Here is a 281,840-nt window from a genome sequence, read left to right as displayed (position 1 = left end):
GGCAGCCCCATTATAAGTCAATGGGAAAAATCTCCGACATTTTGGCCGATTGCGGAAAAACCGTAAGTTGCAGAAGTCCCAAAAGTAATAGCACCCTTCTCCTCAACATGCGGAACATTTTGATGCATAACTTGCATAAATTGCACAAAGCATGAAGGTGCTGAAAGCTGGAGAAAATCGGGAAAAAGATGGAAGAGGAATAATAATAAAGAACATGAAAACCAATAATTGACTGCGGAAGAATTCCGCAGTCAATCAATAAAGAACATGAAAACCAATAATTGACTGCGGAATTCAATCAATTAAAGACATGGCTTGAGTGCAGAGGGCTGAAAAAGACGGGGAAAAGAGCCGACCTGATCCAGAGGTAGATTGTCATCAACACCATTTTCCCCCAAAAAACATCACTGATAGTGACACTTTGCAATTTCAACAGGCTATATTTTACCACCCTACATCCTGTCTGTCATGTATATTATGTCCTCTGGTTGTCTTACGTCTGACAGTTGTTGGGGGTTATTTTTTATATCATTATTATTAATGTATTTATTTTTTGTTTAGCGATCGCTAATGCTACTCGGTCACAGGCAACAGCACTTCACTTTTAATTAAATTCTCTCAATTATTTTACCCTTCCCCTAAGGCTGTTTCCTCAAAACAAATGTGTTGGATCTACCTGTAGGCATGAACAGGCTTGCTAGAAAAAGGCGGAGGCTGAACATGTCTTCCATATTTAAATAAGAGTGTTTTAAGAAAGGCGGCCTGTGTAGAACTGTAGTAGAACTGGTCTTTTGGACGCCCGCACAAGTTGACCCATCGTTCACATTTATCCCTCTGGGTTTTTGGGTTTTTGGGAAACGAATAAAGAAAACATCCTTCATATGTGGACGGTCAGAGTGTCTGGAGTCATTTCTGCAAGTTCCACAGCAGCAGTGTTTACTCGGCACGTTCTTATCTGAGCCATAACCGGCAGAAAACAAGCAGTTCTAGCACGAGTCGCAACCGAGCGATTCTATGTCGACCCCCTTCCGGTTTACGTTGCTGACGTCACTGCCGAAGGATTCCACAGTCAATCAAGTTATAGGCTGTTTAGTGTTTACAATGTTGTGATGTTATGTGAACAAAACCTATTTTGTCTCCTCTACAGCAAACAGCCTCCTGGGCGGCCGCCAGCTTCACCGATGCTGTAATGGATCCAATTGCCCTCAAAACATCTAGTCCTGGGAAAGCTTTGTAGCTGTTCTAAATGATCTAATGCTGTAAATATCCTCCACCTCTATTGGCACAACCAGGGCTGGACCAAAACGGCTGCTCCTTTTTTCTGCCAACACCGCCATCAAGTGGAGAGACGTGTTACTGCTCTAACATTTTGGGAACATCCTACTGACAATACCTTAAACTTACTTTTAGGATTTTTTAGCTCAATAAAGACTAAAAGGAAATTGTCACATCGGTGTTCTTTGTGTCACATTTATGATTTCAAACGGATCGCTTTGGGAACTGTGACATCAGTGCATTTTGATTTTGAGCCATGCTTCATCTTTGACAGATTTATATCTCCCACTGGAATGTCCCGGTGCCATTCTGAGTCAGAGTTGGTCCTATTTTACATGAGCAGTGTTAAAGATGCAATCAAGTAAAGACGTATGACCAGAAATGTGCAGCACTTTTGCTTTTTTTTTTCCAGTTGGAGGCAGCACTCCTGAATCAAAAATTCAACTATATCTCAAACCTGAGAGATATTTGGAGTAATAAAAGTGCATTAAAAACTGTAAGTGTAACTGTAATGAGTGTGAGTGTCTGTGAGACTGAAAGCAGTGAAACAAGGGAATGAAGTTAGCCCACTTTGAAGTGTGTTGATGTTATCTGCCTTTACTATATTGCGTTTCTATTTGGCCACTGCACCTTTCTTGTTTCGGTACGTCTGACTGTGAGAATATTGCACAACAATAATAATAATAATATGCTTTATATCTAAAACAGAGGCATGACAACAGGTAGACTACTGCTGCTGCTGCTTGTTGTGAAAGTTTGTTCCATTAGTCCGAGTGTGTGGAGGGAAAGGCTGGCTGTGTATATTGTGGAGGATGAAGTTAATCATCAGAATGGGACTCAGACAAGAACTCTCTTGACATTGTATTTTAGTGTGACCAGTCTAGCCAGTCTAACTATAGGTTCCATATCTAATCTGCATTTCATTTCAAAAGCCCTTGAAAAAGTAGAGGCTAAGCAGCTTTGCCGCCGCCTACAGGACAATAGCTTATTTGAGCAATTTCAGTCAGGATGCAGAAGTTATCATAGCACAGAGATCGTATTAGTCAAAGTTACCAACGACCTGTTATTAGCAGCTGACGCCAGACTAGCTTCAATCCTGGTTCTGTTGGACCCCACAATATTCTCCTGCAGAGGGTAGAATGTGACGTAGGCATCAGGGAACAGCCCTCTCCTGGTTTAACCTCTTAACTCCCGCCTGAACCGAGAGGATCTTTTTCCTCACGTCATCAGATTGTTTTCCCATAATTTTTTTGTTGGGTATTCAACTCATTTTTGTAACTTTTTTGTCATTTTTTGGTCACATTTTTTGTCATTTTTGGGTCATTTTTTAATCCATTTTTTGGGTCATTTTTTGTCATTTTTTGTCATTTTTTGTCATTTTTTGTCAATATTTTGGGTCATTTTTTGGGTCATTTTTTAATCCATTTTTATATTTATTTTTTTTTGTCATTTTTTGGTCCATTTTTTGTCATTTTTGTGCTATTTTTTGTCTTTTTTTTGTCAATTTTATTTGTCATTTTTTGGTCATTTTATAATCCATTTTTTTGGTCAATTTTTGTCATTGTTTTGTTAATTTTTTGTCATTTTTGGGTCCTTTTTGTCATTTTTTGGTCATTATTTTTGTCATTTTTTGGGTCATTTTTTTGTCAATTTTTTGGGTCAGTTTTTTGTCCAAGTTTTCTCACTTTTTTGTCACATATTCTTCATTGTTTTCGTCTCAGTTCTGTCGCTATTTTCTCACCTTTTTTCCAGAAGCTTTTGCACTGGGGTAAAGCCAAACTGGAGAAAATGTGCTCGGTTCAGGTGGGAGTTTTTTGTCAATATTTTGCCATTTTTTGGGTCATTTTTTTAATCAATTTTTTGTCATTTTTTCGTCATTTTCTTTGTCATTTTTTAATCAATTTTTTGTTAATTTATGTTATTTTTTGGGGTCATTTTGAATCCATTTTTTGTCAATTTTTTTGTCTTTTTTTTGGTCAATTTTTGTCATTTTTTTGTAAATATTTTGTCATTTTTTGGGTCATTTTTTCGGGTCATTTTTTAATCCATTTTTTAAATTTTTTTGGTCATTTTTTGTAATTTTTTTGGTCATTTTTGGTCACATTTTTTGTCATTTTTGTGCTATTTTTTGTCTTTTTTTTGTCAATTTTATTTGTCATTTTTTGGTCATTTTATAATCCATTTTTTGGGTCAATTTTTGTCATTGTTTTGTTAATTTTTTGTCATTTTTGGGTCCTTTTTGTCATTTTTTGGTCATTATTTTTGTCATTTTTTGGGTCATTTTTTTGTCAATTTTTTGGGTCAGTTTTTTGTCCAAGTTTTCTCACTTTTTTGTCACATATTCTTCATTGTTTTCGTCTCAGTTCTGTCGCTATTTTCTCACCTTTTTTCCAGAAGCTTTTGCACTGGGGTAAAGCCAAACTGGAGAAAATGTGCTCGGTTCAGGTGGGAGTTTTTTGTCAATATTTTGCCATTTTTTGGGTCATTTTTTTAATCAATTTTTTGTCATTTTTTCGTCATTTTCTTTGTCATTTTTTAATCAATTTTTTGTTAATTTATGTTATTTTTTGGGGTCATTTTGAATCCATTTTTTGTCAATTTTTTTGTCTTTTTTTTGGTCAATTTTTGTCATTTTTTTGTAAATATTTTGTCATTTTTTGGGTCATTTTTTCGGGTCATTTTTTAATCCATTTTTTAAATTTTTTTGGTCATTTTTTGTCATTTTTTTGGTCATTTTTGGTCACATTTTTTTGTCATTTTTGTGCTATTTTTTGTCTTTTTTTTGTCAATTTTATTTGTCATTTTTTGGTCATTTTATAATCCATTTTTTGGGTCAATTTTTGTCATTTTTTTGGGTCATTATTTGTCATTGTTTTGTTAATTCTTTGTCATTTTTTGGGTAATTTTTTGTCATTTTTTTGTCATTATTTTGTCGAAGTTTTCTCACTTCTTTGTCACATCTTCATCATTGTTTTCGTCTCAGTTCTGTCGCTATTTTCTCACCTTTTTTCCAGAGGCTTTTGGATTGGGGTAAAGCCAAACTGGAGAAAATGTGCTCGGTTCAGGTGGGAGTTAAGGGGTTTTAACCTCCTTTGTTTTTCCACTCCGTAGGCGCCGGTTCCCGCTCGGCCTCTGCGTGAAACTCTGCTCCCCGGGGAATAAAGCTCGCAGCCGGGTGTGAATTTCAGCGTCTGAGGCCTCCAGCAGCTGCGAAGAGCGGCCCCCTGTCACTGCAACGGCCCCTGGCACTGAGAGGTGTGAAAGGACGCGAACCTGTGACTCCTCCCGGCATTCAAAGGTCTTTATGTTTCAACTTTTCATAATGCCGTATTGTCACATCTTGACACCAGTGAAGGGGCAATTTCATGAAGAAAAGTTGAGGTAAAAGTTGAAATTGTTCTGAATCAGCTCCGGCCCCTGTGATCCCATAAACACATCAGAACAATAGTGAGGAGTGAAGATCCCGGGACGTGTCGGGAGTGACGCCTCGAGGCTCATAAACGCCGGACCCCCATGAGTTTAAATGATGAGAGGAGGAGCGCCCTCTCCACGGGGGCTCGGGGCTCCGTGAGGGTAAAGTCCTTCATTACCCGAGAAAAGTACCGATTAAGTTTTTCTCCACATGACAATTAAAGTCGTCTCAGATGGAGGGCGTGGACCGAGACTACTGACCAACATCCAGTGTTTTTAGTTTTTGTCAATGAAAATATAAATGTATATGTTCATTTTTTAACTAATCAATTTAATCACGTTGGACATTGGTATGAGGCTCTTTCAATTTGTGAAGTTTGGATATAGAAAGTTTAGTCATAGATTTAGATTAAAGCAGTACTAAGTAGCTCTTGCCCCTAGAGGCCATAAGCGCAACTGCAGGTGTCGAAGCAAGTTGTGATTTCTTAACTTATTAATTATCTGTGAGAGTAAATACTACGCTGACAGAAAAGAGAAATGGACAGAGGGATATTGTTCATCCAATTACCCAATGGAGATCTTTTTTTTCACTCAAACTTGGCTGTAAATACTGTTTAAGTGGTGCTAGCCCGTTAGCCTGTTAGCTTCTTCTTCGTGATTCCGTTAGTGTGTATTGACCAGAGACACCAGGGGGAGATGAAAGACCCCCCAATCATCCCATTAACTCTTGTATTGCCCCCAGAGGGACTACGGAAAGGCTTTATTAAGGTAAACAAGTTACTTAGTGCTGCTTTAAATCATAGATTTAGATTAAATCGATGACTGGGAGTAACTGAGTAACTGTTTGAGCGGAAAAATCTGATTTATGTTTCAGTCGTGACATAAATTATGAGAAACAATTATGAAGAATTAAGTAACAAAATACATCTATTTGCGTCAAAACTAAGATTTGTCACTTAAAGATTTACTCACAGTGGCGTGAATTAATTTTTTTTCCACTGATGTAAGAAAGTTGAAAAAGTTACTTGAGTAATTGCGCTGTACCCTCTATGGATTTACCCTCTTTTTAGTCTAATTTTAGTCAACAAAAAGATGATTTACTGACATGTCGAACACATGTTGAATACTATCACCCCTTTTGGAGACGATTAAGAGTAAAGTTTTAGTCCTTAGTTCATTTTTCCTGACACTTAGGCCCAGTAATGACTGAGAAACATCTGCATTGTGTTTACCATCGAGCAGTGCAAACAGCTGGAGCAGGTCATTACATTCCTGAGTCTGATACTGAGTTACTGGGTCTTGTTTTCGTTCATGAGTCTGATGGTGGAGGGAGAAAAAACTGTTCATGTGGCGGGAGGTGGGTATGGATGGACCGTAGCCTCCTGCCTGAGGGTGAGCAGTCCGTGTCCAGGGTGAGAAGGGTCAGCTGGGATTAGCAGATCATTTTCATAATAATTGGCAGCACCTTAGAGCTAAGGGCTGCTCAAGGGCTACTGATGTGACTTAATGCAGGCTATTCCCTGAGCTACCAGCAGAGGGCGGCGCACCCAAAGCTTGACACAGACATGTTGCACGTGTGACATGATGTTGCTCAGATTTCTATTGTGGTAATTATGGAAACTATCAAAATACAGATCTACATGAAACAAAAACATGGCTCAAAACAATTTAAATGTGGTCAGTAAAGGGCCTGCAACCAAAAGGTTAACAGGACAAGTTTGGGAATCTAATCCCTCACAAAAAAACTTGGCTGAGGATTCACTATTGTACATGTTTTTAGTCTCTATGGGTGATAGTGTCTCCTTTCCCTAATTATTTCACATTATAAGACATAAAATACCAATACTGTGGTGTCTAAAAGCCGGCGGTTAACCTCTTAACTCCCACCTGAACCGAGCACATTTTCTCCAGCTTTACCCCAATCCAAAAGCTTCTGGAAAAAAGGTGTGAAAATAGCAACAAAACTGAAACGAAAAAAAGGATGAAATGTGAAAAAAGTGAGAAAAAAATTGACGAAAAAGTGACAAAAAATTTACAAAAAATGTACAAAAAAATGACAGAAATTGATACAAATTTGACTAAAAAGTCAGAAAAAATTGACGAAAAATTGAGGAAAAAATGGATGAAAAAGTGACAAAAAAATTGACAAAAAATTGATAAGAATTTGACAAAAAATGCGAATAATTTAACGAAAAAGTGACAAAAAAGTGACCAAAAAAGTGACCAAAAAAAAATCTAACAATTGACGAAAAAGTGACAAAAAATGTACAAAAAATGTACAAAAAAAATGACAGAAATGGATAAAAAATTGACAAAAAAGTGAGAAAAATTTGACAAAAAATTTAGAAAAAATGGACGAAAAAGTGACAAAAAATGACAAAAAAGTGAGAAGAATTTGACAAAAAATGCAAATAATTTGACAAAAAAGTGACAAAAAACGGACCAAAAAATGGACCGAAAAATTGACGAAAAAGTGACAAAAAATGACAAAAGAAATGACAGAAATTGATAAAAAATTGACAGAAATTGATAAAAAATTGACAAAAAAGTGAGAAAAATTTGACGAAAAATTGAGACAAAATTGATGAAAAAGTGACAAAAAATCGACAGAAAAAAATAAAAAAAATTGGCAAAAAAGCGACAAAAAAGTCACGAAAATTTGACAAAAATGAGATGACTGCCCAAGTGATGAAAAAAAATCTGATCATGTGAGGGAAAAAGATCAATTTAGTTTTGTAGGTCTTAGCTTTCAAATGAGGCGTTGCACTGGCCTACAGGATTTGGGTAAAGCTGAACTGGAGAAAATGCTCTCGGTTCAGGCGGGAGTTAAGAGGTTAAGCTACAAATCTGCATAACAGGTATAGGTGCTTTCGGAGAAATGACACGAGGCCTCGGCTTCTTGATGTTTAGAGGAAAACACCTGACATTAGAGCCACGTGACCCGGTCTGAGCCGGCGCTGACAGGAACCTGGCATCTGCACTCAGTATGAGACACACAATCACAGCACATAATTACACACTCACCCAGGCTTTTGTTTTGTTTAATATTCAGTTTTAAAAGGCTTTGATGCTTGAAATTTCCATGTAAACTTAGTCGACCTAATATAAAATAAGACCTATTGCATCATCCGTGTAAAATGACCATTGAGACCTGTGTGTGTTCAGTGTTTGCAGACTCCGGACTTGGCGCGTCGTCGGCCCATAGATCGGGTTTCTTTGTTCAGGTGAATAGTTTCAGTGACAGACGCCTCGCGAGCGCATTGTCTGAAAAGTGTGTCGGTTTATCCGGCCTCCAACAGGTGTAACACGAAGGCAGTTTAGATTTGAATCTGCAGACGTCCATCCGGTAAAGTCTGCGGTGTTTAGGAAATATAGAGAAAAGATGGTTATAAAGGAGAGCAGAGACTTAGTTTAAAGCTTCTGAATCTGTAAAAGGGTCTGGAACATGTAGGGCAGGGGTAGGCAAGTTTTCTTAGCGGAGGGCTGATTTTCTGTATTGTACATAGATAGAATATATGATTATTAGCCCAAAGTGAAGCACAACGCTGGAAAAATCTTAAATGAGATAAATGACCTGAATTCATCAAATTCTACGTTGAATTTGAGTTGGTTTGAACTAATCCAAGATACAAATGCTATAACGCCAATGGAACAAGAATAAAACCCACTTGAAATCAGACAAATAATTGTTTTTCCCTTGAAATGACACAAAATTATCTGAATTAAGAGAATAATTACTACTAGAGGTTTTATCTCATCTAAGACCAGACCAAATCTACTCAAACCTTAGATTTTATTTCTTAATTCAAGTAGATTTATGTCATTTCTTCCTTAAAACGATTACTCTTTTTCCAGTGCACTTCTTTCAAATGCCAGAGTTGTGCATAATATATGACCTAGTTGGGTGTACTGATTGTATTTCTACCTTTTTTCCCTCCCATTTAACTCTGATAATGTTGAAAATACTCTCTGATTTGTGTAATAATGTTTCTCAAAATCATCTTGAGGGCCAGAGGTTCTGTGCTGAAGGGCCGGATTTGGCCCTTGGGCCTGACGTTGCCTACCCCTGATGGAGGGGGAGGAAAAATACTTAGTTTTAACATTTTTTTAACTCCGTATAGTCCCTTTAAGTTGTGACTACCAAATCAAGTAGGATTTTTTATTAGTTTTGTTTGACGCAGCAGAACTTTTCTCCGACTCTGAGCCAGGTCTCAGCAGCCAAACCCAGACGCGGCTGTAATTTCCAAAAATGTTTTACGAGTTTACGGAGGGCATGATGGGAAACCGCCCCTTTCTCACGCTCTTAGTGAGAAAAAACGCCTCTCAGAGCCTTGGATTTGAGATTCTGTCTTTCGAAATAATGATTTTAATCAAGAAACCAAAACTAACCAAAAATGGCAAATTTTGCATTTAAAGAGAGAAGATGCAAGTTGGTCATTGTATACTCACTACTGCCACCTCAGGTCTTACACGTAACTGCAGGTTCTATATTAAGCTTGTGCATGACGGCACTTCAGCCCCGAAGCAACACCTTTTTGAGTGACAGTGCAGGATTTCAGGGCTCATTCTACACATTAGGACATGGCTGGAACATGTAGGGGGAGGAAAATACTTAGTTTTAACATTTTTAAACTCCGTATAGTCCCTTTAAGTTAAGTTAAGGCGCTTTATTTGTCATAAAACAACAACTGTACAACTAAATGTGTCCTCTGCATTTGACCCGTCCTTCGATGTCTCTGGGGCGACCCATGAGGAGCAGGGGGCACCCACAGTCCCATCTCCAGACGAGGAGCCAGGCTGATGGTTGGAGGATTCACCTATTGTACATGTTTTCAGTTGATGGGTGGACACCGGAGGAAACCCATCCAGACACGGTGAGAGAATCACTTCTGGCAATGAGCCCAACTGTTCTCTCATCAGCATGTTGACACTGGGAAAAATTCAGTGTCAACTCTTGTAGATGTTTTTATTAGCATGGGAAACCTGAGGAGCTGGAGGGAACTTTGGCATCGCAGGGAGAACAAGCACAAACACAGAAAGACTCGTATAAAAGTGAGAATGACGCGGCTTTTTATTGAAACACAAGATGTATTTATTGATTGAGGTTTTGTCTGTGCCTTGTTTTCGTGGTTCACCAAACAGCGGCTGATTGGCTGATTTAAATGACGCACCTTCACGGCCGCCTCGTGAGATGTATAACCTGTTGTAACCTTATACCCGCCCGTATCTGCAGCCTCCATCTCAATAGAGCCACACGTCATTTCTGAACAGTGCTGATCGGAGACGCTAAGCTCCGCCCACTGACGCGCTCCTGCTGTTGTCATTATAATGAAGCGACACAACGGCTGTTAACCTCTTAACTCCCGCCTGAACCGAGAGCATTTTCTCCTGTTCAGTTTTACCCAAATCCTGTCGGCCAGTGTAGAACCTCATTTGAAAGCTAAGATCTACAAAACTCATCTAAATGGATCTTTTTTCCTCACGCCATCATATTTTTTCCCATTTTTTTTTTTTGGGGGGGGGGGTATTCAACTCATTTTTCTAAATTTATTGTAATTTTTTTTGTCATTTTTTGTCATTTTTTTGTAATTTTTGTTTTTATTTTTTTTATTTTTTTGTCGCCTTTTTGTCATTTTTTGGTCATTTTTGGTCACATTTTTTGTCACATTTTTTTGTAAAAGTTTTCTCCCTTTTTTGTCACATCTTCATCATTGTTTTCGTCTCAGTTCTGTCGCTATTTCCACACCTTTTTTCCAGAAGCTTTTGGATTGGGGTAAAGCCAATCTGGAGAAAATGTGCTTAGTTCAGGTGGGAGTTAAGGGGTTAATGACCTGCAGTAACTCATGACCTCATCTGTGCCGGGAGGAATCAAAGCTGTTGTTTTAGCAGTGACTTAACTTTATGAACTCGAGTAAAGGTTTGGTGAAGTATTCAAAGTAGAAATACGTGCTGTCAAAAATGACTTTGTAGCTTCAAAAACAAAAAAAAAACGCGCCCAAATTCACGAACATGACGGGAACAAACTTTCGTCATTGTGGTGAGACCGTGGCATTTGACATTGCCCCTGGACAGCGCCACCTGCTGTTCTGGAGTGTGCATTTTAAGGCTTATAAAATGAACCAAACAAACAGATTTTCTTTTACTTTGGAGCCTTTATTGAAATGTAGTAGAGTAGAAAGTATTGTTATTCCAAAAAGAAAAGTAGAGTAGAGTAGAAGAAGTAAGTTCCCGACAAAAACTCGACTCAAGGATACAGGATTGAACCTTGTGCCTTCTTGCCATGAGCGTCACCCAATTTTAAAGCATAGTAGACATTTTTAAACATAGTCATTTTGATTTGTACTTTCACTATTAGTTAATCTCTTAGTGCAGTACTAAGTATTGTGTTTACCTTAATAAATCCTTTCCGTAGTCCCTGTGGGGGTAATACAAGTGTTAATGGGATGATTGGAGGGTCTTTCATCTCCCCCTGGTGTCTCTGGCCAGAAAACCACAATTGCAACTTGACTGCCACCGGACCGAAAGTCACCAATACACACTAATGGAATCATGAAGAAGAAGCTAACAGGCTAACGGGCAAGGATAACTGCGGGCTAGCGCCACTTTAAACAGTATTTACAGCCAAGTTTGAGTGAAAAAAATAATTTCCCTTGTATAATTGGATGTACAATATCCCTCTGTGCCTTTGTCTTTTCTGTCAGCGTAGTATTTACTCTCACAGACAATGAATAAGTTAAAGATTTGCAACTTGCTACGACACATGCAGTGGCCTGTAGGAGCAAGAGTTACTTAGTACTGCTTTAAACGATTCATGTGACGCAGAAAATAGATGTAGTTTCGTGTCCCCTTTCTTCAGAATGTATTTAAAAAATATATATTATATATACCAGTCTGACATTTGTCCACAAGAGCGAAAAGTCAGAGGAAGCGAAAAGTCCTCAATTCAACCAACATTACCTGAATATCTAGTACTACTACTACTGTGCTAGAAGTAACTTATCCATAGCACTTTATTGGAGCAAACCCCAGTCCTGATCAAAGGTTTAAAGGGGGGGGTATTATGCAAAAGCGACTTTTTCAAGCTTTACATCATGTTATTATGTCATTCCCTCATTAAAAACATGGCTGAAGTGCTGCCTTGGCACATTCACATATTTTTGAGTAATTTGTAAAAACTCTGATGGCGGCCATTTTAGGGATAGGTTTGCCTGAGTCCTCCTAGGAACGCCCCCACCTCCTGGAGACGCCTCCGAGCTTTCGTCACCAGCCGAGTAACCAACCACTGCTCCTCAGCAGAACCCCCTCCCCACTGATGCCACAGACAGCGTGTGGAGGGGGCGTGTCGGAAAGGCTCAGAGGTTCTTAAAGAGACAGAGGCCTATTTCAAGACATTCACTACAGCCATTTTGAGAGAGCAATTTTATACAAGGCAGTTATTCTAATTTACTGCATTTACAGACCAACAGAAGGTTTCGTCATCATTGTAGTGTGATATAGACTGGTGCTATGTGACTGAAAAAAGAATAATACCCCCTCTTTATGACCAGCTAAAAAATGGCCAAAAAAACCTAAAACATTTTGCTTGTTTGGATCTTAACAAGGTAAAATGTAGAACTAGTAGTATTCAAAAAAAGACAAGAAAAGGAAGTGAGACAAAAAAATAGTGAGCCTTTTATTGAAAACAACATTTATACTGAAATCATCTGTTTTTAAAAGGCCAAATCGGTGCAAAAATGTGGATTTAGTGTCGTTTTCTGTCAGGTTTTCACACTGTCATGACGTCCTGATGCAAAGGTTTTGATCGTGTGGAGCGGCATAAGCCTCTCACGGCGCCATCGCTGCTGAGGTCCTGAGGGTTTTGGAACAGAAGGTTCAGTGGAAAACCCAAGAAAATGTCCCCAGTCCTGAGCTGGCGGATCCTCGTAACTGGAGCCACTGCAGCCCAATAACCTGTCGGCCAGGTTCAAAACCACAATGATTTTTTGCCTTTGCATCAGGACGTCATGACAGTGTGAAAACCGGACAGGAAATGGCACTGAATCCACATTGTTGCACAGATTCGGCCTTTTAAAGTCATGTGGTCCTAAACCTTTGACGACTTCAGTTTATTTTCTGTTTTCAATAAAAGCTTAACTTTTCTTTTTTCCACTGGTATTAAATGTTTGATTAGGACTGTAGCACTACTGCATTGGTTTGGATAATAGATATGTATGTACTGTGGACGTGTGAAACGAAAGAGAAGTTTGCTGAAGGATGGGTCAGAGGAGGAAGTCTCTCTAAGTTTTTGTCTCATGCATAAAGTCAGTTTTTCTAATCCGTCTGAGTCAGTTTAAATGTAAATATCTGTAACAGGGAAACAAATGAGAGCAGACGGGGACACGCCTCCCTCTGTGTCAGCGCTGCACTGCAAAAACTACAAACATAAGAGAAAAGAAGGGCCATGATGAGCAGGCGCTGGTGTATTGGTCAGGGCCTCTGCACGTGTAGTCTCCTAAGGTAAACCACACATTAAAGGGGCTATACAGAGTTTAAAAACGTCAAAATTATTTATTTTCCTCCCCCTACGTGTTCCAACAATGTCCTAATGTGTAGAATGAGCTCAGACCTGTTCACCACAACTGCCTCTAAAATCCAAAAGGTGCTAATTCGGGGCCGAAGTGCCGTCATGCACGAGCTTAATATAGAAGCTGCAGTTACACGTACGACCTGAGGTGGCAGTAGTGAGCATAAAATGGCAAACTAGCATCTAGCCCCTTTAACATAAAAAAAATATGCTGACATAAAAAAAAGTGCAGTTATTAGTCGTAATGTATGTATGTATGTGTATTTGTTTTTTTGGATTTGTGGCTTATGGGATGGCACATAGCTCCGGTTAGTTAGCACCAGAGGTCCCTATGCTAAAGTGGCTAAGATAGTTAGCATCGAGGCTCCTTTTCCTAACTCCTTCCTAACTGACAGACCAATTCGGAAGCTTCTTATCATGGCGGACACTGATGCACATCCGGTTTGGCGTAAGAGCTCTTACCAATCTGCTCCTTTCGGACGCAGCGAGAGTCTTTGTTGCAGTTCATGTCTGTTCCTGCGTGTTTGCTCCTGCTTGACTTTTGGGTTTGTTTTCCATTTGAGTTTTTACCTTGGATTTCTCCATTACATTTATTTTGTGGCAGTTTTTGCGTTCAGGCCTATTTCCTCTTTCCACCACTCCAACTGAAACCATTATAAAGTGTTACCAAGTCATCAAGTGGATGAATTTAGCCCAAATCAAGGCCTTAAAGGGACTACACAGAGTTTAAAAATGTCAAAATTAAGTATTTTTCTCCTCCTACATGTTCCAGCCATGTCCTAATGTGTAGAATGGGCTCAGACCTGTTTACCACAACTGCCTCTAAAATCCTGCACTGTCACTCAGAAAGGTGCTAATTCGGGTCCGAAGTGCCATCATGCTTGAGCTTAATATAGAAGCTGCAGTTACACGTATGACCTGAGGTGGCAGTAGTGAGCATAAAATGGCAAACTTGGATCTAGCCCCTTTAAATGTCAATAAAAAGCATTAAATTGCAGTGAAACTGAAAATAAATTGCATTAAATACAAATTTATTGGAAAATTATGACATCGCTATATGTTTTTTTCTGTTTAAGTTCATTGAAAATAAAAAAAAATGATGGTCTAAATCAGGGGTGTCAAAGTCAAATGGATGGGGGGCCAAATGAAAAATTTAGGAACAAGCCGAGGGCCGGACTGATCGAATGTTCATTGAAAAAAATGTAATGACCGCATATAGTCTAGTGATCCCCATTAAACAGACTGAAAACCTAAAAATATACTACTATTCAGATGAGTCGTGATGTCACACAGAAAAGTCCAGTTCTCAGTGTCCACCTTCCGTTTTGCCATTTTTAAGGGTAGACTATCTGAAAGTTGACTTTTGAAGTGATGCTAATGCCCGCTGATGAATAATGAAAGGAAGTGGCCTCCCGCTCGGAGCGCCACCGTTGCATTGTGGGAAATGTAGTGCGTTGGTGCATGTAAAGTACCTGGATGCTGCTGGCGTGCAGTGACCTGCGGGCCAGTTCTAATAATAAAATTATATAATCCCAGGGGCCAGAAAAAACCCTCTCGCGGGCCGGATTTGGCCCGCGGGCCTTGACTTTGACATATGTGGTCTAAATATATACAGCTGCTGTTTTGGGGGACATTTACCTTTTGTTTGCTCAAAAGTTTTGTGTTTCTTCCTATTCTATTTCCTCTGTTTGATGAAACTTTCTTCTGTCTGTATAAATCCTGTCAAAGCTGAAGCACCCTGAGTTATGCATAAGCGTCTTCTTCAAGTAAATCTAAATGAGTTCAAACGTCTCCTTTCATTATTATCATCCACCACAGAAGCCGTTTCCCGTCATAAGGAGCTCACCTTTTGCAGTGTGTGTGCGTTTACAGCCGTGAGATGAAGTTCTGGTCAGACCGGCTCGCTCTGAGGCAGCGGCCGGGCCGGTTTGACGAGGCTCCAACACATCCGTTCGTCTGTTTGTTTTCACACGAAACACACCGGCCATTGTGGCGTTAAGTCGTCCCATTCAGGGCTTTATACACGCCGCATTATGGACATGAAACAGGCTTTTTACCGCGTCGTTTCGGCCACAGCTGAAAAGCACCGAGAGGCAAAGCAAGTTCATACACAAGGCAATTCAAAGCTTCACAGTTTCATAAGATTACAAGACAGCAGATCAAAGCAGTCCATCACAGTAAGAGCAAGAGTGGAGATAAATACTTTCAGTTATCAAATGTGCCTTAGTAAAAAAGAAGAAGACGTATAATATAAACTTTTGCCCTGTTCTAGGCCTGGTGCCAGTGGTGTGTGATCCTCTACAGCCCTAATCAGTGTTTTAAAGTCATGTTGTCGCACCAAATGACATCACCCTGAGGAGACAATGGGCCGGATTAGTGACTGTCCTGAAGTCATTCATCTGCTGAGGCCGTCATGTTTTATCATTCTGGTTTCACTGCTTTTATTACGCTCATGCTGGTTAATGAAAAGCGAGAAATGACTTCCTGGTTTTTCAAACACGGTGCTTTTTCCAGATGTTCGGTAATAAAGTCAAACACTTCAATCTCTTAAACACTTGATTGGTTCGGAAATGCAATATTGATCTAAAACAGATCACAACAGATTCAATCAATCAGTCAGTCAATCAACATTTATTGTCATTGTCATTAAAAAAGAACAGCAACAAAATTGTGTTGGAGCATACAACAGTTCAGCAGTTTTAATGAGAGGTACAAAGCTCTAAACAGATATTTTTACATAGTACCCCCCCATATATGTATTATTACCTCTCTCTTTATATCTGCAAAACTGCAAAATTTTCCTCTATTTTTAGCCATTTTCTGTTGGAATATGAACTTATTTATCACACATACATAAAGTCAAGTGTATATCGGGTCCATGCGGATATTTTTCTACAGCAGATTGTTCAGTAGAAGCGAAAAAACGGCAGTCGTAGCTAGCGCTAGCTAGTGTTAGCATTAGCACATTCTCCGTTATTTATGCATAGGCTATATGCACAGTTTCCCCACGTGACGTCTTCCTGGACAGTCAGCCAGACGCTGGACTTCCGGGCAACTTCCTGAGCTGATAGCTCAGGATTTGGTTAAGGACAACGACTTACTGATGGACAGTCACAGAAACGTGTTACAAACATCATGTTCTCTGTGAATCCAGCACCCAAAGGAAACGCCAGCTGTCGTAAGGGGCGGAGCTTTTATCTTAGAGCTAAAGGCTAGTGTTGAAAAATGATAATAAAAATGTAAACAAGTAAATATTATTTAAACTACTAACAGGACGAGTCTTTTTGCGCAGGCTCGTTCTAAACTTTGCGCTAGTTTTATTTTTTATTTTGTTAGCCGCGTTAGCCTCAAGACAAAAACATCCACCGTTATGAACACGGAGGTTTCCTCCAGTGAAGTCGTTACGTCTCATGTAATATTTTCTAACCTGCTCCAGTCACATCTTAACTTTTACTCGCTGTCCTTTACCAAATCTTAAGCTATTGCTTCATTTCTGTGGGACCTGCTCATTTTTAGAGATAACGGACAGGAAGGACAGCGTCTGGTTTACTGTCCAGGCGGAAATCACGTGGGGTCACTGTGCAAATGGGCTGTTGAACTTTGCTCTTCTCCATGTCTTTGTATCTTTTTTGGGTAGAAAACTATATTCATCATTCTTTGACTAACGTTATTCCAAAACATGCACAATGGGTCTGAAATTGAAAGAAAAAGAAAGAAAGAAGGGTATATGTGAATGTCTACTCTTGGTACATTGTTGGTTCTGGTCTCAGTCTAGTCCTTACATTCTCACTAAACTATAAAATCACCCTCTCTGACGCCTCTGTTGGGCTTTTCCATTGTCCGCTAAAGCATGACATCACACACGTTTAAGACCCTCCCTGACAACAACACGGGGTTCATCACTTCTTTAAATGAATGGTCCTCTCAGACGGGTCTCCCTGGTGTCTGCAGTGAGTCAGCCGTCGCTCATTGGAAGTGACAGACAGACGGGCTCCGCTCATCAACACTGACTGTAAATATATGACAGGGAGGGGAGTCATGGGAAAACATCTGATCACACCAAGGAGATATGGGAGCTTCAAACCACCGGGTAATTAAGACAAATGAGGAGACGATCTACACCGAGGGACACGCGGGACTTAATCAGACCTTTACACGAGCCAAATCAATCAGATATATTTAAAACGACAACATGTAGCTAAATTACAAGTTGTTCTTGACTTGATGGCGCAATTAAAACTAGCAGATGTTTTATTCTCTGTCATGGCTCAGTTAAATCAAAGAACACTCACACAGATTGAAAAAGTAATCTGATTATAGATTCATAAATTAGATTACAAGTTACCCACTTCCCTCCCGTATATATTTTTTCTTTTCTTTTCTTTCTAGTTACCATGTCAATGGTAACTAGTAGCCTGCATTAAAAACAGTTTGACCCGAACACAGTGCACCTGAGGCAAATCACTTATAACACCAGACTAACCATGTAAATGTCTGAATAATGTTTTAAATTTAACCATTTTACATTTAAAATAACTTCTATTTGAGTAAGCAGCAGCTTCCTGGTTGTAGCTACGCCGCGGCGGGGCGATCTGCTAGCTTACCGGATCTACAGTAGTTTGTTTACCTGCGGCCGCCATTACTACATGTGGAATTCACAAAGGAGCTTTCTACAAATCAGATATGGCAACGTTTGGAGGACGAGCCCATGATTTTGAAGAGGTTTTTAAGGACTACTAGTTACCATAGACATTCACTAGCCTAGCACTAGCACCACACCGCTAAACTCTTCAAATATATGGACTGCATGAATTTTTTTTTTAAAATTGTCTCCAGAAATCAGCAACACTCTGGATAACTAGGAAATGAGGTCCTATGTCAAAAATCCTGAAATATCCCTTTAAGCAAACTCTTAAGCTCTTATTTCTGGAGATGGAGGAGACAGAGTTTGAAAGAAGTAAAATGGAAAGCTGCATCATAATGTGTATTTATGTCAAACTGTCGTCGATCTTTTAAAGGCTGCTGGTTTTACCCTGCGCTGTCCGCTGTGTGTTGTTCACGATGGAAAACCTTGGAGAGAAAAAACAATACCAAGAGGTATTGTTTTGGTGAACCCCACTCCATAGATACAGACGGCGTCTCTGGAACCGCCCATATATGGTCATGGTTGAAAACAATTTGGAGAAAAATTAAAACTTTCTCTAATTATTCAAAAACTGCTTTAACAAATGCTGAATTATGAATATGGTTTTCATGGGGAGGAGCAAAGTGGTTCAACAGCCCATAAATACGTGAATCATGGAGAATGCTAACATGATGCTAGCGCTAGCTACGACTGCCGTTTTTTTCACTTCTACTGAACATCTGCTGTGAGAAAATATCCGTATGGGCTCGATTTAGACTTGACTTTATTTATGTGTGATAACTAAGTTCATACTCCTCCAGAAAATGGCTAAAAAAAGCGGAAAATTGTGCTTCCCAAAAGATTCTATTTTACTGGTGAGGCCACGCCCCCGTGTGTATCTATTAGCTGCACTCTCTCCCTCCAGGCCCGGCTTTAATCTTCCCTCACTTCTCCCTGGTCCACATCGGAGCAAAGACAGACCCAGGCCGAGTAAATGGACTCAATAATGAATTACCCACAGTCTGCTACCGCTCAGGATGCAACATTTAGCCCAATATTTTTGGTGTATTGTGCTCAAAAGTATCATTTATGACCTCAATACATGAAGCCGGGATTCCTTATTTGATCATAATCGGATTATGGCTCATAACCGGAATACTCAAGCGCATGTGAACTCCCTCAATGAGAATCACACAATACAGTGTTGAAATGAAAGAAAAGCCAAAACATAAAGAGTGTTTCCAAACTTGTCATGTCCAGTGGGAACTTTCAAACTCCACAGAGACACATTCAGGAGCTGAGCAAAAAAACCTTAAACTAAACAGAGAGAAACCAACGCTGAGTATTCATTGAGGTGCAGAAAAACTCCGGTGCTTTTGGAGCGGGAGTGTCAGAAGTATGATGTCAGGACTAATAATAGACGCCAGCCCGTGCGTGACTGCAGTATACGTGCGAGCGTGAGCGCCCGGTCCCGCTCTCTGTAATCAGCTCGAGCCGAGACGTGGATTTTAAAGCTTCGGTGACACAACATGACGACACGCTTCACACGCCAAATGACATCCACGTATAGCCTTTTGGAGTTTGAAACTAATAATAATCGGCGTCGCACCGTATGACATCACCCTGAGGATCAGTGACTGTTCAGAAACTCACCTGCTCAGTCCGTCATGTTAATCCCCGGTTTAGAATATGTGGGTTTTTTTAGACTGAAAAGCTCTATGTAAGGCCTTAGTCTTATATGTTGGTGATGGAATAGAAAAATAAATGCTTTCTGATGATCTAAAGGTCTTTGAGGGACTTTCGAGACCTACAAATCCACACATTTCTTCTTCTGAGACACTAAAGAGGCTCTTTAAGGTGAACGATTCGAACCGGATCTCAATAATGAAAAGAGCCAGATCTTTTTTTCAGTCAATTTTATCCAGAACTCCCCTGAACGAACACAAGAATCAGCCCAACAACAGAGCAGGCCACACAAGTCAAAGCATTTTGCTCTAAAGTCAAAGCTAAATGCACTAAAAATGATCTGTCAGACAGTCGCAGCCTCTTTTAATTAGTTTTAGTGCAAGATTTTATTCCCAAACACCTTTGTCAAAGCATAAATATCAGTCCCATTGTGATCGTTTTTGTTACATTAAAAAAAAAAAAAAAATTGTCTTTGCTATTTTTGTCTTTGCTTTTTTGTCGCCTTTTTGCTTAGCTTTTTAGTATCGGTTTTGCCACATTTTTGTCACGTTTGTCACTTTTGTTTCAGATTTTTGTTACATTTTCATCCTCGTTTTTGTCGCTATTTTGACGCTTTTCTCAAGAAGCTTTCAGATTTGGAAACTGGAGAAAACGGGCTCTGTTCAGGTGGTGCTTTAAGAGATTAAAGTCCTGATTCTGTCTCGGTCTTCTGTCTGACCTATCCATCCATCCATCCATCCATTTTCTTCCGCTTTATCCGGGGCCGGGTCGCGGGGGCAGCAGTCTCAGCAGAGATGCCCAAACTTCCCGATCCACACACACCTCCTCCAGCTGTTCTGGGGGGACCCTGAGGCGACACCAGGCCAGCTCGGAGACATAGTCCCACCAGCGTGGCCTGGGTCTTCCACGAGGTCTTGTCGGCTTGACCTACTTTGGTAAAAAAAAAAAAGAATCAAATTGCTTTTGTTCATTATGAAAAAGAATCGACATTTGTTTTCCTGCTCACCGTACGCCATGTTGCTAATGAACTGGCTTTGCTTTGCTGAACATTGACGCTGATTTCCCAAACAGATCAGCGCTTGGTTAAATATGACCATGTTAGTTATTTCTGCTTTTAGGCTTGTTGTATTTGCTCGAGTATCGCGTAACAATATGTTAATTTTTTCCTTAGTTTCTGTTCTGGAGCCATAAATGTGAGGAGTCTGAGCTCACGCTTTGGAGTCAGTGAAATCAGCTGGTTTCCATTGGAGCTTCATAATGACTTTGTGGCGGCCCGTGTCGACAGCGTGGAGGAAGTAATGACACGTTTTAGTGTGGCATTCTTGCGGGATGGGATTCCTGCTGCACCACAGACGCTTCTATAACCAAACCATAATCCACACATAACTCGCATAGTTTCAGACGGACGGAGATTGAAGTCATTAGTCTGGATTGTGGAGCCTGGAGTCTGTGCGTCGTATTCGCCACAGGGGGTTTATTTAACACATGAGAATCCAATTCAAAGTGTGGCCTATGAAAGCTTCTCAAAGTTTACAACAGCCTCCAGAACGACGATGTGTAAGAGCTGATTCATGACAGAAATCTTGGGGACTTTTCGGTGTTTTAAGTCGTTCTCTCCAAAGTTACAGAATTTAGAGGTTATTTCCTGCAGCCGCACAGAATCCAGTGACAGCAGAAGACTGTGCAGAATCCACTTTGAGCAGGGGTGAATCCGAGTATACAGGGGCCAGGGCATTACAGGGGAACCACTGACAGAAAAACTGAAACAAAAATAAAAAACATATTTTATATTTATCTTTCTGACTGCAGGGAAAAATCAGCTCATGTTTAAAAGACTGTTTCCATTTTTTTTTAAGTAGCCCCCCCCCCCCCCCCCGGGCCCCCTTCCTTAAAATGCTGACCCTGTAATTTTGTACATATACTGGAGCATTTAATATATATATATTTTAAATTTTGTAGTGATTTTAATATTAATAAGACTTTAAATCCAAATCCAATAGATTTTAAAAAGTTTGATTTTCGCCTAAATTTTCAAAATCGCTAAATCTTGAGAAAGCACTTTTTCAAGTGGATTAAACACATTTTGAAAAGAAGAATTAGGCTGAACGCTGACGTTTGCGACTTGAGGTGACTTGCAGCTAAAGAAAGACTTGACTTGACTTGACCCCATGACCAACTGACTTGGACTTGCATTTAGTGACTTGACCTCAGCTGCATCCTCCACAGCTCCATGTTGTTGGAGGTGGCCTACAGTGATGCCTCGTGGTCGTCCACAGCCTGGGGCCCTTGGCTCAAAGTGGAGAATGGCTCCACATCACAAGCTGGTAATGTCAAGACTAGTTGTGTTCTTTTTTTTTTTTTTTCTATCATCTCTCAGCAACATGTGACTCCTCCGCGTGACTTGTGATTATTTATCACCTGTGCATGATGAGCCTGCCCTGATGAAGACCTAAACTGTCCAAACACATTGATGTCCCTCCACACAATAAAAGAATCTGAATTTTAAAGCCGGTTGTGCCTTGGATCTCCTTTTTCTGTTTCTGGAGAATGGCTCTCGCTGGATGTTCAGGAGGAAGGTGGAGGACTTGGCCAAACCAGCGGCTGTGATGTTGTACAGCCAATGCACTGGCACATGCAGACTCTCCTATATCCAGGAAAGGTTTTCCTCGCCTCTCCATCTTTTTCTAAGCTTAATCCTTAACCTCTTAACTCCCACCTGAACGGATCCCATTTTCTCCAGTTTGGCTTGACCCTAATCAAAATGCTTCTTGGGAAAAAAGCACCAAAACAGCCTCAAAAATAAGAAGAAAAACATAAAGTGACAAAAACTCAACAAAAAAGTGACAAAAATTCAACAAAGATGTGACAAAAATGTGACAAAAATTCATCAAAAATGTGACAAATATTCAACAAAAATGTGACAAAAATTCAACAAAAAAATGACAAAAATTCAACAAAAATGTGACAAAAATTCAACAAAAATGTGACAAAAATTCAACAAAAATGTGACAAAAATTCAACAAAAAAATGACAAAAATTCATCAAAGATGTAACAAATATTCAACAAAAATATGACAAAAATTTGACAAAAATTCAACAAAAATGTGACAAATATTCAAAAAAAATTCAACAAAAAAATGACAAAAATTCAACAAAAATTCAACAAAAATTCAACAAAAATTCAACAAAAATTCAACAAAAAAATGACAAAAATTCAACAAAGATGTGACAAAAATGTGACAAAAATTCAACAAAAATGTGACAAAAATTTTAAAAAAAAAAGGACAAAAATTCAACAAGATGTGACAAAAATGTGACAAAAATTCAACAAAAATGTGACAAAAATTCAACAAAAAAATACAAAAAATCAACAAAAATGTGTCAAAAACTCAACAAAAGTGACCAAAATGAAAAAAAAAAACCACACACACACACAAAATAAAGTGACACAACACAGCAACAACGCAAGGAAAAAGATCAGTTTTGTGGGTCTTGGCTTTCAAATGAGGTGTTACACAGGCATGAAAGCTTCTCAAAGTTTACAACAGCCTCCAGAACGACGATGTGTAAGAGCTGATTCATGACAGAAATCTTGGGGACTTTTCGGTGTTTTAAGTCGTTCTCTCCAAAGTTACAGAATTTAGAGGTTATTTCCTGCAGCCGCACAGAATCCAGTGACAGCAGAAGACTGTGCAGAATCCACTTTGAGCAGGGGTGAATCCGAGTATACAGGGGCCAGGGCATTACAGGGGAACCACTGACAGAAAAACTGAAACAAAAATAAAAAACATATTTTATATTTATCTTTCTGACTGCAGGGAAAAATCAGCTCATGTTTAAAAGACTGTTTCCATTTTTTTTTAAGTAGCCCCCCCCCCCCCCCGGGCCCCCTTCCTTAAAATGCTGACCCTGTAATTTTGTACATATACTGGAGCATTTAATATATATATATTTTAAATTTTGTAGTGATTTTAATATTAATAAGACTTTAAATCCAAATCCAATAGATTTTAAAAAGTTTGATTTTCGCCTAAATTTTCAAAATCGCTAAATCTTGAGAAAGCACTTTTTCAAGTGGATTAAACACATTTTGAAAAGAAGAATTAGGCTGAACGCTGACGTTTGCGACTTGAGGTGACTTGCAGCTAAAGAAAGACTTGACTTGACTTGACCCCATGACCAACTGACTTGGACTTGCATTTAGTGACTTGACCTCAGCTGCATCCTCCACAGCTCCATGTTGTTGGAGGTGGCCTACAGTGATGCCTCGTGGTCGTCCACAGCCTGGGGCCCTTGGCTCAAAGTGGAGAATGGCTCCACATCACAAGCTGGTAATGTCAAGACTAGTTGTGTTCTTTTTTTTTTTTTTTCTATCATCTCTCAGCAACATGTGACTCCTCCGCGTGACTTGTGATTATTTATCACCTGTGCATGATGAGCCTGCCCTGATGAAGACCTAAACTGTCCAAACACATTGATGTCCCTCCACACAATAAAAGAATCTGAATTTTAAAGCCGGTTGTGCCTTGGATCTCCTTTTTCTGTTTCTGGAGAATGGCTCTCGCTGGATGTTCAGGAGGAAGGTGGAGGACTTGGCCAAACCAGCGGCTGTGATGTTGTACAGCCAATGCACTGGCACATGCAGACTCTCCTATATCCAGGAAAGGTTTTCCTCGCCTCTCCATCTTTTTCTAAGCTTAATCCTTAACCTCTTAACTCCCACCTGAACGGATCCCATTTTCTCCAGTTTGGCTTGACCCTAATCAAAATGCTTCTTGGGAAAAAAGCACCAAAACAGCCTCAAAAATAAGAAGAAAAACATAAAGTGACAAAAACTCAACAAAAAAGTGACAAAAATTCAACAAAGATGTGACAAAAATGTGACAAAAATTCATCAAAAATGTGACAAATATTCAACAAAAATGTGACAAAAATTCAACAAAAAAATGACAAAAATTCAACAAAAATGTGACAAAAATTCAACAAAAATGTGACAAAAATTCAACAAAAATGTGACAAAAATTCAACAAAAAAATGACAAAAATTCATCAAAGATGTAACAAATATTCAACAAAAATATGACAAAAATGTGACAAAAATTCAACAAAAATGTGACAAATATTCAAAAAAAATTCAACAAAAAAATGACAAAAATTCAACAAAAATTCAACAAAAATTCAACAAAAATTCAACAAAAATTCAACAAAAAAATGACAAAAATTCAACAAAGATGTGACAAAAATGTGACAAAAATTCAACAAAAATGTGACAAAATTTTTTTTTAAAAAAGGACAAAAATTCAACAAGATGTGACAAAAATGTGACAAAAATTCAACAAAAATGTGACAAAAATTCAACAAAAAAATACAAAAAATCAACAAAAATGTGTCAAAAACTCAACAAAAGTGACCAAAATGAAAAAAAAAAACCACACACACACACAAAATAAAGTGACACAACACAGCAACAACGCAAGGAAAAAGATCAGTTTTGTGGGTCTTGGCTTTCAAATGAGGTGTTACACAGGCCTATATAATAGCCAAAGAGGACAGAAGGCATTTGGTTTAGGCGGGTGGTAAGAGGTTAAATCACAAAGTGAAAACACTCGCCACAGCTTCACTACAGCCACATGAGCCACACTGACTCATTTTTTCTTCTTTCTTGTTTGTTTATCTGTATTGATCTCATCTTCTTATCTTTATCTTCATTTTTATTTGTTTACTTTTCCCCCCATTTTTTTCTCAACATTCATAAGCATTTTTTCCCCCCACATTTCTTGACATTGGACATAAATTGTCCACTGAGGCAACTCATCTATGGAGCCTTGTATTCAAACCTTTCACACTCTCAAAATGTTTCCAACCGGATTCAGCGAAGTGTAAAGATAGCCCTGTCCTTCAGCAGCTGACAGACGTTAAATATAACCAACCCACACCAGCCAGTTTAGCTCCATGACCCTCAGGCCAAGGAGAACCTCTGACGGTCTCCACTGCACATTTCAGATCCGTGTTTCTCCAACAGTGAACCACAAGGCTCTGCTGCTGAAAACATAGATATTTCAGGCAGCGATAAACACAAGAATCGCCCAAAATACACAATGACAGGTTGATGATGCAGCTCAGACCAAAGCGTTAGAGTTTGTTGTGATGCAGACTGGCAGACACGTCCTCCTCCATCACTCTCCTCCAGGGGCGTCTTCAGAATCCAAATGACAGAGACAAATGACTTAAGTTTAGTCCTTTGTTCCGACATGTTCAAGAGTGAAACTTCAAACACAGCCGTGAACAACATGAAAAAGGCCTTTATGTAAATTGGAGTGTTGGCCAAAACAAGGTTTCTCCAATTAGCAATTCAAATGTAATAATGCTTCTTCTGTATTTTTAATGTCAGAAAATCTGTGCATATTTAAATAAGGTTTGCAAACATCCCATGAAACAGAGGGATGAGGGGGAACCTTTGTATTTAAAGCAGATTAGACACAATGAGTGACTTTTGGGCAAAGAATTGACTGAAACTGAATGTGCTTTAGGCCATTATTTAACCCCCCGCCTTAAAGGGACTACACGGAGTTTAAAGTGTTAAAATGTCCTATATGTATTCCTATGGCTCCAAACGGGGGTGAAGTTGGAAGCGACCACGCTCTTCCACCGGCACAAAGACCAGACAGGTACGAATCAACTCGTCTAAGCTCAGGTAAGAACATATCTCAGTATGGAAGAACTGTGGCCTGTTCCTTTAATGTAGAAGCTGCAGTTACGCAGAAGACCTGAGGTGGCAGTAGTGAGTATGAAATGGCCAACTTGCATCTAGGCTCTTTAACCGAGCACATTTTCTCCAGTTTGACTTTACCCAAATCTAAAAGCTTCTCACCTGCAGAGCTCACATCCTGTAGGCCAATGTAACACCTCATTTGAAAGCTAAGACCAACAAACCTTTTTGTGTTGTCGCCACATTTTTGAAGCGTTTTTGACGTGTTTTTGTCTCTTTTTTTGCTTCGTTTTTGTCAGATTTTTATCTGTTTTTTGTGTGTGTTTTTGTGAGGGGTTTTTATGTTGTGTTTAACGTCACTTTGTTTTGTTTTTTGGTCACTTTTTTATCATTTTTGTGTCACACTTTTGATGCATTTTGACTGTTTTTTTCCCCTCCCTTTTCTATAGTGTTATGGTTGCTTTTCAGGCACATTTTTGTCTCCCTTTTGTCGCTTTTTTGACACTTTTTTCCAAGAAGCTTTTAAATTTGGGTAAAGCCAAACTGGAGAAAATGTGCTCGGTTCAGGTGGGGGTTTAGAGATTAAGTATTTATGCCATTAATGCCATGTTTTAATCCAATGTATGTTTTTTTTAACATTCTTCTGGATATGAGGCGTACATTAGTACTGTATATATTAGGATATATTTGTCAGTTTCCAGGCTCCTCCAGAATAACATTTAGCGTTAAAGAAAATCCGTTTGCAGCTCCTGTAAAGAGACACCTGCAGACATATGGTGGCGGTGATGAGTAATCCGCTTTACTGTGAGCCACTGCACACTCACTCTCTCCTCGACAAGTCCAGACAGAACTCGACCGCTCGACAGAAACCGGCACGTTGTTTACTGTGAGAACTGAAACTAACGGGACTAAGCCAGACCAGAACTGTATTTGAAATGACAACAAAAGCAAAAGTTGCTCAGTCACATTATTGCTCAAGTGAAAGAACTGAAGGATTTGCTGTCGAAAATACGAGTGTCCGGAAAAATGACTTTGCAGCTTCAAGAAACACAAAAATCAAACCCGAATTCACCCCCCGTACGGCAACACGACGGGGACAAACTTTCTTCCTCGTTGTGAGCCGGTCGCATTGGAGATCTGCACAGCGCCACCTACTGCTCTGGAGTGTGCGTTATTAGGCTTTAACATCATAACTCCAGCCTGAACCGAGAGGATCTTTTTCCTCACGTCATCAGATTTTTTTTCCAGCATTTTTTTGTTGGGTGCTCAACTCAATTTTGTAACTTTTTTGTCATTTTTTCGTCATTTTTCGTCATTGTTTTGTATTTTTTTTGTTATTTTTTGTCATTTTTTTGTACATTTTTCATCATTTCTTTGTCATTTTTTTGTCTCTTTTTTGTCAAATTTTTGTCATTTTTTTGTCAATTTTTTATCAAATTTTTATCATTTTTTTTGTAATTTTTCGGTCACATTTTTTCATCAATTTTTAGTCAATTTCTTGTGACATTTTTGTGACATTTTTGCCACTTTTTCATCGATTTTTCGTCGCTTTTTTGTCAATGTTTTCTCACTTTTTTGTCACATTTCCATCATTGTTTTCGTCTCAGTTTTGTTGCTATTTTCACAGCTTTTTTCCAGAAGCTTTTGGACTGGGGTAAAGCCAAACTGGAGAAAATGTGCTCAGTTCAGGTGGAAGTTATGGACAAATTTACTGTTTACTTTGGAGCCTTTATAGAAATGTAGTTAAGTACAAAGTGTCTTATATTCATATTTACAATGTAGTGTAGTAAAAGTAGTAAAAAGTACAGATCCTCATAAACTCTACTTTAGCACTTAAGTAAATTTACTTTGTTCCCGACACCTCCTTCAGTATAAAGGCAACCGTTTAAACCAGGGGCAACGTCAGGGAGGAATATTATTACACGAATCAAAGAGATCAAATGCCTGTTAAAGTCACAGAAAATTATAAGCATTGTATAATTGAAGAGAAATGTCTTCTATTTGATTGATTTTACTATTCTATATTCTAGTTGTATGACTATTACTATTATTTTTATTAGTAGTATTTTTCTCCTCTTTTCTATACTGCCAAAACTCTCCTTCTCTTGTGTTTCCCCTATAAACATATCCAAGTCGCACTTAGCATTTCATACAGGCAAGCACACACATGCACACACGCGCACGCACACACACACACACACACACACACACACACACACACACGCATACACATGTAAATAGAATTTAAGGTAGCACTTCTAACTTGTGCCTTCTTTCGTTGTTGTATAGAATTTATGGTTGTTACACGTCAGTGGACTTGTCTACTGTTTTTGTATTGTTTGCACTACCTTAAATAAAAAAATAAAAAAAATTAAATAAAAAAAAAAGTCACAGACTGTAAAATGAAGTATGAACTTCCTGTGACCATGAGGAAATGGCGGCTCTGGAAGTTCCTGGCTCCTGGACCTTACATTGAAACGTTTTGGAACACAGGCTTGTCATTCTGACCTCCACATGTTTGTGCAACAACGTCCTATATTTTTGTTATTTAATTTTTTTTTAGTGGCTCCAAAAAACGATTCAACTTGCTAAAACAGCTGAGTTTCGTTAGCCCGTAATGAACGCTCTGTGGTACCTTCTGTCCATCGCTATTTATGGTTAAAAATGTGAAAAGTTCTTTACAATTCCTGAGCAAAACACATATTTAGGCCATATAAGATGAACAACACTGGCATTTGTAATAATACTGATAATGCATTAGTCTAACCCCTCCTGGAACCGCCGCCTTAACGTGGAGGAGGGTTTGAGCACCCGAAGGATCCTGGAGCTCTGTTGTCGGGGGCTTCGTGCCCCTGGTAGGGTCTCCCAGGGCAAACAGGTCCTAAGTGACGGATCAGACGAAGAGCGGTTCAGAAGCCCCTTATGAGAGACTGTTTGACCACCTGCAGGGGGAGCCATAAGAGGCTGGTGCAATGTGATCTGAGCAGCTCCAACAGCTGCCCCCACGACGCGGCAACAGACAAATGGATGGATGGATGGATGGATGGATGGATGGATGGATGGATGGATGGATGGATGGATGGATGGATGGATGGATGGATGGATGGATGGATGGATGGAGCTTAACTTCCGAGGTCTGACAGGATCGGGCAGAGCAAAGTGATGCTTTACTTCAGCTTACAATTTGATGATGGAAGAAAAGTGGTTTAAACCATGCTTTTATGCGGAAGACGGATTTTTGTTTGTAATATTTGCTGCTGAAGCCCCTTCTGAGAGACTTACAGGCCCGTTTAATCATGAGGCCGTCCTTCTGTGGACCCACCCTGCAGGAGGAACCATAGGGGCTGGTGCAATGTGACTTGGGCAGCTGTTCGAGTTGCCCAAAACGGATGGATGGATGGATGGATGGATGGATGGATGGATGGATGGATGGATGGATGGATGGATGGATGGATGGATGGGTGTGTGGGTGGGTGGGTGGATGGATGGATGGATGGGTGGGTGGGTGGGTGGGGGGGTGGGTGGGTGGATGGATGGATGGATGGATGTGTGGGTGGATGGGTGGATGGATGGATGGATGGATGTGTGGGTGGATGGATGGATGGATGGATGGATGGATGGATATTTGCTGCTGATTAGATCAAGTGAACCTCGTATCAACCACGTTTCAAAACATAGCCAAACAACAAAACACAAAAGCAACCCAAGATTTAGTTTCTAAAGATATTATTGGTGGCAAATGTAAGACCCGCCCACTCACAGCAAAACTGCCACTCAATTGGTCCAAATCACTGGTTTACTTACTGGTCATTTCTTCTTCTACTGCTGAAGCGCTCTGATCTGGAGGGAGGGGAAACAAAACTGTCCTACACATTTTTAAAGCCCATTATCCATCGCCAGAGCAGTTTTTGGTTAAAGTGCGTTCATCATGGTGCCTTCAATTCGCCACCCTAACCTTGGCTGAAAGTAAAAGCCACATTTTCACATCATTCGAAAACCTGATGAGTAATGTATTGCCTAAATTACTGTGAAACATCTTGTCAAACTTAATAAATAGATGATAAGTCTCATTTTAACTCCCTATGTTATTTCTTTCTCTCCTCCTATATAATAATCCTGTATTTGACCCATGTCCACTTCACCGTGTGAAAATCTCAGACGTCCATGTTACTCATCTACTGTCGGCTGTTACTCGCTGAGATGTCGTCACCGTCCGGTCCCTTCAGCGCGACTGTGAGAAAACCCTGACGCTTCCATTCCCAGACACACCCGAGGCACAGGCCAATCGCTACCTGCCCCTTCCCCCCCCCCCCCCTCCACCTCCCCCCCTTTTCCCTCCATGCAAATTCACCTGACACACATCCAGTTAACGGCTCCCAACATTCAGGATGCAGCTTTGAATAACAGCAAAACAAACATTCATATATATTATTGTGTTTCTTTTCTCTCTTTTTTTTTAGTTTTAGATTTTTAGAATTTTAGATTATTTTTCCTAAAATAAGATTTTTTTGTGTTCTGTAAATGGGTTTTCTCTTATCGAACAACCATATAGAGGGGAATCATCCTGTTTTTTTATGCCACATTTTTTATGTTGTTGATGCTTTTTATTGTTGTTTTTGTGTATACCTGAATATACACAGGCTCAGTGGTGGAAAGCTATTGCTGGGTTGCAGGTTCTACAATATGATGATGTCACCGGACCCAGCGGGGGCAGGAGCCGCTTTTTCCTATTAACAGCATTACACTTCCACAAGTCGTAGCTAAAAAGTAAATGTATGGATTCGAAAAATGATCATTAATATCAGTCACTGGGTCCATGATCTGTCTGTACAAGACCAAAAATGTCCTCAAAGACAAAATATTTTTTTCCTCCAGATAATAGTATAGGCCTTTAGAATGCAGTGATGTCACCAGCAACCCAGCAATTGTAGCCACAGCTGCCCTGGGAGCAGTGCCAATCAATGCTTTCGACCCCTCTGTTTTGGATTCATTAGCTAAAACAACAGGGTGGCACTTTGAGCTCCAATATAGTCCCTTTACACAATATTCTAATCTTCTGAGATTTTGAATTTGTGTTTTTTACAAACTGTGAGACAAAATCAGGGGTTCCCAACCTTTATTGTCTTGTGTACCCCTTGGGCCTTTCAATGGTCGTCCGTGTACCCCCTACCTCAGGGGTGTTGCAGTTTATTTAGAAAGCAATTACTTAAAAATGGTATTTGTAAGAAAAAGGACAATGTTGCGTTCAAAATAAACCTACAATTCTCCCAAGGCAACACATTTTACTGAAAAATATAGCTTTTCCTATAAAAAATTATGTTCAATTTCCCCCTTTTTTCAATCTGAAATAGTTTCAAGTACCCCCTAGGTCCTCGAGTACCCCCAGGGGTCCCCGTACCCCTGGTTGGGAAAGACTGGCCAAAATCATCAAAACGAAAAGCAAAAAAAAAGGCTTGACATATGTCTTTTTGTCTGCCATGAGTCTATACCATATATTAGTTTCACATTTTAAGCTGTATTACAGAAATACATTAACTTTTTCGCGATATTCTAATATTAAGAGTAGAATAGAATAGATCTACAATACAATACAATAGAATACTAATACTACAATACTTTTTACCCTGAAGTCATGTTTCCAAAGATTTAAAATTCAGCACTTGTTATTGAGAGTAAAAATAATGATGCAGACTCCAGCCTTTAAAGTCAGAAACTTCTTTATTTCGTGTATAGCTCCAAACATTTCAGAAACTATACCACAACAGGAAAGGTTTAACAGGATTAAGTGCACATGGAAAACTACAGAATCCATTTTCCAAGTGCACTAGTCTTCAGATCAAAGTCTCCTGTCTGAGTGAGCAGGTTTTCATCAACACCAAAAATATTGTATGTGAATATGTAGTTGAGCAATTCAAGCTCCGCAATATTCTCTATAACCGTCTCGTTATCTCCACTCAGGTCGCAGCTCTTAAACGCCTCTTTGGTGCGATTGTCGAAAGAATCCACTCCAGCCACAAATCTGTCACTGGCCTCTTTGGGGTCACAGTTGAGATTAATAACCGTGTCTGTGTCTTTGCCGTCGTGATCGTTTGACGCTATGTGGTCCAGATCTATGGTTTTATTAGCGATACGCCGAAGGTGGAGCGACATGTGCTGTCCTATCAGAGAGTACCTCAGAACATTCATTCCTGTAATGTCTTCGAAACTTTGAGCTTTGTTGTCATTGGGCATTGTTTGATTTAGCTTGAGCAAATACTTCTCCGTCTCGTCCCTCATCCTGGTGGGGTTGTTGGCGATATGCGGCACCAGCCTCAGGTATTGGCTGACGGTGTGGACCGATGGTGGGTAGGTTCCTCTGGGGTCTCTGAGGAACAGTCCTGGGATGGGCTCTCCGTAGGGCTCGTACTCTCCCTTCACTTGTCTGGCCACAGTGTCAAACAGAACGGCCAGAGACAGAGCCACGACCCCCACTCCTCCATTAGAGACCTAAGAAAAGACAAGATAATCCTTTATTCACCTCACAGTGGAGAAATGAACTTGTTCCATCAGCTCTGAAGAAGCACAGGGGCAAAAAGTATAAACAGTAACATAAAATCAATTAGAAAAGTCTAGAATATCAAAAAAGTCAGCATTTGCAGTGCATAGTTTACAGTCATACAGAGATTATTGCACGTAGTTTTACCCAGGAGTTATTGCACATGAGTAACTCTGCAGTAGGGTACAGTCTGACAGCCGTTACCTTCCCCTCTCGTCCAAACGTTCTCCTCAGAGTCTGGGTGAAGTCCTGCTGCTGTGAGGGCGTCAGAGAGGCCTGGACAGCAGCGTAGTGCTCACTCAGGTGCAGAGAGGAGTTCTCTGACAGGATGTTGTAGAGAGGACTCGGGCTGTAGTCAGGGAAAGGACAGAAGTCTCGAGCGGCAGCCGCGAGGAGCGAAGCATCCTGACAAATGATGTTCCCCATCTTTGCAGTTTGTGGAACTGTCACAAAGCTGCTCTTTATACTGTGTGTCTGACCCCGACAGTGAGGACAATGATCCTTGATCCACATTGATTCGTCAAGATTAAGTAAACATTAAAAGTACATGGGCTTACACCGAAGCTTAAATCAACTGATCAAACAAATGCTGTTTAAATTCGGGTTTGCTACAGTGGCGAGTTTCTGCCTAAATTTGTCATAAAATGTGGTCTGATCTTTATCAAGTCGCCTTCACCTTGTGAGGAGACTGAGGTCATTCGGAGTGAGCAGGCCTCTATCCACTACGCTGCCGTGTGCTGGGCCCTGGGCAGCACAGAGCAGGACAAGAACAGGAGGGTCAGCTCCGTCCTAGGCTGCCCCCTGGACTCTGTGGAGTCATCGAGGAACAGGAGGGTGTTAGCCAAGCTCACCTCCATCATGGACAACACCTCCCACCCACTGCACAGGACTGTAGAGGAGCTGAGCAGCTCTTTCAGTGGAAGACTGAGGCCCCCTCAGGTCCTTCATCCCCACTGTCAGACTGTACAACAAGACTGTAAAGTAACATGTGCAATAAGCCCTTTGCAGAATACATGCAATAATCCCTGTATTTACATTGTTGGGTGCGGAAACACACGGTTATGCACATGTTATAGCTTCTAAGAATTGAATCCCTTTTTATTACCATCAGCACCAATACCAATACCACTGACTGAATCGATTTAGTTTGATTCTAAGAATAAGACATAGGTTGTTATATTAACCTTCCTTATCCTCCTCATTGGCTCACAGCATTTGACTTACCGTTAGTCTCACGCCGGGTCAGGCCTAACTTTTCCCGTCACTACTTTGTGTTTATGTGATCAAGCTCAAAGTCTGTGTTTGTCAAACCTGATGTCGCCAACGGGGGCGAGGGCTCCAGACTGATCCTGCTCTGTCTCAGAAAATATAGAGGGGAGTCATTCTGGTCTCACCAGGCGAGTTTTTTATGCCACATTTTTGATGTTTGTGATGTTTTTATTGTTGTTTTTGTGTATACCTGAATATACACAATATTAAAATATTGTGGAAAGAGTTAATGTGTGTCTGTAATACAGCTTAAAATGTGAAACTGGTATATGGTATAGACTCATGGCAGACAAAGAGACTTATGTCAAGCCTTTGTTTTTGTTTTTTCACTTTGATGATTTTGGCTCACAGTTTGTAAAAAAAAAACATATTCAAAGATGAGAAGATTGTGTAAATATGCCCAATCCCGTCAGATCTTGGAAGCTCAGCAGGGAAGGGCCTGGCAGGACTTGGAAGGGAGACCATTTGAGTGGTGGTCGGAGGGGTCGATGGCACAGACTGGTTGCCTCGCTTCCGTCAGTCTACCCCAGGGCAGCTGTGGCTACAATAGTAGCTTGCCATCACCAAGTATGGAGTGAATGGATAATGTAATGTAAAGCGTCTTTGAGTGTCCAGAAAAGCGCTACATAAAACCAATGCATTATTATTATTATTAAAGGGACTATATTGTAGCTCAAAGTGTCACCCTGTTGTTTTAGCTAATGAATCCAAAACACCTGGAAAGGGTCCCTGAGACTTGAAAAATGGTGGTGGTCAGAGGGGTCGAAAGCACAGATTGGCAGCCTTGCTTCTGTAGCCACTGCTCCCAGGGCAGCTGTGGCTACAATAGCTTGGTAAATGGTAAATGGTCTCAACTTACTGTATATTGCGCTTTTCCACCTACATTAGGCACTCAAAGCGCTTTACAGCAAGGATCCACTCACCCATTCATACTCTCATTCATACACCAATGTACACAGACACTGGGGGCAATGTGGGTGAAGTGTCTTGCCCAAGGACACATGACAGTGCGCACCGAGGTGGGATCCAAACCTGAATGGTTGAGTGGATCCTTGTTGTAAAGCGCTTTGAGTGCCTAATGTAGGTGGAAACCATTTACCATTTTGGTAAATGGTAAATGAAGTTGAAACCATTTACCATTTACCAATTCCACACCCCGGAGAGGGAGCATGAACAGATTCTCTGTTATAGCTGGGGATCCATTTGAGGTACAGAGCTCATCTTGGTTTTAATGTGAAGCTAAAGACTTGGGGAAGTTTTCTATTGGTTTGTTTGTTGATCTATTTGTCAATATGCATGAACTGTACCTCTGTGTTTGACCCATCCCTCGTCACCACAGGAGCAGTGGGCAGTGTCAGTGCTGCGCCCAGGGACCCATCTCCATGATGTGGAGCCAGGCTGGTGGTCAGAAACACCTGGCTGGAAGATTCATCTATTGCACATGTTTTTAGTGGTAGGGGAAACCGGAGAACCCGGAGGAAACCAGGCTCGGGGAGAACGTGCAAACTCCACAGAGAAAGGCCTCATCCAGGTGGGAATCGACTCCAGGACCATCTCTCTGTGAAGCACGAGCGCTACCCACTGCGCTACCGTGCCGCTCATCTACATTTGAAACAGTAAATAAAAGGACAAGAGACAATTATGCACACATTTGTAAAGTCCTTTTCTCATCTGTATGACATTTCTTTTGCATTTTTGTAGATATATAGTTTAATAGTTGGAAACAGAACATTATACAGCATTATATTAATGCTCATCAATCTGTGACTCTGTATGCGACCACAGCAACACAACCACAAAGTCTGAGGCCTGTCCCATAACAGTGTTTTTTACTTTGGGTCTGGCTCCCGGACTATTACACCTCGTCACTTGTCACACACACAGTTCCAGTTAAAGTTGTACAAATGAAATTGTGTTATTGTATTTACAGTTTAGGTTGAACGTGTTGCATAGATTTGTTGTGCGTCGAGAACTCATTGGTTAACAGCAATACATATTTTGACCTGCAAGATTTTAAAGGTTTTTGGAGGAAACAGAATTGGAAGACATTAGAAAACATCCTGAAAACTATAACATAACAAATGCCCAAACAGAAACAGCATTTGTTTCATTAATCGATATAAGCTTCAGTGTGAGGCCTTGCACTTTGTCATGTTTACTGTATCTCGATGGATCAATGTTCTCAGTGTCGGGGTCAGACACACAGTATAAAGAGCAGCTTCAGTGACAGTTCCACAAACTGCAAAGATGGGAAACTTCATTTGTCCGGATGTGTTGCTCCTCGCTGCTGCCGCTCGAGACTTCTGTCCTTTCCCTGACTACAGCCCGAGTCCTCTCCTCAACACGCTGATGGTGAACTCCTCTCTGCATCTGAGTGAGCACTACGCTGCTGTCCAGGCCTCCCTGACGCCCCACAGCAGCAGGACTTCACCCAGACTCTGAGGAGCACGTTTGGACGAGAGGGGAAGGTCTCTAACGGAGGAGTGGGGGTCGTGGCTCTGTCTCTGGCCGTTCTGTTTGACACTGTGGCCAGACAAGTGAAGGGAGAGTACGAGCCCTACGGAGAGCCCATCCCAGGACTGTTCCTCAGAGACCCCAGAGGAACCTACCCACCACCGGTCCACACCGTCAGCCAATACCTGAGGCTGGTGCCGCATATCGCCAACAACCCCACCAGGATGAGGGACGAGACGGAGAAGTATTTGCTCAAGCTAAATCAAACAATGCACAATGACGACAAAGCTCAAAGTTTTGAAGACATTACAGGACTGAATGCTCTGAGGTACTCTCTGATAGGACAGCACATGTCGCTCCACCTGCAGCGTATCGCTAATAAAACCGTAGAGCTGGACCACATGGCGTCAAACGATCACGACGGCAAAGACTCAGACATGGTTATTAATCTCAACTGTGACCCCAAAGAGGCCAGTGACAGATTTGTGGCTGGAGTGGATTCTTTCGCCGATCGCACCAAAGAGGCGTTTAAGAACTGCGACCTGAGTGGAGATAACGAGACGGTTATAGAGAATATTGCGGAGCTTGAATTGCTCACCTACATATTCACACGCAATATTTTTGGTGTCGATAAAAACCTGCTCACTCAAACAGGAGACTTTGATCTGAAGACTAGTGCACTTGGAAAATGGATTCTGTAGTAAGTAAGTGAGTACACCCCCTGGTTAAGGATCCTCCTTGAGCTCATTAGACACATTTATGCAGACATTTAGAGTCCGGTTTGAGCCGACCTGAAGTCCAATCCCTGAGGTGTGGCTTAAAACGGCCCTTTCCATGAAAAACACAGGGCAGTTAAGAAGTGTCTCTTGATGAGAAGCGTTGTCTGATGTGCACAGTGCTTTAAAAAGTAATTCAATGAATTGTCCCAAAAGGAAGACCTTAAAGGAAGACACTAAAGGTAAACGTTTGAGTGGTCAGCTCTAGTTGATGCTTTAAGGATCAATTGTTTTAGTGTTTCTGGTAGGTTTTTACTGCTGACGGACTCTCTCACCAGAAAATTGTCCTCACTGTCGGGGTCAGACACGCAGAATAAAGAGCAGCTTCAGTGACAGTTCCACAAACTGCAAAGATGGGGAACATCATTTGTCCGGATGCGTCGCTCCTCGCGGCTGCCGCTCGAGACTTCTGTCCTTTCCCTGACTACAGCCCGAGTCCTCTCTACAACATCCTGTCAGAGAACGCCTCTCTGCACCTGAGTAAGTACTACGCTGCTGTCCAGGCCTCTCTGACACCCCCACAGCAGCAGGACTTCACCCAGACTCTGAGGAGCACGTTTGGACGAGAGGGAAAGGCCAGAGACAGAGCCACGACCCCCACTCCTCCGTTAGAGACCTTCCCCTCTCGTCCAAACGTGCTCCTCAGAGTCTGGGTGAAGTCCTGCTGCTGTGAGGGCGTCAGAGAGGCCTGGACAGCAGCGTAGTGCTCACTCAGGTGCAGAGAGGAGTTCTCTGACAGGATGTTGTAGAGAGGACTCGGGCTGTAGTCAGGGAAAGGACAGAAGTCTCGAGCGGCAGCCGCGAGGAGCGAAGCATCCTGACAAATGATGTTCCCCATCTTTGCAGTTTGTGGAACTGTCACAAAGCTGCTCTTTATACTGTGTGTCTGACCCCGACAGTGAGGACAATGATCCTTGATCCACATTGATTCGTCAAGATTAAGTAAACATTAAAAGTACATGGGCTTACACCGAAGCTTAAATCAACTGATCAAACAAATGCTGTTTAAATTCGGGTTTGCTACAGTGGCGAGTTTCTGCCTAAATTTGTCATAAAATGTGGTCTGATCTTTATCAAGTCGCCTTCACCTTGTGAGGAGACTGAGGTCATTCGGAGTGAGCAGGCCTCTATCCACTACGCTGCCGTGTGCTGGGCCCTGGGCAGCACAGAGCAGGACAAGAACAGGAGGGTCAGCTCCGTCCTAGGCTGCCCCCTGGACTCTGTGGAGTCATCGAGGAACAGGAGGGTGTTAGCCAAGCTCACCTCCATCATGGACAACACCTCCCACCCACTGCACAGGACTGTAGAGGAGCTGAGCAGCTCTTTCAGTGGAAGACTGAGGCCCCCTCAGGTCCTTCATCCCCACTGTCAGACTGTACAACAAGACTGTAAAGTAACATGTGCAATAAGCCCTTTGCAGAATACATGCAATAATCCCTGTATTTACATTGTTGGGTGCGGAAACACACGGTTATGCACATGTTATAGCTTCTAAGAATTGAATCCCTTTTTATTACCATCAGCACCAATACCAATACCACTGACTGAATCGATTTAGTTTGATTCTAAGAATAAGACATAGGTTGTTATATTAACCTTCCTTATCCTCCTCATTGGCTCACAGCATTTGACTTACCGTTAGTCTCACGCCGGGTCAGGCCTAACTTTTCCCGTCACTACTTTGTGTTTATGTGATCAAGCTCAAAGTCTGTGTTTGTCAAACCTGATGTCGCCAACGGGGGCGAGGGCTCCAGACTGATCCTGCTCTGTCTCAGAAAATATAGAGGGGAGTCATTCTGGTCTCACCAGGCGAGTTTTTTATGCCACATTTTTGATGTTTGTGATGTTTTTATTGTTGTTTTTGTGTATACCTGAATATACACAATATTAAAATATTGTGGAAAGAGTTAATGTGTGTCTCTGTAATACAGCTTAAAATGTGAAACTGGTATATGGTATAGACTCATGGCAGACAAAGAGACTTATGTCAAGCCTTTGTTTTTGTTTTTTCACTTTGATGATTTTGGCTCACAGTTTGTAAAAAAAACCCATATTCAAAGATGAGAAGATTGTGTAAATATGCCCAATCCCGTCAGATCTTGGAAGCTCAGCAGGGAAGGGCCTGGCAGGACTTGGAAGGGAGACCATTTGAGTGGTGGTCGGAGGGGTCGATGGCACAGACTGGTTGCCTCGCTTCCGTCAGTCTACCCCAGGGCAGCTGTGGCTACAATAGTACCTTTCCATCACCAAGTATGGAGTGAATGAATAATGTAATGTAAAGTGTCTTTGAGTGTCCAGAAAAGCGCTACATAAAACCAATGCATTATTATTATTATTAAAGGGACTATATTGTAGCTCAAAGTGTCACCCTGTTGTTTTAGCTAATGAATCCAAAACACCTGGAAAGGGTCCCTGAGACTTGAAAAATGGTGGTGGTCAGAGGGGTCGAAAGCACAGATTGGCAGCCTTGCTTTTGTAACCACTGCTCCCAGGGCAGCTGTGGCTACAATAGCTTGGTAAATGGTAAATGGTCTCAACTTACTGTATATTGCGCCAGGGACGTGCACAGGTAGAGCCCAGTTGGTGCTCAAGCACCTGCCCCTCTGCCCTGTGCCCTGTAAGTGCCCTTCTCAAGACCTGTTTTTTTTGTCCCCAATATTAAGTATTATTTATTTTATTGTTCTTAGATATTTGCCCTATTAAGCCAACATGTTCTGAAAATATAGTTATAATGTTCAACAACATTCCTCCTCTGCCTCTCGAGCTGCAGCAGCGCTGACGCTCCTGATCAATAAGGGCAGCTGTGCTGTCCCCGCGTTTTTCCCCTGTGTGAGAAGATGGTACAGCCCAGCTCTGTGAGACGCGGGAGTAAAGTAAACTGAGTAAATTCGGTAACTTTATGAACGAGCCAGCGCGACATGACTGGATTATTAAGGGGAAAGGAAACGAGAGGGCCGTCGGGGCGAGACCGTCAGCGCTGCGCAAGTCGAGACCGCCCGGATAAAGCCCGCAGTAAGAAGTCAGTAACTTTAGCGTTTCTGTTTGTCGCGCTATAAAATGTTCTGATAATGAGCTGTATTATTCAGACTAAGTCAGGGCTGAGCGTAGACCAGGGCCAGAGCAGAGTGAGCTGAGCTGAGGAGACAGAGGGGAGAGGAGGAGAGAGAAGGATGAGGAGGTGCCTGCGTTCTGGACATTGTGCCTCTGTGGGAGGAGCACAGGAACATGAACAGCCCAGGATTATTGTTATTTAACATATTTTTTGACATGGACAAAAATATCCATGTCATGATATTGACAAATCAGATGTTTTAAGGGTAGGCTATAGTACCTTTGCATCATTTATTTGTATTTGTGCTAGACTTAAAGCCACACCGTGTAGAATTTTACCCAATAAATACAAATGAAATACAAGTATTTATTTTATGACCATTATTTTCATCATTGAAAAATACCTCAGAATTGTTCAAACAAACATCTATGAGGCCCACCCCGCCTAAGATATGGCTGTAAACTTTACTGGGAGTGGGTACGTCTCCAGCTCGTCTCCATAGAGATGTGACTAAAGGCAGTAATTTAGAGATTTGTGCCCTTTTGTCTTGGTTGAGCACCTGCCCCTCAAAATGTCTGTGCACGCCACTGTATTGCGCTTTTCCACCTACATTAGGCACTCAAAGCGCTTTACAGCAAGGATCCACTCACCCATTCATACTCTCATTCATACACCAATGTACACAGACACTGGGGGCAATGTGGTTGAAGTGTCTTGCCCAAGGACACAACGACAGTGTGCACCTTCAGGAGGTGGGATCCGAACCTGAATGGTTGAGTGGATCCTTGCTGTAAAGCGCTTTAAGTGCCTAATGTAGGTGGAAAAGCACTATACAAGTTGATACCATTTACCATTTACCAATTCCACACCCCGGAGAGGGAGCATGAACAGATTCTCTGTTATAGCTGGGGATCCATTTGAGGTACAGAGCTCATCTTGGTTTTAATGTGAAGCTAAAGACTTGGGGAAGTTTTCTATTGGTTTGTTTGTTGATCTATTTGTCAATATGCATGAACTGTACCTCTGTGTTTGACCCATCCCTCGTCGCCACAGGAGCAGTGGGCAGTGTCAGTGCTGCGCCCAGGGACCCATCTCCATGATGTGGAGCCAGGCTGGTGCTCAGAAACACCTGGCTGGAAGATTCATCTATTGCACATGTTTTTAGTTGTAGGGGAAACCGGAGAACCCGGAGGAAACCAGGCTCGGGGAGAACGTGCAAACTCCACAGAGACCGGACTATTACACCTCGTCACCTGTCACACACACAGTTCCAGTTAAAGTTGTACAAATGAAATTGTGTTATTGTATTTACAGTTTAGGTTGAAAGTGTTGCATAGATTTGTTGTGCGTCGAGAACTCATTGGTTAGCAGCAATACATATTTTGACCTGCAAGATTTTAAAGGTTTTTGGAGGAAACAGAATTGGAAGACATTAGAAAACATCCTGAAAACTATAACATAACAAATGCCCAAACAGAAACAGCATTTGTTTCATTAATCGATATAAGCTTCAGTGTGAGGCTTTGCACTTTGTCATGTTTACTGTATCTCGATGGATCAATGTCCTTAGTGTCGGGGTCAGACACACAGTATAAAGAGCAGCTTCAGTGACAGTTCCACAAACTGCAAAGATGGGAAACTTCATTTGTCCGGACGTGTCGCTCCTCGCTGCTGCCGCTCGAGACTTCTGTCCTTTCCCTGACTACAGCCCGAGTCCTCTCCTCAACATCCTGTCAGAGAACTCCTCTCTGCAGCTGAGTGAGCACTACGCTGCTGTCCAGGCCTCTCTGACGCCCCCACAGCAGCACGACTTCACCCAGACTCTGAGGAGCACGTTTGGACGAGAGGGGAAGGTCTCTAATGGAGGAGTGGGGGTCGTGGCTCTGTCTCTGGTCGTTCTGTTTGACACTGTGGCCAGACAAGTGAAGGGAGAGTACGAGCCCTACGGAGAGCCCATCCCAGGACTGTTCCTCAGAGACCCCAGAGGAACCTACCCACCACCGGTCCACACCGTCAGCCAATACCTGAGGCTGGTGCCGCATATCGCCAACAACCCCACCAGGATGAGAGACGAGACGGAGAAGTATTTACTCGAACTAAAGCGAACAGCTGCAGTCGCAATGGAGGATATCTACAAAGCTCAACGTTATGAAGACATTACAGGAGTGAATCTTATGAAGTGCTATATGATCGGAAAGGACATGACGCTCCACCTGCAGCGTATCTCAAATAAAACCATAGCTCTGGATGAAATCGAGTCAAACAGAGGCCATCGCGAAGATCCAGAGGTAGTTTTAAATCTCAACTGTGACCCCAAAGAGGCCAGTGAGAGATTAGTGGCTGAACTGGATTCTTTCACCGATCGCACCAAAGAGGCGTTTGAGAAGTGTGATCTGAGAGGAGGGGGCAGGACGGTTATAGAGAAGATTGCAGGGCTTGACTGGCTCAATTACATATTTCCACGTCAAAGGTCTGCAGACGAAATCGATCGAACAGGAGACTTTGATTTGAAGACTAATGCACTTGGAAAATGGATTCTGTAAATGAAAATGATGACAGGAAGTAGGAGCAGGAATACTGTTGTGGTATAGTTGTATTTGTTTGTTGACTGAGCTATACATAAAACAAAAAATATCTTATTTTGAAGTTGGCATCTTTATTTTTTACTTCCAATACCAATGCGTTGGGGCTGATTGATTGGTTTAAATACAAAGGAGACGCTTGTGCAACCCAGTCCTACTTTTTAATGTTCCTTTTCACTTTTAAATCTTTGGAAACCTGGCTTGCCCACTTTTAAACTCGTACTACGAGTTTAAATCTCGAAATTACGAGTTTTAAAACTCGTAATTTCGAGTTTATATCTCGAAATTATGAGTTTTAAACTCATACTACGAGTTTAAATCTCGAAATTACGAGTTTAAATCTCGAAGTTACGAGTTTTAAAAGTCGTAATTTCGAGATTTAAACTCGAAATTACGACGGTGGTTTTATTGACCTTTATTCATGCATATTTCCCATTTACACATGATCATGATCATCCGAAGTTCATCGAAGTTCATAATGCTACGATCGTAGCATTAGCTTTGGGAATGCCCCTGCATCATCAAGGCCTAAACACATTCCTATCGTGGATACAGACATTTTTAAGTTTTTAAGTTTTCTTGTCACTGCTTTTAATCCTGGGTGTTGAGGTAAAATAAACACTTCTGTGTGTCTTTGTAAAAGTCCCAGAGTTGCTGTAGCTCCGGTTCACAACACGATGAAGCTAATCCTCCATGACTGTTTACATCTGCATCAGTGGTCCCGCTGTCCCCCCGCCATACCGGGGGGATCCGTCTATGATATCCCGGATCTGAAAAACTAGAAATTCCGAGTTTAAATCTCGAAATTCCGAGTTTTAAAAGTCGTAACTTCGAGATTTAAACTCGAAATTTTGTGTTTTAAACACAAAATTATGACTTGAAATCTCGAAATTTCGACTTCCTGTTGGGCTTTTATTTTTTTAACATGGCGAAATGGGCTTCCATACATTTCTGTCATTTTTTCGTCAATTTTTTATCACATTTTTGACATTTTTCTGTCAGATTTTTATCAGATTTTTGTAATTTTTTTGTCACATTTTGTCACTTTTCTTTTCATTTTTTGTTAATTTTTTGTCATTTTTTCGTAAATTTTTTGTCAATTTCTTGTGACATTTCTGTGACATTTTTGCCACTTTTCCATCAATTTTTCGTCACTTTTTTGTCACATTTCCATCATATGTTTTCGTCTCAGTTTTGTTGCTATTTTCACTGCTTTTTTCCAGAAGCTTTTGGACTGGGGTAAAGCCAAACTGGAGAGAATGTGCTCGGTTCAGGTGATTTACTCTTTGTATTTTATTTTCATTCATTGTGATGCGAGCATCATTGTTTATCTCTTTATTAAATACCATACATTTAGTTTCGCCTAAATTCAGTGAGTTTATTCAAATCAAACCAATTCTTTAGTTTATATAATTCTACATCTAAAACCAACACAAAAGTATGACTGTGTTGTTCAAGCTTCTCCTTTGTGTTTAAAACAATCAGCACAAACACATTGGTATTAGAAGTAAAAATAATGATGACGACTCCAGCCTTCAAAGTCAGAAACATTTTTATTTTGTGTATAGCTCCAAACATATTTATTTCATAAAATATACCACAATGGTATTCACGTTCCTGTTTCCTATAATCTTTCATTTATAGAATCCATTTTCCACGTGCATTAGTCTTCAGATCAAAGTCTCCTGTTTGAGCGAGCAGGATTTCGTCGAAAGACCCATAGGATAGAAGCATTATGTGGGTGAGCCAGTCAAGCGCCGCAATATTCTCTACAACCGTCCTGCCCCCTCGACTCAGGTCACAGTTCTGAACCGCCTCTTTGGTGCGATCGGTGAAAGAATCCAGCTCAGCCACAAATCTGTCACTGGCCTCTTTGGGGTCACAGTTGAGATTTAAAATTGCCTCTTGGTTGTTGCGATTGCCTCTGTTTAACAGAATTATGGTTTTATTAGCGATGCGCTGAAGGTGGAGCGCCATGTGCTTTCCGATCACATGGTACTTCATAAGATTCACTCCAGTAATGTCTTCAACACGTTCAGCACTGTAGATATCCTCCACTGCAACTCCAGCTGTTCGCTTTAGCTCGAGTAAATACTTCTCCGTCTCGTCTCTCATCCTGGTGGGGTTGTTGGCGATATGCGGCACCAGCCTCAGGTATTGGCTGATGGTGTGGACCGGTGGTGGGTAGGTTCCTCTGGGGTCTCTGAGGAACAGTCCTGGGATGGGCTCTCCGTAGGGCTCGTACTCTCCCTTCACTTGTCTGGCCACAGTGTCAAACAGAACGGCCAGAGACAGAGCCACGACCCCCACTCCTCCATTAGAGACCTTCCCCTCTCGTCCAAACGTGCTCCTCAGAGTCTGGGTGAAGTCCTGCTGCTGTGGGGGCGTCAGAGAGGCCTGGACAGCAGCGTAGTGCTCACTCAGATGCAGAGAGGAGTTCTCTGACAGGATGTTGAAGAGAGGATTCGGGCTGTAGTCAGGGAAAGGACAGAAGTCTCGAGCGACAGCCGCGAGGTGCGACACATCTGGACAAATTAAGTTTCCCATCTTTGCAGTTTGTGTATCTGTCACAAAGCTGCTGTTTATACTGTGTGTCTGACCCTGACACTGAGGACACTGATCCTTGATCAACACTGATCCGTCAACATAAAGTAAACATGACAAAGTACATGGCCTTACACTGCAGTTAATCAAACAAATGCTGTTTTTGTTTAACCTCTTAACCCCCGCCTTGACCAAGTGCATTTGCTTTACCCAAATCTAAAAGCTTCTTGACTGGAGCTTACAGACTATAGGCCAGGGTAACACCTCATTTGAAATAAAGAATGATCTTAACAGATCTTTTTCTTCATGTTATATTTTTTGTTACTTTTTGTTAGCTTCTTTGTGGTTTTGTCACATTTTTTTCACTTTCTCATCATCATTTTAGTCTCATTTTCATCGCTGTGTAGATGTGTGGTAGTTCGGGGTGCGCTACCCCTCCCTGCCTATAAAAGGCCACTACCTTCATCCGCACTCTCCCTCACCTGACCTCCCACCCGGTGACGTCACACGCTGGCGCAGCTGTCATGGCGGCGAGACTGGGGCTCCAAGCTGTTTGGGCACGATAAGGCGCCCCGCAGCTTCTGAGGGCGTCAAGCGCAGTAGCTCGAGATGGTTGCGCGGGCATCGTGGGTAAGCGTTGGAGCAGTCTTGTGGTTTTAAGTAACTTGGCGTGTGGCTAACGGCCCTGTTCTTTCTAGTCTTCGGCGGCTCGGGGATCCTTGCGGCTGTTGCGGGCCAAAGGGTGGCGCAGCGTCGCTCTATACGTCTCGGTATGTCCTTGGTGTTATGTCTTTGTTTATGTGCGCATGTTGCCTACTCATTTGTATGTAAACTGAATGTATCCATGTTGTCCAGGCTTCTGCTGGCGGGAGTCTCCCCCTTTTTCCTGTGTGCTCTGGCCTTCGGGTGCACAGTTGTAACCACTGGACTCACTAACGGACTGCATTTTTGTTTATACCCAGTTGTGAATGGGATGTTGCACCACGTGTCTTTAACGTCAAAGTCGAACATATATTTTAATGCTGTTTTATATAGCAGAAAATAAATTAATCTAAGAAACGAATCTTCCGTCCTGTAATCATGTGTTTCTGTCACTTCAGTCATCGAACCTGCGTAGCCTTTTGGTGTATAGAACAAAATCTTTCTGGTTTAACCAGTGGCGTTGTCACGGATCGAACATAATTGCATAAACAAATATCACCATCGCCCTCACTTGGTCACAGATGCTTTCTCAAGAAGCTTTTGGATTTGGGTAAAGCCAAATTGGAGAAAATGCAGTCAGTTCAGGTGCAGGTTTTGACGACCGTATGCAGTCGAAGTCATTATCTTCCAAGAAGTTTGGGGGGGGCTCCAGGATCAATTGGTTTGTAGGTTTTCTGGTGAGAGAGTCCGTCAGCAGTGAAAACCTACCAGAAACACTAAAACAATTGTTCCTTTAAAGGGGGGGTATTACGCAAAATCGACTTTTTCAAGCTTTCCATCATGTTATTATGTCATTCCCTCATTAAAAACATGCCTGAAGTGTTGCCTTGGCACATTCACGTATTTTTCAGTAATCTGTAAAAACTCTGATGGCGGACATTTTAAGGATAGGTTTGCCTGAGTCCTCCTAGGAACGCCCCCACCTCCTGGAGACGCCTCCGAGCTTTCATCACCAGCCGAGTAACCAACCACTGCTCCTCAGCAGAACCCCCTCCCCACTGATGCCACAGACAGCGTGTGGAGGGGGCGTGTCGGAAAGGGTCAGAGGTTCTTAAAGAGACAGAGGCCTATTTCAAGACATTCGCTACAGCCATTTTGAGAGAGCAATTTTATACGTTATTTTAATTTACTGCATTTACAGACCAACAAAAGGTTTCATCATCATTGTAGTGTGATATAGACTGGTGCTATGTGACTGAAAAAAACATAATACCCCCTCTTTAAAGCATCAGCTAGAGCTGACCACTCAAACGTTTACCTTTAATGTCTTCCATTAAGGTTCTTCACATCAGACAACGCTTCTCATCAAGAGACACTTCTTAACTGCCGTGTGTTTTTCATGGAAAGGGCCGTTTTAAGCCACACCTCAGGGATTGGACTTCAGGTCAGCTCATACCGGACTCTAAATGTCTGCATAAATGTGTCTAATGAGCTCCAGGAGGATCCTTAACCAGGGGGTGTACTCATTTACCCCTCCCTGTCCTATGATTGTTTACATGTTATGGCCAATACCAATATGATAGATGTATATATAGTTTAAGCAGACACTGTTTACTCATTCTAGTGATTTTCATAAAGATCAAACCACATTTTATGACCACATACTTTTTGATCCCACTGTAGTACTTCTCATGATTGGTCAACTTTGTGGAGAAAGAGTGCCACCCTGAGATATGCAGTTTAAAACACAGACAAGACAATTTTATTTGTGCCCTGATGAAACAGTATTTGATCAGTCTAAGGCCTTGGACTGTGTTATCTTTACTTTACATATCAATGTTGATCAAGAGCAGAGTGTCGTCACTGCCAGAGTCAGACTCACAGTATAAAGAGCAGCTTTAGTGACAGCTCCACAAACTGAGAAGATGGTGATTGCAGGTTGTTACCCTGAGATCCTGGCGCCTCTCGCTGCTGGAGCTCGAGACATATGTCCTTTCCCTGACTACAGCCCGAGTCCTCTCCTCAACATGCTGACGCTGAACTCCTCTCTGCATCTGAGTGAGCACTACGCTGCTGCCCAGGCCTCTCTGACGCCCCCACAGCAGCAGGACTTCACCCAGACTCTGAGGAGCACGTTTGGACGAGAGGGGAAGGTCTCTAACGGAGGAGTGGGGGTCGTGGCTCTGTCTCTGGCCGTTCTGTTCGACACTGTGGCCAGACAAGTGAAGGGAGAGTACGAGCCCTACGGAGAGCCCATCCCAGGACTGTTCCTCAGAGACCCCAGAGGAACCTACCCACCACCGATCCACACCGTCAGCCAATACCTGAGGCTGGTGCCGCATATCGCCAACAACCCCACCAGGATGAGGGACGAGACGGAGAAGTTCTTCCATGAGCTGAAGCGTGCACTGGACTCCACTCCTAAACAGGTTGAAGACATTTCAGTGGCGAATCTCATGAACTGCTACGCGATCCGATCAAACATGGCAATGCATCTAAACCGTATCAATGAAAGCTTAGATCTGGGCGAAATCAGGGGTCCAAACTTTCCTCAAATATCAGAGGTAGTTTTAAATCTCAACTGTGACCCCAAAGAGGCCAGTGAGAGACTTGCTAAACCGGATTCTTTTGATCGTCAAACCAAAGAGATGTTGAAGAAGGAGAACCTGAGTGCAGAAGACAGGACGGATATCGAGAAAATTGCAATTCTTGACTGGTTCATGAGCATAGGGTGTATTCCCGTCCCACATGAAGCCATGCTCGCTCAGACAGGAGATTTCGATCTGAAAGCACTTGGAAAATGGATTTAGATCTGTAAACCACAGAAAATCAATCATGTGTGTGGCATTGTTTATAGAATGAATATGTCAAATAAAAAAGTAAAAACCCATCTTTTACATTTACTTCTTTATATATGACTGCAGCTGAAGGTGTTTTTTTGACTGACGTATGAGTCAGTTTGGGTGAAGCCAAACTGGAGAAAATGGGCTCTGTTCAGGTTAAGAGGTTTATGACATTTAAAGGCGCATTATGCAACTTTTATATGGGGAAAAGAAGCCTACAATTTGTGCGTAATTTACCTTTTTGTGATCCAAAGGCTGTTTAAGTGGTTAGCATGGTCTCAATTGCTTTGTAGGTTTCTGGTGAGAGGGTCCATCAGCAGTGAAAACCAACCAGAAACTATGAAAACAATTGATCCTTAAAGTGATAGTCTGTAAGTTTGCAAAGTGAGGACAGATAGATTGAAATATGAAAGTAAACAATCAAATTCCTCCCCTCTTTAACCAGAAAGCACATCTTAGTTTGCAATATGAGGAGAGCAGGAACAAAATTTTCAAAAGTAAACTATCAAACTCCTCCCCCTCCCTCCTGATTGGACCTGACCGGCTGGTTCACAGGAAAAGCTCGTCTTATTGGTCAACGTGGGAGGATACTAGACCTTGATTAGTTGCTGAGATCTCGGAAGGAAGGACTTTACTTTAATAATATATATTATTACTTATTTTACATCAAATTTCAAGACCAGGTGGTCAATTTTGCACATTTTATAAAATATGCAATTCATTTAGACTTCCAGACTATCACTTTAAAGCATCAGATAGAGGCCACTGTGGAAGTGAAGGCTCCATGCTGACCACTCATACAGCCACTGGGCCACGAAATGTTCAAATATGCTCAAAATAAAAAATAAAAATCCATATAGAAAGTTTCATAGTGCCCCGCAGAAACCCTGTACACATTGGAAACTTTTTTTGGGTTGACAAAAGAAGTGAAAACATTGAAATAAACTTCAGTTCTGACAACAAAACTGTGTTTTTGCTGTAAACAGAAACAGTGTTGGTTCAGACTTCCACTTTGTCAGATTTATTATAACTTCATCAAACTTGATGTAGTTAAAATGAATCTGATGTAAACAGAATCAGTGTTTGATCTTTTTCCACGATATTCTAATATTCGAGTTTCCCCTGTACATTTGTTGAGTAATGACGTCATCGCTCCACTTCCTGGTCCTATTCACTATAGTGGGATTTAGCTGAATTTAACGTGTTGTAGAGCCAACTGCAAGGCTCTTTGTAAACATCTGATCACAGAGAAGTATAACATTTACTCTGGATTTTTACATAATGCTTTTCTGACATTAATTATCGAATTATTTTTCCATACACAATGAAGGCTAATGTTAAATCTAAAAATATCTTCATTTTACTTGGAGAAATGTTGAGTTATGTTGTTTGAATTATAGCTGGAGATTTAGATAAAGTTGTGTTTTTTGCTGTGTAAATCAGTGGAAACAATCTTATGAAGTGCTATATGATCGGAAAGGACATGTCGCTCCACCTTCAGCGTAGCTCTAATAAAACCATAGCTCTGGATGATATCGAGTCAAATAGAGGCCATCGGAAAGACTCAGAGGTAGTTTTTAAACTCAACTGTGACCCCAAAGAGGCCAGTGAGAGATTTGTGGCTGAACTGGATTCTTTCACCGATTGCACCAAAGAGGCGTTTCAGAAGTGTGATCTGAGAGGAGGGGGCAGGACAGTTATAGAGAAGATTGTAGGGCTTGACTGGATCAAATACATATTTCCACGTCAAAGGTCTTCAGACGACATCGATCAAACAGGAGACTTTGATCTGAAGACTAATGCACGTGGAAAATGGATTCTGTAAACAAAAGATTATAGGAAATCAGAACATGAATCCTGTTTGTTTAGCATAGTTCATGAAATAACTATGTTTGGAGCTATACACAGAATAAAAATGTTTCTGACTTTGAAGGCTGGAGTCGTCATCATTAATATTGCTGCCAGTGCCAATGCGTTTGTGCTGATTTGTTGGTTTAAACACAAAGGAGAAGTCTGTACAACCCAGTCATTCTTTTAATGTTCCTTTTCACTTAAATCTTTGGCAACTTGACATCATTCAGTTTAGTTTTATTTGTCAACCCCACATCAATGGGACGTTTTTGGAATAATGAGACACTCGGACTAATGGGCCGACCCCAGAGCTCGTGCTTCACAGTTAGAAGGTCCAGGGTTTGATTCCCATCTGGACGGGGCCTTTCTGTGTGAAGTTTGTATGTTCTCCCTGTGTCTGCGTAGGTTCCCTCCGGGTACTCCGGTTTCCCCTACCACTAAAAACATGTACAATATGCCAGTATGAATGATGAGAGCGTTCGAGAGTGTGCCTGGGGGAAGATAGATGGAAATTAGTCCAAGGGAAGCAAACTTTTTTTCTTCCAGTTTGGTTTTACCCAAATCTAAATCTTCTTGGGCAATGAGCTCGGAGGTCGGAAATTCCAACCTCCGAGATCAAGTGGAACGCAGCAAAAGGGCATGTGCTTTGCCATGTTTACTTTAGCTTGATGGATCAATGTTGATGGAGGATCAATGTCCTCGCTGTCGGGGTCAGACACACAGTATAAAGAGCAGCTTCAGTGACAGATCCACAAACCGCAAAGATGATGAACTTCATTTGTCCGGATGCGTCGTACCTCGCGGCTGTCGTTCGAGACTTCTGTCCTTTCCCTGACTACAGCCCGAGTCCTCTCCTCAACATACTGACAGTGAACGCCTCTCTGCATCTGAGTGAGCACTACGCTGCTGTCCAGGCCTCTCTGACGCCCCCACAGCAGCAGGACTTCACCCAGACTCTGAGGAGCACGTTTGGACGAGAGGGGAAGGTCTCTAACGGAGGAGTGGGGGTCGTGGCTCTGTCTCTGGCCGTTCTGTTTGACACTGTGGCCAGACAAGTGAAGGGAGAGTACGAGCCCTACGGAGAGCCCATCCCAGGACTGTTCCTCAGAGACCCCAGAGGAACCTACCCACCACCGGTCCACACCATCAGCCAATACCTGAGGCTGGTGCCGCATATCGCCAACAACCCCACCAGGATGAGGGACGAGACGGAGAAGTATTTACTCAAGCTAAATCAAACAACTACAGTTGACATGGACAAAATCTATATTGCTCAACGTTATGAAGACACTACAGGACTGAATTTTCTGGAGCACAATTTTATAGGAAATCACATGGCGCTCCACCTTCAGCGTATCGCTAATAAAACAATGGTTCTGGACAGTGTCTTCACAGGCAGAGGCGGTCACAAAGGCCCAGAAACAATCTTAAATCTCAACTGTGACCTCAAAGAGGCCAGTGACAGATTTGTGGCTGAACTGGATTCTTTTGACGATCGCACCAAAGAGGCGTTTAAGAAGTGTAAGCCGAAAGTAGGGGACACTACACCCATATATCATATTGCTTTGCTTGACTGGCTCACCTACGTATATATACCCAGAGCGAACAAAAACCTGCTTGCTCAAACAGGAGACTTTGATCTGAAGACGAATGCACTTGGAAAATGGATTCTGTAAATGAAAGATTATAGGAATGTGAATACTGTTGTGGTTTAGTTTATGAAATAAGTATGTTTGGAGCTATACACAAAATAAAAATGTTTCGGACTTTGAAGGCTTGAGTCGGCATCATTATATCATCATTATATTATCAATCCAGAAAAAAATCTATATTATAATTCATTATTACATTAACCCCTCACCTCCCACCTGAACGGATCCCATTTTCTCTAGTTTGGCTTTACCCTATTCAAAAATTCAACAAAAATGTGACAAAAATGTGACAAAAATTCAACAAAAATGTGACAAAAATCAACAAAAATGTGACAAAAATTCAACAAAGATGTGACAAAAATTCAACAAAAATGTGACAAAAACTCAACAGAAATGTGACAGAAATTCAACAAAAATGTGACAAAAATTCAACAAAAATGTGACAAAAATCAACAAAAATGTGACAAAAACTCAACAGAAATGTGACAAAAATTCAACAAAAATGTGACAAAAATCAACAAAAATGTGACAAAAACTCAACAAAAATGTGACAAAAATTCCACAAAAATTCCACAAAAATTCCACAAAAATTCCACAAAAATTCCACAAAAATCTACAAAAATGTGACAAAAATTCAACAAAAATGTGACAAAAATCAACAAAAATGTGACAAAATATCTAAAAAAAAAGTTACAAAAAATCAACAAAAATGTGAAAAAATTCAACAAAAATTCAACAAAAAATTGACAAAAATTCAACAAAAATGTGACAAAAATTCAACAAAAATGTGACAAAAATTCAACAAAAATGTGACAAAAACTCAACAAAAAATTACCAAAAATTCCACAAAAAGTGACAAAAAGCTCAACCAAAAAGTGATAAAAATTCAACAAAAATGTGACCAAAAAAAAAAAAAAAAACCTTACAAAAGTTTGCACAACACAGCAACAATGCAAGGAAAAAGATCAGTTTTGTGGGTCTTAGCTTTCAAATGAGGTGTTGCACAGGCCTATATAATAGCCAAAGAGGACAGAATGCATTTGGTTTAGGCGGGTGGTAAGAGGTTAATGCTTGTGTATAATTAATTTCTACAGATTGGTAAACATTCCATCAAACAGAGGAATGAGAGGAAATTGTGCTTTCCAGAAGTGAATAACTTTTGAGGAAAAAGTTGTGTAATGTTATCCAAAACTGCAGCTGAATGTGTTTTTGACAGACGTGTGCAGTCAAAGTCATTATTTTCCAAGAAATTGACATTCAAAGCCAGTTTGGAGCTAATTTACTGCTTTTTAAATGACATTTAAGGGTGCATTATGCATCTTTTCATGCAGGGAACAATTTGTGCGTGTTTTACCTTTTTGTTACCCAATGGCTGTTTAAGTGGTTAGTTTGGCCTCATCGCTGATTAATTGTTTTGTAGGTTTTCTGGTGAGAGGGTCGGCAGTGAAAACTGACGAGAAACTCTGAAAACAATTTATCCACTGTGGAAAGTAAAGGCACCACGATGACCACTCATACAACTACTGGGTCACCAAACGTTCAAATACGTGCACATAAAAAACATTCACTCAAAGTTCCATAATGCACCTTTGAGGTCTTCATTTTGGGACAATTCACTGAATGACTTTAATGCTATTTTATGCCTGTGCACAGAGAAGTAAAAACATTGAAATAAACATCAGTTCTGACAACAAACCATGTTGTTGCTGTCAACAGAAACAGTGTTAGTTCAGCCTTGCTCTTTGTCAGATTTATTTTAACTTCATTAATCTTGATCAAGGACAAGAGCAGAATGTCCTCAGTGTCGAGGTCAGACACACAGTATAAAGAGCAGCTTTAGCGACAGCTCCACAAACTGAGAAGATGGGGAACTGGAATTGCTCGCCTCAGGACGTAGCGCCTCTCGCTGCTGTCGCTCGAGACTTCTGTCCTTTCCCTGACTACAGCCCGAGTCCTCTCCTCAACATGCTGACGGTGAACTCCTCTCTGCATCTGAGTGAGCACTACGCTGCTGTCCAGGCCTCTCTGACGCCCCCACAGCAGCAGGACTTCACCCAGACTCTGAGGAGCACGTTTGGACGAGAGGGGAAGGTCTCTAACGGAGGAGTGGGGGTCGTTGCTCTGTCTCTGGCCGTTCTGTTTGACACTGTGGCCAGACAAGTGAAGGGAGAGTACGAGCCCTACGGAGAGCCCATCCCAGGACTGTTCCTCAGAGACCCCAGAGGAACCTACCCACCACCGGTCCACACCGTCAGCCAATACCTGAGGCTGGTGCCGCATATCGCCAACAACCCCACCAGGATGAGGGACGAGACGGAGAAGTTCTTCCATGAGCTGAAGCGTGCACTGGACTCCACTCCTAAACAGGTTGAAGACATTACAAGTCTGAATCTTGTGAACTGCTTTAAAATGAGAGAAAACATGGCGCTGCACCTGAACCGTATCTCTAATGAAACCATAGATCTGGACACGATCTGGGATTCAAACGAGAAGATTCCTCAAATGCCAGAGGTAGTTTATAATCTCAACTGTGACCCCAAAGAGGCCAGTGACAGATTTGTGGCTAAAGTGGATTCTTTTGATCGTCGAGCCAAAGACATATTTGAGCAGCTGGACCCGAGTGAGAGGACGGTTCTGGAGAACATTGCAGGTTCTGACTGGTTTATGAGCATGGTGTGTTTTCCAAAGCGAAGGGAAGCCATGCTCGCTCCAACAGGAGATTTCGATCTGAAAGCTAAAGCACTTGGAAAATGGATTTAGATCTGCACAAAGATTATAAATCAGAACATGAACATGTATGTGGCATTGTTTATGAATAAATATGTCAAATAAACAAGTACAGACACATGTGAAGCTTTATTTCAAATCTTTTACTTCTTTCTTTATGTTTTATTTTAATAACCTACTTTTAGTTTATGCAATTGTCTTTTTGGGAAGTTTTAAGCGTAATATAGAAGCTGCAGTTACACGTATGACCTGAGGTGGCACTAGTGAGTATAAAATGGCTAACTTGCACCGAGCCCCTTTAACAGTACCCAGCCGTATTGCCCAGATGGATTTTGATCTGTAAATCAAATATGGACATGTTTTGTAGGCAGATAGAAATGAGCTCCAAGAATTACTTCATATAGGTTCCTAAATATATGAATGAATAAATAAATAATGGATGAAATTAAAAAAAAAATGTATGAAATGAATGTGTCAAATAAAAAGAAATACATGTACATTTTTACATTCAGTTTTTATTGCTATGTCTTATATGCATTTTTAACTTGCTGATTCTGCTTTCACTTGTGTGATTGGGAGACACAGTATTTATTTCACTGGCCTGCTTTGCTGTGGGAGGGCATCTGCTTCATATTAATGCCACTCTGAAGCGTGTGAAGGCTGACTCTGCAGACAGTGAGGCCTGTTTGCAAATGAAATTCACCGAGTCAGCGTCATTTTGCAGCAGAATCAGGTGCAGAAAGTGTTCAAAGGCATTAAGCATTCAAAAAAAAAAACAGTGTTTGCCTGGAGGCAGCGTGAGGACAGTTCCCACCGAGCACCGAAACTGGCAGTTTATGTTTTGACACAGAGCGAGCGACTCCGTGAAGTCGCCGGACTGGTTTAATACGGGCCCAATCACAAACCGCAAATGTCCTCAGAGAATCGTGCTCAAACGCATTTCCCTACTGCGCTGCTTCAAAGCTAATGTGTTTTAGTCGGAAAAACATGACACGGGGGCCGCCTGCAGCTTATTCTGACGCGTCGCCCAATCAATTCTACATCTTCTTCTTCAGACAAGTTTAAAGGGATGTTTCAGGACTTTTGACATAGCCTCATTTCCTATTTATCCAGAGCGCTGTTGATTTCTGGAGATTTGTTTGTTTTTAATACATGCAGTCCTAGTATTTTAAGAGTTTAGTGGTGCGGAGCTAGTGCAAGGCTAGTGCATGTCTATGGTAACTAGTAGCCTGCATTAAAAACCTCTTCAAAATCATGGGCTCTTCCTCCAAACGTTGCCATATCTGATTTGCAGAAAGCTCCTTTGTGAATTCCACGTGTAGTAATGGCGGCCGCAGGTAAACAAACTACTGTAGATCCAGTAACCTCGCAGATCACTCCGCCGCTGCGTAGCTACAACCAGGAAGTGCTCAAATCTAAGTTATTTTAAATGCAAAATGGTTGTATTTCAGTCGACACAGACATTTATATGGATAGTCTGGTCTTAGAAGTGATTTGCCTCGGGTGCTCTGTGCTTGGGTCAGACTGTTTTTAATGCAGGCTACTAGTTACCATAGACATGCACTAGCCTAGCACTAGCCTAGCACTACTAAACTTTTCAAATATAAGGACTGCATGAATTTAATAAAACATCTCCAGAAATCAACAACACTCTGGATAACTAGGAAATGAGGCTCTATGTCAAAAACCCTGAAATATCCCTTTAAGACATTTTGATCCCTGGACGGGGCCTTTCTGTGTGGATAAAACCTCTGACCCCAAAGAGATTTTTTTTTATTCTGTATTATAATTTTTTGTTTCTAGCTCTCACAATCCCCGTGTATCCGAATAGTTGAAAGAATTTTATTATATACATGTTAGAATCATTTATAGAATATAACTGACCTTGCATCACATGAATGATCGCATTTTGAGGGACTATTTTCTAGCAGATCACTCCGCCGCTGCATAGCTTATACAACCACAAAGCTGATGCTGCTCACATATAAGTTATTTTAAATGCAAAATGGTTAAAATTACTCTATGGACACAGACATTTATATTGTTAGTCTGGCGTTTTAAGTGATTTGCCTCAGGTGCACTGTGGAGCGGGTCAGACTGTTTTTAATGCAGGCTAGCTGATACCATTAAAATGCACTAGCCTTGCACTAGCCTAGCGCCACAAAACCTTTCAAACAAAAGAACTGCTTGAATTACAAAAAAAATATCTCCAGAAATCAACAACACTCTGGATAACTAGGAAATGAGGCTGTCAAAAATCCAGAAATATCCCTTTAATTGTTCAGAATTTCGTCTTCATCTGATCCGAAGCTGAACATGAAACGTGTCAGGAGAACTAAGCTCTACAGATTTGGAGATGTTGTGTTTGGAGATCCTTCCTGAATATCTCACCCTGCCCTCGATCATCAAAATCTAGAACGTAAACACAACCTATTGGAGCAGCGGCGGTCGGTTCAAACCTCCCCGTCTTGGCTTGGCTGTCGATTCCCAGGACTCGGAGCCAATTGGCCCTCACGGCTCTCACACCTGAAACCCCAAGAAAACAGCGAGCGAAACTGGAGCGGCGCCAGGGGAAGAGCGGGTGACTGTAACTGACACAACAACAGCTCGTCCTGGGAGGAACATGACTAAGAACTCACTCTGTGGGAACCGAAAACCTGTCCCACACGCCAGCTTACGCAATACAGTCAGAGAGAGATTTATTTTAGTCATTTCACATAAAGCTCTGCATTATTCGTCCCGTGTGATGATGCCGCCTGTGTCCTGCAACGGATTTCTGAAACACGTATATAATCGAGAACTTTCTTTTACTCCATTACATTTAAATACAAAACTTTCTACTTCATATTTCTATAAAGGCTCCAAAGTCAATTTGTCCGATTCCCACCTGGACAGGGCCTTTCTGTGGAGTTTGCATGCTCTCCTGTGCATAGGTTTCCTCCGGGTGCTCCGGTTTCCCCTTCCACTAAAAACATGTACAATAGGCCTGAATGAATGATGGTGGTCAGAGGCATGGAGTGAATGGAGGGAATGTAAAACGGTCTCATGTAAAGCGCTTTGTGACCATGTCTGTGAAAGGTGCTATGCAAATAAAGCTCTTCTTCTTCTTCTTCTTCTTCTTCTTCTTCTTCTTCTTCTTCTTCTTCTTCTTCTTCTTCTTCTTCTTCTTCTTCTTCTTCTTCTTCTTCTTCCCCTTCTTCTTCTTCTACTACTCCTTTCTCTTCTTTTCTTCTTCTCCTCCTTTCTCTTCTTCTTCTTCTTGTTCTTTTTCTACTCCTTTTTTTTCTGCCTCTTCTACTCCTTTCTCTTCTTCTTCTCCTCCTTTCTCTTCTTCTCCTCCTTTCTCTTCTTCTTCCCCTTCTTCTTCTTCTACTAATCCTTTCTCTTCTTCTCCTCCTTTCTCTTCTTCTTCTCCTCCTCTCCTTTCGCTTCTTCTTCTTCTTCTACTACTCCTTTCTCTTCTTTCTCTTCTTCTTCTTCTTCTTGTTCTTCTTCTACTCCTTTCTCTTCTTCTCCTCCTTTCTCTTCTTCTTCTTCCTCCCCTTCTTCTTCTTTTACTACTCCTTTCTCTTCTTTCTCTTCTTCTTCTTCTTCTTTTTCTTCTACTCCTTCCTCCTCTTCTTCTTCTTCTTCTTCTTCTCCTCCTTTCTCCTTTCTAAGGGTTACGGTTAGGATGAGTTATCCCTAATCAGGATATATCAGGATAGGGCTACGAACGACAAATGTAGTGTAAGTTGTGTTTCACTCACACAGATCTCACACATATTTTTAGAAACCAGAAGGTCTTGGCTTTCAAATTAGGCATCACACTGGCACACAGGCTGTAAGCTCTCCAGTCAATACGCTTTGAGATTTGGATGTAAATAATTGTTAACCCTAACCCTAAACCTAACCCTAAAGTGGCAGTTAATAGCCAATTAGTATGTTAACAGATAAAGGTATATTAAGCAGTGTGTTAAAACTTTACAAGCACATTATTAATGCTTATTAATACCTCATTAATACTTAACGAGCACACCTTAATATAAAGCATTACCAGATTTTTATCTCTAAAGAGAAAATGTCCAAATGTTTTCCCTGGTCATTATTCTGAAGTGACTGGATTCACAAAACTGCCACATTCACCTGTCCAACATCACACACATCATTCTGAATATCGTCTCCACTTTTGGACGCCTTTAAGAGACAGTCATGTGACCTTAGTTCATATGTGCGGAGAGAGAAGACGCTGAACTTCGTGACAGTCTTTGTTTCATGTGGATATGTCCAGCCCTTACAGAGAACCATAAACTGATCCAAAATTCAGCATTTTGACAGTTGCCATAGTTACCACGATATATTTATTCGCACTTCATTTCTACTCGAAACAATGCCATCTTATCTTAGAAAAATGCTTCATATTTACTTGAAATAAGACTTTTAATGTTGATTTTGAGTAGGTTTGGACTCGTCTTGAAATAAGATTGCCAATGGAACAAGCATTAATTTGCTTCAAATAAGATAAATTAACTTGAACACTTAAAATAACGCTTAAAACCCCCCTGAAATGAGACAAAATAGTCAAAGACAAGAAAACTCTGTCTAGTTCCATCGGCAATCTTGTTTCAAGACAAGTCCAAACCGTATCAAATGCAGCATTAAAAGTCTTATTTCAAGCACTTTTAATAGTAGATAAGATAAGATTTCATTTTTTCCAGTGAGGCTGTTATGCAAATTTACTTATCAAGTCAGAATAACTCAAAATATGATGGAATATTCTTAATTCAAGTCATTGAACTCATCAAGAGTTATTTTTATGCAGTGCAGGAGAAAGGGCACTCAGAGAGGGAAGGCAGGGACTCGAACTTGGGACAAGAGCGATAACGACTCTCACCTCCAAAATCTCCAACACAAAGTAACATCATAGATTTGTATCCAGTGCTCACGTTAATGCAGGTGAGAGTCATTATCCCTCTTTCAACTTCCCCATGTTAATGTGACTTCTCTGTGTGAAAAAGCCTCTGTCCTCAGTGCTCAGCAGGCGGCCCCTTGTTTCACCCCATCGCTCTCCCCCCTCGCTCCCCCCCTCGCTCCCCCCCTCCTCTCGTGGATTGCATTAGAATTACTCGAGTCCCTGTTGGAAGTCGGTGCTTATTTATCATCTGTATAGAAGGCCAATAACTCGAGCAGTCACGCCAACTCCGCCCACTTCCTGGACAGCGACGCTAAAAACTCTTTCCACTCAAAAAAGGAAATAAGCCAAACACACTGTAAACAAATAACAAAAAGCAAGTCCTTTTTGGCTCATGTAGATCATTTTATTGTAAACGAACACAGTTTGATTCACCAAAACACGACTGTTTTAAACAACAGAAGAATAAAAAAGAGCTTCCACGAGAAGCGAAACAAACGGGCTCGTCATGAACCTCGAATCTGTACAAAAGGCTTACACGAGCAGTGCACCATAAAACATTCACAACGACATGAGTTAGAATTACTTACATCGTTTATGCATTTCGACTGGACCCAGAACTGTTTTTGAATTACTTAAAAACATTATCACACAGCAAAATGTAGACAGAACTTATTGCACTCAGTTTACTTGAAATAATCTGTTTCGCAAACTCCTTATTACACTGGCAGATCGAGCCAATCAAATCAAAACATCGCTCCTGAAATCTGACAAAAACAAACTTCAAAGAACGAACTTTTAGCGAAAAATGTACAAAATCTAATTAGGAATCTACTAGATATACTCAAATTATCTAGTCCAACTAACTCGGTAAAGCTCGTCAAAACTACTCAAATAGTTGAAATCTTTTGACTTAGTAGTTCAAATCATATTTACTCGATTGACTAACTTGTTTGTGCGCTTTGCTGACTTTTCTTACTAAAACCACTATTTTTGCCAGGGAAGTAAGAAAATCGCTCTTGAAATTGAACAAAATGTGACTTAAGAACATAAATCTTTTAGCAGATTTAGAAAGGTGAAAAAAAACCAACAACTGAAAAGGGTATTTTTCCTCAATAAGATCAGAAATGTACTCATAAAGTAACAAAATATCCCCAAAATTATCTTGAAATAGATACTCAAGTTATCTAGTCCAAGTAACTCAGTAAATCTCGTCAAAGCTACTCAAATAGATTAGATTTTTTGACTTGCTATGGTTTGTGTGCTTTGCTGACTTGATAAATACTTTTTTTTTTTTTTTTTTACTAAAATGACAATTTCAGCCAGTGAACTATTATTATTGGATCACTCTTGAAATTTAACAAAACTTGAAATAAAACTTAAAAATTTTAGCAGATTTAGAAAAGTTTGAAAAATTAACAAAAAAACTCAACAACTTAAAAGGGTATTTTTCTTCAATAAAATCATAAATGTACTCATAAAGTAACAAAAAGTCCCCAAAATGATCTTGAAATAGATACTCAACTTATCTAGTCCAAGTAACTTGGTAAATCTCGTCAAAGCTACTCAAATAGATTAAGACTTGCTATTTCAAATTATATTTACTAGATGAACTTTGCTAACTTGATAAAATACTTTTTTTTTTTTTTTAAAACCACAATTTTGTCCAGTTTAGGGAGACCGCTCTTGAAATTTGACTCAACTTAAAAAAAAATGCAACTCCTTTAGTGGATTTAGAAAAATATACCTACAAACTACTACTTATAAGAGTATAATTTTCTCATTCAAGCTCAGTTTTCTTCAATAAAATCTGAAATCCATGCTTAAAATAACAAAATAATGTCTCTGCTGACTTACTCAACTTCTCTAGTCCAACGAACTCAGTAAATCTCATCAAAGTTACTCAGATCATTTAAGTTCACTCGTTTTATCTCATGTAGCTAATCCCTTCTCACGGCTCGTGTCCTGGGAGTCGTCTGGCTGCGACACATGCAGAGTGAAGGTGGGACTCCTGCTATTCCCGCGATACTCGTGCAAATGAGCTCAGACAAAAGAGCTCGGGCTTCTCACCTTCTCCAAACAAGAAGGTTCCTGCACCAACTGTGAATTCAGCTCCAATCAACTTACAATCACAAAGAGCTCTTCACAAGGAGAGACTGATAAAAAAAAGGATTACCTGCGAAACTCAATGGATTCAGGACATTTAATGCTCATTTGAGTAGCTTTGACTAGTTTATTCAACTTGATGAATGGGGTTCACTTGCTATTTACTTAAAAACATGAGTTAAGGGGAAAAAAACTAGGCTGAAATGGACTAAAAGGGAGCATTTGAAAGTTTTTTTTAGGCTGAAATCTCTGTCAGATGGAAGACTTGTGTGATATATTGTAAAGTAAAAGATTAAGTAAGACATTTCCCCTGCAGTTTGATGGCTTTAGTCGAGAAAAACAATCATATAAACAGCCATTTTGGATTATTAGGCCCAAAGGGAGCGATTAATTACACGATTTATGTTCAGACTTAGGCTGAAATATAAAGGCTGGCTAGTTTAGGACAATTTAAAGTCAATTTAAGTAATTCTCACTGGCCAAGTAAAACAAATCTGCCCATGGAATTAGATTTTTCTTGACTTATTTCAGCTACACAGAGATTTACCAACTCATTTTTAAGGAAGATACTAGAAATATCCTCAATTTTGGTGCAGTAAGATGTTTTTTTCTAACTCTAGATGCAAAAAGATGTGATAAATTTGCAGAGAATTTGACTTAGCTTGAGAAAAACAATGATATAAGTGGCCATTTTGGATTATTAGGCCCAATGGGAGCGATTATGTTACAATTTATGTTAATCTACCAGAGAATTTGACTTAGCTTCACACATCATTTTCCCATTCACAGCTGCAGTTTGGATGCTTGTTATCTGATATTCCTGATTGGTTTGGACTGGTTTTCTGTTCTTATATTAAGCTAAATTAACAATAGTGAAAACCTCGACTCTCCTTCTCCGCTGGTTTGGGACTGAGAGACAGTAAGTGTACAGTGGATCAAAACCAGCCCAGTCAAACTGACAAAGCAGGTAAGTCTTTCATTATTAAAGCATCGTAACTCATTGTAACTCGTTCCTGTTTAGCAGCGCGGCTTTGTTTTCGTGTTTGGATAAATGAACTGGTTTGTCCGGGGGAGTCGAACAGCAGCTAACGCCCTTCAGACGGAACTTTCTGTTTCCTCCTTCGGGCCGAGCGGATAAAAAAAAAAAACAGGGCCATGCAAATCCGACACATTTAAATCCCGGTTTCTCCCTTCGCTGCTGAACTCAACGCTCCCTTCAGCTTCATTTGGTTTAGACTGAGTGATTCTGCGTAAATCTTAATGTGTGGTCCCCATTGACTGTGAACATGACAGTGAGTCTGCTTTGAGTCTTCTGGAATCAGTTTCTAAGCACTTTAGAGTAAATAGTTCATAAAAGGTCACACACTGAGCGTAACAGTCACAATGCTCAATATCCGCCACAAAAATGTAACAATAGAGGGTAATAAAGGCCCTAAAAGTCCTGGAGTGTGCATCAAAAAACCGTTGATGCTCGTTTTGGTTCCCAGGAAGTGACATCATCTGCACGCCCTTCAGAAGCACGACTTACGGGTTTGCGAGAGCTAGAAATAGTCCATAATGTTGTTTCAGATCTGATTGGCCAAATGCTCAGTGTTCGTAATAGAGGCGGGCGATATATCGTCTGCAAGATAATATCGAAATGGCTGTTTGGAAGATATGCAAATTTACAATGCAGTGTTAAGAAATTGGGGGGAAGATTAAAAAATGGGGGGGGGGGGGGGGGGGGGGAGTGGTTGAATTTAGGGGAAAAAATGTTTAAAAATTGGGAAGAAATAGAGATTTTTGTTTTTTGGAAATTGGGAGAAAAAGTAAAAAAAAAAAAAATTGGGAGAAAATTTGGGGAAACAATGAGGGAAAATTGGTTAAAAAGAAGGGGAGGTTGGGAAGAATTGGGGGGAAAAGTTGTATAAAAGGGGGAAAGTTTAGGGGAAAAAATTGGTTAAAAAGCTAGGAAGAAATAGAGAATTTTTTTAAAATAAATAGGATAAATTGGGGAAAGGGGGAGAAAATAAAAAAAAAATAGAAAATTTGGGGAAACAATGAGGAAAAATGTGTTAAAAAGAAGGGGAGGTTGGGAAGAAATGGGGAGAAAATGGTGTAAAAGGAGGAAAATTCAGAAAAAGGTTGAAAAATTTCGGGGGGAAAATTGGGGAAAATGAGAACGATTGGGATAAATTGGTAAAAGAAAAAAAAGAGGAACATTTGGTTTGGTTATTGAGAAAGCCTCCAAAACCATTGAGATATTATTTAGCCAATATCGCCCAGCCCTGAAACGCAACAATCGAGGAGCCTGAGCCCGTGAGATTTCATAACTCGACGTGGATGCTCACTTTGACCTCCATATCCAGGCCGTGACATCATCTGCACGCCCTTAAGACGGAGCTAAAACCCGTGAATAAATAAAGCGTCTGTTTCCGCACAGAGTCAGTTCAGATGAAGCAGAAGAACTTCTTCCAGCTGCACCTGGAGAACGCCTTCGTCCTCCGGTCCGAGAACCTCCGCTTCTTCCCTTTGCGCGTTTTGCTCTTGATGGCGGCGAAGATGGCGGCGTCGAAAGCCTCCTTCAGGTTCTTCTGCGTGAGCGAGGAGCACTCCACGTAGTCCGCCGCCCTGATCTTGTCGGCCATGGCCCTGGCGCGCGCCGCGAGCACCGGGCTCACTTTGGAGCTGTCCAGGTTGATGAGGACGTTGACGTCGAGCAGCAGGTCCGACTGCGTTCCCACCAGCACAATGGGCGCCGACGGGTTGTAGGCGCGGATCTCCGGGACCCACTTCTTGGTGACGTTGTGGAAGGAGGTCGGGTTGACGACGCTGAAGCAGAGCAGGAAGACGTCGGTCTGGCTGTAGGAGAGAGCGCGGAACTCGTCAAACTCCTCCTGGAAAGACGAGAGAGAGAGGAACGTTAGGGGAAGTTCAGAGGGCATTTCTTTCTTATGATGTCATACTGTAAATGACTTGAATTGAGGAGTTTTCACTCATTTAGACCTTTTTCCTGATCCGACCAAGATTATTTTGCTAGTTTGATGACATTTCAGATGGTTCTATGGTCAATCTCACGTGAAATAAGAAAGTAAAACTGCCAATGGGACAAGACCACTTTTCTTACCCCAAGAAACTTACTTGAAATATGAAATGTATTGAAATGAGTCAGAAATGATCCAGGTCAAATGCCCAACTACATCTTAACTAGTCACTAGTAAATTACTTTTTCCAGTGTATGTAGTTTAAAAGTAAAAATGACAACAACAAAAAAGGAATTAGCAATAGTTGAACTTCACTTGGGTCTTTCTGAAATGTCACATAAACAATCTGCCCAAATTTTTTTTAATTTTTTTTTTATTTTAAAAGGGACTATACAGAGTTCAAAAATGTTAAAATTAAGTATTTTCCTCCCCTACATGTTCCAGTAGTGCCCTAATGTGTAGAATGAGCTCAGACCTGTTCACCACAACTGCCTCTAAAATCAAAAATAATAAATTCGGGTCTGAAGTGCCGTCATGCACGAGGTTAATATAGAAGCTGCAGTTACGTTTAAGACCTGAGGTGGCAGCAGTGAGTATAAAATGGCCAACTTGCACCATGTCCCTTTAAAATAAGAAAAATCGACTTATTTTTAGTATGAGGAGATTTATTATCTAACCTCACAAGCTCAGAATCAGAATCAGTTTTATTGCCATTGTTACTGAACAGGTTTACAAACTAGGAATGTTCTTCCGTTCAATCGTGCAACATGAAAGATAAAGCATAAAACATAAAGCTTGGAAGTAAATAATAAAACTATAAAAAATATAAACACTATAGACTTAAGTGCTGCACCAGGCCGTCTGAGCCTCGATTCCTGCTCTGAAAACTCTCACATTATTAATTATTAAAAATAACTCGTTTGATGACCTGGTCTTAAAAACACACTTCAACTCTTCAAATTCAAGACCCAAAACCACAAACAAAATCAAATTTAAAACAATTCATGGCAAAGTGGCACAGCGGTTAGCGCTCGTGCCTCACAGCAAGGTCCTGGGTTTGATTCCCACCTGGACGGGGCCTTTCTGTGTGGAGTTTGCATGTTCTCCCCGTGTCTGTGTAGGTTTCATGTGCAATAGGTGAATCCTCCAGCCAGGTGTTTCTGACCACCAGCCCGGCCCATGCTGGCAGCTCACTGCTCCTACAGGTCGCCCGGTAACATTGAGGATGGGTCAAATGCAGAGAACACATTTCTCTACAGAGATTAATAAAGTATAACTTAACTTATGGTTAAGGTTAAGGTGTACTTTATTGTTGGGAAATTTGTCCTCTACATTTGACCCATCCTCAATGCCGCTGGGGGTGACCTGGAGGAGGCAGTGCAGAGCTCGGGGACCCATCTCCCAGATTTGAGTCCTGATGTATAGTATATACTGAATACTGTGTTATACTTAATACATCTAGAAAACTTTCACTGCATCTCTGGTCAAAACTAAACACGTCACTGCAGCACAAGTAGCACATTTCGTGAAACACTGACTTGAATCACTCGGTTTCAACATAATAATAACCTTTTCATTTCAGAGGCTGAGTCATGACACAATCAGAAAACGACATCAGTGAAACCAGTTACTCAGAGAAGACGCAGTGTTCAATCAGGGACGTTTGGTTAATCACAGACTGTTGCGAAATTGAGAGTTGCTCCATCTTACAAATGAGTTCTTGCAGTGATGCTTTGTAAATGTGGCTTTGGGTGTAAAGTCTCACCTGCCCCGCCGTGTCCAGGAGCTGCACTTTGACCGGGGCGCCCTCCACCTGGACCTGACCTGGATCGACAACAAACAAGAGACGTTTAGTGTTAATCGAAACAGGAAACTCGTTACTTTGACAACATTCGAAAGATAATTATGATACAAGGAAGTAGGTTTATTCCCGTACAGAGGGGAATTCAAGCGCAATTATCGCCTTTTAGAAGCTGCAAAGATATGTTTCCTCGCACTTATTTTAACAGATTTGTACTTTCTACTTTTAATACATCAAGTCCCAACAAAGAAACCATTTGTGTCTTATTTTATTCCTATCTCTTCTCAATTTCCCGCCATTTTTTCCACATTTTTCGACATAAAGATAAACACGTTATTATAAATTTGCATACAACTGCACTTTAAAACTGTAAAACTAGGACTGACCAGCCCCCAATGTTTCTATACAGTCGTTATAAATGGCAACTCTCCCCCATGTGAGTTAAGTCGATAAAAGCCAATAGGGTTTACAAAATGAAAAGAACCACAAGCTTGTGTCTTTGCCCTTAAGTTGTTTCCCATATCCTTTAGAAATGCCAGATTCTGTGCATTACCTTGTTATTAAAGCGATTACTCCTTTTCCAGACACGGCTTTATTGATTGAAACTGAGGAAATCAACTTTAAATTTGTACATTTTTTGGGACAATGTTTAAAACAATATGTGCCAATTGTCTGGAATAAATAAAATAAAAACTGGCCGCACAGTTTTCCAAAAGCGATGCCAGAATCAATCAATTTTTTGTGAGTGTGGCAGAAAATAAGTTCTGGTACAATCTTTTGGTTGTTCACAAATGTCAGAAACAGAACTTTTCAATAATAGTGAACAAAATATCGCTCAATTAGACTTTTGTTTTCACACTGACTGACCAAGATTAACTTTTTTTGCTCTCACAAGATGCAGGACATGCAAAGGAACTTAGTTTAGTCAAAAAATCCCACATTTTAGTTGGAAATTTTAGTGGAAAATACTGTGATGACATGGTTTACAGGGTTTCTGCAGGCAGCAGCAAGTGAAATGTAATGCTTTTAATGCCATTTTAATGCCAAAATCGCAAACAAAGATTAAGATTAAGATTTGCATCACACTGAGGAATGGTGAGAAATTTTGAAAATCAAATGCAAATTAGACGCAACAAGCAACTTTTGAGCATAAAATCTAAAATCAAAAAACATTTTCCGCCAAAACTGCAGCTGAATCCGTTCTGGACCACATTTGATGTATTTTTTGACGATGCAGAAAAAAAAGAGTTGGATAATGTCAATATTTTGCAACAAATGTAGATTAATAGACCATTTGAATCGAGTCTAATGCTTTTTAAAAACAACTTGTTTATACATGAATCATAAAATCCCAAAGTTAGTTCTGTTTCAGTGACAATTAAGTATTTTCCAAATGTTGTTTTGGACACAATTTGATGAATAAACATGTTTTTTTGTTTCGTGGAAAGTACTGCATTGAAATTGGTTTTACATACAGTATAAAGTAAAAGTATTTGACAACATTAAGTAATGTTTTCAAACTGGGTCTAAGCTATGACTAAACCAGGGCGGAACAAGGACTAAACTTGGGCTGAACCAGGACTAAAGCAGGTGTAAACAAGGAATAAACTAGGTCTAAAACAGGTTCAAACCAGGACTAATATGGGTCTTAACCAGGGCTGAACCAGCTCAAAACTAGGTCTAAACTGGAGTAAAAGTATTTGACAACATTAAGTAATGTTTTCAAACTGGGTCTAAACTATGACTAAACCAGGGCGGAACACGGACTAAACCAGGACTTAATCAGGACTAAAGCAGGTCTAAACTAGGAATAAACTGGGTCTAAATTGGATCTAAACCTGGACTAAACCAGGTCTGGACCCACAAGAGGTCCCTGTGAAAATATTTGTTTAAATCACTGATCAAAGGACTTTTACTTAAACTCCAAATCAAAAATGTTGTGGAGCAGAAAGTACAGATTCCTGCTCTGAAATGTATAGAGTAAAAGCAAAAAGTAGTCATCATAAAAGGTACTCAGGGAAAGTAAAAGTACCTCAAATGTGTACTTTTTACTTTCCACCACTGCTTAATAGTATCCAAATAAGAAGCGACGCCTCACCACAGAACACGTCGAAGCCGGTCTGCTGGTACTCCGCCGGGTACCCGTTGGAGGTGTAGCTGACCACCATGCTGGTCTTCCCCACGGCCGGGTCCCCCACGAGCATCACGCTGATCGCCCCCGGGTCCAGCGCGTCCTCGCCGGCCAGCCCCAGCGCGGAGGCTCGGGGTTCGTGGTAAAAGTAATCCATGTTCGGTGGCATATCGGGCCACAGGGCAAAGGAAATAAAAAAAAGAAGACCCCAAACTCCACCGAACAGGCAATCAAGTTGTGCGTCTTCGTGCGTAAAACCCGTGCGTAAAAGTGGAACTAAACTTAAAGGGTCCGCGCTGGTGGACGTCTTCACATCTCTGACAGCGCAGAGGAGGAGCGGATGTATTTAGGGCAGTCAGCGCTCCAACGGGTTTGGATTTGCATGGACACGCCCCCCTCACGAGAGCTGGAGTTACGCGCAGGTGAATTTGCATTCCCCTGTTTATCCAAGTACTATAGGAAGTGCTGTGTTAGTGTCCGGATTTTTTCTCCCAATCTCAAGATATTTAGAGCTTCTGAAATCGAAATAAAGATATCTAAACTTAGTAATAACTATTGGATGTTATGTCATTCATCTGAAATGTATTTCGGTATACATGTTTTTTTAATACATGATGTAAAATCTTCACTGACCATTGAAATAAAAAGATCATAAATGACTTAAATGATCGTGTTGAATCCAGAAGTTGCTCAAGTAGAAGTAAAAAGTAGTGGTGTAAATATTTGCTCTTTAATTAAGAGTAAAAAATTACTTGGAGAAAATGTTGCTTGAGTACTGTGAGTAACTGTCTGATGCATGTTTCAGTTGTGACATAAATAATGAGAAACACAACATGAAATAAATAATGTAAAGTACCGCATGCAAAAACGACTTGCAAAAGTACAGGTACTTCAAAAAGTTACTTAAGTACATGCACTTGAGTTAATTAACCTGAGTACTGTCAACCTCTGGTCATTAATGTGACGTGTAGGACTACAATGCTAGAAAATCATTGACCATTAACACGAAAAGGCTATAAATGACTTTAATGATCCTGTTTCAGTAGTAATAACTATATTTACGTAGTACATCTATGGTACTTATTGTGGTAATTCAAGTATCCAATTCCTAGGTAGTATAAAAGGTGATACTTTTAGATACATTCAGAGGTAATTTCTAAAAATGATGCATGATTCAGTTAGGATTGTATGACTATAAAACAACATACAGGAAACATGACAATTCTTACTATATATCACTCAATGTTTAGGACTTACCTGTAAAAGTAGCCAGTTTAGGTATCTGGTACTTTAAATTCTAAGTACCCATTACTTAGCAGTACATATGCAGTACTTAACATTGTTATTACATAGAAACTACCACTTTAAGTATTACTACTGAAGTTCACTATGAAGTACCACTGTAAGTACCTGGTAATTACCTATATAAGTACCAGAGATGTGCCACAGTAACCACCAAGAAGTTACCGGGCCGTATTTCTTAGGCTGTATTTGTGTTGTGAAATGTGTAGTGCTCTTAATATTTCTGGAGGATTGTTTTCTTCAATGGCGCATATCTTTTTTTGCACAATAAACGTTCATCTTATTTACAAAACCCAACATTTATACACTTTACACATGGTTAGACTCTTTAATATCGCACAACTTACATTTTATCTTCCTAATTAAAAACCTCACTAAGTTTTGTTGCTTTTATTCCAACTTTAACACCGGTCCACTGCGCCCTCTGCTGACAAGCCCTCGCTATTACCGCTGCTGTCCAGCGCATAGACTGTCCAGCGTAGTCACGACAGTCACGTGACTCCCCTGTCACCTGACCGTGCGCTTCCTGTTTTGTGTGTTGACAGATGCTTAGCTGCTAAAAACACTTAAAAAACTTAAAACTCGCGCCTTATTTCCCTCTAATGCTTTTTAAATAACGCGGGCGTGTGTTGTACATAAGTTGCTCGACATGTGCAGTGATTTTGTCGGACTTTAGCGCGATGTTATGGATGCTAAGCTAGCTACACCGCTTTAGCCTTGTATCACATGCAGGAGGAGGAAACGTCAATGTGAGCCGTTTTACTGAATTTAGCGACATTTACACCGAGCCATGGCTTCGATTTTGGACGAGTATGAAGATTCGCAGCATACGAGGCAAAGTGCGCAGTCACACGGCCGCCTGGGCAGCGCCAACATCGGCATCACTCATTCAGGTGAGGCTCTGCTGATGACTGTGGGGTAAAAAGCCTCTGAATTATCACTTCAAGGACGTTTTGGCTTTTGTTACACCTTTAGTTTCTGCGTTTAGTGGTGAGAGTGACCCAATACATCTACATATAATCAACCTTCGAAACCCAGGCATCAGAAGTGTATGCAAAATATGGGCTTTTCAAAGGATTGACTATTGAATTACATGTGCTCTCTCTTTTATGGTGGATGGGGCCAGAGCTTGAGAAACATATACTTTAGCCAAATAAAAGAATCCGAAAATAAACACATTTCACCACCATGCCACTGCACCACCACCAAATACATATTACATTATTGGGCTATTCCTTTTTTCCCTTGAACATTTCTGTGCATTGTCACTGAGTTTTGCAGAAATCTTCACTTTTTCCGGTGGGTCCAATGTGCTTTTAAATATTCAAGTTTCATTCCTACGTATTGTTTACTTGAATGGCTAGAAATGGATTGAGATGGTAAATTCATAATTTTCTTGCATTTGCAGCATTGAAAATATGTTTTTCTGGCGTTACATCGGCTTAAAGCATTACATTTTACAAGCTGCAGCTTTTCCAACCATCCATCCATACATTCATTTTCTTCTTCTTTATCCGGGGCTGGGTCGCAGAGGCAGCAGTTTGAGATACACAAACTTCAGCTGTCCTGGGGGGACCCAGAGGCGACACCAGGCCAGCTCAAAGACATAGTCCCTCCAGCGTGTTCTGGGCCTTCCACGTGCCGTTGCCCCTATAGGACATGCCTGGAACACCTCCTGAGGGAGGCGGTCAGGAGGCATTGGAAACAGATATCCTAGCCACCTCAGCTGCTCCTTTTGACATGAAGAAGCAGCGACTCTACTCCGAGCTCCTCTCTGATAATAAAACTCTTCACCTGATCTCGAAGGGTGCGCCCAGCCACCCTGCGAAGGACGCTCATTTCGGCCGCTTGTATCCACGATCTTGTCCTTTCGGTCATTACCCAAATCTCATGACCATAGGTGAGGGTGGGAACGTAGATTGATCGGTAAATTGAGAGCTTTGCCCCGACTCAGCTCCCTCTTCACCCCGACAGTCCGATACAGCAACCGCATCACTATCAATCTCACGCTCCATCCGTTCCTCACTCGTGAACACGACCCTGAGATACTGGAGGAGCTGCAGCATGTATAAACTTTATGACATAAATTTCTCGCCACTTTTCATTCATGTATTATACTATCTGTGAGTGGCTTGTGTGGCTATTACCTTTTGAATTTCCCAAAGCAGACGCTCAGAAAAATATTTATCGGGCCGTGAATGTACTATTTAGCCTGTGAGAGCTTTTCCAATCGAGTGTGTGAATGTTTATGTGCAGGTTTCGTGAACGTGAGGCTGGAGGAGGAGAAGCCCATTTTCAACAAGCAGCGGATCGACTTCACTCCCCCCGAAAAGATCAACCACTTGGCCGTGTGCAACAACCAGCTGTGCATGAGCCTCGGGAAGGACACGCTGCTGAGGTCCGAGAGTGTGAAAAAAACAACACTGCTATCGTCCACTCCGTGATTGGATTAATCTGAGCTAATGCCGATCAATCAGGCAAATCAGCGCGATCAATGGGAATGATTAATGGAAATGAGGAAAGGCTGTTCGGGATGACATCACACAGTGGGATTATATACACAGTGATTGGCCTATTGTTTATTTTGTGGAATAGTGTTGCTCAGATTATAATCAAATGGAAAATGATTACCAAACTTAATACGCTCTGAATGCTTTTTGAATGTTGTTAACCTCTTAACCCCATCTGAACCGAGCACATTTGTTTCCAGTTCGACATTACCTTAATCTAAAAGCTTCTTGAAAATAACGTCAAAATGGCGACAAAAATGAGGATGAAAATGCAATAACGAAGTGACAAAAAAGCAATAAGAGAATGACAAAAATGTGACATAAACGTGACAAAAAAAAGCAATGAAAAGGCAACAAAAAAATGTGGCGACAATGCAACAAAATGTTCAGTTTTGGCAGTCTTAGCTTTCAAATCTTAAAGCTTTCAGCCATAGGCCAGTGTAACTTCTCATCTGGTGCTACTTCAATCCCCTTTTCAGACTGTATCCATGTAAATTCATTGTTACATTTATTTTGTCTTTTTTATCTCAGTTACTAAGAACTAAGCAAGTTTGAAATAAATTGAACAAACAAATACAATTTGAAAGCTAAGACTGGAGAAAATGCTCTTGGTTAAGGTGGGTGTTAAGAGGTTACAACCCCTTAACCACCACCTGAGCCAAATCTTAAAGCTTCTTGAAAATAGTGTCAAAAGAGTGAAAAAATGAGACAAAAACAAGGATGAAAATGCAACAAAAAAAGAGTGACAACAGAGTGACAGAAATGCAGTGAAAAAGCCACAAAAATGCTACAAAAAACATGACAACAAGGTGACAAAAGTGGCAGAAAGTAACCAAAACATGACGCAGCAACAATGAGGAAAAATCTTTGATCAGTTTTGTTGGTCTTAGCTTTCAAATGATGAGTTACAGTCTTACACAATTCAAAATCACCACTAAAATGGAGCCAAATGAGGAAATGTATGACTAAAGCTGAACTTTGGCACGTTTTTATGTCTCCATGTTTTTATTTTGGGCTGTGTTTGCAAAAAAAAAAGGGTAAATCTCAGTCCGCTCTTGTAATTTCCAACCTGGCCGTGTTTAAAATGTGTCCTGTGAATTGACGAGTCGTAATCTAATCACTATCGCACCATTTGCATCAGAAAATCACGAGCCGATACTCGTCCAGTGATTGGGGCTCGTCATCAATCAAAGGCCGTTGAAAGTTGAAAGTTCACAGAAGTGTTTGTTGTTTTGCAGAATTGATTTGGCGAAACCGGATCAGCCGAATCAGATCGAACTGGGCCGAAAGGACGACAGCAGAGTTCACAAGCTGTTCCTCGACCCCACGGGTGAGTCAAAGGTCAAACACAGGCCACGTCACACGACTATGAGGTCGTTTAACAGACGTGACGATCACTGTCTGTGTCGGAATGGAAGGAAGTTTGTTTAAAATGAAACTTTCCATTAGTATGCATTGGTCTGGACAATGATTATTTTCATGGGGCATTAAAGGAGAAGTCGCTATTTGGATATATATTTTATCTAGCTTCAAAATTAGCCCTCGCAGGACTTCCTTGACCTCAGAGGAGCTGAGAAACATAGCGGTGAAAACACCCAAGTTTGTAAACCTCGGATCCTATTCCCAGGGTTTCCTCAGGGTATTAAAAAGCATTCATTAGATTCAAACTGACATTAAATCTAAATTCATTGGGAAATGATTGCATTGTACAACAACACATCAGTATAAGTTAATTAAAAATACCAAACTGATTGTCGAAAACATATTCAGCTGCAGAATTGGCTGAAATGGCTCCTTCTGTTTGATGAAATGTTTGCAAATCTAAAGAAATTGCATTTTTGCCATGATAATATAGTATTTGGGCGTTAAAAAGCATTAAATTCAACTTTATTCAGCCTGTATGAACCCTGATTTTACGTTTTTTTGCTGTAGACTTTTGCGTATAATTTCAGAACCATAAGGGACAGAGGTGTTTTTTACTTTTGTCTTTCAAATGAGCTCCATCTGAAGTACCTAACCAATCAGCCCTATGCCTCTCATACAGCGCCCCCCGCTGTCACAGCTCAACACTGACACATTTTACAGTTTAAAAGCTTAATACGCAAGATTATAGACAAGTTATTTGGAAAAGTCTGTCCAAAATATCGATGGTGCATATCGGCCTCGGCCTATATTGGTCGACCTCGAATTAAAACTTGTTAAATGGCACTGAATCAAAATATCTTGGAAAAGGATTACATTGCTTGACTATTTTTACTGCAGAAGCTCGTCATAAATACAAATCCAGGCATGCCCTCTCAGGTAGATTATCCAGTTATTGGACAATATGGCTACAGTCTTCGTTGACAAAAACACCACTGTATAAACCTTGAGAATCCAAAAAGTGGATTAAAAGGCGTTGTTCTGCATTACCAAACCTCATAATCATCTTTTGTCTTCAGGCTCCCACCTGCTGATCAGCCTGAGCTCCTGCGAGTGCCTGTACCTGAACCGGAACACTCAGAAAGTGCGCCCCCTGTCCCGCTGGAGGGGGCACCTGGTGGAGAGCGTGGGCTGGAACAAACTGCTGGGGAGCGACAGCAGCACGGGACCCGTCCTCGTCGGCACCAGCCACGGCCTCATCTTCGAGGCGGAGATCTCGGCCAGCGAAGGCAGCCTGTTCAACAACAACGCGGACCAGTACTTCAGACAGGTCAGGGGGCGACCAGGGAGCGTCCAGTAAATTAAATGATCGCTTCATCTCCTCACTTTAAAGACACTTAACCTCTTATCTGCCATCTTAGGGTTAAGGTTAAGTTTAAGGTTATAATTCAGCCTATATGCCAGTGTGATACCTTATTGAAAACCAAATCCTAAAAATCTAAAAATATGTGTAAGATCTGTATGAGTGAAACACAACTTGCATCACATTTGCTTTTCATAACCCTAACCCAGAGGTGCCCAAACTTTTTGTTTCCGAGGGCCAAAATGAAAAAGTGCCTGTGAGTCGTGGACCATTTATATTTGGTATACATTTGGGGCGACAGTGGCGCAGATGGTAGACTGGGTCGTCTCATGATCGGAAGGTCGGGGGTTCGAATCCCACCTCCTGAAAGTGCACAGTGTCGTTCTGTCCTTGGGCAAGACACTTCACCCACATTGCCCCCAGTGTCTACGTACATTGGTGTATGAATGAGAGTATGAATGGGTGAGTGGATCCTTGCTGTAAAGCGCTTTGAGTGCCTAATGTAGGTGGAAAGGCGCTATATAAGTTGAGACCATTTACCATTTACCATTTGCATTTGATTCTATCTATGCAAATAACATGTTACATTAAAACAAATGTTAATTCTGACAAAAGCCAAGTTTTAGTTTAACAAAATCAACAATTGTAGCAATATAGTACAAAATGTAAACAACAAGAACACCTGTATCTGCAGCACCTTCTTGTTAACTCAAAGAAAATGCCACATTAGATCATTTTGAAAGTGTCAGTTCAGCTTAAATGTAAGTAAATTTTTAACATGACCTTTGTTGATGTCGATGACCTTTGCAATAAAAGTTGGGAAAGTGTGAAAGTTGATGCTACAAAGCTCTGTGATTGATGAATAACCAGACACCAGAACAGTGTTTCCTTAACTTTGCAAAAAGAGTGAAACAGCGCCCCCAATTTGACGCTGGTGGCCAAAAAGTGCACTGCGTCCATATTTACCATTGAGAGTGAATGGAAGAGAGTTAACCAGATGCGGGCCAACGTAATTGTGGGCCCCACTTTGGGCACCCCTGCCCCCATCAGGAGGCACGGCAAGATAGAAAACAGTTACAGTACGTACAGGGAATTAATGCCTAATGTACGGCCGACCCAGGGATCGAACCCCAGACCTTCCAGCTGTGAAGCAAAAGGACTAACCGCTGCGTCACCGTGCTGCACAAATCTTGGCAAACTGGAGCCAAAATGAAGGCCTTAAGTAAATGAAAAATAGTGAATTTGATTCAAATTGTCATGAAATCTAAATTTCAATTTTTGCTGCATACATTTTTCAAAAATAAAAATAACACTTGCACTTTACTCTACACTTCCCTTGATACATTGTACCTATTTATATTTAGTACGTAATGTAATCGGCTTTGTGGCAATCTGTAAGAACTGGTTCCTATGTGGTACATGTGTCTGTGTACAATGCATGAAGGGTTGGCTGAAATTATTCACATTTTGTAAGTTTGTAAATCTTATGACAAGAAACATGCACAAATTGTTTTGCTTTTGTGGCATTAAATGTTGTGTTTGGGAATTAGAATGGTGTTAAAAAGCTTTAATTTGGAATTATAATATTACTCATGTAGAAGTATGATAAAAGTACTCTAAAGTGTATAATGTAGCAGTACTACCCGTCTCCGTTGTTAGTTCACAGTAGTTTTATGAGACTGTTCACGTATCCTAACGTCTGATTCAGATCCACTCCCTGGAGGAGGACGGCCGGCCGGCGCCCGTCTGCTGCATCGAGATCGAGCGCGGCTGGGAGAACAAGTTCTTCATCATCGCCACGACCCGAAAGCGCCTGTTCCAGTTTGTGGGGAAGGTGGCGGAGGGAACGGAGCAGCAGGGCTTCAGCTCCATCTTCGCCCAGAACCAGGACCTGCTGCCCAGTTTCCAGGAGTTCCCCGTGAACATGGGCTACAGCGAGATCACCTTCTACACGTCCAAGCTGCGCTCCTCGCCCAAAGCCTTCGCCTGGATGATGGGGAACGGCGTGCTGTACGGGCAGCTGGACAGCGTCAGGCCGGACTCCCTCCTCAGTGACATACAGGTCAGGGGTTCATACTTAATCTGTGGGTTCTAAATTTATTAGAAAGGATAGTTTTCCTTAAAGACACAACCGTGACAGCAGTCCAGGGGCGCCGTGGGAAAATGTATGATTTATACGACGAATCCAAATGGGGCTAATTATGAAAAATCATTCAGTTTAATTGCTTGAATGCACCTGTAACCCAATAAGATATTAGTTTAAGTTGGTTTTCGCTATAAAATAAAAAAAAATTAAAAAAATTAAAGATAAATATTTGTAATAAAGCATTTAGTCCGAGGGGGTGTGTCGTTACGCAAGGAACAGCTGTAGAACCGACACTTTTGTCTCGCTCTCTGTGTTAGAGAATTAACAATGGTGTTCATGATTATGGATGAAGAATAGGCAGCAGTCTGATGTCTTATACAGGAGAAGTTTATTTACCATCGATACAGGACCCGGAGACATGAACTCGAGACATTGCGCGAGTCCTACCATTCAAGTCTGTCTATGCTTCCACAGAAAAGGGATAAATACCCTCTCAAAGCGTCAGACTGATACACCAGAGTCTGAGCCCCACAGTCAAGGCTATGACAGAGATAGTACGACTGTACGGCCTGACCCAGTGTGATAAATAGCGACTTAATGTTATCCTCTAACACTCTGGAACACATTTGACAAAGCAGTGTGATTTCTCTTGGAGAGATTGAAACAGTTGAGATTGAGTTTTTATTTGGCTAAAATAGGCCAATACGAGCGATCGCGATGTTGTCACATCCGTTGGCTGTGATAGGCATTTTACATTTTCATATTTGATAAACATTTTATTAAAATCCTATAATCAGCAAAAACAATGTCCATAAACAGTGCATTGCTTCTCTTGCGCTGTAACAGATCTATCATTTTATAAAAGTTAGAGGCCTGTATGCATCAGCTGTTGCTGACCATTCACCAAAACATCCGGCAAAAATTGCGGAAGTAAACAATCACAGCGATCGCTCATATATGGACGGCTGAGAAACATCCTGTTAAAGTCTTCAATCTGCACCTTCTGTGTATTCTGCACCATAGTGATAATGATTATTTTTGATTATTTATGTTGGAAAGACACATTGTGACTAATAGTCAAAATAGTACAGTTTAGCCCATTAGTAAGTTTCCTCACCAACCCGGAGCCTGGGCTAAAACGAGGATCCAAAAAGAATAGAATCTGGCACTTGACTAGAATTAAGCAGCGTCAGTTAATATGGATGATTAAATAAGGACTTTTTTTTTTATTGTGGCCATGGGCGCCGATCCTGTGGGTGCTGTGGGGCTGGTGCACCCACTCAAATCTTTGGGCACCCAGGCGAATTTGCCCCGATTACAAAATGATTCAATAAATAACGGCTAACCTGTAAAGCCGCCAATTAATTTCCTCCAAATACACAACTTTTTTTTTTTTTTTTGAGGCACTCACTGGGAAGAACATAAATCGGCGCCTATGATTGTGGCCAATATAACCTGTATCCTTTCAATCCTATCACTGTTTCTAATTAAAACAGCTCTTTTCATGTGAGACACATTGTCACACATCTCTTGTTGTGGATATAAATGTATACTATCATTTTCCATTGCAACAATAATAAATTCTTGCCGTTAATTCACTGTCTGTCCCTTCTCCAGGTGTGGGAGTACACGCCGGACATCGACCTCTCCTTCAACAAACCCATCTCCATCGTCCTGACCCAGTTCCACTTCCTGCTGCTGCTCCCGGACCGAGTGAAGGCCATCTGCACCCTCAACGGACAGGTGGTTTACGAGGACGTGTTCCCGGACAAATTCGGTGCCCTCCGCAGGATGATCAAGGACCCGGTGGGCGGCCTGGTCTGGATCTACACCGAGAAAGCCGTGTTCCGCTACCACATCCAGCGCGAGTCCAGGGACGTGTGGCAAATGTACATGGGCATGAGCAAGTTCGACCTGGCAAAGGAGTACTGCCGCGACAGGCCGGAGTGCATGGACATGGTGCTGGCCAAGGAGGCCGAGCACTGCTTCCAGAACAAGCGCTACATCGAGAGCGCCAAGTGCTACGCCCTGACGCAGAACTACTTCGAGGAGATCGCGCTGAAATTCATCGAGGCCAAGCAGGAGGACGCGCTGAAGGAGTTCCTGCTGAAGAAGCTGAACAATCTGAAGCCCAACGAGCGCACGCAGATCACTTTGCTGGTCACATGGCTCGCCGAGCTTTACCTGAACCGGATCGGGCAGCTGGAGAGCGACCTCAACGCGGTCATTTTCCAGGAGACGCGCGACGAGTTCAGGCAGTTCCTCGGCAGCTCCAAGCACAAGGAGTGTCTCTTCAACAACCGCAGCACCATCTACGACCTCCTGGCCAGCCACGGCAACGTCGACGACATGGTGTACTTCTCCGTCGTCATGCAGGACTACGAACGGGTCATCTCGCACTACTGCCAGCACGATGATTTCACGGCCGCTCTGGAGGTCCTAGCCAAGCACTGCGACGAGAAACTGTTCTATAAGTTCTCCCCCGTTCTCATGCAGCACATCCCCAAGAAGGTCGTGGACGCCTGGATTCAGGTTTGTCATGACCGGCTGTTTGGTTTAAAGGTGTGATTTGAAAGCCTTGTGAAAGTCACTTGGAAAAAAGGATGTATCCATCTCTAAAGTCGTATATTTGAGCAGGCAAAGAAAATCACCAGAGGCCATTGCCACTTATTCAATGGGGAATATGAGGTTCAGGTCTCTTAGAGATGATCTACATATGCAGGAAATGCATTCCTCTCATTACGTCCGTCCCAATCGGGTATTCAGTATCTGTAACCAATCCAGGTGTTTAGAGAGGATCGGATGTAATGATTCCCCAAAAGACGGCCATGAACCAGCGGTCCTGAATCTGCAGCGACTCCTGCTGGTTTTACGCAGCTACTACCACTAACCTGCGGCTAACACACAGCTTGAACACTCACTGAGAACACTTAAAGGAATAGGCCACCGTTTTTACATACTAAGATATGTTCTTACCTCACTTTAGACGTGTTAATATATCCCCGTCTGGTCTTTGTCCGTGCGCTCTGTCACGCAAACGGAGCACATACGCAGCCTCTCCCACATGTCACATAGCTCCAAAAAAGCTCACGATAGAAGCTACCAAGCTCTTCCACGTGTTCCCTATTTAAATAAAGTTACGTGAAGTGTTTTCATGCGAAGTATATTTACCCAGAAATGTAGCATGTCGATTTTATAAGCAAATAAAAAGGGGGACTATATTGTGAGGCGTAATGATACGAGGAGCAAAACGTCCGCGCAGTAACTCCTAAAGACTTCCCCCGCTCACTTCCGTCAATAACCTTTAGGAGTTACTGCGCGGACGTTTTGCTCCTCGTATCATTACACCTCACAATATAGTCTCCCTTTTTATTTGCTTATAAAATCGACATGCTACATTTCTGGGTAAATATACTTCGCATGAAAACACTTCACGTAACTTTATTTAAATAGGGAACACGTGGAAGAGCTTGGTAGCTTCTATCGTGAGCTTTTTCGGAGCTATGTGACATGTGGGAGAGGCTGCGTATGTGCTCCGTTTGCGTGACAGAGCGCACGGACAAAGACCAGACGGGGATATATTAACACGGCTAAAGTGAGGTAAGAACATATCTTAGTATGTAAAAACGGTGGCCTATTCCTTTAAGCCTTTGTATTACCCAACATTACCTTCTTATTTTAAAATTCAAAGAGGAATCCAAAACCTGATGTTTAAAGGCCTGTAGTAGTACTACAACTGTAATATTTGTATAAATTGGAAAAAATAGGGGGAAAAAATGGGTAAAATGGCAAAATATTGGGGGAAGAATTGGGGGGAAAAAATTCAATTACGGAGAAATGAAAACGAGAAGAAATAGGGTAGAAATTGAGGGAAATATTAGGAAAAATTTAAAAAATAAAAGTTGGGAAATTGGGAAAAAATAGACGAAGAAAAAGTGGAAAAATATTAAAAAAATTGGGAATATCTTTTTTTAACTGGGAAAAAAATAGGGGAACAAATAAGGGATGAAAACAGAAGAATAGATGGAAAATTGGGAAAGAAAATTGGGATAAAATTTAAAACATATGCTGCTGTTTCGTAGTCTATTCAGGACAATTATCTTTTTTTCAGTGACAAAGCAATGTGTATTTTGATGCAGCACATTTCTGCATATTTTTTATGTTTTGCAATATCGCTTCATAGAAAAAGTCTCCAAAAATATTATCACCCAGCCCTAAGCCCAAGACAAAGTTCCCACAATAACTATTATTTTAAATGATCTACCTCAGATGGGGAAAAGACTGGACCCTAAGAAGCTGATCCCGGCTCTGATGAACTACAGCCAAATGGGCAGCACTCAGCAGATCAACGAGACAATCCGCTACATGGAGTTCTGCGTGTACGAGCTGACGGTGACCGAGGAGGCCATCCACAACTACCTGCTGTCGCTCTACGCCAAGTACAGGCCGGACTCGCTGCTGTCGTACCTGGAGCAGGCCGGGACGCACTCCTCGGAGATCCACTACGACCTGAAGTACGCGCTGCGGCTGTGCGCGGAGCACGGGTACCTCAAAGCCTGCGTGCTGGTCTACAAGATCATGGAGCTGTACGAGGAGGCGGTGGACCTGGCTCTGAAGGTGAGATTAAGGCCTGTCGCTGTTTCTTTATACACTTCATTTACACCCATACGACGTCTTGAATGTAAGTGTCAAAATGGAACTGGATTAGATCTGGCATGTCAGATTTATTGCAATTTGAATGGTTGCAATTAGAAAATCAGTCACAAATACTGCATGCATTAAACCTGCTTATCCTGTAGTGGAGGCCTCTACAAACATGGCACGATTAGAATTTTTTTTACCAAACTGTCCAGCCATACTACAGGCTTTCTATTTATAAATATTATTGCTTGTATAGTGGCTTTATCTGAGCCACCTTTCACAAAGTTTCCTCTCCCCAAAAAAACCTTTCAACTCCTACGTTTCCCAAAAGTGGTAATTTCCTGATTTCAAATGCATCACACTGGATTTTAATACATTGAGGCTGCACTGTTTTTGGGATTTCGCTGTAGAGTACCAACAATCTAGAACGTTTTTCATGATATTTGTAGCACCACAGTGTATTCTATGTTATAGTTATGGACACATGCTACTGTTCGTTTGAAGGATGAGACTCTAAGCTCTCCGTTGGTGAAAACAGTTGAATTTTACGTGTCTCTGTTCCTGAGAAAGTTAAGCTAAACATAGGCTAATTTTGATAAAAATCAATTTCTAGATTCGGAGATAATTAGTGTTTTATGCAACACTCTGCTTTCTGATTATCTCCTCTCTCCTCTCTGGACGAACACTAATGTTATAGGAAGAGGCAAGTTCCTAAATATATTAGTTTCAAGTGTATTTTCAACGACAACATTGTTGACACGTTTTGAAACGTGTGTTCTCGATCTCTTTTTATGCCGTGTGCATTTAAACAGCCTGGTTCTGGTTTGAAGACTTTAACAGGATGTTTCTCAGTCGTCCTTGGACCGATTTTAACCATTTAAAAACTCAGAGAAATGTTAAAATCTCAACTGTTTTGATCTTTCCATGTGAAGCCGCTCCGCTTTGTCAAATGCTCCAGAGAGCGAGAGAGCAGTGTCGGGTTTACAGCTGTTCACTACACAACACCACATCCCCTCGGACTTAAAATAAAGGAAAGAAATGCAATGAAGTGTCCAGATCGTGACGTTCCACAAGTTTTTGATATTTTTTTCCATTTATTTCACTTCTGTGCATCGCAGAGCTACCGAAATCTGTGTCTAGTTTTGCAATTAAAAAAAAAAATGCAAAATGCGAAGTTTTTCCGTTTTTGGCACTCAATGTGTTAATTGACTGTTTTTCCTTTTTTAATGCTGCTAAGAAGGATATCAAATGAGTATTTTGTTCTGAACAGGTGGACGTGGACCTGGCCAAGTCCTGCGCGGATCTGCCCGAGGACGACGAGGAGCTGAGGAAGAAGCTGTGGCTGAAAATCGCCAAACACGTGGTTCAGGAAGAGAAGGACGTGAAGAAAGCCATGAACTGTCTGTCCAGCTGCAACCTGCTGAAGATCGAAGACATCCTGCCCTTCTTCCCCGACTTTGTCACCATCGACCACTTCAAGGTCCGCGCCATTTCGTTTTTAACATTTACAGCCAATGTATCGACACTTACCCAACGTTACATCAGTTTAAAGGGAGATAATTTTTTCCCATTCACCTCAAATACGTTTTCCTCACGTTGTTCTTTGGGATGTAGGAGGCCATCTGTGGCTCGCTGGAGGAATACAACCAGCACATCGAGGAGCTGAAGCAGGAGATGGAGGAGGCCACGGAAAGCGCCAAACGGATCCGAGAAGACATCCAGGAGATGAGGAACAAGTACGGCGTGGTGGACTCGCAGGAGAAGTGTGCGTCATGTGACTTCCCGCTGCTCAACAGACCCTTCTACCTGTTCCTCTGCGGACACATGTTCCACTACGACTGCCTCTTCCAGGTGCGTTCTGTCCACTGTAGGGTAACGTAGTACAAACAAGGTACAAAAATATATTGCTTTATTCAGTAAGGAAAATAACGCCTGTGTAGGCTCTCAGTCATACAGGAGTTGTCCATCTTCAATGAAGGTTCTTGAGTCACCGTCTGGAGCAACTCTCGAGCAACTTAAAGGAACAGGCGACCGTTTTTCCACACTGAGACATGTTCTTACCTGAGCTTAGACGAGTTGACCCGTACCTGTCTAGTCTTTGTGCCCATAGAAGAGCTTAGTCGCTTCCAACTTCACCCCCATTTGGAGCTATAGGAATATACTGGTAGAGACCAAATGCTAACAGCATCTTTGGTCATTTTGCATGACTGAGAGCACGCACAAAGACCAGACAGGTACGTATCAACTCGTCTAAGCTCAGGTAAGAACATATCTCAGTATGGAAAACGGTGGCCTGTTCCTTTAATGCTTTTGAATTAGCCCTTGGCTGAAGAAAAGTCGGTGACCTCTGATCTACTGAGTACTGGACATGATGACTCAAGAACCTTCAGTGAAGATGAGGAAAACAACATATTAAAATATGGTAATATATTAGTCTTTACAATGTAAGAAACTCGAGTTACAAGTCCTTTTAAATGGTTTGTTTTGATGTGCGAAGGAAAAAAGGCCAAACTCCCCCAAAGAAAATGCAGCACCAAATCAAGTTGGACACTGGTGTATAAGATCTGCAGTGGAGCTAATGTCGTCAAAACAAAAATTGCAGATTCAAGATTTTTATGTTTCTCTCATCCTTGGTTGTGGACCGGGGGGAGGGGGAAGAGGGGTGGGAGGAAGGGTAGGGAGTTCAGCTTCCGAAAACACGACATTATTAATATTTTCAGTTTATATTTTGCCAAAAGTAACTGTTTTTATTTATCACATTGAACAAGTTTTTTTCCAATTTTATACAAATTTGCGCTAATTGTTGTTTTTGTCCGTCTCTGTCTTGCATGTTGCAGCTGCATCTGCACGATGTGCCCAGAACAAATTTCCCCATGAGGGACAATAAAGTTCAATTCAATTCAAAAACATTTTTCCCCCCATTCGCCTGCAATGTCTCGCCAAAATTCATCTCAAATTAATCAAATATGGCAACAAAGAATAAAAAAATCAGTTTACAAAATTCGATGTTTTCAGTTTTACAGTTCTACCATTTCATATTCTTGAATTGTCTAGAAAAGCCTCATGTGGCACTAATGCGTTCTCCTTGTGCTGTTTAGGAAGTGACGCCTCATCTCTCCGTGTACAAGCTCAGCCGTCTGGAGGAGCTGCAGAAAAAACTCGCCGCCGCGACGCAATCGTCCAAATCTCGGCACCGCGCCGCCCCGAAAGACGAGGGGGACACGGCCAGTTTGGGGAAAGCCTCCGCGGGCACGAGCCGCGAGCAGGTCAAATCGGACATCGACGACATTATCGCCTGCGAGTGCGTTTACTGCGGAGAACTCATGATCAAGTCCATCGACAAGCCGTTCATCGATCCGGACAAATTCGAGGAAGAGAAGTCCAGCTGGTTATAGGTCTCCTCAATCGAATCTCATTGCGGAACGGGATGTCTACAGGAGTTAGCATGAATATAGGTTTCAAAGAGTCGCGATCTGGACTGGATTAATGAGAATTGAAGACGTTTCGCCTCTCAACCAAAAAGCTTCTTCTTTTCTGGGTAACAAATGTTGTGGAAACTGGGATTAAACCATCCATTCGAGGAACTGGAAGTGAATAAATCTAACCTGGTTAAACTACTGAAGCCAAAATCTATAACTTAAAGCAGCACTAAGTAACTTGTTTATCTTAATAAATCCTTTCCATAGTCCCTGTGGGGGTAATACCGGTGTTTATGGGATGATTGGGGGGTCTTTCATCTCCCCCTGGTGTCTCTGGCCAGAAAACCAAGCTTGCAACTTGTCTACACACTAATGGAATCACGAAGAAGAAGCTAACATGCTAACTGCAGGCTAGCGTCACTTTACAGTATTTACAGCCAAGCTTGTGTGAAAAAAAATATTTCCATTGTATAATTGGATGTACAATATCCTTCTCTCCCTTCGCCTTTTCTGTCATCGTGGTATTTACTCTCCAAGACAATTAATGAGTTAAAAAATCACAACATGCTACGACACCTGCAGTTGCGCTTATGGCCTCTAGGATCAGGAGTTACTTAGTACTGCTTTAAATTCATATAATTTTAATTTGTGTAGACATTCCTTTTTCGCGGTGTATAACTGCACTAAGCCTATACTTAACCTGATTCCTGTTGATTGTGCCTACACACTGGAAATATGCTATGTTAGCTTTGACACAAATGACTTAAAAGTGCTTGAATTATCATAATTTGTGCTCATTTTGGGTAGATTTGGACAACTTGCCTTTGACTTTTTTGTCTCATTTCAAGGTTTTTTGTCTTATTCTAAACGTACAAGTTAAATTTCTTCTGTAGTAAGCAAGTTAATAGTCTTATTTCAAGACTGTTCAAACCTTCTCAAAATCAGCATTAATTGTCTTAATTCAAGCGCATTTTAAGCCATGTGTCTATGATAAGATGGCATTTTTTTCCAGTGCAGCTAAACACTTTTTCTTTCAGACGCAGTGAACATCCGTAACATATATTCCACATCTCCTGACCGCTTTAACGCTGAAACATTTGTCGAATGCAGAAGACATATCTCCCTACACTAGACCGTGATTCTGAAAGTATATATTTTTATGCCTTTATTTGCCAAGAGCACCCATATTAACTGAGGGCCGTCTCTTTAGGATGATGTTACACTGATATCACACCTCATTATGCTTGTCGTCTTGGTCATGCACTGTTTTATAAATTAAAGAATTCTCCATTTAAGCTATCAGAGCTTGTTTGATGTTTTTAATGACAGGTTGCATGTTTTATTACAATATAAAAAATTCAGCTCGTCAAACAAAAGCTACAGAGGAATATCAGAACCATTTTGGATTTAGATGGTTTTCAAGCCCCAAGTTATGTTAGCTTAAGGTTACAAACCAACTTTATTTGTTATCATTTATCTTATTTCTTCTTATTTTGTTGATTTTTTTCTTGTACAAATATATATAATAAATATATTATTATATATATATTTTTTTTTTTAATTAAATTTTTATTATTTATAACCCCCACCTTCTTGAAAAAAGCATCTAAATTGTGACAAACAAGAGAAGAAAAGGATGAAAATGCAATAAAAAAAGTTTCAGAAAGTGACCAAAAAGCCACAATAACTGAGGAAAGAGAGCAACAAAAAAGTTTTTTTAGTTACTTTATTACGCCATAAAATTACACAATTTGCATGTCAGAATGAACACAATGTATTTTACATCTATTTTTTACACCCATTGAAATAAAAACTATGTACCAAAAAAAATCATAATTTTGAAAAGGTAAAAAAGAAATATAAATATATATATTTCTTTTTATATATAAAAGAAAGTGAAAAAAAGACAGGAAAAAGATCCGTTTGGATCAGTATTGGAGATCTTAGCTTTCAAATGAGGCGTTACGCTGGCCTGTAGTACTGGCCTCCTGTCAAGAAGCTTTTAGATTTGGGTAAAGCCGAACTGGAGAAAATGCACTTGGTTGATACATAAAAATCGAGCAATATCAGCAGTATCACATATTTTACTTTCACATATTTTTTTTTGTAATATTGCCAACAATAAATGTTAGGAATAAAATAAAAATGTAAATATATTTTGAAGATGCTTTGCCCAATAATGGACTTCCTTTTGGATTACGTCAGACGTCGCTCGGCAAATTTCGCACTTGACAGACTGGACTAATCGAACTCCGAAACATCAAACTGTAACATCAAACAATACCGAAATTTGAGACTATTTAATTATGAATTATACGTTTTGCCACTCGGGATCAAATGCGCGTCTCTTCGTTTAATTTCTCGCCGCGTTTTGCTCCGAAAAACCCTATAAAGGAGCGTCTCTGTCTCTGCGATCGACTGCCGCGCCCTGCTCCTTGCTGTAACCTCGCCATGGCGTCGTGTCTGTCCGCTCTCTCTGTTGCAGAAAGTGGCCGCCTCTCCGCCGCCGCTGCCGACTCAAAGCCTCCCGACTCCGAGCGCCTCGCACAGCGCCATTTTGTCAAGTCGAGAGAGAGCCGAGAGTCCAGGCAGCGGCAGCGACGGCGGAGAGACGACGGGGGCCGAGGTGAGAGGCACACGGGCAGAAACGGTGCTGGTTATGGCGAACGAGGGGGGAACATGGCCGGGAGGGAGAAAGATTAAAAACCGTTGGGGAAGGCACGCGCTCGGGCTGGGTCGCTGCTGCCGGAATGCAACGGGAGGCGCTTGCGGACGGGCCTGCAGCGGACGTTAGCACAAAAAAATAAAGAAATATAACAAGCTAATAAACCATACATCGTGTTTATTGGGAGGTGGTGGCCTTAAAGCGACAGGGCCGAACCGAACACTTCATAATAATAGTGCGAGTAATATGTCAAAATCCCCAAATTTTCTGTTGAGCTAGCAATCTTTGAAAGTCAAACACAATCCACGGAATACGGCTAGCAGAAAGGAAGCTATAAGGGCAATAATGCTTCTTTTAGAACCTAAAACGCACGCATAGCAGTGTCATGATCGTCTGATAGGTAAAGTGTGCCTCTAAAGTGCGCCTTGACCCCTTTCTATCCTTGGATCAGAGCTAGCGCTGTGCACGCTCCGAGCGGCTAGCGTGCTAAATGCTAATGCTAATACAGTATTCAAGGCAAGCAGGCATTAGCTAATCTAGCCCAGTGTGGCCTTGAGAAGAGGTGTAAACATCGGTGCAAGATATGAAAACATAGATGATATATTGTTTATTAGCAGTTACTTAAATACAGAATTCATAAATGCATTTAAATCCATACATTTCCCAAAGCTGTTATATTTATTCACTCAAGTTTTGACAGAATTACAGGGGCCCCTATAGTTCATCTGTTATCTCCCACCTGAACCGAGCACATTTTCTCCAGTTCAGCTTTACCCAAATCTGTAACGCCTCATTTGAAAGCTAAGACCTTCAAAATGGGTCTACGTTTTGACGTTTTATTTTTTTCAAGAAGCTTTTAGATTTGGGTCAGGTCGAACTGGAGAAAATGTGCTCGGTTAAAGTATTTTAAGAGGTTCAAGTACGAGATGCAATAATCAATCAAAAATAATTTGATCAATAGAGCTTTTAAAAATGGTACACCGTATATGTTTTTGTAACATAACACTGAATATAATGTATTTTTACCCATCACATCATGACTGTGATTCCTGTAGTCTGTTGATATAAATAGGGCCCTGGAAGATGAGCACTTTGTAGATAATGGGGTTTCACATAAATGAATACATTGTCTTCATAAACCTCTGATTGTTATATACAAATATATTTTTATTCATAAATTTAAAGAACTCTTTGACCCATATATTATCCCTAAAAATGTGAAATGTGGCATAGGGTTGAACGATACACACAATTTCATATCTCGATTTTCATGCCAGATATCTCAATATTGATACGGTATAACTATGGGTTAGGTGAAAACTAAGAATTTTCCAGAAAAATAAAAACATAATAATACAGAGTGCAGTTTTATTGATGAAAATTGATGTCGTTTATATCTTGCTTTTTCGATTTTAATATTTTGAATGTTCACATCTTGATATCAATGCGATAACGATATATCTTTCAGCCCTAATGTGGCTTTACGTTAAGTTAACCTCTTAACCCCCCCAACTAAGTACATTTTCTCCAGTTCAGCTTTACCCAAATCCATAAGGTCACAGCCTATAGGCCTCGTTTGAAAGCTAAGACCAACAAAACTCAAATCTAATTGGATGTTTACCTTGCGTTGTTGTGACTTTTTTTTCCTCTTTTTTTTCCTCCATCGCTTTTTTAATCATGTTTTTGTCGCTCTTTTGTTGCTATATTGACGCTTTATTTTTCAAAAGCTTTTAGATTTGGGTAAAGCCAATCTGGAGAAAATGCACTCGGTTCAAGTGGGGGGTTAAGAGGTTAAATGAACTTTGATGAAAACAAAAATTGAGTAAAATAAATATAGAATATTGTAGCCAGTATTTCACGTTCAAGTGGAATATTCAGACATTTGAGCATGAATAACTATATTATATAAGTAGCAAATGAGAGTGTGTTGTTTGAGGTAAATATTAGCTGATGGGGTCCACTACTACATTTGAAGTTCAGTATTTACTCCTTGGTTTTAGCGGCATCTGAATGTGTTCCATCCCTTGTCTGTTTAGTTCAGATGACAAAAATCTATATAGTGGGATAATGACCTTTTCTATCAGACATTTTATTTAAAAATATAAATGCTTGTGTATAATAACTTTTTTCCTCACTTTAGAAATCCTGACATTTGTTTCTGGATCCTGCACAATGGCTCCCAGTTCTGAGGAGGTGGGTCCACACAGCTGTCTGATCTAAAAATCATCCTTCTATGTGAAATCCTCCTTTAATGATATACTTGATGCAGAATGTTGTAGCTTATCTGCTGTCTCTCTCTCAGTAATCGTTCCTGCCCTGTGTGTGGGGTGGTGGGGGCGTGGCGATGGCGTCGGGGTCCGGAGCCCGATTGGAGGGAGGCCCACAAGGGGGCGCTGTCCTGGCCAAACCTCTGTACCTCCAACGCCTCGAGAGGTCCCTGAAACTCGACTCTTTTCTGAGGCAAACGGCGACGGTTTTCAACGCGGACATCACCAGGTACTCGACCGTCACTCGGGGAAGAACACATGCGCCGGATGAGTTGTGAATACAGCGTTTATTAACTTTACTGTCTGTTCCCAGCGATGACAGTGAAGACAGTGACTGCGGGCTGGACGATGGCCTCTCCCTGGACTCGACCGCCCACACAGAACTGAAGACTGAGCCATGTGACGAGGGCGAGGTGTCAGAGGAGAAAACGCTCAATGGGTTTCTGCTGCAAAAAGGTGACACTGGGTTTCATCTCAGTTAATGTTAGGACTTTGAAATAGGCTCTGTGCATATCGTGTTTTTAGCTAACTTCCTGTTGATCTGTGTCGGGAGAATACTACTTCCTGTATACAATTTAAGGCTCACAAAAAACAGGCGGGGGTTAAGAGGTTAAAGGTAGTTCAGATACTGTAATGGTGCTAATATAACAATTGTAAACGCTATAAACGCCACATTAACGTTAGCCTTTAGCTTCAAGGCTAAAACACCTACATTTGTAAACACAAGTCTCCTCAGTGTAGCAAATTTACATCTTAAATAAAGCCTTTAACATGTTATAACTTAACAAACAACTAACCCGACCTTCCAGAGCCTCAAGCCTGAGGGGGGGTGGGGGGTGAGGGGGGTCTGGGTCTGTGATTGACAGGCCTGAGTCACCTGACCTGAATGCATCCACGCTGTGCCCTCATTGTAAACAAAGTCTGAGCATGGAATTCCGACAGTGAGCTAACTTGTTTAGCGACATATCCCACTGGGACGACTCTACAGCTCTACAGACTGCTGTATTATATTAGGGTGATTCCACTGTCATTTACAAAGCTGGTGGCTTAGCATTGAGCTAGAGTGAATGATAATACTAGTTATAATAACACATTTTATTTATATTGCACTTTACATGTCAAGGAATCCTAAAAGTGCTACAACAGTTGAATGAAGTCAGATAAAAACAAAGTAGTGTTGGCATCGCAGCTGAGGCACCTCTATTTTAGATTCTATTTTTTTGTTTTCTTTATCAAAAAAAGGTACTCCGAAAAAGGCGGGGGACCGTTTTTTCCGTGGACAATGTAAACAACACTATAAGAGTACTCATTTATACATATTTATTTATACAAGACACGGCTAACTCTCCATAGGAATGAACACAGACAGGAAACAGTCTATACACAAGGAAGTTAGCATCATGTTGCAATGTGTTTTTTGTGTTTGAACTGCAAATGGATTTGAAATGTTCTCAAACCAGATCGAATCCATTGTGCAATAGGTCCAGGATTAAGTATATTTGTGAGAAGAGTTTATATATGAGCTGCTATACAAAGAATATAACACATTTCAGAACATGTTTGAAGAGATTTGTAACTATAGAGAAAGCAGCGAGGTCATAGGGCTGCAATATTTATTCGGTCAAATCAAAATCTCAATCAAATTAGGATTACATTTGCCTCTAAGATATGTTGTCTGTGCACATCTCATCTTTTACCTTTATCTTTTGCAGACCAAAAAGCCGACAAAGCGAGTCTCTACAACTTCTCCAAGCTCAAGAAGAATCGGAAATGGCTGAAGGTAATGTACATGTGTTCATATTGTGAGAGGATTCACGTTTATCAAATATTAAATCCACTTGTCTTTGGTAGAACTTACTGCTGAGCGACGACACCACGGACTCCGACACGGACTCGGACGATTCGGACTTCAGTTTGTCTCGAGACGAGCTTCACGACATGCTGAGGCTGCACCGCTTCACCAGACAACAGCAGAGCAAGTTCCACTCCGACAGAGAGGTACGGACATGTGTATATGCTCAAATAAAAACACAATGTAACTCCCTTTATTTATATATAGAATAAAGGGAACACTTGGAATTATGATTTTTGTGCAGTGTAGTTAACTTCTTAACTCCCACCTGAACGGATCCCATTTTCTCCAGTTTTGCTTTACCCTCATCAAAAAGCTTCTTGGAAAAAAAGCACCAAAACAGCTACAAAAATGAGAAGTAAACAAGGATGTAAACGCAACAAAAATGTGACATAAATTAAACAAAAATGGGACAAAAGTTAAGCAAAAATGTGACAAAAATTCATCAAAAATGTGACGAAAATTCATCAAAAATGTGACAAAAACTCCAAAAAATTACAAAAACTCAACAAAAATGTGACCAAAATTGAAAAAAAATAAAAAAAATAAAAAAGGTGACACAACACAGCAACAACGCGAGGATGTAAACGCAACATAAATGTGACAAAATTCAACAAAATATTACAAAAATTCAACAAAAATGTGACAAAAATTCAACCAAAAAGTGACAAAAATTCAACAAAAATGTGACAAAAATTCAACAAAATATTACAAAAATTCAACAAAAATGTGACAAAAATTCAACAAAAATGTGACAAAAATTCAACCAAAAAGTGACAAAAATTCAGCAAAAATGTGACAATAACTCAACAAAAATATGACAAAAACTCAACAAAAATGTGACCAAAATTAAAAAAAAAAAAAAAAAAACATAAAAAAAAGTGACACAACACAGCAACAACGTGAGGAAAAAGATCAGTTTGTGAGTCTTAGCTTTCAAATGAGGTGCTACACAGGCCTACATAATAACCTAAGAGGACAAGAGTGCATTTGGTGTTGGCGGGTGGTAAGAGGTTAATTATTCGAATTACAGTAATATTCTGGGTTCACACAAAACAGCTAAAAACAACAAATCTACTCCACTCTTTACATAATGTTTCAATCTTCTCCAGCTCCACCAGTTCCAGTTCTACAGCACCGGGCTCCTCTCCACACACGACCCCTTCTACGAGCAGCAGCGCCACCTGCTGGGCCCCAAGAAGAAGAAAATCAAAGATGAGAAAAAAATCAAGAGTGAGCCTGAAAAAAGAAAGGAAAAATCGTAAACTAGTGTCGACTGAAGTGTTAATTTGACTCATGTTTGTTTCCGTAGCCAAGCTGAAGAAGGTGAAGAAGAAGAAGAAGCGTGGAGAGAGCGACAGTCTGGACGACGACCGGCCGTTTGTGACCAAGATTTTCGCGAAGTTCTCCCACGACGCCCCGCTGCCTCCGGTGAAGAAGAAGCACCTGACCGTGGAGCAGATGAACGCACGGAGGAGGAAAGTGTGGCTCACCATCGCCAAGAAGGAGGTCCCCAAGGTCTGTGACGGGAAAGAGACTCGGTTCTATATCCGCGGGAAGCTATTTGATTTGTTTACGAAATTGTGCTATGACAAGATTTCGTAGGAGATGAATTACTACTGTAAATCGGAATCAAGGCTAAAATGAGGCTAGATTGAGAAAAGCACGACTAACACGAAACATTGTGCCACTCCCTGGTCTTTCCCACAGTTATTCATTCACAAATATCGATATGTTTGGTGTCCACGTGTAGCGAAGGGCGACCGAGGTGGTGCTGTAATCCAAATATGGTCATTTCCTTTGTGGGAAACAGCAGTGGCTAAAGACAGGAGGATTATACACAAGCATGTGCAGACAGTGGCTCTTACAGACCCCAAACTTTCCAGTGTTGGACTTAAAAATCTATTGGAGTTTTATTTTTCGGAAGGATGTTTAAATATGGAATCCCTGAATGATTTATTGAGCTTTGAACTGCAAAAAAAAAGAAAACATTTTGCATATTTCAGTAATCTACAGAGGTGGTCTCCAACCTTTTTTGCTTCGCAGACCCCTTAAAGAAGAACTAAGAAACTTAACCTTAATAAATCCTTTCCGTAGCCCCTCTGGGGTTAATAATAGTGTTGATGGGATGATTTCAGGGGAAGATTTCAGCTCCCCCTGGTGTCTCTGGCCAGAAAACCACAATTGCAACTTTCCTGCACCGGTTCGGAGTCACCAATACACACTAATGGAATCATGAAGAAGAAGCTAACAGGCTAACGGGGAAAGCTAACTGCGGGATAGCGCCACTTAAACAGTGTTTGCAGCCAAGTTTGACTGAAAAAAATCAACACGCTATGACACCTGCAGTGGCGCTTCTTGCCACTGGGGGCAAGAGTTACTTAGCACTGCTTTAAGTCGCTAATTTTTACTCCTTATGAATTCTTGCAATATTTTTCCCAACGTTGTCAAATTTTATTGAAAAACATTAAATGAAAGAATAGTAATTGCATAGATATGTCTAGTTTGTAGCATTAATAATAATATGTCTGGGTCTTGAAATGGCCTTAAAAATCATTATATTTGACCTGTGCCGTCTGAAGTTAACTCTCTTTCGACTGTTCAACAAAAATGAGTCAGTGATTTTACGATATGACGTCATCTAATGCTTTTCCTTTTGTGTTCCAGACTTTCAAACAGAAAACCTCAGCCAAAAATTTGGTTCTCACCAACGCTAAGAAGGTAAGATCAGTGTTTGTTTATTGAGGTGTTGTGATGAATATGTTTAAGTGTATGTTTTTTCGATGCTGCTGCAGTTGGCTCACCAGTGCATGCGCGAGGTGCGGCGGGCGGCGATCCAGGCGCAGAAGAACTGTAAGGAGACGCTGCCCCGAGCGCGGCGTCTCACCAAGGAGATGATGCTCTACTGGAAGAAGTACGACAAGGTGGAGAAGGAGCATCGCAAGAGAGCGGAGAAGGAGGCCCTGGAGCAGCGCAAACTCGACGAGGAGATGAGAGAGGTACGAGGCACGGGGGGAGAGTCCGTGAGATCATTGTGGAGCGAGTTTTCTACCTTAACATCTTAATGTCAGAATATAGAAAAAAAGAAACTCGCGCTTTACGATGCTGTAGTTTTCCAAGAAATAACTACATGTAGCACGAAAGGTTGTGAAATCCAAATATGGCAATTCCTGCTTGATTTATTGAGCTTTGAACAGCAAATAAAAGGGGGAAATTGTAAGTTTTACAGATTTTCTATTTTCACTTTCAACTAATTTTCAACATATAAACAAATAATGGGTAGATTTTTTTCCTCTTTAATATGTCTTAGCTTAAGATCATCATTCATAATTGTTTTTGGGAGGATTTTGGGAGTAATGGCACATGATTTTCTTATATAAACCACAAATATTGAGTTATTTGAACCAAGTACCATTTAAACACATGGTTTGGTTTGTGCCAAATTAAGTTTGACTCTGACTGGCATTAAATAAAAAAATACAAAAAATATGAAATTATGTGTATATATATATTTCTATTTCATCCCTCCTGACCGCCAGAGGCGGTGCTGTAAGCACTGAATGTTCCCTTCGCGCATGCGTAGTTCGAGTAATTAATACCAAATGAGTCACACCTGTGACCCTGGATGACGCCCCGGAGGTAATAAATCCCCCCGTCATCCGAGCCTCTGTTCCTTTTTTCTTCTCGCGTGTGGTTCGAACAACGTGGCTTTAGCCGTTCGTTTTTGGAGTTTTTCGCTGTCGCTGGATGCCCTGTCGTCGAATCTGGCTGGAGTAGCGGTGGACCGTCCTCCTTGGGCTGCGACAGTTGGATCTTCGCTATTTTCTGTAGGTATATTTGAGTGTTGTTGGTGACGATAGCGTTCGCGCCTCCTCTCCCAACTCACGGCGTTTGGTGTTGGTACACACCGTCGTTGTTCTTTTGTGCTCCCGGAGTGTGGAGTTGGCTAACGGTGTTAGTCTTTTTTGTTGTTTTGCTATCATTGGTGACGGTAGCGTTCGCGCCCCCTCTCCCAACTTTAGCCTGTTTTTTCTGTGTATAGTCCGGATTGTTACCCGAGTGGCCTTTTTCGTTTACTGTTTCGCTATAATTGGTGACGGTAGCGTCCGCGCCCCCTCTCCCAATTTTAGCCTGTTTTTTCTGCCGATAGTCCGGTTTGCTGCCTGAGTTTGCAGTTTTTTCTTTTTACTTCGCTATAATTGGTGACGGTAGCGTTCGCGCCCCCTCTCCCACTTTTAGCCTGTTTTGCGCCTACAGTCTGCGTGGCTACCGGTGTTTTTCCGGTTGTTTTTTTTCGCTATAATTGGTGACGGTAGCGTTCGCGCCCCCTCTCCCAATTTTAGCCTGTCTTGCGCCTGTAGTTTGCGTTGCTACCGGTGTTTTTCCGGTGTGTTTTCCGCTATAATTGGTGACGGTAGCGTTCGCGCCCCCTCTCCCAATTTTAGCTTGGAGCTTGGCGTCTCGTCCCACTCTCGTGTGTGGTGCAGACGGTTGCGAGGATGGATGGCTCACATTGCTGTGTGGCTTGTGGGACGGCGCTCCAGGCAGATGACGGTCATGACCTGTGCCCTGCCTGCCTTGGACCTGACCACCTTCGGGAGGCGCTGTCGGATCATCCTTGCATGAACTGCGGTTACATGTCCCGGGCCGTGAGGCTGGCTAGGTTGGCGCAGTTGCGCACTCAAGATGGTGCTGACCTTCCTCCTTCTGGGCAGGTGGCTCTCCCTGCACGTTCGAAACGCCGGAGTGAGTCCACAGCCATTGGGCCTGCGCCTGAGTCGAAACAGTTGAGGTCTGATGAAGGCCTTTCCATGAGGTTTGAGCAGTTGTCTGCAGAGTTAGCGGTGATGAAGTCCCTGTTTCAGTCACATCGCTTGGATCCTCCCTTGGCTGGGGCTGGGTTCTCTTCCCCGCCCATGCCTGCTTTGAATAGGGAGTTAGAGGTTGTTGAGGAGGTGGAGGATGTCGGTCTCTCTGAAGATGTTTTGTCTCTGGCGGCCTCAGCCTCTCGCTTTAGGGATGACGGAGAGGCTCCATTGTCTGTGGCTGGATCGCGCTCTTCGACTCAGAGTACAGCTAGTGAGGCGGCAGACAGCTCCATGCAGGAGGTCTTGTGCATGGCTTTGAGGCGGCTGCGGGTGGATATTCCGCAGCCGGGAGAATCTGCTCCTGGGAGCGCCTTCTTCAGGCGCGTACAGGCTCCTGCCCCTTTTATTGTCCCACAATCGTCGGAATATCTGAGGGAGTTAAATGCATGCTGGCGCGACCCAGGAGCTTTTTCGCACCTCTCCGCGGATGGTCGGGTGTTGGCTTCTATGCATGAGGCGGCAAAGGCAGGCTTGGAGCGCATGCCAGCGGTTGAACCTGCCATAGCTTCACTCATCGTGTCACCAGATGAGGCTCTGCGTCGTGATGTTCGTTGCCCACGGGTTCAATGTCGCGCTACTGATGACCTCCTCTGTAGGGCCTACAGTGCTGGGGCACGGGCTGGTCGTCTTGGTAACTCGCTGGCGCACCTCCTGTTTGCCCTCTCTGCATCCTTGCAGGATGAGGGGGGTGTGGCGGTTGCTACCGGGTTTAGTGATGCGGCACTGCAGGCGTTTGCTCTGATGACCAGGGAGCTGGGCCGTGTAATGTCTTTCCTCGTTCAGGCTCGTCGGCAGGTTTGGCTGGCTCAGTCTACGCTGACTGAGACATGCCGTAGGACCCTACGCAGTGTTCCTGTGGAACCGGGAGAGATGTTTGGTTCGGCTGCCCTGGAGGCTTTGGAACGGACCGTTCAAGCGCGACAGACGAGACAGCAGCTTTCAGGTCTCAGCCGGGTTATGCAGCCCCCCCCTCCTCGGCGGCCGAGGCGCCTTGTTACTGAACCCGCTGACCGCTCGCAGCCTCGGTCCCGGGCTGGTGGTTTTTCTCCTCGTGATGTTTCACGGAGGACCAGTGGGGACTTTCGTGGCACGGTCCGCCGCTCAGGAGGGCAGGCCCGAGTGTCGGGTTCTGGCCGCCGCCCCCCCGGGGCCCCTAGGGGCCGTGGGGCTAGACAGTGAAGCCAACAGGCCGGCCGTCGGACACTTTTCCCATCAGCAGCTCAGTTACTGGGCTGCTCATGCTGTAGACCCATGGGTGGTTGCCACTTTGACCCATGGCTACAGACTACAGTTCCGACGCCGGCCACAATTTGCCCGCCGGGTCAGGATGACTACGATCAGCGACCCGGTGAAGGCTCAAGCCCTGGACCAGGAGCTTTCCGCCCTCCTGGCCAAGGGGGCAATCGAGGCAGTAGATCCTCTGCTGCAACCCAGGGGATACTATTCAACATACTTCCTCGTGCCAAAGAAAACAGGCGGCTTCCGTCCCATTTTGGATCTGAGGGGGCTCAATCGGTTTCTGAAGGTCCTGCCTTTTCACATGCTGACCACGGCAGAGGTTCTGCAGGCTATTGCGAGGGGGGACTGGTTCACGTCAATAGACCTCTCCGATGCCTACTTCCATGTGCCCATTGCGGTCGAGCACAGGTGCTTTCTCAGGTTTGCCTATCGGGGTCGCCATTGGCAGTTCCGGGTGCTTCCGTTTGGCCTTTCGCTTTCCCCAAGGGTTTTCACTCGGTGCGTGAAGGCGGCCCTCTCTCCTCTGCAGGCCGCCGGAATGAAGATTCTGCCGTATCTCGACGATTGGCTCATCTGCGCCCCCTCTCGTGCAGTCGCGATTCGGGAGACCGGTCGCCTTCTGGCTCATGTGTCCCAGTTGGGCCTCAAGGTCAACTTGGAGAAGAGTTGTCTGTCCCCGTCTCAGACGACAACTTTTCTTGGGATGATTTTGGACTCGACTTCCATGGCGGCTCGTCCATCGGTTCGCAGAGTAGACGACATCCTCCAGTTGGTCGGTCAGTTCACGCTGGGCAGGCGGTTCCCCTACGTCACCTTCCTGCAGTTGTTAGGGAAGCTGACATCTGTCACTCGCATTGTACCTTTGGGCCTGCTGTCGCTGCGTCCTCTACAGTGGTGGCTCAACGGGTTTCGCCTGGACCCCAGGCGTCACAGGCATTGCAGACTCACAGTGACAGGGACATGTCTCCGTGCCCTGACTCCGTGGGGGGACAGGTCCTATCTCTCCAGGGGTGTCCCTTTGGGGGTAGTTGTGTGTCGCAGGGAGGTGGTGACCACAGACGCCTGCTCTACGGGCTGGGGCGCTGTGTGGCAGCACCGGGCCGTCCAGGGGCGCTGGAGTCCGAGGGAGCGCTCCAGTCACATAAATGTGCTGGAGCTGCGCGCCGTACACTTGGCTCTCCGGCGTTTCCTGCCCCACCTGGTAGGCAGGCATGTTCTCGTCCGAACAGACAACACTGCAGCTGTCTACCACATCAACCATCAGGGGGGCACCAGATCTGCACCGCTTCTGGACGCGTCCAGAGCTCTTTTGGTGTGGGCGGCCCCTCGATTGGCCACTCTGCGGGCGGTGTATCTGCCCGGGGAACACAACCGGGTAGCGGACGCTCTCTCTCGTCAGTCATCTGCTCCGGGGGAGTGGACCCTTCACAGCGAAGTGATGCACATGATTTGGGACCTCTTTGGTCGAGCGGAAGTAGACCTGTTCGCCTCGAAGGAGTCGACTCAGTGCCCGCTGTGGTTTTCTCTTACGGGGGCATCGGGTGCACTGGGTCAGGATGCGTTGGCTCATCCGTGGCCTCAGGTCCTGCTGTTCGCTTTTCCGCCCCTTCCACTGATTTGGCCCACTCTTCAGCGGGTTCTGAGGGAGGGTCACAGGTTGTTGCTGGTGGCCCCGTTCTGGCCAGCACGGCCGTGGTTCCCCCTGCTGCGAAGTCTGATTCGCGGCAACCCGTGGTGTCTCCCGAACAGGAGGGATCTGCTGTCTCAGTTGGGAGGGCAGATTTGGCATCCCGACCCTCCTCGTCTTCGGCTGTGGGTCTGGCCGTTACAGGGCCCTTGTCACAGTTGACTGGGTTGCCGGCGTCTGTCCAGCACACCATTTTGAGTGCCAGGGCCTCCTCTACTCGTCGGCAGTATGATAACAGATGGCGTCTGTTTTCCCGGTGGTGTTCTGGTCGTGATGAGGACCCGGCTCTGTGTTCAGTGTCCTCTATTCTGGAGTTTCTGCAGTCGCTCTTTGATGAGGGTCGCTCTCCTTCCACGCTTAAGGTATATGTGGCAGCGATCTCTACTAATCATGCTGAGATTGATGGTTGTACTGTGGGGAGCCATAACCTTGTGTCTCGTTTTCTGCGTGGGACTCGCAGGTTACGCCCACCATCGGTCCCGCGGTCACCTGCCTGGGATCTGCCTGTGGTTCTCCAAGCGCTCTCCCGTCCTCCTTTTGAGCCTTTGGCGCAAGCGGAGCTCAAGTGGCTGTCATGTAAGACTGCTTTTTTGTTGGCTATTGTCTCTGCTAAAAGGGTTGGTGAGTTACATGCTCTGTCTGTTAGTCCCTCCTGTCTCCGGTGGAGTCCGGATGGCAGCGGTGTTACCTTATGGCCGAACACTGCATTTGTGCCTAAGGTGTTATCCGGTTCTCATTGTAACCGACCATTGCAGTTGGCACGGTTCCGGCCTTCCGGAGTGGCTGTGGAGGAGTCTGGCTGTTTGTGCCCTGTGAGGGCACTGGAGGCATACGTTGCGGCAACTGCGAGTTTGAGACGCTCGGACCAACTATTTGTGTGTTATGGAGGTCCTCAGTTGGGTCGCCCTCTGTCTAAACAACGTCTATCCCATTGGATAGTGGATGTAATCCGTCATTCCTACGAGGCGGAGGGTCACGCCTTGCCGATCGGGGTGAAGGCCCACTCGACTAGGAGTGTCTCCACTTCCTGGGCGGCTATTCGGGGTGTTCCATTGGATGCGATTTGTGCTGCGGCGTCATGGGCTTCCCCGAGCACGTTCACGAGGTTTTACAACGTCAATGTGGCGGCGTCTCATCCTCTGGGCCGTGCTCTCCTCCAGGGGCCTTCTGGATCCTCTGAGTAAGGTGGGTGCTCAGGATTCCTCGTGACGTAGCTGGTACTAGTCATTCAGTGCTTACAGCACCGCCTCTGGCGGTCAGGAGGGATGAAATAGAACGAAAGTTACGTATGTAACTACGGTTCTATGAATCCCGGATGACCGCCAGAGCTTCTCTGTCACTCAGAATCCTTGCGTTTTCGCGAGAAGATTCTTTAGGAACAGAGGCTCGGATGACGGGGGGATTTATTACCTCCGGGGCGTCATCCAGGGTCACAGGTGTGACTCATTTGGTATTAATTACTCGAACTACGCATGCGCGAAGGGAACATTCAGTGCTTACAGCACCGCCTCTGGCGGTCATCCGGGATTCATAGAACCGTAGTTACATACGTAACTTTCGTTTTACTACTGAAGATTATGAAAAACCTTTGGCTGAAATGGTCCACAATGTCTCTCAGAAGTTTCCCATTGTGCCATTTGCTCTTGCATTTCACAAATGGTCCCCTCTCTCTTCTGTTTGGAAGGGTCAGTCAACTTATTTTTTTCTGCATTTGTGGCATTAAAAATATACAGGGTCTCTGCGAGGCATTAAAAAATCATCAAAAGTCATTAAAAGAATTAAATTCAATTAAAACAGGCATTAAATACATTTTTTTTAGGGAAAATAATGGCATTGCTCAACTACTATTGTGGCATAAGTTTGTTGAAAATCCCAAAGTTTTGGTCAAACACATTCAGCTACAGAAGAAAAGCAAAAAACCAAGGCACTCAATTCTCCATTTACATGTAAAAAGCCTTTATTGTGCTGGGCTGATGAATCTTAAAAATCTTTAAAACATAATGCGTGAACGAACAGTGCAATGTAAAGTGTCTTTGAGTGTCCAGAAAAGCACGATATAAAACCAATGCATTATTATTATTATTACCATTTCCCCTTGTTCCTCTGTTTGCTACTTGTCCGTGTGCGTCAGTAAAGTTCGTCTAAGTCTGACGCTTGTCCTTGTGTTTTGCAGGCGAAGCGGCAGCAGCGCAAACTGAACTTCCTGATCACTCAGACGGAGCTGTACGCGCACTTCATGAGCGGGAAAGGCCCCGGCGCCGACGGCCAGGACGAGATTCTGAGCAAACTGGACGACGGCGCGGCTCAGAGGCAGATCGACATCGGGGGCGGAGTCATGGTCAACGTGGGGCAGGAGGACTACGGTACGAGACGCTCGCAAATCGCATTTAAACACACTTAATGTCTTTGAGTCTAATGTCAGAGTAAAAACAAGACCAAACACACGCTTTACAAGGCTTATTTTATGCTGCTTTGGAGATAACCAGGAAGTAACTACAATATGGCGGTGCTCCCTGGTCTTTCCCACGCTTATTCATTCACAAATACTGACAGTTTGGTATCCACGTGTAGTATGAAAGGCAATCGAGATGACGCTGTAATCCAAATATGGTCATTTCCTTTGTGGGAAACAGCAGTGGCTAAAGACTGGAGAAACGTGTACACACGTCCAGATGTTTTCTCAAAATATGGGTTTTCACATCACTCTCACAACAACATCTGCACATTCTTGTTGCTCTTTTGTCACTTTTTTGTTGCACTTTTTGTGGCTTTTTTATCAGAGTTAATTTTGACAACATATTTTAATTTAGTTTTAGTCTTAGTCTTTTGACGAAAATGTAATTCGATTTTAGTCTAGTTTTCGTCAAAAAAATATCTTCAATTTTAGTCTAGTTTTAGTCGACTAAAATTGCAAGTAAATTTAGTCTAGACTTTGCATTGATAATATTCATTATAATAATATTTAATCTTGTTCTTCTGCTTCATGGAGCTGCTCCACATGAACAAAGCTCAGAGCTGCTCCTTTGGCAGTGAATTTACATGATCTGAGGCTCTTTCAGACTGACTGATGATTTTAGTCTCTCCTTTTCATTTTTATTTAGTCTTATTTTAGTCGACTAAAATATCTGGACATTTTAGTCACAGTTTTAGTCTCATGAAAAACTTTTGATTTAGTTTTAGTCCAATTTTAGTCGTCAAAAATATCACTTTGACTAAAATTAAGACTGAATATTTTAGTCGACGAAATTAACTTTATTGTGTTTTTGTCACATTTTTTTTAGTCATTTTTCTTGTTGAGTTTTAGTTGAGTTTTTGAGGCTTGCTATTGCATTTTTGTTATGTTTCTGTCACATTTTTGTTGCTCTTTTCAGGCTTTTTTTGGGTCACTTTTTCCATCTTCTCGTTTTTGACACTATTTTGATGCTTTTTTGAGAAGCTTTTAGATTCTGGTAAAGCCAAACAGGAGAAAATGTGGGGGTTTGATCTGGTTCTTTTGTATCACGCGAGAACAGTTATTTGGATATAGCCAAAGCAAACACTGGAGATAGAAGTTGTCTCAAAGATAAGGCTTTTATTGCCATTGTTCCTAGTTACAAAGTTGTATAACCAGCTGGTGACTTCAGAGAAAGAGAAGAAGTGAAGTCCAGACCTCCATTGACAGTCCCCTTTTATCCTAGTCTTGCACTTCTCTACACAGAGAGGGTGACTGCCTATCAGTGAGTCAGTTGTTTGTGTCTATGTGTTTGTATATTATCTGTACTTCTCGTTATGTTCAGAATGATTATGGTGTGGACCATTGTCTATCAGCTCATCTCAGTGACATGGTCTTCTTGTTCTGTAGCGTGTAAGCAAAGCATGAGTCAGAGGCTTGTTCAGATTTCGTTATAATCCTTACAGGTTTAAGAGATTAAGTAACAATTACAGACTCCAAACTCCAAGCAAGAGTTTCAAATTGATGTCTCTAAATGAGATATTTTTCCCTATTCACCTCGCAGTAAGAAACATGAACCCTTGAGTAGTCGATGCAGCCCTAATTCTAACATGCATGTTTTTTATTGTGTTTGCAGACAGTGAATACTACAAGTCCCAGGCTCTTCGAAACGCCAAAGAGGCCTTTCACATTCACCAGGAGCGGGTGAGACACTTTCACGGCTGAATTACGTTAAACCGTGTACATGATTAACAACGCTCCTCTTCCTCCACAGACGAGAATGTTCGACGACGAGGCGAAGGACAGCCGCTGCGCCTCGTTCCGCGCCTCCTCAGGGGCCTCGGGGTCCGGGTTCGGCGAGAGCTACAGTCTGTCCAACCCCTCCATCCAGGCCGGAGAGGACATCCCCCAACCCACCATCTTCAACGGCAAACTCAAGGCCTACCAGCTCAAGGGCATGAACTGGCTCGCCAACCTCTACGAGCAGGTGACTTTCAGGGCCTTATGTCAGACAGCAGGGGGATCTTTAGCTAGTTTTCTCCATTAACCTCTTAACCCCCACCTGAAACCAGTGTATTTTCTCCAGTTTAGCTTTACCCAAATGTAAAAACTTCTTGACTGGAGCTTTTTGGCGTTTTGGTCACATTTTTTGTCTCTTTTTTAATGCTTTTTTTTCATTATTTTTTTGACATGTTTTTGTCATTTTCTGTTGCTTTTTTGTTGCTTTTACATCCTTTATTTCAACGCTATTTTGATGCGTTTTTTTTAGATTTAGATTTGGGTAAAGTCAAACTGGAGGAAATGTGCTCGGTTAAGGCAGGGGTTAAGAGGTCTTTCATGTCGGAGCATAAAAAAGACAATTTATTCACAAATATTGACATGTTTGGTATCCCTGTGTCCTGTACAAGATGGCGTTAAAATCCAAATATGGTCATTCCCTTTCTTGGAGACTCCCGCTATGAAAGACCGGAGAAATGTGTCGCAGATGTATCTGCAGACGTTACAAAACTAAACCTAATTTTGACAAAACAAGCACTTTTCGTTCCACTCGTACAACATCATCTCCACTTCAGCAGCTCTTACAGACTCCAAACATTATATTTAGATGTTTTTTTCAGAAGGATTTTCAATATCTAACTCCCAACCTGATTTATTGAGCTTTTAACCCCTCAAAAACAAGGCAAAATGTTTACAGATTGTTTCACGTAAGTTTCACTCAACTTACTAACATCCAAAATCCTAATCTATACTAATATATCAGTAAAAACCAAAAATTTAAACCTGGGTCTATCCATTATTTAGATTTCATTGCTCAAAATACAAGAATTTTCAATTTTCCAATTGTATTCACAAAAGACCTTAATTTTCAGATGAAAACATAAAATGACATTTTTTCCTCATATAACTCAGTAATTCCAGCAACAATATCAAATTGATATCTCTAAATTTACTTTTTTCCCCATTCACCTGCAGTGTTTCGCCTTAGGAAAGGAAATATGCTCAGATGTTTTGCGTTTGGCATTAAACAGCATTAACTTTGAATATCTGCAACATAAACTTTAAATGCATCTCCCCCTGCTGGCCGTGTGTGGGACTGCAAACACAATAGGGCTTCATTTCCACTTTATAAATGATGAGAGAGAGTGTATTTAAAAGTAATGGACTGAGAGGGGATGTAGAATACAGTTTTAGTCATGGCATAGTGTTTAAAAAGGAGCATAATGTGTGGAAGTGGAGGAGGAAAAGCAAAGCTGAACGTGTAATGTTTTTCTCTGCAGGGAATCAATGGGATCCTGGCGGACGAGATGGGGCTCGGAAAGACCGTTCAAAGCATTGCACTTTTGGCTCATTTAGCAGAGGTGAGTTGTATCTCTGAAGGGAAAGCTTCCGCCATGAGGTTTCTGTGTTTCTCTCTCCCATTAAAATCTCCTGTAGGATGTGTTTTAACTCTATTTTCCCCCCATAAAGCGAGACAACATCTGGGGTCCGTTCCTGATCATCTCTCCAGCCTCGACCCTCAACAACTGGCACCAGGAGTTCTCACGATTTGTGCCTAAATTCAAGGTAAAGCTCTTCCAATGCGACGTTTTCCTGACTTTCTGAACCGTGGCCTGAGCGCTCCCACGTAGCCCAGCTTTTTCTCAGCCAATTCATCAGTGTCTGTGTGTTTAGCTAACGAGGTGTGAAAAGGACCGATTACACAATTATAGATAAGCTTCCTGACCGCTCGGAGCCGCACAATGGACCCGAGGACACGTCGAGTGATGCAATATCGGCCGAATCGTTTCACATCACGCGCAAAAACAAGTCGGTCAATTAAGAAACGCTGCAACAATTGTGCATTTGTCAGTAGCTGTCTGGAATAGGAACTCTTTTCTTTCTCTTCTGACACCGATTGTGGGACAAAGATAAACATAAACATGGCTTGTTTTTCAAATGCAATTGCTGATCGTTTTTCCAGTTTTATCCTTTTATAAAGCTATATGTATGTAAGGTCCTGGATGCGCTCCCCCTCCTCCTTTCTTACTGCGTTCACATTAAAAAGCTGTTTAATTTACCACCTCACTGTGTTAGTAATAAGAGAAGCACCGATCCAACTTTTCTGCTTCCGATACTGGGGCTTTGAGTATCCGCCGATATCTGATAATAACCGATACCAGAGACTTTCGTAAAAGCGGCTGCTGTGAGTCCAAAAGTGAATAATCCTCTTCTCTCCTGTGTGTGATCAATAAAGTCTGATCCTTTCTTGCAAACAGGATGTCACAGATCAATTATCAATTATCAATTAAATACTGGACGCTCCAAAAAAATCTAATATTTAGAATTTAAAAACACGACACCGGCTAATCAGCTCTTTGCTAACTCATAGAGATAAAACACACACGGTTAAATGGAAGATTTGTCTAAAACACTATAAACTGAAAAGCTGTTAAATAATGTTGCCGTATTTTCAAGATATTTTATTTGTCAAACAATTTTTGAATTTGAAATTATATTTATCTCATCCTTGAGGTTCTCTGTGATGTTTACACCCAGGAACTTAGTGCTGGTCGCCCTCTCCACTGCAGCACCGTTGATTGTTAGAGGAGCATGCTGGACCCACGCTCTTTGAAAGTCCACAACAACCTCTTTTGTCTTCTCCACATTTAGAGAGAGATTGTTCTGTGTGCACCACATGGCCAGACTGCTCACCTCACTCCTGTAGACTGACTCGTCTCTGTTGCTGATGAAGCCCTCCACTATTGATGAAGAGGTTTGAGTCGTTCTTTGGAGTGCAGTCGTGGGTCAGCAGAGTGAACAGGAGGGGGCTCAGCACACAGCCTTGGGGAGCCCCCATGTTCAGTACAGCCTGTGGTCTCCCTGTCAGAAAGTCCAGCAGCCAGTTGCACAGTGAGGTGTTGATCTCCCAGTGGAGCAGTTTGTGTATTAGCTGCTGTGGGATTATAGTGTTGAAAGCTGAGCTAAGGCCTAAAAACAGCATTCTAACATAGGAGTCCTTTGTTTCGAGGTGAGTGAGGGCTGTATGAAGTGCAGTGGAGATGGCATCTTCAGTTGAGCGATTGGACCGATAAGCAAACTGGTTTGGGTCCAGGGTGGGAGGGAGATACATACCGGAAGTGGGTGGGACTGTTGAGCTCTATAGTATTTAATTACTTCTGGTGATCCTGTCATAGTTTAGTTTCTGTCCCAGCCTTGATTAGATTCCACTAGCTGTGACGTTTTGTGTGGTGATGTGTTTGTGTTTTTAAAATGGTGGGAGGAAAAGGTATCGGATATTTGGAATCAATGCCCAATATTGTATTTTTTCCAGTATTTACTCTGATATCCGACACCAGCATTAGATCGGCGCATCGTTGTTAGTAATCTTTAATCTGTTGGTATGGCAAGGCAAGTCAAGTTTATTTGTAGAGCACAATTCATACACAAGGCAATTCAAAGTGCTTCACAGTTGCATAAATATAAGAAAACAAATACAATCAATAAAAACATCATCATAGAATTAATCAATTACAGTAAGAGGCAAGAGTGTAGATAAATTCTTTCAGTTATATGCATTTTTAAGTCTTGTTTAGATTCGCTCTGTCTTGAGCACTATTTTTAAGTCTTGTTATGACTCGCTCTGTCTTGAGCACTATTTTTAAGTCTTGTTATGACTCGCTCTGTCTTGAGCACTATTTTTAAGTCTTGTTATGACTCGCTCTGTCTTGAGCACTATTTTTAAGTCTTGTTATGACTCGCTCTGTTTTGAGCACTATTTCGCTCTATCTTGAGCACTATTTCGCTCTATCTTGAGCACTATTTCGCTCTGTCTTGAGCACTATTTTCTTGCTCGTTCACACAAAGTTACCTAACCTCTGTTTTGTCGTTCCTTCTCGTCTGGTGATTTATCCCATGTTTTCTTCCCTCTCGTTAAACAGGTGCTGCCTTATTGGGGGAATCCACACGATCGGAAAGTGATTCGAAAGTTCTGGAGTCAAGTGAGTTTAATAACTATCATATCACGGCCTCACTGGACTGACTAGTCTGACAAGTCTTTGTAACCAGTGATCATGTCCCTGACTTAACGGCCCGTCGTGGTCTGTCCTAGAAAACGCTGTACACACAGAACGCGCCCTTCCACGTGGTGATCACCAGTTACCAGCTGGTGGTGCAGGACGTCAAGTACTTCCAGAGGGTGAAGTGGCAGTACATGGTGTTGGACGAGGCCCAGGCGCTCAAGAGCAGCTCCAGGTACCGAGCATCATCTTATTATTATTGTCTCGTCTTCCCTGTGAAATTACACTTCAAAATATGATAATAAGTTTGACCTGCTGCTTCCTGTTAATTTTTAGCGTTCGCTGGAAAATCCTTCTGCAGTTTCAGTGTCGGAACAGACTGTTGCTGACGGGGACGCCCATCCAGAACACTATGGCCGAGGTAAGCTTATATTTGGCCTTCTTTAGTCTAATTTTAGTGTTGATTTTGTAACAATTTGGCTTTTGACGACTCACTCACAGGGGTCAGTGCTGAGATTCTTTGCTAGTTTTCTGCTTTAACATCTTAATTTTATTATGAGAGTGACAGAATCAAATGACAGAAAACTTGCAGTCATTTTTTTCCCTCATATATATGTCAGTAATTCACACAAAAAGTTTCAAACTCTCGTCCCTAAATGTATTTATTTTTCCCATATTCACCTGCTGTGTCTCACCTGAACTGAACTGCATTAAGACATGACAGACGCATCATTACAAAATGAATCGCAGACCTTGAATCAGAGTTCACAAAGCTGTGTTTGGTTTCTCCGCAGCTCTGGGCGCTGCTGCACTTCATCATGCCCACGCTGTTCGACTCCCACGAAGAGTTCAACGAGTGGTTCTCCAAAGACATCGAGAGCCACGCGGAGAACAAGTCCGCCATCGACGAGAGTGAGTTTCACCGAAAGACACGTGAAAACTGTAGATAGTGTGATGGACAGAATAAGTGTGAAGTCTTTCCTCTCATAATATGAACCAGTCGTACAGCCCATTCTATGTTATTGTTATTTCTCGTTTGAAAGGTGAGACTCTAAGCTCTCCGTAGGTAAAAGCAGTTTAATTCTACGTGCCTCAGTTCCTGAGAAATCCTAAGTAAACAGAGGCTAATTTTGATCAAACTCACAGATTGTTTTTTTTTCTAGAAACGGAGTTAACGGGGGTTTAATGAAACACTCTCCTTTCTGATTGACTCCTCTCTCCAACTCTCTCCTCTCTGGACAGACACTAACGTTATATGAAGAGGCAAACGCCGAAATGTCTCAGATTCAAGTAAATTTTCAACAACAACATTGTTGACATGTTTTGAAACATCGCGTGCTATCGATCGAGAACAGCCTGGTTCTCGGATTGAAGACTTTAACAGGATGTTTCTCAGTCGTCCTTGGACCGATTTTAACCATTTAAAAACTCAGAGAAATGTTAAAAACTCAACTGTTTCGACCTTTCCATGGGAAGCCTCTGCTTTGTCAAACGCTCCAGAGAGCGAGAGAGAAGTGTTGGGTTTACAACTGTTCGCTGTGCAACACCACGCCCCCTCAGACAAAAAAGAAAAGAAAAGGAATGCAATAATATATTTGAAATGTTCAGATCTTGACAGTATACAACTTTTTGATCATCATTTATTTCAGTTCTGTTCATCACAGAGCTGCCAAAACCACACATAAGGTGTATTCGAGTGTCTAGTTTCATAATTTAAAAAAAAACCCACAAAAACGACTTTATTCGTTTTTGGCACTTAAAGGGACTTTCCAGAGTTCAAAAATGTTAAAACTAAATATTTTCCTCCCCCTACATTTTCCAGCCATGTCCTAATGTGTAGAATGAGCTCAGATCTGTTCACCACAACTGCCACTAAAATCCTGCACTGTCACTCAAAAAGGTGTCACTTTGGTCCGAACAAGCTTAATATAGAAGCTGCAGTTACACATAAGACCTGAGGGGGCAGTAGTGAGCATAAAATGACCAACTTGCATCTCGTCTCTTTAATGTTGTGTTAAAAGTTTTTTACTTTTTACTCTTTAGATCAGCTTTCCCGGCTGCACATGATCCTGAAGCCTTTCATGCTGCGGAGAATCAAAAAGGACGTGGAGAACGAGCTCTCTGATAAGGTGAATGTAACAGAGGATGGCGCCATCTGTTGGCCGCTTGCAGAGCTGTGCCTAAAGAGATTTAAAGTTACACTTGATGGTTAAATGTTTTGTTCTCGGTCTTGAATGGATAGATCGAGATCCTGACGTACTGCCAGCTGACGACGCGGCAGAGGCTTCTGTACAAAGCCCTGAGGAATAAGATCTCCATCGAGGACCTGCTGCAGTCGTCCATGGGATCAGCCCAACAGTCTCACACCACCACGTCCAGCCTCATGAACCTCGTCATGCAGTTCAGGAAGGTACGGTTCCTCATTACAGAGGGAATAACCAGGATCTCATGCGAGGGAATGTTAGAACGCTCGCACACCTTTCCAATTGTAAAGATATTGTCTAGTTAATAGCTGGGCAATATATCGGCAACAAGATCATATCGATGTTTTGCTGTTTGTAAATCAAGATTAGTTAAGCTGCAACGCCAAGAAATGTGGAACAAATGTAGGAAAAATGTGAACAAAAATAGGGGGGGGGAAAAGGGGCTAAAAATGAAAGAAAATTTGGGAAAAATAGGCAAAAAAAATTGAGGGGGGTAGAGAATTTTAGAAAATTGGGAAAGAATAAAGAAAAATTGGGAAAAATAAGGAAACATTTTGAAAGAAAATTGGGAAAAATTGGGGGACATTTTGGGAAAAAAGTGGGAAACATGGGGGGGGGGAATGAAAGAAAATTTGGGAAAAATAAGGAAAAAATTTGAAAGAAAATTGGGGGACATTTTTTTTTTTAAAAAGGGGGGAACATTGGGGGAAAAATGAATGAAAATTGGGAAAGAATAAGGAAAAAATGGGGAGAAAATTGGTAAAAATTGGGGGACATTTTAGAAAAAAGGAGAGGAAATTTGTTGAAAATTGGAAAAGAATAGGGAAAAATTTTAATTTGGGGCAAAATAGAGAAACATTGGAAAAAAAAGATTGAAAAAATGGGGGGGAAATATTATTTTATATATAAATTTGGGAAAGAAAGGGGAAAAAAATGAGGGGGAATGGGGAAAAAATTAGCAAAAAAAGTAGGAAAAATTGTGGGACAAAATGTGGAATCTATTTTCCTACCCACTGCTTTGTCCTGAACAGACAAGTTCAGGACAAAGCAGTGTAAATTTAGATATTTGCAGCACATTTTTGAAAATATCGCTTCATCATTATCAAGGAAGTCTCCAAATATATTGAGATATTCATTTTTTTTTTCAATGTCACCCAGCCCTATTAGTTAGTTGGTTTAGTTCTGGGATACATGCTCTTTTTAACTTTATAGTATCACTTTACGCTCTTGTTCTCTCCAGGTGTGTAACCATCCCGACCTGTTCGAGCGGCAGGACACGCGCTCGCCTTTCCACATGGCGCTCAAACCTTACGTAATGTCCAAGTTTCTCTTCCGCAACGGCCTTCTGCGCTTCCACTCGCAAGACAAGGACAAGTAAGTTACATCACAACAGTTACTATGTACTGTAATACTCCTGTTAAAGGCTTCAGACTGAAACCAAAGTGATCCAGTCCTGACCCGTGTTCTGACACAAAACCATCAGCTCATAAATGTGTGGCTCCATTGGCTTCAGACCAAGATCATTTTTAGACATGATTTTTCTGACTTGGTTCCATTTCAACATCACATTCTCAAAATAAAGCCTTCTTCCAAGATAAGCTATTAAGAAATCACCGTGACGTCGAAAGTGCTTTCAGATGAGAGCTCTGTTTATCTGGGATTCGCTGAAGTGTTTTGCCCTAAATTACTGCGATGTGTGAGGCCCCATAGAGACTTTTATCGCTTTGCTTATTAATATGTTATTGTTTTTCCACAGACTACTCCGAGTGCTGCTGTCTCCCTTCTCCCCTCAGAACATCCAGCAGTCTCTGTTTCACCGCAAAGGTACGGCTTTCTCATAAGTCGATATTTAGTAAATGTCACGACAGGCCTAAGCTGGTTACGTTTTTTTTCTCCTAGTTTTCTGTCTGTCACGTCTCGGGCTGGGCACAGTTACAGATGCCAGTACTTTTAACGATACTTGGTTTTCGATACCGATACCTGAACGATGCTTGTTCCGATGCCTATACTAAAGTATTTGTCATCTAGAACCAGAAAACAGAGCCATAATGCGTGGCAGATCTGCAGGTTTATAAATGTCAGGTTCATCTCCAATGTCAAGAAATTTGTATAAAAAAAGGGAATAATTTGGGGGGGGGGAAATGGAGAAATTGTGTAATAAAGGGGGCAAAAATAGGCTAAAAAAAATGGGAATAAATTAGGAAAAATAGAAAAAAATAGTAGTAATAAAAATTATGTAAAAAAAAAAAGGGGCAAAAATAAGAAAAATTATGTAAAAACAAAAAAGGGAGAAAATGGGCAAACATTGGGCAAAAAAAAAAGAAATGGGAAAAAATAGGGGTGAAAAATAAATTAAAAAGGGGGGGAATGGGAAGAAATGGGGGAAATAGAAAAAACAGTACTAATAAAAATTGGGAAAACAAAAATAAATTGGGGCAAAAACAGAAGAAATATGAAAAAAAAGAAAAGGGAGAAAATGGTCAAACATTGGGCAAAAAAAAATAGGGGTGAAAAAGAAATTAAAATTGGGGGGAAAAAGCATTTATTTGAACTGAACCAAGTCAACTTCCTATAGTGCTGTCCCTGGACCAGCAACTTCAAAACTTGAATCTAAGGATATAATATTCTTTTTCAGTACCTACTTTTTCGTTACCGGTTGTGCCTAAACTTTTTTTGAATACCTTTTGGTATCGTTTAACGGCACCCAGCCCTAATCACGTCTCAAATCTCTCCTTGTTCTTCTCCAGGCGACGATGAAGGAAGCTGCTTCTCGTTCCTGCGCTTCATCGACGTCTCTCCTGCTGAAATGTCCAACCTCATGCTCCAAGGCACTTTAGCCAGGTCTTTAAACACACGAATATTTGCATCTGTAGACAGTTTATAGTCTATAGTCTCTGTACTCATACATGTCTCACCTTCTCCCCAGATGGTTAGCTCTTTTTCTGTCTCTGAAAGCGGCGTACCGACTCTACTACCAGCGGCTCTTTCGGGAAGAGGGATCGGGAGGAGAGAGCGAAGGCACCGGAGGGACTTTACAAACGAACAGCACATGTTTGTCGAGGAAAGATTTGATTCTGTGGCTGAACAGACCCGCCGCGTTTCCAAGCGCCAACACCAGCCCCGTCTTTCAGGTGAGAAAAGATCCAACTGACCCCGTAACGGTCATTGTCCAGTCATACCTCATAGCCACCCATTGTGCCTGGTCTGGAGGATATCGCGCTGGTATTGCACGCACTCCTCCCCTGGAGCTAGCAAACAGTTGCTTGGGGGCGGGGCTTTTGTGAAAGGTTAAAGGGATATTTCACGATTCTTGACATAGGGCCTCATTTCCTAGTTATAGAGTGTTGTTGATTTCTGGATATATATTTTTTTGTAGTTCATGCAGTTCTTATGTTTGAAGAGTTTCCTGGCACTAGGCTAGTTCATTTCTATGGTAACAGCTAGCCTGCATTAAAAACAGTCTGACCCGCTCCACAGTGCACCTGAGGCAAATCACTTATAACACCAGACTAACCATATAAATGTCTGTGTCCATAGAATAACTTTAACCATTTTGCATTTAAAAGAACTAATATTTGAGCAGCAGCTGCTTCGTGGTTGTATAAGCTACGCAGTGGCGGAGTGATCTGCTAGAAAATAGTCCCTCAAAATGCGATCATTCATGTGATGCAAGGTCAGTTATATTCCAAAAAATATTCTATCGACACAGACATTTATATGGTTAGTCTGGTGTTATAAGTGATTTGCCTCAGGTGCTCTGTGGAGCGGGTCAGACTGTTTTTAATGCAGGCTAGCTGATACCATAGAAATGCGCTAGCCTTGCATTAGCCTAGCGCCACGAAACTCTTCAAATATCTTATATACTGCATGAATTACAAAAAAAAGATATCTCCAGAAATCAGCAACACTCTGGATAACTAGGAAATGAGGCCCTATGTCAAAAATCCTGAAATATCCCTTTAATGTACTTAGGGTAAAGAGTGCTGCCTTTACAATAACCTGCCTGTGTTAGCCGTTAAATCTTGCTGCTTTTTAGTTGATTTGCTCATAACTTGATATTGTAATTCTCTCGTAGAGTCGATAAATCGCCCAAATCTCCTAATCTGCAAAAGTAATCATACATTTTATATAACGTTTGACACATTGGGCTCAGGGTTTATGTAATACTTTGGGCGAGCGGCCAGTTTTTGCTCTGGACTCGCTGACCCCCGTGGGCATCTGTGGAATTTAAATGGTTTTCCAATCAGTGCTATGGGGTTATGTTGTAAACAAAATTAACATTCAAAGACAGGGATTCACTTAAGTAACATTTCAGACTTATTTTTTTCTGCCTGTGTGAACCTTCTAATGCAAATATGTGAATAAATAACGTTTTCTGTTTTGCTCTTCAGAATTTGGTGTTCACGGCGTTCAGGCCGGGGCTGATGGGACACGCTGACGTCTCCGTCCACAGCAGAACCTCCTCCTCTTCGTCACAGAGGCCCAGTCAAACAGCTCTGCCCCCGAAGTTCCTCCTCACCGCGGCTCCCAGGGTAAAACTGTCTGTTTTTACCGTGTTCTCCCACCGCTGAAATATGATTGAGGTACAACGCAAAGCACGGGCGAAAAAGAAGAAGAAGAACTTTATTTATATAGAGGGGCTAAACACACTCTTATGAAAGTAAATGTGCGTATGGTCAGTGTTCTCTTGGAAAATTCGACGACAGAATTAAAGAGGAGGCAGTGGAAGAAAAGGGAAGGAGGAGCTGACCAGTGCAGGACACCACGCTCTGAAACGGGGACAAGCCCTGATCATGTCGGCTCACAGCGGCTCAGGACTAACACAACACTTACTTAACCTCCTAACACCTGCTTTATCCGAGCACGTGTTCTCCAGTTGAGTTTTACCCAAATCTAAAAGCTTCTCGACTGGAGTTTACAGCCTATAGGTCAGAGTAACGCCTCATTTGAAAGCTAAGACCTACAAAACGAAGATTTTTCCTTGTTTTGTCCATGAGTTTCTGTCCCATTTTTGTTGTGTTTTGTCACTGTTTTTATACTTTTTTTGCTGTACTGTACCTCATGTATGTCTAATATTTGACACTAGTTTGACTTTTTATTTTCAAGAAGCTTTTAGATTTGGGTAAAGCCGAACTGTAGAAAATGTGCTTGGTTAAGGTGGGGGTTAAGAGGTTAAAGAGGGGGTGTTATGCTTTTTTCAATCACATAGCTCCAGTCTATATCACACTACAATGATGACAAACCTTCTGTTGGTCTGTAAATGCAGTAAATTAGAATAACTGCCTTGTATAAAATGTCTCTCTCAAAATGGCTGTAGTGAATGTCTTGAAATAGGCCTCTGTCTCTTTAAGAACCTCTGACCCTTTCCGACACGCCCCCTCCACACGCTGTCTGTGGCATCAGTGGGGAGGGGGTTCTGCTGAGGAGCAGTGGTTGGTTACTCGGCTGGTGACAAAAGCTCCGAGGCGTCTCCAGGAGGTGGGGGCGTTCCTAGGAGGACTCAGGCAAACCTATCCCTAAAATGGCCGCCATCAGAGTTTTTACAGATTACTCAAAAATACCTGAATGTGCCAAGGCAACACTTCAGGCATGTTTTTAATGAGGGAATGACATAATAACATGATGTAAAGCTTGAAAAAGTCGATTTTGCATAATAGCCCCCCTTTAACCACTTAACTCCCACCTGAACCGATTACATTTTGTCCAGTTTGGCTTTACCCCAGTCCAAAAGCTTCTGGAAAAAAGCTGTGATAATAGTAACAAAACTGAGACGAAAACAATGATGGAAATGTGACAAAAAAGTGAGAAAACATTGACAAAAAAGTGACAAAAAATTGATGAAAAAGTGGCAAAAATGTCGCAAGAAATTGACCAAAAATTGACCAAAAAAGTGACAAAAATTTGACAAAAAAATTGCAAAAATATGACTAAAATGTGATAAAAAATTTGACAAAAAATTACAAAAATGTGGCCAAAAAATGACCAAAATGTAACAAAAATTTGATTTAAAAAAATGAAAAAAATGTGTCAAAAATGACCAAAGAAATTACAAAAATGTGATAAAAATTTGACAAAAAATGTTAAAAAAATGTCAAAAAAATGTGATAAAAAATTGATGGAAAAATGACAAAAATGTGACAAAAAATGACAAAAAAATGACAAAAAAGTTACAAAAATGAGTTGAATACCCAACAAAAAAATGATGGAGTGACGTGAGGAAAAAGATCCTCTCAGTTCAGGTGGGAGTTAAGAGGTTAAAACATATATAATAATTGTAAAAAATAAAGCTCACTACTTTGTGGATTTCATTTATTGCGTGTTATTTTTAGAACGTAACCCCCGCGATAAATAAGGGAACACTTTAACCAAAAGACGTAGACTCTAAAAACACTCACTCAGTCGCCAATACTTGTATTGAATAAAACCTGTTTTACTGCCCAAGCTGTTTCCCTTTACAAACATTTCCTGTGTAATTTGGAGAACTGGGAGATACACAAGTTGCCGCGATATAATGGGCAGTAAATTAATAAAATACTTAAACTTTATTCGCCTAAATGTTGATAAACCTTACCCTCGCAGGTCACGGCGGTCCCCATGGAGACGTACTGCGACGACCGCAGCGCCGAGTTCGAGTGGCGGGTGACTCGCGGCGGGGGCGGGGTCGTCTTCCGCGACTGCTTCCTGTACGGCTCTCCCGAACTGGCCTCCGACTGGACGGCGAGGGCCACTTCCTTCTACCCACAATCCCCCGGGGGCGTCATGGCCATCCACCCGCGCCACGGATGGTCCTTCATTCGCATTCCAGGTGAGGGGCGTTTACCGATACATCGCTTTTTGCATCGCTGCTGCGCTCCAGAATCCTATTGTACATGTTTTTGTGGCACAACTTTGATCTGTTGGTGAGAAAAGCATGTGTTAAAGCAAAAAGTACATCCATAACTTGCATTTGTTGAAGAGGCGGAGTAGTCGCTGTTATTTTCCCCATTTGTTTTCCCTCTGGAAGCTTCCAACCGGTGCATCTCTTATAGAAACATGAAGAGTTTGTCGCTTATTATTATATTTCCGTGTGTTTTTCATCGTCTCGTTTGTGAAAGGCCTGAGAGTGAGAATCGGAGCGGCTCTGGGGTTTTGTGGGAACGGCCTGAGCTCTTGTGAAGTGCTGCGTTCACAGACAAAGTGAGGAAGTGCCTTTGTTTGCTCATTGTTCAGGACTCTCTCTATTATTGTATCATACTATTAAAGCAGAGTGATGCAAAAGCGCAACATCGATTTTCCCATCACTCTTGCAAATCTTAAGAAATTAAACATGCATTTTGATATTGTGGCATTTAAGATAAGACAAAAACTTTAAAAAGCATTAGATTTGACTGGCGGTTGCCCTGCAAAACCTATATAGGTTGCATCTTCTTGTAATAAGAATATTGAAAATAAAGTTCCAGAGGCTGCGACTCTTGGCTCCCGACCCAACAGTTGAGAACCACTGTTTTATATTATATGACCAAGTCCAAGTGGGATGTTCTACCAGGAAAGTTTTGAAGTACTGACACTCTTTCTTGCATTTTTAGAGCACTTTAACAGGTAGTTGATCTCTTATTGGCATAATAATATTTCTCAAATTTATCTTGAGGGCCATAAGTCCTGTGCTGGCGGACCGGATTTGGCCCCCGGGCCTGATGTTTCCTACCCCTGCCCTACATGTTCTAGCCGTGTCCTAATGTGTAGAATGAGCTCAGGCCTATTCACCACAACTGCCTCTAAAATCCTGCACTGTCACTTAAAAAGGTGTTACTTCAGGTCCGAGCTCATTATAGAAGCTGCAGTTACACGTAAGACCTGAGGCGGCAGTAGTGAGCATAAAATGACTAACTTGCATCTAGTCCAGGGGTGCCCAAAGTGGGGCCCGCCAGAGAGTGACCGACTTTTGCGCCGCATCTGGTTAATACTAACTCCCTCCCATTCATTCTCAATGGCAAATGTAGATGCAGTACACTTTTTGGCCACCAGCGTCAAATTAGGGGCGCTGTTTCACTCCTTTCGCAAAGTTAAGGAAACACTGTTCTGGTGTCTTGGTATTTGTCAGTCATAGAGCGTCGCAGCATCAACTTCCCAACTTTTTCCAAATTTTATTGCAACGGTCATTGACATATATGACTTATAAAAGAATTTATGCTGAACTGACACTTTCAAATTGGTCTAATGTGGCATTTTCTTTGACTTAAAGAAATGAATGAGGTAAAGTCACTGTAGATAGTGCAGGTATAGGTGGTGTTGTTGCTGCACTACATTGCTACAATAATTGATTTTGTTCTACTAAAACATGGCTTTTGTAGCATACTATTTGCATAGATAGAATTAAATGCAAATGTATACCAAAAAAGAATATAAAGTAACAATTTTTATTTGCAGTTATATGTGTCTCACGCTGACATCGCCGTGATTGGCCCGCGACCCTTAGGCACTTTTTCATTTTGGCCCTCGGAGACAAAAAGTTTGGGCACCCCTGATCTAGTCCCTTTAAACACCGATCCAGCTTTTTTGCTTCCGATACCGATACTGGGGGTTTGAGTATCTCCCGATATCCGATATTAACCGATACAGAGAGACTTTTTAAAAGTGGCTCATGTCCTCGTTTCTCCATTTTGAGATCAACAAAGTCTTATCTTTTCATGCTAACAAGATTTTTTACGTATCAACACTTGGCCACCCCAGTATTGGTTAATAGTATTTAATTACTTTTAGGTGATCCAATCATAGGCTTTGATTAGTTGATGTTAGCTTTAACATACTTTTGCTAGCTGCGGCATTATGCGCGGCGATCAAAAATACATTTGTGGAGGTTAAATTGAATTCTCCAAGTTCTGCCTTGGAAGTGACACCTTGTCCATATTCAGATCTTTTAGTTTTAGTCGGTGAAAGTTGTGTTTTTAACCTCTTAACTCCCGCCTGAACCGAGAGGATCTTTTTCCTCACGTCATCAGATTTTTTTTCCATTATTTTTTTGTTGGGTGTTCAACTCATTTTTGTAACTTTTTTGTAATTTTTTTTTAATTTTTTGTCACATTTTTGTCATTTTTTCGTCAAATTTTTTTTTTCGTCAAATTTGTATAAAATTTTTGTAATTTTTTTTATCACATTTTTGACATTTTTTTAAAATCAAATTTCTGTCATTTTTTCGTCAATTTTTTATCACATTTTTGTCATTTTTTTGTCACATTTTTGTAATTTTTTCGTCAATTTTTTTCATTTTTTTTGGTCAAATTTGTATCACATTTTTGTCATTTTTTTATCACATTTTTGTCATTTTTTTATCACATTTCTGTCATTTTTTCGTCATTTTTTTATCAAGTTTTTGTCATTTTTTGTCACGTTTTTGTCATTTTTTTGTCATTTTTTGTCAATTTCTTGTGACATTTTTGCCACTTTTTTATCAATTTTTCGTCACTTTTTTGTCAATGTTGTCTCACTTTTTTGTCACATTTCCATCATTGTTTTCGTCTCAGTTTTGTTGCTATTTTCACAGCTTTTTTCCAGAAGCTTTTGGACTGGGGTAAAGCCAAACTGGAGAAAATGTGCTCGGTTCAGGTGGGAGTTAAGGGGTTAAAATGGTTTAGAGTATCAGATATTTGTAGCCAATACCCGATATCGGTGCATCCCTCCTCACTGTGTAATGTGGCCACTTACTGTATAATCCAATCTCCTCATTCTTTGCCGTGTTTGACCGTTTTCTCCCACGGGACACGGCACATGGAGCTGCGAGCCGTCTGCCTTGGCCCGTCTGGTCTCCTGCGCTTGTTTCTCATCCACGGCAGGAAGGAAAATGACCCAACGGCGAAAACGCATTGTTGCAACATCAAGGCCCGGTATTATGTTGATGTTATGTGCGGCAGCTCCGCTCGAGGTTCCCAGCCGCATTCTCTCTCCCTCTCGCAAACACAAACTGAAGCAGCGCTGGTCAGGTGGCGTGAGTACGGACTGATATCGACGGGGCAAATCTAATCAGGCGTGTGAGGAATTGGGCCACGGAGGAGGAAAAAACAGCTACATGTGAAACGTCCTATGGGCTCGGAGCTCGTGGAGATTCTCAGCTTTGCATTCACAAAGTCAGTGAAAGGAATGACCCAGTAATAGCAGACGGCCCAGTTCACCCCGTTCACTGAGTTAAATGATACTAAACCTAAATTAAAATGAGTTCTTAGATAGTTGAGCGGGTCGTCTTTGAATCCCGTAGAGGCACACTGTCACCGTGTCCTTGGGCAAGACACTTCACCCATCTTTCATCCAGTGTCAGAGCAATGTCTGTCTGTGAATGACAGTGAGAAATGGTGAGTGGCTCCTTGATGTAAAGATCTTTGAGCCTATTGTACGTAGATAAGGGCTAAATAAATGGTGTCATTTACTAAAACTATATCCTTTACCTACGCACTGAAAATGTGTTTTTGGGGGCGTTCTTGTCCCACAGCACCCCGTAACCAAAATATCCATAATATAATCAACTGACGTACCGTTAAATGATACCAGTATAGTATCTTATATACCAAGCAGGGATGTACCGATCCGATTTTCAGTAGCATTGAAGATCGGATCGGCATTTTGAGTGTATCGGATTGTATCTGATGACGGGACGGATCTGTCGTCCTGGATCTGCAGCGGCTCCAGCCTGCTGGTTTAGCCTGCAGACTGGAGCCGCTGCAGATCCAGGACCACAGATTCACGGCCTTCATGCTATCGCTAAGCTAGGCTGCTGATTTGCTTTATTTGATTTGATTTAATCTTATTATTGTGTCTTGCACATAAGCAAGTGCCCACAAGACACATTTCAAAACAGAATTCAGATGCTGCCAAAATAAAATGACAAACTGTACAATCAGTCATAACAGAACAACATCCACATCACACAGGAGGATTTACATACAGATTTAACATATTTGTTAACCTGCCGCTAAAACATTCTAATTTAAAATTCAAAGCCAAAACCTCTTGCATGTTTATTTAAAAAAAAAGCCAACTGGTGAAACTACCGTAATATCCATAGGCTATAATATATAATAATATACATTATGTAAAAATATAATAATACAAAATATTGTATCGATTGGGAGCTCAAAAAAGCGGATCGGTGCATCCCTAGTTGCCCCGTGACTTGGTTGTTTCAGCTCAAATAAATGATACAAATTTGAAAGAAATGGTCTTTCATGGTTTAAATTGTCATCATTGTTCTGTTTCTTGGGTCAATATGACAAATATTCTAGTTTAAGTATCGAAAAAAGTATCATTCAGGTATTGGTATCGAAAACCAAGTATTGTTAAATTACCAGTATCGAAGAAAAAGTAACAATACCCTGTACATGAAGAGGGAGCATGAGATGGATCATTTGTCACAGAGTCCAGATCTTAACCCCCCTTTGAGACTCTTTGGGATGTGCTGGAGAGGGCTTTGCTCACTGGTCGCACTCTCCCATCATCAATATAAGATCTGAGAAACCGTACCAGTGCTACTTTCCCCCAAATCATGTTCATAATTAAATACAAAAGCACTTCTCAACAGTAGCAGCAGGTTCTATTTCCAGAGCTCCGCGGCTGCTTCTACTTTCGGGAAACAAACGTGCAGTTCTGGGACAATTAGTGTGAGATTAGACAAAGTGGCCGTTGAAAGAGAAGCTCTATTTGCGTCGCATTCTTGGGTCGGGTCTGATTTAGCTCCGGTCGCCGTCTGTGTGGCCGCTGTGGTCCCGCTGTGGTCCCGCTGTGGTCCCGCTGATTAGAAGGAATGTCCACAGATTTACGGCCAGCTTTGCCTTTTTCTGACTCTTGTAAAAGGGAAAAAAAACAAGCGCTGAATGAAGCACAATCGTATCAGAAGGTCTCTCGTGCTAAATTTAACCTCTTAACTCCCGCCTGAACTGAGAGCATTTTCTCCAGTTCAGCTTCACCCAAATCCTGTAGGCCACCTCATTTGAAAGCTAAGACCTACAAAACTAAATTGATCTTTTTCCTCACATCATTCGCTTGTTTTGTCCAGTTCGTTTTCCTCTGTTGGCTTGAAATGTTTGCAAATCCTAAGAAATAAATATGCGGTGATTTCTTTTCAGCTTGTGTGCCATTAAGATATGCTATTAGGGAATTAAAAACATTACATTTGACTTTCTTCTGCCTGTAATGCAGGGCAACGTCAGGCCCGGGGGTCAAAACCGGATCCCAACATCAAACTCTGGCCCTCGAGATGATTTTGAGAAATCAAATGCCTGTTAAAGTACTCTGGAAATGTGAAAAATACTGTCAATTCCTTAAAATGTCTGAGAGCACCCTTTTAGGCCATAATCCTACAAGAATACTAAGAAATGACTTAAATCTACTTGAATTAAGAGATTGAATCTAAAGCTTGAGTGGATTTTGTCTGTGCTTGTTCCATTGGCAAGAATAGGTTATATCTGACCTATTCTTGCCAATGGAACAAGCACAAGGTTTTCTTAATTCATTATTTTGTATAATTTCAAGTGAAAAATACATATTTTTTTTTACAGTGAAAGTTCATTTGTCTGATTTCCAGTGGGATTTTAAGTAATTTATCTAATTTAAGATGGACATTTTCACAGTGTATATGATGTACAACACTGGCATTTGTAGAAAGTGATGCTTTACTTTAATTGCTTCAATTGGAGGGTCCGGCCCTTGGTCTTTTGACGATGAAGAAAACCGGCCCTCAACTGAGCAAACCTGCCTACCCCTGCTGTAAAGCATATAAACCCTGTGTAGTGACTTTTTTAAACCGTTAAGAGCCTCCTTCAAACATTCACTTTTACTTTGCTCCATCGACACGTCCACAAGCGGCGCCACTTTAGCTTCACGTGGGAAAAAGTTAGAAAAAATAAAATGAATCGTTAGCTGCCGCCGTACGTGTGAAGTCATTTGAGGTCACAGATTATAGATTTCCCTTTGGGCTGCGTGACCTGTCTTTATGAGTCATTATTTAACACTAACATTGATTTATAATTGGAAATGGTTCAGTCCTGCTTTGCTCCACTGCAGTCTGTGGGAAATACAGTCGAGCCTTCCTGCCCTTTCAAAAGAAACCCGGCAAAATGACCGGAAACGCCCCCCCCCCCCCCCCCCCCCCCCGAAAGTCTCTCTCTGTCTCAGTCCCTGCCCAACGTCTGTGCCCACGCTTTTACTCTTCCTCGTGCCAACTCCAAAAACACCCACCTCTGCGGCCAAGCGTGTTGTTCTACTGCTGGGTTGTAATGTCCACCACCCGGCCTGTAGGGGGAGACATTGCCCACAACTTTGATGGAGATGTTTGGGGGGGATTTGAGGACTATTTTGAGACCAGATACACAAAAGAGTTCATTCTAAGCTCAAAACCCATCAAGACTTTAAACAAAACAATATTTTTTGAATAAACGATAGGTACAAAGGAGTTTAATATCAATTGATAGAAATGAAAGAGTCAATAACAAAACAATGAAACACCTGAACATTATATTACAGCTACACTGCTATACAGTGGCGCAGATTGTAGAACAGGTCGTCTCATGATCGGAAGGTCGGGGGTTCGAATCCCGCCTCCTGAAGGTGCACACTGTCGTCGTGTCCTTGGGCAAGACACTTCACCCACCGTGCCTCCAGTGTCTGCGTACACTGGTGTGTGAATGAGAGTGTGAATGGGCCTTGCTGTAAAGTGCTTGGAGAGCCTTGTAGGTGGAAAAGCGCGATGTAAGTTGAGACTATCTACACCAGGGGTGGGCGAGTTTGTGTCATGGAGGGCCGATTTTCTTTATTGACAAAACACCAAGGGCCGAACCTCATTGTAGCCCAAGGAAAAGAACCGTTTTCTGCAAATGCCGTGGATGTTCTTCCTGGGAATAAAAGAATACTGACAGTATTTCCTGCATTTTTAGAGTACTTTATGAGGTATATGCGCTCAGTCGCAGTAGCTCGGGACCTGAACACTATTTCATTGTATGTATGCACGATGACAAATAAAGCAATTAAGCCTAATTATATTTCTCAAGCTCATCTTGGGGGCCAGAGGTACTATGCTGGAGGGCCTGACGGTGCCTACCCCTGATTTACACCTTATTTAGCAGTAATAAATGATGCATTACCACTTAATTCACAATGAACAATTCATTACTCGCTCCGGAGTATAAGTGCCTAATGAAGAAAAAACAACAGGCTGAATAGTTGTACGGTATGCTAGCACATTGATGGTTAGCTATGGTGGTCACATAAACAGCTCAGATAACTATAGCATAAAGAACACACCGAACTCTCCATCTCACTCCAAATCACTAAATCCATTGAACTCTTCATCCTCGGTGTCACTTCTGAACAACCGCCTTGGCAACGACTTGGGCACGGAGGCATAACTGCACCGTTAACAAGCCTCTCCCGGCAGCACGATTTTCAAGCTCTCATTTGCAAACTCGTTCCTCTAGCTGGACATCGAGCTTTAGCCCGTGATTAGCTTTGTTTTGTTTTCCTCCGCTTTCTCATGATCGATCACGAACACAAGCGCTCCGTCTACACTCGAGATAACAACAAATAATCCGGTCCGCGGTAAAAACAAAACAGAAACCTGCAGTGACATTGATGTCAATGCTCCGCTAACGGCAACGAAACACTTCCTGTTGTCCCGACAAAATAAAAGGCGTCAATCTTCCAGCCGCTGGGAGAGGGTTTGCAATGTTAATTAATAAATGAACCTAATATTTTAGGTGCAAATAGACACAAATCTCGTTTTTCTTCATTTTCCTGGTCGTCCGTTTTGCTCAAATAGAAATAAAGGCCTGTCTCTAATTGTGGCCTGGTTCCAATAAAGGCCTGGTCCTAGATGCCCTTGAGTAAATAAAGGCCCCGGCCTATATTAGAGCATTTACGGTATGCGTTTAATGGCCTTGTTTCCAAATGAGAACTTGTCGTAATTCATCCAAACGAGGTCTCACTTTGCTTTCCCGCACTGTAATTGTATTGTAAATGCATGGTAGCGCAGGGTAAAGGAGGATAAATGCACTTCACAGCCCTGTTTTCCACATCATGACCATGAAAATGCTAACCTTTATAGGTAATAACAGCCTCCACACTTTGGATTTATGACGTGCGTCTGTGTGTCAAATGTGACTTCCTCTGAGTTTCGCAGTGGCCGGTTCCTCTGCGGCGGAGCGCTCCTCATCTCTCTAAATGACATGTTTCGTGGAGGGAGTGCTGCGGTCGTAGTTTCTGTGAAAGTTGCGGCTCTCCTCAGACTGTCTGTCTCTCCCAGCGCTTAGCAGATCATCCACGGCCAACGCGAGGGAAACCGGGGGGCGCTTCGCCTTAACAAAGAATCCTCTGCACTTAAAATTACACTTTCAAATCCGAATTCGAAGCACTGTTATGTTTCATCCGGGGTCGCTCACTTTTCCCAGGCATAATTTCCTTCAACATTTGTCTGCTAAAGAAGCACAGAGACAAAAGATTCTGAATGTTACTGGGTTGTTTTGATCATAATGTCAGCTTTGGGGTTATTTAATGCATATCATTTGTGTGGAAAAATACAGAAGTTATTGGATTATGGTGGGTCCTCCTGACACCAGGCTAGTTGAGGATCACTGCTGTATGGAGGTTTTGTCGATTCTGCTGCATTCTTTAGGTTTTCATGTGCAATAACATATCACCAATTTCCATTTCATTCCATGTGTGGACAAACTTTAAACCAGTTTGCAGTGTCCATCCATCCACTTTCTCCGGCTTTATCTGTTGTTGGGTCAAAAAGGCAGTAGTCTGAGCCCAGACTCTATCCACTCTCACTTCTTAGAGACCTAGTCCCCTCCAGCATCTCCCTAGGGTCTCCCGCCCTAATGCGACTTGAAAAATGTTATGTTTATATGTTGAGGCAAGATGGGTATTGCAATAAACGATATTATTGAAGACCATTATATTATGCTATTGAAACTAACTGTTACAAATATAGAAGTGAAGGGAAGGGAAAAGAAAGGGAGGGAAAAATGCAACTTAAAGGAGCTATACCTGATTGTACAATCCAAACTCATCTCAACCTTTCCTAATACATTTACAACATCGAAATTCATCACAGGGACTGAGTTTTCGTCAATTTTTTGTATTTTTTTGTCATTTTTTTGTCACATTTTTGTCATTTTTTCCTCAATTTTTTGTCAATTTTTTTATCACATTTTTGTCACATTTTTGTCATTTTTTTGGTCACATTTTTGTAAGTTGTTTGTCAAATTTTTGTCATTTTTTCTTCAATTTTTTGTCAATTTCTTGTGACATTTTTTTTAAACTTTTTTGCCACTTTTTCATCAATTTTTCGTCATTTTTTTGTCAATGTTTTCTCACTTTTTTGTCACATTTCCATCATTGTTTTCGTCTCAGTTTTGCTGCTATTTTCACACCTTTTTTCCAGAAGCTTTTGGACCGGGGTAAAGCCAAACTGGAGAAAATATGCTCTGTTCCGGTGGGAGTTAAGGGGTTAAAAGGCCAGTGTTTTTTGGATAAATGTCTGCTTTTACCATATACTAAAAGGACAAAACACATTTTATTCCAATAACAGAAAATTAACTAAATAATGGATGGCTCCTTTAAAGCCCTAAAATATATTGTCAGTGTTTCATTTTTTGGCCGATAACTCATTTCAACCAGTTGTATTCGCAATATTTCTCCCTGTCATCATGACCAAGATCTCGTGACCGTAGGTGAGGGTAGGAACGTAGATCGACCGGTAAATCGAGAACTTTGCCTTTCGATTCAACTCCTTCACCACAACAGTCCGATACAGCGACCTCATCACTGCCGACGCCGATTTATTTCTCAATCTCACGCTCCATCCGTCCCTCAATTCCTTGATCCTTGAACTCCTCCACTTTAGGCAATGACAGGCAACGAATCACGTTTTCTCAACTACAGTAAATGATCCCAACGATGTACAAACTGCTTTTTCTCCTTTTCCTCCTAAACGCAGCTGTCGTTTGTGCCCTGAGCTGTGAGCAAATTAAGTTTAAGTCGCGTTTTATCGATACACGAAGCGGGGACTGGGGCTAATATCTCCATTATCCGCGGCAAGTGAACAAGTGTTGGCCATTGACGTATTGATCCGCAGTGTAATGTATCGCGGTTACAGTGCGCCTTCGATCTCTCCATCTGTCAGTTTCTCACATGACCCGCCCATCCATCTCCCTCATCGGCCCCTCGTCGCTGCTGTCAGTTCACAAGGGTTTCGCGGGGATATCTCTCACCGCCCTTCACTTCGTTAGACTCGGCTTTTCGCAAACGCCGCGTTGATGATGTTCAGAAACATCTCGAGAAACCAGTTTGAGTGGGAGAGAAAGTGCATCTCATTAAACAGATAAAGAGAGACAGGATAGCAGCAGCAGTTTTCAAGGGGCTAGATGCAAGTTGGTCATTTTATACTCACTACTGCCACCTCAGGTCATATGTGTAACTGCAGCTTCTATATTAAGCTCGTGCATGACGGCACTTCAGACCCGAATTAACACCTTTTTAGTGATTTTAGAGACAGTTGTGGTGAACAGGTCATTCTACACATTAGGACATTGTTGGAACATGTAGGGGGAGGAAAATACATAATTTTTAACACTTTGAAACTCCGTATTGTCCCTTTAACTAATGATTAAGACGAGATGTATCCAGTCTGCTGTCCATACAAAGTCAAGCTGAGGACCAAACACAAAGATATGTTATCAGTCCAGTGTATCGTCCATACGAGCCCGGCGTTTTGGGGGTTTGTAAACGAACATTTTCCAAACTAGGTCCCAGAGTGGAAAGATCTCAAAACGCCGTTTACGTGGCTCCGTTGTTACGACGTCTCAGCATCCATCCATCCATCCATCCATTTTCTTCCGCTTTATCCGGGGCCGGGTCGCGGGGGCAGCAGTCTCAGCAGAGATGCCCAAACTTCCCGATCCACACACACCTCCTCCAGCTGTTCTGGGGGGACTCCGAGGCGACACCAGGCCAGCTCGGAGACATAGTCCCACCACCGTGTCCTGGGCCTTCCACGAGGCCTTGTCCCACTAGGACATGCCTGGAACACCTCGAGCGGGAGGCGACCAGGAGGCATCCGAAACAGATGCCCGAGCCACCTCAGCTGCTCCTTTCGACGTGAAGGAGCAGCGACTCTACTCCGAGCTCCTCCCGGGTAACTGAGCTCCTCACCCGATCTCGGAGGGTGCGCCCAGCCATCCTGCGAAGGAAACTCATTTCGGCCGCTTGTATTCGCGATCTTGTCCTTTCGGTCATGACCCAAATCCCATGACCATAGGTGAGGGTGGGAACGTAGATCGATCGGTAAATCGAGAGCTTTGCCCACGTCTCAGCAACTTTTATTAAAACGATGACATCACAGCTCCAGAGTGGTGTCTGTGATCCATAATCTACCTCAACCTTATATTGAGTTTACTCATGGATCTATGATGGTTTGACTCCGCTCCTCTTTGCTCCACTGCAGTCCACAAGCCACAGGTGACAAGTAGAAAAACAAGAGTCAGTTTGTGTTTTTGGACTGACAGTAAAAGTCACTGACAGGTTTTTCTGCTTTAGTCCCGTTACGTCTGAAGAATGAACTCGCGTCTTGCGTATAATTGGCTGCCAGGTAAAGTAAGTCATATTAAATAATCATATTTTTCCCATTTGCTGATCTCAGACACTCTCAGAATCTCTGGTGCCATCACTTTGACCAATGAGACGAGCTCTCCTGTGAACCGGCAGGTCAGGTCCAATCAGGAGGGGGAGGGAGCTTCTTTTTTTGCTGCTACTTTCTCACTTTTTTGTCACTTTTGTCACTCCAGGTGCTTTTAAATTTGCGTAATGCCAAACTGGAGACAATGTTCTCGGGTCAGGTGGAGATTAAGAGGTTAAAAGACTTTGTCGATAGCTTGGCAGCCATGGCACCTTGTACATAAGTAAGTAGTGCTTTATTCAGATGTTTGGGTTGGTCTTGAACCACTGCCACTCTGGGCCACCCTGACCAGTATGTTTTTATGAGTACGAGTCGTGTAAAGAGTCAATTAGTCCTCACTTTCCAAATAGATTTAAGCACAAGTCGTGTTACCCCACATTGATTTGGACTGGAGGGTGTTTTTGTGTTTTTGGTTCCATGACATATTTTCCTGTTTACGTCGCCTGCCATCGTTAAAGCCTGGTTTAATCGATGACGGGCGGAGGCGCCACGAGCACGGAAAGAAACGGCACTGTGAGTTTAATCAGCTGGAATTGGCTCGTGACGCCACAGGACTTGGCGTTGGCTCGCACGGCTCAGGAGGTGGTCGAGGCACAGGACGGATCCGAAGATGGCAGCGAAGTTTTAATGAAATTAGATCCTCCCAAACGGGCTGTCGCGGCGCGGGGCGGAGGGTCGGGGGTTAACGAGCAGCAGCAGCAGCTCGTAATTAGGTCAGGCTCATGTCAGGCCCCCGGCTCTGGTCCTGCAGGGATAACCAGGGATCCGGTTACAGCGCACTGGGGAGAGACAGGGGGGGCAGACGGGGCGGGGGCCGCACGGCGAATCGCAATTCAATCAAAATGGTTGCATCTCGTCAACCATTAAAGCTGTAATTTTTTTGGTAAGGCTCTGGAAAAAGCAATGTCTCCATCTTCTCTGAGTTGGTTTAAGTGGAGAAGAAAATGTTGTTGCTTGTTTTTGGGGTTCAAAGCTCAATAAATCGTTCGGGGCAGGTGGCAAAGCTTTATATGTGTCTCCATGGCGACCGGGCAGTGCCACACCACATGGGATTAGCACATGTTTTTTTCGGGTTAGCGCTGTGTTGTTTTGGTGCTTCAAAGGTTCTTGAATTTGATGTCTTCCATTCAGATTCATTTGACTTGTTTTAAAGTAAACCCCAAACAGGAAGTTTATTTTTTTATTTGTTATATCAATCTTATTAAGCTAAATGTTAATCGTGCCAATGTGACTGTTCATATTTTCAGACAGAAAAGACTTTTAGCTTTGAACCAGTTTCTTTTTCACGTGTATTTCATATCTTGATTCAGTGGTTTATATGTTTTAACAGAAATCTGAGCTCAAATACTGACACTTTTCCCCACTCACTGCTTCTTCTGTCAGGATTAAACCAGAAATAAACCAGATGAAAACTCAGTCTTAACAAAGTCTAAAATCGGACAATGTCATGGACTGAATCTGGATTAAACCGAGGACTAAACCAAGAGCAGAGATTGAAATCAAGGTCTAACCAGGACAAAACTAAAAAGGTCTAAACCAGGTCCAAACCCAAGGACTCAATCAAATACAATAAGAGAAAACTGGGTCAAAATCATGCCTAAACCTGGACAATATCATGGACTGAACCAGGATTAAACCATGTCAAAATTACGTAAGGCTGAAACTCGGATTTAAACAGGTCTTAAAGGAATAGGCCATCGTTTTTACATACTGTGATATGCTCTTACCTCACTTTAGACGTGTTAATATATCCTCGTCTGGTCTTTGTCCGTGCGCTCTGCCAGGCAAACGGAGCACATACGCAGCCTCTCCCACATGTCACATAGCTCCAAAAAAGCTCACGATCGAAGTTACCAAGCTCTTCCACGTGTTCCCTATTTAAATAAAGTTACGTGAAGTGTTTTCATGCGAAGTATATTTACACAGAAATGTAACGTGTCGATTTTATAAGCAGATAAAAAGGGGGACTATATTGTGAGGCGTAATGATACGAGGAGTAAAACGTCCGCGCAGTAACTCCTAAAGGTTATTGACGGAAGTGAGCGGGGGAAGTCTTTAGGAGTTACTGCGCGGACGTTTTGCTCCTCGTATCATTACGCCTCACAATATAGTCCCCCTTTTTATTTGCTTATAAAATCGACATGCTACATTTCTGTGTAAATATACTTCGCATGAAAACAGTTCACGTAACTTTATTTAAATAGGGAACACGTGGAAGAGCTTGGTAGCTTCTATCGTGAGCTTTTTTGGAGCTATGTGACATGTGGGAGAGGCTGCGTATGTGCTCCGTTTGCCTGGCAGAGCGTACGGACAAAGACCAGACGGGGATATATTAACACGTCTAAAGTGAGGTAAGAGCATATCACAGTATGTAAAAACGGTGGCCTATTCCTTTAAAGAAGTACTAAGTAACTCGTAGTCCCTGTGGGGGTAATACAAGTGTTAATGGGATGATTGGAGGGTCATTCATCTCCCCCTGGTGTCTCTATCCAGAAAACCACAACTGCAACTTCCCTGCCTCCAGGTTAGAGGCACAATACACGCTAATAGATACACAAAGAAGAAGGTAACAGGCCAACGGGCAAAGCTAACTGCGGGCTAGCCCCACTTAAACAGTATTTACAGCCAAGTTTGAGTGAAAAAAGTATCTCCATTGTGTAATTGGATGTACAATATCCCTCTGTGCCTTTGTCTTTTTAGAAATCGTGATAATCAAACACCATATCGGGAAGATGAGGCAACTGAAGTGAAAGTTTGACTTAAAACAGCAAACAAACAATGAACTCTTTAGAAAGTTACAACATCACGTAAACCTAAACTATTTGAAAAGAATCCGAAGTAGTGCCCTTTGCGACACATTATATATACTATATGTGACTGTCTGGGAACAAGTCGACCAGCTCCTTTCTTTATCTACATTTATCCTTCATATTTTTAGAGGTGGTCCGCTTTGAAAACCTAAACTCATTCTCTGTCGGTGTTCTTTAGCGTATTCCACATTCCTCCTTCGACCCGAACGTAGCATTTGAACGGGGCGGTTTGTCCCCCACACACGTTTATGTATAGACTCGCCGCTGTGGCCCTTCTATAATGCGCACTTCGGAGATTTGTTCAGCTCACATTCATGCCACACACGATTATAACGTAAGCCACGGTGGATCGAGAAGCCGTCCAAACTCGCAATTACTCTGGCTGTAGCTTTATGATGTTTAGGAGGAGGGATTATCAGAGCCTAAACGGGCTGAACTCGGCCACCTCACCAACGTTACTACATTACGAACAGCAGCATGTCGGCAATTTCTGATGCAACTTTGAGAATTTTTACTTTTATGTGAAGTTCTAATAATAATTTGTGTTTAGGCTTGATCATTGCCTTGGTTTATCCCAGTTTTCAGCCCTGGATTTGTCCTGCTACGGCTCTTTTGTGATCGCAATTTGATTATTATTTGCCTATTTGAATTAGACATTCATTGTTTTTCAGAATTAAACCACAGAATGGGTTGATTTCAGTGGATTGCAGGCCCGTGCCAAAACTGTCAATGATAGGTTTCTGCAAAATGTCATTTTTGACAGCATCATTCTGCCAAAGTTCTGCCTCTACTTTGACTAAATTATGGCATTATACAAAAAGCTGACAAAGAAAAGGATTTGTAAGTCTTTTTTTGACCTCTCCAAGACCAGATGTTTTGAGAGAATTGCAGCAGGCCATTACAAACATCTCCAACCTGTAGCTTTCTTATCTTATCTTTCCAACCAACTCAGCAGTGACTATTTTTTTAAAAGGCTTAACTACATTAACAGTGGGGAAAAGGTATTTGGTCAGTTTCCCATAGACTTTCTATTGGATTTTGGCCATATACTATATACAATGCTTTTCCCCCCCACTGTATTTAGTCAAATTTATAGATTTCCTCATAGTTCTCCAAATTATGAACTTCATCTTCATCAAACTTTTATAGGCAACTGATATTTTGCCTCATACGGTCAAAATCTGAAACTTTGATCACCCAAAGAAAGTGGAATTGCCATTATTTAGGACAAGATAATCGTGAGGCTAAATTTCAGCATTGCCCCATTTCTAATTGCCATGAAATTTGCTAAACCGAGGTGCTCAAAAGGCCCTTTTCCACTCTACCCAGAACACGCTTCTGTTTCCACAAGACAACACACCTGCATTTGTTGTGGGTGGCGCCCCACAGATGAGCACGCTGTACAGATCGTCATTAAAAGTTCTGTGAGCCGCAATGGGATCAATGTGGACAAAAGCTGCCTTCTGGTGGGACTTACGGAATCATTCAGAGTAGGGCTGAACGATATTGAAGTGACTTGCGATATGCGATATGGCTGTGCATATCGCGATAACGATATTATTACGATATTTTACCAAACACGATATGTTTCCATTTTTTTCAGCAAATTGTGTCAAAAGAAGACTTAAAAAACACCCAATCAGGACCAAAACAAGGGTAGAATTTAACCTCTTAACTCCCGCCTGAACCGAGAGGATCTTTTTCCTCACGTTATCAGATTCTTTTCCATCATTTTTTTGTTGGGTGTTCAACTCATTTTAGTAACTTTTTTGTCTTTTTTGTTGTTGTCATTTTTTGGTCAAATTTTAATCACATTTTTCTCATTTTGTTGTCACATTTTTGTCATTTTTTCGTCCATTTTTTAGCAATTTTTGTCATGTTTTCGTCACAATTTGTCACATTTTTGTCATTTTTTTGGTCAAATTTTAATCACATTTTTGTCATTTTTTTGTCACATTTTTGTCAAATTTTTGTCACTTTTTTGTCACATTTCCATCATTGTTTTCGTCTCAGTTTTGTTGCTTTTTCACAGCTTTTTTCCAGAAGCTTTTGGACTGGGGTAAAGCCAAACTGGAGAAAATGTGCTCAGTTCAGGTAGGATTTTAGGGGTTAACAAAGCTAGTAAATGTTAGACTAAAACGGAACTTTTACACATGACTTCAATGCATGAGTTTGTGTTTGCAAAAAAAAAAATGGGTGGATCTTGTTGCGATATATTGTGGCTTCTCGCGATACGGATATTGCATCAGCTAATATCGCGATACGATATTTTTTGCGATATATTGTGCAGCCCTAATTCAGAGGTGCCAAGGCTAATAAAACGGAAATGCAAGAGCTAAAATATGAACTATGAAGCTAACACCAGCTAAAGTTGCGCTTACAGCGGCTAAAGTCCCCTTTTAGAACCGTGGTATGACGTTGTGAAATATTAAATCTGCATGACCTGCCTGTTTTAGTGAGGGCTGTTCACGTCACGTCATTCTGCCACAGCCAGAGGTCGGTCCCAAAACTTGGCGAGGTTTTCCATAGCGGTGGCCAAGGCCAAACCGGGTTGACCAGGCACTGGGCTGATACGCGCCTGCCTGTGGAAAGGCAGCTAAAGTATGGCCTGGGGGCCGAATGCCGACCTCAGACCAAATTTGGTGGCCCTCGTTCTTTTTGTTGATTTGGCACATATCCCCGATGGTACTTGTTGCTGAAAGTTTAATAATTTCACATGGTTTAAACCTCGGAGAAGCAGTTAATTGTGAAACAGAGCTAGCATTAAAGCAGTGCTAAGTAACTCATGCCCCAGAGGCCATAAGCGCAATTGCAGGTGTCGTAGCAAGTTGCGATTTTTTTTATTTACTGATTGTCCGTGAGAGTAAATACTACAGTGACAGAAAAGATCCAATTACACAATAGAAATATTTTTTTTCACACAGACTTGGCTGTGAATACTTTTCAAAGTGACGCTAGCCCGCAGTTAGCTTTGGTTGTTAGCCTGTTGGCTTCTTCTTCCTGATTCTATTAGTGTGTATTGGTTGCTCCAGTCTGGTGGCAGTCAAGTTGCAATTGTGGTTTTCTGGCCAGAAACACATGGGGAGATGAAAGACCCTCCCAATTAACACATGTATTATCCCCAGAGGGACTACGGAAAGGATTTATTAAGGTAAACAAGTTACTGAGTACTGCTGTAAAGTTCTAAGTCCAAATAAAGGTGTGAGAAATGTCTTAAAATGTTAAATTCACCCATTTCAATGAAGTTTGGCCAACTTTGTGCTAAACTAAGACAATAACAATAGGAACATGGCTAAATGTTTAATGATGAAGATTTACATAAGGTTGAAAAGTGACTTGGATCTCTTCATTGACATGTCGTTGAGCGTTCACATGGCGTCACAGTCTGAGCTTAGCGCTAATCTCTTGAACAGGAACACACTGGTGACTGCGGTGGGGTAATATTGTCTTTACATGAGCGTTTGTGAATGTGCCAGGCTGCAGTTTCCCTCTGGTTTAGTTGGCAGCGACGGGCGGGCTGGTTTCTCTGGCACCTGTGGGAAAGAGGCCCTGACCACAACATGGCGGTCGTCTCCACTGCACTGTAAAAAAGGGAATGTGTACAAGCTCGTGAATTTCTCCCCCTTTGGAGTATAATGTAAAAGCAGCTGTTTGTGCAGAAATCATGTCCATGTACTTGAAAGTTCTTTGTGATTATTAAACCCTAAGCATTGTGTTGTTGATCATGATTGTCTTATTAGCAAAAATGCATGTAGAGCAACAGGTCACGGACATGAGAGCAACAGTGATAGACAACTTGGCACACAGTTTGATCACAATGTCTCATTTTACTTTGTAGTTGCAGACTGTGTGTCCCATTCCAAGCCAATCATGAAATTGGAATCACAATTGCATCATATTGCTTGTAATACCAGACTACTGGGAGTGGAGCAGAGGTTACATTAACTGAACATTCCTTGTCATTTGCGTAATATTTTTTAGCTTTGATGGAAAATGCTGTAGACTTTGAGGGATCAAGCCGAAATTAAAATGAAGACTCTGCTCTCTCTGGGCCTCTCTCTAAGTAGCCTTCACTCTGGAACACCGTGTGGTTTCGCTTTGCTTTTCACACTGCAACTAAGCAGTTCCAGCACATCACAACTGAGGGAGTATTAACTTGGACAAATCTGGTGGAAAATCTGCTGCGTCAAAACATCAGGACCCGATTTTGACTTTGTGTGTAACAAATATGCTCATAATCCGACAGAAGACATCTTAGAAGAGTGAAAAAATAATGATTTCCTTTAACACACTTCCTTCCCCCTCGCGAGGCCACGCCCCCTTGTATGAATCGATGCCGCCTGCATCTATATCTGGACTAAACGAGGTCTAAGGTCACGGACTTAAAGAGAGCTAAACTTGGACCAAACCAGGATTATAGGAATTCACCAAGACTAAAGCCAGGCTAAAGCGTGACTCATCAAACTGAACCATGTCAGACAAATACACCACCCTTGTTTTTTTTAACTGGTGGATTTAAGATAAATATTCTGAAATAAACTCTAGATGGTCCTTTGTTTTGCAGTGCATGGTAATACGAGTCTACAGAGCCACCACACGCAGATCCCAGTGTCTCCTCTCACTCTCTCTTCCTCTCCGTTTTCTGCCGTCCGTTTTCTCGACGCCAGCGATGATTACGGGGCTTTGATGCGGCGATACAGTGTTTGCATTTGGAAGAGCTTGTGGCGAGTCGGGTTTTTCGAAACACATCAGTTTTGGCGAGACCACACGGAGTTAACCGCTGCATACCGGGAGAAGAGGAAAGAGTCTCGGGCCCTGGACCCAAGGCCTTGTTTAGTCTTTTATGGTTTGCTCGCTGTCGCCTTGAGTTCTCCCGCGTATCGTTTAAGGCGGCAGAAATAATCGCCGTGGAATCGAAAATAGCGTTTTTAATGTTCGAACACTGCAATTGTTATGGTTATAAAGTAACTCAGAAAATGGCCACATATCTGCCACTAGTTCCATCATGCAGAAAACATGTTGTATTAGTTAAGCAGTTTATCTTTGTCACTTTTCTCTCAAGTGTTAATGCTTCTTAACCCCTTAACTCCCACCTGAACCAAGCACATTTTCTCCAGTTTGGCTTTACCCCAGTCCAAAAGCTTCTGGACAAAAGCTGTGAAAAATAGCAACAAAACTGAGATGAAAACAATGATGGAAATGTGACAAAAAAGTGAGAAAACATTGACAAAAAATTGACGAAAAAATGACAAAAATGTGACAAAAAAATTACAAAGATTTGATTAAAAATTGACGAGAAAATGACAGATTTGATAAAAAATTAATGAAAAAATGACAAAAATGTGACAAATAATGACAAATAATGACACAAATGTGACAAAATGTGAAAAAATGACGAAAATGTGACAAAAAATTACAAAAAAATGATAAAAATTTGATTAAAAAATTACAAATAAATGTCAGAAAATGACAAAAAATTGGATAAAAAAAATGGACAAAAAAATGACAAAAATGTGAAAAAAAATGAGTTGAATACCCAACAAAAAAATGATGGAAAAAAAAAATCTGATGACGTGAGGAATAAGATCCTCTCGGTTCAGGCGGGAGTTAAGAGGTTAAAGCTAAAGTTTTTCAGTTTTCTTGATTTGAAAGCACAACTTGCAGATGTAATCAAAATCTAAAAACAATCACAGACAGTGCAGCCCTAATATTCAGACTTCCGTAGGTCTGCACTTGCACTAATTTGGACTTGGAGAAAGAGGCCAGAAGAGGGTTAAATTCCAAACTAGTTTTAGCCATTGGATCTGGTCATCCTAAGCGCCAATCCCGTCCTCGACTTACCTTGTAACATTAAAACTGCAGAGGCCTTTGCCCAACAAATGACGCTGTGAGGAAAACGGTTTAAAACCTTTTCAACTTCCTGAAAACGTTTGGATGTTGTGTCTTTCTGAGGGAACTCTGCAGGGCTGGGCGATATGACGATATTAGACCGTCTTACGATCTCCAGAGCTGACGATCTGACATTTTTGTGGGATTTTATCATGCACTTCTGCACAGTTTACTCTTTTCACTGCCAGTGAGAGAAATTCAAGCCGCAAACTTTCTGCTACGCAATGTCAGACGCTCCTGCCAGCGTTTAGCAGGGAGGCGCTCCTCTCCATACGACCAGGCTCCTCAATCTGCAGCTTTAAAATGTTTTAAACCCAGCGTCCTGTCTCTATTGCAGCACAACGCGCCGCTGCTCTACGTACATCACAGTGTGTGCTTATTTATTTACCTGACACGTGTGGGAAGAAGTGTGTCCTTTGTCCTTTCAGCCGCATCGTCTCATTTGTCTAATTTAAATCCTGGGCTGTGTTTTATCCATATCTTTGGAAATATAAAAGTTCTCCAAAAACACAGTGACTAACAGTGACAAACTGCTTCCTGTTTGAGTTTTACACAATAAAAGTCACCACATCTTATCGCTTTAGTAATAATTATTGTGAAAGGGTCCGATAGCGACAGAGTGTTACATTTACTGCAGCTCGACGTCATGAGAGAGTTTTATTGTGTTTTTCATTTATAAAGTGAGTTTGCTTTAGGTCCAAGTCTATTATTGCTGTGTTTATTATCACAAAGTTGAATACATTAGTGTAGTATTTTTCTTCTTGTGTGTAGTTTAAGTAATTTCGTCATTATAAAAAATCGTGATTAAATCGAAATAAGTTTATAATTATGCCGTATCGCCCTCCCCTATTCTAAAGTAGAAACAAGTTCTTTTTTTCATTACAGTTCAGAGTTTATTGACCATGAGAGAAAAGACATAAAAACAGGAAGGAATACATTTGTCTTTTTTCATTTTACATACTGTACTTAATTCATGTTAATATTCTCCATAATCTGTAATTGCCAGATCTAAATCCATTTTCCAAGTGCATTAGCCTTCAGATCAAAGTCCCCTGTTAGTGCGAGCATGACTTCGTCTCCAGGGTTATTTATAGACCCCATGGCGAAGTTCCGGTTCAGCCACGCAACATGCTCTATGGGCGTCCTGTCCCGTCTAGTCGAGTCGCACTTCTTAAACGCCTCTTTGGTGCGATCGGCAAAAGAATCCAGTTCAGCCACAAATCTGTCACTGGCCTCTTTAGGGTCACAGTTGAGAGATAGAAGTTCCTCTGGCCCTTTGAGATTGAGATTGCTCGGCTGGAAACCTTTAATATCAATGATTTTATTAGAGATACGCTGTAGGTGGAGGGCCATGCTCTGTCCTATTACCAAGCACTTAATAAGATTCACTAATGTAATGTCGTCAAGCTGTTGAGCAGCGTAGGCAGTGTCCATTGCAAGTGTCCCTCCACGCTTTAGCTCGAGTAAATACTTCTCCGTCTCGTCCCTCATCCTGGTGGGGTTGTTGGCGATATGCGGCACCAGCCTCAGGTATTGGCTGACGGTGTGGACCAATGGTGGGTAGGTTCCTCTGGGGTCTCTGAGGAACAATCCTGGGATGGGCTCTCCGTAGGGCTCGTACTCTCCCTTCACTTGTCTGGCCACAGTGTCAAACAGAACGGCCAGAGACAGAGCCACGACCCCCACTCCTCCATTAGAGACCTTCCCCTCTCGTCCAAACGTGCTCCTCAGAGTCTGGGTGAAGTCCTGCTGCTGTGGGGGCGTCAGAGAGGCCTGGACAGCAGCGTAGTGCTCACTCAGATGCAGAGAGGAGTTCACCGTTAGCGTGTTGAGGAGAGGACTCGGGCCGTAGTCAGGGAAAGGACAGAAGTCTCGAGCGGCGGCAGCGAGAGGCGCCACGTCCTGAGGTGAACAATTCATCATCTTTCCAGTTTGTGGAGCTGTCACTAACGCTGCTCTTTATACGGTGTGTCTGACCCGACTCTGAGGACAACATTGATCTCTTCTGTTAAAGTAAATATGATGAAATGCGAGGCCTTAGACTTTGAACAAATACTATTTCTGGTACTTGAGGGCACAACGTTATGTCAGAGCTAAAGTTCATTCCAGTTTATTCCACTTCCACCTCAAAAACCTTTAAAAAACTTCCAGGTCTAAGTAAGGCTAGATCTTAACTAAAATGCAAATTAATATTCATAGGTTATATCATTTTACACAGATAGTATTCTTTTCATCCATCTGAGACAACTAGTACTTTGTGTATGGACATTAGTATCGACATTTGTTAGTAGAAACTCATACAGTTGACCCAAAATTATGTTTTATTGTTGTTCAAAGCTGCATCTTTGAGCTAGAAAACCTTTAATGTGACAATATGCAAATGAGTAACATGGAGGAATTTCATTAAATGTGACTTGGCGTCTGTAGTATATTATTGTTGTTGCTTTGTGTCTCTTGTAGCCTTTCCTAACACCTGCCAATAGGACAATTGCACAAACCAAAATAGGTAATCAAATCATGGAAAATATTATAAATGGATTAAATGATTTGAAATAAAACCCGACATGTAGTTTATTGCTTATTTATTTGCCGTACTCATTTCATTTCACTTATTTCACATTTATACATCAGTTTTTATCTTTGATTTACAGATCTAAACCCATTTTCCAAGGGCTTTAGCCTTCAGATCAAAATCTCCTGTTTGAGCGGGCGTGTCATCGTCTTCAGGCTCCATCATGGGCATAATGTTGATGACCCAGTGAAGCCACGCAAAGCTCTCTATGGCCGTCTTGTCCCCTCCAGTCGGGTCGCACCTCTTAAACGCCTCTTTGGTGCGATCGTCAAAAGAATCCCGTTTAACCAAAAATCTTTCACTGGCCTCTTTGGGGTCACAGTTGAGATTAAGCAGCACATTTGGCCCGTCGGGATTGTCGCTTGGCTCGAAATCTTTCATAGCTATGGTTTTATTAACGGTATGTTGGACCATTCTCTTTCCCATCATAATGCACCTCAAAAGATTCACTCCTGAGATGTCTTCACTTGCAGCGTTCACTGCAAGTGTCACTCCACGATTTAGCTCGAGTAAATACTTCTCCGTCTCGTCCCTCATCCTGGTGGGGTTGTTGGCGATATGCGGCACCAGCCTCAGGTATTGGCTGATGGTGTGGACCGGTGGTGGGTAGGTTCCTCTGGGGTCTCTGAGGAACAGTCCTGGGATGGGCTCTCCGTAGGGCTCGTACTCTCCCTTCACTTGTCTGGCCACAGTGTCAAACAGAACGGCCAGAGACAGAGCCACGACCCCCAGTCCTCCGTTAGAGACCTAAGAAAAGACAAGATAATCCTTTATTGACCTCACAGTGGAGAAATGAACTTGTTGCATCAGCTCTGAAGAAACACAGGGGCAAAAGGTATAAACTGTAACATAAAATCAATTAGAAAAGACTAGAATACCAAAAGGTCAGCATTGGCAGTGCATAGTTTACAGTCAAACAGAGATTATTGCACGTAGTTTTACACAGGAGTTATTGCACATGAGTAACTCTGCAGTAGGGTACAGTCTGACAGCCGTTACCTTCCCCTCTCGTCCAAACGTGCTCCTCAGAGTCTGGGTGAAGTCCTGCTGCTGTGGGGGCGTCAGAGAGGCCTGGACAGCAGCGTAGTGCTCACTCAGCTGCAGAGAGGAGTTGGCTGACAGTATGTTGAAGAGAGGACTCGGGCTGTAGTCAGGGAAAGGACAGAAGTCTCGAGCGGCAGCCGCGAGGAGCGACGCGTCCTGAGGCGAGCAATTCCAGTTCCCCATCTTTACTGTTTGAGGATCTGTCACTAAAGCTGCTCTTTATACTGTGCGTCTGACCCAGACAGTGAGGACAACATTGATCTCTTCTGTTAAAGTAAATATGATGAAATGCGAGGCCTTAGTCTTTGAACACACTTAGGGACATAACGTTTTTTGGTCAGAACTAAAGTTTATTTCAGTTTATTCCACTTTATTTTGTTTCACCAAAAACCCTATTACTTCCAGATCTAACATCTCAACTGAAATTCCAATTGATATTCTGAAATCATTTCACACAGATAGTATTCCTTTCAACACAACTACAACTTTGAATATGGACATAAATATTGACCTGCATTAGGGCTGCACGATTCTGACAAAAAACCTAAATGCAAATAATTTTTCTGATTCTGATATTGTTATTGCGATTTCAACATTTTTTTTACAGCACATGCTTTATTCTTCATGCATTTAAGCTTCGAGCTGCATACTGTATATTCTTCTGAAACTGCTGTTAATCATCACGTTGTTACATTTCAGCCACATGCAAAACTGCAAGAGGCAAAGAGGCATTTTATGGTTTGTCAGAGAAACATGCATAGTTTTAATCATTCTCTAATGAACGTGGTGCTCTCACACTCTTCTCCCTCCTTATTCAGCAACATAAAAGCATTCTCTGAATCACAGGAGCTAGAAAACCTTTAAAGTGACAATATGCAAGTAACATGGAGTAGGAATTTAATTAAAAGTGAGTGGTGTCTGTAGTATGTTATTATTGGAGCTAAAACCTGCCAATAAGACAATGGTACAAACCCAAATAGGTCATCAAATCATGGAAAATATAATAAATTGATTAAATTATTTGAAATAAAACTCGACACGTAGTTTATTTTGTTTTTGTTTGTATTTATTTATCTGTATTTGTTTCCCATACTCATTTCATTTCACATTCGTACAGTATTTTCCATAATGTTTGATTTACAGATCTAAATCCATTTTCCAAGAGCTTTAGCCTTCAGATCAAAATCTCCTGTTTGAGTGAGCGTGGCATCGTCTACAGGGACCATCATAGGCATTATGGTGATGACCCAGTGAAACCACGCAAAACTCTCTATGGCCGTCTTGTCCCCTCTAGTCGGGTCGCAGTTCTTAAACGCCTCTTTGGTGCGATCGTCAAAAGAATCCAGTTCAGCCAAAAATCTTTCACTGGCCTCTTTGGGGTCACAGTTGAGATTATTCATAAGTACCTCTGGGTCTTTGCGATTGTTCTTGTTTGACCCGATTTCGTCTAGATTTATGGTTTTATTTGATATACGCTGTAGGTGGAGCGCCATGTTCTTTCCCATCACATAGCACTTCATAAGATTCACTCCTGTAATGTCTTCATAATGTTGAGCTTTGTAGACATCCTCCATTGCGACTGCAGCTGTTCGCTTTAGCTCGAGTAAATACTTCTCCGTCTCGTCCCTCATCCTGGTGGGGTTGTTGGCGATGTGCGGCACCAGCCTCAGGTATTGGCTGATAGTGTGGACCGGTGGTGGGTAGGTTCCTCTGGGGTCTCTGAGGAACAGTCCTGGGATGGGCTCTCCGTAGGGCTCGTACTCTCCCTTCACTTGTCTGGCCACAGTGTCAAACAGAACTGCCAGAGACAGAGCCACGACCCCCACTCCACCGTTAGAGACCTTCCCCTCTCGTCCAAACGTGCTCCTCAAAGTCTGGGTGAAGTCCTGCTGCTGTGGGGGCGTCAGAGAGGCCTGGACAGCAGCGTAGTGCTCACTCAGATGCAGAGAGGAGTTCACCGTCAGCATAGTGAGGTGAGGACTCGGACTGTAGTCAGGGAAAGGACAGAAGTCTCGAGCGGCAGCCGCGAGGAGCAACACATGCTGAGGCGAGCAATTCCAGTTCCCCATCTTTACTGTTTGAGAAACTGTCACTAAAGCTGCTCTTTTATACTGTGTGTCTGACCCAGAGTACAACATTGATTTTTCCAGTTAAAGTAAATATGATGAAGTGCAAGGCCTTAGACTTCGAACAAACTTCAGGGCTTAGCTACAGTTTATTTGAATTTATTCCACTTCAATTTGTCCCACCAAAAACCCTACAAAACTTCCAGGTCTAAGTACGGCTAGGTCCCGAAAGAATATACATAGTTTTAGTCATTATCTAATAAATGTGGCGCTCGCACTCTTTTCTCCCGACGTATTCAGCGACATGAGAGCATTCTCTGAATCAGAAGCAGAAATTTTAGCTACAATAATAATATAGTGCAAACCAAAATAGGTCATCAAAGTCATGGAATATGTTCTAAATGGATTAAATTATTTTAAATACAACTTGACACCTAATTTATTTTGTTTTTGTTTGTATTCACTTATTTGTATTTGTTTCCCATACTCATTTCATTTCACATTTATACAGTATTTTCCATAATTTTTGCCGGATCTAGATCCATTTTCCAAGTGCTTTAGCCTTCAGATCAAAATCTCCGAGCGTGACATGGCCTTCACGCTTTATCATATGAATTATGGTGATGGTCCAGTGAAGCGACACAAAACTGTCTATGGCCGTCTTGTCCCCTCCCTTCGGGACGCACCTCTCCAAAACCTCTTTGGTTGGTTCGTCAAAAGAATCCAGTTTAGCCAGAAATCTTTCACTAGCCTCTTTGGGGTCACAGTTGAGATTAAGAAGTACATCTGGTGTTTTGTAATTGTTCTTGTTTGAAAAGATTTCTACCAGATCTATGGTTTTATTAGCGATGTGCCAAAGATGGAGCGCCATGCTGTTTCCTATCACATCACACTTCATAAGATTCAGTCCTGTAATGTCTTCATACCGTTGAGCAGTGTTGATTTCGTCCACTGCAACTGCCGCAGTTTGCTTTAGCTCGAGTAAATACTTCTCCGTCTCGTCCCTCATCCTGGTGGGGTTGTTGGCGATGTGCGGCACCAGCCTCAGGTATTGGCTGACGGTGTGGACCGGTGGTGGGTAGGTTCCTCTGGGGTCTCTGAGGAACAGTCCTGGGATGGGCTCTCCGTAGGGCTCGTACTCTCCCTTCACTTGTCTGGCCACAGTGTCAAACAGAACGGCCAGAGACAGAGCCACGACCCCCACTCCTCCGTTAGAGACCTTCCCCTCTCGTCCAAACGTGCTCCTCAAAGTCTGGGTGAAGTCCTGCTGCTGTGTGGCCGTCAGAGAGGCCTGGCCTTTTGATCAGAACGAAAGTTTATTTGAATTTATTCCACTTCAATTTGTCCCACCAAAAAACATATAAAGTTTCCAGGTCTAAGTAGGGCCTGGTGCTGGTAATATTCCTTTCATCCATGTGAGACTCTGCTGACGATCACAACTACAACTTTGAATATGTACATAAATATATATTGACCTGCAGCAGCGTAGTGCTCACTCAGCTTCAGAGAGGAGTTCAGCGTCAGCATGTTGAGGAGAGGACTCTGGCTGTAGTCAGGGAAAGGACAGAAGTCTCGAGCGGCAGCCGTGAGGTGCGACACATCCTGATCCGAACAATTTGAATTCCCCATCTTATAGTTTGAGAAACTGAGAGTCTTAAGCTGCTCTGTATACTGTGTGTCTGACCCAGACAGTGACGACAACACTGATCTGTACAGTCAGAGTAAATAAGATAAAGTGCAAGGCCTTTCTGGTATTCCCGGCCATAACGTTATGTTGTCAGAAGTTCAGCGTGCTCTCCTCTGTCTACTTTGACTGACGGCCGTAGAGAATGAGGGTTAGCTACAGCTGCCGGGGCCCTGTCGAAGCCGTCAGACTCACATGCTCGAGCTTAGGGTTTGTGACCTCTCCAATATGTCCGCCCTGTGTTTCCCGTGTTCATCTGTTCTATCGGTTCCTCTTTAACACCTCGACAGGCCCTGACCTCCGCACGGGGCTAAACCCAAGGGTCGGAGGCCAAGGTTCAAGTCAAGTACGCATTAGCATCGAATGTTAAAGGGGAATTTATGAGGCCGGGTCAGCTGCTCTGGAAGGCTTCGGTCATTTGTAGCATTTTAAGCTGCAGTGAAGTAAAAGATAAGACTGACTGAGATGACTTAGATTATTACTACTAGAATCCTACCAATCCGCCAAGTTTATAACCAAAGCCAGAGATTCATCTTGCCAGTGAAAGACAAGCATTTTTGGCGGCCATTTTACACGATTCTTTGCTCAGAACTTTTTTGTGCGGATGCCCGAGCGCAGAGCCTCCCCGGGGGACTCTCCGCTCACCCTTTGCCCCTGACCTCTTCACCCGACCTAGGCATGAGCTGAGCCGGAGTCCCCAGTCCTCCACAGAGCCGCTGTCACTCGCTTTGTGGACCGTCCTGCCTTCTCCCCATTCAGCCTTTGTGTCGCTGACGTTAATCCCTCATCATCGGGACTCTATGGACTGGCACCTCTTCAGAATCCAGAATAATGTCAGGGTTTTAGTTGGTTTATTGGGTTTATAAGCATTATCGATATGGTATTAAGCTGATGATCAAGTTTAGGTGCCTTTTGAAGGGTTTCCGTGAGGCAATAAATGAATTAGGGCATTAGATCTAAACGCTTCTTGGAAAATAACGACATTGCTCATCTGTTTTTACTGCATAAATACAAAAATCATGGTCCAAAGCACAGTCATATGTAGATTTGGCTAGAATTGTCCACATTTTCTTGCTCAAAAGTTGCCTGTTGTATCCAATGTTCTTTTGGATTTCTGAAGTCAATTAAGTTGTCGATGTTCCAACTGCTGACTGACTCGAGTGGGATAGTTTGCCCATTTTCACCATCTTTCCTTTGTCCCTCCTCTCGCTCTCTGTGGTTCTTCGGATTTTTGTTTGATTTTGTCAGTACGAGCGTGTGGTGAAAGTAAACAGTTCGCAGATTAGCCCCGCTGATCCTCCGAGGCTCGAGGACTCTTTGTGCTGAACGGACTCCAGTGTCCAAGTGGATATTGATCGGGATTCAAAGCCCCATAGAGAAGCTGCGGTCGTCTCGAATCAGCAAGTTCATTATGTAAAAGAAACTCTTTCGCAGGCACTCGAAGGGCAGAATCTTTTGCCATCGGCAATTAGGAATTGTTTCATTCAAATTCAGTAAAAAAGTGATGCTAAATTGAGATTGAGCATTGAAATGACCTAATCTCCACCATACGACTGGTTCTTTGTTTCCCCATAGACTTAAATGGAAATTTGTCACTACACTAAAGTACTGCAGACACTAAATTCTCCAGTCTTGTTCTTACAATATTGTCAAGGGACTTTTCCATAATTTCTAGCCTGATTTTTTAACTAACTAACTAGGTTATTCATAAACTTAAAGCCAATATACCTGATTTTCTTTCCTTGTAATGAAACCAAATTTGTTTTGTTGGAAGCCCTGTGCATCTAATTGTAAAGTATCAGTATCAATTTTATGAGCTTGAAGGCTAGTTTTCTAACATTGCAGTGAAGGTGACCCTGAAAAGTGACCCTTTAACTTGTGAAATGCGCCTTTGTGAAGAATTGGGACGTTAGAAATGTGTTCAGAAAGTTAGGAATGAGTTTGGACACAACTAGCATTTAAATTTAGTGGCTTCCTCTTTCATTGTTTATAATTAACCCCTTAACTCCCACCTGAACCGAGCACATTTTCTCCAGTTTGGCTTTACCCCAATCCAAAAGCTTCTGGAAAAAAGGTGTGAAAATAGTGACAAAACTGAGACGAAAACAATGATGGAAATGTCACAAAAATGTCACAAGAAATTGACAAAAATGTGACGAAAAAATGCCAAAAATGTGACAAAAAATTGACACGAAAATTACAAAAAATTGACAAAAAAATGACAAAAAAATGACAAAAATGTGATAAAAAATGGACCAAAAAATGACAAAAAAGTTACCAAAATGAGATGAATACCAAACAAAAAAATGATGGAAAAAAAATATGATGACGTGAGGAAAAAGATCTCTCGGTTCAGGCGGGAGTTAAGAGGTTAAAAAGAAAATCAATTATAGAGACTTGTGTCAGTGACAATAATCCTAAAATCCCTCCTAATATATCTTTGTTACTAACATGTCAACAATGTAAACCCATACATTTTAACCTGGCTCTATCCATTAGTTAGATTTTGTTGGTGAATATGTAGGCATTTCTTTTTACCCATAAAATGCCTGAATTTTGTATGTAAACGATAAATGAAAAGAAAAGGAAACTTGCGACACATTTTTTCCCCACATGCCAGTAATCTACTGGAAAAAAATCAAATTGGTCTCTGAAGTTAGATTGTTGTGTCTCGCTTTATCAAAAGTACACAATAATAGGAAAAAACTTGTAAAAGTGTATTGCTCATTGTGTTTGTGACTCTCTTCTCTGGCAGATAAGGACAGCCTGATCACGGAGAGCGGGAAGCTGCACACTCTGGACGTCCTGCTGAGTCGACTGAAGGCCCAGGGGCACAGGGTCCTCATCTACTCCCAGATGACGAGGATGATCGACCTGCTGGAGGTAAGGGCGCTCTTCAGTTTCTATATATTCGCACTTGACAAAATGGGGTATGGGCTGGACAATCCTTTTCTGACAAGGATCTGGAAAGCGACGCCGCGTTTATCTGACAAATAAAGCCTATATCGCCAAATAAAGATCAGAGAAGCAACTTGGACAGAGCGCGGTAGGAGATCCATGGTAAGATCACACAGCGGCTCAGGCTGTAAAGGCCCAGGCGAGTGAGAGGAGGTGGAGCTTCAGGCCCAGGCGAGTGAGAGGAGGCGGAGCTTCAGGCCCAGGCGAGTGAGAGGAGGCAAAGCTTCAGGCCCAGGCGAGTGAGAGGAGGCGGAGCTTCAGGCCCAGGCGAGTGAGAGGAGGCAGAGCTTCAGGCCCAGGCGAGTGGGAGGAGGTGGAGCTTCAGGCCCAGGTGAGAGAGAGGAGGCGGAGCTTCAGGCCCAGGCGAGTGAGAGGAGGCGGAGCAAAAGCGAAAGTCCTTCAGTCTGTGGCGGAGGCATATACGTGAAAATATAACAAGTCAAATATATTTAAATGATCAGAAACTAACTTTAGTTTAATAAGTTGTGCAAAGGAAATTGCTGATTATTGGAATAGTTGTGGGAAAGTTGCGGGCTTTTGGAAAAGTTGCAACTCCGCACTGATTTCGTGGAGTTTGCTTGATGTTGCATTAATAGTTGCGATCACAACATCGCGAAATCCTGGAGGGACTGATTATTTGACTTTTTAAGCTGCTGACAGGAAGTGACATAAATAGAGGTAAAATTTATAGCAGTTTGACTCTTTTTGCCATTAACATAACATGGTTGGCCTCTATCTATGTCACTTCCTGTCAGTGTCCAATAAGGAAGTGAAACTATAAACATCATGAAATTGTCAAACTAAAGAAAGCTGGGATATTTTCTTATATAATAGTGTTAACTATGCTTTACCTGATGGTAAACTGGACGAATGAGAGCTTCTGCATACATTTGACACAGCAGTGGATTAAATTTGCTGGACTTTACCGTAATCAAACTTGTTCTACAGCTTTCCACGCCTCATGAAACAAATCCAAATTAATGAACGTCATTAAAATTTTGTGATTCGAGGAAACCATTACGAGTTTCGGGCCGTAATCAGGGACACGACAGACATGAAACCCTCCACGTGGCTTCGTAATCACTCTCTAATTATGAGCTGTTCACTGGTTCTTAATCATTAGCTCCGGTCCCCGTGGGTTTGCGGAGGCTGGTTAAGCCTTGTAGCTCCAGAGTCTCTCAGCCCCTCGTTACCGCGGCCATTAGGCTCATAATTAACAGGTCAGGCCTAATTACTGGGGCTCATCTGCAGAAGAGGCGACCAGATGGAGGGAGGAGGGCGAACTACAGCTAAACAAATTAATTTTCTGTCTTTGTGTTGAAATATCATCCTGGCTTCCAAACGTCCGGAGTGTACACAATCTAATAGGTTAGGGCTGCAACTAGCGATTGTTTTGGCAATCGATTAATACACAGATTATTTTTATGATTTATCGCTGGATCGCTTGTGAAAGGTGTTTGTTTTTCAAACTTTTTACCACTTAACCTCTTAACTCCCGCCTGAACCGAGAGCATTTTCTCCAGTTCAGCTTTACCCAAATCCTGTAGGCCAGTGTAACACCTCATTTGAAAGCTAAGACCTACAAAACTAAATTGATCTTTTTCCTCACATCATCAGATTTTTTTTCATCCCTTTTTTTGTTGGGCAGTCATCTCATTTTTGTCAAATTTTCGTGACTTTTTTTTGGTCACTTTTTCATCAAATTTTTTGATTTTTTTTTTGTTCATTTTTTTGTCACTTTTTTGTCACTTTTTCGTCAAATTATTCGCATTTTTTTGTCAAATTCTTCTCACTTTTTCGTCCATTCTTTACCTCATTCGTTAACTCAAAGAAAATGCCACATTAGATTCTTTTGAAAGTGTCAGTTCAGCATCAGTTCTTTTATAAGTCACTTTTTAACATATACTGTTGTTGAGGTCAACAACCTTTGCAATAAAAGTTGGAAAACTGTGAAAGTTGCTGCTACAACGCTCTGTAATTGATAAATACCAAGACACCACAACAGTGTTTCCTTAACTTTGAGAAAGGAGTGAAACAGCGCCCCCAATTTAACGCTGGTGGTCAAAAAGTGTACTGCATCCATATTTACCATTGAGAATGAATGGAAGAGAGTTAGTATTAACAACACGCAGCGCAAAAGTAGGTCACTCTCTGGCGGGCCAACAGAATTTTTATCAGCGGGCCAAATTTTGCCCGCGGGCTCACTTTGGGCACCCCTGGTCTAAAACAAGTGAAGAGCTTTGATTCCGACAACAGGCTTTCTTCTCATGTTGCCGTCTGTAACAATCGAATGAAACCAACCCCAGCTTGCTCAACACCTTCAGTACTACTTACTCGTATTTGAATGATCTTACTTTGATGTCTAAAAATGGGATTAATCTGCTTGAATAAAAGTCGTAATCTTTGCCACTCGCTCCATTGTTGTAGCCGCTGGCTCTCGCGGTGATGTGGACGAATTACATGGGCGTTTGGCGCTGCTTCCACTGTTACAGCTCAGTAGTGATTCCCTTCTGCTCAGGAGGCATCAGAGTTGGTTAAAGCCTGTGGTGTCGTGTCTTGTTAGTGCGGAAATGGCAGCCAAAAATCAGGAAACAATTGTATGAGAAATGTGTTGTGTAGACACAATATACGGTCAGTTTGATATCAAGCTTACAAAAGGCATGAATGACTATCATGGCTTTTTTGTTTAAAACTGTGGTAATTAAATGATAAATAGTAAAGTACATTTATATTGTTCTATAGATCTACATCGTAAAATAAGTCATATTTTCAAAAGCATCAAAACCTGTCATATGCACTTTAAAGGGGCTAGATGCAAGTTGGCCATTTTATACTCACTACTGCCACCTCAGGTCATGCGTGTAACTGCAGCTTCTGTATTAAGCTTGTGCATGACGGCACTTCAGACCCGAATTAACAACATTCTGAGTGACGGGGCAGTTGTGGTGAATAAGTCTGGGCTCATTCTGCACATTAGGACAGGGGTGTCGGAGTCGTTTGGGTCGAGGGCCGAAATTCAGCCCCCACGGCGGGTCGCGGGCCACATATTGTAAAGGACAGTGGCCTCATAAATAACGGCTTACACTTATTGCGCTTCATCAGCCTGTGTCACATGTTTCTCAAAGTGCTACATGAAGTCATTATTCATTCACTCCACATTCTATGGCCGTAAGGTACTATTGCAGCCACAGCCGCCCTTGGGCAGACTGACCATTTACCACGTGGCTATAATATGCTGTTTATATCCTGATCTCTTATTATGTCAGTGCCCTCTGCTGGACGTGTGTGGAATTCTTTCCTTTTTTTTAAATTTAAGCTGCCCCCTAGTGGCTGGAGTGAGCAAACTGGTTATTTCATTAATAATCCATAACTCCGCACAGAAATCGGCCAGAGACTTACTTTTTTTTTTACATGCTTAGGAATTCATGCTCCTCAAATGACCACATTAAATCATCTCTAAAATATTCTAAATTTAAAGTTATGTATGGGACTAAATCTATGACTTAAATGTCCAGATATTTTCATAGACTATTGAAAATCGTCGATGAAAAAAGAAGGGACTAAATTTCCAAAGGTAGTATTTCAAAGGAACATGACTGTGCTCCATGAAGCAGAATACCTTGATTTAATGTGATCAAAATGAAACTAAATCGACTAAAATTGCATTCAAATGTAGTTAAATTATTCTTAGATTTAGTCTAGCAAAACTAGACAAAAATTGAAGAAAATGATTTTACTAAATCTAGACATTTTCATCAAAAGACTCGGACTAAAACTAGATTAAAATATGTTATAATTAACACTGGGTCCTACATATCCAGGAAATGCTTTAATCATATCTCCATCTCTTGCTAGGCTTAATCCTTGCATCGCAAAGTAAAAACACTCGCCATGGCTTCACTACAGCCACACACGCCGCACTGTCTATTCTTCTTTATTAAAGCAGCTGCACAGCAAAGGGGAGCGAATGGAGGGGGTTGGAGAAGCTTGTGGAGAGATCACTTTAAAATCAGCGAAACGACTGGACTTTCAGCTGTTTTCTAACCAACAAAGTGTAAGACAGTGATAAATATGTGTTTAAGATTTTGACCAAATACCTGCAACATTTTTGTGATTTTTTCGTCAAATTTTTTTTTGTCATTTTTTTGTCACATTTTTGTCATTTTTTCGTCAAATTTTGATCAATTTTTTGTCACATTTTGTCACATTTTTGTCATTTTTTTGTCACATTTTGGTCATTTTTTGGTCACATTTTTGTCAATGTTTTCTCACTTTTTTGTCACATTTCCATCATTGTTTTCGTCCCAGTTTTGTTGCTATTTTCACAGCTTTTTTCCAGAAGCTTTTGGACTGGGGTAAAGCCAAACTGGAGGACATGTGCTCGGTTCAGGTGGGAGTTAAGGGGTTAAAAAGATAGTTTCAGGGCATGGCTTGCTTCTTCCTGTGTAAACCCCCTTTAGTCTGAGGTTAATTCACATCTAGTCCAGGCTTAATCCTTCCATTCACTGTCCACACTCGAGGAAACTACCTCCGAGACCTCTTCAGAAGTAATGTTGGCAATAAATTACAGTCGCGGTGGCAGCCTGTTTATTTCCACTTCCTGCACGTTCAAAACACGGGGTGCATTTTCTCCCGATGAGCCGTGAGAACCCGTTTGATCACGATCCGTTCCCACACGCACCGATGTAATCAATAACATCTTGGATAAATAGGACGACGCGAGTTTGCCAGCGCTGATATTAAAATACTGTTGTTTATTGACTTACAATCAGTGCCACATTTGAGCCGGTGCTGAATACATTTCTTGCCACAGTCTTTTGAAACCGAAGGAGGGGAATTCCTTTGAAATCGAAAACACAGTCCACACACGCTTTGAAAAGTATTTCTTTTTTATATAATTTTGTATTGTTTGTATTTTATATTTTAAGGTGAGACACTTCAGGTGAATAGGAAAAATACATGTATTGCAAGCTGTCATTTCAGCAACTGAATGTAAATAATGGCTCATACCAGGGGGATTTTGGCTCTTGTTTAGTTTTTTTAAAGAAGCCAGTTTAAAGTTGCCCAGCCAGGGGCGGATCGAGAGAAAAAATCACGGGGTGGCAACCAGGGGTAGTTTATAGCGAGTTTTGTTTGATTGCAAGGCAAGTTTTCTGTTTAGATGCTTTTTTGTTTAAAGCTGTGGTATTTAAATGATTTTCTTGTAGTAAAGTACATTTTATATTGTTCCATAGATATACATTGTAACATAAGTCATATTTTCAAAAGCATCAAAACCTGTCATATGCACTTTAAAGGGGCTAGATGCAAGTTGGCTATTTTATACTCACTACTGCCACTTCAGGTCATACGTGTAACTGCAGCTTCTATATTAAGCTCGTGCATGACAGCACTTCAGAGCCAAATTAGCCTCCCAAAATGATATACTAATAGTGGCATTATCCATAATATGAATAAGGGGTTTCTAACTTTGGTAATAAAAAGAAAAAAATCATCATCTTGGGAGCCACAGGAGTTGGCACCTGGCTCCTTATTTAGCTCTAAAGTTGTCATACTTTGTCCTGTCAAAATAGTACTAACTGGGAGTGAGCCTTGGTGAGCACCAAGTAGCTTCTAGAGCAAAACATCAATGAGGTGGCAAAACAATTACAAGGGGTTTACGTTACTAGTTGCCACCCCATGCCACCCTTCTAGATCCGCCCCTGCCCTCAGCTTCTCCACTTCACCGGTCCAGAATTGTTGCATTCCCACGCTGCATCCCTAGATGTGCCACCTTCGAAACAGCTAACCTTTTTCCTGCAAAGGCGAGCTCTGCACCTCCTCCACATCTCACAGTGGACCCCAACACACCCCTCACCTGCCCCACAACCATGTCAACACAAACACCTGCAGAGATGCAAATGTTTGAACCAGCACAATCTGCAACAGTCAGAGTTTATCATTATGACAAGTTTACAAAAGAAACCTCTGAGCGACCTGCTCTGACGCAGCTAAAATCCGTGTGAAATGTCCATTTGTAATAATCCAACATCTCCAGGGAGCAGTCAGGCCATTTTCTTCCTTATGATTACAAAGCAGCCCCCGGGAGGCCGTGAGCCGTTCAAAGGGTGCGGGAAAGAGGGATGCCATGGTTAACGGTGTAGCGGTAAAAATGTCTTGTTTTTGAAAAAATATTTTACCGCGGATTACTGGTGTCGGCAAAGTGAGCCTTATGAGCCGCCGTCTTATCTGCTGAAGTTGCCACACAGGCGCACTCTGTAGCTTACAACCATAACAAAACAACATCTATCAGCCTTCAAAGAGGACCAAGCCTGAAGTCTGGGCATATGGGTATTTTAAGAAAGCCGAAGGACAGTTGATAGAAGACAGTTCAGTGTTCAATAAATCAGACTACAGTTAGATATTTTAAATCCCTCTGAAAAACCTTCAAAATCTGGAAAGTTTGGAGTCTCTAGGAGCTACTAAAGTGGACTTATTGATGCAAAAGTGGAATGAAAACCTCATTTTGAGAAAACAGTTTTAAAGTTCCTACTGGGACAAGGCCTCGTGGAAGACCCAGGACATGCTGGTGGGACTGGCCTGGTGTGGCCTCTGGGTCAGAACAGCTGGAGGAGGTGTGTGTGGATCGGGAAGTCTGGGCATCTCTGCTGAGACTGCTGCCCCCGCGACCCGGCCCCGGATAAACCAGAGAAAATGGATGGAGTTTAAAGTTTTGTGACATCGGCGCGTGCACCTCGTTGCCTTTTTGCTGCAGCCGTCTCCCACAAAGGAAATGTGTCATGTCAGTCGCGTATCGTGCTACACGTGGATACCAAACATGAATGTGTGTGGGAAAGACGAGGGAGCGCTGCAAAGCTGGACTGATTTCCTAGAAAAACTACAGCGCACAAGACGAGAAAAAGTCATAAAATAAGCATAGAAAAGGGTGAGTCTGGTCTTTTTTTTACTCTGACATTAAAACCAAGATGTTACGGGAGAAAAATGGCTAAAAGTCTTAACCTTGATCACTCAAAAAGTAAAACTAAGAGTTCACGCTAACATAAATAGTCAGACCCTCCAACTCGGGCTGCACATGATATCACCAACTATAATGTAAAGCTGATTTAAACGGCAAAAACAGAATCAAACATGACGCTGGAAACAGGAAATTGTCTCGGACAGATGCCTGGAATAATTCTCCCTCTAAGTGAAAGCGGCGATCGTATATCACACTGTAGAAGGCGCTGGCACCGAAAAGACAAACAGTGTCCAGATCTGACCCACACCTTGATTTACAACACGTGTAACACAGGTCAATGGGAAACACGCTCACACGGACGACTGCGGAGAGACTTTACACCGCGGGTCATGAGGGCGGGAAAGATGACGCCCTTCAGAGACGTTTTACTCCAAATATTATACTTTTTTAATGTGTGTACCATTGTGAGCAAAGTTATAGGACATTTAAAAGGAGCACATTTCAGACATCAGATCTAAAAAGTGACATTTCTCGACCAAAAATTAGGGTTCAAAGTAGGTTTTGATAAATAAATATGACTATTGTCTGTCAACTTTTACACACATTTTGCACAAAAGTTTCCCATTGTGTCCAATTTCATCTTTACTTTGGTAGTTTCTTCTTCTACTGTTGAAACTCCGATCTGTACTTCCTGTATTATACTGAATCAGAGGGAAAAATAAAACTGTCCTCCACATTTTTTAACATTGGATCTGTTCTGGGCTGTTCTTCTGCCCTTAAAGGGACTATATGGGGATTAAAAATGTTAATTATGTATTTTCCTTCCCCTACATGTTCCAGCCATGTCCAAAACTCAGACCTGTTCACCACAACTGCCTCTAAAATCCTGCACTGTCACTCAAGAAGTTGTTACTTCGGGTCTGAAGTGCCGTAATGCACGAGCTTAGTATAGAAGCTGCAGTTACGTGTAAGACCTGCGGTGGCAGTAGTGAGCACAAAATGACCAACTTGCATCTAACCCCTTTAAAGTCTGTTCACGACGGCGTCACGAAGTTACTAGCCACTGTGTTTGATCAAAGTGAAAGTTTGTTTCATTCCCACTCCTGCCTGCGGGGGGAGCTCCAGGCAAACTCCTCACCATCCCTGGCCTCTGTGTTTGCCATAGAAATTATTTAAAGTGGTAAAACGTAAAATGTCAAAGCTCAGGCACTATATGCATAATATAGCTAACTTAAAGGGGCCTCAGGTCATACGTGTAACTGCAGCTTCTATACTAAGCTCGTGCATGACGGCACTTCAGACCTGAATTAACAACTTTTTGAGTGACAGTGCAGGATTTTAGAGGCAGTTGTGGTGAACAGGTCTGAGCTCATTCTACACATTAGGACATGGCTGGAACATGTAGGGGGAGGAAAATACATAATGTGCTTTGAGTGCAAACAAGATTAATTATCAATTATAGTCTATTAATAAACTAATGGAAAAACATGAACATAACATTAAATGGCGACGTGACTCAGGCTTTTAGGTGACATTGATATAAACAACTCACATGACGTGACCTGAGAACTTGTGCCTTACAAATATGTAACATCAGTTGGCACTTGGCCGCTCCAGTAGTGTATTATATTAGGCTACTTTTGGTGATCCAATCCTAGCTTCTTTCCCAGCCTTTATTTTGCCGCTAGCATTAGCATGTGATCAAATCTACACAGAGGTGCAGAACTAACTCAGTGAATGAAGTCTCCAGGTTCAAAATGAGGTACAGCATGTCCATACTCACTGAGATTAAGTTGGGGAAAGTTGTGTTCTTAAAACCATGAGCGACAATACAGGTGTCGGTTCAGTATGGGCTATTTGGTATCGATACCCATCCATCCATCCATCCATCCATCCATCCATCCATCCATTTTCTTCCACTTGTCCGTTGCCGGGTCGCGGGGGTAGCTGTTGGACCTGCCCAAATCACATTGCACCGGCCCCTAATGGCTCCTCCTGCAGTTGGTGGGTCCACAGAAGGACGGCCTCATGGTTCTAACAGGGCCTGTTGGTCTCTCATAAGGGGCTTCTGACCCGCTCTTTGTCTGACCCGTCACCTAGGACCTGTTTGCCATGGGAGACCCTACCAGGGGCACGAAGCCCCCGACAACAGAGCTCCCAGGATCATTCGGGCGCTCAAACCCCTCCACCACGTTAAGGTGGCGGTTCCAGGAGGGGGGTATCGATACCCAATATGGCATTTTTCCCAGTTTCGGCTCTGATATATGATACCGTGTCGGGTCGTGCATCCCTAGACATATCCACTGAAAATGGCCTCTCTTTCTGGCCCAAATCTACTTTTATCCAGTGGTTCCCAACCTTTATACTCCAAGTGCCCCCCATCACAAAGATCTTGCCAATATTATTACAAAGTGACCAACTAAAGTAAGATTATTCAGTATTTAATAGTGTGAAGCTAAATTACTCTGAAAATCAACCCCTTTACTGAAAAACATTGACATTTTTTAGTCTGAAATAATCCCCTGTATCCCCTGCTAAGTGCTCAAGGTCCCCGTACCCCTGGTTTGGAAACACTGAACTAAATCACACACAATAAAAAGGACTATGTGTTCAAAACGAGGCTAAACATCCGTGAAATCCACACATTTTATTGGCTTTCCTTTTGAAAACTTAAACTTCTTTATGAATCTTATATAATACAGGTCGACCTTAACCTCAGCACAAGTGGGATCAGGACTCTGACAGATCGTTGCTTTTCAGCGTTTGCTCATTTCTACATTGTTTATAGTTTCCACCTCTCTTTATCTCCTCTGTATCTAACCCCACGCCTTGGCAAGCAGCATGTTTGGCTGACATCGCTAATGGCCCCTAATGCGGCGCTCACTCGGAGCAGATGGGCTCGTCGGGATGACGGCCAAGCCCCAGAGAGGGAGCTAACCCTCTGGGGGAGAGGCGCGGGCGTGTGGGGGTCACGGAAAACACGGCCCCGGATCACGGCGACGGCACCGGAGAGGCGACTCGCGACGCTAACCGCTAATTGCTGGTGTCGCGGCGCTGGCACAGAGGAGGGTACGGGGTTAAAAGAGTGCGACGGGTCGGGCAGTGACATCGGCACGACCTCAGAAACTCACTCCACAAACAGCGGGGGCGTGTGCAGACCCAGGAGGCCGGATCAGGTTCCTCATTTCACAATGTTTGAGGAGGGAGTGTTGCAATAAAAAGGAATCCCTGCACTTTAAAATAGCTGCGTTCACAATTGTAACGTTGGTTTTAGTTATTTTAAGTTTAAGTGACACAAAACACGCACAGTGAGATAAAATGTCCAGCTAGTTAAAGAGGAAATCTCATCTTGAATATATTACTTCAAAAGTACTTGAATTAAGTCAATCAAAGGGATATTTCTGGATTTTTGACATAGGGCCTCATTTCCTAGTTATCCAGAGTGTTGCTGATTTCTGGAGATATTTTTTTTGTTGTAATTCATGCAGTTCTTATATTTGAAGAGTTTCGTGGTGCTAGGTTAATGCAAGGCTAGTGCATGTCTATGGTATCAGCTAGCCATCATTAAAAACAGTGTGACCCGCTCCACAGTGCACCTGAGGCAAATCACTTATAACACCAGACTAACTATATAAATGTTTGTGTCCATAGAATAATCTTTGGAACCTTTTTTTGACCTTGCATCACATGAATGATCGCATTTTGAGGGACTATTTTCTAGCAGATCACTCCGCCGCCGCGTAGCTTATACAACCACGAAGCTGATGCTGCTCAAATATAAGTTATTTTAAATGCAAAATGGTTAAAATTACTCTATCAACACAAACATTTATATGGTTAGTCTGGTGTTATAAGTGATTTGCCTCAGGTGCACTGTGGAGCGGGTCAGACGGTTTTTAATGCAGGCTAGCTGATACCGTCGAAATGTGCTAGCCTAGCACTAGCCTAGCGCCACGTAACTCTTCAAACAGAAGAACTGCATAAATTACAAAAAAAATATATCCAGAAATTAGCAACACTCTGGATAACTAGGACATGAGGCCCTATGTCAAAAATCCTAAAATATCCCTTTAAAGCTGATTTTGAGATGGTTTAGACCAGGGGTGCCCAAACTTTTTGTCTCCGAGTGCCAAAATAAAACAATGTCAGGCCTGAAACACATATAACTGCAAATAATAATAGTTGCTTTATTTTTTTCTTTCGGTATATATTTGCATTTGCGTCTATCTACCAAATAACATACTACATTAAAGGGGCTAGATGCAAGTTGGCCATTTTATACTCACTACTGCCACCTACATACTGTTAAAGTGACGCGAGCCCGCAGTTCGCTTTGCCCGTTAGCCTGTTAGCTTCTTCTTTGTGATTCCATTAGTGTGTATTGGTGACTCCGACCCGGTGGCAGTCAAGTTGCAATTGTGGCTTTCTGGCCAGAGACACCAGGGGGAGATGAAAGACCCCCCAATCATCACATTAACACTTGTATTACCCCCGCAGGGACAAGGATTTATTAAGGTAAACATGCTACTTAGTACTGCTTTAACTTTGCAAAAAGAGTGAAACAGCGCCCCCAATTTGACACTGGTGGCCAAAAAGTGTACTGCATCTATATTTACCATTGAGAATGAATGGGAGAGAGTTAGTATCAACCATACTCAACGCAAAAACAGGTCACCCTCCGACGGGCCGACGAAATTGTTCCCCACTTTGGGCTCCCCTGGTTTAGACTATCTTGAGATAAGATCGCACATGTGCTGTTTTCACTGGATGTTTTGGTGAATGTTCGGCAACAGCTGAAGCATCCAGGCCTCTCACGCCTCTAATTTTATAAAATGACTTATCTGTTACAGCTCAAGGGAAACAGTTTCCTGTTTGTCAGCATTGCTTTTGCCTACCATAGAACTATTATGAATCATTTTACACATTAAATTGCCTAACACAGCCCCCAGACATGACGACTTTGCGATTGCTTGTTTGGAACAGCCATCAATTCTTATTTTATTTTATTTTATTACAAACAATGAAAGAGTTGAGTCCACGCTCATTCCGAACGTTCCTAAATATTTATAGCATCTCAATTCCTCACACGCACAAGTTAATATATATATTTCATAACTTGCAGTATGACTTTTCACTGTCAAAGAAAACTAGAAAACTCGCCTACAAGATCATGCAATTGTTTTTCCCACAAATGTTTTACTTTACAATTTAATCTGGTACAATGCCTTTGAATAGAGGAGATTAACTTAAAATAATCAAAATCAGCGTGAATTCTGCACTTAAGAATAAAGATTAAAAAAAATATCTTGCGCTCAATTTTTGATTAAGAACATTTTAATCTCTTGGAATAAGAGTGTTGCAGATGTGAAAAGTAAAAGAAACTCGCCTCGTGGACAGATTGCTTGGAAAGAGTTACAAATTTACAATTTTTTTTGCAACGTGGTCATTTGGTATTTCACAATGAGAGTATTTGTTTAGAGTGAGGTTTGAGCTGAAAGTGGGAATTGTGGGTTTTTCACAGTCTGGACACGAAGTTGCTGAAATTGCAGTTTTTTCAGAATGTGACGAGTTGTTTTTTAAATATAATTAGGTTTATTGATACAGTGTTCCTTCAAAACTTTGTTCTCACAAAGCTTAAAGGGGTGATGTCTAACTATAGCCTCTCTTTCTGCTTCTCCCAGGAGTACATGGTGTATCGGAAGCACACGTACATGCGTCTGGACGGATCCTCCAAGATCTCGGAGCGCAGGGACATGGTGGCCGACTTCCAGAGCAGGTAAAGAGAGTAAAAGAAAGACCAAACTCTCCCTTTACGATGCTTATGTTATGCCTTTGTCTTTCCCGCGCTTATTTAGTCACAAATGTAAAAAAGGCAGCGATATACAGGTGGATGCACAGACCGTTTTGTCAAAATGAGGTTTTCATTCCACTCTTGCACCAACATCTCCATTTTAGCAGCTCTTACAGACGCCACCCTTTCCAGGCTTGTCCTTAAAGGCGTATTATGCTACTTTTTATGTGAAAAGAAGTTAATATTTGTACATATTTGACCTTTTAGTGACCCAGCGGCTGTATGGTTGGTGCTTGACGCCTTTACTTTTCATCCTGGTGGCTCCAAAACCATTTCATGGTCTAAAAGGTTTCTGGATGGTTTTCTAGATGGGATATACATGTAACAATGGACACAGATACATCAGCAGTGAAAACCTACCAGAAACCTTTGGTCAACAATTGGTCCTGGAGAGTCCTAGAGGCCACTGTGATGGAAAGTAAAGGCACCATGTTAACCACCCAAACATCCCCCATAAAAATTAAAGCTAAAGTTCCTCTTTCATGCAAAATCTAATTTTTGGCTTTGGCTTTCGACTTTTTTAAAACTGCATTCAAGCGTCTTGTCTTCCGGGTTGGAAAAATACCTCCAGAAAATACTTCAAAATGAGTACTCCATTGTGGTAGGTAGGCACAATATATTATATAAATGCCTATAGTTTACTTTGGAATGGCTAAAATGGCATGATCCAGATCCTTTAAGAAGTACAATATACAGTATATTTTAGATTTCGCCAATATTTTTACCCAGTTTTCTTTAGTTTGACCATTGTGATGTTTCGACACTGAGAGGAAGTGACATAGAGGCACACCATTTTAAACTGTTGCCGTGCCAACCATGTTATGTCAATGGGAAAGTCAAACTGCTCCGAGACTGTACCTCTATCTATGTCACTTCCTGTCAGCAGCTTAAAAATGTCATTAAACAGATGTTGTCTAAATAAGGCATATTTTCAAAAACTTTAAAACCTGGCATATGCCCTTTTTTCCTAATGGATTTGTTGATTTTTTAATATAAAATGACTGAAAACCTTTAATACATATATAATATTTCTAAATGAATTTTTTTCCTGTTCACCTGCAGCGTCTCTGACTTGGTATTCACGACCGTGCAGAATTGCGATTTCACTGGTGATTTCTCCGGCCGTTTTCCCTGCAAACCTCTGCCATGTTGTTAAAATTGGCCCGTGCTGCTGTTTCTGCTCCCGGGCTCCACCAACGGCCTGGTTTTTATTAGCGCTCCGGAATCCTTTTGTTATTGTTGCAATTTGTCGGGCTTCGATTCCCAAGTTCCACGTTTTAAGCTTTGCTGGCTCGCAGCGAGAGGTGAAATGCCAGGTTCGGTTTGGTGAGGTGTGTTTTGATTGTTCTTTTCCCCCCACAGGACGGACATCTTTGTTTTCCTGCTGAGCACCAGAGCGGGAGGGCTGGGCATAAACCTGACCGCGGCAGATACCGTGAGTAACCGAATAACTCTCATATTCACTTTACTATGTCAGGATGCTCTCTATAGTCCCTCTGTAGAAGAACCACACAGTGATGGAGCTGGTCAGGATGCTCTCTATAGAAGAACCACACAGTGATGGTCAGGATGCTCTCTATAGTCCCTCTGTAGAAGAACCACACGGTGATGGAGCTGGTCAGGATGCTCTCTATAGACCCTCTGTAGAAGGACCACACAGTGATGGAGCTGGTCAGGATGCTCTCTATAGTCCCTCTGTAAAAGAACCACAGTGATGGAGCTGGTCAGGATGCTCTCTATAGTCCCTCTGTAGAAGAACCACACAGTGATGGAGCTGGTCAGGATGCTCTCTATAGTCCCTCTGTAGAAGTTGCACATAACGGAGGCTGGGACTCTGGCTCTTCTTAACTTGTGGAGAAAGTAGAGACACTGATTACTTTTCTTGACCAGTGATGTAGTGTGGATGGTCCAGGAGAGCTTCTCTGTGATGTGCACACCCAGGAACTTAGTGCTGGTCACCCTCTCCACTGCAGCACCGTTGATTGTCCACATTTCTCCTCATTTAGAGAGAGATTGTTTAGTGTGGAGACGATTTTCAAAATGATGGGCTCAGATGTAGATGCTTCAGGTTTGTGAATCACTTTCAAAGAATGACCAGGGAAAACATTTGGAGACGTTCCTGCCTGTAAACACATGTGACCTGGCGTGTTCCGCAGAGTGCCTTTAAGGTGAAGTCGTGGTCATACGTGTGTTTTGATATTATGACGGGCGCAGAGATTACAGTAATGCTAAGTGTTATAATCCCGTGTTTGCCTGGTTGGAAGTGGGTTAAAAATCGGCTCAAGCGTCACTAATACTTTGACATAATGGCGGTTTTGGCGTTTGTCGCGTTCGATGCTCATGAATGGCCTCTTTTGTTTCACGTCCCCGGCATAATCTGGCCATTGTGTCGACGTATCCCCCGGTTCAGGCAGATTAGAGCGAGGAGTGAGAGCTAACGCGGGACATCTGTCAGGCTAAAGGGCACGCGGGCAGAGTGTCCGTCATAAAGATGAAGCTCAGGTCTGAATTTGTAGGTTTTCAAATCAGCCGTCTGGGATGGAGTTTTGTCTCTCGATCAAAGAAGCTTTTATTGGCTTGATCCGGGTTCAGGATTTATGCTGAGATATATATATATATATGTAAATTGACAATATCGAGTAAAAATGTGGCAAAACTAGTGGAAAAGTGGAACACATTGAGGTGGAGGATTCACTTGGGGAAATAGAGGGAAACTTGTCATAGAAATATGTGAAAGAGTGTAAAAGAAATGGGGGAATTGCAAGACAAAAATAGAGGGAAAATTGTGAAAAATGGGGGAAGTGTAAGAAATGTGGCGAAAAATAGGGGGGGAAAGTGTAAAACATTTTGAAAGTAAGAGAAAGAATTAGTTCAGAAATTAGGAAAATAGGGACCAAATTGTATTAAAGAGACTAGATGTCATTTTATACTCACTACTGCCACCTCAGGTCTTATGCATAACTGCAGCTTCTATATTAAAGAGGGGGTATTATGTTTTTTTCAGTCACATTGCACCAGTCTATAGCACACTACTGCAAAATCGACTTTTTCAAGCTTTACATCATGATATTATATCATTCCCTCATTAAAAACATGCCTGAAGTGTTGCCTTGGCACATTCACGTATTTTTGAGTAATCTGTAAAAACTCTGATGGCGGCCATTTTAGGGATAGGTTTGCCTGAGTCCTCCTAGGAACGCCCCCACCTCCTGGAGACGCCTCCGAGCTTTCGTCACCAGCCGAGTAACCAACCACTGCTCCTCAGCAGAACCCCCTCCCCACTGACGCCACAGACAGCGTGTGGAAGGGGGCGTGTCGGAAAAAGGGTCAGAGGTTCTTAAAGAGACAGAGGCCTATTTCAAGACATTCACTACAGCCATTTTGAGGGAGCAATTTTATACAAGGCAGTTATTCTAATTTACTGCATTTACAGACCAACAGAAGGTTTTGTCATCATTGTAGTGTGATTTAGACTGGTGCTCTGTGATTGAAAAAAGCATAATACCCCCTCTTTAAAACAAAAAATCGGTTAACAAAAAGAAAATAATTGAAGAAAGGAGAGAAGGGTGTTTAAATAGAATTGGGGAAAAATTGAAAAAAACAATAAAAAAGTGATTTTTTTTCTGCCCCAATTATCTCTTTGAGCCACAAAGCCATGTACATTTAAATGACTGCAGCACATTTATGTATATTTCTAATGGCTTCCAAAATATTGCTTCATCATCGTTATAAAGTCCCCCAAAAAATATTGAGATAATTATTTTTGTCGAAATTTGTCACCCAGCCCTACAAAGAACTAAACTTCTAAACTTATGTATCCATTCCTGTACACACAGAAATGATTTGTATAGTTAGTTAGTTAGTTAGTTAGTTAGTTAGTTAGTTGTGTGTCTGAGGCCCATAATGACATGTAGCTATTGCTTTGTGTTTTTGCTCGTAGGTGATTTTCTACGACAGCGACTGGAACCCCACGGTGGACCAGCAGGCCATGGACCGCGCCCACAGACTGGGCCAGACCAAACAGGTGACCGTGTACCGCCTCATCTGCCAGGGCACCATCGAGGAGCGGATCCTGCAGCGCGCCAAGGAGAAGAGCGAGGTACAGCCCTGGCTTAAACGTGTTCACTGTGCACTGTCGGCTTTCTTCTCAAAAACGCTCCTCGCTGTCATGTCCCCTCAGATTCAGAGAGTGGTGATCTCCGGGGGGAACTTCAAACCCGACACGCTCAAACCCAAGGAGGTGGTCAGCCTGCTCCTGGACGACGACGAGCTGGAGAAGAAACGTGAGAAGAACCTCTGCCGTGTTAAAGCTGTTGGACCTGAGCTGTGGGAGATGGTGAAATGATTTTGTGTTTGTGCAGTTCGGCAGAGGCAGGAGGAGAAGCGGGTGCAGGAGGAGAGCAGCAAAGTGAAGGAGCGCAAGAGGAAGAGGGAGAAATACGCAGAAAAGGTGCACCTCCAAAATGTCTGCTCTTATCAGTACAGTTGTTTTCTCTCCGTTTTTCTATCTCCGTGTTTATCTGTTTGCATCATGCTCTTATAGGGTTTAAAAAGCATTAAATGAAGGCCTTGAAAGTCATTAAAGGTGCATTATGGAACTTTTTAACCCGACAGCTTTCTATTAGTGCGTGTTTGAGCTTTTAGTGACCCGGCAGCTGTGTGAGTGGTTAGCATTGCACCTTTAATGTCCATCACGGTGGCTCCAGGGTCAAATGTTTATAGAGTTTCTGGTAGGTTTTCACTGCTGACCAGAAACCCTCCCAAAAAAAATAGATCCTGGAGAGTTGAAGAGGCTTCCAAGGCGCCATGCTGACCACCCATGGGTCACAAAAAGAAAAAAGTTGCATAAATTGGCTTTTCGTTAGAGACAGAACCAACAAAAAATGGCATCACTCCGAATTGTATACTTCATACATTCATTAAAAATAAAAAACAACCCAAAAAAACAAAAAAAACTACGGTCTGAAACGCGGCACGGTGGTACAGTGTCTACGTAGGTTTCCTCCGGGTACTCTGGTTTCCCCTACCACTAAAAAACATGTACAATAGGCCAGGATGAATGAGAGTGTGGCTGCCGGAGGCTACAAGGCTACAATCCGGTGTGGCTTGTTTACATGCATGAGACCCATGTATGTTCATTAACATGCACTGTCCCGACCAAATTAACCAATAAAACAAACCTATAAAAAATGGGGGGGGGGGGGGGGAACTGTGGTTCTTGATGTGGGGGGGCCTTGGGTGGGGTTCGACTCCCCAGATGATTTCAAGATGAAATAAAAAAGAAAGATGAGTGAATTTTTGAGTGTAAAAAGCACATACTGTAAGTTGTGAAATCCTCAATATTCAAAAATAATACATATTTACTTGATTTCTTTTCTGCCCTAAAGTAGAATAAGAGGCAATAACTTTATACAATGTGAGTCCCAGCCAAATATGTTTGTGGGAACCCCTGGTCTTTAACTAAATCGGCTGCAGTTTTGACTGAAATTTTACACAATCTTTTGCTCTCTTTCCTCTGTTTACAAATCATATCAAATTAAATATGGCATTCTATTAAATATAGTATTTAGGCATTAAAATGGCATTAAGAAAGCGTTAGATTTGACTTGCTGCCACCTGTAGAAACCCTGTCTTAACACCTTGCTTCTCAACTCAACTTTTCCCCACATGTTTACCGCCTGAGCCAAAAGAAAGAGTGGCCACCTGGCAAAATTATAAAAGGCAAAATGAAATCCATCAACCTGTGATGAGCCTCGAGTGGGAGGAAGGGTCGAGAGTTCAGCACATTCGTTCATTCCCCTCCGTTCTCTCTCGGGACAGACTCCAAACCAGACCCCGGACACCTGAGTAAACTCTTAATCTGTGCTGTCTTTCCGTCAGAAGAAGAACAACGAGGAGACGGAGGTGAAGAAGAGGAAGGAGGTGAACCTGGTCATCTCTCACGCCCCGTCAGCCGACAACTCCAACCTGTCGGCCGACGGAGACGACTCCTTCCTCAGCGTGGACATGGACTCGGCCATGCCCAGCCCCTTCAGCGAGGTCAGAGGAACACACACTCAGATAGGCCTGGCACAGTAATCACCATATCAATCTTTGACTATGTATCTCCCTGAACATCTTAGTTTAAATGTCAGAGTTAAAAATGAACCTTTACGATGCTCATTTTTAGGCTTTTTATACACAAGTTGTCTTTGTGGCGCTTTCTCGTCTTTCCCACGCTTATTAAATCGCAAATCTTGACCGGTTTGGTATCCAAGTGTAGCATGAAAGGCGACCGAGATGACGCTGTACTCCAAATATGGTAATTTCCTTTGTGGAGACAGCTAGCTCTTACAGACCCCGAACTTTCCAGTCTTGGATTTAGCAATATTTGAAGTTCTCTTTCATAGCATTCGTTTCGATGTCTCACTATGGGATACGCCCCCTGATCGAGGCTTCTTTTACAGACCATGGTTGGTATTGCAATAAGCTTTTCTGGCAATACAGGAGTCTCCATATCCCATAGAGAAACATCGAAAGGAATGCTATGAAAGAGAACTTTAGGTTACTTTCATAACCCCGGTTCTCAGAGTAGCATGAGTGAGCTGTCTCAGCAGACCGCCCTACTTGCTGATGGGGTGAAGCGAGAAGAGGTGTTAGAGGCCTATGACACTGTGACTGGAGCTTAAATGGGGGTGTCATGCTACTCAGAGAACCAGGATTACAAAAGTAACCTAAAGTTTTATTTTTGAACATTAATAAAAAAACTAAGGCATAACTTGAATTTTTGCAGATCTTTTTCACTTAAAGCTTGTTCAAAAACTAAACAAGATCCACAATCCCGTCTGAATTAACAGTGTTTCTGCGGGGCATTCAAAATAAAATTAATAAAATTAATTGTGCATGAAATTTCAAATGCCAGTTTGAAATTAGATTCAAACTGGCATTAAATTGTATTTTATTTTTATTGTGTAAGTTCATTAAAAATACCAAAATTATGTTCTAGACATTTTCATTGCAGTTTTGGATGAAAATGACCAAATTTCTTTTGCCTTAAAAGTTGCCTGTTGTGTCTAGTTCTCTTTCCTCTGGTTCCTGAAATGCATTAAAAGGCAATAGATTAAAAAATCCTTTAATTTATACCTGCCTTGAGACATTTAGATTTCATTGCTGAAAATGTAGGCAATTTTTGACAATTTTATACAGAAAATTACACTTTTTGTTAAATATGAAAACATAAAATGGAAGAAAACATACTTTTCAAGTGTTTTTCGAATTTCTAAATAATATATTTTTCCCTATTCACCTGCAGTGTCTCAGAATCAGAATACTTTAATAATCCGCATGGGAAATTCATCTGGTCTTCACATTGTCGTATCTTAAAGGGGCTAGATGCAAATTAGCCATTTTATACTCACTACTGCCACCTCAGGTCTTATGCGTAAGTGCAGCTTCTATATTAAGCTCGTGCATGACGGCACTTCGGACCCATGTAAGGGGAGGAAAATACTTAATTTGAATGTTTTTAAACTCTGTATAGTCCCTTTAACTTCAGGCTGGTTTTCTCCGTAATGTTACCAATCCTCTCGTCTTCCACGACCCGCCCTCTGCACCTGCCCTGTCCCGCTGTGGCATCACCTTTACTCCAGCCCCGCCTGTGCCCCTCTCCGCAGATCTCCCTGAGCAGCGAGCTCCAGCCCGGCTCCCTCCCCCCGGACGCCGACGCCGACGAGAGCAGCAGCGACATGTTGGTGATCGTGGACGAGCCGCTGTCCTCGGCCCCGCCCACCCGCGGAAACAACTCCCCCGCCTCCGTGTCCGGCTCCGACAACGTCAACGGTGAGTGGGCGAGGGGCGGGACAGGTGTGATGCTCGTCCCGTGTCAATTTATAAAGTGTATACGAGACGAAATAATGATGGTATTAGAGACCCGGAGTCATAAAGATGAGCAGAGCTTGTTTGATTTTATCCTTATAAACTGCCTGGAGAGTTACTGAACTTAACACTTAAAGGGATATTTCAGGATTTTTGACATAGGGCCTCATTTCCTAGTTATCCAGAGTGTTGCTGATTTCTGGAGATATTTTTTTTGTAATTCAAGCAGTTCTTATATTTGAAGAGTTTCGTGGCGCTAGGCTAATGCACGGCTAGCGCATTTCTATGGTATCAGCTAGCCTGCATTAAAAACAGTCTGACCCGCTCCACAGTGCACCTGAGGCAAATCACACATATAAATGTCTGTGTCAATAGAATAATTTTAACCATTTTGCATTTAGAATACCTTATATTTGAGCAGCATCAGCTTCGTGGTTTTATAAGCTACGCAGCGGCGGAGTGATCTGCTAGAAAATAGTCCCTCAAAATGCGATCATTCATGTGATGCAAGGTCAGTTATATTCCAATAATTACTCTATGGACACAGACATTTATATGGTTAGTCTGGTGTTATAAGTGATTTGCCTCAGGTGCCCTGTGGAGCGGGTCAGACTGTTTTTAATGCAGGCTAGCTGATACCATAGACATGCGCTAGCCTAGCACTAGCCTAGCGCCACGAAACTCTTCAAATATAAGAACATAGCATAAATTAAAGAGCATTAATTACAAAAAAAAATATCTCCAGAATCTCCTCTTAACCTGAACCAGGCACATTATCTCCAGTTTAGCTTTACCCAAATCCAAAAGCTTCTTGAAAAAAGCGGCAAAATAGCGGCAAAAACAAGGATGAAAACCCAACGAAAGATCTTAAAATTGGTACTGGAAAAGCAACAGTAACACAATTCAAAAAGTGATGAAAACACAACCATAAAAAGCAACAAAAAAACATCCGAAACTCAGAAGGGAGTGTGTGTTCAGTGCGAAACTTTGCGTAACCTGTGCCGATGGTGTCTAGACTGTTTATGGTTGTGATAAATGTTCACTCAGACATCTGTTTCCTCAAAGCACCACCCACTCGTATCCACTTCTGAGAGTTTGACAGCTCATAATCGAGTTCTCTGCACAGCTGGACTCTGCCTTTGGAACGTGCCAACTCAAACCTAACCTGTGTGTTGTTTCAGAGATAGCGCTATTGTGTTTGGGAAAAGCAGGTCTTCCTTTCGGGTCGTTCTGTCTGACCTTGTTTTGCTGCTCTGGGTATCAGGACAGTGTTTTCATAGGCCTGTGTCCACGTTATACACCAAAAGAAATATTAAAATGAGCTTCAAAAAAAAAAAAATGTACTCATATGTCGTGCACTGGAAACTAGGTGAGTCAGAGTGTTGATGTAAATATATACATTTGAGCAACAATTAATGAAAAGAGCATGAAATATGGAGTTTTTTTTATTATTGCAGTCACACAAACAAACAGTTCTTGGCCCAAGTTTTACCAAAACATCGCACTTTAAATACTTTGTCTTCTGTCGAGCTCTGGGCTTCAGTGGGTGGTCATGTGTGTTTTGAGGTTTTGTCTTTGGGCGTAGGCTTTGTTACAGGATGGACAGCTGTAAGGTCTTTCTCCGGTATGAGTTCTAATATGCACAATGAGGTTAGATTTTGTTGCAAAGGCTTTGCTGCAGGTTGAGCAACCGTAAGGTTTCTCTCCGGTGTGTGTTCTAATATGTGTGATGAGGTGAGACAATTGTGTAAAGGTTTTGTTACAGGTTGAACAGCTGTAAGGTTTCTCTCCAGTGTGTGTTCTTCTATGTGTGTTTAAGCTACACTTATGTTTAAAGGCTTTGTTACAGGTTGAACAGCTGTAAGGTTTCTCTCCAGTGTGTGTTCTTCTATGTGTGCTTAAGCTACACTTATGTTTAAAGGCTTTGTTACAGGTTGAACAGCTGTAAGGCCTCTCCCCTGTGTGAACTCTAATGTGTGATTTTAAATGATGTTTGCTTCCAAATCTCTTCTTACAGACTGAGCACTGGTGCTTCTTCTTCTCCTTCTTGGCTCCATCAGGTCCTGACTTGTCGTCTTTGTCGACAGTGGTCTCTGGTGGAAACTTGAATTTTGGATATAAGCTTGTGCTTCTTAGAGTTGTAAAGCTGGGAGGCCAGTCGTCAGTGTCAGACGAGTCCTCAGTGTGTCCCTCAGTCTCTGGGTGGACATGTGTCTCTGAGCTGACGTCCTCTCCCTGTGTTTCCTCTCGATGCTCAGTGTGTCTTTGCTGAATCTCTGAGGACTCTTCAGTCTTCACTCCGACAGCACCGGACTCTGGGACAGACCTGAAAATCATTTAAAGCAACACTTAATAATAACATTTGTGAGTGAAACATCAGTGTGACGTGTTGTAAAGTGTTGGAGCCTACACTGGCAGCTGCTCCTCCTCCTGAGACACGCTCTGCTCCTCTGGCTCCTCTTTAATCCAGGCAGTCTCTGTAAAGTCCTGGTTCAGACCCGGGTTCATCAGGACTCTTCTGCTCAGAGCCTGGTCCAGGAGCCGCTGTGTCCTCATGTTCTCGTCCTCAGAGAGACACAGTTCTTCCTCATGCTCCGCTGTGGCTCTTTCAAACAGAGCAGAAACGTCTTCAGCCGCCGCCGCCAGACGCTCGATCACCAAAGCTCTGAGCGTTTGGACTTTAGACATTTTCACAAACTCAAACAGGTGAAGCTTCAGCCTGGACAGAGACGACACAGAAACAATCAGATTTCACTCTAAAGGCGTCTAATTTACATTTAACATTTGTAGCTGGAGCTGATAGTGATAAAGGTTGAACGTAAACAATTTTGCGTTATGAGCAAAATATGTCATGTTTGTTGTCAGCCGGCAGCATCATCCACAGAGTAAAATGATTGAAAACAGTAATCAGACTGTGCATCTGTTAGTCAGTGTGAACCTTTGTATTTCGATTGTAAAAATTAATTAATTCACTTCATTATACTATCATTCGATATAGCAATGACACAGTTCTAGTCTAACGGCTTTTTAACTGTCATGATTAAAGCAGAAATAATCAAACAAATGTTTCAATCAATCGTATATAACATATGGGACAGATTAAACAGAGGGCTTACCTTCACCATGTCCCAAAATCTTAAAATCACAGCCAACGTTATCACTGATACAACAGTAGAGAGAGGTGTTACCACGGTAACAAACTTTAAAATGAAATAAACAAACTGCGGTTGCCAGAGGCCGTTTCTCAATATGCGTTCTTGTCCGTGCTTGTGTGCTCGTGTACTCGTGAAACGTCATCGGAGCCGGCCCGAGTACTGTTCCAATTCAAAGTTCGCATCAGACCGAGAACGGTCAAATCCCCGGATGTTGTTCTCGCCCCGCCCCCTTTACCGAGTCTGCATCAGAGCAGACTCGCTGCGTTCTCGGAGACCGGCATATCCCAGAAGGCTTTGCGGCAGCAGCAGCAGAACAGCAGCGCCGCCATTAAGCTCAGCGGCCAAGGTGGATGCGGTAAGTTTAATGTTGCTTTTTTATTGTTGCTCTCGACTAAAATTCACTTTTAAGGCGATTTGAGGCGAGAAATGTCTACTTGTAAGGTAAACCCGCTGGTCAGTTTACCGGTTGAATCCTTGTAAAAATCCGATCTAGCGTCTTTGGGGAAATCAGCGGCTCGCGCTCTGAGCTGTAGCCGAGCGGAGTGAGCTCAAACTCGGCTAAAGGTTCCACGAAGCTCCGCTGGTTTTCTCCAGCCTTATTGTAGTTAAACTCGTGAAAACTTGAGACGAAATGTTTGTTTTGTGACTGTTGTTGACTGCGTATTTATGTTAATGGTAATAGTTTAGTTAATATATGAAGTGAATGTACGATCTAGCGTCTTTGGGGAATTCAGCGGCCCGCGCTGTGAGTTATGTCCGAGCGGAGTGAGCTCAAACTCCGCTAAAGGTTCCACGAAGCTCCGCTGGTTTTCTCCTGCCCTATTGTAGTTAAACTCATGACAACTTGGGACGAATAGTTTGTTTGTGACTGTTGTTGACTACGTATATTGCTGGTAATATGTTGGCTAATATATGAAGTAAGGTACTCAAAATTAGTAAAAACTCGACCATTTTTTTTCATTATATCTTATCTCTCTTCATATGTTTTTGGAAACGTTTAATGAATAGATTATCACTGTAATTAAATAAAAACGAAGAAAAAAATGTAAGATAGGTTGCTTCAACACCGAAAAGGTAATGTGGTTGTTTTAAATTAATAATTAGATGGGGACAATGCACAGCATCTGCATTGAAACAGAAGTAAACATGTCAGATTATAGCCACAAGGCTGATTTACACTTTTCGTAGGCTTTCAAAACAAAATCTAGCATTTGAGAGTAGATTATTATAATGGTCACGATAAAGATTGTTTTGTTGAAGTCAGGAAGAAATGCTACATGCTGATGTACAATAGAAAACTGAAGATGCCTTTTATTAATCACAGCCTGTATTATACTGTTTGCTTATTGTTTCCTTTTCACAGAGCAGTGATGGAGATGTGTTCTAATATAAGGACCATTTTCAAGGAATTACGGCCGGTCTTCAGCTGCAGGACTGTCCTGTCATCTCCTGATTCTGCTGCAGTTCGACTACCGTCCTCTCTCTGTGGTCCTCTCTCTGTGGTCCTCCATGAATTATAGGAGAGAAAGGTAAGGCCAAAGCCTGAGCACTGTTCACGAATGAGTGTTGCCTTGTGAACTTAAACTGTAGATAAATGTTTTCAGGTTCAAGGAACTTTATATGATCAAAATGTAACGTTAAAACGTTTCTGGGAGGTTCTTATTAACATAACATTAGATGAACATTCTATTAATGTGTTTTTAACCTCTTACCACCTTAACAAGCGCACTTTTTGCAGTTCAGTTTTACCCAAATCTAAAAGCTTCTGGACTCGGGCCCACAGCCTATAGGCCAGAGTAACGCCTCATTGAAAAGCTGAGACCTACCCTTTTTTCCTGCACTTATCACCTTGTTGTGATTGACTCTTTTGTGACTTTATTTGATAACTTTTTGTTGCGTTTTCATGCTTTTTTCAAGAAAGTTTTCGATTTGGGTATAGCCAAACTGGAGAAAATGTGCTCTGTTCAGGTGTAGGTTAAAAGGTTCCAGTTACGTGAGGCGTCGTGCTGAAAGTACTTGGTTCATTACTACAATTAATATTTATTCTTTATATATTTTAAATAGAAACTGTGCCATAGGCAGGAAGCTGCTCCATCAACAACGTGCCTCTTGAACTTAGAAGCGTTTATTGGTCTGTATCACAAAACACTTTTGGATTTGTGTCTAATGTTATTGCAGGGGCCACTTGCTGCTGCCGGGCGGACGGTGTGAGGGAAGTGTCTGGATGGAGAATTGAGGATCTTCTCATTGTGAAGAGTTGGGTGTTCAGCAATGGACAGGTTTGTCATAAACTGATGTGTTTAATGTAGGAAACATAAATGCAGCTCTACATTACACTCTGCTCTTTGACAGGGACATGATGTTTGTTGTTTCTCATACTTCTTTTGTTCTCTTCTCTCTGTAGCAGAATGTTGTCTCCTGCTTTGTGGATGCACCAGCAGCTCTGACCTGTGGTTGTAACCACCAGATTCCACTGGACGTCTGTCCACTCCACTGCTCCGCACGCTTACACAGATTACAATCACATTGTAGTGACTGAAAGTAGCATCTTATCATATGATCATCCAGAATTGAAATACACCTGGCACAGGCTGGTTCCTATTTCACATTTCATTTTCATTCACCTCTTTTATAATTGACTATAAAGTGAATTATTACAATTTACTTGAATAAAAAAGGTGTGAAAGGGATGTGAGCCACAAAGTGATTTGATTCTTTCATTGAGCCTTGGACCAAGAGTAGTTCATCCTCTCGTGCATGCTGTAGGCTTTTTTTTTTGTGGCGATGGTCAGCAGTGGTGCACAGGGGTTTGCACAGGCTGCAGTGGAGTCTGGGTAAACGGCTCCAGCTCAAGGTGCTCAGCAGGACCTGGAGACCAGCTCCTCTTACGTATATCTGAGACTTCAGACAGGCCGTCTGAATCTGCAGATGTTTCTGAAGACAAATAACATGAGCAGAACTGACACATTTACGCCTGTTCCTCTGCAATAACTGTACTATCATCTATGGATCAATAAAATGTATTTTTGATCAAATGCGGTTTCATTAAACCTTGAAATGTGACTGAATGTTGTTCAGTTAATTATTTTATGAACAATGTTTGAGTAATATCTTTGTTTCCAATCATTACAAAGTGGTTTGTTCCATTAACGTCAGTGTGAACAGTTTTCTCTGAGTTCGCTCTGAATTTGAGATTACATTTACATTACTTCATGAAACAAATGGCATCACCTTTTTTTTCTTTTTTAATTCGTCCTTGGTGTACCCATGTGAATATTGCAGTGTTAATATTAATTTTGATGGTGATATTGTCGATCTCCTGCCATGGCTGAAGCTTCCACAGGCTGAGAGGGCACCAGCATCAGCGGGAGGACAAAGCCCAGAACCAAACTACACATTTAGTGCAAAGCACATTTGCAATAATGAGGCTATTGTAAGGTTTGTTCTTCTATTAGAAATAGCTTAACTTGATTGTTTGAAGTCTCTAAAAATATAGTAGAAAATACAAAATTAACATGTTCATATATATATATATACTACATATATATATATATATATATATATACTACATATAAATATATATGTAGTATATATATATATATATATATGTAGTATATATATATATATATATATATATATACTACATATGCATATACCGCAAAATATGTTTTTTCTCCCCTTGCCGTTCTCCCGAGGAGTTAAACGCACGCAGGTGAAGGTGACAGCTCACAGCTGGTTGAAAGCCCCGAGTACACGAGCACTGTTCCAATACGTCTAACTGTTATGCGTTCTCCCGTTCTCCCCAAGTCCATACTTCTCGTGTGCTCAGCAAGTACATACTTGCCGAGCACACGAGAACGTACTTGTGTTCTTGAGTATTGAGAAACGGCCAGAGAGCTCTCCCCGTCTAATACTTAGAAATAAACAAACAACATTCAATACGTTTGCCAAGTTGTGACGCCACAGCTCTACTTCCGGGTTCGAATAGAAGGGGGCGTGGCTTCGCCGAGGGGGAAAATAGAATCTTTAGAGAAACACAATTTTCACTCATTTCAGCCATTTTCTGGTGGAATATGAACTTATTTATCACACATAAATAGTCAAGTGTAAATCGGGGCCATATGGCTATTTTCTCACAGCAGATTGTTCAGTAGAAGTGAAAAAACGGCAGTTGTAGCTAGCGCTAGCTACCCGTTAGCATTAGCCCAATGCTAACATGAGGCATCATGTTAGCATTCTCCATTATTTATGTATTTATGGGCTGTTGAACCACTTTGCTCCTCTCCATGTCTTTGTATCTTTATTTAGTAGAAAACTATATTCATAATTCATCTCTGGATTCGCCCATATATGGTCATGTTTCAAAACAGTTAAGGGGAAAAACAATTTGGAGAACAATCTAAACTTTCTCTAATAATTCAAAAACTACTTTAACAAACGCTGAATTATGAATATAGTTTTCTACTAAATAAAGATACAAAGACATGGAGAGGAGCAAAGTGGTTCAGCAGCCCATAAATACATAAATCACAGAGAATGCTAACATGATGCTACATGTTAGCATCGTGATAATGCTAATACTAGCTAGCACTAGCTACAACTGTGGGGTTTTTTTTCCGCTTCGACTGAACAATCTGCTGTGAATAAACATCCATATGGACCCGATTTAGACTTGACTTTATTTGTATGTGATAAATATGTTTATATTTTGCCAGAAATGGTTAAAAAGAGTAAAAAATTGTGTTCCCCAAAATAATCGGTTTTCCCCCTCGGCGAGGCCACGCCCCCTTCTGTGACGCGATGCCGTCTGTATCTATCTATGGAGCTCTCAACAGTTTAGCTATTTATTGTGTGTATGTAATGTTTCAGCCCTGATGCTAAAGGCTAACGTTAATTTGATGCTAACAAATGGTAAAATAGAGCCACAGCATTTTTCTTTACCCTGTTGAAGATGATTTATTTTGCACCTCTCTGTGTCTCATGTTCTGCATTAGATCATATTAGATTCACAAGGCTTTTCTGTCTGTTCTGCCAGGAGATGTTTTTGGGACAATATCCAGATGGAAATGTATAGTTTATATGTGGCCTTTATCTGCTCTCTGGACCATTGACAACGCAGTAAGCTCTTGGTGAACGCTGTTTTAAAGCGGCCGCTGCCAGTGAGAGATTACTGACGGCTGATGTCTCTAGTTTTCCACTTATTAGATGTTTTCTGGCGGACTATACGCATATTTAACACAAACTCCTAAAAGATTGAGTCAATGTGGGTCCGTGTAAATGTTTTTGACCAGATTCTCCAGTAAAAAGGGGAAAAAAGGCTGTGATAAGCATTCACTGGGTTTTATGTCCGCCTTGTGCCACTTTGCTCCTCTCCGTGTCTCTGTATCTTCATTCAGGGTTTCCGCAGGGCATTGACAGTCATTAAGTTACTCGTGCCTTCAACCTTTTACTCCAGGCATCCACAGAAGACAGAATTATAGTCCAAAACCTATTCAACCGCAGGTTTTGCTGAAAGTCTGTTTTGCTCTATGAAGTTGTTTCCAATAGTGTTGTTTTCATCAACAAAGGCAATAACAATATCACCCTTTTTAGTGACATTAAAGGAACAGGCCATCGTTTTTCCATACTGAGATATGTTCTTACCTGAGATTAGACGATATGATTGATATATACTGTACCTCTCTGGTCCATGTGCGTGCGCTCAGTCACGCAAAGGTATAGCCCCAAACTGGGCAAGTTAGAAGCTACCATGCTGTTTCACGTTTTCCCTATTTAAATACAGCTACGTGAGCCTTTATACAATCCAAGTATAGTTACACAAAATTAAAAATCTCGATTTTCTAAGCGGCTTTGTTACTATTGCTGGGTTGCAGGTTCTAGAATATGATGATTTCACAGGACCCAGTGGGGGCAGAGCCAGTTTTTACTATTAACTGCATTACACTCATGAATTACAAAAAGGATCAATAATATCAGTCACTGAGTCCATGATCTCTCTGTACAAGACCAAAAGTTTCCTCAAAAACAAAATAATTTTACCTCTATATAATAATACAGGCCTCTAGAACGCTGTGATGTCACCTGCAACCCAGCAATAGTAAAAAGGGGCACTAAAGAGTACTTTGACGATATCACTGCACGGAAGTCGAAGTACTCCAGGTGTTCTTAGAAAATCGACATGTTTAATTTTGTGTAACTAGACTTGGATTGTGTCAAGGCTCTCGTAATAGTGTCTTTAAATAGGGAAAAAGTGGAACAGCTTGGTAGCTTCTAACTTCAGCCCAGTTGGGGGCTGTACCTTTGCTGGGGGAGGCGTAATCTGTTTGTCAAATGCAGTATACCTAAGAGATTTTGATTATTTATCCCCATTTCCAATACTTATTGATTGATTATTACTTTTTCCAATGAAACTGACTAAGACTTGATTAAAATTGAGCAAAAACGGGCTGAAAATGCAACCAAAAAAACGTGGAGAAAAAAAAGATGTGGCAACAAAATGATGTAAAAGCAACAAAAACACACAAAAAAGACAAAACAAGTGACAAAAGAGTATCAAAAATATGACAATCAGGACAAAAAAAAAAAAGCAACACAAGAGCATCAAAAAAGTAACAACGCAGCAAAAACGCGAGGAAGAATGTTTGATCCATTTTGTAGGTCTTCGCTTCCAAATGAGGCCTATAGGCTGTAAGCTGCAGTCGAGAAGCTTTTAGATTTGGGTAAAGCCAAACTGGGCAGGGGTTAAGAGGTTAAAGTTGAAAATGCAGCTCTTACTTGTCCTCATGTCAGCCGTAAACTACATTTAAAAACCTCAGAACTGTCCTGTAAAAGACTTTATATCTGGTTCCAGTGGGTTCAGAATCTTCCAGTTCAACACGAGAAGCTTCACCGGCTTTTTCTTTTTTTTTTTTTTGCCTTTTATTTTACAAACTTTGCACTTGTGCGGCGGCGGCAGATGCGATTTTAATGACAAGGTTTTGAAAGGCGGCGTTCCGACTTGGAGAGACAATCGAGAAAGCAGGAAGGGCGAGATTAGAGCTCGGGTTTTTCGGGGTTTTCGTCTGCGTCGGGGTGTTTGGTGAAGAAGACGGAGAGCGTAGGAAATGGGGGATTAGGTAAACGACCAGACGCCGACTCGAATTCTGCAAACGGCTGGAAAAGCGAGAGCCGGGCTTGGCCTGTCCCGTTCGCTGTGGGACCTGACGAGTGAAAGATGATGCGTTTAATTCGTATAAACAAGCGCAGCAGGAGTTTGAGGGAAGCCAGAGGCAGGACTTGTGAGTGATCTGGGGTTGTGTTACAGTAAATTTGCTTGTTATGTCTTGGAGAACGTTTTATGAGCCGAGAGGGCTGTAAAAACGTTCCTATTGTTTTGAAAGGTTCATCTTTGTCCCAAAAACACATTCACCACATTCTCTGCTACTGCGGAAAATGTGTCTTTTTTTTGTCATTGTAAACTTTGGTGTTTCCAGGTTTCCATTGGGTGTTGAATGTACTGGGTCAAAATGAAAGTCCTAAATGTCATTAACCTCTTAACTCCCGCCTGAACCGAGAGCATTTTCTCCAGTTCAGCTTTACCCAAATCCTGCAGGCCAGTGTAACGCCCCATTTGAAAGCTAAGATCTACAAAACTCGTCTAAATGGATCTTTTTCCTCACATCATCAGATTTTTATCCATCTTTATTGGGGGGGGTATTCAACTCATTTTTGTAACTTTTTGGGTAATTTTTTTTGGTAATTTTTTGTCATTTTTTTGTCAATGTTTTGTAAATTTTTAGTCTTTTTTTGTTTTTGTTTTTTTTGTTTTTTTTTATTGTGACAATTACAAAGAAAAGAAAACAAGAACAACAGACATTACAAAGAACAGACAACAGATCTCATGTGACATTAAACCAGAAAACAGTTTTTAGTCTTTTTTTGCTTTTTTGGTAATTTTTTGTCATATTCTTGTCATTTTTTCGTCACTTTTTTGTCACATTTTTGTCACATTTTTTGTAATTTTTGTGTTTTTTTTTGTCATTTTTGGGGGCTTTTTTTGTCATTTTTTGTCACATTTTTTTTCAATTTTTCGTCAAATTTTTCTCACTTTTTTTGTCCATTTTTTGTCCATTTTTGTCACATTTTCATCCTTGTTTTCGTCTCAGTTTTGTTGCTATTTTCACACCTTTTTTCCAGAAGCAAAAATGAACACTGCCACTCGTCTGTTTGAAACTTCTCGTACACCTGATTGTGTCGGTGCTTCAGTCGTGTTTATGAGAAGTCACAATAATGAAGTTTGTCCACAAGAGGTCAGTGTTCAGACAGAATGAAACGGCTCAGAGACTTCAAAGCGTACCACACTTTTTAGCAGGAAAGCCTCAAAGTGTTACAAGGCTTCACTCGCCCATCACTAGATTTGTGTTTTCATCACCTTTTGTTCCTACATTTACACTTTTTTCAAGAAGCTTTTAGATTGAGAAAAGTCGAACTGGAGTGAATGTCCTCGGTTCAGGCGGGGGTTAAGAGGTTAAATCTAAATGTCTTGGGACAATAATGACATTGCTCAACAATCTTTCCTGCACAAGTTGATGTTGGTCTTGAACATGTTTTTGTTTGTGTTGTAGGCGTCTCGGGGGCCGACAGCATCAGCCCGGGCAGAGGCCGGTCCAAAGGCTCCAGGGGGCGGCCCAAAGGTTCCGGGGGCGGGGCTAAAGCGGGGGTCAAAGCTCGCGGCAGGAAGTCGACGGCCGGGAGCGCGGCCGCGATGGCGGGAGCGATGGCCGGGGCAGCCGCCGCTTCAGCCGCCGCCTACGCCGCCTACGGGTACAGTGTCTCCAAAGGTGAGGACAGAGAATCTAGAATGTCCTGAAGTCCTTTCAATTTTTTTATTCCATTCTTTTCATATTTTATTTTCTAGTTTTCATTTCATTCATTTAAAAAAACAAATGCATCAACGGCCAATGTCAGAAGAACTAACAACTTAAAATACATCCTGACTGACCGACCGCATTCTTCCAGTATTTGTTGGAATTTAATTGAATCTACATGTGAAATGCAGGATGATTTTTTTAAATTCACGTTGAATATGATGTATTTTTCAGTGAGACGCAGTCAGATATCATATTACAGTATCCAAACTAAAATTAACCAGATTTTAAAGGGACTATATAAAAGTTGGTCTTTTTATACTCACTACTGCCACCTCAGGTCGTGTAACTGCAGCTTCTATATTAAGCTCATGCATGACGGCAATTCAGACCCGAATAACAACTTTTTTGGTGACAGGATTTTAGAGGCAGTTGTGGTGAACAGGTCTGAGCTCATTCTACACATTAGGACATGGGTGGAACAAGTAGGGGAAGGAAAATACATAGTTTTAACATTTTTAAACCCCGTAGAGTCCCTTTAAATGTTTTGCAACTGACGTTATTAACCTCTCAACCCCCGCCTAAACTGAGTCATTTTTTTCCAGTTTGGCTTTGCTCAAATAAAACCTTGAAAAAAAGTAATCAAAATAGTGACAAAACAAGATGAAAATGAACCGACAATAACGACAAAAGCGATTGAAAAGTGGCAAATGTGATCAAAGCGCAAGAAAAAGCCACAAAAACAAATCCATTTAGATCAGTTTTGCGGGTCTTAGCTTTCAAATGAGACACTGGCCTATAGACACTGGCCAATTTTTCACTCTTTTTAGCCGTTTTCTGGTGAAATATAAACTTATTTATCACATACAAATAAAGTCAAGTCTAAATCGGGTCCATATGGATGTTTATTCACAGCAGATTGTTCAGTAGAAGCGAAAAAACGGTAGTCGTAGCTAGTGCTAGCTAGCGTTAGCATTAGCACGATGCTAACATGAGACATCCTGTCAGCATTCGCCATTATTTATGTATTTATGGGCTGTTGAACCACTTTGCTCCTCTCCATGTCTTTGTATCTTTATTTAGTAGAAAACTATATTCATAATTCAGCATTTGTTAAAGTAGTTTTTGAATAATTAGAGAAAGTTTAGATTTTTCTCCAAATTGTTTTCCCCCTTAACTGTTTTCAAATATGACCATATATGGGCGATTCTAGAGATGCCGTCATCTACCTTTTATGATATACTTTGCTCTTTCTCCTCCAAACGCATGAAAAGCATCAGGCTAATCTAAACGTCTGCCCCCCCCCTGTAATACCTCCCTGTCCTCTTGTTCCAGGCGGCCTGTCCTCCTCCAGCCCCCTGCAGCCCGCCCTGGGTCGCTCCGGCACCTCTCCCGCCTTCAACCCCAGCCAGAGCTCCTCCCCGCAGGCCAAAGGGAGCCGCAGCTCTACCCCGAGCCCCCACAAGCACCAGCTGCCCCACCACCCCCATCACCACCACCACCACCACCCGCACACGGGGGGCCAGCCGGGGGCGCTGCGCAAGGCCAAAGGTCCCGCCGCTCCCGGGGCACGGTAACACGAGCTCCTCATGTAGGCTGGACTTTTCTGTTTGGAGATTTAAAATAGTGCCTCTTCCTTTCCTTTATGCCCTTTCTCTTGAGATTTCTCCGTCAGAACGCAACTATTTCAACTGTGAATGCTTATTAACAGACAGCAAGTCAAACATACACATACTACAAGTCAAATATTACTCCAAGTAAAGTACAAATTACTTGGAAAAAGGATGGAACAATAACTTTTTACAGCTTCAAAAACATTAAAACTGGGTCTGAACTGCCCTCTGTACGGCAACACGACGGGGACAAACCTTCCTCCTTGTTATACGTGAGTGCCGTCTGACCGTACATCTGCACACAGCGCCACCTGCTGCGCTGGAGGGTGCATTACCAGGCTTTTAAAATGGACTAAACAGACTTTTTACTTTGGAGCCTTTATAAGAATGTAGTGGAGTAAAAGTATAAGTTCTCAACAATAAAGCCACTAAAGTTACTGACAAGTCCTCGGTTTATATTATTACAGGGTTTCCACGGGGCATTGAAGGTTATTAAATGAGTTTTGCTGAAATCTAGGCCATTACAAAGCCTTCATTTTGATTCTAGTCGTCGTCTTATGGTCAAAAACACATTTCATTGCTGAAGTTTTCTTTCAGATTTACATCCATTTCAGCGCAGTTGTCGCCTGTTGTCTCCATTTTAGTTTTAAATCTACAAATTTTCTTTTATTCCTCTGTTTATGGTAATGTTGGCAAATCTTTCGAAGGTATAAATGCACAGATTTGCTGCGTCTGATGTGAAAAATATTGTGTTTGGCCTTTGAAAAGCACCTCTAAAAACCCTGTATTTATTATGACATAGGCTTTTTAATGATTCTGGAAACTCGGTGCGAGCTTTTCAAAGATTTAACAACTGTGTCCGAAAGTCCAGCTCTAGTGAGGGCCCCATATTGTAGACCAGGGCTGGGCAACGTCAGGCCCAGGGGCACAATCCAGGCCCTCCAGCAGAGAAGATGATTTTGATTCTGTCTAAGTGCCCTGAAAATGCTGAAAATATTGTCAATTTCTTCCCCCAATCCCATGTTAGGCCCATATTAGGACAGACATGAACAACACTGGGATTTAGAAACACTGGGCTTTTACTTTGGGCCACGATTGGGAGGTTCGGTCCTTGGACTTAGGATAAGGAGGGAAATCAGCCACAAAGCTAACTAGCAAACGAAGCATTTTACAGCGACGCAAAGACCAAAGTGCTTCACAGAAAGATAAAACCATTTAAAGGAATAGGCCACACTTTTTAAATACTGAGATATGTTCTTACCTTAGCTTAGACGGGTTGATGTTTAGCTGTCTGGTCTTTACACCTGCCCTGAGTCACGTAAACAGAGCACAGACGGCGTTAGCATTTAGCCTCTCCTAGCATAGGTACAGCTTCAAACTGAGGTGAAGTTAGCTGCTACCAAGCTCTTTCCCCACTTAAATATGATTACATGAGCCTTTACACAATCCAAGTATAGTCAGTAATGTGATACTGATAATGATGTTAGCATCGTGCTAATGCTAACGCTAGTGACAACTGCCTGTTTTTTCGCTTCTACTGAACAATCTGCTGGGAATAAACATCCATATGGACTCAGTTTAGACTTTACTTTATTTGTATGTGATAAATATGTTAAAGGAATAGGCCACCGTTTTTACATACTAAAATATGTTCTTACCTCACTTTAGTCGAGTTAATATATCCCCGTCTGGTCTTTGTCCGCGCGCTCTGTCACGCAAACGGAGCACATACGCAGCCTCTCCCACATGTCACATAGCTCCGAAAAAGCTCACGATAGAAGCTACCAAGCTCTTCCACGTGTTCCCTATTTAAATAAAGTTACGTGAAGTGTTTTCATGCGAAGTATATTTACACAGAAATGTAACATGTCGATTTTATAAGCAAATAAAAAGGGGGACTATATTGTGAGGCGTAATGATACGAGGAGTAAAACGTCTGCGCAGTAACTCCTAAAGGTTATTGACGGAAGTGAGCGGGGGGAGTCTTTAGGAGTTACTACGTGGACGCTTTGCTCCTCGTATCATTACGCCTCACAATATAGTCCCCCTTTTTATTTGCTTATAAAATCGACATGTTACATTTCTGTGTAAATATACTTCGCATGAAAACACTTCACGTAACTTTATTTAAATAGGGAACACGTGGAAGAGCTTGGTAGCTTCTATCGTGAGCTTTTTCGGAGCTATGTGACAACTGGGAGAGGCTGCGTATGTGCTCCGTTTGCGTGACAGAGCGCACGGACAAAGACCATACGGGGATATATTAACACGTATAAAGTAAGGTAAGAACATATCTTAGTATGTAAAAACGGTGGCCTATTCCTTTAATATTTCACCAGAAAATGGCTAAAAACTGTTTCGCAGAAGATTCTGTTTTCCCCCCTCTGTGAAGCCACGCCCCCTTCTGTGACGCGATGCCGTCTGTATCTATATGATCGCTTTATGGATAAATATTAGATAAGTCAGATAAGTTTTATTTAACATGGATTATACATGAATTTTGCAACAAAGGGGAAGCTAACGGTTAGTAGCTAACGTTAGCGACTATACCGCGTGATTAAAACGGATGATTTCACTCATTTCAAGTCATTTTGAGGGCACAACTTCTGTCTCTCTGGACATTCGGACACCGCTACGACCACATAGCTTATTAATTAGGTAATAGCGGACACAGGTTTCGCTTTATTCTTCGTAAACTTCCTCCCGCTCTTGTCGTCGACTGATTCAACACGTGCTGCTCCACGCAGAAAGGCCCCGCTCCTCGTTTTGTTTCCGATTTCTCTCTTCGCTTTTGTGAACCGAACGCCGGACCTTCCACACTTCCTTAACAACCAAACTAGCATTTTTTCTACTAAAGCTTGTATTTTTGTATCCGCTCGCTCCGTTGCCGGGTGAAATGCAGTTCTATTAAGAGGATTTCTATATTTTTTTGCCCAGCGATGTATAAATTCCAACAAAAAGCCGGACTGGCGATGCTGCTAAATTCCTATAACTCGATGTAATGTTTAATTATTTGGTCTAATTTATTAACTGTGAATCTTGTGTAAAAAGCCATTGTTAATTTTTTTTTTGCAGTTCTTGAAGAGTTCGTGGTCAATCTTATGGATGTTTTTGTTTTTTTGGTAAATTACTATGTTGTGCACTAGGTTTCTTTGCGTTACATGTGATCAAAGTACGATGTTGCCTGTACATATGAAAAAAAAAGGATGTTGTTTTTCTTCCGGTTTGTCCCATATTCAAGCATCTATTTTTGTAGGTCGCCTGTACATAATACTACGGAGAATGCAGTGGTCGTTTTACTAACACGAGCCGACAATAAAGAGTGCGGAAACTGTGCATTGTGTTTGTTTCATTTACATTTCTTCAGATTTCGAGTTAAAAGGGCCAAGACGTGCCCTTTCCCAAACTTTAATGTTCGGGTTATTTCTGTAATGAGAACTTTCCTTTTAGTGCCTTAACCTCTTACCTTCCGCCTTAACCGAGCGCAGTTTCTCCAGTTCTGCTTTACCCAAATCTAACAAGTTCTCACCTGGCGCTTGCAGCATATTGGCCAGAGTAACGCCTCATAGTCAAGACATACACAACAGATCCTTTTCCTCACATTGCTGTCTCGTTGTTGTTGTTGTCGTTCTTTTTCACATTCTTTTTCATCTCATATTTGCCAGAGTTTGACACATTTTTGTTGCTTTTTGTCACATTTTTATTCATTTTTTGTCACATTTTTATTTTATTTTTGTCACATTTTTATTGTTTTTGTCACATTTTTATTTATTTTTTGTCACATTTTTTATTTATATTATTGTCACATTTTTGTTGCTTTTTGTCACATTTTTATTTATTTTTTGCCACATTTTTATTATTTTTTGTCAAATTTTCATTTATGTTTTATCAGTTTTTTATAATTTTTTGTCACATTTTTGTTGGGTTTTTTTTGTCACATTTTTTATTGTTTTTTGTCACATTTTTGTTGCTTTTTTTTTTATTTATTTTTTTTACACTTTTTCCAATAAGCTTTTACATTTGGGTAGAACCAAACTGGAGAGAAAGTGCTCTGTTCAGGTGGAAGGTAAGAGGTTAAACAAAAGACACTGATCTGAAAGACGGAGATGTTAGCTTTGATTTTAGCCGTTTTTGAGCTAGCATGCTAAAGCCGTTTATTAGCTAGCTTACATTCATAAAGTGGACACTCGGGGTTATTTGGCACATGGGGTAAAACATGGTGGGACATTTTTTTTTAATGTTTTTATGATCACTTCATTCTAACATTAGCTTTTATAGAGGCCGTATGTTTGGGTTGTTTTAGTCCAAGTGTATTTTTTACACCTCATAGAGCAATTTTCCCCCAAAAAATTAAATACAGAGGGTTATCAAATGTCAAGTTAACATGAAAAATTCCATTAAAAACAATAGTGACAACCAACCCCACGCCTTGTGACAACTTATCCCACATATTGGGCACATTGTCACAGTCAATTTTGTTGTGTTTGATGGTCAAAGGGACAATACAGAGTTTAAAAATGTTAAAATAATGTATTTTTCCCCCTACATGTTCCAACAATGTCCTAATGTGTAGAATGAGCTCAGACCTGTTCACCACAACTGCCTCTAAAATCCTGCACTGTCACTAAAAAAGGTGTTCATTCGGGTCCGAAGTGCAGGTGCTTAATATAGAAGGTGCAGTTACACCTATGACCTGAGATGGCAGTAGTGAGTATAAAATGGCAAACTTGGATCTAGCCCCTTTAATAACTATTTATCGGAATATGATAAAAGAAAGAGAGCAAGGTCAAGGACTTCAGGTCAAGCATTCAAGCTTTCATGCACATGCAGGTCTGACTCTTGTGGGATTTTCTGTTGATGAAAAGTGAACTCCAAGTAAAAAAAAGTGTGACAGATAGCCCTGGTCTCCCCTTTCAGCATAAAAATGTGTCATGTGTAATGTTAAATATATGAAACGTTTCCCTGTTAAAACTACTACCTACGATTAGGCCTTAAAGAGACTAGATGCAAGTTAGCCATTGTATACTCACTACTGCCACCTCAGGTCATACGTGTAACTGCAGATTCTATATTAAGCATATGTTTACCCGAAGTAACAAGTTTTTGAGTGACAGTGCAGGATTTTAGAGGCAGTTATGGTGAACAGGTCTGAGCTCATTCTACACCTTAGGACATGGCTGGAACATGTAGGGGAAGGAAAATATACATATTTTTTACATTTTTAAACTCTGTATTCACCTTATCCCGGAGGCTCGCGTGGGCGCCGCCATTAATTGTTCCCGCCCATTTTCTCCTATCTTTTAACATGGGGCTGGAGAAGTCCCCATAAAATCAGTTACTACACGAAAACAAAGCCGTTTTTCGGCCGCGCTGAGAAATGATGCAGTGTTGACATGTTGGTGCAAATGAACATTGGCCATTTTACACAAATCAATCGACTAAACATCAGATTTGAGCGGAGAATATTTTCCCTCGTTCTCCGTTTAAATGAACGGGCTTCGCGCTCGACCGGAAGTGTCTGGACAACGGAAGTGCCAAGTGGCAAAAAAGTGGCAAAAGTGGGCGGAATAAGGTGAATAGTCCCTTTAAAGGTAATCAAAAAGCATTTACCGGTAGTCGGATTCAAACTTACGTTTTGTTTTTAGCAGGGGGGGGGTGGGGGGAATACAAAAATGACGGTTCAAACAACATTAAGCGGCAGTACTGGCTGTAATTGTTCAGATTTGAAAAGTTTCCCGTTGTGCTTTCTTTGTTTTAAATATCAAAATTGTTGTTCCTCAGATGGAGTGTTCTCAAACCTTAAGATATTAGGGTGTTTTTTTCTGTTTGCAAAATTTTACTTTACTATTACCTGTATAAGACCTGATAAAATTTTAATAAAGTCAAAGGGGCTAGATGCATGTTAGCCATTTTATACTCACTACTGCCACCTCAGGTCATACGTGTAACTGCAGCTTCTATATTATATATATTATATATTATATATTAAGCTTGTGCATGACGGCACTTCAGACCCGAATTAACACCTTTTCGAGTGACTGTGCAGGATTTTAGAGGCAGGTCTGGGCTCATTCTACACATTAGGACATGGCTGCAACATGTAGGGGGAGGAAAATACTTAATTTAAACATTTTTAAACTATGTATAGTTCCTTTAACAGGGTTTCTGCAAACATTAGCATTATAAAGCCTTGAATTGGATTCAAACAGGAATTAAATCTAAATTTATTTACCACAATTATGGTCTCTAACAGTTTCAGCTGCAGTTTTGGCTGAAATTGACCACATTTTTTTTGTTTGTTTGGTCCAATTCTCTTTCCTCTGTTGGATGTAATGCAAATCTTAAGAAGTGAAATATGCACAGATTCTTTCTACATTTGTGACATTAATATATAGTATTTGGGCATTAAAAAGCATTAAATTTTACTTTCTTCTTCCTGTATAAACACTGATTAGACGTATGAAGCTTTTGTCACAGATTTAGTTGAAGTAGATTGAAGATAACGGGTATTTCAAAACAATATTACCCGAAATCTCATTTAGATGTAAAAAGGAAATGTCAATGTGTGTGTGTCAGTTTTAGGGACAGATGGAGATTCTTGCCTGAGCAATTTGTGCGACAGGCCTAGTTTTACCATTTTATTGATCGACTTATTTACTTTGGTGAAGAGGGAGTTTGTTTCGAACCGTTTACAAGTTGCGTAACACAAATACTGGCTCTGTCCCGTCCGCTGTGAGTGTGTTTACAGCGTCCCGCGGGCTCGCTCCTAAATCCCGGCTTCATGGGGATAAATCTGCAGAAATCTGACGCGAGCGCTCGGGACACGTGTTTTCAGTGAAGTTATCGGCAAAACTGAAGGGATTTTTTTGGAGGAACGCCCAGATGTGACTGCACACGTTTATCCGTGAAATAAGCACTTTGTAAAGCCAGGCGTCCAAGTACAAAATATCATTACTATGAGAACATTCTGTTGGGTTTATATTACAAATGAATACTTAGTTTGGGGGGTTCGCTGCTGTAAACAATATGGCGTTGCGAGCTGTCATCGAAGAGACTAATATTAATAAATATCCGATTCCACTAAACCAAACCATGAGAAAATCTGTGCCTTTTTATGTATTGATTTTGAAAAGTCGATCGGGGAAAAAAGCTCTCGTTAACCTCGTGCGCAGAGCTTTGTAGTTCTGGATTACGTTTTTGATTGTTGGAGCAATTACGACACAGCAGAAGGTGTTTTTCATCATTGTCTGGCTGTAGCTTCACTCAAAGTCTGCGTCTGAAATGATCAAATTATAGCCTTTAAGCACTAACACCAGCAACTGAGCCTTAGCCTTTCGACTCTTAGTGAACTAGAGCTTCAGAGCTATTTGCCCAATTCGCCGTCCTTACCCAGGGGAAGGGGGAGTGACATCACCAACAGCTGCTGTTCTTCAACCTCTTACCACCCGCCCAAACCAAATCCATTCTCTCCACGTTGCCATTGTCGTCACTTTTTATTTCCCTTTTGTGTTTTTGTCACTTTTTTATTACTTTTTTGCTGCTCTTTTGTCACTTTTTTGCTGGATTTTTGTCTTTTTTTTTGCTGGATTTTTGTCATTTTTTGTGCTTGATTTTTGTCTTTTTTGCTGGATTTTTGTCTTTTTTGTTTGCTGGATTTTTGTCAATTTTTTGCTTGATTTTTGTCTTTTTTTTGCTGGATTTTTGTCTCTCTTTTTTGCTGGATTTTTGTCTTTTTTTTGCTTGATTTTTTCTTCTTTTTTTTTTGCTTGATTTTTGTCATTTTTTGTTTGTTTTTTTGTCTTTTTTGCTGGATTTTTGTCTCTTTTTTTGCTGGATTTTTGTCTTTTTTTTGCTGAATTTGTTTTCTTTTTTTTTGCTGGATTTTTTGTCTTTTTTGTAGCTCTTTTTGGTCACTTTTTAGCGTTTTTTTGTTGCGTTTACATCCTCATTTTCTTCTAGTTTTTTTTACCTGTTTAGAAGAAGCTTTTAGATTTGGAGAAAACATGTTCAGGTGGGAGTTAAGAGGTTAAGGTTACTGGCAGACTGCAGCCAAACAAAAGTGCATGTCACCACCTACTGTATTGTGTCCAACATCAAGGTAGTGCACAATTTTATTTTTTTTATTATCACTGAGCATGGGGCCGAGGGGTTTGGCGCAGTGGCTTATGGGACGGCACATAGCTCCTAATCACCGGTTAGTTAGCACTGAGGCTCCTTTTCTTAACTCCTTCCTCACTGGCAGACCAATTCAGAGGCTGACGCACATCCGGTTTGGCCTAAGACCTCTTACCAATCTACATTATGGGTTATGTGCAAGTAGTGAATAAAATAAAATCCATCTAAAAAGATCCTCAATCAATAAAGTAGGTTTTAATTTGGCCATGTTATTGTCACAGCCCCAGAATCAGGAGTCACTTTTACCTTGATAAAACTTCTATACACTTGAACAATTAAAGACAAAACATTAGATTTTTCCTTTTTTTTTTTAATTGTCATGTTTTTGTTTTTTTTCAGTGAACTTAAAAAAATAAAAGCATCCATTTGTCAAATCTCAAAGTCAGTTCAAATACCAGTTTTCCCCGTTGTACGTCACACGGCAATGGACGGAATCTGAACTATGAAACACAAACCGCTCGTGCGTCAGATAAACTATTACAGCAGACGACACGTTTCACTTCAGGGTCAAAATATTACAGTTCAACATTAAAAAAAATAATGTATTTAGTGTTAGCAGATTTGGGAAAAGGGGTGGATTTAAAAAGGAAATGCATTGAGAATTTACCCATTTTTTATCCTAATTCACAAATCTGTTGGGTTTAAATGAATGACAGTAAATTCAGGCTTTGAATTTGTGACACCCCTGGTTACAGTAATTTAACTTCGTGCTTGTATTTCTCACAACAGAACAGATGAAATGACTTTAACAAGAACATTTAAGCCTCTGTTGAGTTTCCTCTCGTCGTCATGGCTACTGCGCGGCCAACAGCAGGGCCACCACGCTCAGCGCCGCCGCCTCGATGTGGAACAGGTGCTCGTCCTCCACCCTCGGGCAGCTCTGCCTCATGAACTCCGCCAGCCGCAGCAGGTACTCCAGGTTGTGCCCGCTCTTGCCCCGGGACACGGCGATCTGGGCGCCGATCTCCTCGGGGCTGGCGGGGCCCAGGAAGAGCGGGTTGTCGGAGGTGGCGATGTAGACGAGCGCCTGCACCGGGGCGCTCTCGCCCTCGGGGTAGAAGTCCACCATCTTGGTCAGGTAGCCGCCGCACACCGTCTCGCGCACGTTCAGGTACTTGAGCGACTCCTCGGCCTGGGCGCCGCTGACCTCGAACGCAACGCCCCACGTGCTCGCCTGGAAAAACAAACGGCATACGGTAAATAACGGGGTCTTCAGTTTTCAAACCTTTTATACTTTTACTTAAGTTTAGAACTATTAAGGGCTTCCTGCCTTTAGAGCTTCCAGCCTATAGGCCAATGTGACGCCTCATTTGAAAGCCAAGACCTACAAAACTGATCGGAATTTTTGTCACTGTTTTTGGTCACTTTTTCATTTCATCCTTTAGTTGTGTTTTTGCGTTTTTGTTGTTGATTTTCCAGCACATTTGTCGCTCCTTGGCCACCTTTTGTCTGTTGGAAGCGTTTCGGTTTTTTTCCTCTACACTCTAAACACTGCGTTTTTTTTCTCTTTTCATTGTGTTTTTGTGGCATTGTCTGCCCTTTTTTGTCGCTCTTTTACCACTTTTTTGCTTTAAGATTAGGGTAATGCCAATCTGGAGAAGATGTGCTTGGTTAAGGAGGGGGTAAATGTGAGTTATAAATAAGGTACAACTCCTCAGTCATCCTGAAGCTTCAACAGAGGCCTAAAGCAAATCCAAAATGTGTTTAGAGTTTTATTTATATTTATTCCTTCATAAACTTATTCATAGTTCATACATTGTTCTTTGATTACACATTTGAGTCTGGACTGCTCTAATGAGTAAATTTCTCCACTGTGAGAATAATAAAGTGTTATCTTAGAAAGAAGGGCAAGTCAAATTCAATAAATGTAGGCTTTGTGGATTTTATGTATAGGGAAAAAAAAGCTAAAAAATAACAAAAATATTTGTATTATTATTTTTGTTATTATTTTTTTTATTAATATATAACAATAATAATAATAAATAATATTTGCTTAAATAATATTTAATAAATTGCAATATTTAGCGATCTAAAATGGGGACATTCACTTACGTCATCGTCTTCAATCAACGTCACCACTCTTCCGGGCTGCAGAGGAGGAGGAGGAGAAAGTGGGTCAGTTCGTGAACATTTTCCACTAAATGGCACACGATAATAAAAATACACAACACATGTTTATCAAAGTTAAAAATACACACTGAATTTAACACTCACCAACTCGTCATTCCCGCGGTGGAAGTTGTCTCCGTGCCAGAAGCGTCTCTTGTAGCCCCCGATGTAGCCCACTTTGCTCCTCTTGTACTTGAAATCGGGCTTCCACACCAGCGACCCGTACCCGAAGATCCACAGGCTGCTCTTCCCAGCCAGGACGTCCTGAGGCTTCATTTTTAGTGTGTGGACGATGGGTCAAAAGTAACGAAAACAACGCGCCCTGTCGACGACGCTAACGCTGATGCTAGTTAGCTTAGCGGTAGCTGCTAGCGGGCCAACTAGCTGAGGCCTGGCTTCTTTCGCCGGTCCGGTCGCGGTGGGAACGGCCGGCTCTCGTGGATACCTGGGCGGGTATCGAGGGCCAACAGCAGCCGGTGGGCAGCTGTGGAGGAGGTACGCGGTTGTTTTTTCCGTGCGCAATGCATTGCCTTTGCGTTACAGGTGCCTCATTATGCAGAGAAATCCATACTGCCAGCCGCTAGGCCAGAGATCGCCGAAGAAGAAAGAAAAACGGACGGATTTCGGCCAGCTGCTTCGCCGGCCGTTGGTGGTGTAAAGCGAATCAAGCGAATTTGTCGATGAGTTGTCTAAAAGACGACCGGATTAGCCTAATATTTAGTTTGTTTGCGCCCTTTCCTGGCCTGTCGCTCGCTGTGGATCCTTCTCGATAAAATGGAGAAGCGGCTAAGCCCGTTTATATAAGGTCTAGAGAGAAAGGCGGGGCAAATGCTGCGCGCTGTCCTACGATTGGCCAAGTAGCTGTCAATCAAAAATCCTCGGTTTGTGATTGGTTGATCCGGTCTGGTTAATGGCTGATGCAACTTCTCTGGTGGTTTCAGAGCCACGGGAGTAGTAACAAGCCAAGACATTGCATCAGTCACTGAGAGGAGGAGGCCTTGTCATGATCATATATAAATGAAAGTTTAGAAACGTTATTGTCTGTATTACAAGACATTTACATGCCTATATATAAGCTGCATATTATTTATGTTAGGAAAGTGAAATGGATCTAAACTAAACATGATCTGAACAGAGTCATGAAACACACATTTTGCAAAAGAAATGTGTTAAAACTCGTGCGTAAAAGTCTGAGAGGAGAACGACTTATTCAGAGCGTCAACCCCTCCTCAATACCAAGGCTCTGGTGCATATCGTCCACACATTATTGTTCTTTTTTCTGATTCTAGATGACAAATATATTAGTAAGTACTGTTTAAGTACTGGTATTGGGAAAAAAATCAGCCCAAGATGGAAGTAGTCTGAAAATACACTTCTAATTCTAGTTATTCTGAATAAATCTAATCATGTCAAACCCAGATTGAGACATGTCTTTAGTGCAAAAACAACATCAGATTCGGGTGTACATGTTTTGTCGAGGCACGAGAAGCATCTGAATGTTGGCAATGCGTCCCCATAACTCACATATCTGACAGACATGGCTGAGATGCCTTCGCCGCTCCGCTCCTTCTACGGAGAAGAGCTTTGTTGCTGTCGTAGAAGTATTTTTACATTGGAGAGTCGCCCCGAGATCGCCCTGCAGCTGTCCGCACTTCGCCCATTGTCCGGCGACGGGACAGTTCGACATCAGGGTCTGGTCAGATAGAGCTTCAGAACGATAAGCCCTTCTGGTAAACTCAAATCGCTTCTGAAAACAAACAAGAGACTGATCTAAAAATAACACATCAGTTTACTGGAAAGAATGGACAGAAAATGTTCTTACAATGGCAGATTTTTGAATTAAAAAGTCGCAGTTCCTCAGATTAAGTCATTTTAGCTCAACCACGTGTGTGTTTATGTACTGCAATAAGTTCTATGTACTTATTTGACTGGTGGACTTCTGTGCTGTTGTCTGTGCTGCATTAAAGTGCCACGGGACACAGCGGGACGTTTTTGGAGGCAGTCACCGTTTAATCTGGTTAACATTAATAAAAAAATATGATCAAGATGTGCCGCTATAAACTAAAGGACGCACGACAATGCACAGTGTTAGCGTCTCTATCTCCACATGAATGAATTAAAACATCGGGCCTTTATCTCACATTTTATGGACGACATCTGCACTTAAAGCAGCACATTATAATAGTAGTACATGTTTAAAATGTGTTTTCTTCTCTGCAGATTCTCTCCGGAGCTGATGCAACGTCGGCTGCTATTTCGCTCTCGCTCCTGCGTCATGAACCGGTGTCACTTCTCCTCCCGAAGCTGCTCTGCTGGTTTCAGCTGAGACTGAGGAATGTATGTCGAAAAAAAAGAATTAATGTGTTAAATTAGCTTAAATTATCTTGATGTGTGTTGTTTTTATGGCTTGTATGAACCAAGTGATGATAGAACTGGTCAGAGTAGAGAAGCTACATTATCAAATGTTGGTAGATTTTCCTTTTGGCTGGTAACACAATAAGTTCCACAAGCTTGGATTTACATCAGCCTACACCTATGGGTGGGTTTAATGTGAAATTAGGACCCAATTACAAATTGAAAGCAAAATATTCTTTATTAAGAGAGAAATAAGCGGAGAGCGCGCGTCTTTGGAACATACACTTTTTTGCTGGCGCTCTTCCAGGATCCAGGCACAAAAATTGATTATTTAGAGAAGAAAGCGATCCGAGGCACTTAAAGGGACTATACAGAGTTTAAAAATGTTCAAATTAAGTATTTTCCTCCCCCTACATGTTCCAGCCATGTCCTAATGTGTAGAATGAGCTCAGACCTGTTCACCACAACTGCCTCTAAAATCCTGCACTGTCACTCAAAAAGGTGTTAATTCGGGTCCGAAGTGCCGTCATGCATGAGCTTAAAGGAATAGGCCACCGTTTTTACATACTAAGATATGTTCTTACCTCACTTTAGACGTGTTAATATATACCCGTCTGCGCAGTAACTCTTAAAGGTTATTGACGGAAGTGAGCGGGGGAAGTCTTTAGGAGTTACTACGCGGACGCTGTGCTCCTCGTATCATTACGCCTCACAATATAGTCCCCCTTTTTATTTGCTTATAAAATCGACATGCTACATTTCTGGGTAAATATACTTCGCATGAAAACACTTCACGTAACTTTATTTAAATAGGGAACACGTGGAAGAGCTTGGTAGCTTCTATCGTGAGCTTTTTCGGAGCTATGTGACATGTGGGAGAGGCTGCGTATGTGCTCCATTTGCGTGACAGAGCGCGCGGACAAAGACCAGACGGGGATATATTAACTCGACTAAAGTGAGCTAAGAACATATCTTAGTATGTAAAAACGGTGGCCTATTCCTTTAATATAGAAGCTGCAGTTACACGTATGACCTGAGGTGGCAGTAGTGAGCATAAACGACGAACTTGCATCCAGCCCCTTTAAATAAAAATGCTTCAATATTACCGGGACTTACTGGTAAAGTGATGTCCCGGTAATATTAAAGTATTTTTATTTAAAGCAGTACTAAGTAACTCTTGCCCTTAGAGGCCATAAGCGCAACTGCAGGTGTAGCAAGTTATGATTTATTAACTCATTAATTGTCTTGGAGAGTAAATACTACGCTGACAGGAAAGGTGAAGGGAGAGAGGGATATTGCACATCCAATTACACAATGGAAATATTTTTTTTCACTCAAACTTGGCTGTAAATACTGTTTAAAGTGACGCTAGCCCACAGTTAGCTTTGCCCGCTAGCCTGTTAGCTTCTTCTTTGTGATTCCATTAGTGTGTATTGGTGGCTCCGGTTCGGTGGCAGTCAAGTTGCAAACATGGTTTTCTGGCCAGAGACACCAGGGGGAGATGAAAGACCCTCCAATCATCCCATAAACACGACTACAAGGCTCTGATCACACAGAAGTATCACATTTACTCTGGATTTTCTGTAGTAACTTTTTTCTGACATTAATGATCAAATTATTTTTTCCATACACAATGAAGACTTATTTTAAATATAAAGATATCTTCATTTTCCCCGGAGAAATGGTGAGATATATTATTCTTATTAGGGGTAAACACTTTGTGGTCTTTTATCCGTCGTTATTTCAGCAGGAGATTCAGATAAAGGTGTGTTTTTTGCTGTTTATCTATGGAGCTCTCAACAGTTTGAACCCGTCACAGCAAAAAGTCATGTGTTCTTGTCAACCAAAAAATAAACAAACATGTACAACAGCTTCCCCTTTAGGTTCAGAGAGTTGGCATACTATTACACGATCATCTTTACGTACAGCTTTCTTATGGTTTGTCTGATTGCCTGGATGGTTTTGGAAAAGACCTTGAGCCAAAAAGTTTATCTCAAGCTCTGGGCAGAAGTGACGAATATCAACCCTGTGAAAACACTACGAGTTCTTTAATCACATTTGTGCAGACATTATTATCTATTTGGGACGAGGGCGGGGGTGATAGATGTCCTCCACAGAGAGATGACTGAGCGTCCAGTCTGACATTCCTAAGATATGGATTAATAAGCCAAATGCCCATCTCGGGTCGCCCGTTGCATTATGGGTAATGGAATTTATTTTGACTACCAAACAATATCGATAGCTAGCGTAAAGCAACGAAGAAAGCTCTGATTTGGACCGTTCAACTTTTTATTTCAACTTTATACATGGCTAATCGATCGCTTGATCGATTTGACAGACAGAAATGTACCCACTATATCTAACATCAACACCGTTTTGAAACTTTCCCCTGCGATTTCAAGACAAATTTAAATGATTTAAAAAGTGGCGGCACAGACAGGCGGTGTCTGTGTCGGGCTGATCCCAGATCCTGTCTACTATGGTCCAATATGGTCCGCTATGGTCCACTATGGTCCGCTCCTGCCTACGGAGTCGCCGTCCTGACTTTTCCCTCGCTTTCAAGATATTGACAACATAAATATTTGCAAGAAATTTCACTTGAGACACCAATGCCCGTAAGCCTTATGGGTCACGGTTATGGCTCCATAAATACTCAATATACTTCCGTGTTCACGCTCCGCTCCCTGGATTCGCTCACACATTTCAATGGCAGAGTGGTTTGTTTGGGCCGAAATTAGGAGCCTGATTGACCCACACATGCGCAGTCGAGATGGGCATTCGGCTTATTAGGGGGGGACAGAGGGATATTGTATCCAACTACACAATGGAGATCATTTGTTTCACTCAAACTTGGCTGTAAATACTGTTTAAGTGGAGCTAGCCTGCAGTTAGCTTTGCCCGTTAGCCTGCTAGCTTCTTCTTCGTGACTCCATTAGTGTGCATTGGTGACTCCGACCCGGTGCAGGGAAAAAAGGTTGAGAACCACTGACCTAGAGCAATATCCGCTATTGGACAAAATTTAGCCGATATTAACTCGCCAACGACTTTTGTGAATGAATCCGAAACAAAAAGTGATGGAGACGTTTTTAGCATCGGAAAGACGAGGGATAGAGCTTTAGCTTCACGTTCCTCTTCACATATTCGACATGTTTGATTTTCAAAGTACCAAAAGATCAAGATCAAATCAGTTCTAAGGTGGGTCAAAAAAGGGTCTAAACTGGGTAGTGTTGGTGAGTTAAAGGAACAGGCCACCGTTCTTCCATACTGAGATATGTTCTTACCTGATCTTAGACGAGTTGATGTGTACCTGTCTGGTCTTTGTGTGTGCGCTCAGTCATGCAAAACGACCAAAGGTGTTGTTAGCGTTTGGCCTCTCCCATGTATTCCTATAGCTCCAAATGAGGATGAAGTTGGAAGCGACCACGCTCTACCACGGGCACAAAGACCAGACAGGTACGGATCAACTCGTCTAAGCTCAGTAAGAACATATCTCAGTGTGGATAATGGTGGCCTGTTCCTTTAAGGCAAACGCACACCGAGACGCGCCATGATGCAGTTCAGCTGAATTGACAGAGAAAAACACTTGGTTTTTGCACTTTTGCAGTGACACAATCGGGTTCCTGACACTTGACATTTTCCCTCTCTCTCAACACGGCCACACATGTTATTTTATTTATGATAAACGGCTGAATCCACGCTGAAGTCGCAGACGCGTCGGGGACACTTATACTCCAAAATAGCCTGTCCTGCCAAACTACATGCTTTTTCATGTATTTCAAAGACATACAGTCTGGGAGCAGCATGATCTCAACGATTTCCCGGTGGGCGTGATTGACAGACGGCGTCAACCAATCAGAGCAATGCTAGATACGTCGCAGTTCTGGCTGGAAGCCATTCCAAACACTTCCTTTTCTACAAAGAACACTTTGAACGCTGTTTCTTGCTCCGGTTTTAGGGATTTATATTTCCCAAATAATTTAAAACAGACAAAAGAGCAGAAGAAAACAGTGCCGCGCCGCCATCTTTAATGTTTTGGAAGAGTGCGTGGTGGTGACAGGTGACGGCTTCCGTCTCTTGGTGCGGGATTGGATGTGGGTAAAATCATGAAATTATAAGCTGCGAGGAGCTGTCCAGACGGTTCTTCTTTTGAACAGAAAGGAGGAGTGTCTGGCAGGCCAGGCCATCTCCAAAAAGCCAAGCTTTTGGCTTTTTCAGCTCTTGCTAGAAGTGCCCAGGACCAAGTCCAAGCACTGGGGTGATCGGTCCTTTTCAGTTGCTGGACCCAGACTCTGGAATAAGCTCCCCCTGATCTGCACCATCACTGATTTTGGCCTTTTAGATTTATCTGTTTTATTGTTTGGTTTTATGTGGTTTTATTGTTAAGCACTTTGGTCGCCTTGAGTGTTGTAAAGGGCTCTATAAATAAAAGTTGATTGATTGATTGATGAAACGTAACGGTTGCGATTGGTTGATTCATTCGCATAACGAGGAAACTGGCTCCTTCAAGCTCCCTCTGCAAAGCTATTTTCGATTAATACACTGTTCTTTGTTTCAGTATTGTGTTGTCTTCTTATGTTATTAACAAAATGAAAAAGAAAATCAATCACACAGAACGCAGGGGAGAGACACAGAAGTTCGAAAGACAGTTGTCTTGATTTATTTGTGTGATATTTCTTCAGCCGAAAACGTCTTATTCAAAAAATGTCAGAAATGTAGAAAAACGGAAAACTTCAAAGCCTCAAAACAACACAATTATCATTTTTTAGTTTGTCTCGTCTTTGACAAATCATACTGTGGTTCTTTGTTGGTGACGTGAAGGAAACACGATGTTCTCAACCCCACAATGAACTTATTAAAACACTTAAAGAGCAGCGAAGTCAGAGCAGGCAAACGGAAACAGCCTTCGTCCTTTCCGAAGACAATCTATTCCTCCGTGATCAGGTTACTTTAGAAACTGAAAATCTAAGAAGGACCATGAGTACATTTCGCTGAACCTGGGAGAACAACCTGATCCGCAGTGACCTCTCGTCTCGTATCGTTTTTGCGGGACATATCCGTAAGGGTTTTGTTGTTTCCTGAAATGCTGTGTCACCCCTGCGCAGAGGAAAGCCAGCCGTGAGAACTCCGCCATGTTTTCAGTCAGACAGGAAACAGGAAGTGATGTCACGCCGGTCGCAAACAGGATGCCGGGTTATAACACAATGAACCGCCGGGCCGTGCTGCTGCGGAGTCCCCTTCTTTTTTTTTTACACAAGATGAAATATGCTGAGAAATGTTTCGTTTTTACAGATTTCTTCAGTAGTTTATTCATTTGTTCATGAAAAGGCCTTATTTTGATCTGACAACACGAGGAGGAGCCTGAAGATCAACAGGAAGTGTATGAAGGAGCTGATTGGAGCTGATGAAACCTGGACCTTCTTGTTTTGCAAATCGACTTTCGAGATCTACACATTTAGCCTGTTAACTATTCATCACATTTCCAAAACCGTCACCGCTTTCTCACGGGGCAGACGTTGGGCCGGACCAGACTGACTTCAGCGTGGGAAAGATATAAATCTATTTGATCTGCGGCGACGCCCCGAGTCCCATCTGCTCCCCTCCCCCGGACAGTTTGGTTTACGAGGCCGTACTTACAAACTTGAGCCGAATAAAACTTAAAAATGTACCTTTAATCGATACCATTTTTTTCCTTCATTTTCTATTCCTCATTCTTCACACATGTTTTGACGTCGGAGAACCAGATATTGTAAATTTGCAAATCTTCCACACATTAAAGACGCTAGATGCAAGTTGGCCATTTCATACTCACTACTGCCACCTCAGATCATACGTGTAACTGCAGCTTCTATATTAAGCTCGTGCATGACGGCACTTCGGACCCGAATTAACACCTTTTTGAGTGACAGTGCAAGATTTTAGAGTCATTTGTGGTGAACAAGTCTGAGCTCATTCTACACATTAAGACATGGTTGGAACATGTAGAGGGAGGAAAATACTTAATTTAACATTTTTAAACTCTGTATAGTCCCTTTAATGTTCTGTTTTCTGGTTCTAAACAACAAATATTTTAGTATTAGACACAGTATCATTCAGGTACCCCTCCTGGAACTGCCACCTTAATCTGGTGGACGGGTTTGAGCACCTGAATGATCCTGGAGCTCTGTTGTCGGGTAGGGTCTCTCGGGGCAAACAGGTCCTTATGAGAGACCAACAGGCCCTGTTAGAACCATGAGGCCGTTCTTCTGTGGACCCACCACCTGCAGGAGGAGCCGTTAGGGGCTGGTGCAAACAGCTGCCCCCACGACCCGGAAACGGAAAAGTGGAAGAAAATGGATGGATGAATCATTCAGGTATCGGTTCTGAGCAGTTCTGCGCTGGAAGTCACAAAAGTGTGTGTGTTACTAAGTCATTCCCACTGCTGCCAAAGGGGGAGCTCCAGGCAAACTTATCACCAGCCCCAGAGTTAGAGCCACTGTCTAATTGGCTTGTTGCACGGTGTGGCTATGCTAGTTCCTCTGACCTGAAGTTGTGAGCGCCAGTACTTCCTGTCTGTATTCTTTTCCTGGAACAATAATCATATTGTCTAAAGATTACGTTGTGGGCGGTGAGTTCCCGGTAGATGATCATTTACTGTGTTCAAATCATAATGTAACGAGTTCAGAGGAGACGCCTGTGATCATTGAGGATTAATAGCTAAAGGCTAACATGCTATCAAAAAATATACATAAAAAGGCATTATTTCAAATTGTGTAATGCACATTTTCTCCAGTTTGGCTTTACCCCAGTCCAAAAGCTTCTGGGAAAAAGCTGTGAAAATAGCAACAAAACTGAGACGAAAACAATGATGGAAATGTGACAAAAAAGTGACGAAAAATTGATGAAAAAGAGAAGAAAGAAAAAAATGACAAAAATTGTATGAAAAAAATGACGAAAAAATGACCAAAATGCGATAAAACATTGACGAAAAAAAGGACAAAAATGTGACACAAATTTGACAAAAAAAAAAGGACAGAAAAGGACAAAATTTTGACAAAAAAAAATGGCAAAAATGTGACTAAAAAAAGACAAATTTTGATAAATTTTTTTACGAAAAAATAAAAACAAATGTGACAAAAAAATAACAAAAAAGTGACAAAAATGAGTTGAATACCCAACAAAAAAATGATGGAAAAAAAAAAGTGATGACGTGAGGAAAAAGATCCTCTCGGTTCAGGCGGGAGTTACAGAGTTTAAATTAGCCTTTAGCTTCAAGACAAACTCCCCGATCCTTATTAACATAAACGTCTCCTCTATGGAAATATTTCTACCAGGAACTCACTGGTCTGAGCTAATCTTAATGGAAATGAATACAAACAGGAAGTACTCGCGCCCACAGCTTCAGCTCAGAGGAACTAGCGTAGCCACATTGTGCAACAAGCCAATAATCTAATACAGACAGCAACGCGTCATAGAAGGGGGCGTGGCCAAGCCTAGGGGGAAGGAAGTATGTTTTGGGAATCACAATTTTTCACAATTTTTAGCCGTTTTCTATCAATTATCCATCCATCCATTTTCTTCCACTTGTCCATTTCCAGGTCGTGGGGGCAGCTGTTGGAGCGGTCCAAATCACATTGCACCAGCCGCTATGGCTCCTCCTGCAGGTGGTGGGTCCACAGAAGGACGGCCTCACGGTTAACCAGGCCTGTTGGTTTCTCATAAGGGGCTTCAGAACCGCTGACCCGTCACCTAGGACCTTTTTGCCATGGGAGACCCTACCAGGGGCACAAGGCCCCCGACAACAGAGCTCCAGGATCATTCGGGCGCTCAAACCCCTCCACCACGTTAAGGCGGCGGTTCGAGGAGGGGACTATCAATTCTATGTGTTTATCATATACAAAAAACGTTAAAAAGCCAGGTAAAAAGCCAACACTGGGTCCATATGGATGTGTTTTCACAGCCAATTGTTCAGTAGAAGTGAAAAACAGCACTCGCTGCTAATGCTAGCATGGAGCTAACGTTAGCTAACGTTAATATATTGATAATCGAACTGTCGATTCGATAATCGAATGAACTCGTAATTGCTAGGATTGCTAGAAGGTTTGTTCCCGTTTGTGTTTTTGAAGCTACAAAGTGTTTCTAAGCATCAATTTAAAAACTCGACCTGGCAACTTTTACTTGTGCGTAATATTTGATCAGTTGTATCTTTGTGTTTCTAATGGCGTTGGAAAGTGGTCGGGTCATTGGCGCCTGCAGTGTTTTTAATGAGAGGGTGAGAGGCCCGGCATATGCTGCTGTTTTTATGGCTCACTCCCCCACGGCATCTGTTTAAGTGTGTGTGTGTGACTGTGTTACTGAGGGGCGGGGCCGAACGCCTGGCTTTGTTTCGCCCATTACCAGCTCGAGGGGGGGTGGTCTCCGTGGAAACGCATTTGAATTTCAAGCCAATTTTAAGGCCGCGAGGAGAGAGCGAGAATTACGTGATGATGAGGACATAAAAAAAAGAATAGGGCATCTGGATTTGATAGATCTTTGATTGCGGGAAAGGGCTTGGCGTACATTCATGTTTTGTGCTTTACAAGGCCCTAAAACAGGCACTCTACGCAGCGTGGTGGGTGAGATGTTTTGCCCAAGGACACAACAACAGTGTACAAAGCTTTGAAGCGTTGTTATAGGCAAGTTTATCCCCGTCAAACCAGCCCGCATGGACAACATGTAACACAATACCTCTACACAGGACCTTTCTCTGTGATTTTTACAGTTTTCATGTTGACAGAGTCTCAGTCTAAGTCAGTGTTTAAGCTGCTCAAGACGTTAGCATGCTACCGGTTAGCAACTGTCAACCATCAACTGTCAATGGCTTCACATGTGTGGCTCACATCTATGAACACTGAGGAAATACTATAGTTACAGCTCTGACCTCGGTCAGGTTTGGAGTGCGGTTCAGGGCTTTCTCTTGGAGAGCCGTTAAAGCTAAATGCTAACCGGTAGCATGCTAACACCTTAAACACTGACTCACTGGTGGGGCCGTGCTTTTACTGTTTTCTTCTTGAGCAATGATTACGATTACATAAAAATGCCACTGTCAGTCAGTCGTCTTTCTTTTATATCCTGAGTAGGGATATTGTTACATATGTTGTAGTACAGCATAATTCTACTTCGGTATTCAAAATGGCCGCCATAACGAGAGAATAAGAGTCACATGACTGAAAGGCATGTAATGGGTGTGATGATGTGTTAAAATTATCTTGGGGCCAGAATATACTCGAGGTTTGGTGGGTTTTTCTCTCTGACATCCTTTGATTCGTCATTTTTTGGTAAACGTTCAGCTTCACTATGTCATTACGACTAAACGTCATGTGTCTTAAATGACAGCACAAAATAAAGGAATTTTTACTAATGAAAACTACAGTTTAAGATGTCTGTTTCATCATTTTAACTGGTAAGAAATGGTGCAAAACGTTACTCACAGGGTCGTTAGAATTAGGGTTAGTGTTTGATAAGGGTCGTTAAGATTAGGGTTAGTGTTTGGTAAAGGTCGTTAGAATCAGGGCTAGTGTTTGGTAAGGGTCGTTAAGTTTAGGGTTACTGTTTGGTAAAAGTTGTTAGAATTAGGGTTAATGTTTGGAAAAAGTCGTTACAAATTAGGGTTAGTGTTTGCTAAGGGTCATTAAGATTAGGGTTAGTGTTTGGTAAAGGTCGTTAAGATTAGGGTTAGTGTTTGGTAAAGGTCGTTAAGATTAGGGTTAGTGTTTGGTAAAAGGTCGTTAAGATTAGGGTTAGTGTTTGGTAAAGGTCGTTAGAATTAGGCTTAATGTTTGGTACTAACCCTGATTCTAGCGACCTTTACCAAACACTGACCCTAATTCTAGCGTCCTTTACCAAACACTAACCCTAATTCTACTGACCTTTTCCAAACACTAACCCTAATTCTAGCGACCTTTACCAAACACTAACCCTAATTCTAACGACCTTTTCCAAACACTAACCCTAATTCTAACGACCTTTTCCAAACACTAACCCTAATTCTAACGACCTTTTCCAAACACTAACCCTAATTCTAACGACCTTTACCAGACACTAACCCTATTCTAACAACCTTTTCCAAACACTAACCCTAATTCTAACGACCTTTACCAAACACTAACCCTATTCTAACGACCTTTACCAAACACTAACCCTAATTCTAATATCCTTTACCAAACATTAACCCTAATTCTAATGACTTTTTCCAAACACTAACCCAAATTCTAACGACTTTTTCCAAACGCCAACCCTAATCCTAATGACCTTTACCAAACACTAACCCTAATCTTAACGACCCTTATCAAACACTAACCCTAATCCTAACGACCCTAAAAGATATAAAAGGCATTATTTTTATTTGAAAACATGAAATTACTGAAAACTTGCAATACATTCTTTTCCTCACATTTACATCAGTAATCCATGGCAAATGTTTTAAAATTAATATCTCTGAATTCATTTCCCCCCCTTTTCACCTGCAGCGTCTCAAGTGCTCACAGCCCACCACTAATGTCAATAAACGTGCAGAAACGGCAGAATAAAGACAAGACACAGAGCCGGATTGTTTGTATTCACTTTCATTACTTTAGAAACACCTCAAAAATAATCTTCTTTAACAATAACATCATCATCATCACAATAGAAACAGTTTATTCTGCAGCGTTTGGTCCTTATAAATATGCCTTATATACAAAATAACATTATAAAACATACAAAGAGAAGTGTGTCGTATTTAAATTAATCTCTGCTGGAAATAGTCACTTACAAAAATTACATTATTGGTTCTGTGGTTGTTGATTTCTCGTAGGCAGGCGGCGGTGACAGTCTTTACTCCTTCACTGCAAAAAAGGAATATCTGCATCTCAGAACTTCAAATGTTGACTTAACTTAAAGGTTTTGCGCCGTCTATGTTACATGTAATCAACTATTTTAAGTAGATTAGAAGCTTTCAATTAAGATGATACAAAACAGCGTAATACATTAAGTTTAAGTCGACATTTTAGTTTCTTTGAGTAAACGTGAGTTAGAATTACTTGAATTTTTGAGTAGGTTTTACTAGTTTGGTTTTTTTTCAAGCTTTTTCTGATTATTCTATGATTATTATACATCTTTGATTGCCTGGGGGTTTTCCACCAAAACACACTTTTTCCTACAGGTTCATGTTTGCAGCAGTGATAGAAGGTAGGGGAGGGTTAGTGTATTTAATCAGACTCTTTCCCCCTTTCAAGGTTGACATTCAGGGCTGCCACATTTATTTTGCGACTTCAACTCCAGCTTTGCTCCTGTCGCAGAGTTCGTGTCTCTGGCCTCGCAGTAAGTGAGTAACACAGTTATTTAGTCAGCTGCTCATTTATACCCATTCAAAATATGACATATTTAGTTTCTCTCTCCTGAGGCTGTTTGTGCCGAGGACACTGAGCTTCACCAGGGAAGTCTCACATATCCCAGGAATGGATGGACCAAAAACCAACTTCATTATTTTATTTTTAGGAATTTTTTATTCCCAAATTCCTAATTTTCCCATAATTTTGGAGCATTTTTATCTGGTCCTCTCATGATGCTTTTCTTTCATTTTATTAGACATGACACAGTTTAATATAATACAACACGACTCACATGTGTCATGTATTGTCATGTATTGTCATGTTTTGATATATTTTGATGAAGTACTTTTTATCGGTTGTATTATCTAGCGATAGTGTTCTAAGGTACTTTTGTAAACAAGCTTTGAGATCCCTGTAGTCCTGAGATCCCTGTAGTCCCTCAAAGGGCCCCAGACCCCACTTTGGGAATCACTGCTTAAGAATGTAATTTTATCTGAACAAAACCAATTGGCATATAATGTGAACCAACTAAAAAATATAAAATTTTTGTTCATTTAGTCCTAATAACTCAATAAATCGAGTGAAACCTACTCAAACACATCAACATTTCAAATTCATGTAATTTAAACTCATGATATTCATTTTTTCCAGTGTTGGTGTTGATTTTTTGCATAAATGCACTTCTAAACGCTCACTTTCCCTCTTGGATCTCGCTGGCACGGCACTTTTATTGCGCTCCCGTGGTTTCCTCCTCGACTCCCGCTGATTAAAGTCTGACTCCACACGGCGCTCTCCCCCCTCAGTGCAAACCATCCAAGAACAGGCAAAGGGCAGGTCACGCTTCGTTTTACAGTCAATCCCCGATTTGTCTTTTTTTTTCTACGTTAAGGCTTCATGTGAATTCAGGGTTCCGTACAGTCGACACCTTTTGCGACTTACAAAGTCCAACCAAAAAGTCTTACACACTGCAAAAAGGGAATATCTGTTTGAGTTAAAACAACTTGTTGAATGGAGTAGTTTTGACTTGTTTAGTTTGATTGACTTTTTGGACCTAATGTGAACTTTGAGAAACGAAAGATTGCTTGTGTTTACCGACAATACAACATTAAACAGGCATTAAATGAGTAAATGGAAAAATGAAGGCCTGATATGTCATTAAAAAGTATTACATTGGATTCAAGCTGACGTCAAATGTAAATGTCTTGGAAAATAATGATATTCCTCAACTACATTTACTGCATTAGTTTTGCCAAAAATACGAAAATGATGGTTCAAAACACATTTAACAACAGTTTTAACTGAAAATATACACAATATTTTGCTCAAATGTTGCTTTTTTCTTTCACTTACTGCAAAATGTGCATGAATCAATTATATCAAAAGAAACTATGAGGAAATTAACACATTGAGTTTGAAGGACGAGACTCTAAGCTGTCCGTAGGTGAAAACAGTTTAATTCTACGTTACTCGGTTCCTGAGAAATCCTAAGTTAAACAGAGGCTAATTTAGATCAAAATCACAGATTTTTTTCTAGATTCGGATAGATTGATTCTCGGATTGAAGACTTTAACAGGATGTTTCTCAGTCGTCCTTGGACCGATTTTAACCATTTAAAAACGTTAAAATCTGAACTGTTTTGATCTTTCCATGGGAAGCTGCTCTGCTTTGTCAAACGCGCTCCAGAGAGCGAGAGAAAAGTTTCGGGTTTACAGCTGTTCGCTACACAACACCACGCCCCCTCAGACTAAAAAAAAAAAAAAGAAACGTAATAATGTATATGAAATGTCTAGATCTTGACTTTTTACAAGATTTGATCGTCATTTATTTCATCACAGAGCTACAAAAGCCACACATAAGGTGTATTCGAGTGTCTAGATTCGTAATTAAAAAAAGTTTTTCCATTTTTGGCACTCAATGTGTTAAGAAATGACTTTTTCCTCATTTCAACAACACCTAGTCCTCGATAAATTTTGCAATTTTTGTGACATTTTGGACTAGAACTTCTTATTCCTTTTTAAAATTTCAAGCTGTATTTTCCACCGAGATTATAGCATTTGAAATGGGAAAGAAATAATACTCAATTGATTGTTCATTTTGCTTTCCGTGGGGGCGAAATATAAAATATTATAAGTCAACAGACACAACAAGAGTTTGCAGTTCCAATGGTGGGAACTACTTTCAGACAAATGGTAAAATAATATATTCAATAATAATAATCAAATAATATAAAACTGCTTCCAGGCCTAATAAGTTAAATGATTTAAGTCAGAACTACTCAAAACATGATTCTCAGTCGATTTCAACTATTGCCGATATTCCCCTTTTTGCTGTGTACTGATTATTACAATTAATTCGAACATTCATTTCAACGTTATCAAAGTTGGATTGTAGTTTCTCTTTGTTGCATAGGCAGGTGAAGCTGGCAGTCCGTGAGTCATGTCCACAATAAGGGGATCGGGTCAGAAATCGTATAGGCACATTTGTTATTGATTGGTTGGCTGATTATCTTTTACACACACAAAAAAAAGGCCATTTCGAGGGATTTGTATTCCTTTCGCTGTCCAAGATGGCTGACTTTTTCATAAATAATGTACTGTTTTGCTGACAAACCATCAGTCAGTTTTATAAATCCATTGTCCAAGGTCCTTTGCTGTACATGTTTTTGTTTTGCATACAATCACAAAGTTTCTGTCGAGCTGAAATCTCCAGTTCTCAAGTGTTCGAAGCAGCAGTGGACGTCAAAAAAAAAAAGAAAAAAAAGTCTCCTCTCGGCGTTTTGTAAACAAATAATGTTGATTGTGTCTCTTCCCGAGTTCGTCCTTGTGTCTTCAGACTCCACGAGGATTATACCTGGAAAGAAGAGAAAAGGCAAGAGTCAGACAAAGGAAATTTTAAATTCCCTGTACTCAATTTTCCCATTCATGAAAAATATTTGTGGCTTATAAACTATCCATCAATGTTGATATTCAAGTTTTATAATTGGAAATAGTGTTTTTTTATGGAAAAGACAATAGAGATTTAAAAAAAAATATATATAGAACAGTGTATACATGCCTTTCGGTCAGGTAACCTGGCAGCCATTTTGAATACTGAAGTAGCATTATCTAGTACTACCACATGTAACAATATCTCTACTATGAAAAGACAACTGATTGGCAGTGACATTTTTATGTACTCGTAATCATTGCTCAAGAAGATAACACTAAAAACACGGCTGATTGAATCAACTGTCAATGGTTAACAGTTGCTAGCCAGTAGCATGCTAGCGTCTTGAGCAGCTTAAACACTGACTCAGACTGAGACTCTGTTGACATGTCAAACTGTAAAAATCACAGAAAAAGGTTTTCTGTTTCCTCTTTGATGAGTTAGTTTAGCCTGCATAATGCTACTTCGGTATTCAAAATATGCGTGAACTATGCGTGATGCCATTGGAAACGCATGTATACATGCTTTCACTTCTGGATCCTGCTTGCTAACGAATCGATTATGCCATGATGACGCAGAACTGCTCTGCTATTGGCTCATGGACTTTTAAAACGTGAAGGACAGTTTCATGTTGAATCTATTATGCAACAAAAATACAAATCGGAGCCTTCATCAGTACAAGAAGAAATGAACAAGCTAAAAACAGTACATTTTGCATGATATAGTACATCCTCTTTAAACTGTTTACCCTGGCCACAATTTATTTCTAGCTTAATGCTTTTTATAATGCCATTTCATTGCCCAAATACTGTGTCGCTTTAAGCCCACACTATTACAGTCAGCATTTCTAAAAACCTATTCCATCATCATTCCCCCACCATCATTTGGTTATTTTTGAGTAAAAATAGCTGAGTAATTTGCCAAGAAATTTAGATTTAATGCCAGTTCTAATCCAATGAGCTGCTTTACGGACTTCATTCTGGTACAATTAATTTAATGACCCATGGAAATACTGGAATTCCCTTCTAGCGAGCTGACAAAGGGGTTTTGTCAAGTTGAATTAGATGCTTCAACTTTTGTAGGTTTTCTGTTGGATGTTTATATTTCCTCCCAAAACTGGAGTTGCTCCAAATAAAATCAGGTCTTTCGAGAAAGTCGTGAACCTTGCGCCTTCTAACTTTCAGGCCTTGTTTAGTTTGATCAATTTTTACTTTGTTTGTAGCTCCAGGCCCTGAAATCCCCCGAATGCCACGGCAGTAAAGAACCATAGCACCACGGAGACCGGGCCGAGCCAAACATGTGCGCAGCCTCGGCGCTAACGTCGCCACGCGGCCAAGACAAAGAGACGCTCGGGTGATTTATGGACACAGAAGTTGCAGTAACGAAAAACGGGTCCAAAATATACTCCTAGCATCGAGCACAGAGCCACGTGGGACGAATCGGAAATGAACACACGTTGTGATTTCTAGTCAGGAGTAGCTAGCTGGAGGGTTTTCCTAATTTGTGAGCTCACGTTTATGTGGAGAACCTGCGAAACTGGAGAAAACTCATCCAGAACTCGGAAAAACAGGCAAACTTCACACTGCAAGGCCTCGCAAACATAGAACTAGCCTTTGTTAGCCTTTTCAATGTGTTTTTCCTATAGCCGTTAGCATTAGCCATTATTACAAATTAAGAACGATTCAGATGTTTCCAGTTTTTTTCAACACATCGACCACATTTAGGTCAAAGCCTCATTATGAATCATTAATGAATGTACAGACCTTTTGGGATTTTACTTTAGAGAAGAATTAGCGTATCTGAGCTAAATGCTAACTCATGCACTGCAAAAAGTCATCTTGAAATAAGTACTTTTGTCCTTGATTTGAGTCTAATTTCAAGAAATCTGTCCATGGGGTGAGATATTTATACTTAGATTAAGATAAAACAACTACAACACTTTCATTTCAAGTATATTTTTTAATTTTAAATCTGGTTTTGAGTGCGGTGATTTCTTTTATCTTCGTTAAAGTGTAAATATCTCGCTCCATGGACAGATTTCTTGAAATTAGACTCTCAAATCATGGACAAAATTACTTAAAACTCATGCCCCTAGAGGCCATAAGCGCCACTGCAGGTGTCCTAGCATGTTGTTGTTGTTTTTTACTCATTAATTGTCCGTGAGAGTAAATACTACACTGACAGAAAAGACAAAGGGACAGAGGAATATTGTACATACAGTTACACAATGGAGATCATTTTTTTTCACACAAACTTGGCTGTAAATACTGTTTAAGTGGCGCTAGCCCGCAGTTAGCTTTGCCCGTTAGCCTGTTAGCTTCTTCTTCGCGATTCCATTAGTGTCTATTGGTGACTCCGACCCGGTGTCAGCAAAGTTGCAATCGTGGTTTTCTGGCCAGAGACACCAGGGGGAGATGAAAGACCCTCCAATCATCCCATTTACACTTGTATTACCCCCAGAGGGACTGCAGGAAGGATTTATAAAGGTAAACACGTTACTTAGTTCTGCTTTAACAACTCATGGGGAAAAAAACGAATGTACCGATGTCCATTTTATCATATTGGCTGTGGGGGTGGGCGATATATTGTCTACAAGATCATATCGAAATAGCAGTTTGGAAGATATGTAAATGTGCAATATCGTGAGTTTATCTCCAATGTTAAGAAATTGACAAAAAATATGGGAAATAATGAAAGAAAAAAAGACAAAAAAATGGTAGAATTTGAGGTAAAAAATAGGAAAAATCTATTTAAAAAAATGGGGAAAATACGGTGGATTAAAAATGGAGAAAAAATGGGGATAAAATTGATTAAAATCGGGGGGAAAATCGGGAAGAAATGTGTTTTTTTCTACACTTTTGTAGCCAGGACAATTATCTTTTTGCTGCACAGTTTTGTATATTTTTGATGGTTTGCCAAAATTTAATTAAATATAAAATCTGGCAGTGAAATTTCACAATTCACAGATGTTTGCAACTAACAGAAATACAAGAAATGATGATTATTTTCTCTCCATGAAATCTCCAATGGGACACATTAAAATGTAAAATATGAGATCTCAATTCACCCCATGACAACTTTATTTCAGATGCGACTTCTCTGAAACCACATGTTCCACCATCTTTTCAGAGACAATTAGAAAGTGTGCAGATGTTTGAATAGTGGATTTATAAGCCTCATCAACACTTGAGCCGCTCTCTTGTTTGTTCTTACCTCCGTGGCGATGACGCACTCCCTCCGCTCCTCGGCGATCACGAACACAGACTGGTACATCGAGTCTCGAGAGGAACATATTGTGGATATCCGACACTCCGGCTTTTCTCTGCAAACACACAAATCACAGTCTCAGTGTTTTCCACAAAAACCACAAGCACATGGCTTTACCGTAAAACTTTTCACCCCGAGTAACACGTCGTAAAAACGTGTTCTTCAAGTTCCATCAAAGACTGAAGGACTTTGTAAAAGAGCTGACACAGCGGGTTTTACGCTTCATGCGGACATTTGTTTATGATCTCAGACACGTCTTTGTGTGGTGGTCACACTGTGGTGGTTTGAAAATGATAAGTGTCGAAAGAGATGGAGGTGAGGACGACCTCAGCACCGCCTGAACCAAGTGCATGTTCTCCAGTTCAGCTTTACCCAAATCTACAAGCTCACAGCCTATAGGCCAGTGTAACATCTCATTTGAAAGCTAAGACCTACAAAACTGATCTGGAAGGATGGTTTTCCCTGAATTGTGTGTTTTTGTCACACATTTTTCATCATTATTTAATCACTTTGTCATCACATTTTAGTCACTGTTTCGTCACTTTTTTTTTCACATTTAGGCACATTTTCCTCACTTTTTCCTCTCTTATGGTCACTTTTTCATCACATTTTTGTCACTTTTTCGCCACTTTTCCATCACATTTTTGTAGCTTTTTTGTCACTTTTTCATCACTTTTTCATCACTTTTTTGTCACTTTTCATCACTTTTTCATCACTTTTTCTTGTCACTTTTTCATCACTTTTTTGTCACTTTTCATCACTTTTTCATCACTTTTTTTGTCACTTTTTCATCACTTTTTTCGTCACTTTTTCATCACATTTTTGTAGCTTTTTTGTCACTTTTTCATCACTTTTTCATCACATTTTTGTCACTTTTTTCATCACATTTTTGTCACTTTTTCATCACTTTTTTGTTACTTTTTTGTCACTTTTTCATCACTTTTTTTGTCACTTTTTCATCACTTTTTAGTCACTTTTTCCATCACATTTTTGTCACTTTTTGGTCACTTTTTCCATCACATTTTTGTCACTTTTTTGTCACTTATTTCATCACATTTTTGTCACTTTTTTGTCACTTTTTCCATCACTTTTTTGTCACTTTTTCATCACTTTTTTCGTCACTTTTTCATCACATTTTTGTAGCTTTTTTGTCACTTTTTCATCACTTTTTCATCACATTTTTGTCACTTTTTTCATCACATTTTTGTCACTTTTTCATCACTTTTTTGTCACTTTTTTGTCACTTTTTCATCACTTTTTTTGTCACTTTTTCATCACTTTTTAGTCACTTTTTCCATCACATTTTGTCACTTTTTGGTCACTTATTTCATCACATTTTTGTCACTTTTTCATCACTTTTTTGTCACTTTTTTGTCACTTTTTTCATCACTTTTTTGTCACTTTTTCATCACTTTTTTCGTCACTTTTTCATCACATTTTTGTAGCTTTTTTGTCACTTTTTCATCACTTTTTCATCACATTTTTGTCACTTTTTTCATCACATTTTTGTCACTTTTTCATCACTTTTTTGTCACTTTTTTGTCACTTTTTCATCACTTTTTTTGTCACTTTTTCATCACTTTTTAGTCACTTTTTCCATCACATTTTGTCACTTTTTGGTCACTTATTTCATCACATTTTTGTCACTTTTTCATCACTTTTTTGTCACTTTTTTTTCACTTTTTCATCACTTTTTTTGTCACTTTTTCATCACTTTTTGGTCACTTTTTCCATCACATTTTTGTCACTTTTTTGTCACTTATTTCATCACATTTTTGTCACCTTTTTGTCACTTTTTCCATCACTTTTTTGTCGCTCTTTTGTTGCATTTTCATCCCTGATTTGGGTAAAGCCAAACTAGAGAAAATGTGCTTGGTTCAGGTGGGGGTTAAGAGGTTAAGTAACCAGGCTATAGAATCGTAGAACTGACTCTGTGCATAACTTCAAATCAAAACAACGCCGCCCCAGAAGTGACTTCCTGTTTTGATCCAGCGCGCCAAAATAAAAGCACACAGCTCGTCTCATGGATTAGTTCAGCAGGTACTTGCAACACCTAAATGCAGTGGTGGAAGAGGTACTCGACATTCTTACCTAAGTAAAAGTGCAGATACAGGACCAAAAATGTACTTAAGTAAAAGTATCTAACACAATTTTTACTGAAGTAAAAGTATAGATTATAAAATGTACTTCATAAGGAACAAGTAAAAGTATTTAAGACTTAAATGTGCAGGATTTTTTTTTTTAATAATTTGAATAAAACCAGATCTAAAGGAATAAACCACTAACTCAGGTCAAAAACAGGAACTAAACCTGGACTAAACTGGGTCTAAAACAGGTCTAAACCAGGTCTAAAGGCGTAAACCACTAACTCAGGTCAAAAATATGAACTAAACCTGGTCTAAACCTGCTTTAAACCTGGACTAAACCAGGTCTAAACCAGGTCTAAAGGAGTAAACCACTAAACCAAGTATAAACTGGGACTCAACCACTTTGTCGTAGAGCGGTCACTTCGAAAATAAAATACTTTTGCTTTGAATCCAATTTAAAAATGTAGTGGAGTAGAAAGTACAGATACAGGCTCTAAAACGTAGTGAAGTAAAAGTAAAAGTACCTATAATTTGTACTTTTTACTTTCCACCACTGCCTAAATGTGGCCGATGTTTGACAACAGCTGAAAACATCTGGACTTTCATAATTTAAATAACTTGTGTGAGGCTTTTGTACTTCTTACTTCTGTTTTGTTCTGAGTTTTGTTCCTGTTTTGCAACAAATGCCCAACGATAATAAAAATGACCTTCTTCTCTAAACACGAAAGAAAGCAAAGCCACCGCCCGGGCCGCTTGTTTGGAGCTCGATTTCAAGCTTTCAAAAGGCTCATTTTATGCTTGTTCAGAAACCATTTGTGGCACAAGGCTGTACTTTACGTTACACACAACAAACTAAAATTGTATCTGGGTTCTGGCTCGTCCTCAAAGCCGCTCTGATTCATGTTGTTTTCGTGAAACGTCTCTGACTGTGGCATTTCGCTTCGATTACGGGCTTCCGCACAAAGCCCCGACAGAAGGCGGCCATATGCAGCCGGCAGTAAACACAAATCACTTCTAGTCGTTGTTTGCAGCCGCTAAAACGCGCAGATGTCTCAGAATTCCCGTCAGGGCGAGTTCAGTGAGGAACAGACTGACCGGCAGGTATCGATTACTGTGATCTGACCACGATAAACTTAAAGGGATATTTCAGGATTTTTGACACAGGGCCTCATTTCCTAGTTATCCAGAGTGTTGCTGATTTCTTTTTTTAAATTTGTATTCATGCAGTCCTTGTGTTTGAAGAGTTTCGTGGCGCTAGGCTAGTGCTAGGCTAGTGCATGTCTATGGTATCAGCTAGCCTGCATTAAAAACAGTCTGACCCGCTCCACAGTGCTTTTTACACAGTGTCCAATCATAACACCAGACAAACCATATAAATGTTTGTGTCCATAGAATAATTTTTGGAATATAACTGACCTTGCATCACATGAATGATCCCGTTTTGAGGGACTATTTTCTAGCAGATCACTCCACCGCTGCGTAGCTTATACCAGTGGTTTACAACCCTTTTTGCCTCGCGTACCCCTTGAGTCGTGGATTTATACTCTTGAGTACCCCCTACCTTGAGGATTTTGCCAATATTATTACAAAGTGACCAACTAAATTAATATTATATAGTATTTAACAGTGTGTTGTGTTCAAAATTAAGCTAAAATACTCTCAAAATCAAACCATTTTCTGAAAAACATAATTAAAACTAACTTTCCTTTGGAATTCATAATGAAATTCTACTTCAGTTTCACTTTTTTTAATCTGAAATAATTCCAAGTACCCCCAGGGGTCCCTGTACCCCTGGTTAGGAAACACTGGCTTATACAACCACAAAGCTGATGCTGCTCAAATATAAGGTATTTTAAATGCAAAATGGTTAAAATTATTCTATGGACACAGACATGTATATGGTTAGTCTGGCGTTATAAGTGATTTGCCTCAGGTGCACTGTGGAGCGGGTCACACTGTTTTTAATGCAGGCTAGCTGATACCATAGAAATGTGCTAGCCTTGCACTAGCCTAGCGCCACAAAACTCTTCAAATATAAGAACTGCATGAATTACAAAAAAAAATGCCTCCAGAAGTCAGCAACACTCTGGATAACTAGGAAATGAGGCCCCATGTCAAAAATCCTGAAAAATGTCTTTAAATCTAGACTCTGGTCGTGATTAAGAAGAGATGGAAAAGCTGCAGAGGCGGATTATTCTGCTGCTGCGATAGAACAGGAGTGGAAGAGGCTTATAAGTGAAGATGTTTAACAAACTGCAGGGTTTAGGGAGGATGTGAACCTCTTCACCCCCGCCTTAACCAAGTGCTTTTTTCTCCAGCTCAGCTTTACCCAAATCTAAAAGGCTACAGCCTATAGGCCAGTGTAATGCCTCATTTGAAAGCTAAGACCTACATCTAAATCATCTATTATCTGGTGGTGTTGCTGTGTTCTCACTTTTTTAATTACTTTTTCCGATATTTTTTTAATTGCATATTTTAGCCACTTTTTCATCGCTTTTGTCACTTTCCTGCTGGACTTTCGTGGCTTTTTGTTGTAAATTCCAAAGAAATTTGGGAAAGTTGCAGCACATTTTTGCATATTTCAGCACATTTGTGTCAACTAGGTGTTAACACCTAGTTAACACTTCAACAAACCTGTCGTACATTATAATGTCATTTAAAACCCATCAACAGGTTGAGTTCATGACTTTCTAGATCGTTAACATTCATTTCAGTCGAAGCAGGGGCCGATACGACTCAATGGGAAGCAGAGCCACCTTATCCAAGGGGCTGGCAGGGGCTGGAGCCCAGGGGCCTACCATCAGAATTAAGTAAAATTAAATTAACTCATAAATGGGAAGAATGTCCATAGAGAGTGGCTCTACTATACTCCTCACAAAGTGGAAATGCATTTTGCTTTGCCTGCAAACCTTTTGGGGGGCAAAACAGAGATAAGTAAGCCTTTTCCAGTAGCGGGGTTAGGGTTTGTGCTGAGGGGAGGGGTCTACAATCCTGTTTAAGGCCCGGGGCCTACGGAAACATTAAGTTGGGCCTGATGGGAAGGAAACCACAAACAGAAAATATCCGAATGCTTTCTCACAAACATCAAGCACATCAACACATTAAATAGATTATCTCCACTTTTGGACGCCTGTAGGAGACAGTCACGTGACCTTGGTTCATATGTGCCGAGAGAGAAGACGCTGAACTTTGTGACAGTTTTTGTTTCACGTCGATAGGTCCAACCATTAAAGGGACAATACGGAGTTTAAAAATGTTAAGCATTTTTCTCCCCCTACATGTTCCAGCCATGTCCTAATGTGTAGAATGAGCTCAGACCTGTTAAAAATCCTGCACTGTCACTCAAAAAGTAGTTAATTCTGGTCCGAAGTGCCGTCATGCACGAGCTTAAAGGTACACTGTGTAACATTTTGAACTATACTGTAGCCGGCAAAACAAAACATGCTTCTAATAACCAGCTCGAACACAGGAAATGCTGTTACTGCAGTGTGTAATAAAAGAATGGATTTGGATGAGGACCTAACCTGTTTAAATTTCAAATTCTGCTGCCTTTCGTCACATCTCCATGGAGACGAGCTGGAGACGCACCCACTCCCAGTAAAGTTTACAGTCATATCTTAGGAGGGGTGAGCCTCATAAAAGTTTGTTTGTAAATTTATGAGGCATTTTTCCAATGATGAAAACATCTGTCGTAAAATAAATGCTTGTATTTCAATTTTAGTTATTGGGTAAAATTCTACGTGGTGTGGCTTTAATATAGAAGCTGCAGTTACACGTATGACCAGAGGTGGCAGTAGTGAGTGCAAACATGACGAACTTGTGTCTAGCCCCTTTAACCTCTTAACTCCCGCCTGAACCGAGAGGATCTTTTTCCTCCTCATTTTTTTGGTCAATTTTTGTCATTTTTTTGGTCCATTTTTGTAATTTTTTTGGTAATTTTTTTATAAACATTTTTTGTCAATTTTTTTTGTCAAATTTTTGTCATTTTTTTGGTCACATTTTTGTCATTTTTTTGTCATTTTTTGTCACATTTCTGTCATTTTTTGGTCACATTTTTGTCATTTTTTGTCACATTTCTGTCATTTTTTCCGTTAGTTTTTTATCAAATTTTGTCATTTTTTTGTCCCACTTTTGTCATTTTTTCGACAATTTTTTGTCAATTTCTTGTGACATTTTTGTGACACTTTTGCCACTTTTTCATACATTTTTCGTCACTTTTTTGTCACATTTCCATCATTGTTTTTGTCTCAGTTTTGTTGCTATTTTCACAGCTTTTTTCCAGAAGCTTTTGGACTGGGGTAAAGCCAAACTGGAGAAAATGTGCTCGGTTCAGGTGGGAGTTAATTAATATAGAGCCTGCAGTTACACGTATGACCTGAGGTGGCAGTAGTGAGTACAAAAATGACAAACTTGTGTCTAGCCCCTTTAAAGAGATATTAAGCATTAACCGAGGCCAAAATTCAGCATTTCGACGGTTACCATAGTTACAGTACAGAAAGCTTAGCTCCATTTTAAGCTATAGGCCGTTTACAATGTCATCAACGCATTATTAGGACACATTTCTCACAGAACTTGGTCTCACCTGTAAATCCTCGAACTCCTCTTGTCGTCTAAACACTTGTCGTAGATGAAACTTTTCTCCTGGTGCGAGTTCTCGTCCTTATACTCCTTCTGCGTGGAGTTGTACGGCTCCAAGTGGTAGTTTTTATGAATGAAGTTCGATTTCTCCGAGTCGCAGTCCACCTCCAGCTGCCCCAGTTTGTAGTTCGTGTTTTTCAGCTGCGACGCGGGGATGAGGTTGTCCTTCTGCGCGCTGGACACGTTGTTCATCGTCTCCGTTTCCTCGCGCTCCCGCCGCCGCTGCCTGTAGATGTGCCGCAGCGCCAGGCCGACCATGCAGAGGAGCACCAGCAGCGCCACCAGGCCCACGGCCAGGGAGACCGCCGCCCACTGGAAGCCCCCCTGGTTCGTGGACGAAGCCAGGGCGGCGAAGTACTCGCAGCGCGGCCCGGTGACGCCCGCGGGGCACATGCAGGTGGGCGGGGCGTTGCTGCTGCCGCCGCTGGCGCAGACCCCCCCGTTCAGGCAGGGCCGGAGGGCGCACTCGTTCAGCACGCGGTCGCAGTTGCGGCCCGAGAAGCCGGCGGGGCAGAGGCAGCTGTAGTCGCTGATCCGGTCCTGGCAGGTGCCGCCGTTGAGGCAGGGGGCGCCGGCGCACTCGTTGATGTTGATCTCGCAGCGGACGCCCACGAACCCGGCGCGGCAGCTGCACACGCTCACGCCCTTGTGGATCAGGCACTGGCCCCCTGCAACAAACAAAAACATGTACAATAGCATCAGTGGCCGACAAGGGGTTTATCATTTATAGACTGATTCAGCAGCAAAATGTCCCCCCTGTTACTCACAAAAAGAAGTAAATCAAGAGTAGATTAAAACCTATTAACCCCCACCTCAACCCAGCACGTTTTCTCCAGTTTGGCTTTACCCAAATCTAAGAGCTTAAAGCATCAAAGTGACAAAAACGACTATTACATAAAGTGCAACAAAATAAGTGACAAAAACTCAACAAAAAAAAAGACAAAAACTCAATAAAAAGGTGACAAAAACTCAATAAGAAAGTGACAAAAACTAAAAAAAAAAGTGACAAAAACTCAATAAAAAAGTGACAAAAACTAAAAAAAAGTGACAAAAACTCAATAAAAAAGTGACAAAAACAAAAAAAAGTGACAAAAACTAAAACAAAGTGACAAAAACTCAATAAAAAAGTGACAAAAACAAAAAAAAGTGACAAAAACTAAAAAAAAGTGACAAAAACTCAATAAAAAAAGTGACAAAAACTAAAAAAAGTGATAAAAACTAAAAAAAAAAGTGACAAAAACTAAAAAAAAGTGACAAAACTAAAAAAAAGTGACAAAACTAAAAAAAAGTGACAAATACTCAATAAAAAAGTGACAAAAACTTAAAAAAGGCATATATGAGATGGAAATAACATGAAAAAAGCAACAACAACACGGCAAAAACACCAGGAAAAAGATTCAATGAGATGAGTTTTATAGGTCTTAGCGTTCAAATGAAGCATTGCTCTGGCCTCAAGGCTGTAACCTTTTAGATTTGGGTCAAGCTGAACTGGAGAAAATTCATAAAGGCAGGGGTTAAGAGGTTAAAAAGCTGTTCCAGTGCATGACCCTCAAACCGAAAAACATATTATTTGTAGAGCGTCCTCTTGAGAGAGAAACCAAGATGGCGGCTCAGTCTCCTCCTTCTTCAACCAAAGCCCAAAGCTAAAACTTTAAAAAACCACAGAGCAAACAGCAGCATGTTTACAAATATCACACTCCCTCAGCCGTGTCACTAGAGGAAACTTTGATTTTAGAGACAATAAAAGTCTTTGGAACCAGTTGTTTTTGACCCGTGTAAAGTCCCCATTGGTTTCCATATAATAGCAAGGCTTCTGGAGTCGCCACCTGCCACTAGGGGGTGGTATCGCAGCGATGTCAGCACCCACCATGAGGACCAAAAAGACTCCCTCGTCCCTTGCCTCAAACCAAAACAAGCATAAGAGCTGTTCTAGATGAAGACAAAAGCCCCAAACAAATGTCCTGAACAATTTCCATATATATAAATATTTTTTTTTTTACATTTTTTCCTAATTTTGAATTAAAAAACATTCACAAAAAATGTGACAAAAACGCCACAAAAAATGTGACAAAAACTCAAAATAATGTGACAAAAACAAACAAAAAATGTGACAAAAACTTTAAAAAAAAAAAAAAAAAAAAAAAAAATGTGACAAAAACTCAATGATTTTCCTTATTTATACCCTATATATTCCCATTTTTTGCCTTATTTCCCACCTATTTCCCCTCTTTTTTTTTTATCACACCCATTTTTTCCACCTGTTTTCCCACATTTCTTGGCATTGGACATAAACTCGATATTGTAAATTTGCACATCTTCCAAACAGCCATTTCAATATCATTTTATTTATCACCCTCCTCTATCCCCAGGCAGAAAAACGAGGTCTGCAAACCAAATGATCTTAGATTTTTCTGGATTAACTCGAACACCAAGTCTTCTCTGTTCGAGCAGAACCATGTCGTTTATTTCTCTGAGCGTTTGGGGTTTTCACTTTTATTGCCTGTGTACAGCACTTTGGACAGCGGTGCTTGTTGTAAATGTGCTCCATAAATAAACTTGACTTGGCTTGACTTGAGAATAAAGGGAGTTTTGAGGAACAGAATAAACACAAGCTGCCAGAAAAAAAAAACAGATCGAAAATGCACCAGAGACTTTGCTCTGTTCAAACGTTTCTGGAGCTTTTCCTCATAAATATGACCTCTTAAAGTCCAAATGTTTCTATTGTTGTACTGTTGCTTTTTTTGAAACATATTAAAAAGAAGATTCATTTGGCTCTGCTGTTTAACGGGCTCTTGTGACTTTCATTTGGCCTGAAAGAATCACAGTCTGTTATTAATTATTTTTTACTGGCCCATCAGGAAACGTCCCAATTACCTCTAGCAGACTTTTTAGAGTCGTCAGAAGAAGAATGATCCGGTCCAGAAGCTATTTCGGTAATGCCAAGAAGTTCAACCTCTTAACTCCCGCCTGAACCGAGAGGATGTTTTTCCTCACGTCATCAGATTTTTTCAACTCATTTTTGTGACTTTTTTGTCATTTTTTGTCATTTTTTGTCATTTTTTGTCACATTTTTGTCACTTTTTCGTCCATTTTTTATCAACTTTTTGTCATTTTTTGTCAATTTTTTGCAATTTTTTGGTCAAATTTTTATCACATTATTGTCATATTTTTGTCATTTTTTTGTCAATTTTTTGTCCATTTCTTGTGACATTTTTGTGACATTTTTGCCACTTTTTCATCCATTTTTCGTCACTTTTTTGTCAATGTTTTCTCACTTTTTTGTCACATTTCCATCATTTTTTCCGTCTCAGTTTTGTTGCTATTTTCACAGCTTTTTTCCAGAAGCTTTTGGACTGGGGTAAAGCCAAACTGGAGAAAATGTGCTCTGGGTTAACCAGTATTGAGCCTATAGATACAGACGGCATCTCGTCATAGAAGGGGGCGTGGCCTCGCCGAGGGGGGAATTAGAATCTTTTGGGAAACACAATTTTCCACTGTTTTTAGCCATTTTCTGGTGGAATATAAACGTGTTTATCACATACAGATGAAGTCTAGTCTAAATCGGGTCCATATGGATGTTTATTCACAGCAGATTATTCAGTAGAAGCGAAAAAACGGCAGTCGTAGCTAGTGTTAGCATTAGCACGATGCTAACATGAAGCATCAAGTTAGCATTCTCCATTATTATGTATTTATGAGCTGAACCACTTCGCTCCTCCCCATGTCTTTGTATCTTTATTTAGCCACGCCCCCTTCTATGATGAGATGCCGTCTATAGCCAGATGTTGCTGTTTACGTAATTTCAGCTGTAAAATGTTAGCTTAAGAGAGTAAATTATTATTATTGGTGGCCCGGAGAGAATTTGGGAACAATGAGGGGGGGCCGCGATGTCCCGGACTTTGGGAATGGCTGGTTTAAATCAGTGGTTCGGAACCCTTCGGGGTGTCCCGGGATGATTTCAAGATGAAACAAAAAGAAATGTTTCTTTAGTGAAAACCTGCCTATAATTAGTGCCATCTATTCAATTACTCAAGATAAACTGTTTAGAACAATATTAACTTGATTGTAAAATGTTTCTCTTCCCTAAAGTAGCGTAAGAGGCAATAACTTTATACAATGGGGGTCCCGAGTTGTTTACGTATCAATGTTGGGGTCCCAGACAAAAAAGTTTGGGAACCCCTGGTTTAGAAAATATACAAAATGCTGTTTGGAAGATATGCAGATGTACAAGATCCAGTTTGTCTCCATTGTCAAGGAATGTGGAAAAAATCATGTAAAAAAAATAAATAAATAAGAAATGGGGGGGAAAAACTGGGTAATAATTTGGAAAAAAAAGGGAAAAAATAGGGGGAAAGTGTAAATAAAATAAAATAAAATAAACGATCATAAAAAAAAAAAAAAAATGGGGGAATGAATTAAAAAAAAATATATATTGAAAAAAAATGGAGAAAATAGGGAACATGTATTAAAAATTGAAAAAAATAAATAAAAATAAATAGGGGGGAATGGGGGCGGGGACTGTGTTTTTTGCCTTTTAGTTTGTTCAGGACAATTATCTTTTGGAACAACAGAGTCATCTAAAAGATGTTTGCAGCACATTTCTGCTTATTTCTAATAGTTTGCAAAAATATCGCTCCATCATCGTTATTGAGAAAGTTTCCGAAAATACTGAGATAATCATTTCTGTCAATCCAATCTGGACAAATACTGTGGCCTTTCAAATCTGGAAAAGCGTGCGTGGTCTCTTCCCCGGCGCTAATCGCTCCCTGTTCCTCGTCCTTTGTCCCCGCCGTTTGGAGCTTCCGCTCTCACCACTTCACTGGAAGCGCTCGGCAACAACAGGAATCTGCGGGAACTGGGGCTCTATTGTCCTCGGCGTAAACAGAGCGCGGGCTGTAAACACCTCCACAGTCACAGGGGCCGGACGGGACGCGCTCAGCTCCAGTTCTGGGGTTCGCTGAAGGCTGAGGTTCCCTGGGAGTCGAGCTCAAAGGCTTTGGTGCAAAAAACTAACTGTGGAATAAATCATGGACCAGATGCAGGGCAGGAGGAAATGGGGAACATTCGCATCTTTTTTCCACATCTTTCAACTTTTCTCCTCATTTCCAGCTTATCTCCATATTTCAAACTAGAGGTCGACCGATATAAATCGGGCCGATATTTGGGGATTTTACAATATTGCCAATCTTGCACCAATATCTCTGGGACCGAAAGTAATGGAGAATTCCCATTTTTTGCAAAGTCAGGGCTTTAAAACAAGTCCTTTACAACTACTTCGGCCTCAGGAGAACAGAAAAACATTGTGATAAAAATAGTTAGCAACAAGTTTGACTAAAGTTAGTTAGTTTCACTAAACTTCAGTCAATGTGGACAGGCTGCATGACAGAACCTGGAGAATTCAATCACTGTGTTAGTTTTAAGCTCCACAATTGTATTTTTGATCGCTGCGCAAAATGCTTCGGCTAGTAACAACATGCTAATGCTAACTGCAGCATGCTAAAGCTAACAGCAGCTAATGAAAGCTGGGACAAACTATAATTGAATCGCCTAAAGTAATAAAATAAACACCCAAGTGTTTATGTTTTTACAGGATCAAAGATACAAACGGCATCTCAATCGCCCATATATGGTCATGTTTGAAAACAGTTAAGGGGGAAAACAATTTGGAGAAAAATCTAAACTCTAATTATTGAAACACTACTTTAACAAATGCTAAATTATGAATATAGTTTTCTACTAAATAAAGATGCAAAGACATGAGAGGAGCAAAGTGGTTCAACAGCCCATAGATACAAAAAAACAAATGTTAACGCGAGCTAGCGTTAGCTACGACTGCCATTTTTTCGCTTTTACAATAAAATAAAAAATAATATAATATAATAAATAATATTATTATAATAATAAACATCCAAATGGACCCGATTTAGACTTTACTTAATTTGAGTGTGATAAATAAGTTTATATTTCACCAAAAATGGCTAAAAAGAGTGAAATATTGTGTTTCCCAAAAGATTGTGTTTTCCCCCTTGGCGAGGCCACGCCCCTTCTATGACGCGATGCCGTCTGTATCTATAGATCAGACATTTGGAAAAATTGGCCAAAAATATTGGCAGACCATATCGGCATTAGCCAATAAAAAAAAACCCAAACTGGCAACTGCCTTAGAAAAACCCACATCGGTCAGCCTCTACATTCATGAACCGTTCATAATCCGACAAATACAAACGTTTAAAATATAACATGAAACTAAAACTTCCTGGATCAACCCAAAACAGCGGCGCCCGGTCTTTGACTCGTGCAAACACAGTTTAAGCCTCGTACCGTTGGCGCAGGGCAGCGACGTGCACTTGTCCACCTTCTTCTCGCAGTTGAGGCCGGTGTAGCTCCGCGGGCAGTCGCACCTGTAGCTCCGCCCCCCGTCGCGCGCCGTGCAGAGGCCGCCGTGGAAACAGGGGGCGTCGGCGCACGTCAGCAGGCTGTGCTCGCAGTGGGACCCCTCGAAACCACGCGGACAGGTGCACCGGTAACCCCTGTCCAGGTTCTGAAGGACAGAGAGAGGACATTATAGCAATGTTACACCGGGTTTAGTCCAGGCGAGGTCTGTTTTCATCATTTTCAGACCGGTTTAGCCCTGATCTGATCCTGAGCTAAGCCGTTTTTTTTTTACTTGGGTTGAAAAGTTTGAGAAGCACTGACCTAAATAACATCAGCCTGAGCGAGTTGCTAATTGAGAACATTCAGATAGCGCTGTTCCAAACAAATAAACAAACTAATAAATGGTGAACTTTCCAAACAGACTATAAAGTGTAGGTGTTAATGGACGTCACACTGAACCCATTGTACCATGTGATAAAACCACTCCAAGCTGACGGTGGCTGAGAGGTGAGCGTGTAGCACACTGCCCTCAAAGCAAGAAGGTCCTGGGTTCGATTCCCGGACTGTGGGGAGTTTCTCTCCCCGTGTCTGGATGGGAGTCCTCTGGTTTTGCCCATCAACAGAAAACATGCTCAATAGGTGACTCCTTCAGCCTCTAAATATGGGTCTCTGGAAGTTAGAAGCGACCACGCTCTTCCACGGGCACAAAGACCAGACAGGTACGTATCAACTCGTCTAAGCTCAGGTATGAACATATCTCAGTGTGGAAAAATGGTGGTCTGTTCCTTTCAAGGGGCGAGATGCAAGCTGGTCATTTTATACTCACTACTGCCACCTCAGGCCTTACGCGCAACTGCAGTCTCTATATTAAGCTTGTGCATTACGATAACAACCGTTTGAGTGACAGTGCAGGATTTTAGAGGCAGTTGTGGTGAACAGGTCTGGGCTCATTCTTCACATTAGGACATGGGTGGAACGTGTAGGGGGAGGAAAATACTTGCTTAACATTTTTAAACTCCGTATAGTCCCTTTAACCTTATAAGTGTAGTAGGAAAGTACATCATTTATTGTCCTTCTGAGGAAATTATTTTTTTATTGAGTGAAATTATTCACAAAGACAATACTCCACATAAATCCTTATTTAACCAGGAATGCCCCACTTTTTCAATATACTCCTGGCCCCTGAGGGAATCCTATTGTACATGTTTTAGTGGAAGTGGAAACCAGATCACCTGTGGGAAACCTACGCAGACAGGCTTGAGAAAATGGCTCCGAAAATCAGACTTGTTTTCTCAGGAGCAGTAATATCTTTACTGCGCGGATGTCAAACTACTCCTGGTATCATTACGCCTTACAATATAGTTCCCCTTTTATCCACTTAGAAAATCCACATTGTTTAATTTTGTGTAATTATACTTAGATCGTGTAACACCTCATGTAACCATATTTAAATAGGGAAAACGTGGAAGAGCTTGGTAGCTTCTATCTTCACCTCGTTTGGAGCTATAGAGGAGAGAGGGAGAGGCTAAATGCTAACGCCGTCTGCGCTGTGTTTACGCGACTGAGGACACGCGTGAAGACCAGACAGGTACACATGAACTCGTCTAATTTCAGGTAAGAACATATCCCAGTATTTAAAAACTGTGGCCTGTTTCTTTATGTGACGCCATCATTAATTTGGCTTCATGCTGTCCGCTGCCACTGTTTTCAGACACAGTAAACACCCCCGGTTCCACGCCCCCCCTCCCCCCTGCATCACTGGTTTAGCTGAAGTGAACCCCCCTCCTCCGGGACACGTACCGTGCAGGTGCCCCCGTTGCGGCAGGGCCGGCTGTCGCACTCCTGCATGAGCAGCTCACAGTTGGTGCCGGTGTAGCCCGGGAGGCAGGTGCAGGTGTAGCTGCCCTCGCCCGTGTTCATGCAGGTGGCGCCGTTCTCACACGGCTGGTGGTGAGTGCAGAAGTTCAGGTCTGAGGAGAGGGACGAGCAGCGGTTACAGACCTTGTCTTGAGCCACATTCATTATCTAATCATTATTTTAATAGATAGCACTTTCGAAAACCGATACGAGTACTTTGATTTAAGTACTTGCCGATACCGAATACCGATCGATACGAGTACAAGGCATATTCTTCAACAGACGTTTTTAAGTGAATAGACTGACTTTTTCACAGCAGATTGATTAGTAATTAGTTAATTTACTCATTTACATTTCCTTGAGTAAAGTAGGCGACACTTTTAAGAGAAGATATATCAGAATTGATGAATAAGCCCCTAGGCATAAAACGGCGTAAGAATCGCCAGAACTGTTAGCCACGAGGCAGCGGTTAGTTAGCAACATTAGCAACGTTAGCCTGTATCTTGTAAACAGTGCAGACTCCACACTGCAGCACTAACAACATTTAGCTCTGGTTAAATCCTGCACAGACTCTGATTTAGGGAGTGTCGCCTGCAATAAAGTCAGCTCTATGTGGAATATTGTATTTACACTAAAGAATTCTCCAGTTTGTTGATATTTTCTCTCCTCAGTGGAGCTGCTCCTGTAGGAGCTCCGGCCACACGGCAGGTGGTATCGGTTTCTGGTATCGGGACCTCATGAATGAGTACGAGTATGAGTACAAGCATGTGGTATCGGCCCGATACCCGATCCTGGTATCGGTGCATCCCTATTTACTTTATAAGTGCTTTTCACAAATAGAAAGTAACAATCTACGTAAAAGCAACAAAAGACACATTTGATACAGAATCAAACAAATGATATTTCCCTCCATTTTTGCCCAATTGTTATTTATTGTTTATCCTTTTTTTTGCCCCATTTTTTTCCTCATTTTGCACATATTTTTTCAAATTTTTTTAATTTGTTTCTCTACTTTTTTATTACTAATATTTTCCCTATTTCCCTCCATTTTTCTCCAATTTATTCCCCATTTTTCCTATTTTTGTCCAATTTCTTTACACATTTGTTCCTTAATTTTGCCAAATTTCTCCCCATTTCCCCCCAAAATGATTTCCCATTCCTCACACATTTCTCGATATTGCAGATGAAGCCGATGCTGTACATTTGCAGATCTTCCACTCATCACTGCTCTGTTTCCTGGTCCCGGTCTGGGACTGATGGGCGAGTGAACAGAGGAAACAGAGGAAACCTAATTTGCTAATGCCCGGGCGCAGACAGAGGGAGGCGTGAGTAACCCGAGCGGGCGGGAGGCGGGTCGTCTTACCCTGGTCGCACAGCAGCCCCCCCCAGCCCTCCTCGCAGTTGCACTGCCAGGGCGTTTGGCAGGTGCCGTGTTTGCAGGCCGGATACTTCTTACACTCGTCGCAGAACGTGCCCTGCCAGCCGTCCCGGCACCTGCACACGGGGAACGAGAGGAGAGGAGAGGTCAGAGGCAGATTCAAAACACGAGTCACGAGTTCAGCTCCTGCCAGATCTGTGTGTTTTTACATTACAAGGCGAGAGGCAGCCGGTGAATGGGGGAAATGAATACAGTTAGTGATTTCACTATAAAACTTTTTCTGTTTTTATCACTGTCTCATCACATTTTTGCGATGACCACCAACTTCTTTTTCACTTAAAATGATACAAAATAATCTGAATTAAGAAAAAATGCACTTGTTTCATTAACAATAAGAGGTTTTTATCTGATTTAAGAACAGACCAAATCTACTCAAACTTTAGATTTAATCTCTTAACACATTGAGGCCGCACTGTTGCTGTTAGCTGTAAAGTGCCAAAAATCCAGACCCTTTTTCATGATATTTGTGGCACTACAGCGTATTCTATGTTGTAGCTTTGGACACATGATATGGCTCGTTTGAAAGGGGAGACTCTAAGCTCTCTGTAGGTGAAAACAGTTTAATTCTAAAATTCTCACTTCCTGAGAAATCTAAGCTAAACAGAGGCTAGTTTTGCTCAAAATCACTGATTGTTTTCTAGAAACTGAGATTACGGGGGTTTTATGAAACACTCTCCTTTCTGATTAACTCCTCTCTCCTCTCTGGACAGACACTAAAGTTATGTGAAGAGGCAAATGCCTAAATATCTCAATTTCAAGTCAATTTTCAACGACATTGTTGACATGTTTTGAAATGTCTCTCATTATGGCGTGTGCATTTAAACAGCCTGGTTCTCAGATTGAAGACTTTAACAGGATGTTTCTCAGTCGTCCTTGGACCGATTTTAACCATTTAAAAACTCAGAGAAATGTTAAAATCTGAACTGTTTCGATCTGTCCATGGGAAGCTGCTCTGCTTTGTCAAACGCTCCAGAGAGCAAGAGAGAAGTTTCGAGTTTACAGCTGTAAAATGTTTCTGTAAGAAACACAATAATATATATGAAATGTCCAGATCGTGACTTTTCACAAGGTTTTTGATCACCATTTATTTCACTTCTGTTCATCACAGAGCTACCAAAATCACACATAAGATGCATTAGAGTGTCTAGAGATGATTTTTTTTCCCATTTTTTGCACTCAATGTGTTAAAAAAATGCACTTGTTCCATTGACAATAAGAGGTTTTATCTTGTCTAAGAACAGACCAAATCTACTCAAACTATAGATTTAATCTCTTCATTTAAGTAGATTTATGTCATTTCTTCCTTAAGGCGATTATTCTTTCCAGTTTAGGAATAACATATCAATAAATCCCTCTGAAAAAACCTTCAAAATGTCACTCAGTCCACCTCTGTAAAGTGTGGAGTCTGTAGGAGCGACTAAAGTGGAGATGTTGTTGCAAGAGTCGAATGAAAACCTAATTTGGAGAAAACTGGCCCTAAGGTTTTGTAACGTCTGCACATTCTCCTGTTTATCTCTGACATTTTAGCTGCTGCTGCCTCCCAGAAACAAAATGACCATATCTGGATTACAGCGCCCTCTCGGTCGCCTTTCGTGCTACACGTGGATACCAAACGGGTCAATGTTTGTTAATGAATAAGCGCGAGAAAGACGAGGAAGCGCCACCATGTTTTAGCGATTTAAAATAAGCATCAAAATGGTGGGTTTGGTTTGTTTTTTTACTCTCATAACTCTTCAGATTCCACGGCAGCTGAATTTTCAAACATCAGCTGCTGGAACTAAACCCATTTGTCACGATAAACAGCTCGGAGAAGGAACATTTTTCCCCCAGCTGGTGAAGGTGAGAGTGTGCGAGCGCTGAAGGATTTTGGATCTGGGCCAAGAATAAAGACGTTACATATTTCCCCGTTTCCCACGAAGGCGGCGATTTGTTCTTCTCGCGCTCCATAATGCAGCTTTAAACCGGCGTCCGTTCACGGGGCCTCCTCGCTCTGAGTGATCGCCATGTTGAAACCCATGTGTGCGTTTCCCATGAATCTCCATCTGCGACGTCATTACGGGGCAAAACGCCGCGGACGCTTGGGAACCGTTCTGGGAGAGGGTGATAGATTTGTGACTAAAAAAAAAAGAGGATGGGACCTGGTTCAGGAGGCGATTCTCACAGCAGAGCGAGACGCAGAGACCGAGGGGGGACACTGCAGGCTTTAACAGGTCTGTGTCTTTACCTGAACCGGGAACATGTTCTACTGTTTGGCTTTACCCAAATGTAAAAAGCTTCTGGAAAAAAAGTGGCAACATTGCAGCAAAAAATGAGACAAAAACACGATGAAAATGCAAAAAAAAAAGGTGAAAAAATTACAAAAATGAGAAAAAAAAGTGACTGAAAAAGTGACGAAGAAATGACAAAAAAATTGAGGAAAAAAATAAAAATTGAGGAGAAAATAGAGACAAAAAAGTAGTGAAAAAATGACGGAAAAGTGACAAAAAAGACAAAAAATAGACTAAAAAGTGCCACAAAAAGTGATGGAGAAATTACCACAAAAAAATTTTGGAAAATTGAAAAAAAAGTGACAAAAAAGGAATGAAAAAGTGACCAAAAAAAATTACAAAAAAGTGACCAAAAATTTACCAAAAAGTGACAAAAAAGCGCCGAAAAAATGACAAAAAAAAATGACAAAAAATTGACAAAAAATTGACGAATATGTGACAAAAAAATGACAACAAATGTAGAAAACAGTGATGAAAAAGAAACAAAAAAGTGACAAAGATCCATTTGGATGAGTTTTGTAGGTCTAAGCTTTCAAATGAGGCGCTGCACTGGCCTATAGGCTGTGACCTTATGGATTTGGATTAAGCAGAACCGGTCAAGGCGGGGGTTAAGAGATACAAACTTCTCTCAGCCTCATATTATTATATTATAATCTCATTTAAGAAGGTTTTCGCAGTATAGACACAAATCTCCGATCCAGCCTCTTCCATTAGGCCCATCTCTCACCTCACTGTGACCCTCCTTAACATCACAACCACCTTTTCAAATGAGGAAAATCCCACGCCCCGCCCTGTATTTCCCTCTGGGGTGCGGCCAGAGCTTTGAGATGCTATTCGAGCAAATAAATCTGTGGGGACCAAAAGCGTGGGGGTCTCCGTGTGCAGAAAACACTACAAACGTCCTGAAACAACATTCGAGCCTCTTCCTTCAGCACGTCGTCCGTCAGATACTCACACGCACTCCCCGGGGCTCGAGCAGTTCCCGTTCCTCTCGCTGCAGCCCTCCAGACAGATCGCTACAGGAGAAGAGACAAAGACATTCACATTACAGATGCAGCTGTTTCAAAGCACGACTGGGCAAAAGCGAGGATTCAGAACAAAGATGTTTTTCAGAGGGGATTTTGGATCTTGTTTAGTTTAAAACTCAAACTTTGCCCTGTTTTTTAAGGTTCAATAAATCAAGTAAGGAATAAAATATGAACAAATCCCTCTGGAAAACCCTTCACAATATTGTTCAGTCCAATATAGTAAAGTTTGGAGTCTGTAAGAGCTTCTAAAGTGGAGATGTTGTTGCAAGAGTGGAACAAAAACCTCATCTTCTGCACTCACGCCCTGTGTATATTTTTCCCATCAGGGAAAAACAGGCTTTGATGCTGTTGGTCCAGCGACAACATTAAAGGAAGTGACTTTGATTAAGTTATTAAGTTATACTTTATTAATCTCTGTAGAGAAATGTGTTCTCTGCATTTGACCTGTAGGAGCAGTGAGCTGCCAGTGTGGCAATTGCTTTCACGATTGTTTCTCCTTCTTACTAATTTCCCAAATTGATTCCCTATTTTTTCCCAAAACAATGCCACATTTCCCTCCAAATTATTCCCCATGTTTCACCCATTTCCTGTCATTGGAGATGAACCCGTAAATGTGCAGATCTTCCACACATTATTGTTCTGTTTTCTGGTTCTAGACGACACATATTTTAGTATAGATATCGGATAAAGCCTCGTTCAGATATTGAACGATACTCAGCCCTATACATGACCTGATTGGGTGTTTTATTTAGACATTTTTAAAGATTTGACTGTATTCTGCACATTTTTAGAGTATTCAAACAGGCATTTGACCTCTGATTTGTGTAATAATATCATCTTTATGAGATTATGAGAAGTACGTAATGAATATGGATTTATTATGTGATGTACAGTAAGTGAACCTTCAACCTTATGCAAGTGCACACACGAGAATGTTATGAAGTAATTACTTTACTGTTCCACAGACATAGATCTCATGGTTAACGCCTAAATATCCATTAGATAATGATTCTGCCGTGAGCCGTAGTTTAAGTTGTGAACGCATGAAAGGAGGGGTAGGGCCTTATAAGTTATAACTAACTTCTTCCTACTCCCTTTGAGCAGCACAAATACTTTCTGTATGTAATACGAATACTATACCTGTATGCATCTGTTGCTCAAATAAACTAGCTAAACTAGACTATCTTCAAAATCTTTAAAAAAAATTCTGAGGGCCAGAGCTTCTATGCTGGAGGGCCGGACTTGGCCCTCGGGCCTGACGTTGCCTACCCCTGCTGTAGGGATTTCCTGGATATCTCTGGCTCTCTAGTGACAAAATGCCATAAAATAAGCATCGCACACTGACATTGCATAAGTTTGTCAAAAACACAAACGATAATGGTTCAGTAGCTGCAGTTTTGGCTGAAATTGGACACATTTTTCTTGTAATTATCAAACTTTCCCCTCATTCGTCTGTTTGGTTGAATGTTTGCAAAGCCTGAGAGATATTTTTCATGCATGCGTGGCATGAAAAATCCAGTATTTGTGTATTAAAAATGTCCTTCTGTCTTTAAAAGTCATAAATAGCCGTCCTAAAGCTGGAGTTATTTGCAGCTGAGGCCTTGGTCCTGCAGCTGCACCGGCTCTACCGGATTTGACGCGGGACATTTCCCTGTGGCCCCGGCTCGAGGGCCCCGGCACGGTAAGCGCGCGGTGTTAGCGGCTCGACAGATGCTCGCTCTCAATAGCAGACAGCTGTCACTATTGTTGTTTGCGGTCGGGCCGGTGCCGCGCTCGCCCCGTCGCGCTGACAATGGGCGCGTGGCGGCTCGTAATGCCAGGATTAACCTGGGCACGCGGCGGCCGCGGATTAGGTTACAGCGAGCCGGACTCGCCGATACAGAGGAGGCAGAGCAGCCAAAGGAAAGTCAGCGCCAACACGAAGGCCGAGAACGTCATTACAAAAGCATCAAAACGGAGTCCAACATGCGCTCACTAGGATATTCTTCAACAATCTGTTTCGCCTGGTTTATTTTTGTTTTATTGCTTGTTAAAATTCCCCTTATAATCCCCTCATAAGTGCTGTACAACTTTGTTTTCAGGACAGTCGAGACCGTTAAAAAAGAAAAGCTTTTAGAGGTCCTGGTGATAAGGAGATGGAAAAAAAGGTTGTATAGAGTAGAAATGTTCAGGCGTCACATGACCTGCCTTTGACATGGATTTGTAGGACTATTCGATTGACTGTTGTCATGGAATATCAGGTTAGGCTTATTTGAAAGCTTGGAATGAGTAGATCCCCTCCTGGAACCGCCACCTCAGCATGGGGGAGGGGTCTGAGCACCCGGGGGCTTCGTGGCCCTGGTAGGGTCTCCCAGGGCAAACAGGTCCTAGTTCGCGGGTCAGACAAAGAGCAGTTCCTAATGAGAGACCGACAGGCCCGGTTAGAATCGTGAGGCCGTCCTTCTGTGGACCCACCAGGAGGAGGAGGAGCCATAGGTTCTGGTGCAATGTGATTTTGTTCACTCGACCAGGCAACGGACAAGGGGAAGAAGTTGGATGCACGGATGGAATGAGTAGATTCCAATATGTCTCTATAACGTACAGTCCTTGGGGTAAAACCAATGGCCGCTGGTTGCTCTGCTTTGTGACCGCGACGCTAGAGGCCGCCATTGCTGTGATACCTACATATAGGGGTGGTTAAAGTTTTCCATTAGAAAGCATTGCACTACGCTATAATTTTTTAAAACTTTCTACAGCTAGATATTCCTCTGGAATTAAAGAAACCAGGCTGGTTTTCGTGAGGTACATTTTATGAATCTCGTATACTAATGAGGGCCGGACTTTGATTGACAGGTTGTTAGCATTAGAGCTAACGCCGAGGCTACGACCGAACTATGCGCCCCTGCGAGGGCCGAGTCTACAGTGAAGATCCCGCCCTTATGCCCTTTTTAGGGACATGCTCCGTCAGAGCTGGGTGGGAGGAGTCTGTAAATCCACCATAGATTCCCTTTCATTATAATAAACGGACAATGTATATTATTTTTTACAGTCTATGGGTAAAACTGGAAGTCTCTACGTCTTTCCATTCCGGAGTAAATTAATGCTGAGACACTGGGCCACAATATTGACAACGATAGACATTTTTTTTCTATTAAGGTCTCAGACACAGTTTAGGCTGAAATTGAGATTTGTGGTTTGTCTAAATATATATCATGACTGCATCTTCAGAAATATGATAATTGTGCCCGAATCCCTCTCTGTTTAACGGTACCGAGCCCTAATAGTTAGTCACACAAAGCTACTCAAGTACAAAAATGATTAGAAGTAGCAGCAACACAATACGTTCTGCTTTAATTAACTTAATGTTCTTATATATATATTATCTTAGTAGTTATTACAGGAAGCATTCTTTGGAAATATTAGGATTATTACTCAAGCAGCATTTTCTCTTTTCATTTTCGCCTTTGAGAAAACGATCACAGGCGACATTGAAAGTCTGAAATCTGACTAAAAATGTCTCGTTGTTTATGAGCTCCAGACAGTTGGCTGGTGGTCCGTCTGCCCCGATGCGACCTGTGCATTTTGGGGATTCTCCGCTCGGTAAAAGGGCAGCACCTTTGTTATTTTTACCACGCGGTTTTGGTCGTCGATCATCCGCACGCGACTCGCAGATCCGTGAGGATGGAAGGTCACGCGCGACGCATTGTTTGGGCTTTTTAGAAACGGCTCTGGACGAGTTAGAACCAGACGTTTTGCTGGTAACAGTGAGACACGCCGAGACAATGGCGGAGCAGGCCGCCGCTGCATTGTAGTTAAGGCAATTTGAGCACTGAAATGATCCTTCAGGGTCAAGTCTTGGAGGATACATACTTAACTCGAGCAGTATTTTTGTTGAGAACTTCCTACTTTTACTGGAAAGTAAAAAGTAAAGTTGTTCATGTTAAAGGCCTAATATCACACACTCCAGAACAGCAGGGGGCGCTGTGCAGATGTACCGTCACAACAAGGATGAAGGTCTGTGCCCGCTGTGTTGCCGCACAGTGTTGTTGAAATAAGTCCGGGAATCTTAAAGGGACTATACAGAGTTTAAAAATGATAAAATAAAATAATTCCTCCCCCTACATGTTCCAGCCATGTCCTAATGTGTAGAATGAGCTCAGACCTGTTCACCACAACTGCCTCTAAAATCCTGCGCTGTCACTCAGAAAGGTGTTAATTCGGGTCTGAAGTGCCGTCATGCACAAGCTTAAAGGGATATTTCAGGATTTTTGACATAGGGCCTCATTTCCTAGTTATCCAGAGTGTTGCTGATTTCTGGAGATTTTTTTTTTTTGTAATTCATGCAGTTCTTATATTTGAAGATTTTTTTGGCGCTGGGCTAGTGCATGTCTATGGTATCAGCTAGCCTGCATTAAAAACAGTCTGACCCGCTCCACAGAGCACCTGAGGCAAATCACTTATAACACCAGACTAACCATATAAATGTATGTGTCCATAGAATATTTTTTGGAATATAACTGACCTTGCATCACATGAATGATCGCATCTTGAGGGACTATTTCCTAGCAGATCACTCCGCCATACAATCAGGAAGCTGATGCTGCTCAAATATAAGATATTTTAAATACAAAATGGTTAAAATGATTCTATGGACACAGACATTTATATGGTTAGTCTGGTGTTATAAGTGATTTGCCTCAGGTGCACTGTGGAGCGGATCAGACTGTTTTAAATGCAGGCTAGCTGATACCATAGAAATGCGCTAGCCTTGCATTAGCCTAGCGCCACGAAAAAAAAAAAACCTCCAGAAATCAGCAACACTCTGGATAACTAGGAAATGAGGCCCTATGTCAAAAATCCTGAAATACCCCTTTAATATAGAAGGTGCAGTTACACGTATGACCTGAGGTGGCAGTAGGGAGTATAAAATGGCAAACTTGCATCAAGCCCCTTTAAAGAATACCAATAAATAAATAAATAGGTGCCAAACCAGAGAAATCCACTCGATTTTGTTTGTTCCTTGGACTCAAAAATCCTCTTCATCTGGACTTGTTTCAGTTTACATTGTCACTAATCTAGAATAGACACATTAAAATCATCAGTTTCTGTAAAAGAGAAACATGAGGCCAATTACCTTGCTTTTCCAAAACGATGCTCATGTTATTCTGGTTTAAAGGTCATTATAGAAACATAAAAGTACATTCCAACTGGCACTTATTAAGCTTTTGTTTGGAAATGATGTGAAGGCTCGACAATTTTACAACGTAAGTTCATTGAAAATCCAAAGATGCTGCTCCTAAACACAGTCAGCTGCAGCTTCTCCAAATGTCCAGATTGCTTTGGAATATGGACATTTCCCCCACATTCCTCTCTCAATCGTATTCAGCTTTTATACCTTATTTAATGCAAAAACAATTGAGAAATGTCACTATTGTTCTTTGATACTTGGTAAAAGGCTCAGATCATTTTCCTTTGCAGCGTCGTTATGACATTGGAACAGACAGTCATGAATCCTCCGTAAGCCACAGACTTTTCATTTCTCTGTTATGTGACTTCTGCTGTTGCGAAATCTCTTGTCAAACTCGCCGACTTCGACGCTAAACAGCCCGTCCGGCCAAAACCACAATTCAAAGCTGCGTCGGCGAGAGCGACGGCGTAATGGCTGCCATGTGTCGGGGCGTGCGGACCTCCGCGTTTACGTCGCGTGGTGAGAGGGAGATTGGCGAGTGCGATGTTTGGATCGTGGCGCCGCTGTCCCGGACCAGACGGGCTCACGTGGCGGCCATCTTTCAGATTTGGCAATTCACAGTTGAGAAAGTGAAATCGTGGACAAACAGGCCGGACCGTAGAACAGCAGAAGAAGAAACAACCAACGCAGTAAAGTCAAAGTGCTCCTGAGGTGTTGTTACGCCTCACGATATAGTTCCACCTTTTATCCGCTTAGAAAGTCGACATGTTTAATTTTGTGTAATTTTGTCTCCCAGGGCAAACAGGTCCTATAGGTGACGGGTCAGGCAAAGAGCAGTTCAGAAGATCCTTATGAGAGACCAACAGGCCCGGTTAGAACCATGAGGCCGCCCTTCTGTGGACCCACCACCTGCAGGAGGAGCCGTAAGGGGCTGGTGCAATGTGATTTGGGCAACTCCAACGGTTGCTTCCACGACCCGGCAACGACAAGTGGAAGAAAATGGATGGATGGATATACTTGTGGAACATCAACTCGTCTAAGCTCAGGTAAGAACATACCTATATATACATAGTATGGAAAAACGGTGGCCTGTTCCTTTAAACCAGGAGTGCCCAAATTTTTTGTCAACTTTTTGGCCAAAATGAAAAACTGCCAGTGGGTCGCGGGCCAAATACGGCGAAGTCAAGCGTGAAACACATATAACTGCAAATAATAATAGTAACTTTTTTTTTTTTTTAGGTATATATTTGCATTTGAGTCTATCTACGCAAATAACATACTACATTAAAACAAATGGTAACTTTGCATAATCCTAGTTTTAGTTGAACAAAATCAACAAGCATAAATTCTTTTATAACTTAATTTTTAACATGCACCTTTGTTGATGTCAACGACCTATACAATAAAAGTTGGAAAACTGGGAAAGCTGATGTGCTACAACGCTCTGTGATTGACCAACACCAAGACACCACAACAGTCGGCCTGTCACGATAACAAATTTGAAGTTCGATATATTGAGGCAGGAAAGTATCACGATAAACGATAAAGGATTGACTCTAACGATACTAGACACAAAAATAAACCTTTGTTCTAAAAGTGCATCATCACATCACATCACAACACAATTTGACGCTGGTGGCCAAAAAGTGTACTGCATCCACATTTACCATTGAGAATGAAAGGGAGAGAGTTGGTATTAGCCAGATGCGGCGCAAAAGTCGGTCACCCTCTGGCCAACGAAATTGTTCCTATTTTGGGCTCCCCTGCTCTAAATGTTTGTTTGCTGTTACTATGACAACAGCTACAATGGAATGATGTAACAATTAGCTTCCTGCCTCCAGCTAAGCCCAGCCCTCAACCTTTAATGTTTACAAATGAAGAAAGGGTCTGTATTTTCAGATGAATCCCCCCAACAACACTCTGCAATCTAAATATGGTCATTTCCTTTGTGGGAGTCGCCAGCTGTGAACGTCTGCAGGGATTTACACTCAAAATGAGGTTTTCATTCCACTCTTTCAAAAACATCTCCACTTTAGTAGCTCCTACAGACTCCAAAACCATAAATTCGAATCTGGGTCTATCCATTATGAAGATTTTGTAGCTTGCAATACATTTTCCTCTCATATTTATATCATTAATCTACTGCAAAAGTTTTAATTCATATCTGTAAATGTATTCATAGTTCCCTATTCACCTGCAGCGTCTCCTTTAACCACTACAAGAGTAAAAGGCAGTGAAATGATCTTAAAGGTTTTAAAGCCTCACGTTCTTCGCAGTATTTGCCCTTCCAGCCGGGCAGACAGGCCAGCTGCCCGTCCCTGGTGCAGGTGTAGTGTCCGAAGCGGTCGTCTCGCGGGCTGCACTTCTTGGAGCAGCTCTCTCCGTAGTAGCTGTCGTTGCAGATGAACCTGAAGGAGTATCTGAGCTCCGTCTGCTTCCACAGCTGCACGCTGGGCGACCAGTCCACACCCACGCCCAGCTGCCTCTGGATGGAGAAGAGGCCGATCAGAGCGTCCGAGTTCTGCCCGTCTGCGTGAGGAGATGACGAGAAGTCAGATTAGACCATAGTTTTCATCACAACATGCTCTAACTACTGCTTAAATTGCACATTAAAGGGACTATTCGGAGTTTAAAAATGTTAAAACTAAGTGTCTTCCTCCCCCTTAATGTTCAGCCATGTCCTAATGTATAGAACCTGCCTCTAAAACCCTGCACTGTCACTCAAAAAGGTGTTAATTGGGGTCCGAAGTGCCGTCATGCACGAGCTTGATATAGAAGCTGCAGTTACATGTATGACCTGAGGTGGCAGTAGTGAGTATAAAATGGCCAACTTGCTTCTAGCCTCTTTGAGCTTATCCAGCATAATACAAATCTCAATTTTGTGCACCAACAAGTTCCTTTTTTCTCATAAGAATATATCTTGTAAGTAAAAGCAATAAAAACACAATAAAAAAGCAACAAAAGTGAAGAAAACGCGACTAAAGAGTGATGAAAAGGCAACAAAAAATCAACGAGAAACATTAAAACTGGTAATATATTTTATATTAGTGATTACAGCAGGGGTAGGGTACATCAAGCCCGAGGGCCAAATCCGGCCCTTCTGTAGAACCTGTGGCCCTCAGGATGTTTTTAATGCTTTCGAAGACAATATTATGACACAAATGAGAGATCAAATGTCTGTGAATACTCTAAACATGTGTGAAATACAGTCAATTCTTTCTAAAATCTTCAAACAGAACCTGAACGGTACTTTTTTTTCGATACCTATCCTAAAATATTTGTCATTAAGAAACAGAAAAAGGAATAATGTTTGGAAGATTTGCAATTTTTTACAATATGGGGTTCATCTCCAATGGCACGAAATGTGTAAAAAATGGGGAATGATTTGGGGGGAAATTTGGCTCAAAATAAGGAAGAATTGTGTGAAGAAATGGGGCAAAAATACATGGGGAATACATTGGGGAAATATAGAAAATATTGTGGGGAAAAATGGGGCAAACATTGGACAAAAAAAGCGGAACACAAATCATTTTGTGCGAGCTGAAACAACCAAGTGACTTCCTTTAATGCTGTCCCTGGACTAACAACATCAAAACTGTATTATCCCCCCTGGTAACTACATCTAGAGACCAGTAAGACCTAAACTTTTTTCCCGATACCAGACTGGCTCTAATCGTGTACAGACAACGCTGGCATTTGTAGAAAATGGTGCTTAGCATTAGGCTAAAATTGGCAGGTCCGGCCCTTGGTCTTTTTACAATGAAGAAAATCGGGCCTCCCTATCCCTGGATTACAGCTTTAAAAATGTAATATGTTTGTATTACATATTACTGTTTCAAAAATGTAGCTGAGTTAAACTACTTTGAGTTACTTTTGAGTTACTTCTGGCAAAATATAAACTGAAGACAGTAATAATGCCACTGTGTAAAAGTGCAGTCAAAGATTTATTTTTCCTTTGCGATCTCCATTCTATCATGTTTTGTTTTAATAACTTTAGTTACGCCTGCAGATCTTATACAGCGTCCAACTTGATTTACTGCCGCATTTTATTTGTGTGGAGTTTTTATTTTATTTACACCAACACAAACCATTTAAATGTGTTTTGTTTAAAGAGACTATATGCAAGTTGGTCATTTTATACTCACTACTGCCACCTCAGGTCATACGTGTAACTGCAGCTTCTATATTAAGCTCATGCATGACGGCACTTCAGACCCAAAGTGATTTTAGAGGCAGGTGTGGTGAACAGGTCTGAGCTCATTCTACACATTAGGACATGGAAGAACATGTAGGGGGAGGAAAATACTGAATTTTAACATTTTTAAACTCCTTATAGTCCCTTTAAGTAATATGTTATATTCCTTAGTTACTGAAAAAGTAATATACTTTTGTAACTCATGACTTTTGTAATACGTTACCCCAACACAGCACCAAAAGCAATTAACAAAAAAGCACGATGACAACGTGACTCTAAAGTTACCATCACTTTTGTAGGTCTTAGCTTTCAAATGACACGATTGCTCTCCATTCGAGACGCTTTTAGGTTTGGGTAAAGCCAAACGGGAGACAAAGCGCTCGGTTCACCCCCTTTCACACAAACTGGAGCCTTTTTACGTCGTTTGAAAAAGTGACTTTGATGCCGAGGCCACAGGCTAAACTTCATTACTCACGATGGGACAAATGGACAACACGTTTTCAGAATGATTAAAGTGAACCTTCTAAACAAAGAATACTCAGTGTAGATCTCTGGCCATTAGGTTATTGCTTCTCAAACTTCTCAAGCTGCGACCCACACTTTTAAAAAAGTCTTTGGTGCGCAACCACATCAAGCAGCAAAACTTAAAAATCCGGTTTAGGAACATGGACTCACTTAGTTCACTTTGAAACTCGACCTTGCTGTTTCCAATAAAGCTTTTAATCTAATACATTCTCAATATCGTTCTTTTTTTTTTTTTGTCTGGACGTCGTCTTGGGACCGTTTTAACCTCCGACAAACTCATTGTGAGTGTTCGCCGGCGTCTGATGGAGCTCAGAGAAACATCTGCCTGGTAACAAGCTCCACAACACGGGCTCCTGATTGAGATTTCCTCCTGGCGGTCCGGCACAAACGCGCCCGTCCGAGGCTTCGGGGGCGGAGCCGAGCGAGGTGTAAAGTGCAGGAAGACGGACTCAGGAGCCTCTTGGCAGCGGCCGCGGGTTCTCATCGGAGCCGCGGTCGTTCCCACGCCAAAAATACAACAGAGGAAGCTCGATTGTGTTGGGGAGAAACAAGTGTTCGCCTGGTTCAAGAGCCTGCACTGCAAAAAGACGTCTCCAAAATGTATTTGCCTTTAATTCTGTTGCTGAGTAAAGTGTCTGCCGGTCTGGACTTTCCGTACAGACTTTATTAAGAAAAAACACTGCTTATTCTTATTAAGTCAGGACTACTTAGATTAAGGGCCAATATATATTAATTCAAGCAAGTACACTGGAAAAATTACCCTTAGACACTTAAAATCACTTAAATAAAGGTTATTTGTGTTGAAGTTGAGTCTATCTATCTATCTATCTATCTATCTATCTATCTATCTATCTATCTATCTATCTATCTATCTATCTATCTATCTATCTATCTATCTATCTATCTATCTATCTATCTACAGTATCTATTTATCTATCTATCAATCTATCTATCTACAGTTTCTCTCTATCTCTCTATCTCTCTATCTATATCTATCTATCTATCTACAGTATCTATTTATCTATCAATCTATCTATCTACAGTATCTCTCTATCTATCTATCTATCTATCTATCTATCTATCTATCTATCTATCTATCTATCTATCTATCTATCTACAGTATCTATTTATCTATCTATCAATCTATCTATCTACAGTTTCTCTCTATCTCTCTATCTCTCTATCTCTCTATCTATCTATCTACAGTATCTATTTATCTATCAATCTATCTATCTACAGTATCTCTCTATCTATCTATCTATCTATCTATCTATCTATCTATCTATCTATCTATCTATCTATCTATCTATCTATCTACAGTATCTATCTACAGTATCTCTCTATCTACAGTATCTATTTATCTATCTATCTATCTACAGTATCTCTCTATCTCTCTATCTCTCTATCTATCTATCTATCTATCTATCTATCTATCTATCTATCTACAGTGTCTGTCTGTCTGTCTGTCTGTCTGGTCTAAACCGAAGAACCCAAGTCCAAACTTGGTCTAAACGAGTAAACAAACATCTCTTTGCACTTAAAATGATCTTATTCCACTAGCAGATTTTTTTTACTCAGCAAAACAAATATTCTTTAGTCATTTCAACGATAACGATATCACTTTTTGCAGTGAAGTCATGAGCAAAATCAATCATGTTTGCAATACAGCATACACTGCAAAAAGTAACTAATTCGACGAGTTTAAATGTGAGGAATAAATCAGGAAAAAAGTCAAAAAGAGTTGAAACCGCTCAAACCAAGTCATTTAAGCCAATGCTTGATATTTACTTTTTGTAGTGTAGCAAAACAAAACTCAAGTCCAGCTGTACTTGGAACAAAGGGACTAAACAAGATCCTAAACCTGGAAAAAAGCTGTTCTATATCAGGACTAAGCCACATCCAGACCAGTGATCTAAATCAGGAGGAGCATCAAACCACATCTGATCTGAACCTGACACAAAATGGTTAAAGCTTTTCAAAGGGCCAGATTGAGTTCTTGGGACAAATCCTCAAACACTCATAAAAAACAACTTATTAGCAGCAATTCTTTAAAATATTGCTGCCGTTCACCCATTTGAGCCGGTACATGCTGAGCTCGGTCGTGTTTCGATGGCCGGATTGAAGGGCTAGGAGGCCGCTTTCAGCCCCCTGGCCTTACACCGCAAAAAGGAATATCTTAATAAATTGGACTGGAATTATGAATATTTGACCCCAATATGAGTAATGTTGACTTGTGAAGTAGAAAAATCTGCCAGTGGACTGAGTAATTTTGCACTTACAAACTGCTTATGATGTTTATTATCTAATTTTAAACACAATAAGATCTTGTATCTTGTTCCAGTTGGCAAGTAAATTAAGATTTTTCATCTAGTTTTCATTTCAGTTTTTATTTCAGTCATGTCATTTGCTTATCTTCAAATTGTTTCATGAGTTAGCTTTACATTGTAGCTCGTTTACATAGAGTGCAGTGAACTTCTTTTTTTCAAGATCACTTTTTGCAGTGTAGGATCATAATTACGCATTTTGATAAGTTAACATGACACAAATCAAGATATTTAACCTGAAGTTTAGCCATCTTTATGTGGGGTGAAAAAAAACATATTATTTTAAGTAAATGGAGAAAACATCCGATTTGAAGCGCAATAAGACGTTTATTTAGCCTAAATACTTGTTCCACTGGCCACTTTTTACAGCAAGTCAGATCATTTTCTCGCTCTCTCACAAGGCGGGGGTGTCCAAACTGTTTTCCTCAAGGGCCGCATATCAAAAAAGATCGGGAGGTTTAAACCGTGCCCCACATTATTTAGGCTTGGAACATTAATGCCACACTGCAAAAAACATATAGCTAGATTCGTTTAAAGTCTCAATTTCAGCATTATATAGTCCCCATTTTCTGGGGTGAGAAAATTACTCTTATCCCATTGGCAGTTTTACTTTCTTATTTCAACCGAGATTATCTTAGAACTCGTCTGAAATATCGTCAAACAGGCAAAGTAAACTTGGTCACATCAGGAAAAAAGTCTAAAATGAGTGAAAAGTGCTCAAAACAAAGATACATTTCAAGTCATTTAAGCCATTGCTTGATATTTACTTTTTGCAGTGCGGCTCTGTCTGACAAGAAAATGTTTTTGAGCTTTGAGCTGTTGTGAAACATGGAGATAAAGAACCATCTTTGGAGATGTAACAACGAGCCTGAGAGCCACTAAGCATTGAGGGGTGTATACTCATCAGAGACAGAGCAAAACAAGTCTAAATCAGGGGAAAATTGTATAAACGATGCCGAAACCAGGTTAAAATCTCCCTAGGACTAAATCAGGACGAGACCAGGACCTAAACCAAACACGGAGCAACATTAAAAAGTCACAAAAACTGCTTTGAATCATCATCCAAACCAGGGCCAAAGACAAAGCCATGACAAAAACCGAGGACGACTTTCCACAACATCTGTGACCAACTATCTGCGCCAAATCCTTGCCTGTTTTTGGGGGCTTTAATCTAATTTCATCCCCGTGCGTAATTGCGCAAGAACGAGGAGCCGCCGACAGCGCGCGCTCCGCTGTTTATAAACACAAGTCGAGCGCCCTCGTGTGGCGGGAGAGTGCACTTACCAACAGGTAGACTTCCATACGGCGAGTGCCAGGCTTCAATTATTAAAGAGAACGAGCCCTGTGGGGGGAAACACAGCGTGGTTAATTGCTTTTAGAAACACTGGGAGCTCGTTTGAGTGCGTGTTTTGCCAAAAGGAGCGCGTCAAAGCTGCCTTGAATTTGGATTTCAACATAAAAGCGTGGCTAAAAAAATCGATAATCAACAAAAAAAAAAAAAAAACTGGCGCGCTGTCATGTTTTTTTTTTTGTTTTTGTTTTTTTGGAGCTTGTCTCTTACCGGCCATCCGATGAAGGGGATTTGAATGGGCTTGGGCAAAGCGGCGCCGTCCCTCCCGCTGAAAGAGTTGCTCCCCAGCACCGGCGTCACCGCGCTCCCGAATATGCAGTCACCCGGCGACACCACGGCCTGGTAGTTCTTCAAGCACACCCTGAAATAAGTCCGGCACGTCGGCTTGCACGCGTTCCCGTTCGCCAGCAAGCCCCGGTGGTTCTTAAATTCGTGCAAGTTGAGCTCAAACACGCCCGCGCTCGACACCTATAAAGGAGGAAGAGGGGGGGGGAGATGGGAAATGGAGTGAGAGGGGAGGGGGGGAAGAAAAGCTTGAGGGAAATATCGTCGCCGCTTTTGCGCGTCGTTTACCTGCGTTACGAGTGTGGCGCTAAAGGCGAGGGTGAGGGTGATCCAGGCTGCCATCCTTTTTCCCTCTCGCTTCCCACCAAGCCTGAGAGAAAAAAAAACAGCCCACACACAAACACACACACGCACACGCGCGCGCCACGCACAACCACGCTTCTCCTTATTCCAAAAAAACAAGTGCGGAGGGGAAATAGAGATAAATCCTTCTTCACTCAAAAGCGAGTTCTCCGTTAGTTCCTTTGCTTATCAACATAAAACATAAAAATAAACAACATGTGCGTCCCCCCAAAAAAAGGTAAGAGAGGAAGGAAAGCAAATCTCCCAAAGTTATCCAGAGCGGGGGAAAAAAAAGGGAAAATCCAAAATGCGTAACGTAGTCCACAAACTGCGCCCCCCCGTCGCTTCTCGCTTTCGCCTGCGAACTCCAAGTGCGTCTGTTTGTCTTATTACTACTGAATGAGGCTCGCAGCGCGTCTCCTCCCTCCTTTATAGACTCCCGCGGGTCCCCCTCATCAGCCAGGGCTCCGGACGCCGCCCCCTTCTTTTACATATCCATCCCCTCGGAGTCGGGAGCGTTTTGCGGAGGCGACGGAGCGGAGGAGCCGCGGATGGAGGACCGCGGGTTTGAGGCGGAGCTCGTACGTTTATGAGCCTGTTCCGCGTTAACATGTTGCCTTTTTGACTCGTTTTGACATAGAACATATTCACGGAGGATTGGAGTGGCCACACCGAGCTGTGCGTAACGTGCGCCAGGACGCATGACGCATTCCTCAAAATAGAACCAATGTCTGAGGGGTTAGGATCACAATATGAACTTTATCTTCATAACTATATGAAGATAAAGTTGCCAATGAATCCCACTTGAAATCAGACAAATTCACTTTCACATTTATGTCTTTTTTCACTTTAATTTATAGAAAATAGTCAGAAAAGCCTGCACGTCCCATTGACAATAAAAGTTTTCATCTGATCTCAGACCAAATCTACTCAATCTTTAGATTTCATCTCTTTTTATAAGAACATTTGTACAATTTCTTCCTTAAAGGTGCATTATGCAACTTTTATGTGGAAAAAAAGTTGATATTAGTTTGTATTTGACCTTGTAGTGACCCAGCGGCAGTGTTACTTTTCATCCCAGCGGTCTCTAGGAAGCTCCAGGATCAATGGTTTAGAAAGGTGTTCACGGCTGACTGACCCTCTCACCAGAAAACTTACAAAACAATTGATCCTGGAGTGTTGTAGAGACCACCATGATCATAAGTAAAGGTGTCATGCTGACCACTCATCAGCTGCTGGGTCACTACAAGGTCAAATACAAAGAAATGTCAACTTTTTTGGGCATAAAACTTGCATAATGCACCTTAACCTCTTAACTCCCGCCTGAACCGAGGGGATCTATTTCCTCACGTCATCAGGTTTTTTTTCCATCATTTTTTTGTTGGGTATTCAACTCATTTTTGTAACTTTTTTGTCATTTTTTGTCACATTTTTGTCATATTTTCGTCATTTTTTTAATCATTTTTTTGTCGATTTTGTATCAAATTTTTGTCCTTTTTTGTCACATTTTTGTCTTTTTTTTTCAATTTTTTATCAATTTTTTGTAATTTATTTGTCATTTTTTTGTCATTTTTTTGTCAAATTTTTGACATTTGTTCGTCAATTTTTGTCAATTTCTAGTGACATTTTTGTGACATTTTTGCCACTTTTTCATCAATTTTTCGTCACTTTTTTGTCAATGTTTTCTCACTTTTTTGTCACATTTCCATCATTGTTTTCGTCTCAGTTTTGTTGCTATTTTCACAGCTTTTTTCCAGAAGCTTTTGGACTGGGGGTAAAGCCAAACTGGAGAAAATGTGCTCGGTTCAGGTGGGAGTTAAGGGATTAAAGACGATAATTATAATATTTCCAATGTCCAAGTAATACCTAACAATCTAATCCTATAACTATTCAAAAAAGCAATTCATAGAAATATTGGAGGAAGTGGGAAGGGCTTAAATCGGTGGGACACGGGGGCGCAAGGACCTAAATAGCTCAGCGTTTACCAAAAGAAGGAAGTGGGACAGGTGGTTGCCTAAAAATGTCCTCCAAATTACACAGAAAAAAACATCCCGGGCCTTGAACCTGCGGTCGTGAATGTGCAGCCGCTCCGGTCTCCGGTCTGCAGACACACCCTCCTCATCCATCCCCCCTTCCCTTCCATCCCAACAACAATTATCCAGATTTAATACCCGCTGGCACCGCGCGCGCTGACCACCACCGCCTTCACGCGCGCACTGGTGGTGATTATTACCAAGCGCGAGCCCCAACATCTGCCGGCGTATTTCTCAGCAAAAAAAAAACACGGTTGAGGGGAAGAAGAAGAAGAAGAAGAAAGCGGGAACAATGAAAATCACGAATTCAATTAGTGCTTTTCCTCCACGCGCCCCTCTCGTGCCCCCCCGTCACGCTCAATTGCACGCTTAATTAGGCGCTTCTGCTTTCTCTTATCGCCGCGGCCGTCGCCCTCCGGGGTGTTATCGCAGGAATGAAGTTACGATCAGCGCCTCGTGGGCTGCGCGCGCGAGGCTCAGGGCGAAGACGCACAACGTAAAGGGACAGCGAAGGGAAAGCAAAGAAAGTCAAAAATAATAATAAAAAAGACTTATAACTACAAAGATGTTTACTTACAGGCGAGAATGGCCATGAACCCCTTACCCCCCACCACCTTTTCTCTAGTTTAGCTTTTTTGGGGGGGGCATTTTTAACCCCTTGACTCCCACCTGAACCGTGTACATTTTCTCCAGCTTTACCCCAATCCAAAAGCTTCTGGAAAAAAGGTGAGAATAGCAACAAAACTGAGATGAAAACAAGGATGAAAATGTGAAAAAAGTGAGAAAAAAATGGACAAAAAAGTGACAAAAAATGGACAAAAAATATACAAAAAAATGACAAAAAGTGACAAAAAATTGACAAAAAATTGAGAAAAAATGGACGAAAAATTGAGAAAAAAATGGACGAAAAAGTGACAAAAAATGGACAAAAAATATACAAAAAAATGACAAAAAGTGACAAAAAATTGACAAAAAATTGAGAAAAAATGGACGAAAAATTGAGAAAAAAATGGACGAAAAAGTGACAAAAAATGGACAAAAAATATACAAAAAAAATGACAAAAAGTGACAAAAAATTGACAAAAAAATGAGAAAAAATGGACAAAAAATTGAGGAAAAAATAGACGAAAAAGTGACAAAAAAATGGACAAAAAAGTGATAAGAATTTGACAAAAAAAATGCGATTAATTTGACAAAAAAGTCACGAAAATTTGACGAAAATGAGATGACTGCCCAACAAAATAAGTGATGAAAAAATCTGATGACGTGAGGAAAAAGATCAATTTAGTTTTGTAGGGCTTAGCTTTCAAATGAGGTGTTACACTGGCCTACAGGATCTGGGTAAAGCTGAACTGGAGAAAAGGCTCTCGGTTCAGGTGGGAGGTTAAAGAGTTTTTGTATTTTTCTTTTGTCGTCTTTTGATCACTCTTCCATCGCTCTTTCGTGGCTTTCTTGTTGTTTTTTTGTGTCTTTTTGGAAGTCACTTTTTCATCGCATTTCTGCCACATTTTTGTCGCTTTTTTTCTTGCGTTTTCATCTCTCTTTAGTCTTTTTGTCACTTTATTTTTGTACTATTGTTGCTTTCCCGGTACATTTTTGTTGCTCTTTTGCCACTTTGGGTAAAACCAAACTGGAGAAAATGTGCTTGGTTCATGTGGGGGTCACGAGGTTAATAGAGGGGGCGGGACTTAGCCTATAGCTGAACTCCTACCTATGGTCTATATCTGGTCTGCGGGCTGAGCCGAGTGTCGCTGACGAAGCCTTTTGGACGAGAGGCGAAACGTTGAGACTCTTCAAACGACAGGAGACGACTCAAAAACCTTCATTAAGATGGACAACTCCTGTACGACTGAGAGCCTACGCAGACAATAAAGTTACAATATTTGTGGCAGCTCAAAACCTCTTCCCCAATGCAAAAAAAAAGGTTTATTTTTCTGATCTGAACTTAAGGCCAATATCAAAATGGGGAGAAAGCCGGGTTAGAAATCGATCTAAAGTTGGATTCAATTAAGGCCAAAACGATGAAAAGCTTGTCTAAACTAGAAGAAAAAAAAAACTTGAACGCAAAAATGGAATAATCTCAATGAAGAACTTTTGCAAAGGCGACAAACGCATCAAGCTCTCCAGTTGAGAAGCGTGGGGGTTAAGGGGTTAATGGCGGGAAAAAGTCGAAATGAAGAAGATTTACACATACAGTTGATACATGACAGATGGAAACTGGAAAATGTGCAGCGTCTGGACAGTAAAACAAAATAAAACAACACGAAAATATCTTGGCTGAAGAATATTTGGGCAGCCTTGTGCGTAAAACCTGTTTTTTCCAAATTACGCGCACGGCTTTGGTCTCTTTTCGGACACGTCTTTCCATCCGGGGCCTGTGACTTTAATCCCACGAAGGCTCTGTGTGACCCCGTGAACAAACTCGATCTCGTGGGTGGGTTTCTCTGCGCTCGGCGGCGCGTGTGCCCACCCACTCGTGCGCTTTTGTACGCGTTTAGCAGCAGCAGCAGCAGAGCGCGTGCCTCCTTTTGTCCCGGCGCGTGTGTGTGCGTCTCTCTCTCTCTCTCTCTCTCTCTCTCTCTCTCTCTCTCTCTCTCTCTCTCTCTCTCTCTCTCTCTCTCTCTCTCTCTCCTTCTGGGGGTAAAGTGGACGGGGCACGCGACCATTCAGCTGTATGCAAATGAGCTCCTCTTTACGCACGGGCGTCGCGGCGCGTGCTGGGGGCTGGAGGGGTAATGTTGCTGGGTCTCGGATGACATCACGACCTCCCGCTACTGCAGTGTTTAACAGAGATGGGAGCGGCTCAGATTCCGAATGTTTAATCTGTTAATCTGCAGATCTGGTCGTGTTTTGGATAAATACAGCGGGATAATGGATCCGCGGATGATCTGCTTCAACATTGGAGGATTTTCTTTTTTGAAAATGTCTTATTAAATGTGGACGGATTTCATCACAACACGCTTTATTCCTGTTTGGTTTAATTGAGAGTGATGTTTTTTTGTTCAAATATACAGATTTGGTTCGGTGCATTTGTGTGTTTAATCACTTACTCTGATTAACCTCTTACCACCCGCTTTAACCAAGCACATATTCTCCAGTTCGGCTTTACCCAAATCTAGAAGCTTCTCCACTGGAGTTTACGGATTATAGGCCAGTGTAACGCTTCATTTGAAAGCTAAGACCTCATCACATGTTTTCTTTTCTTTTTTCTTTTTTTTTCCATGTTTTGGTCACTTTATTGTGGCTCGGTCACAGTTACATGACAGAAACGTGACTAAAACATAACAGCAAAAACAAAGAAGAAGCTGAGATAAGTTTTTGTAGGTCGTAGCTTTCAAATGAGGCGTTCGTCTGGCCTATAAGGTGTAAGCTCTCCAGTCGAGAAGCTTTTAGATTTGTGTAAACTGGAGAAAAAGCACTCGGTTAAGGTGGGGGTTAAGGAGTAAAATAGTTTTAAGATAAGATAAGCCTTTATTGATCTCACAATGGAGTTATTATTACATTCAGCTCTAGACACACTCAGGGTGAGCAAACAGGCAGGAAATGTCAGGAAAAAACATTTTACATGTTGCTTTACAGTCTTGTTGTTCAGTCTGACAGCAGTGGGGATGAAGGACCTGCTCCTTCTTGCACTGAGGGTGTCTCAGTCTGCCACTGAAAGAGCTGCTCAGCTCCTCTACAGTCCTGTGTAGTGGGTGGGAGGTGTTGTCCATGATGGAGGTGAGTTTGGCTCAAACCCAAAGTTGCTACTGTGCTGTAGCTGCTGCTTGTTTCCTTGTTAAGGTTATGGTTAAGGTATATTTTATTAGTTTATTAATCCATCCATTTTCTTCCACTTGTCCGTTTCCGGGTCGTGGGGGCGGCTGTTGGAGTTGCCCAAATCACATTGCACCAGCCCCTTATGGCTCCTCCTGCAGGTGGTGGGTCCACAGAAGGACGGCCTCATGGTTCTAACCGGGCCTGTTGGTCTCCTATGAGGAGCTTCTGAACCGCTCTTTGTCTGACCCGTCACCTATAGGACCTGTTTGCCATTGGAGACGCTATCAGGGGCACGAAGACCCAGACACCAGAGCTCAAACCTCTTGGCGGTTTCAGGAGGGGAGTTTCATTAATCCCCGTAGGGAAACTCTTTCTCTGCATTTGACTGATCCTCGAATCCGTGGGGGGATCGGTAGGAGCAGTGAGCAGCCAGCGTAGGTTAGCCCAGGTCAATGGTCAGAAACACCTGGCTGGAGGATTGAGCTATTGTGCCTGTTTTTAGTGGGACACCTGAGGAAACCGATACACAGGGAGAACATGCAAACTCCACACAGAAAGGCCCCGCCCAGTGATCGAACCTGGGACCTTCTAGCTGTGAAGCTCAAGCGCTAACTGCTGTGCCACGGTATAGCCTCAAGACTGTGTCCTCTCCTCGCTCCTCTCTTTGCTACGTGAACATTAAACATAATATATAGTAAAAGGAAACGCGTGACTCCTCAGCGTACGGTAGTTTCTGATTCACTGCAGTCGGAGGAGAAAACTGGCTCGTGTCTGGCGCTAACAGACGACGGTAAAACGCTGCGTCTCAACAGATGGTGAACGAAAGAGGCGCGGCCCGTCGAGTCGCGCGTCAGGACCAATCGGATCCGCCGCGAGAGAACGTATATGTGGGAGTGAGCCAAGTCTTTCTGCCACTTCAGCCACGCTCCCAATGTGTGAAAATGTTTACGGCGCCAGAGTTTTCATCTATACGGACACGATGGAGCCGGTATATCCGCAAACTGAACGATTATCAGCCAATGGAACAGTCAAAATACCAATGAAATGACTTTTAGTACAACCACTGTATCCGAGCAACAAGTCCATCTCCAGCAGGTGAGCCAATAAGTGGGAAAACTCTAATAAAAGCCCGTCTGACGCTTTGACGTGATAACTCCGGGAAGAGAGAGTGTGGAGAGTGTGGTTTATCAGCCGCGGAGTCGTTTAGGGCCTCAATAAAGCGCTAATGTCACACTCTTTATGGGCCGGCGACAGGTAATGTTCAAGGCGGTCTCGGCGACGCAGGTATTAGAGATTACTGCGCCCAGACAATAAAGTTTTATTAAAAAGAGCACATCTGTTCAGGGGCAAGAAGGTACAGTAACTATAGGGCCAATTTACAATCTGTGCTGTTTGGAATAAGAAATAGGGATATGTAGAGGCAATTTATCAACTAACAAAACTGATGGGCTTTAGGTCAGACACTGCAGGTGAAGAGGGAAAAGCCTAAAAATGCCCAAAATGTTCCATATTTTCGGAGACAAAATCTGAATGATGGATCGAGGCTTAAATTTCAAAATAAGCTCATTTGTATAGGGCAAATTTCATACACAAGGCCATTCAAAGTGCTTCACAGTTGCATAAAGTTACAAGAAAACTGATAAAATCAAAAATAAAACATCAAGATAAACATGAATTAATGACAGTAAAAGGAGAGAGTGCAGATAAATACTTTCAGTCTCATATGCATGGGTGAAAAGAACTGTTTTCAGCCTGGAACATTGCAGCCTTAGGATATCGAGCTCTCAGAAAGTGCTTAGAAATCGACTTTTGTTCCAGGAAATACGTTGGATTTTGATTTTTATCAAGTGCAATAGTTTAATTTCGTCCACAAAAAGTTCCACATCTAGACTCCCTGCAGTTAATGAGAAATGGGCTCCTAAAGCGGGGATGTTTGTGGAAAACATTTTAGCCTCTACTGGCATTTTTTACTCCAATTATTTAAAAATGTATAAAAGCCACAGACTTCAAATTTTATAATAATAAAGACAATACTGTAAATATCCAATATGTGGAAAAAGCCGGTGGCTAGGAGTGCTGGTTTTCAATATCTTTTGAAAATATGCCTTTTTTGAAATATGCGTCCTATTGAAACAAGCGCATGAGACTATTTCTACATATAACAAAGGAACGAAACTTCACGCTAGAAAATCTATAACCTGTCTTACATCCTCAGACTGTTCCAGATTTTTGCTGCATGAAACTGACAGGCAGCCTCAGCGTGTTTAGTCCTGACTCTGGGACCCCTCCCTGAAGTTCTCGAGATGGTTCAGCTGTAACATGAGATGGACTTTGGTGCTAAACCATGAAAAGACTTGTAACAAGCAGAGCTGTTTTAAACTCTATTCTCTGAGTGACAGGAAGCCACTGCAGAGACCGGAGCACTGGACTAATATGGTCGTATTTCCTGGTTCTTGTCAGGACTCGAGCAGCAGCAGATTTGTGCAGTGTCCTAACTAACAGTTCTGTGGACAGTTTCCCCCACCCGAGCTGTAGCTCTCTGCAGTTCATCCAGGGTCATCAGAGGCTTCTTGGTACCAGCTGTGGTCAGCGCTGTCCCTGTCCGGTCAGCAAGTTTAGGAGTTCAGCACTTTTTACTTCTAACTAAGTAATATTAGGATCTTTTTTATTTTATTTTTGAAAAAAAAAGTGAAATCTGAGGCACATAAATATGCAGACTGTTTATTTCAGTGTCAGATGTTTTTGGCTCCAAATTTACCAAAACATCTCTCTTCAGATACTTTCCCTTCAGTCGAGCTCTGGGCGTTGTCCTCCGTGGGAGCTCATGTGATTTTGTAGTTGATATTTGTAGCAAAATGCTTTGTTACAGGTTGAACAGCTGTAAGGTTTCTCTCCAGTGTGTGTTCTTCTATGTGTGTTTAAGTTACACTGATTTGTAAAGACTTTGTTACAGGTTGAACAGCTGTAAGGTTTCTCTCCAGTGTGTGTTCTTCTATGTGTGTTTAAGTTACACTGATGTTTAAAGGCTTTGTTACAGGTTGAACAGCTGTAAGGCCTCTCCCCTGTGTGAACTCTAATGTGTGATTTTAAATGATGTTTGCTTCCAAAGCTCTTCTTACAGACTGAGCACTGGTGCTTCTTCCTCTTCTTCTTCTTCTTCTTGGCTCCATCAGGTCCTGACTTGTCGTCTTTGTCGACACTGGTCTCTGGTGGAAACTTGAATTTGGGATATAGACTTGTGCTTCTTAGAGTTGTAAAGCTGGGAGGCCAGTCGTCATCGTTGTCAGTGTCAGACGAGTCCTCAGTGTGTCCCTCAGTCTCTGGGTGGACATGTGTCTCTGAGCTGACGTCCTCTCCCTGTGTTTCCTCTCGATGCTCAGTGTGTCTTTGCTGAATCTCTGAGGACTCTTCAGTCTTCACTCCGACAGCACCGGACTCTGGGACAGACCTGAAAATCATTTAAAGCAACACTTAATAATAACATTTGTGAGTGAAATATCAGTGTGACGTGTTGTAAAGTGTTGGAGCCTACACTGGCAGCTGCTCCTCTGGCTCCTCTTTAATCCAGGCAGTCTCTGTAAAGTCCTGGTTCAGACCCGGGTTCATCAGGTTCCTCACAGTTCCTCCACAACACAGTTCCTCCTCATGCTCCGCTGTAGCTCTTTCAAACAGCGCAGAAACGTCTTCAGCCGCCGCCGCCAGACGCTCGATCACCAAAGCTCTGAGCGTTTGGACTTTAGACATTTTCACAAACTCAAACAGGTGAAGCTTCAGCCTGGACAGAGATGACACAGAAACAATCAGATTTAAGTCTAAAGACGTGACGACCCATTAGTGATGGAGACAAACTGACAACAGTAGAGTTCAGGAAAATCCAGCTCAGTTTGTAAAATCTTATTTTCTTCAGTTATACCATCATTCAACACAGAGCATCCACACAAACTCCAAATCTCAAGGCTAAAAACTTCATCTAAACATCATGATGAAAGGAAACAATAATGAAATTAATCTCAATAATGTTTTTTTACAATATTATACGACATATGGGATTCATTAAACATTGGTTTACCTGTAAAATCTTCTGAAATAACAGCAACGGTAACTCACAACGGTAAGACAGAAGCGTTGCCGCGGTAACAGACTTTAAAATAAAACATACAAATATACTTTAGTTTCCATAGATTCCAGAGTTTTTTTCACATAGAAATAAATCTGTAGAAATAGATACAGACGGCATCTCTGGAATCGCCCATATGGTGATGTTTGAAAACAGTTCAGGGGGAAAACAATTTGGAGAAAAATCTAAACTTTCTCTACTTATTCAAAAACTACTTTAACAAACGCTGAATTATGAATATAGGTTTCTACTAAATAAAGATACAAAGACATGGGGAGGAGCAAAGTGGTTCAACAGCCCAAAAATACATAAATAGCGGAGAATGCTAACATGATGCTACATGTTAGCATCGGGCTAATGCTAACGGCTAGCCAGCACAAGCTACAACTGCCGTTTTTTCACTTCTACTGAAAGAGAGAAGTGAGAAAATATCCATATGGGCCCGATTTACACTTGACTTTATTTATGTGATGAATAAGTTCATATTCCACCAGAAAATGGCTGAAAAGAGTGAAAAATTGTGTTTCTCTAAAGATTCTATTTTCCCCCTTGCCGAAGCCACGCCCCCTTCTATGACGAGATGCCGTCTGTATCTATGGGTCCGAGTCCAAATGTCAAGAGAAAATAGTAGTGCAAACATTGAATCAGTGCAATAGTTAAACATGTTATTGTGAGGATTAGGGGTTTTTGTTTCCAGGTTTATCCCCTTAAGCCACATTTTGTAACAATAATAACATTTCCCTTCAAAGTGTAATAAAGCTAATCCTTGGCATAACATTTACCCACAGACAGAGTGACCAGTCTGCAGCTCATTGTGGCACAAATCACTTCAGCCAACGACAAATGACAAAAGGCCAAACAATGAAGGTCAACAGGCCTCACCATCAGACACAGGCCGTCGCTGAACCCGAGGCCTGAGCGTCTGTGAGGCCCGGAGACAACAGGTGTGTCAATACGACCACAGAACGCTGAGTAAATACACAGAGGAGGGAGACAGACTGAGGGACGTTTGGCTATAGCATCGCATTAATAACAGTTCAACATGTTCCACTTGTTCCCTTCATTTTGTAGCATGTGCTTCATTTTGTAAGAATTTTGGTGGGAGAAAAAAGGCATCTTCTCTTAGACAGAAATGACTTAAAAGTGCTTGAATTATTGGATTTTGTGCTCATTTTGAGTAGGATTAGACAAGTGTTTTTGTCGTATCTTAAGTGTTCAAGTTTCTTTATTTCTTTTATTTGAAGTAATTTAATGCTTCTTCCATTGGCAAACTTATATCGAGACTGTCTGAATCTACTCAAAATCTTTCCAATCCACTTTGGTAACCATTTTTTTCCGGTGTACACACTATCAAGCAGTTATAATGCATTGGTTTATAAAGCGCTTTTTTTTTTTACAACATTTTTGACACTTTTCAGTCCGGTTTCCGTAAGCAACACTCCACGGAAACTGCCCTGCTTAAAGTGTTTAGTGATATCATCATGTCTGCGGACTCTGGAAAATGTACCGTTGTTGTTTTGTTAGATCTATCATCAGCATTTGTCACTGTGAATCATCAAATCTTGTTGACAAGACTGCGTGACCTGGTCGGAATGTCAGGATCAGTCTTAGAGTGGTTCTCCTCTTACCTATCGGGGAGGAGTTTTAGTGTCTCTGCAAATCAGTTCCTGTCTGACTCTGCTGATTTGCTGTGTGGGGTCCCTCAAGGCTCTGTTTTGGGCCCGATTTTGTTTTTACTCTATGTCCTTCCATTAGGAAAAAATATCCAGAGTTTTGATGATGTTTCCTACCATTTGTTTGCTGATGATATTCAGCTTTACTGCTCTTTTAAGCCCTCTGAGTTCCAGAAATTAAGCTCTCTGCTGAAATGTCTTGCGCAAGTTAAACAATGGCTTGGCGCAAATTCCCTACAACTAAACTCAGACAAAACAGAGGTGCTGGTGATTGCCCCTGATGACGCTATTCCAGGGATTCACCAGTATTTGGGCGACCTGAGTCTGTCTGCTAAAACAAGCCTTAGAAATCTAGGTGTTAACTTTGACAAAGCAATGTCCTTAGAGCATCACTCTAAACTGCTGACAAGGAACTGTTTTTACCAACTGAGAAAAATCTCTAAACTTAGATCAATTGTGTCCAGAGATGATCTTGAAATGATTATCCACGCCTTTGTGTCGTCCCGTTTAGACTTTTGTCTGTGAAAGGTGCTATATGAATAAACATTACTCACATGACGGCACTTCGGACCCGAATAAAAAACCTTTTGAGTGACGGTGCAGTTGTGGTGAACAGGTCTGAGCTCATGGCTGGAACATGTAGGGGGAGGAAAATACTTACTTATAACATTTTTAAACTCTGTATAGTTCCTTAATAGTTAGGCGTTTGACCTAGATTATTTCACTTGTTTTGACATGTTTCTGGCTCGTTTTGTTCCTTATTTCAGGTACTTTTCTCAGCCAATATATTAAGAAAATCAGTCTTATCCCATAGACAGTTTTACTTTCTTATCTCAAGCAGGATTTACACTAAAACTGGTCTGAAAGCCGCTCAAAACAAGCTGCATTTCCTCAATTGAAGTCATTTAAGCCATTGCTTGATATTTACTTGATGTGTACCGGAAACAAAAAAGGGCAAATGAGGAGGTATCCGGGCAAGACTCGCAGCTAAGCCACACAAGCCTGGTGGGGGGTTAACACATGCTGGAATTTCATTGTATTTAATGTCGATACTCATTGGTTATTGATGATTAAAATGGTGTTAACTTTTCTTAAGATTGTGGCTTGTTGTAGGAGTTTGTCGGGATCGTCTATGTCCAAAGAGGAGTCATGAAGAGGAGACATGAAGAGGAGACGTGAAGAGGAGACGTGAAGAGGAGACATGAAGAGGAGACATGAAGAGGAGACATGAAGAGGAGACGTGAAGAGGAGACGTGAAGAGGAGACATGAAGAGGAGACATGAAGAGGAGACATGAAGAGGAGACACGAAGAGGAGACGTGAAGAGGAGACACGAAGAGGAGACATGAAGAGGAGAAATGAAGAGGAGACATGAAGAGGAGACGTGAAGAGGAGACGTGAAGAGGAGACGTGAAGAGGAGACATGAAGAGGAGAAATGAAGAGGAGACACAAAGAGGAGACGTGAAGAGGACACATGAAGAGGAGCGAGGAGCGAGGCGGGAGGAGGGAGAGGAGCTTCCATAAGAAAACAACAGATGAAGCACAAACATTTGCGGAGCAGCCAGAGTTCAAAGCAGTGAAGAATGCAAACATGTCGCTCCGTGAGACGCCGCGGCCCCGATGCGCACGAGCTGCGATAAATCCCCGCGTCTTATTGAGGTTTTATGGCGGATTTTTCATTAAGGCGAGCGGGTTATAAACGCTTGGTCGTTATCGAGGACGAGCCTTGGATGGATTTTAGCCAATAAAGCCTGTTCTTATGAGTTCAATCTCGGTTTATTGCCGGTGGATATGGAAAATGGATGAAGTACGGTGCAAGCCTGGTTCATTTGATCTGATATCGTCGAGGTTCAATTCCTTCTTCACGCAAATTTGGTCCATCTGGCCTCATCGCTCTGTCTCGTTCTGACTGAGATGAACCGATTTTCCTCTCATGCCTAAACAAATGACGATCGTAAATGTTTCTTGGTTCTTGATGTTGAATTTTGAGCCAATCTAAGAGAAGATAAACATCCTAATGCCAATGGAACAAGTGGAAATCCCATTTGACACATTAACTTTTACTTTTTCGCTTTAAATGACCCAAAATAATCAGATTCGAGAAAAAATGCATTTGTTCCATTGCCCTTGTCCACACGTAGCAGGTTCTCTCACAAAGCAAAGATGTGGTCCGACAATTTGGCCAATCATCCAAGCCAAACCGCAGATGTCTGTCCCTAAAAACAAAGGTAAAACCTCCGGCCAAAGTGAAGATTTAGGAAAACTATAAAAAAATGACCAGACGCTCTGTGTTTACATCTGTGGTGGACTTTAGAAACAGCAGGATGCCATCAACACAACGATTGTCACTTTTTACTATACCTATATCTATGGACCTAGAGTCTGAATAAAGAATGATGAATAAACATGGGTTTCCAATGACGATAAAGCATTATGCAGTACAACGACGTGGCATTTTTATGTACTTGTAATCATTACTCAATAAGATAACAGTTAAAACACAACCCCAGAGACGCACGTTTATGTGATATAAGCAGCTAATGTAGCACAGACGTAGCAGCTCGAGCTACAGAAGGATTTACTAAAGATCTGCTTCACTCCTCAGACTAAATTAACACATCAAAGAAGGAACAGAAAACCTTTCTCTGTGATTTTTACAGTTTCTCATGTCAACAGAGTCTCAGTCTGAGTCAGTGTTTAAGCTGCTCGAGACGTTAGCATGCTACCGGTTAGCATTTAGGTTCAACAATGGCTTCAACACGATAAACACAGGAAATACTACAGTAACAGCTCTGACCTCTGACCTCTGTCACATGTTATATCCAAGGTTTGGAGTGTGGTTCAGGGCTTTCTCTTGGAGAGGTCAGAGCTGAGCTGTTGAAGCTAAATGCTAACCGGTAGCATGCTAACGTCTTAAACACTGACTCACTGGTTTCTTCACATAAACGTGCATCTCTGGGGCCATGTTTTTACTTTTTTCTTATTGAGCAATGATTACGAGTACATAAAAACGCCACCGTCAATCAGTTCTCTTTCTCCTGAGTAGAGATATTGTTACATGTTGTAGTACTGCATAATTCTACTTCGGTATTCAAAATGGCTGAAAGGGATGTATAGCTCTAGGTGAGGTGAAGGAGGTCTGCACATTTGTTGCTTTGGTTGCCGCTGTCTCCCAGAAAGAAAATGACCTGGATCTGGATTCCAGCGTCATCTCGGTCACAGCCTTTCGTGCCACACGTGGATACCGAACATGTCAGTTTTTGTGAATGAGTACGTGTGGGAAGGACGAGGGAGCGCTGCCATGTTGGAGGTCAAGAAAATGTCACAAAATGAGGGTTGTAAGGAGTGAGTTTGGTCTATTTTGTTCTCTTAAGATGTTATGGAAGAAAAATCTAAGTTTCCACCTGCAGTGTCTCGCCTTTATTATGTGCATTGTGAATTTCGTCTTTCTGCCTTTTCCACCAACACGGCTCTATCTCTATTTATATCCCTCTGAAATCCATTGTATTGCGGTCTCTCTTATGCAACGCCAAACAGCAACTGGTCGCTCGCTCTCCCTCTCCCACCTGCTCCGTGCCCGGCCGGCTCGGACCCGGGGAGGCCGACTGGAGCTGAGGCCCTGCATGCATTAGGACGCCCCATCAAAGGGCCCTCTCCGTGGGGCACAGGACCGGGCCAGACGGGACTTTGAAGACGAGCGGATGAACAAACGTCTGCTGAGCTTCCTGTGATGCCTCCGAGGTCCTGCAGGGCCAGCACTGCAAAAAGCCGGTCTGTATCAATGATTTTCTCCTTTAACATCTGAGTTTTGAACGTCAAAGTAAGACTTACACCAAACTCTCCCTTTATGATGGTGAGTTTTATATATACTGACATGTTTGGCATCCACCTGACACACGGAATCCCCCTGACAACACTCTGTAATATAAACATTGTGATTTTCTTTGAGGAAGACGCCAGCTGCAGATGACTGAGAAGATTCAGATGCATAAGTTACAAAAGTGTTGGGCCTATTTCCTCAAAATGATAGTTTTCATTCCACTCTTGCAACAACATCTCTTTTCTGCACCGCTGCCCACATGCTTTTTGTTTTGGTTCAAAAGGAGGACCATCTGGAATTTTGTATAAACAGATCAAATCTCAAAAAGTTTAATATCGATCCAATCACAGACCACGTTGTCACGACAGGAACGTTAAATGCTATGAACCAGAATGTTCCTGTGTAGATGTTGATGCTTCACCTTCTCTGGGAGGATTTTCTTCTTGTTTCCAGGTGAATCCTCCAGCCAGGTGTTTCTGACCATCAGCCTGGTGCCACATCTGGGAATGGGTCCCCGAGCGCAGCACTGCTGTCGCCCCCCACTGCTCCGTACGGGTCGTCCAGTGCTGTCGAGGGATGGGTCAAATGCACAGGACAAATTTTGTGGTACAGCTGTTGTTCACTGACAAATGAGCATCTTAATCTTAACCTTAATGACTCCTTGTATCCTTAAAGGGACTAGATGGAAGTTATCATTTTTATACTCGCTACTGCCACATCAGGCCTTAACGTGTAACTGCAGTGTCTATGCTGAGCTCGCGCAGGACGAGGGTAATAGTTGGTACTTCGACCCGAAACACCAACTGTTTGAGGCAGTTGTGGTGAACAGGTCTGGGCTCATTCTACACATTAGGACATGGCTGGAACATGTATAGAAAATTTTACATTTTTAAATTCCGTTTAGTCCCTTTAAAGCTGCCTTAAAGATGCATTATGCAACTTTTTATGTGAAAAAAAAAGTTGATATTAGTGTGTATTTGACCTTGTAGTGACCCAGTGGCTGTGTGAGTGAGTCTCTAAGACGCTCCAGGATCAATGGTTTAGAAAGATGTTCATGGCTGACCCTCTCACCAGAAAACCAACAAAACAGTTGATCCTGGAGTGTTGTAGAGACCACCATGATCATAAGTAAAGGTGTCATGCTGACCACTCATGCAGCCGCTGGGTCACTACAAGGTCAAATACAAAGAATGTCAACTTTTTTTTGGCAGAAAGACTTGCATAATGCACCTTTAAGCAAATTCAAAATTCAAAAAAAGATCCAAAATCCACTCTGACGGGACCTTTCTGTGTGGAGTTTGCATGTTCTCCCCGTGTCTTTGTAGGTTTCCCCTACCACTAAAAAACATGTGCAATAGGTGAATCCTTCAGCCAGGTGATTCTGACCATCAGCCTGGCTCCACATCATGGAGATGGGCGCGACCCTGCCGTCGACCACTTCTCCTTATGGGTTGGCCCAGCGGCATCGAAGGATGGGTTAAATGCAGAGGACAAATTTTCCTATGGGGACAAAAAAGTATACAAACAAACATATATATCAACAGAATAAAATAATACGTTTAAATCGATCCATTACCTAGATTTGGTCGTCAAAAAATAGATGCAACTTTGCCAATTTTTTCGCCCTAAATCCTTTATTTTTTCTATGAAAATATAAAGCGGCGGAACATTTGTAATCTACAGCAGAAGTTTCAAATCCATATCTCACATTGTTTCCCACCATTCACCTGCAGAGCCAAACCTGAGGTTCAAACACACCAGGACCTCTTCACGCGCTTTAGGTATTGTGGTATTTGCTTTGTTGAAATCCTTGACGTCTCTCGTTTGTATTTGTTGATTTTACGAGCCTGTATCAGAGGAAGGCCCCGGTTCCTGTTCTCACCATTCTGAACTGTCTTTCTCATGGATAAAACGCCATGTACAGGGAAGAGAGAGCGGCGAGATCGTTCTATTGTTGTGGCTGGAATTTGGAGAATGCCGTCGTATCAAATCTGGACCAGTGACGTCAGGCTTCCTCGGTCACCTGCTCCGCGAGGAACAGAGGGAGGGATAGAACTCCAGAAATAGAACTTTTCACAGAGCGAGTTGTGCTGCAGGGGTGAGCTCTCGCCTCTGTGGTGCTGCTCTTTGCTTTATGCCTCATGAACAGAAGCGAAACAACTCTGTGAATCCTTGTTCTTCTGTAAACGTCCAAAAGTTGGTCATGACTGTGTTTTTTGGTCAAGTACTGATTCTCCACAACTGTCGACTTTCCAATAGTTTACGATCACAGGTTTTTCCCAAGGCACATTGCGTTAAGGTGCAGTAAGTTACTTTCAATAACTGCAAATCGGTTCTCTGAATGTACATGGTCTAAAACAAATTATCACCAGGCTAATTCACAATGATAGGATAGAAATAACCAGCCAGGTGCATATGCAAATCCCAAAGTACTGGAGAGCTTATATGCCAGTGTGATACCTCATTTGAAAGCCAAGACCTTCAAGTTTCTAAAATTCTAGTCACATTTGCCGTCCCTAATCATAACCCTAACCCTGTGGCAAGTAACACGTAAAATCTGTGGTTCCCAAACTGTGGGTCAGGGACGAGAGGTGAAACACGTGACCATTTTCCATTTTAAAAAGTGAGGGGCTCATGCCTCACAATAAGAAGGTCCCGGGTTTGATTCCCACCTGGACGGGGCCTTTCTGTGTGGAGTTTGCATGTTCTTCCCATGTCCGCGTTGGTTTCCTCCGGGTACTCCGGTTTCCCCTACCACTAAAAACATGTACAATAGGTTCCCCTCTGGGGCCAGGACTCCCCTGTAAAAGAGATTCTTAATCTCAGTGGGACTATCCTGGTTAAATAAAGGTCAAATATCCATCCATCCATCCATCCATCCATCCATCCATCCATCCATCCATCCATGCATCTTCTTCCACTTTTCAGTTGCCGGGTCGTGGGGGGCAGCTGTTGGAGCTGCCCAAATCACATTGCACCAGCCCCTTATGGCTCCTCCTGTAGGTGGTGGGTCCACAGAAGGACGGCCTCATGGTTCTAACCGGGCCTGTTGGTCTCTCATAAGGATCTTCTGAACCGCTCTTTGTCTGACCCTACCAGGGGTACGAAGCCCCCGACAACAGAGCCTCCAGGATCATTCGGGCGCTCAAACCCCTCCACTACGTTAAGGTGGCGGTTCCAGGAGGGGTAAAGGTCAAAAAAAAAAAAAAAAAATAGCCTAGTGTAGTGTCCTTAACCCCAGTCTGACAGGGGAGTCGGATGGCCTGCTTTGGCAACTCGTCGGCTCACACACTGGTACAGGTTTCTATACAAGGGACTCATTGGGGTTACTCCCTTCATACTTGAGTGTGTATCTTCAGCTCTCCGCTCCCAGGACGTATACTCACTGACTGTCCCTAGTCAGGACAGAGAGGCTTTTCAGTATCGGGCACCTACAGATTGGAACTCTCTGCAAAAGACAACAAATAACACTCACAACTAATAACTTTGTCTCGGTTTGATGCAGTTCTGAAGGACCTGGAAAAGTTGTTAACCTGTTGCTGTTTTAAATCCTTATCCTAATTTATCCTTTTTAATTTTTTGATGTTTAATTCTACAAAATGGTGGGTGTTGTTGTGGTTTGCCTCTTGGCCAGGACTCCCTCGCAAAAGAGGTTTTCAATCTCAATCTAACCATTTGCCTGAATTGAGGTCATTATGCTCCACTTCTGTCCTGCACTACTACGTGTAACTGTTTTGTAAATTGGTTTGTTCTTGGTTCTTGCCTACTGTAGGGCCCCCTGGACTTTTGCGTCGGGCCCCGGAAAAGCAAGCAGGCTCTGGTACCAGTTGAGAGCCACTGCACTAGACTATCAGCTGCACAGATGCTCTTTCAAACTAGATGCATTTTATTCCCAAAGTGCCCAAAGCAGAGGTTTGGGTTTAGTGGAAACACCGTGAACCAACCCTGACCTGCACTGTCCCGCTTTGAAGGGATAGTGACCCACTGTGACTGAAGTGGGCGACGTGTCCTGCCCCAAAAACAGCGCACTGGGAGGTTGTGAGTGCCAGTCCTTTCTCTCCGCTGACCCCGGCGCTTTCAAACTGAGAAAACATCCTCCTTCCTGCTCCCTCCGGTGGCACATGGATCCACTTAGCCTCAGACCCCTCAGACGTTTCAAATGTTCCCCCAGTGCGGCAGGTGAAGTGTGCTGTAAAAAAAACATTACTACATGACCACGTTCATCTTCATTTGAGAATTATGTGACTGATTTCCAAGCATTGGTCACTGTTTTTATATCATATCCATCCAAATCTTTATCTTCTAGGTTAAAACAAGCTAACTAGACTTATGTTTTGGGTGACCCTCTACGAGCCAATTTTTGACGGCCTGTGATCAATCCAAACACAAGTCACTTAAACCTCCTTTTTTACAGTTTTGGCAGTTCAGATTTGACCACAGCCTCACGGCGGGTCGACTCGGTGCTTATAAAACCACAGTGGTCTCTATCGGACCGGCCTAATCCGCCTGAAGTGCCACCTGTTTCATTGATCATTCACTCCACTCAGGGCAGCTTACGCCTCTGCTCCAGCTGGGATTTGTCGTAAAAGTGAGATAGGTCTTGATCGGGGCCGATATGAGGCCGGCGCAGGGGGGTAGTTTAAATTTATGGGGCCGGAGTGAGCAGGGGTCCCACGGTGCGTGCGGGGTCCCGTTGGTTTAAGGAGGTAAGTGCTGAGCAACAGTTCAAAGACCACGGTGGATCTGGAGAAATCATTTGGGACGTTTGCAGGTGAGTGGAAAATCAAAGTGTGGTTAGTCAGGGTTGGAATGTTTCCTAAAGGAGGGAGGATTTCCCTTTATATTTCATGACATAAAAATGAATTGTGCTAAAGTAAGAGCCTTAGATACCAATAAATAGGATAAAAATTGGTTTTCGAAAGGCAATAAATCGAAATGTCTTTGGAAAAAGTGAAGTTATCAAAAAATACACTGCCTGACCCCACGCTTTAATATTTAGGTGCAGGACCTTTGGTTACAGCACGCATTCTGCAATGTCAAAATATCTTGGAATATGCCCGTGCATCAGGGAAGAAGAAGTCCACAGATGGAAAAACCTCAACCTGGTGATTAAGGATGTTCAGGTCATCAGATGATCTCATTCTTTGGGAACATAGATCTTAGACAGGACTTTCGGGCTGACGAGGTGCGCTCTGTGACATCTTCAGTTCTAGACTAAGGAAAGGAAAGGAAGGAAAGGACTTTATTTGTATAGTTCCTTTAACAGACATGGTCACAAAGCGCTTTAACATGGGACAATTTGAAAATACTCTATACTCGGCGGTGATAAGCCACCTTAGTCGCCTCAGCCACCCTGGGATAGACTGACGGACGTGTGGCTGCCAATCTGCTCCATCGGCTCCACCAACTACTCACTCTCACTTACTTAAACACATCCTAACCCACATGTTTTTAGTGGTTAGGGGAAACCGGAGTTCCTTGAGGAAACCTATGCAGACACGGGGACAACATGCAAACTCCACACAAAAAGGCCCCGTCCAGGTGGGTATCGAACCTGGGACCTTGTTGTTGTTGCGTGACCTACAGTAAACGTCTAAGTGGGTTGAACAGGGGCCGGACAGGCACCCATGGGTAATGGCGAAGTTCTGTACAACAGTGGTCCCTCCTCCAGCTTTTTACAGACCAATGTTCTCTTTCTCTCTGGACACGGTCAATGTTTAACTCACAGTGGAACAATGTTTTAGTTTTGTCCTGTAACAGCTTGAAAGTTATGCTGCGAGTATTGTTGATGTAAAGATGAGCAGAGAAAAGGGGAAGAAGCAACAAGTGTTTGTTGGAGTCGACCCCTTCTCTCTAAGCCACGCCCAGGCGGATGATCGGGCACAGCGACCCTATAGTAAAAATAAGAGTTAGTTAAATCCGGGTGTCCACTTTTCATTTTGGTCAGACAGAGTATGAAAAACATGGTCTTAAACACATTCAGTTGCAGATTTTGCTGAAAGTTTCTGTCAGTTCTGTCAGGTTTACACACATTATAGCTCCATAATTTCCCCTTGAGTCCAAGTTTACTGGAATGGATACCAATCTTTAGAAATGATAAATACAAGTTTATTTGCAGTAAAGACTTGACGATATGTTTTGCTTAATTCCCATTCCCTAAAATGTATCCCATCTCCTCGAAATACTCCTCCTCACCTTTCTCAAAGTCTCATCAAAGTTCACCGTGTTACCCGTGACATTTAGCCCTTCGTCAACCCTCTGCGATCTGTTTTCCCTTTTCTCTCTCTCGGTGAATCGCGGCTGTTTACTGAAAATACTGGTGTTCCAGCAATGACCTGGCATTTACTCAAGTACAGTGACAACATAGGAACGTGGACGTATATTCCTTTCAACCTTGTCATAACATTCACGAACACGCAGTACTAACCCAAATGTATAATACCCAAAGTCATGGCGTTCAAAAGTTCTACAATCAAGATTAATATGCAGAATTCATGTACTTTTTCGTCCCAGACTCTTCTTTTGCAGACTTCCAGCTAAAGAAATGTTATCAGCATTAACATTACCGTCATTGTATGGATTCGCTGCATTTTCTACACCGGTCACCATGGAAACGCGAGCTGTAAAGGCTAAATATAGTGAGTCCAGTTGGTAAAAGCACTGACTCCTGTTAAAGAGAGAAACGGGAGAGATTCCACTCAGTAATACAAGTGCGAACAAGTGGAAGAAAACTGATGGGCGAAGGCAAAGTACTTAATACATTACTAAAGTAAATGTACACACACATAAATACACTTTTGCAGCGCCACCTACTGTTCGGGAGTGTTCACCTTAAGGCTTTTGAATGGGACAAAACATGGAGCCAGATTTATATTTTTTACTTTGCAGCCTCTTTAGAAATGTAGAGGAGCAGAAAGTATTATGTCTTTCAAATGTAGCGGAGTAAAAGTAAGGCGTTCTCAACAAAAATACAAAATTAAAGTACGGATCCTCAAAAACTATACTCTACTTTAGCATTTAAGTAAATGTATGTCTCTCTGTTTAATAAACATTGTGGTTGTACAAAAATATGGGCTTAAGTGAAGCACGGTGAAATCTAGACGCCTTCCATTGGTTGCTTGAGGGTTTGTGGAAGTTTGATCTGTAGGGGGCGCTCTGGGAGAATAGGGTTTGGGTCTGGTCCCTGTGTGACCGATGACAGGAGCAGAAACTTGGTTCGTATCCCTCGCAGTGAGTCAAACCTGTTTCCAGTGCGTGTTCGGGGTGCCGTCAGGGGTGCGCTTTGTCACCAGTTCTGTTTTATCACAATAATTGAGAGGATTTCTAGGTACCGCCACGGATTAGAGTGGGGTTCATTCATTTGATATGTTATTTTTAAAAATTAACATTCTATAAACGGATAGAATAAGACATCAGACATGATATACTAAAAAGAAAAGACTTGCTAAAAACGTACAACTTACAAAAAGTCTACAAACCATGTCCAGTCTTGTACTTAATAATATTTTGAACGTTTTTCCAAAGGATTTTTCAAAATGCAATTCCTGCCTGATTTATTTTGCATCGAATCCCCAAACATTGGATGGAATTTGGATTTTAAAGATGTACAGATTTACAGAAGTACTTAAGTGAACTTTTTGAGGATCTTTACTTGAGTTGTGTTTTTGTTGGAAACATTATACTTTTACTCCACTACATTTGAAAGGTAAATAATACGTTATACTCCATTACATTTCTGTAAGGTCTCCAAAGTAAAAATGAAATTTACCCATGTGTTTAGGAGCCTTATAGATACAGATGGCATCGCGTCATACAAGGGGGCGTGGCCTCGCCGAGGGGGTAAATAGAATCTTTTGGGAAACACAATTTTTCACTCTTTTTAGTAATTTTCTGGCGATATATAAACTTGTTGATCACAGTCAAATCCAAAACGGGTCCATATGGATGTTTATTAACAGCAGATTGTTCAGCAGAAGTGAAAAAAAACGGCATTCTCAGCTAGCGTTGAAGCATCATGTTAGCATTCTCCCTTATTTATGTATTTATGGGCTGTTGAACCACTTTGCTCCTCTCCATGTCTTTGTATCTTTACTTAGTAGAAAACTATATCAATAATTCAGCATTTGTTAAAGTAGTTTTTGAATAATAAGAGAAAGTTTATATTTTTCTCCAAATTGTTTTCCCCCTTAACTGTTTTCAAACGTGACCATATACTTCAGAGATGCCATCTGTATCTATAATGCACACCCCAGAACAGTAGGTGGCGCTGTGCAGATGTATAGTCCATGACTTTGACTCACCACAAAAAGAAAAGGTTTGTTGGATTGGTAGTGAAAACAAGTTTGCTTTTTTTTTGTTTCTGAAGCTGTGAAGTTGTTTTTCCTCAGACTCATTTAAACTGATTTGTATTTTGTTTTCTACAGCACTTTCACTTAAATAGAAATGTGACTGAACAACTTTCACTTTTGCTGAAGCACTCTTTGACTTGTATCTGTCTCAAATAATGAAATCAAGCACTCTGACCATCACTGACAAAAGTTTCATATAACTTTTCCCCCTTTCTACCCGCAGTGTTTGGCCTTAAAAAGTGTTTTGTCATTCGAACCCTCCGAGCGCTGCTGAGTTCGCGGACTCCCCCCGGCTCAGAGCGCGGTGTGGCGACGGTGTGGCGATGGTGTGGTGAGGATTGGTGCCACAGACGTGCACAGCGAGAGTGAAGTGCACAGCGGCCAAAGCCTCACCCTCAATGAGATTAGTGTCAAACGCATTAATCCCGACGGTGATCAGTCTGCGGGCCGGCGACGGGACAGCACCATACCACGGGGCGGGCTGGGAGGGGGGGCGCAGCTCCGCGGGGAGACGGAGCCGACTTAACCAAATCATGCATTAATCAGATTTGGGCGATGGAGATGACGTCTACGTGGCAACAATACGGCGAGCAAAACGCGGGAGATCATGGCTGTTCCTCTAAAGTCATAATGCATAGGAGTTGTCAAAGTACTTGATCAATAAAGGAAAGTACAATCTGTTTAAATAGTGTTAGGGAAAAACAATTACTGCTTGTTCAGCAACGTCGATTGTCATTTTATTATTGCACTGTTTGAATCCAAGTGACTTTTTTGTCCAGGCAGCGTGTAAAACATCAAAAATATCATAAATCTGCCATTATCTTTGGTTTTCATTGACCTTGGCTACGCCCGTTATCCCATTATTTACTCAGCCCTCAGAAGTCCAGTGACATTTGGCTTCGTTCCCCCCTCCCGCCCCTCTCTTTTCGGCAGCTCGTCCCGGGCCGCGCGTGTCCCTCCCTTCCCCTGTGCTGAGCGCTGCGCTCCAAACTCTCAAATGTTTGCTTTTAAAAGGAGAATATCCTCCGGGGTCAACTCAAACAGGATGTGCTCCAGAGCGGCCCTTCGCTCGGAGCCTCCTGTTGGATAATTACTGCTCGATCAGCGAGGTTTTGTGCCCAGAGGAAGAGCTGACGATGTGAGTGGTTTGCAGCAAGAACGTCCCGGGTTGACTCTGAAACTGTGTGGGTCTTTCTGGGCAGCGTCTGCTCCCTCTGGGTCTTGGTTTAATTCAGCAAGGTGTTACAGTTTCTTCTGAAAACCTAGCTCATGCACTATATTATGACCACCTGGATAAGTGTCCAGACTTTTCACAATGGCACTACAAACTAAATATATAAAACTAGAGAGAAACATTCATTTTGGCAGTGCAAAGTTTAGTCATAGTGCAGAAAGTCATAGTGCAGATTTTCGAAGAAGGTTCTTGAGTCATCCTCTATACTCTGTAGTTCAGGTGTAGGACATTTTGCCTCTCATCCAAAAGGCTTCATCAACGACACTTAAGTTTCCAGCTCTGACGTAGAGTAGATAAAGAGGGTTAGGGTCAACAGCTGCTCTCAAACTGTGGATAAACAACCTTTGTTGTTCTAAGACTATATCCACACGCCAAAACTCTTATATAAACTTTCTTTGTGAGCCTGAAGCAGCTCAGTAAATGTGTGCGTCCACATGGGTCGACTCAGGTCTGTGAAAACGGCACAATTCATCTTCCAGGCCTGTGTGAGGCGCTGTGACGCTAACACAGGTAATAGAACACGATGTAGAGGCGCATGTGCAGTAAACTTTTGTGGAAACAGTGAAAATGAAACTGATTGAAGGATTTAGGATCTACAGAAGAGACGAGGAGGAGAGTTTATTTTTCAGACGTAACGGGACTAAAGCAGAAAAACCTGTCAGGACTTTTCCTGTCAGTCCAAAAACACAGACTGACTCGTGTTTTTCTACTTGTCACCTGTGGCTTGTGGACGGCAGTGGAGCAAAGAGGAGCGGAGTCAAACCATCATAGATCCATGAGGAAAACTCATTCTAAGGTCAGTAGATTATGGATCACAGACACCACTCTGGAGCTGGGATGTCATTGAGACGTCGTCACAACGGAGCCACGTAAACAGCGTTTTGAGATCTTTCCACTCTGGGACCTAGTTTGGAAAATGTTCGTTTACAAACGCCCAAAACGCCGGGCTCGTATGGACGATACACTGGATTGATAAAATATCTTTAAGTTTGGTCCTCAGCTTGGCTTTGTATGGTCGATAGTCTCAATGACACTACTCTCACCTGAGTTTCAGTGTCAACGGCCCTACTCTCAGATGATCACTGCGAGTCACCTGCCTTTTGATCTGTCCTGGGCCGAGTTTCAGCCCGGGACGGAGGAGGCTGCTGTAGAGAAGATGACAGATGAAATCTCTGACCTCCATTTCTGTTCATGGAAGGGTTTTGTACCTTGACGAAAATTGCTTAATTTCGTCAAGAAAAAAAAAACCCGTTTTTCTGTGCCAGATTAACATTTGTTTTGTTTGCCACCCTATATCTCAGGTACGACACAACTAGCCGACCTTAGGGAGTCTTCTGTGTAGGTTTTCCACCCAAATCAACCTCCCTTTAGTATCCAACTGCAACAGGAATAGCTTAATGAGATCTGAAAACTTTCTAAATCCCCTCACATGATTACCCGCTCAGCACATCTCATGTTCCTGGTCATCATGATGTTATCCATCGCTACAGGCCGCTTGACCAGTGCCCAGTGGAAAAACCGCACTAATACTTTCCATGGCGGGACTCAAAAGTTCAAGTGTGACTTAAATGCCACGGCGTGTTGTGAGTTGTCACTTCGAGCTCGCGTTCCCGATGACCTAATCCCGTGTTTGTTATGATTCTGTTTTTCGCTCGCCCACATTTACGGCCTCGGGCTCAGCGGGCGACGCCCTCTAGGTGACACCCGGGAGAGTGAAGTCATGAAGTCACGTGAGCGTAACGGGATACAGCAGAATAACGGCGAGAGCCTTGCAATATTTGACTGTATATGTAGCAAAACCTGATGTAGCGACCGGTCGTGGGGCTTTGCTCAGCGATGCCTGACAGTGTCCGCTGTTCCTGTTTTTCCTCAGGCAAAACGTTTGAGTATGAAGAGTGTGATCTGCTGTCGTAATTCCAGCTCTTACGTCTGAAGTGCCAGGTCCATGTGACCAGTATTTTGCCTGTAGGTTCAGTCAGGCCTCGGCTCCTCTCTGGCTGCAGCTCTGTTTCTTTATAAAGGCGCGTTCACCTTGATTCTGTACAAACTACGTGGAGACAAGGACTACGAGCAGATTCATCAGGTGCTTTTTTTCTATGACTAACTACTTATAAACTCACACAGGCAAGGCACGCTGAAAACCTTTGCTGGTAACTACCGGATTTTACCTTTATATCACTTTAAACAACAATGCAGCTAATTTGTAGAGAGTGAGAGAGATAGAGATAATGTACTGAGGAAGACGCAGGTTTGACGCCCTCATTATGGAAAACATACGAAGAGGTGATGAAAGTGCGCAAGAAGAAGATGAAGAGCGCAATCAATGACTTCTCTGGTATAGGATAAAGTGTTATTCATTTGTTTAACACGCCGTGTTATGTGTAAAAAAGTGAAGTTATACTTTATTGATCCCCGTAGGGAAATTCGTTCTCTGCATTTGACCCGTCCTGGATGCCCAGTAGGAGCAGTGAGCCGCCAGCGTAGGCCCATGTCCAGATGTGATGCCAGGCTGATGTTCAGAAACACCGGGCTGGAGGATTCACCTATTGTGCATATCTTCAATCAATCACATTTTATTTATAAAGCGCTTTTCATACAGAAATGTATCACAAAGTGCTTTACACCCCCCATACCCAGAATTTAAAAAAAATGTCTCGTGTTACAACATGGACACCTGCAGAATTGAAGAAATCTTTCTATTTATTATTTATGACAGTGACTGCAATTCAACTTAGTACAAAAAAAAGGTTTGTATGTAGTAAGCCCCACAACTTTAGTAAATACTACACTGGCAGAAAAGACAAGTGGACAGAGGGATATTGTTCATCCAATTACACAATGGAGATATTTCTTTTCACTCAAGCTTGGCTGTAAATACTGTTTAAGTGGCGCTAGCCCGCAGTTAGCTTTGCCCATTAGCCTGTTAGCTTCTTTATGATTCTATTAGTGTGTATTGGTGACTACGATCCGGTGCAGGAATGTTGCAATTGTGGTTTTTCTGGCCAGAGTCACCAGGGGGAGATGAAAGACCCCCCAGTCATCCCATAAACACTTTTATTACCCCCAGAGGGACTATGGAAAGAATTTATTAAGGTAAACAAGTTACTTAGTTCTGCTTTAATCCGAAAACGTAGACTGATCAGATGAAGTCTTGCAGTGAGGAAATGTTGTTATTGATGGAGCCTCTTAAATTGAGTAGATGTGGCTTATAGTATAATCAGGAGCGCTGAATAGTCTGAACTTTATGGTTTGTAACATTACAAGCAGCTAAAGCGGTCTGTATAATATGTTTAAATGCACTTAGTGGTTCATAAAAGCTGTGGTTTGGCAGTAACACTTTTGAATCCCCCCACGCTGCACGAGCTCATGTTTATGCTTCGTGTTTATTCGTTTTAGGTTTGACATTTTCCCAACACAACGGCAAAGTCAAACAAGCCGTGGACGCGCTCCGCTGTATCAACAAACTGCTCCGCGGATAAACACCGGCACGACTTGAAGAATCCACGGTTTTCGGCGTGAGCTCTCAGTCGTCAGGTTTCATTCTCTCATCTGAATCTCCACACCTCTCCTATAAAGTAAAAAGTGTTGAATCTTCCTCAGCTACAACAAGTTTCCTTTACCCCGCGCTCCGGCTGTAATAGGCTGTTTGCTGGTGGGCTGCGTGGCTCGGAATAGGCACGCGCTGGTGAATCTGCATAGCAACGCGGCCGGGAGAGTCTCACCCAGACACAGCCAGAAAGTTGGCTCGGTGCGGTTTAGCAGCCAGAGAATTCAGCGACTCGGCGAGTGTGAGAGGGAGGAGGCGCCGCGAGAGCCTCTCCGTCTCCAAGAGGAGTTTAACCGGCCTGTTCTTTGCCTTTTTGAGCTCGTTTTAGCCACGGATTAATGTCATCTCAATACACTCAAACAAGAGATATTGATGAGTTAAAGCCACACAGTGTAACATATACTTTTTATTATAGATGTTTTTAGACTAGACTTTACTGGGAGCAGGGACTTAAAGCATGTCCTCATCTAAATCCATGACCCACAGCAAAGACCAGCATTTTCTGTGTTTAGCAGGTCATAAACCTTTAAAATGACTGGAATATAGAATATATGTCCGTACCTGTCTGGTCTTTGTGCGTGCACTCAGTCATGCAAAACGACCAAAGATGTTGTTAGCATTTGGCCTCTCCCAATGTATTCCTATGGCCCCAAACGGGGTGAAGTTAGAAGCGACCAAGCTCTTCCTTGCGACAGGTACGTATAAACTCGTCTAAGCTCAGGTAGGAACATTTTCACTGTATGGAAAAACAATGACCTGTTCCTTCGAAGTGTGCTCATTTTTTGTTGGGGTACTCAACTCATTTTTGTAATTTTTTTTGTAATTTTTTAGTCATTTTTTGTCACATTTTTTGTCATTTTTTGTCAATTTTTTGTAATTTTTTGTCATTTTTTTGTCCAATTTTTATCACATTTTTGCCACTTTTCCATCAATTTTTCGTCACTTTTTTGTCAATGTTTTCTCACTTTTTTGTCACATTTCCATCATTGTTTTCGTCTCAGTTTTGTTGCTATTTTCACAGCTTTTTCCCAGAAGCTTTTGGACTGGGGTAAAGCCAAACTGGAGAAAATGTGCTCGGTTCAGGTGGGAGTTAAGGGGTTAATAAGCATTTGTAATCATTTTATAGTTAGGGTAAGAGTTAAGGTCAGGGTTAGGTGAAGGGTTGGCTAAGTGTATTATTAATGGCCTATTGGTATGTTAACAGATAAAAGTAGAATAAGCAGCACTTTACAAGCATATTATTAATGCTTATTAATACCTGTTAGAGAATTAACAATGGTGTTCGAGAGGATAGATGAAGAATAGGCAGCAGTCTGGATGACTTATACAGGAGATGTTTATTTACGAACAGTACGGGACCCGGAGACATGAGTCCTAACATTCAAGTCTGTCTATGCTTCCACAGAAAAGGAAGAAATCCCCTCTCAGAGCGTCAGACTGATACACAAGCAAACATTCAGTGAGCACCACGGTCAAGGCCATGACAGAGATAGTACGACTGAACAGCTTGACCCAGTGTGATAAATAGTGATTTAATGTTATCCTCAAACACTACCTTACTTAAAAAGCCCACTTTAAAGGGATATTTCAGGATTTCCTAGTTATCCAGAGTGTTGTTGATTTCTGGAGATATTTTTTTTGTAATTCATGCAGTTCTTTTTATTTGAAGAGTTTCGTGGCGCTAGGCTAATGCAAGGCTAGCGCATTTCTATGGTATCAGCTAGCCTGCATTAAAAACAGTCTGACCCGCTCCACCGTTTGACCTGAGGCAAATCACTTATAACGCCAGACTAACCATATAAATGTCTGTGTCCATAGAATCATTTAAAATACCTTATATTTGAGCAGCATCCGCTTCGTGGTTGTATAAGCTACGCGGCGGCGGAGTGATCTGCTAGACAATAGTCCCTCAAAATGCGATCATTCATGTGATGCAAGGTCAGTTATGTTCCAAAAATGACTCTATCGACACAGACATTTATATGGTTGGTCTGGTGTTATAAGTGATTTGCCTCAGGTGCACTGTGGAGCGGGTCAGACTGTTTTTAATGCAGGCTAGCAGATACCATAGAAATGCGCTAGCCTTGCACTATCCTTGCACCACAAAACTCTTCAAACATAAGAACTGCATGAATTACAAAAAAAAACATCTCCAGAAATCAGCAACACTCTGGATAACTAGGAAATGAGGCCCTATGTCAAAAATCCTGAAACATCCCTTTAATATAAAGCATTACCACCTTGACATTAAATGACACAAAAACACATGCCTCACATAATCAAAAAACTGCACAATAAAAAGTCCAAACAAACATTAAGATGCCTTGTTTAGAGTCATCGCAGCTTGTGGAAAAAAAAACAATCTATTTTCCCTGAAGGAAGCCATTAAAAACTGGCCCTCGCAGCGCAACCTCATGAACGATCTGTAAAGCCCGATTTAAGAGTCGAGCTTTATGTGTGGCCTCGACAAAGTGCAGCTGAGTGAACCACTTTGTTGGAAGTCTTCTTCTCTTTCAGACTGAGATTACCAAACCGCACAGCACCACGACTTAGGACACTCTCCATTACGCGAGAAGTGTACAAGAAACGTAGTATTTTTGAGTTAATCTTCCAAATCACGGATAGTAAAAGGTTGATGATTCCTTTTGTGACGTCAGTGATCAGTAAAACCTTGTGGCCGTTGGAAGTGCCGCTTTCTCACTCAGATATTGTTGTTTTCCGGGGGAAGAGTATCTGTTGTAGGAAGTGCTGAGGATGAGACTAATGACATTTGTATTTATCTGCCCAGAGGTATTTTTGGCTCCTGGATGTTTTTTCCTGCAGGTTCCGCTTGTTTTCGCCCTGGTCCGAGCCGTTCCCATGCAGCCTGTGAGAGCCGGGACACTTCCTCCTCCAGCCTGTGATTGCGTGGACCGAGAGGGGGGTGGGGGGGGGCATGAATGTTACGTCTGCGAAGCTGCTGGAAGGAATGTCGCGGCGTGCGTGTTGGAGACTTTGGTTTTGGGCTGAGGAGCGCGTCTCGGGGCTGTGGGGCGTCGAGGCTCGAGTTCTGCTAAACTCGGCCTTTAACCGTGTCATTATGCGGCTCCGCAGTAATCTGACATGCTCGCTCGCCTTATCTCAGCGGCGGTTCCCAACCTTTGAGCGGCCCTCCCTGAGAGGAACTTCTGCAGCAACGACACAGGCCGAGACTCAAGGGTGAGAGCGAGATGCCAGTGACATTCAGATTTTTATATATAAAGAACTCAGTTAGTCCAAAACGGTCTTTAACCTCTAACCCCCCACATGAACCGAGCACATTTCCTCCAAAGCTGAACTGGCGAAAAGGCGCTCAGTTTAGGCGGGGGTTAAAGAGGGGGTATTATGCTTATTTCAATCACATAGCACCAGTCTATATCACACTACAATGATGACAAAACCTTCTGTTGGTCTGTAAATGCAGTAAATTAGAATAACTGCCTTGTATAAAATTGCTCTCTCAAAATGGCTGTAGCGAATGTCTTGAAATAGGCCTCTGTCTCTTTAAGAACCTCTGACCCTTTCCGACACGCCCCCTCCACACGCTGTCTGTGGCATCAGTGGGGAGGGGGTTCTGCTGAGGAGCAGTGGTTGGTTACTCGGCTGGTGACGAAAGCTCGGAGGCGTCTCCAGGAGGTGGGGGCGTTCCTAGGAGGACTCAGGCAAACCTATCCCTAAAATGGCCGCCATCAGAGTTTTTACAGATTACTCAAAAATACGTGAATGTGCCAAGGCAACACTTCAGGCATGTTTTTAATGAGGGAATGACATAATAACATGATGTAAAGCTTGAAAAAGTCAATTTTGCATAATACCCCCTCTTTAACATCTTATCCACTAGCGAGCTGCAGATTTTGGCGCTCCTTTGTTTTTCACGCACATATTCATTCACATATGTGGACATGTTTGGTATCCACGTGTAGCATGAAAGGTGAAGGCATGTGCAGATGCTACAAAACGTTAGGACCTGTTTTCTCCTGTCTTTTACTTCGAGGTATCTTTTTATACTAAGTATGGGGCATGGTGGTGCGTACCTATTCACCTTATTCCGGAGGCTCGCGTGGGCGCCGCCATGAATTGTGCCCGCCCCTTCTCTCCTATGTGTTAACATGGGGCCGGAGAAGTCCACATAAAATCAGCAACTACACGAAAACAAAGCCGTTTTTTCGGCCACGCAGAGAAACGCTGCAGTGTCGACATGTTGGTGCAAATGAACATTGGCCATTTTACACAAATCAATCGACTAAACATCAGATTTGAGCGGAGAATATTTTCCGGGCTTCGCGCTCGACCGGAAGTGTCTGGACAACGAGGTGCCGAGACAACGCAAAACGTGGCAAAAGTGGGCGGGGCGGAATAAGGTGAATATGCCCGGGTACATTTTTTTTTGTAGGTGAGTTGGTACATCGGTGCCATTAGTCTGACGTCTCATTAGTCTGAAAATGTACCATTGAGCAGAGGTGCCATTAGTCCAAAATCTCTCTAACCCAGTAGTGTTGTGGATTAGAGAGACATATACAACCACTGGCCCTAACCTTAAGGTCAGTGGACTCTTGCCTAAACCACATTTTTTCTTTTCTTTTCTCAACCCCTCAATGGGACATTTTCAGAATAATGGGACGTCGGACTTATGGGTGCATTAACCAATCACAAGTCATGAGAGTAAAACATGTATCAATTCACTTCACCCTGACCCTGCCCGAGCCACTAACCTTAAAGTGATGTTTCAGGATTTTTGACATAGGACCTCATTTCCTAGTTATCCAGTGTTGCTGATTTCTGGAGATATATGTATATATTTTTTTAATTCATGCAGTCCTTATATTTGAAGAGTTTAGTGGTGCTATGCTAATGCTAGGCTAGTGCACGTCTATGGTAACTAGTAGCCTGCATTAAAAACAGTCTGACAAAGCACAGTGCACCTGAAGCAAATCACTTATAACACCAGACTAACCATATAAACGTCTGTGTTGACTGAATAATGTTTAAAATATAACCATTTTGCATTCAACTTATATTTGAGCAGCATCAGCTTCCTGGTGGTAGCTATACGCAGCGGTGGAGTGATCTGCTAGCTTACCAGATCTACAGTAGTTTGTTTACCTGTGGCCCCTTGAATTGACAAAGGAGCTTTCTGCAAATCAGATATGGCAACGTTTGGAGGACGACCCCATGATTTTGAAGAGGTTTTTAATGCAGGCTACTAGTTACCATAGACATGCACTAGCCTAGCACCACCAAACTCTTCATATATAAGGGCTGCATGAATTAAAAAAAGAAAATCTCCAGAAATCATCTAGGAAATGACACCCTGTTATATTTGGACCCAACCCTTTGTCCAAACACTTTTCCCTGAACTCATCATGATGAAACGCTAAAACACTTTTCTCTAAACATGTCCCGCTGACGGTTAACAGTTGTTTTTGGTTGTATTTTGGAATCATCCCCTTCTTTGCGGCTGCTCTCGAGCGCCGGGAGCAGCAGAGGCGGAGCGCGGGGTGGTCTGGAGCGCCGGCCGCCTGTTGATCCCATAACAGAGCCACGCGACGCAGCGCTCTCCTGTTTACAGCACACAGGCCTCGCCGCTGCTAACTCAGGGCTTTACTGTTTTCAACCCGTTAGCCTCAGACAGGTGCAGCCTTTACTGCGCTCACCGTAAACGGCTCGGGTTTCACGGAGAGCTTGGAACAGCGCGGGTCGTGCCGTGTTCGTCTGTGTTCACTGGAAAAATGATGACTTAAAATTGCTTGTATAAAAGTTCTTTATGTTCAGTTGGAGACGGTTTAAACCAGGGGGGGCAATTACTTTTCATCAGGGCCACATGAGAAGCCTGACTTGAGTCGGAGCCGCACCGACAATAACAAACTTATTCTGCTTAACTTTATCCTATTGTACATTACACTAAATTATGAATTTTGAATATCTGATACCCACTGTTATTTAGTAGGACTATTATTGTCTGTAAATATTTAGCCATATCTTCTACCATCGCACTGACCATTTCCCACGTGGCCACAATGTGTTGTTTATATCCTGATGCCTTATTACGTCAGTGCCCTCTGCTGGACACGTTTCCTTTTATTTTTTATTTAAGCTACCCGCTATAGATACAGACGGCATCTCGTCATAGAAGGGGGCGTGGCTTCGCAGAGGGGGGAAATAGAATCTTAAGAGAAACACAATTTTTCACTCTTTTTCACACCATTTTCTGGTGAAATATGAACTTATTTACCACTCATAAGTAAATTCAAGTGTAACTCGGGCATATGGATATTTTCTCTC

General features: G+C 41.7%; 6 protein-coding genes across 7 annotated transcripts; 2 read left to right on the top strand and 4 right to left on the bottom strand.

Moving 5' to 3' along the window:
- Window positions 1-64,455: 64,455 nt before the first annotated feature.
- rhov (ras homolog family member V) lies at window positions 64,456-69,355 on the bottom strand. The gene is made up of 3 exons (XM_079572351.1): window positions 69,054-69,355; window positions 66,920-66,978; window positions 64,456-65,067 (listed from the first exon to the last, which is right to left on the bottom strand). Exons 1-3 carry the CDS (start codon window positions 69,253-69,255, stop codon window positions 64,621-64,623), a joined length of 708 nt encoding a protein of 235 aa, XP_079428477.1. The 5' UTR covers window positions 69,256-69,355; the 3' UTR covers window positions 64,456-64,620.
- A 1,557-nt stretch (window positions 69,356-70,912) lies between these two features.
- vps18 (VPS18 core subunit of CORVET and HOPS complexes) lies at window positions 70,913-86,038 on the top strand. The gene is made up of 10 exons (XM_079572666.1): window positions 70,913-71,281; window positions 72,645-72,786; window positions 74,137-74,228; window positions 75,340-75,590; window positions 77,332-77,685; window positions 79,327-80,241; window positions 81,979-82,326; window positions 83,621-83,830; window positions 83,965-84,201; window positions 85,449-86,038. The coding sequence occupies exons 1-10, from the start codon at window positions 71,179-71,181 to the stop codon at window positions 85,743-85,745; spliced, it is 2,949 nt and encodes a 982-aa protein (XP_079428792.1). The 5' UTR covers window positions 70,913-71,178; the 3' UTR covers window positions 85,746-86,038.
- Window positions 86,039-88,107: 2,069 nt separating this feature from the next.
- Window positions 88,108-182,999, top strand: ino80 (INO80 complex ATPase subunit). 2 transcript variants are annotated; one of them, XM_079572631.1, is made up of 37 exons: window positions 88,108-88,395; window positions 90,575-90,627; window positions 90,737-90,930; window positions 91,015-91,157; window positions 92,414-92,481; window positions 92,553-92,699; window positions 93,666-93,786; window positions 93,866-94,071; window positions 95,221-95,274; window positions 95,349-95,552; window positions 102,521-102,710; window positions 104,415-104,482; window positions 104,553-104,765; window positions 106,057-106,137; window positions 106,247-106,342; window positions 108,697-108,756; window positions 108,867-109,009; window positions 109,111-109,195; window positions 109,569-109,686; window positions 110,818-110,903; window positions 111,017-111,184; window positions 112,219-112,352; window positions 112,735-112,802; window positions 113,726-113,819; window positions 113,905-114,109; window positions 115,370-115,510; window positions 117,558-117,783; window positions 148,493-148,620; window positions 161,335-161,429; window positions 162,867-162,939; window positions 165,445-165,603; window positions 165,685-165,787; window positions 165,866-165,954; window positions 167,388-167,543; window positions 169,157-169,322; window positions 181,117-181,332; window positions 182,695-182,999. In XM_079572631.1, exons 3-37 carry the CDS (start codon window positions 90,779-90,781, stop codon window positions 182,934-182,936), a joined length of 4,698 nt encoding a protein of 1,565 aa, XP_079428757.1. In that variant the 5' UTR covers window positions 88,108-88,395; window positions 90,575-90,627; window positions 90,737-90,778; the 3' UTR covers window positions 182,937-182,999. The 2 variants fall into 2 exon arrangements, with proteins under 2 accessions (XP_079428757.1, XP_079428756.1); XM_079572630.1 differs by having other exon boundaries at window positions 88,109-88,395; window positions 167,385-167,543.
- Window positions 141,025-142,263, bottom strand: LOC306975074 (uncharacterized protein; the record flags this gene model as incomplete). Its single annotated transcript, XM_079572494.1, has 2 exons — window positions 141,943-142,263; window positions 141,025-141,690 (listed from the first exon to the last, which is right to left on the bottom strand). Exons 1-2 carry the CDS (start codon window positions 142,168-142,170, stop codon window positions 141,025-141,027), a joined length of 894 nt encoding a protein of 297 aa, XP_079428620.1. The 5' UTR covers window positions 142,171-142,263.
- An 8,810-nt stretch (window positions 183,000-191,809) lies between the features above and the next one.
- Window positions 191,810-194,045, bottom strand: chac1 (ChaC, cation transport regulator homolog 1 (E. coli)). Its single transcript, XM_079572249.1, has 3 exons — window positions 193,362-194,045; window positions 193,200-193,235; window positions 191,810-192,321 (listed from the first exon to the last, which is right to left on the bottom strand). The coding sequence occupies exons 1-3, from the start codon at window positions 193,530-193,532 to the stop codon at window positions 191,941-191,943; spliced, it is 588 nt and encodes a 195-aa protein (XP_079428375.1). The 5' UTR covers window positions 193,533-194,045; the 3' UTR covers window positions 191,810-191,940.
- Window positions 194,046-209,486: 15,441 nt separating this feature from the next.
- Window positions 209,487-247,358, bottom strand: dll4 (delta-like 4). Its single transcript, XM_079572716.1, has 11 exons — window positions 246,956-247,358; window positions 246,593-246,850; window positions 246,316-246,373; window positions 240,253-240,516; window positions 232,748-232,808; window positions 229,451-229,581; window positions 228,031-228,200; window positions 226,177-226,396; window positions 219,800-220,523; window positions 213,077-213,185; window positions 209,487-209,788 (listed from the first exon to the last, which is right to left on the bottom strand). The coding sequence occupies exons 1-11, from the start codon at window positions 247,007-247,009 to the stop codon at window positions 209,783-209,785; spliced, it is 2,055 nt and encodes a 684-aa protein (XP_079428842.1). The 5' UTR covers window positions 247,010-247,358; the 3' UTR covers window positions 209,487-209,782.
- Between the last annotated feature and the right edge of the window lie 34,482 nt (window positions 247,359-281,840).

The sequence above is a fragment of the Gobius niger genome (assembly GCF_951799975.1).
Source record: "Gobius niger genome assembly, chromosome: 15".
In the NCBI taxonomy this organism is placed as follows: domain Eukaryota; kingdom Metazoa; phylum Chordata; class Actinopteri; order Gobiiformes; family Gobiidae; genus Gobius; species Gobius niger.
The sequence above is the reverse complement of the archived record's forward strand: the minus strand, read 5'-3'. Positions and strand labels throughout refer to the sequence as shown.

What these genes read in the sequence shown, in the direction of transcription:
- rhov (XM_079572351.1), bottom strand. Translation starts at nt 69,255, where the DNA reads ATGCCACCGAACATGGATTACTTTTACCACGAACCCCGAGCCTCCGCG. An exon ending in CGGCTTCGACGTGTTCTGTG is followed by an intron (nt 66,979 to 69,053) that starts GTGAGGCGTCGC and finishes TTGTCGATCCAG; the next exon opens with GTCAGGTCCAGGTGGAGGGC. An exon ending in TCCTGGACACGGCGGGGCAG is followed by an intron (nt 65,068 to 66,919) that starts GTGAGACTTTAC and finishes TCGTCTTTCCAG; the next exon opens with GAGGAGTTTGACGAGTTCCG.
- vps18 (XM_079572666.1), top strand. Translation starts at nt 71,179, where the DNA reads ATGGCTTCGATTTTGGACGAGTATGAAGATTCGCAGCATACGAGGCAA. An exon ending in CATCGGCATCACTCATTCAG is followed by an intron (nt 71,282 to 72,644) that starts GTGAGGCTCTGC and finishes GTTTATGTGCAG; the next exon opens with GTTTCGTGAACGTGAGGCTG. An exon ending in GCTGTTCCTCGACCCCACGG is followed by an intron (nt 74,229 to 75,339) that starts GTGAGTCAAAGG and finishes TTTTGTCTTCAG; the next exon opens with GCTCCCACCTGCTGATCAGC.
- ino80 (XM_079572630.1), top strand. Translation starts at nt 90,779, where the DNA reads ATGGCGTCGGGGTCCGGAGCCCGATTGGAGGGAGGCCCACAAGGGGGC. An exon ending in AGAATCGGAAATGGCTGAAG is followed by an intron (nt 92,482 to 92,552) that starts GTAATGTACATG and finishes TGTCTTTGGTAG; the next exon opens with AACTTACTGCTGAGCGACGA. An exon ending in CCAAGAAGGAGGTCCCCAAG is followed by an intron (nt 94,072 to 95,220) that starts GTCTGTGACGGG and finishes TTTGTGTTCCAG; the next exon opens with ACTTTCAAACAGAAAACCTC.
- chac1 (XM_079572249.1), bottom strand. Translation starts at nt 193,532, where the DNA reads ATGAAGCCTCAGGACGTCCTGGCTGGGAAGAGCAGCCTGTGGATCTTC. An exon ending in ACCGCGGGAATGACGAGTTG is followed by an intron (nt 193,236 to 193,361) that starts GTGAGTGTTAAA and finishes CCTCCTCTGCAG; the next exon opens with CCCGGAAGAGTGGTGACGTT. An exon ending in CGTTGATTGAAGACGATGAC is followed by an intron (nt 192,322 to 193,199) that starts GTAAGTGAATGT and finishes TTGTTTTTCCAG; the next exon opens with GCGAGCACGTGGGGCGTTGC.
- dll4 (XM_079572716.1), bottom strand. Translation starts at nt 247,009, where the DNA reads ATGGCAGCCTGGATCACCCTCACCCTCGCCTTTAGCGCCACACTCGTA. An exon ending in GTATGGAAGTCTACCTGTTG is followed by an intron (nt 240,517 to 246,315) that starts GTAAGTGCACTC and finishes CTCCTCACGCAG; the next exon opens with ACGGGCAGAACTCGGACGCT. An exon ending in GCAACGGGGGCACCTGCACG is followed by an intron (nt 226,397 to 228,030) that starts GTACGTGTCCCG and finishes TCTGTCCTTCAG; the next exon opens with AACCTGGACAGGGGTTACCG.